Raw genomic sequence first — 288,358 nt, forward strand, 5'->3', positions numbered from 1 at the left:
TAATTATATTTTTAAAAAATGCTTGTTAGCTAGAATAGTGATTATCACAGGTGGGTGGCTTGCCTCTTCCATCTTTGGACTGTAGAAAAGCTTAGATTTTTCAAGGGATAGAGGACTAACAACCAAGCACTTTCACTGAATTAATTAGCATTTTTATCCTATGGCCTAATGACTAATGGATTAGCACTGATGATGTAACCTAGTTTGGGTAATGAACCGTCTGCAAGAAACCAACCAAGCTCAGCACCAAGGATTCCCTCATGGAGTAATGAGTTTTCAAAAGTCTCAGATCTTGAGCTAATTACCATGTCTATCATCTCCAACTAAGAAGAGACTCCCAATGCCTCTCCTGTTTCTAGTAATCTCATCTGCATTATTAAAAAGGCAATTTACAGGAATTGAGCAAGACAATTAGAACTGGCCTAGAAGGAGAGTCCTACTTATTTCACTTTTCAAGTTAAAAATAACCATAACAAAGTTAAAAATAACCATAACAAAACTGTTCAACACATTAACATTTAAAAAAAATAATACTCATTGGGAACCTTTTTTTTAAAAATGGCTTTTGAAAGTAATCTCAAGGCAGTGACGTGCAGTCAGGTGAGGCAAGTGAGGCACAGCCTCACCACTCTCATCATGAAAAAAAAAGTAAAAGGAAAAAGCTGAGCTAGTTACTGCCTCACCGGATGACTCTGCTTAACTGTTAAAAAAAGCTGGAAAAGGTATGTGTGGGTTGGAGGGAGGGGGAGGAATTCAAACTTCATCCTCCTGGTGCTGTGCAGGGCTTTGGGCAAAGACTGGAGGGAAGGACCCTGGCTCGCTTGTGCTCTCCCTCCCCAAGAGTAGTTTCATTGCAGGCAGAGCCACGTTGTGGGGCCGGTGTGTGTGCTACAGCATGGCTCTTTGCCTGGCTTCCTGCCTCCTCCTGTGGTCTCCTCACTGGTGCTCTCCCTCCCCAAGTGTAGTGACTTCCTCCCCAGGCCCCCATTCATTTCTCTCTCTCACACACACAGCTGGATAAAACTATATAAAAATCTAGTCCAGCTTCACTGATTACAAGTTTGAAAAGGCAACGTGGCTCCGCCTGCAATCAAACTACACTTGGGGAGGGAGAGCACAAGCGAGCACTGAGGAGACCACAGGAGGAGGCAGGAAGCCAGGCAAAGAGCCATGCTGTAGTACACACACTTCCCCCAGCCTCTTTCTTTTGGAAGGCTCAGATCGGCTCCCCTCCGGCTTCTCTGCCTCTCCTCTCACCCCAGCCTGCCAGCAGGAGGTGGTGGGTGGGCTTTATTGTGTTCCAGGCATTTCCCACCCAGACAGCAGGCTGCATTTGCAATGGTGGAGGTGTTTGGGAAATGCAGCAGGGGAATGGGGGGGATGGCAGAGGAGCTGCTTTCAAGCCACTGGAAAAGATATCCAATCCAACTTTTGTGTGTGGGGGGGTTTGTTTGAGAGTGAGTGAGAGAGGAAAGGGGTAGGAGAGATAGTCCAATCCAACTTTTGTGTGTGTGTGTGTGTGTGTGTGTGTGTGTGTTTGAGAGAGGGGGAGGAAGGGAGAGAGGGAGGAAGGAGGGGAAGGAGAAGAAAAAGAAAAAGAAAGAAGGAGCAAAGGAGAAAAACAAATGCTGTCGCTTTAAATTGGAACTGAGCATGCCTGGCTGTGGAATTCTGGGAGTTGAAGTCCACAAGTCTAAAAATATTTGAACCCCAGCACTGTGTCAGTGCCTCACCAGTCATAAACCTCACCGCAGGTCACTGTCTCAAGGGTAATATTACTTAACACTGATCATCTAATCAATGTGTGTAATCAGATGTGTTGGGCAGTGTAGAATTTGAAGAGCAAAAAGAAATTCCTTTCCTAGAGGCCTTCAATTAACATCCCCACCTTTAAAAAAACCCTTAAATCTGACAAAAGCAGTCTGTTTTCTTTCAATGACATCATCATGTTGCTACAGGTAGTTCAATATCACTTGTTCAGCAACTGTTTGAAGTCACGTTGAAGTTACAATGGCTCTGAGCATGAGGGACTTCCAACCTATCCTTGTAGTTGCAGCTGTCATAGATGTCATTCTATAAATTCGACCCACAGAAGCCCTCTCCTCAAGACCCCCACTGCCCCTAAAAGCATTAGTTGGCCATGAAAAGAATAATCAGAATTGGGTATATATATAGCCCAGATCCATGGACATTCCATCCACGTCATCAGTTTCTAAAAAAGAAAGGGACAGAGTTCCAATCCAATAATTATGCAGACACAACTAATTGGCATCTCAACATTATTTCAGATATTAGTCCCGGCAAGGATTACTAACGACCCTATATTTCCTAGCATAATCTGCTTTGACAACTGGGACAGGCCTTAAGTTCTAAGTTATGGGTGTTCCAATTTAGAGGATGTGTCTGTAAATTGCTGCTGTTATAAAATGCTGTTGCCAATTCTTTAGTTGTCATGTATTTTAAAAGACAGTGCGTGCATCAATTGCATTGGATTTTACTTTTTCCTGGGCCTAATCTAAAGTGCTAAGGTTTTCGTGAGAAATATATAATGCTGGAAATGGTAGAAGGTGGTGAGGACAACTAGCTGTAGGGAAGGTGGGCTCAGTTACAGTGTTGATGGGTGCACCATTGGAAGCTCTTGTAGGACCAGGCTGGGGAACAGATCCTCCTGGGGTATGTATGTGGTTGCTAAGAGTCCACAACAACTTCATGACACATAATGTCAATCTAATCAAAGCCCTTAAGATTTAGAGTTGGCCTAGCCTCAGACAGCTCAAGAGGAATCAAGAAAATTAAAGATGAAAGCGAAGCTTAGGTAAAGAGATCTGATATATAAGAAGAGATCAGGGGAAAAGAGGATTCACAAGAGATAACATGAAGCGAAAGAAAAGAAAAATGGGGATAGTTGGAAGCAGAATGTTAATATGTGCCGTGAATATCATTATAAAGTGTTTCTTCACAAAATCGCTGCCATGGTACGTATGGCCACTCATAATCACTAGTTTCACATGAGGGCAAACTGGCCAATGCTCCTGTATGAAGATAATTTATATCTTTGACACAGCAATTTTCTGATTCATCCTACGTCCCTTTTTCAGCAAAATGCCCTGACCATGCTGAGGCCTATGTATAACTTGGCATCAAGACAGAGATAGATCCTGAAAACCTATATATAAACTCTCTTCTTTGACCTTTAGTTTTATTTTCATGCAGAATCATCTTTTCTTTTCCAAACCATCCTTATGCAGGATCCATCCACTCCAATTACTCCTCACCAGCTCCAAAATTATATCCAACTGGAAATATCAAGGAGAAGAGCCACACTGCTGGCAATTATTTTGTCTTCTCCTTGTACTACTCCCTTTTCTCTCTCCGTCTGGCTGTCTTAGTTTGACCCAATGTTGTTTGTACTTCTGTTAAATCCAGTTTCCCATCTTCACTTTCTGTGATTTTTCCTATTGGATGTTCCCTAGCCCTGACTTTCTCATGGTTCCTTTCACTTTATGAACAATTTTCTAATTCAAATAGCTCATTAAATGGCTACATAAACTAAACGTACCTTAGCATAACATTATACAAACATTATAGAACCTTCTAACCTCCCTGGCAATTTTAATATTTTAATATTTTAAACGTAAATTTTGGGGTTTTTACATTATTTTAACTGTTTTAATTTATTGCTATTTATTTTAACTTAGTGGCTTTCACTTGTATTTGATTGTTAAATATTGATGTCACCTCCTCCATGCCACACTTGTATTTTTGATTTAATTGTACTTCGCCCCGAGTCCCTTTGCGGAGAGGGGGCGACTGATAAATCGAAATAAATAAATAAATAAATAAATAAATACAAACACAGTCCATTTACTCAGTTTATTGTTTGTTTATCATGTGACACCCATTGGCTTAACAAAGTAATGGTTAATAATATGATTTAAATAGGCGACCCACTATTCTGATTCCACCTTGGGATAAAGCTGTTTGGGATGAATGTCTCAGTAACTTTGAGAACTCTAGGAGGCTGTCACGTCATCTTGCCTTAAAAAAAAACATTTGAAAACAATAACAATAAACTGTAGTAGACCAATTGGAGTTGTTAGCCTGTTGCATCCCACAATATACCAACAGGACTGAGTTTGAGAAATGAAAGAAAGGAGACGCTCTGTTTTTGGAAAGCCAGTCTAGGAATTCATCTTTGCATAACTGTAGGAGGAGATAATTATAGCACTAACACTAATAATGTTTCCGAGTTTGGGTAATGAAACATCTGTAAGAAAACAATCAAGCTCAGAGAGCACCAAGGACCCCTCATTTCAACCCTGAGCTACAAATATTCTCCTTTATTGGAGATAGTTATGGATGATCTTCTAATGAAAGTGAATATACGTGTCCCAGGATAATGTTGCTGGATCCAATCTGGATCAGTCACTGAGACCAGAGGTTAAGTTTTCTGAACTTTTGGAGTCATATTGAAGCTCATCCTCAGGGAATTTCTCTCTAGCAGAGTGTGACAATATTACTCCCTATGATTTGTAGGGAAGGGATCTTTAGCCCAAATAAACCATTTAAGTATGTTGTAGAAATACAGTAACTGAGTTATCCTCATATCTCCCCCAGGCTACCCATAAGTTTTCTCTGGACCATCTCTAGTCCCTCCTCCCACCCCACCCCCATTTCCCCATTGCCAGAAGTCCTCTCCTACTAGGCATTGTTAGCAGAGTGTCTTTTGTTCTCCATTTTGAGGATGCCCAAGAAGATTACATAGAGGAGAGCTGACCTCTAGCTGTCCACCTTCCTTATTTCCAAAAAGGGTATCCAAATCCAGATGATAGGAAACACTTTCATATTTGAAAAAACAAATCACAGGACAATGAATAACTCGACAAAATATTTCCTGGGGATGGAGAGAAAAATCTTCAAACCAAGGAAGACTCTAAAAGAAGATGATGAAGGGAAGGAAAAGTAGGACCATAGCAAATATCTGGCCATAGCAAAGTCTGAGTGATTGCTCTGTTTACCCTAGGCTGTGTTTCAAGAATTCTGAATGCTGAATTATTTAAAAGCTCAATAGGCCAGAGATAGCTTTGTTCTGCAATTGTTATGTCTAAGTAATGATAGAAGGGACTCAGCTTGCTCGGAAACTGATGGGTTTCTAAGGGCATTTAACTATCCCATTCACTTAAAAGTTGCCTCTATGATATAAGAAGTTTACAAAGAAGAAATGCAACAAAATGTATGTGTGTGTGTTGTGTATGCATATAATGTATCCATATGTGTGTGTGTGTATATATGTAATATACATATATCAACAGTAAAAGAATTGAAATAGAAAAGGGCTGGTCATTTAGCAAGAAGAACTGATGACAGCTGGACCAAGGCAGTCATAGAATGAATTCCACTTAATAAAAAGTAACCATGAAAGAGATCTAAAATAAGATGGATCGACAACATCAGCAAGTATTGCGGGCCCAACTGGCAAAAAAAAAAAAAAAAAGCTCAGAACTGTATTTGTTTGATACATGTTGAAGAGGCCTTCATTTTGCAGTGGATAGACAATGGAGAGGAGGAGAAGGAGGATATGCTAATATATAGAGTGTACACCAGGGGTGGGTCCCTGCCAGGTCTAACCTCTTCTATAGAAGAGGTTCCACAAATCTTCCGTGCCGTTTAGAACCAGTTCCAGCTCCCTCCCCCCGCCTGTCCGCACCACGCTTGCTCTGCCCATCACTCATTGATTAGCTGGCTCACCAATCACTCCACCCGCCTCTAAGAGTCCTATCTAAACCTTAAAGTCTTAAAGCTGTCAAGTTTGAACACCCCTGGGGTTTTTTTCCTAAAGGGTTAGGGGTGCAAGGGTCTTGTAACTTGACAGCTTTAAGACTTGCGTGCTTCAAATGCCAGAGTTTCTGAGTCAACATTTTGGTTGCTAAGCAAGAGTGTTGTTAAGTGAGTTTCACCACACTTTACAAGTTGGCCATGCCCATCCAGTCACATGGCTGCCAAGCCACTCCACCCAGTCACATGGTCGACAAACCACTCCCACAAAGCAGGCCACACCTACAGAAGAGGTTCTAAAAATTTTGAAACCCACCACTGGTGTACACATAAAAATATACATAGATAGATTAAAAATGTACATGAGTCTTAAAATTATAATTTCATATAGCACTGAAAACAAGGGAATAAATACTGCAAAACTGCAAAGTCATAGCACAGCAGCCATTTTTTTTCTTCTAGAGAAAAAAATGGCTGTTGTACTATGCTTTTGCCATTTTACAGTATTCATTCTAGACAAAAAGATCTTTTCTAAGATCTCAAAAGGTATAACAGGAAGACCAAAAGTGTTCATTGAAGAAGGGAAGGGATACTGAAATGAGAATGCTATTCTAGGGAAAGTGTGTTTTCCATGACTATCCAGATTACAGATTTCAGTTCATCTTAGGATCACCTCAGAACTGAGCACCTTAAAGAATATGGACTAATTTTTACAGAGCACCCATTCCTGCGATATCTTAGTCTTGAAACTGTATAAGGTTGGGAAAAGAAACATGGCCCAGTCCCTCAGGTTGTCTTTGGAAATACAAGGGAAACCAATGCTGCTAAAATGTATTCCTCCCTCTTTCCCTTCCTGTATAAACTTTCCTTGGAATTTCAACTTGGGAACTATTGGAAGGTACGGTTCTATTTTTCAGAAAATAATAACAGCATTAGGTTCAGGTTAGTCCTTAATATCACAGGCTAAACATTAACTACTCCTTAAATGTTACACTTCTCAGAGTTTGTGAAGAAAACTTGTTAAGTCAGCTTAATACAATTTTAGGACAGGAAAAAATATATAAAAGAACCCCCCCCCCCACCCAAAGGTAGTTATTCTGCATTTAGTTTATTTGTCACTAGGTGGTAGTATTTCCTTGTGATATTATTTTGTGACTGTTAGTAATGAGTACTGTAAGAGTTTTGGTACTGAAGTATAGTACTGTTGTTTTCAGTTTCTTGTATGGTAAATTAAAACAGTCTTCCCTAAAAGATGCTTTCCAGACTGAATAGAATAGAATAGAATAGAATAGAATAGAATAGAATTCTTTATTGGCCAAGTGTGATTGGACACACAAGGAATTTCTCTTTGGTTCATATGCTCTCAGAGTACATAAAAGAAAAGATGCACTCGTCACGAATCGTATGTTTACAACACTTAATGATAGTCATAGGGTACAAATAAGCAATAGAGAAACAATCAATATCAATCATAAGGATAAAAGCAACAAAGTTGCAGTCCTACAGTCATAAGTGGGAGGAGAGGGGTGATAGGAACGATGAGAAGAATAATAGTAATAGTAATGCAGACTTAGTGAATAGTTTGACAGTGTTGAGGGAATTATTTGTTTAGTAGACTGATGACGTTCAGGAAAAAACTGTTCTTGCGTCTAGTTGTCTTGGTGTGCAGTGCTCTATAGCGTCGTTTTGAGGATAGGAGTTGAAACAATTTATGTCCAGGATACGAGGGGTCTGTAAATATTTTCACGGCCCTCTTTTTGACTTGTGCAGTGTACAGATCCTCAATGGAAAGCAGGTTGGTAGTAATTGTTTTTTATTTATTCTTATCATTCTTACCAACATGGATAAAGGAGGGGAAATAGTTGAGTTCATCAAATCTTTAATAAAGGATGGGAAGACCAAATGTTCCGAGTATATGCTCAAACAAAACAAAAATAATAGTTAAAGGAAAGGACAAATGCAAATACAGGTAATCCTCAAGTTATTACTGTAATTGAACCTAGCAATTACGGTCATCATTTGGGATGGTTATAAAGCAGGTCACCACATCATTAAGCAGTTAAGCATATGCCGCAGTCATTAACAGTCATTAAGCAAATACTTTGCTCACAACAGGGAATTTTTAGCCAGAAATTAGATGTAAATAGTGGTCTCTGGCAACAGTTGTAAATCATGGTCACATGACCACGGGGCACCACAAATAGCCATAAATGCAGGCTGGTTCCCAAGTACCCAAAATGCGACCATGTGACCAGTGCGTGCGTGTGTGTCTGTGTGTGTCAATATCAGGACTTCAAAACAGGATTAAAGGCAGCTTTTTGTTGGTCCATTGTAACTTTGAATGGTCGTCAAGCAACCAGCCATAAATTGAGGACTTCTTGCTGTTAGTTGCAAAGTCATGTCCGACCCACCGCGACCCCATGGACAACATTCCTCTAGGCCTTCCTGTCCTCTACCATCCTCTGGACTCCATTTAAGCTCACACCTACTGCTTCGGTGACTCCATCCTGCCACCTCATTCTCTGTCGTCCCAAATTGAGGACTACCTGTGCACAAAGCAATTACAAACACTAGCAATCTAGGATCTTTCTTACAACGCAACACATCTCTAACTAAACTAGCTCACTATTACGGTATATGATTCAGTCAAGCCGCCTAAAGACATGACTCCACGGGAGCATAAACATACCACCTGTCTGTAGTTCCTTGTTGGCAATCACATCTGTTCTTCCATCTCTTTCCCAGTTAACAGGGAAGCATAAACTATGCAGGTGTAATTCATGCACTGTGCTAATTCAGGAAGCTGACTGACTGCAAGTGGATGTGTTTCCTCCTTACCTTCTCACATCGGACTCTTTAACCCCATCTGGAGCCTTGCTTGATGTTGAATTGTGGAGCATCATGGAGCAACTGCCATTGCTAGTTTGCAGCAACCTAGACTGTGAAACCAGGTATTAGCAACTGAAGGAGTATTGGGATTACTGTAATATTTACTGCACTCCTGACAAGGCTGTCCTTAAGGGCTGTTTGTGGAGTCCTTAGTGCTCTCTGAGCTTGGTTGTTTGCTTGACAATGTTTTATTACGGTTAGGCAAAATCCTAATCACTTATTTCAATAGGGATGCAGATTTTTGAGGTGAAGGTAGGACTCCTTGGCAGGACGAGATGAAGCCTGGTCTCTGTGGATGATGATCACCACGTTAACATCAGGATCAACAACACATTCTGCGCAGGAGAGCCTTCTTCTGCTTCGGTAAACAGATTATTTGGAAGATCTCTGATCCCCCAAAGCAGATGCTGCCTTACAGGGCTCTTGAAAGGTACAGCAGCAGAAGGTTGGCTCCGAAGCTCCCTTGAAAATGAAAGGTTGCAGGGAACAAAGAGAAGGCAAATCACGTGGTCTCACTGATCCTGTGATAAGCATGCCAGATTATTTGGATCCTGAAACAATATGTATTTATTATATTTTTTATCCTGCCTTTATTACTTTATAAGTAATTTGAGATGGCAAAAAACACACATGATACTCCTTCCTCTTCCTCTTTTCGCCACAACAGCAACAACTAACCCTGTGAGGTGAGTTGGGGTGAGAGAGAGGGACTGGCCCAAAGTCACCCAGTCAGCTTTCATGCCTAAAGTGGTTTCAATTTTTTTTAGAATTCTGTAGGTGTGGCCTGTTTTGTGGGAGTGGCTTAGGGGGTCATGTGACTGGGTGGGAGTAGCTTGGCAGTCACATGACTGAGAAGGAGTGGCTTGGCAGTTATGTGACCAGATGGGAGTAGCTTGGCAGTCATGTGACTGGGTGGAAGTGGCCAAGTCAATGTCATTGAATTCTTTGCCCCCAAAAATGACCTACAAAAAGAAGATGTAAAAAAAGGAAATGTATTATTTTGTGCATTTACTACTTAAATAAGAATAAAATCAGTATACAAACAATAAAACAGCTACTTATAGAGGAAATACGGCTGTATTTTCAACATTACTGACCACCTTACACACACACTTCCAGCCCCTCTGCCTCTTCCCTCTTCCTGGATTCACTCAAAGTTTAAAAAACTCACAGCCTTGTACAGCACACACTCTTCCATCCCCTCTGCCTCTTCCCTTTTTCCTAACATCTCAACCCCCAGCCACTCAACAGTTCTTTCTTCTTCTGGTTCTTCTTCTGAGAACTTTTTGGCAGCATGGTGCAAATGGGTGGGGCGAGTGAAAGAGCGAACAAGGGGAGGGAGCATTTTGGTACGGGGCCTCCTGACCAACGGGTACGGGAAGGCATGCTAAATTTCACCATCCGGTACGGCCGTACTGGTCCGTACCGGTTGAAACCCATCCCTGCTAAGGTGGGACTAGAACTCACAATTTACTGGTTTCTATCTTAACCATTACACTAAGTGTGTGTGTGTGTGTGTATACATCCATAAATTCCCATTAGCATAGGTGAAATCTGATTAAACAGCATTCCTTTTCTTTCACAGCAAGCAATGTAGCTCGTCCTGAAACTCATAGGGACTTAATGATTGAAACTCAATGTTCTGTTCATTGCATGTGATGTGGTAAATAGTAACATAACACTTGTCTTGTACATGAAAGAAATGTTATGATTTAAATCTTGAGTTAAGTCTTGGGGGTCTGTGACCATGATCCATGGCCACAAAATATATTTAAAGGGAAGTAGCTTTGGGTAGAATCTCCCCTAATGGAACCTTTTACAGCTCTTCCTAGTCTTCCAACAGCAGGAAAACACTTCATTGGCTTACTAGATATCTTGGTGTGCTCTTCCATATGCTACAGAGATTGTGCTTCACCTATTTCACTAAACCACAATAGGAGCAGTTTAGTACGGTGTATATTCTCCCACCGCTTCGGTTGTGGTTAAGTTTCTAGATTTCAGTCTAGACCCAGGCCTACCCCTAGTGACGGTCATAGAAATATTTCAAAAGAAATTAATTAATGTGGAAAATATAGTCGCATATAAAGAGCTATTGAACAGGCAGGGGGAGATCAAAACTAGATCAGAATTGACATCACAAGGAATACAAGTAGAATGGTGGTCTTATTTACACATACAATCAAGGTATGCACAGGATAGGAAGAACGAAGGTATTGTCAAAGACTACACAATATTAGATAAACTGTTGATACAGACAGAAAACAGACTGATCAAAGTGCTGTATAGATTTTTGTTGGAATATAAACTAGAGGAAGAACATGTCAAAGAAACCATGGTCGCCTGGGCGAAAAATTTCGGTTACAATGTGGAATTGGCTAAGTGGGAAAAACTTTGGATAGTTAATCAGAAATTAACATTGGCTACGGCGTATAAAGAAAACCTTTACAAGATGTTCTACAGATGGCATCTCCCGCCAGCACGGCTTTCTAAAATGTTCAAAAATCTGGCCCCAAATTGTTGGAAGTGTAAAAAAACACCAGGCACTTTCTACCATATGTGGTGGACGTGCAATGAGGCAAAAAAATATTGGAAAATGATCCAATCATGGTTAGAACAAATGGTGGGGGAACAAATTATGTTTAAACCAGAAACTTTTCTCCTAGGCATATTACCGGAGGGGTTTAAGAAAGATACACTCTATCTAATTATACATATACTGACTGCAGCGCGCATAACCTATGCACAGCATTGGAAAAAAGAAAATACACCATCAGAGCTAGATATAATCAGAAAAGTGTTGGCCTGTGCAGAAGCAGATAGGCTCACTTTGGATCTTAAAAATAAAGGGGAATCAGAATATTTTGAGGTATGGAATAGATTTTATGATTGGTATAAGTTAAGATGACAAGACTGGAACAAATGTATATATTGTGATCGAACAGAAGGACAGACAATGTATTAAGTAGAATAACTGTTAATGGTTAAAACTAGCTGTACATAATGTGAATATATGATCACCCCGACTCCGCGGCATTGCATTGTTTTAAATGTAAAGACAATAAAATCTATCTATCTATCTATCTATCTATCTATCTATCTATCATCTATCTATCTATCTATCTATCTATCTATCTATCTATCTATCTATCTATCTATCATCTATCTATATAAAGAAATATTTCAAAAGCACCGAGAAACAGAATACAACTCTAAACATTTCATTTGAATGATAATGCTGTTTGCCTACTGTCCACTTAAGAGTAGTTTTAATCATCTATAAAAAATTGTGTAGGCTTTTTTTTTTTTAATACTGTGGGGTTTTTTTCTTGGTTCAATCTTGTCTGATTCTCAGAGACTATCTAGACAAGTTCCTGCAGTTTTTTTGGCAAAGTTTTTCAGAAGTGGTTTGCCATTTCCTCCTTCCTAGGGCTGAAAAAAGAGGGACTGCCCAAGGTCACCCAATCAGCTTTGGTCCCAAGGCGGGACCTGTTGCCTTAACTACCACACCAAACTGGCTGTTGGTGCAGAAATAACATTCTTGCAAAAATACAGTTGATGTAATACACTTGTGCAGAAATCCAGTCAATAAACAACATACCATCCTATATTTGGTAAAAGGTAAAAGCTGTTTGCTGTGAGTTCTTAATGTTAAAAATGCAAATGAAACCAACAATGAAAAAATAAATAAATAAAAATACACCCACCCACTCCTGTCAACTGTACTTTTCTGCCAGAAATGCTCCTGGCCTCACAAGACGGCTTTGTTATGCCCAGGAGAACATTGAGAAGAGCATATTTTGTTTTGCCTACATCACATCCAATGGATAATTCTCAGAGATTTATATTTAGCTTGTTATTATTACAGCTTTTAAAGATGTACATCAATCACTCTGCAGGATGGATAAACCAGTCAAAATTATTGACTTGTTCCTATTTTTATTTGGAGAAAGAAAAGCCAAGTGGTTCAAATATGACCAAAACATTTGAGGAAGGGGGCCTGAAATAGATAAAGAGGAAGATGGGCTACCAGGTTATGGCTGAAAAATCCAGATGGCAGCAAAGAGATATGGAAATCTTTTTTAGATTATTTGTCCGCCTTTATTATTTTTATAAATAGCTCAAGATAACTAATCCTCCTTCCTTCCTTTTCCTCACCACAACAACCCTGTGAGGTGGGTTGGGCTGAGAGATAGTGACTGACCTAAGCTGACCTAACTAGCTTTCATGTCTACGGTGGGACTAGAATTCACACTCTCCTGGTTTTTCTACCCGGGTGCCTTAAGCTCTTCTAACACATTATTCACAGCTACTTCGTTGACTTGCCTTCTGCAGACCACAGCTAAGATAACATCACATCATACATACAGACAGGGTTTCCTTTCCCCTTACCCAGTATTTTATCTGAGATGAATGCACTTGCTTCTTTCTAACTACCATATGTACATCTGGTGAAGTACTTACATTACGGTTCCACTCAACATGGTGGAAAACCATACTGTTGATTTTCAGCCATCCTGATTGCAAGTCACCTGCCAGCATTTCTTCCTTTCCACCTCAGGAAAGTAGGACTCATTCTTTCGGATCCGTTTCTGCATTTTGGGAAGCACTTAAGGGCAAAAGCCTTGCAGTGTTTACCACACATAGACAGACCGGTATGGCCTTTAGGCTGGTAGAAGTTATGTACTCTCTAAGGAGCGGTGGGGAGCCATGGCCCTTGCTGGCTTAGGAATTCTGGGAATTGAAGTCCACAAGTCATAAAAGGGCCGTGGTTCCCTATCCCTGTTCTTGGGCATCGTTTCTCAGCATCAGCAATTTTAAGATCTGTGGATTTCAACTCCTAGAATTCCCCAGCCAGCCTCCTGGGGGTTGGTCCACATAGCTTAAAGTTGCGAAGGCTGAGAAATGCTGCTCTAATGAATTCACTTCCTTCCTCTGATTTCCTCAGTCTCTCCCGTCAGCCCTCTTCTGAAACATGGCCTCTGCAACTTCAGTGATATTGGCAAGAACTGATTAAGGTTAAAACTAATGAGACTTGCTCAAGAACTGCTTACAAAGCTGGAGTTGTTGGTCCAGAATGAGCACTAGACGAAGGCATCGACTTTCAGCAATGTGGACATAAGCAAGTATAGACTGGATATTGGAAACTCAAAATATGTCATTGATGATATGATGTCACTGCATAAGACGCCCAGAAAATAAACATGTGTCTTTCATAGATAGGTGACAGATAGCAATAGCCCTTAGACTTATATACTGCTATATAGTGCTTTACAGCGCTCTCTAAGCGGTTTACAGAGTCAGCATATTTCCCCCAATGATCTGGGTCCTCATTTTATTGACCTCAGAATTATGGAAGCCTGAGTTAACCTTGAGCTGGTCAGGATTGACCTGCTGGCAGTGGGCAGAGTCAGCCTGCAATACTGCATTCTAACCATTGTGCCACCACAACTTTAGATGACTGTGAGCTGCATGATTTATCTATTACTTATCTCGATCTATATCATTCATTCATCCATCTCTATCTCATGTTCTGCCTATACTGTATATTTATCTAACAGTAGTTATGCTTGCATAACCCTATCACCTGTGATTAACATAAGCATAATATTCCAAATTTCCTGGTATTTTATGACATGGTATTTCCAGTCTGCAAATCTCTGGTAGATTACCAAATGTCAGCTAGTAGGTGCAGAAAATCCAAGATGGCACCACCAACGGCTGCCTCAGTGAAATGCTCTCTAATGGTTTCTCTAATGAAAAGTCTATTACTATTGATTAATATTGGGATATTTACATTCCTGATTATGATATGTGTAAGAGATAACTAGGTTGAACCCAAGGGTGGGGTCAAACACATCATCAGTCATGAGTCCTGTTGTGTATTGAATGTATATAGTTGTATTAAGCCCTGCTAAAGTGAAACTAACCTTTAGATCAGTGTTTCTCAAACTTGGCGACTTTAAGTCCTGTGGACTTGAAGTCCACAGGACTTAAAGTCGCCAAGTTTGAGAAACACTGCTTTAGATGATCCTAACTGTTAGCTCCCACTGTTTTGGAGGGAAACTATGAACATTCATATTTGGGCGGGTTTTTCAAGCATTATGATTGGTTAAGACCCTGTGGGCCCAGAGTATAAATTACAGGCATTTGCCTGCTCTTCCTCAGTTCTAGTTTTGAGTCAATAAATGCTGTTGTAGTTATGCCGGTCTGGTTCTTGCCTACTGTAGCCCACTGCACAATAAATCCCTTCATGTCCACAAGAGATCTAAGTCCAGCCTAAGTCCTTATTTAATGCCAAATTGCTTTAACCATTAGTAGTTCAGATTCTTGTACAGAGCTTACTCATTTGAACTGCCTGAATCTCCTGATTTCCTTGATGTCTGACATTATGCCTGTATAAATTAGCCACGCAATTTGAGTTTACAAAAGGCAATACACTAACTTATGATTGACTAATTGTGGCTCAGTGTGTCCTGCCAACATTGCAACTGGCTTAGAAAACATACTATATGGTTTAACTGTGGCCTGCTTCACCACTACTGAAACAAAAGCTGGGTCCTCTATTTGCCTTTGTTACTATCTGAGCAAATTTCAACATCTGCATTTCTAATGAAGGCAGCATGTTTTCTCTCTCATTAGATTCAACCTCATAAATATTAACTTAGAAAAGCTGCTGTAGCATAATAAGCCAAAATAGTTCCTGAATAAGCTTCTGACTGGAGGAACACTGAAAAAATACATATAAATAATACACTCGATACTTCGTATTTTAAAGAGCGGTAATAAAATTTACAATCCATGTTCTCTAGCCATAAAAGAGATTGAACGTGGGGGAGGGGGGGGGGGAGGAAATTATCATTGACTTACTCATTTTGCCAATCTCAAATATCTCTAAAGATTCCTCTCTGCAGATGGAGCAAGAGAGTGCAGAGTTCTTTTCATATCAACTGGATCAATTACATTATTATTGCATCATTTAACAGATTAACGGAGTTGGAAGGGCCCTTGGAGGTCTTCTAGTCCAATCTCCTGTTCAAGCAGGAGACTCTATACCAGGGGTTCCCAGCTGGGCCTTGAGCCTTTCAGAACCAGGCCGTGGAAATGGTGGGCGAGTGCGGGTGTATGCATGCGCATCCCCACTCATGCGAGCACTGGGTGAGTGTGTGCACACACACTCCATCTGGAGGCAAGTTTTTCCACTAATAGTTTTAACTGTCAGGAATTTCTCCTTAGTTCTAGGTCAGCGATGGCGAACCTTTTTGGCTCGCGTGCCACAAGTGGGGGGAGCACAAGGGGGGCGTATGCAGGCGTGCCGCACCCATAAAGCAATGTGCGACCCTCCAGTGCGCATGCACTCACAACAGGCGCTCCCCCCCATTTTTACATACTTTTTTCACCCTCCCCAGGCTCCAGAGGCTTTATAGGAGCCTGGGGAGGGCGAAAAGAGCCTCCCCCCAGGAGGCCCTCCGGAGGCTTCAGGGATCGTCTGGAGGCTTCCCTGAAGCCTTCAGAATGCTTAAAATGACCCTCCAAGCAAACCGGAAATGACCGTCCGGAGGCTTCCCTGACGCTTCGGAGCGCTCAAAATGACCCTTCATGCAAACCGGAAGTACCGTTTTGCTCGGGGGGGGGGGTGTTTGAGCACTCCGAAGGCTTCAGGGACCGTCCGGAGGCTTCCCCGAAGCCTTCGGAACGCTCAAAACGACCTTCCGAGCAAGTGCGAAGTGCAAGTCCAAAGTGACTTCCGAGCAAGTCCAAAGTGACTTCCGGTTTGCTCGGAGGGTGGTTTAAACACCCCGAAGGCGTCAGGGAAGCCTCTGGACGGTCCCTGAAGCCTCCGGAGGGGATCCGGGGGGGGAAGGCTCTTTTCGCCCTCCCCAGGCTCCTATAAAGTCTCTGGAGCCTTGGGAGGGCGAAAAATGGCTTTTGAAAATGGTGAACTCAGCTGGCCAGCGCGTGCATGCATGCTGGCCAGCTGACAGGGCAGCGCCTTGTGTGCCCTGACAAATGGCTCTGCGTGCCACCTGTGGCACGCGTGCCATAGGTTCGCCATCACTGTTCTAGGTTGTTTCTCTCCTTGATTAGTTTCCAGCCATTCCTTCTTGTCATCCGTTCAGGTGCTTTGGAGAATAGGTTGACTCTGCATCTATATATATAATATAATATGTCTATTTAGTAGCTTAGGAGAATGGCTTTCCCCCCCTTCGTTTGAATGAGCTGGCTGCCGCAATATGTCAGCTTCTAGTGTTGCTATTATTTCCAAGAATGCCTCTGGCCTCTAAGTAGAACAAGGCCTGGCTATGATTGATCCTAGGCATGAGACCTTTGTGGCTAGACCTTGGCAATAAGATTGGTGAAACAGACGCATTTCTCTTGTTTGACAACTACTTAGAATCACAGTGATTTTGCTCGCTAGGAGCATTAAAGTCATAGACTGCTGTGACACTTTTCTTAGATCCTTCAAAGACAAAATTTATTATCTTTGTCCTGAGTTTTATTTTGTCGAATTTATACTTGCCACAATTGTCAGGTTCTAGCCATCTATTGAAGATGGGGATCAGAAGGACCGTATTGTGGTGATTCCGTTTGGTGGTGGGGTCTGCAGCTAGTGTGTGTGTGTGTGTGTGTGTGTGTGGGAGGGAGTGGAGGTAAGCAACTGGATAGTTTAAAATCCATGCAGGGGAGGAAACAACAGAGACCTGACCGCTCCTAGAGGCCCTGGCGCCCCTTATCTGCTTGCTCTTGAGAGAATGCAGTCAGTCTGATGAGATTCTTGTAAATAAGCAAGTAGCAACAAAGAAACTGATCAGCTCACTGTGTTGTTCTGGTTCCTTGCACCTGGACATCTCCTACCTTGTTGGGCAATTCCAGTTGATGGGGATGCAAGAAACAGTGGAGCTGGTATATATTCTAGCATGTGATGTCTTGAGGCTTGGCTCTGTCAATGCTTCTTTTTAACATCAATATGAAGTCACTGTCAGGGTGCCAAATAACATACCCATAGGAAAGAAAACTCTGAGGCAGGCAGTTTCCTCAAAAAGTAGGTTTATTGGATGCGTCATATTGGCACCGGCTGATGAAATATTCTCGTGGTTTTCACCTAATTAAAAGTGAAAGTTTACCACTTTCTCAAGACAATCAGTCACATGGTCCAATCAGGATACTGTCTAGTTGCGAGGTGACTCCAGTCCCCTCCTTCCGAGCACTTGCAGGAATGTCCTTGGTTCCCAAGATAAAGTATTTTGTTTTGACTACAACACCCCAACTATCCCTATTCCTCTTCTCTAGTGTGTCAGCACTGAAGTCTCAAAATGGCCTCAGTCAGGCCAGCTTTAGGGTTGACACTCACAAGAAGGGTTCAGGTATTCATTTGACATGGGCTATCATTAGTAAGCTGACGGTACTCAATTGTACATCATCCAGGCCTAACTGGAGAGGCTGTCCCAACCCTATGTCTGGAGGAACTGAGGTTCTGGAACATTCCAGAGGCCCTCTGGTTCCATACACCATAGGGATGCTACTTTATTGTGTAGGGTATATTAACAGAATCTTGAAAGCTTAAAAAGTTCCCTTTTAAAAGGCAAGAAAGGAAATCAGTCAGTTTTAATGTTTTAAATAACCTCATCGTTTTATCAGAACACACTGGGCCTTCCTGGACTAGTCTGTGCCAGGATAATCTATCTAGCTATGACTGTAGGTTGTCTCACCCTTGATGATTTCTTCCTGAAGCTAGGATTGGAGCTTCCTGAAGCTAGGATTGGAGCTGCTGGAGAGAAGGAGGGGGTGAGTCACAAGACAAAGACACTGAGGTGGGGGCCCTTAAACTCCATATCATTTGAATCTTCCTGAAGCTAGGATTGGAGCTGCTGGAGAGAAGGAGGGGGTGAGTCACAAGACAAAGACACTGAGGTGGGGGCCCGCGCGCCTAACGGCGCGCGAATCATATATCTATAAACCAAAATAGCAATAATACATTCTGGATTAGTGTGTTTGAGATTGTGATTTTATTTATTTCAAAATGACTGGCTTAGTTCAATGTAATAGCTGTTTTGCACCTGTCTTTCGCAGTACTCTTTTCAAATTTGGATACTGTCCCCTTTGTAAACAAATTACGAGTCTACATAGGCAGATTACCTATCTAGAATCTGTAATCTGTGCTCTCCAAGCAGAAACTAGGTGTCTACGTCAGCCATTCCACTCTATGGTGAAGCCACACTATCAGCCCCCTCTACCACAAAGATCTTGCAGGAGAAGAGCTGTCTGGACAACTGTGGGATCTGGCAGGTTGAGAGCTGTGAACCATAAACCCAAAGCTTTTGCTGTGACCCAGCAAAACAGATATAGTGCCCTTGCTGACCTTAATGGGGACACTAAAGAGATAGGTCAAGGCAGTTGTGATAATGATGACTCAAATAAGCAGGGGATCGTGGTCCAAAACGAAGAACTTTCTTCGGAAAGGCGAAAAGGGGAACCAGGTATCACACACCAGTCGCAGAAGAAGATCAAGGTATGTAAAAAGAGAAGTCACCTTCTGGTTGGTGATTCAATCGTAAGAGATGTTAATTTAGGAGAGGATACGGAGGTTTTAAAAGAGGTCAGGTGTCTGCCAGGTGCTACTGCCAGCAGAGACAAGAGGCGTATTCTTAAGATAGTCAAGAATGCAAGTAAGGACTGTGACGTTGATGCTATTATACATCTTGGCACTAATGATCTATCCCAGAAAGATGTACTTTCTGTGCAGAATGATTTCCAGAACTTGGGGTATGAACTTAATAGTATAGGTTGTAGGCTTATCTTTTCAGAGGTTTTACCTGTATATAAGGAACAAAAAGGGAAGGGCCAGCGTGTAGCAGAGTTTAATGTTTGGCTAAAGGAGTGGTGTAAAAGGGAAGGCTTTGGTTTTATTAGTCATGAAGCCTGTAGCTGGTCCAATGAAAAACTGTACAAAAGAGATGGGTTGCACCCATCCAAGAAAGGAACTGAGTTACTTGGCATTAAATTCACAGATTTTCTTGATAAACATTTAAACTGAAGAGCGGGGACAGAGAATTAATAGATACAGAACATCTCTGTCCCCAGCAAACTAAAATTCATAGGGTTATAAATGCATGTAACATAGATGTGTGTGTGGGTAAGATTATCACTCCTGCTGTCAAGCAAAACCAAGCATGTAATAATGATTGTCATACCATGTGCATGAATCACACAAGTGGCAAGAAAATAGGGGCAGTCAGGCATAATACAGGTTATGTAGACAGTAAACACAAGGTCAATCAAAATGGACTCAAATGTCTATATACCAATGCACAGAGCATGAGGAATAAACAGGGAGAATTAGAAATTCAAGTAAAAGAGGGCAGATATGATATTATTGCCATTACAGAAACTTGGTGGGATGAAACTGACAAATGGAACATACAGCTAGAAGGATTTAAATTATTTAAAAGAAATAGACCAAATAAAAGAGGAGGTGGAGTTGCACTATATATAAGAAATAACTATGTCTCTACAGAAATAGAGCACAACAATAATGAGAACTATCTTGAATGCATTTGGGTCAATATTAAAGGTTGTGGGGGAAATGACATTGCCATAGGTCTATACTACAGGCCACCCAACCAAGCAGAGGAAGAAGATGAACTTTTCGCTAGTCAGCTAACTAAGGTATGTAGGAAGCACACCACAATAGTAATGGGAGATTTTAACTACCCTGACATCAACTGGGAAACAAACTCTGCACCAAGTGGAAGATCCAACAGGTTCCTAACAAACCTAGCAGACAACTTTGTTTTCCAAAAAGTAGAGAAGGAAACAAGGGGATCAGCCATACTGGACTTAATTCTCACTAACAGAGAGGAAATGATAGAAGGTGTTGAAGTCATAGGAACCCTGGGGGCAAGTGACCATGCAATATTGGAATTCAACATTATCCAAACACAAGTAGTAGAACAAAGTCAAACTAGAGTCTTGGACTTTAAGAAAGCTAATTTCAATAAACTTAGAGAGAGCTTGGGAAAAATTCCATGGATGAGAATCCTCGAGGGGAAAACAACTCAAGAAGCTTGGGAAATTTTGAAAAATGAGATTAGAAAAGCCCAGTCTAACACAATACCAATGAAGAAGAAAAACAACAGCTCCCAAAAGAAACCAGCATGGCTGCATAAACAACTATCTGACAAACTGAAAGACAAAAAAAGTAAGTATAAAAAGTGGAAGGAGGGGGACATAACTAAGGCAGAATATCAGCAAATAGCCCGAGCCTGTAAAGATGAAGTGAGGAAAGCTAAGGCTCACAATGAAGAAAGGCTTGCCACAAAAGTAAAAATTAACAAAAAAAGCTTCTTCCAACATGTTAAAAACAAGAAAAAAGTTAAGGAAACAATTGGTCCATTGCTAGGAGAAAGTGGCAAGAAGGTGACAAGCAACAGGGAGAAAGCAGAACTATTTAACTCATGTTTTGCATCTGTCTTTACACAAAGGGATAAAACAGTCCAACCTATCAAAAGCAGCACCACAAAATTAGGAACACAAATTGAAATAGGGAAGAAAATGGTAAGTGAGCACCTGTCTACCCTAGATGAGTTCAAATCACCAGGACCGGATGGATTACACCCCAGAGTTCTGAAGGAACTAGCAGACGAGATCTCAGAACCACTGAATTATATCTTTCAGAGATCCTGGAACACCGGGGAACTACCAGAGGACTGGAAAAGAGCTGATGTGGTTCCCATCTTCAAAAAAGGGAAAAAATTAGATCCAGGAAACTACAGACCTATCAGCCTAACCTCAATACCAGGAAAGATTCTGGAAAAAATAATCAAGCAACGAATTTGCGAACACCTAGAAGCAAACAAAGTAATAGCCAAAAGCCAACATGGATTTGTCAAAAACAGATCATGCCAGACTAATCTTATTGCATTCTTTGATAATGTGACAAAATTAGTGGACCAGAGGAATGCCGTTGATATAGTTTACTTGGACTTCAGTAAGGCTTTTGATAAGGTAGACCATAACCTACTACTAGATAAAGTAGAAGAATGTGGGTTAGACAGCATCACCACCAGATGGATTGGTAACTGGCTGACCAACCGCACTCAACGTGTAGTTCTCAATGGAACTGCATCTACATGGAGGGAAGTATGCAGTGGAGTACCCCAAGGCTCTGTTTTAGGCCCAGTACTCTTCAACATCTTCATCAATGATTTGGATGAGGGAATAAATGGGGAACTCATCAAATTTGCAGATGATACCAAGCTGGCAGGAATAGCCAACACTCCAGAAGATAGGCTTAAGATACAGAAGGATCTTGACAAACTTGAACATTGGGCACTATCTAATAAAATGAAATTCAATGGTGAAAAGAGTAAGGTTCTACATTTAGGCAACAAAAACGGAATGCACAGGTACAGTATAGGTGATACCTTACTCAGTAGTAGTAACTGTGAAAGGGATCTTGGAGTCCTAGTGGACAACCATTTAAATATGAGCCAGCAGTGTGCAGCAGCTGCCAAAAAAGCCAACACAGTTCTAGGCTGCATCAACAGAGGGATAGAATCAAGATCACGTGAAGTGTTAATACCACTTTATAATGCCTTGGTAAGGCCACACTTGGAATACTGCATTCAGTTCTGGTCGCCACGATGTAAAAAAGATGTGGAGACTCTAGAAAGAGTGCAGAGAAGAGCAACAAAGATGATTAGGGGACTGGAGACTAAAACATATGAAGAACGGTTGCAGGAACTGGGTATGTTTAGCTTAAGAGAAAGAAGGACTAGGGGAGACATGATAGCATTATTCCAATATCTCAGAGGTTGCCACAAAGAAGAGGGAGTCAAACTATTCTCCAAAGCACCTGAGGGTAGAACAAGAAGCAATGGGTGGAAACTAATCAAGGAGAGAAGCAACTTAGAACTGAGGAGAAATTTCCTGACAGTGAGAACAATTAATCAGTGGAACAGCTTGCCTCCAGAAGTTGTGAATGCCCCAACACTGGAAGTCTTTAAGAAGATGTTGGATAGCTATTTGTCTGAAACGGTATAGGGTTTCCTGCCTAGGCAGGGGGTTGGACTAGAAGACCTCCAAGGTCCCTTCCAACTCTACTATTGTATTGTATTGTATTGTATTTGCAACTGAATGTGTGACTTACTTCAATTGCAAGGCAGGGTTTTTGTTCTGGTATTTTTTTTTAGGACGGTTCATACATAGGCAAGTTCCTCATATAATCACCGATTATGAGTATTATGAGTATGCAAGAGGGCATTAGTCTGTAGCAGTTTGCTTGGCTGTAGTGTATGCACTGACGTCTTCCATTACTGAAGTATTTTGCAAACATAATGCCAACATAGTTTGATAGCTGGGAAAAATGCAAGGCATGAAGAAAGGGATTCCAATCCACTGACTTTCTGTCTTCTTTTTTCCCCATGAAATACATTCTTAGCAGACAGATAAGAATTTAATAATCCACAATCTCCAAGGAATTAAAATAGAAAAGAGGTGGATGATGGAAAGGGTGGTTACAAAGTCTTAAAGGTCTATTGAGACACTAGTGGTAGTGGCTTTGATGTGACATCTTGAAGCTGAACAGATTAATTTTCCATGCACTTATTAGCTTTCCATGAAAATATACTAGGATGTTTCTTGGCTAAGCCATCACTATCAGTACATAGCTGGGAGAATTATTTTACCAGTCAAACTATGAGCTCAGTTCCAGTCTTAAATTAGTTAACAGGCAATATTTATTTTTTTCAACAAAGGTTTTTTAAACATCCAGGGTGGCAAAATTCCAGGTACGTGCTATTCCACCTGGCTTGATACCTAACGACTGCATAGTCAAAGGCATACAGTCTTGTGATAACAGAGAGTATGATAGCATACTATTTCAAATATATTAACACCTTTAGAAGGGTATCAGATCCAAGGTGCAAGAATCCAGGTGACCATTAGATGGCAGGAAATAGCTCTTTAAGGCTACCTCTTTACCTCTCTTGATGAATGTTTTTTTTAATGTACACTGAGAGCTTATGCGCCAAAGACAAATTCCTTTTGTGTCCAATCATACTTGGCCAATAAAGAATTCTATTCTATTCTATTCTATTCTATTCTATTCTATTCTAATTCTAATTCTAATTCTAATTCTATTCTAATTCTATTCCAATTCTAATTCTAATTCTATTCTGCCATCTAATGGTCATCTAGATTTTCTGTATTCCAGACCTGGAGACGCTACCTTTGGGATCTGAACTGATGTGACATTTCACGGTAGAAACTTTTTTTCATTTTCCAGGTAACAAAAAAGATAAATTCACAACTGAAAATGTTTGGGTTACTATAATCCTGTGATGTCTGATGGATCAAAGGGAGATTAGTGTGCATCGGATTTCCTCCTCTGAAGATATAAACCACCTCCAGCCTCAGGAGAGATCGAATTCTATTCTTTAACTCCCAATGCTTCTTTTCTGAGTTCAGATAGCTGCTATATAAGAAAAGCACAAATCAAGGCCGTCCAACAGGTCTGAAGAAGTTTGCATCCAAACTCTCCAAAGAGTTGGGGAAGTCTTTATATCAGATTCAGAAATATCTCTGTCTAAACTTCCAGCTTATTACTCATTTTGGCAAGGTATTAAAGTGCATCATAAAACTCAGTTTGAAGGATCACCTAGATATATTACAACTTGCTTCAGACGGAGTTTGGGTTCAGCTTTGGTTATTCTAATTTAACCCTGAACTGTTATTGGTGCTTGACAAGGAGGAAACAGCCTTGCTAAATGATCTGGATCTCTTAGCTTTTTCTTTTTTTAATGTGATGACTGAATTACATTGCCACCATGATGGTTATGGTGATACTGTTTTGAGGTGGCACTCGCTGAATCTGAAAGCTGCTGGATCTCTGAGAATGTTATTGGGAGGCTATTGCTTCAATTTGTGAACTTCATATTATATGTTATTTTGTGTATGAGAGAGAGAGAGAGAGAGAGAGAGAGAGAGAGAGAGAGAGAGAGAGAGAGAGAGAGAGAGAGAGAGAGAGAGAGAGAGAGAGAGCAGGAGAAGGAGGGAGTGGGAATGAGAGAGGGAGAGGAGCGGGAGAGAGATTATGCTTTCAACATCTGTATAAGCATACATTATTGAGTGAAATCAGAAACAGGTTTTATTAAGCTGATTTAATGCCCAACTCTCTTTGTTCCATCAAAGACAGTGGATTAAAATCTAAAAATCAGATAAGCACATGCTTACCTGGACAATATAAATGTTTGGGAATATGTTTATTTCTAGAATAGTTTCATGGCCCGTTGTGGATGACACTGTGGTCTTCTCGTTGGTGCTCAGGTGGCACTTAAGGGCTTTTTATCAACTACTTTTCCCATAACCCAGAGAAAAGGATTGTGCTCTGAGTAGCATTGTCTGCATTAAACTGCTCCAATGGTGCTCTAATTGAAGATGCCTTTGAAATATGTGGAGAATCTAAGATTGGTTCCCATAGTATCACCAGAACATTTACTTCTATTTATTGTAAACGGCATAAAATACCATTTTTTCCCCATTTTAACTGGCTTTCATTTTCTGGATCCAGTTCAAAATGATAGCGGTATCAGTACATTATTAAAGCTTTAGTTGAATTTTCTTGTTCATTCAATTTTACTGATGGTTAATTGACGTGTTGTACCTTTTGAAATCTTTGTTAGCTATTTGCTTGATCTGTGGATTGAAAAAAGAACACTGTGCTATAATGGAGACATTTGTCTGCTTTACACTTAGTAATAATAATAATCTTTTCATTTATTCTCTATTCTCCAGACTAGCATCACCAGTCAGAATAGCAAGGAATCCAAAGATAGGTAGCATTAGTTCCATTTTTCTGGAAGACTTACCATGGTTGAGTCTTAGTGTCTGCAAACAATAACGGAGAAACTGTGTCTGTTTTGCAAACACAGGTCCATTAATTTTTCCATAGATAATATTTATGTGTTGCAAAGCACCTTTCTTACGCATTGTAGATCCTTGCAGCTCTTACAGTTTTAAACATTATATACTTAGGTTGGTTTTCTCCCTCAGGGACTAGAATTGGGCAGGGCTTTTATTGTTTAGAGCCTTGGGAAAGGATTTCCACAATCCTGATCTACTAGAATGAAAATCCATTGTTCACAGAACCAGATGATGAGGTTGCCCTTTGCCATGTGCATAGTTAACTATCATTACATAGCTCATCAAATTCCTTTACTTAATTAACTGGATTTCAGGCAGTGTTCTGCACTTTTACAAATATGCCATATTTTTTTCTAGGAATCAAACATATTTGCTATTAGTGATTGCCTTCTGATCATGATTTTGCCCTAAAGGTCTGAACATCAACAGAAGGCTCGTGCGAAATAAGAATGTGCCAGAAACAGACACTGCAAATAATCCAGGAATGACACTTTATTGTTGTCGGGTATAATAGAAACTTGAAAGCTTGTCACGACTTCCCTCTGCCCCATTCCCCCTTGATACCAGACAAGATCAAGATGGAATTACTCTGAGTCTCTCATTCCTCCTTCTTTCCCAGGACTGATTTTTCTTTTAGTTTCCTGTATCTTTTCCTGCATACACTTCAGACTTATCTTTGCTCTACAGTGGGCTCCATATGATAGAATATGTTATCCACAGATCTGCTTTTAGTCTTTGAAATGTTCCCTGTATTCTGATAGCCCCTTAAAATAATTTTATTAGTGTGTATTCAGCTTCTGCAGCACCTGATTTAATATTGATTAGTACAGATGATTATTTCTGGATGAGATTCTGTTACTACTTGTTTCTTTGTTGTGCATTGTCCATCCTTGTTTTAATGAACATGGCAAGAAATTGAAAGAATGTGTGAGTGACATTATGCCCATTATTTGCACTGCATCCTTGTCCAATACGGAGTATACATCTTCTCTAGGATACAATACAATGGGACAGATAATTCCCCCAATTATGTTAGGTGGCCATTTCTTCTATGACGGTTGTTGTCTGTCTGTCTGTCTGTCTGTCTGTCTGTCTGTCTGTCTGTCTATCTATCTATCTATCTATCTATCTATCTATCTATCTATCTATCTATCATCTATCTATCATCAATCAATCAATCAATCATCTATCTATCTATCTATCTATCTATCTATCTATCTATCTATCTATCTATCTATCTATCATCTATCTATCTATCATCTATCTATCATCTATCAATCAATCTATCTATCTATCATCTATCTATCTATCTATCTATCTATTTATCTATCTATCTATCTATCTTTTATCTATCATCCTATCTATCATCTATCTATCTATCTATCTATCTATCTATCTATCTATCTATCATCTATCTATCTATCATCCTATCTATCTATCATCTAATCTTCTCTCTCTCTCTCTATCTAATCTATCATTCTCTATCTTCTCTCTCTGTCTCCAAAAACAGCTTTATTTTGTAATCCTTGATTTTAAATTTTCTGCAGATTTTGAAATATTTAGAAGCATGTTAAAAACTCTATAGGAAGTCATTTACTGATGATGGTTCGTTCAGCAATTGTTCGACATTACAATGGTGCTGAATGAAGGGATTTCATTCCTGATCCAACCTAACATGAAGTTACGTCCGCTTCAGCACCCGCAGTTATGTAAACAAAATTTGGATGCTTGGCAACCGATTGCAGGCACGCTGATTCAAGAATTTCAGCCACTCCCAAAATAGGGTTTGCTTCCAGGACAGCAGCACATGGTCTCAATATAGGAAGGCTGCAGGGGTGATTGCCTGCTTCCCAAATCTACAGAACAGGTAAGTGGACTGAGGCGTGATGGAGGGGGGTGAGAGTGTGAGACGCTTCATGGTGGGAAGCAGGCGCAAGGTTTGTGGGGACCTACTGGGTAGGTAATTGAGTATTTCTGGAGTGGAGAGGGAGGGCTTGGGAGGCCTGGACCAGGGCATGTGTGAGCTGGGAAGGTGTGGCAGTGTGAACTTGGGCCTGCGTTAGGTGCCCACCCAGAGACACTTAACAGTTGCAACTGGGAGAGAAGGAGTTGTTGTCATTAAGTATGGCAACTACGTGGATACAACTGTAATGGGCAGATTCCATTATGCTCTTAAGTTGAGGTCTTCCTGCACTTCATTGCTTTAGCAAGTCAAACCATAGTACCATAAAAAAAAGCAGGGCAAAGTAATCAAATCCCCGTCATTCAGATGAACGAGTCTTAGGCCAGTCCTATATTTGCCTACCCCAAAGACTTCGTTAAATTGGACTTAGAGGTTAATAGCAATAGCACTTAGACTTATATACCGCTTCGTAGTGCTTTACGGCCCCCTCTAAGCGGTTTACAGAGTCAGCCTATGGCACCAACAATCCGGGTCCTCATTTTACCCACCTCGGAAGGATGGAAGGCTGAGTCAGCCTTGAGCTTGGTGAGATTCGAACCACCAAACTGCAGGCAGCTGGCAGTCAGCAGAAGTAGCCTGCAGTGCTGCATTCTAACCGCGACGCCACCACGGCTCATGCTAATCAGATGCTAATAATATATTCTTGTCTCCAATTTTGTCTCAATTAAAAATGCAATATTTACTTCATTCAAAAGCCAAGCAGGGTGGGGGAAGACATGTCTTCCACGTTCCCCCCCTATATACTCTCATATTAGACAATATTGTGATTTTTATGGCTCTGGGTCTCCTCCTAACAGAAGTTTCTTCTGTTAAATTGTGGGCTCCTGATGTCAGCTATTGACCAATAGTGGGCGCTATGCTAGTTTCATCCTTATTGGAATTGTCTAGGTGTAGATTTCTTCCACATAAATGCTCTATGTTCAACCCTTTAACAAGATTTGAATCCAGAGTTTCAGGTACGACAGTGTCTCCTACAGGTCAGTGGCCAGTATAACATCTAAATTACATGTTTCATAAACTCACAGCTGACCTCAAAGATAATGCTTTCAAGTCTGGTTGCAAAACACAAGGACTTACATAAGTGCACCTGTACATGCACGCATGCACGCACACACAAACACACTTCTGTGATTCTAAGTGCTAATTCTTCAGAAAATACTGCTTTCAGCAGACAGCAGAAAGATGTCTCTTTATGAGAAGGGGGAGCGCCAGTTTTCTTCCCTTTCCAGCCTCCTCCTCCTCTCAGGCTTTCCAGAACAGATTTTGGAGCTGTAGAATTGAATGCATGTCAAAAGGAATGAAGGGTTCAACAGGTGAAAAAGTTTACTCAGCCTAAATCTTCTGCAGATGAATGAAGCCTTTGGCTGAGTCCCATTCAAACTACTTCGAATTCCATCATGCTAAACTAAAGATTAGCACGATGGAATTTCAGCATGCTGTATACTCTACACAAAATTCAAGGTTTGAAGTTGTTGATAGAAAGGGTACCTCAAAGGAGCATGGAAATGACGTCAACAGCCAATAATAACCCGCATCAGCTAATACAGGCACAAATTGAGACAGTTTTACCTCAGGTGTGGGTTCTGGCTTTTGCTACTGCCGGTTCGTTCAGGGATGTGCTTTGTTCGTGCGCATGCTTGATGCGCGCTACCCGCATGCACAATATTTTTAAAATGTGCTGCCTATGGCGCCAATAGAACCGGTTCAGAGGCGTGGCAGGCTGAGTTACTACCTACTCGGCCAAACCGGTCCGAACCAGTAGGAACCCACCTCTGGTTTATCTGGAAGAAAGCTCATGTATTTTTACGTCCCTCTTGGCTGACCTTGATCTCATCCATGTTGTTTTCCTGGCAGTGCTATGGAAACAGTTCTTGTTCTTCTATCCGTGTTTTAGGCTGCATTGAGAATTTATTTGATTTTTTAAAAAATTAACCTTTATTATTTTTAAAAATAACTCAATGCGATGAACATACCTAATTCTCCTCCCTTCTCCTATCCTCCCCACAACAATTCTGCAAAGTGGATTGAGCTGAGAGAGGGAGGACTGGTGCAAAGTCACCCAGCTGGCCTTCACGCCTCATGGAAAATCAAGAAGGCAATGGCAAATCACTTCCATACTATACTGCCAAAATAAAATACATCAATGTGTCCATTTAGTCACCAGTAGTTGAACTCCACCCAATGAAACCTTTATCTTTATTTTTAAGTGAAGTAATGTAACCCTCGGACCACAGCTGTAACACTTTTCAAGCTGAATGAAAGGACATTTTAAAGGATGAGATCTGAATTCTCAAAAGTTGGCTTTGTGCTCTCCACCCATAATACAAAGCTCCACTGCCAGTACTATCTTTTGCCTTATTCCAATTCCTATAATGTACCTATGTCAGGATATGTAATGTTGTTTTATATTTAAAAAAATCTGTTTCAAAAAAAGAAAAAGAAGAGAACTTCTAGCTATATTTCTGAATAAAAATAATATTGCTGATCTAGGCTGATGTTCATTTAAAATTATTTTTGATCACAAAATGAAAATACTCCTGTGGTTTATATATGCATGGCTTTTGTGGCCAGTTGGAGAGCAATGTTTCTGTTCGAAAAATCCGCGGAAGAATGGAGTAATATCCACTCATGTGCAATTTGTGTGAACACTTCGTTTTAAACTGATTCTTGAAGTTTCCTTTCACTGTTTTTTAGAAAGAAATCATGCTGCGTGCGGATTCAAGGCATCCAATAATTAAAATATAACATAGATCAACAAGAAAATTCACCTTTATTTCAATCAGCATTTCTTGGCATTAGGCAGATATTAAATAACACTGGAATGCACAAGACTATTAAACAGAGATGGACAGCCATAAATTGGTAGGAGGATCATAGTAAATGCTTTTCAAATTACCTCACCTCACTCAAAAGCCTGTTAAAATGTTGTAGCCATTGTGAGTGGCGCTTCACTGTGAAACACGGAAGCAGAATGATTCCTCTTTAGTCTTCATTAAGCACAGTAAATGCTGGAACAATCCACAGTAAAAATGGACAAAGTGTTGCAACCAGTAATTAAAACAGTGATATACCCACAAACAGCTAATCATGCAGTGCCTTAATGGCAACTTGACTATGTATAAATATCATAATCCTTTTCTTAAAAAAATAATAATCATGGACAACTAGAAGAAATGAAGGATGAAGTCTACTTCATATATTAAATATGACCTAAATATTTATGTAAAATATGTGTGCGTTTGTATACACACACACACACACACATAACTGTGTATATGTATGTGTGTGTGTTATATGTGCATATCTATTTTGTTTCTTAAAAACCGCACGACTCCAGTTTTCTTCCCACTGCTATGCAAGTGCAAGCAATTCTCCTCATTGAGAAGGAAACTGGAGACATGCCATTTAAAAACAAAAAACAAAACCTGCTTAATTTATTCCACATTTCATAAATGATTTTCTGGGATATAAACTGCCTGTCATTCGTTGGTGTCCTAGCAGACAAAAATTACATACGGTATCTTTTCGGAGTTACTAAAGTCATCCATTTAGGTTAACTGAGAGGAATACCATTCCCCCTCTTTTAACTTGCATGTAAACATACCTTTCGGTTACACTCAATGTGTACAGGGAGTCCTAACAATAATGTGCAGTGAAAAAGAGAATTGGGATATTGGAAAGAAAAATCGTATCACAGCTGATGAGAAGAGTGAGGCTCTTTTTTTTTTTTCCACTTGGATACAGAGACAATCCAGCCACGGAGTTTCATCCACTAACCAACGAGGAATGGTTGAAGGCATCCATTACGAGCAAAGCTTGAACAAGCCAGTAATTTTCTTTGCAAACTGTCCAGAGTTTCATTAAAACTGACTTGCACTGCTTGGATCACACTGTAACAACCGCACAATCGAAGGATCACTCTTGGCACCTTTTATAAACTCTTCGAGAGATAGTTTACCTTGAAGGGAATAGAGAGAGACAAAATTGTGCATCTGATCTGCCACATAGGAAATATGAAGAGCAGTCTGTTCATTTCCAGCTGGTGTAAAAAGAACTATGCACGAGATTTGATAGACTGCCAAAAAGATACCCACCCTTGTTCCAAAGAACCATAAATGCTGTTTGGGGGGGGGGGGGGAAAGGGAGGTTAGCTGAGGAAACTGATATAATGTAGACTTCCGAAATACAATCAGAATAAGAACCAGACGAAATTCTCACATCCTGCTACAATTCCCAAGCTCTCAAGAAAAACGAAAATGACATGAAAACAAGTATAACCTTGGTGCTGATCTGTTGCTTCCTTTAGCTGACATCTTGCTGAAGGGCGGACTTGAAAAATGGCAGGCGGCTGAATTTCAGGCAGACACATTTTTGAACTCAATACAATTTCCTCCCTGAGCTAGATTAAAAACATTACAAACCTCTGATGCCAAATATTTGAAATTAAGTGACCGTTACAATCGAAGTTAAGTGACTTGCTTTGTGGAACTTGTCTATTTCAACATATTGTTCCTCATAAAAAGCTAGGTATGGGTGGGATAAATGGCTTCCATTGCTATTAAATCAGGACAGAATTCTGTATTATGAAAAACATGAGAATGCCACTGGAAGAAAAACGTTTTTCAATCTTCATTCATTCTGAGGCAACATGTAGAACTCATTTTCTTTGATATGTTGTGAGTTTATTGATCAAGAGTCTGAATTACTGGTTCAAAGTCTTTGGCTCCCATTGGAAAGGCAGACAATGGCAAAATGTAACAAGCCCCTACCTTCTCTGTGAAATACTCTGCCCTAAGGTATTATTGTTTCTCATTTCCTAATTTCTTAGATGGGCAAAGAGAAGGAAGCAGAGGAATGTGACATATTTCTAGGATAATTTGGACAAGCACAATAAGCGTTTATAAACGGTTTATTTGAGGAGACCATCTCTGCTTGAACAAATTCTCTAGGCCGGAAAGTGTAACAATGCAAGGATGCAAGATAGCTCTTTAAAACTTTATCGGAGCCCATCACAGTGGTGATGATCATAAAACAGTCTTAAAATTTTTACAAACTTTTTTGTGGTGGTCATTAAAAGAATCACTGAGATAGTTAAGCATGCAGTATGGTTGTTAGGCATTGGTTTGCTATAGGCATAGTTTTGCCAAAAACTGAAAGCAAAATTGTTATCAATCACGGTCACATGACAACAGGACACTGCAATTGCAGCCTGTTTGCCAACTGTCCAAAGGACAGTCCCATGACTGGAGGTGGGTGACCATTGGAACTTCAAATCTGGATCCTAACTACCCGCTAGGTAGGCCCATCAGAATTTCAAATGGTAGCTAAGCAACTGGTTGTAAGTTAAGGACTACCTGTACTATGTTCTGGTTTTCTATTTTTTTTTCTACCATATTACCAGAAAACAATGATTTTCAGCGATCACATTGACTTTAATGGTTTGTGCATATTTATCCTTTTATTTAAGTTCTCTCACAACTGAGTTAATTAGGAACAGGCAAGCTATTTGACGCTTATCCCAGATGCATTGATGTAGCCTATTTGTCTCAAAAGAGATTGTAGTTGTAAAATATGCATGCTCACAAAACCATCCAAGGAACACAAATATCAATCATCTACTAGCTGACACTTCTGCTTCCTGGGCAATCATCCCTCACATTTAGGAAGGAGCAACAGCTAGCAGAAGTTTTCAATGAGAACCAGATCCTCAATCAATGACATTTCTATCATTATTTCCTGATAAGGAATCAAAAGCCAGCCAACATAGCTGCTGTGATACAGATAGACCACTTCAGTCTGAACTAAAATCCCCCACTAGTGCTAAGGTATTCTTCTCCCCAAGATGACTATATCTAATCTTGGCAAGAAGGTAAGAAACCTCTGGAGGTGGTGGTGGTGGTAGTGGAGGTTCTCTTTGAATGGGCTGCATCTTCCTTGATTCAGCTCAAATTAACCTCAGCAAAATGTAATGATGGCTGATCAAGTTATCACCCAATGCTCGAACTAGTACTGCGAATATATATTAAATCCTTCTGGAATTAGGGTACTCTTGATAGACCTCTCTTGTGAAGAATAGCAATGCCTTTCCTATTTTATTGTTATTTTTATTGCACTCTCTATTAGAAGTGTACATATTTTCTCATATGTTTAGATCTTCGGACATATTTTTAAAGATCAAGTGCTTCAACAAAGTAAAAAAACAACAAGGTACTATTCTGTTGTTGATGTAACAACAACCACTTTCCCATTTTCATATCCCAGTGCATGTTTTAGCCCCTCTGACCCATCTTGGTAGTAACATATTTTATTTTCCTGGGCTCCAAGATCACCACACTGCAGCCAAGAAATTAAAAGAGGCTTGCTCCTGGGGAGGAAAGCTATGGCAAATCTAGACAGCATACGAAAAAGCAGAGACATCTCCCTGCCAACAAAAGTGTGTATAGTCAAGGCTATGGTTTTCCCAGTTGCAATGTATGATTGTGAAAGTTGGACCATAAAGAAGGCTGAGCGCCAAAGAATTGAGGCCTTTGAACCATGGAGCTGGAGAAGACTCCTGCGAATCCCTTGGACTACAAGATAATCAAACCGGTCAGTCCTAGAGGAGATCAACCTGTTCTTTAGAAGGCCAGATCCTGAAGATGAAACTCAAGTATACTTTGGCCACCTAATGAGAAGGAAGGACTCACTGGAGAAGAGCCTAATGCTGGGAAAGATTGAGGGTCAAAGAAGAAAGGGACAATAGGTGGCTGGATAGAGTCACTGAAGTAGAGGGTGTGAGCTTAAATGGACTCCTGGGGATGGTAGAGGACAGGAAGGCCTGGAGGAACATTGTCCATGGGGTCGCGATGGGTCGGGCACAACTTCGCAAATAACAACAACAACAACCCATCTTGGAGCAGGTACCTAATACTTATTTAACTGTAGTAGTGATGTGCTCATGTCAAGAATCATAGGGAAGATAAGCTGATTGGACACTAAGGCAGGGAATCTGCTGCCAACAACTCCCAGCATTTTTCATCATTTGTTAGTTGGACTAAGATTAGCTGGATTAAGTATTGAAGTTGAGACTTGAAAGTGACATACCGTATTTTTGGGAATATAAGACGCACCCTTTTTCCTCTAAAAAGAGGCTGAAATTATGGGTGCGTCTTATACACCAAATACAGCATTTTTTGCCTCCCGAAGCCCTGCCCCCTTCACCAAAATGGCCGTGCATAGCCTTATGGAAGCTTTCAGAGAGCTCCTGGGGGCTGGGGAGGGCAGAAATGAGTGAAAAATGGGCATTTTTCGTTCATTTGTGCCCCCCCAACTCCCACAGGAGCACTCTGGAAGCCCCCCCAAGGCCATTCATGTCTTTTGTTTGAAAAAAAATGGGCCCATTTGCACAAAAAACAGGCCATTTGGGGGAGGTTTGCAGAGTGCAAAATCTTTTTTTTTCCTTCCAGAAAGCTGTTTAGTTAGAGGGATTGATGAGAATTACATTGGTCAAATGCTGTGCCAGCAGAAACAAACTTTTAGGTGCTACAGGTTGTCAGCGATTTCCTTCTCCAGCACATGGATAAATACACCTGGAAACATCTACCTACCTACCTACCAACTCTCTCTCTCTCCCTCTCCCTACCTACTGTATTTCTCTCTCTCTCCCTCTATCCCCCTCTACTGTGTTTCCCCAAAAATACAACTTGTCCTGAAACTAAAGCCTTGCCACATTTTTCTAGTGGGCAAAAATATAAGCCCTCCCCCGCAAATAAACCCCCTGGACAACCCCCCACCTCCGGCCAGGCAGAGTGCCACTCACCAACCTAGCGGTATCCCGAAGGTGCCAAGCCACGGGAACTGGGGGAGGCAAAGATGATCACGTTGCTTGGGGGCCTTCTGGATACCCTAGGTTGGTGAGTGGTGCTGTGCCCAGCTGAAGAGGGCGGGTTGCTGGGCGGCTGCTCTCTTCCGAGCGGGCTCCCAAACAGTCAGGCACAGCCTCAGGGGCGAACAGTTGTGTTGTGCTGTCGCAGCAACGCAGCACAGTAGCCATGAAGTGACCACACTCATAAGTAGCCACCCGGCAAACCCCTTTCCAGCCGGGCACAGTGCCATTCACTGACCTAGTGGTATCGCCAAGCCACATGAGTGCCTGTTTGCCACCGCCCGGCTCTGCGGCTTGGCGCCTTCGAAATGCCAGTGAATTGCGCTCTGCACGGCTGGAGAGGGGGGTTACGTGAGCGGCTGTTCTGCTCCTGCGCCTCCCAGCCTCACGATGCCCTGGCCCAGCTCTCTCCGCAGAGCCAGAGTGCCTCCAATGCCGCCATCCCAGCATGGCTTTTTCGATGGCTTCCAAAACACGTTTTCCTGCAGTGGCCGCTCTGGGAGTACGCTCTATGGTTGTACGCTCTGGGAGTACGCTCTGCCGGCAGCCAACTCACAACCATAGAGCATACACCCAGAGCGGCCACTGCCGGAAGACTCGGTTTGGAAGCCGCCGAAAAAGCCATGCTGGAATGGCGGTGGTGGCAGCGGAGGTGCTCTGGCTCTGCGGACAGAGCTGGGCCAGGGCATTGTGAGGGTGGGATGCGCGTGAGTGGAACAGCTGCTCGTGTAACCCCCCTCCCCAGCCGTGCAGAGTGCTTTTCACTGGCATTTCGAAGGCACCAAGTCGCGAGAGCTGGGCAGTGGCGGAGAGGTGCTTACGCAGCTTGGTGATACCCCTAGGTCAGTGAATGGTGCTGTGCCCGGCTGGAAAGGGGGTTTGCCGGGTGGCTGCTCCTGAGTGTAGTTGCTTCATGGCTGCTGTGTTGCACTGCTGTGACAGCGCAACACAGCCGTTCGCCCCTGAGGCTGTGCCTGGCTCTTTAAGAGCCCGCTCGCAAGAGAGCAGCCGCCCGACAACCCCAAAACAATAAGCCCTCTCCTGATAATAAGGCTCAAGCCATATTTTGTGTGTAAAAAGAAAATAAGACTCTATCTTATTTTTGGGGAAACATGGTATCTACCTATATACCTACCTACCCTCTCTCTCTCTCTCTCCCCTCTACCTATCTACTGCATTTCTCTCTATTTTTCTCTCTCTATCCCTCTACATACCAACCTACCTACTCTCTATCCCTACCTATCTACTGTATTTCTATCTCTCTCTATTTCTCTCTCTCTATCCCTCTTCCTACCTACCTATCTACACACTCTCTCTCTCCCTACCTACCTACTGTATTTCTCTCTCTTTCTCTCCCTCTCTATCCCTCTATCTACCTACCTACTTAAAAAAAAAGCCTCTTCAAAACCTGGGTGTGTCTTATACTCCAGTGCGTCTTATACTCCAAAAATACAGTAACATCACCTTTGTTTCAGAGGGTATTGGACCACAATGGCAATAAGTTGCTTCAAAGAACTCATTTCTTGTTATATTTTGAGATATTAGTATCTTCTGAATCATCATTGGCTGAAGAAATGGTGCCCAAAACCTCTCCCCCCCCCATACCAGTTCATAGTAGGATACTTCTTTTTAATATACTTCCATGGAAATAGGCACATGTCTTGCTAGCAAGCAATATCGAGGAAACATTTCTACTTTGATCCACTATTAAAAAACAGCAGGAACCTATTTCAACACTAATGACTTCATTAAGTAGCGTCCGCACTACAAAGAACCTTAACTTTCCTTTTTCTTCTCTCCTCCTAACCTTGATGGATCAAAGGTTCTGAAGCTAGGTACTGCTTCCAAAGACAACCTCTACAGTATTTTCTTGTTGCAAAATGCAGTAGATAAAAGGAGAAATGCTATCTTTGCTTTTAGCGATTTAACTGGAGGAACAGAGATAACGGCTGCCAATCTGAAGTAACATGGTGATCTACAATTTTAATTGCTCTTTGAAATTCTAAAAAGCGTTGTTCAAAATTTGTGCAAATCGATGTATCTTTCCTATTTGTGGAGTTAAAAAACCTGCAGCTAGAATGAGCTGTACAAATTAGAATAAATGTAGTACTTTTCAATAATTTATTTCTGTTGCAAAACATTTATCTGCAAAGTTTTATATGGCTTGGCAGAGACTGTCAGTGGAAGAGAAAAACAGAATGCAAGAGAAAAAGGTTAATCTCCGGAAAATAAGTGTGCACAGAGATGAGTTTATAAACAAGGGAAGACTTAATGGTCTGGTTTTAGGACCAGATACTTTATAATTTAATTTTTTTTAATGGACAAGTAAGACTCTTGGACTTAAAAAAAAAATGCAACAATTTCTCCCTGTGCAGATTTCTTGACTCTAGATTAAACAGTGTTAAACAGATGTCTACTACTACCATTACCCCTATGTTTGGTAAGCACATCACAAAAGCTTATTGCAGAAACCTACCATCATTATTGGTATCCATCTGTCTGAAGATTTTATCTGTTCGTTTCTCTGGAGTTGATTCATCCTCTGGCATTTTCATGACTGAAGACACCATTTTATAGATTGCCTTTAAAGGGACAGCAATATATATATAAGAAAATAGGTTAACATATTTTTGGGGAAATCCAAATTTTAAAAAACAAAATAAAACAAAACCGAGGCCATTATAGTGAAATATATTAAAACATACAAAAACCAATACTGAAGGAACCCTCAAAAAGTTCTGCATTTAAAAAAAAATTCCTATGCTGTGATTTGCATCTAATATATTCCCATATTCTGCATGTATTGATTAATATATGAAGTATTTACTTATTAAGGAGAACAGATGCACTCTCTTCATTGGTATTCTGTAAACAAATTCATTTCTGTTTTTCAAGCAGCTTCCATGTCCTTTCTTCCGTAGCTGAGTTGCCATTCTGAATTATAATTTTAATGTAAACTATAGGAGATTGCGAGGTGGAGCCCGAAAGCGGGATCAAACATGTCATAATTTTGGAGTCGCTACATTCCCACAAGAGACCGAAGTCCAGCCTCCGCCATAAGTTCCATTGACTCTTAAATAGCGCTGATTTGCTGTGACCATTAGTAGATCAGATTCTTGTATATAGGTAGCCTAAAATAAACTTGAAGATTTTGAAATTAATTCCTGTTCCTGGCTACTTGTGCCTGGTATAAACTATCACCAAAGGCAGTCAAATCATTTGCACGTTTCTATTTTCCTCCTTTGCTACAACTATTCCTGAAAAGGCTTATGCTTCAACTATGTATTTAAATAGATTCCACTATTGTCATTCATTCTTGGTTTGCTAAATGCTTCTCTCACTTTTTCTGCCTTCATGCCATCTAAACTAATGTTTGCCCCTCTGGACTGCATTCAATCAAATTATTACACTATTTTCTCCAAAGTTCATCCTTTCTTTTTCTATTATTAACATTCACTAATGTGTAACATGCCCTAAATTATGAATTCTTCTTTCATGCATACCTACAATAGTCTAGAAGACAATGAATTCATACTGTGTTTCCCCCAAAATACAACATGTCCTCATAATACAGCCATGACATTTTTCTGGTGGGCAAAAATATAAGCCCCCCCCCTGCATATAAGCCCCCTGGACAACCCCCCCACCTCTGGCCGGGCAGAGCGCCGCTCATCAACCTAGCAGTATCCCAAAGGTGCCAAGCTGCAGGAACCTGGGGGGAGGCAAAGGTGATCGCGTTGCTTGGCCCTTCGGGATACCGCTAGGTTGGTGAGCAGTGCTATGCCCCACTGAAGAGGGGGGTTGCCGGGTGGCTGCTCTCTTGCGAGCGGGCTCCCAAAGAGCTGGGCACAGCCTCATGGTCGAATGGCTGTATTGCGCTGTCGCAGCAGCGCAACACAACAGCCATGAAGCGACCACGCTCACAAGCAGTCACTCAGCAAACCCCCTTTGCAGCCGGGCACAGCACCATTCACTGACCTAGGGGTATCGCCAAGCCGTGTGCCTGTTTGCCGCTGCCTGGCTCCCACGGCTTGGCGCCTTCCAAATGCCAGTGAATGGCGCTGTGCACGGCTGGAGAAGGGGATTGCACGAGCGGCTGTTCTGCTCTCACTCACCCGCCTCCCAGCCTCAGGATGCATGGTCCAGCTCTCATTACGGAGCCAGGGCAACTCTGCCACCATCCCAGCTTGGCTTTTTCCGCGTCTTCCGCGTCTTTCGGCAGTGGCCACTCTGGGCACACGCTCTATGGTTGTACGCTCTGCAGGCAGCTGGCCCACAACATACTGTTGCCTGCATCTCACTTACTTGGAGATACAGATAGTCCTCAATTTACAACCACTTGTTTAGTGATCAAAGTTACAATGGGATTGAAAAAAATGACAATTTTTCACACTTAAAATGGCTGCAGCATCCCATCGTCATGTGATCAAAATTCAGACGCTTGGCAGTTGGCATTTATTTAGGACGGTTCCAGTGTCCCAGGGTCATGTGATCACTTTTTGCAATCTTCTAACAAGCAAAGTCAATGGGGAAGCCAGATTCACTTAACAACCATGTTATTAGCTTAACAGCTGCAGTGATTCACTTAATAACTGTGGCAGGAAAGGTCATAAAACGAGGGAAAAATTTACTTCATGACTGTCTTGTTTAGCAACAGAAATGTTTCGTTCAATTTTGGCTGTAAGTTGAGGACTAGCTATATATGCATGTACTGACACATGTAGTATGCCAAGAGGAACTTTAACTGAAATATACTCCAAGGTCAAGATTATGGATAGCAGTCTTCCCAAAATTGGTGCTTTCTAAATCTACTGGATAGTTTACAGTCAGCATGGCCCATATATCTCAAGTGCACCAGGCTGAAAATGGCTGCTATACTTGCATTCAAGTTAAATAGGTAAAATATTTGGATTGCACTAGATCCAGGGGTGAAATCCAGCAGGTTCTGAAGAACCAGTAAAGGAAATTTTGAGTAGTTCAGAGAACCGGCAAATGCCCCCTCTGGCTGGTCCCAGAGTAGGGTGGAATGGAGATTTTGCAGTATCCTTCCCCAGCCATGCCCACCAAACCATGCCCACAGAACCAATAGTAAAAGAAATTGAATTTCACCACTGACTAGATCGCCTTAATATTTAATTAGATGCTTTAATTTTTATTTATTTTTGGCTCACCTGCACTATTTCAAGCATTTCAGCACGGCTAATGTATCCATTGCCATCAAGATCATACATGCTAAATGCCCATTTCAGCTTCTGTTCAAGCTTTCCTCGAGATGTAACACTTAGCGCAATTATAAATTCCCGAAAGTCTATCGTCCCATCTCCATTGGTGTCAAAAGTGCGGAACACGTGCTCTGCAAATTTTGAAGCATCCCCGTATGGGAAGAAATTCGCATAGATCTTTTTGAATTCATCAACAGTCAAATGGCCAGTGGGGCAATCTTTTAGGAAGCCTTTGTACCACTCTTGAAGCTCATGATCTGTGAATTCGGTGTTCTCTCGGAGATCCTGGAGCACCTCAGGTCTCAATTTACTGTTCTGTTTCCCCATTTCTGTTCCTGGTTATTACCTAAGAGCTGAAAACAAGACAAACAATTAGTTCATTCTTCCCACAGCTGAAATTCAAAATGTAGCTCTATTAAGCATGTACACAGCAGAAGGGATGAAATGGGTTCCTTATAATATTCAGCATTTCCAAGCCTGATGCTTATTTTAAATAAATTGGATGGATAAATGATTTCTTCAGAAGGAATACTATACATTTCTTTCTCCGTTTTCCTTGAAATGCATTGTTGTAGAGAAGGTTATTACAGAATACGAGGGGGGGAAAAAGAAGGTAATACAGACCACCAGGCAAATACATTCTTGCTTTATTAGTATAGAGTTTGTAATTTGTTTTCATAATTGGCCTTCCACCAAATAATAGCACCCTTCCACCGCAAAGGGATTCTTGATCTAGAAGAGTTTTCAGCAATGAAGAGAAGAGGGAGTTTTTACAAATGCAGTGCAGCCTCTTTAACATTGCTCAATCATTAACAGAAATCTCCCTTCGTAAAGCAACAAAGCAATATCAGAAAACCTTCTGCAAACACAAATTGCAAATTCCATCCCAACCTTTTAGTGAAACAGCTAGAAAGGCCATTCTGTTGCCTCTCCATTGCCAAACCCTCTGCACATATTATCCTCGTGATTACAACCCTTTTGAACAGTAATTCTTCATTTCTCTTCCTAAATGCAGCCTTCGTCCGTGCCAAAAAGAAAAAAGAAAAAGAGGCTAAATGGGATTTGTACACGCTTGCTTTAATTAATTCTCATATTTCTCCCTACATAATATATTTAGAGAGGTTTATTGAGCTCTGAGGCCAAATATTTTCTTCATTTACCACTGTTTTATATAAGCATAATATTCTAGAAGCTTTATTTCATTAGAATGTTTTTCTTGCACACAAGGCCTGAGACTGACGGTATATTGTGTTCCCCTGTTATTTCCAGGACCAAAGTAGTATCTTCTCCATTTTACCCAACAAGTTCTTCCATAGGGTTCCAGTTCATTATATTAAGATATTTATCAAATATTTTCCGTTGTCCTCTATTCTACTTTAGGTAATATATCCACTCTTTTAGCCAAATACTTTAGAAATGCTTGGAAAGTTCTTTCAAGAATTCCAAAACAAGTAAGTGAGCTGCAACAAAAACAGGAAATAAAAGGAAACCTGAAAAAGCTACCAAAAGGCCACTCCCACCCCCATTTTTAATGGGGCAACTCCCTGTGCTCACTATTTCAAGCAGTTTTTCTTGGAAGGTGCATTCATGAGCCTAAAAAGCGATTTAGATAACTAAATATACAGGTGAAACTCGAAAAATTAGAATATCGTGCAAAAGTTCATTTACTTCAGTAATGCAACTTAAAAGGTGAAACTAATATATGAGATAGACTCATTACATGCAAAGCAAGGTAGTTCAAGCCGTGATTTGTCATAATTGTGATGATTATGGCTTACAGCTCATGAAAACCCCAAATTCACAATCTCAGAAAATTAGAACATTACATGCAATCAATAAAACAAGGATTGTGCATAGAACAATAACAGACCTCTGAAAAGTATAAGCATGCATATGTACTCAGTACTTGGTTTGGGCCCCTTTTGCAGCAATTACTGCCTCAATGCGGCGTGGCATGGAAGCTATCAGCCTGTGGCACTGCTGAGGTGTTGTGGAAGACCAGGATGCTTCAATAGCAGCCTTCAGCTCTTCTGCATTGTTCGGTCTCATGTCTCTCATCTTTCTCTTGGCAATGCCCCATAGATTCTCAATGGGGATCAGGTCAGACGAGTGTGCTGGCCAATCAAGCACAGTAATCCAACAGTCATTGAACCAGGTTTTGGTGCTTTTGGCAGTGTGGGCAGCTGGAAAATGAAGTCAGCATCCCCATAAATCGTGTCTGCTGAAGGAAGGATGAAGTGCTCCAAAATCTCCTGGTAGACAGCTGCGTTGACCCTGGTCTTAATGAAGCACAGTGGTCCAAAGTCCTGTTGCTCAGTGGTCCAAAGTCCTCTTTTCTGATGAGAGCAACTTTTGCCAAAAGCACCCAAAACTGGTTCAATGACCGTGGAATGACTGTGCTTAATTGGCCTCTCCATTCTTCCTCCATACTTTGGGGTCCTTGGTTTCCAAATGAGATGTAAAAGTATCTCTCATCAGAAAAGAGGACTTTGGACCATGGTTACCTTTATGTTCTTTTTAATATAGGTGGTCTTGAGTTACAACTGTAATGGAACCTGCCCATCACAGTCATAACTTGTGATAGTTGTAAATTGGGTCACTCACGTGACCACTCTGATTGCAACCATTTTTGTGAGGCTGTTGAGCAAATCAACAGCTCATCACGGCTCGGTTTGCCAAAATCCAAAAGTAAATGCCAGGTTTTGGCAAAACTGTCATAAACGACAGCCACACCACCGTGGGATAGCGCAAACAGCTGTACATGTGGCCTGATTGACAAGTGTCTAAAGTGTGCTCATGTGACCATGGGGAGCTTTGAACCCAGGTGATAAGTAACTGCAGGGAGGTCCTTCATAACTTCAAGTGGTCCCTAAGCATCTGGTTGTGTTCTGACACACACCCACACCCACGCCTGTGAATAAACCAGAACACAGGCTTGGCTGTTTGCCACTGTTTAATTACTGAGATAACGAATCCTTTGGCTGAGGGCTCAGGCAACTCACATTCAATAGAGTAGCTCTGCAGCAACCCAGATAATTCAAATGAAGCAACGCAGATAGTCCAAACGAACAGACACGGCTAGAATACACAGATAGATTTTCTTAACTACTAATTCGAACGGTTGTTTCCTGCAAATGTCCCCTCCCAACGCCTCACCTATAATCTCTCTTGGGAGGGGCCAATCCACAACCACCTGTGCTTAATCATCTTCTGTGAGCCTGCCTACGGAGTTGCTGCTTCCGTTTCTCAGCCCGTCGCAATCTAGCATCAGGGACAAACTGCCTTTGATCCTCCCCACTGCTCCATGCCTCAGGCACCTCCTGGTGGCCAACTAACCTCTGTGGTCCCTGCTCTGAGTCTGAACCCTGCCCAGGGTCCTCCACATCGTCCAGGGCAGACTCATATGGTTCCTTGCTATCCGAGTCCATCAGCAGCTCAACCGGATCATGCTGGGCCACAACAGGTTGTAAGTTGAGGACTACCTGTAGTTTGGTTTTTGCCATGTGGCAATTCCCACAGTCTGACCAAGCATCTGCTATAGGGTCTGTTGCTGGAGCAAGACATTCTGACACGATGTGTTTGAGGATGGGAGGAAAACAAGCTGATTGGAAAAGAGTTGCCTTTCCAAAGTTCCTCTTGCCACATTTCTGAAATAAGGCCCAGCAAAGGGGTGGTGGCTTCCTCCTTCTGCTGCTGCTGGAGGAGTAAGGAGTAGAGAAGAGGAAGGAAGATTCTCCTCTGCTGCTTGTCTCTCTGCAGCCATCCTGGCCAAGTACAGATTCTCTGCCTCTTGGCCAGCGATGTTGTCCAGGGAAGACAAAAAGAACGGGAGAGGTGGAATATCTGCGCTTGACCAGCATGGTGGGAGAGAGGCAGGTAGGTAGGAGAAGAATGAGGGAGGGATGACAAGCAAGGTAAGTAGTGGTAAAATCACTGAATCGCTGAAAAGAAGAGCAGGCTGGGCAGGATAAACTTGTGAAAGGTATTTCCTAAAGTCAAGATTCCCAATCCTGAAAACATTTTTTTTGACTCGCTAGAGAAGTTCTGGTCTGACAGCCAAAAAAAAAGAAAAGGCCACTGAAAGCTCATGGCAATTAGGTCTAGGGCAACTCCCAACAGCCAACTTGCCACGGGACAATTCGCAGCCGTCAACTCATCACAGAACAATTTATTATGGGGCAAAAGTTACATAATATTGAAGAAACAGTGGAATAGGATCATTAAAGAAAGAATGCAAGAAAAGGCAGGACAAAATGAAATGAGAATGACAAAAATTAAAATGAATTTAAAAATAATTTTAAATAATTAAATGAAATTGTTGAATTGTCTCACAGCGAGTTGGTCAAGGCAAGTTGACTGTGGTGAGTTGTCCCATGGCGAGCTGGCCACGGCAAGTTGGCAGCGGTAACTTGATCGTGGCAAATTATCCCATTCTGTGTCTAGGAAAGGGACAATTGGAGCCCTGCAGATCCCCAACTTCCTTCAGATCCCTTTTCTGTGTGTAAAGGTAAAGGTTCCCCTTGCATATATGTGCTAGTCATTCCCAACTCTAGGGGGCAGTGCACTGTCCAATGATGTCTCCATGGTCATGTGGCCGGCATGACTAAATGCTGAAGGGACACAGAACGCTCTACTTTCCCATCAAAGTGGTCCCTATTTTTCTACTTGCATTTTTACATGCTTCCAAACTGCTAGGTTGGCAGAAGCTGGGACAAGTAACGGGAGCTCATTCTGTTACATGGCACTAGGGATTCGAACCATCGAACTGCCGACCTTTCTGATCGACAAGTTCAGCGTTCTAGCCCCTGAGCCACCTTATCTTTCTGTGTGACATAGAGCCTATTCCTTGTTCTAATGGAAAATATCATTTTCCAGTTGGATCACTTTGGTTCAGTTTGGGCATGTGTAATGGTACATGGAAATGGCCTTGGGAGAGGAGGAAGAGCCCCAGACTAGTCAATGTTCAAACAAGAGGCAATTAAGTCTGCAGCAGCAGTGTGGGTGTAGCAAAGTCTCAGAAGGGACCCTCCCTAGTTTCTTGGATTGTAAAAGCAAGGGGGAAAGAGATGTACTTTTAGACTTGCAATATTCTGTTAATGTAATCTTACAGCAAACACAAAGCTAGTACTCCTGGCTGTGCTTCTTATCTGGACTATGACTATGCTGACATCATGTCTCAGTGACAGATTGGCACCAAGATGGAGGCTCTGTTGTGAGAATCCTCAACAAACAATACGCAGGTCACGTCGATATTACAGCTAGGTGGCGGATGCCCTCACATATAAATATTATGCTCATATCAACCCAGATATCCTGTAGAGATAGCAATGGTGACAAAAAACATAGCACTAGGCATGTGCATACATGCTCTTCCATTATGGATGTCAACCAAGGGTTGACTCTTCTTGCAACAAGTTCTGCAAATGCATCGTATGGACCTGCAAGCCACAATTATGACACAACTGGATCTTCCCAATGATTCAGGGATGCAAAGGGAGGGGTAGCCTTTACAGAGGGATAACTAGCCATGGCATGCCACTGTTCTGGCACCCAAACACAGAAGTAGCAAAATTACACCATTCCTTAAATACAAATCAGTCTTCATTTTTCTAAGTCTTGCTGAGAAGAGATTAAATTTTGCCAATATGTGCTACCCAGTCTGACACTGAAATCAGTGGAGGTGGGGGCCTTGGGGAGTGGAGGTGGGGGCAAATTTGCTAGTCCTTCCACAATGTCAAGAGAACCCAGCATCTAGAGTTAGCAACACATTCTATCCTGTTTGTAAGGGTTTGGTTATTTTTTCAGTATCATGCCAAATCTGGTATCCTAGAAAAAGTAAAAGGAGTAAGAGCGTACTTCTTCAGCAGGTTTTCATTTATTTTTATTTTTTAAGTTGGAGCAGATACCCGCTTAGTAGGTTTAGCAAATTAAAACATTTTGCTGGACAGTCTGGCGGCCCCAGGGCTGTCTTTTTCACATCTCTGCTATATCTGCTTTAAAAGAAATAGGATGGATTTAAAAAATATATATATTGTAGTGAACCATTGAAAGCATCCAGCTGAAACTTGGCAGAGTTAATGTCCCCTAAAGGTTCATTGAACCCCCTGCTGTTTTTGACCACTCATATATTTAGCTCTGGCTTCTGTTTTTTCGCTTTCTCATTACAACTTATCAGTGAATCTCTCTCCCCCCCCCCCATTGAGTCTCAGCTTGAATTAATTCAGGTTGACATTTCTGAATCTCAAATCCTTAATTCAAAATTGAATTGGAGCGGATTCCATTCAATACTGTTCTAAAAAGTTATTTGGAGAAAAAAAAAACCAAGAGTTTCTGATTTCATATGCAGAGGACAATCTCAGATCCATCCGATCAAGCAGAGGGCAAGAATGCACGTGTATGTCTGTTATTTAATTGTGATAATTTCATTCCTTTCATCCTTAATTTCATCCCTGTCAAGATCCTGAACAAGATTTTGTTTGTTGTTGCGTGATTATAGATGGATCCAACAAGATGATGATGATGATTATATTCATTCAGTTGTGTCTGACTCTTGGCAATTCTATGGGCCAGGTCTCTCCACATCCTCTGATCTTGCATTACTTAGGTTTTTCTATGCTCTGATGGTGTCAGCTTTGATGGTATTCAGCCACTATGTTCTTTGATGGCCTGGTTTCTTTTTACCACTAACTCTTTCAAACATAATTGCTTTCTCCAGTGAATTCCCCCGCATGACATGGCCAAAATAAGTGAGATGCAGTAGACATGTATACATGAGATATACAACAGTATACATGACATAAAGTCACAAGTTCAACAAGACAAAGTAATGAATAGAGCACTGTAATGCAAGATGTGCCCTTCTGGACATGTATACACAAAGCCCAAGGGGTGGGAACTTGAACTATGATGCTCCGCCCATCACCGTCCTCATTTTCACTGCTTCCTACTAGCGCCACTGGTTGGATCTTGTGCCCGTACCTCTGGGTTCTACTGCCAAACCTCAATCCAAAAGACTCACGAGCCACTTCAGATGCTGCACTGTGCATTTCTTTTGAAAAGAAAAACCCAAAGAGTGTTAATCCCAATTCCATCCAATATTATGAAATTACCCAGTATTTATACTTTAATCAGATCAGTATCTATAGACTATCCAGTGTAAACCAAGCTTACATAATGATTACCAGCCAATGTAATATGCAGAGAAGCAAAGAGAGATGAAAGAAGCTTATAGCCCTCTAAACTGTAAGAAGGGGGAGAAGGGCTAATATGAGATAATGACATAACTGGAGAGGACTATCAGAAATTGCACCCTCTGTACACAATCTGTACTCAACGATTTTTCTCAGAGACTGAAAGAGAAAAAAGCAACCAGCTGCTCATTAATAAAACACATCAGGTTTAAACAGAAACCTGTGTTTATCTCATTAGCTACTTCTGTGTTGGAGGGAAGCATAAACACTCCAGTCTTCTTGCTGTATTTCTGATCATTGTTTGCTCTAGTAGAATTTTTCTTGCTTCCAAAATGTTGAAATGTTTAAACTAGGCTCCCAGCTGGTAAGAGCTGTAAGCCATGTAAAGAGCACGGAGGAGCTTTCCAGCTAATTGCACATACTGCTAGCTAGGCAAATACTTGCACCCTATCTTTATTTTACAGTACTGCACCATATATGTTAATTTTGCAGTGGGGCAATGTAGGAAAGAAACCAACCTATTCAATTCTCATAGCTTTTGAAGGGTAGCTAGATGAATGAGAAAAATAATAGGGTAAACCAATGGAAACAGTCAGGGGTGGGATTCAGCCGGTTTGGAATGGTTCAAGTGAACTGGTAGATCTGACGATCAGCTGAAAGCGGACTGGTTTGCTCCCACAATCAGGTTGCCCTGCCCTCCTGCCCCTGCGCTATACTGACCATTATTTCCTTTGTTTGAAGCCCAGCTGATAGGCGCGGCAGAGCGGATTGCTGCGTCTCAGCTATTTTACTCACCGGGCCTGCAGTAGGAGGTAGGTTTTTGAGCTATTTTCAAACGCACTGCAGGTGCGCTCAGCAAACTGGCTGTTACACTGGTTGAATCCCACCACTGGAAACAGTGCATGAATGGTTTTGAAACAGACCAGTTTTTTAAAAGAGGGAAATGACGGCATTGATTGTTTCTTGGAGAACTACTTTGGTGAAGTGGTTATAGACTAAAACCAGGGGACCAGTGGTGGGTTCTGGGCGGTCCAGCCGTACCGGGAGTAGCGGCCACCGTACCAGTACAGTGGCTCATTTGGCCCAACCGCCCGCTGGAGTTTCATGGCTGTTTAACAATGCGACCAGCCCATTGCGCACGCATGCACAACATGAGGCACCTGAGCGACTTCCACCGGGCAGCTGCATGTTGCAGGGTGGTGGTGTATGCAAGCGTGCACAGAGCCCGTGCCTGTCTAGGACGCCCAGCACTGTGTGCAGCGTACTGGCAGTGTTGGAGTCTGGAACCCACTACTGGAGGGGACCCTAATTCTTCTGGCTTAGGCATTAAGACAGTTGGGTGATTGTGGGCCAGTCACTCTTTCTCTCATCCCTGGGAAGAAGGCAAGGGCAGAGCACCTCTGGAAAAAAACTTTGAACTTTCTATATGTGTCCAGCTAGAAACTTCATGATCCCAGCAGATAGGATACAACTACATCTAGAACTTGGCTTAAAACTAATTGGGAACAGTATTATATTTTCATTCATGTTAGTAAAAATCAGCCAGAGGGAATAAGGGAGGGGGGAAATATTGATATATTTTAGTGAACTACAATGGAAGTCAAGATTGAGAGTTACCCAAGGGAAGAATGTGGTTCTTTCTAATGCAAATGTCCTCTATTTTGTTCTAATTTTGGTTCATCATGAAACACATATTGGTAGCTTCTCTTGCTGCTCTAAACCCATTTATATACATTAAATCATCAGCCGTGGCTTTTGTGTCCTATATGTTTATTAAACTTCTCTGAGAACTGGGGAAGGGGAAGGAAGAAAAGGATCAGGGTATAAACAGTTTAAATCCATTCATCCATCCACTGAAGTAGGTACCAAGTCTCGGTCACCTGCCATCATGGCCTGGCTTAAACTGTGTGGCAGACATGCACAAGTACAACAGGAAAAAGCTCTTGATTGGCTGAGAAGCTGTTCTGGACTGCCAATGTAATTTTGGGGTTAATGGGAACTATATCTTTTGGGAGAGGCACAACAAAGTGCTGTCCAGTTGAGAATTATCTTCTATTGTTCACATTTTTTTTGTTTGGCGATTTGCTCAAGTTGGCTGAAGCTCAGTTAATTCACTTTATTTATCCACTGTGTTTCCCTGAAAATAAGACAGGGGCCCATTTTCTTATGGCCCCCGAAATAAGCGCTTACCCTTATTTTCAGAGAGGTCTTATTATTTTTGAGGTGCAGGAGACCCCCTAACCTCAGCCTGTGGCCTGCGGATCAGCTGATCCAGAGAGGGCTGGAAGTTCTGTCTCTGTTTCTGGCAGACTCTTGCCAGCCTTAGTGTCACTGGGCCTGCCGTTCTTTTTGCAGCCACCACTAAGAGAAGGAGTGCAGTAGCTAGGGTTTGCGGGAGCAGCCTCCACGAGGCCATTCTGCATAGATGGCAGGTGCATGTGGGGCATGTTCCCCCCTTTCCCCCACAGGAAATGGCGGGAACCAGCTGTGCATGCAGTTAAATATTCTAGGGGAGGGATTATTTTTGGGGGAGGGCTCATTTTAGCGCATGCACTCAAAAGCTGGATTGGGTTTATTATCCAAGGAGGTCTTATTTTCAGGGAGACAGGGTAGTTATAGGATTTAGGAGCTTCCTTGCCCTAGAGGCTCTAGATAAGATATTCTTATTGCATCTGCAATTAAATTCCTCCTTACCAATGCGAGTGCAAAGAAAATTTAACCTTTTCTATTTTTTTCAACATATACTGGTTTTCCACATTCCCATGGTAATTACTATCATTCATTATTGTTACAGTTTGCTAAAGTAGTTTTAATATGGCTAATACATTGTGTTCCTAGGCAGGTCCAAACCACTCTTATATTTTGCACTCTGAGTGTGTAGAATGCGCCCCACTTAGTTCGCAGTATTTTAGTGGAAGGAGCACAACCCTAAAGTGACAGACTCAGTCCTTGTGCTAACTATCGTGAAAATTGTACTGAAGAATATGTTTCTGAAATATCATTTTAATACAAGCACCAGATTAAGCTTAAACTACAGTTCTTTGAACCGTGGCCCTAGGCTGGGATCTTTTGACTAGCCCAAAATTATTAATTGGCCTCCTATGACAGAAGCTGGATTCTCAAGATATTTGGAGTTGTTTTGATGCTCTTTCTGTGCTCAGCTTATCATTGTGAGGGGGTCGCTTCCTTTTACATACAGGATCTATTACGGTGCAGCCTTTCTAGAAAACAAAACTTTCTGATCTGAAAAAAATGGGGGTGGGTAGGTGGCGGAGAGAATTCCCACATGATTTTCCCATGGGACTAAAGTGGAAACGGAAGCATGGGAAGGCAGCATATTTGCAAACTACAAAAGTGACATATGTAGAATTGAAGACAGGATGCTCGTACACATCCTTTGGCCACTTTGATACCTTCTTTGATGCTCATGAGAATTCTGGAAATATTAGTTTCATTTAAAATGAATTTCAAAACCAAATTATTTCATATAACTTGAAGAATGATTTCAAACCTGAAAAGATACAGAAGGATCTTGACAAACTTACAGAAGGATCTTAAGACAAGGATCTTAAGAAGGATCTTAAGACAAACTTAAGACAAGGATCTTAAGATACAGAAGGATCTTGACAAACTTGAACATTGGGCACTATCTAATAAAATGAAATTCAATGGTGAAAAGAGTAAGGTTCTACATTTAGGCAAGAAAAATGAAATGCACAGGCACAGTATAGGTGGTACCTTCCTCAATAATAGTAACTGTGAAAGGGATCTTGGAGTCCTAGTGGACAACCATTTAAATATGAGCCAGCAGTGTGCAGCAGCTGCCAAAAAATCCAACACAGTTCTAGGCTGCATCAACAGAGGGATAGAATCAAAATCACGTGAAGTGTTAATACCACTTTATAATGCCTTGGTAAGGCCACACTTTGAATACTGCATTCAGTTCTGGTCGCCACGATGTAAAAAAGATGTGGAGATTCTAGAAAGAGTGCAGAGAAGAGCAACAAAGATGATTAGGGGACTGGAGACTAAAACATATGAAGAACGGTTGCAGGAACTAGGTATGTCTAGTTTAATAGAAAGAAGGACTAGGGGAGACATGATAGCAGTGTTCCAATATCTCAGGGGTTGCCACAAAGAAGAGGGAGTCAAGCTATTCTCCAAGGCACCTGAGGACAGAACAAGAAGCAATGGGTGGAAACTAATCAAGGAGAGAAGCAACTTAGAACTGAGGAGAAATTTCCTGACAGTTAGAACAATTAATCAGTGGAACAGCTTGCCTCCAGAAGTTGTGAATGCCCCAACACTGGAAGTCTTTAAGAAGATGTTGGATAGCCATTTGTCTGGAACGGTATAGGGTTTCCTGCCTAGGCAGGGGGTTGGACTAGAAGACCTCCAAGGTCCCTTCCAACTCTACTATTGTATTATTGTATTATTATTGTAAGACAGTCTGGGCATTAATTATAAATTTAAAACAAAAACTGTGAAATTATGTTTTGCATTTTTTGGCCGTCTAAGCAATCTAAGGCCTTTTAAATAGTAATTTAAAACTCTTTAAATACTGGTGTTCATTATTTCATTTTTCTCTTTGAAGGAAGTAGGTTTCTTCCTGCATTAGGACGGCATAAATCTTCTGTTGTGTAATTCATGTATTAAACAAAATTAAACAAGTGACATTCATTAATTTATTATGGCACATTTAATGTGATAGCTCATAGACATGGCTTCAGACAGTTTCTACAAAATTAAATGGCCAAATGTCTCATTAATCATGAGAAAGAGAAAACCTTGCTGCTGGCATCCAAGGAACATTTCGGTCAATGGCTCTAAGTGGCATTCATCAAATCAGTTCCCACAGGCTCATTCTCTGATTTTGCCATGGCAACTCCAGGAAGCACTTGCTCACCTATCTGTGGCCCGAAGCATTCTTTGCACAGAATATATGCAGGCCAATATTGGTGCACTGCATTCGCTTAACAAACATTATTTTCTACCTTCCAAAAATTACAGAAAGTCAAAATATGTTATTATTACAATCGTAGATCAGAAAAATAGAATTTGAAATATAAATTATGGAACAAAATTAAAATTAGTTGAGGGTGTCTGCTGATGTCATATGTCCAGCAATAGGAGGCAACTCTCCTTGTGATCTTTTGATTATTACCTGATAACGATAGTTTAGAATTAAACTTGGGATAGTACTTGCAATAAAGGAGGAGAAACTCAATTGTTTCTATTTCTCCAGAATCAAATACACATAATCCTTCATGTATAAGTGTTCTATTATATTTTCCATTAAAAAAGATAGAGGGTAACTTTTTGCCTCTATTTTTGAGCTATGTTGAAAGGCATTATTGGGGAAGAAACATGGGATGAATTGAATTTGGTCTCAATTTGAGATTCTCAAATTATCTGCATCCTCTCTGCAAGTATACCATTTTTATATTGTCCAATGTATATAAATTCTTGGGCAGATAAATTCTAAAGAGACACTTGTAGTGAAGGCGAAGACGTATATTTAAAAGTCAGATTTATTCTATTTTCAAAATCCTCAATCCAAAAAGCAAAACATATCTATCTATTTTTTTAACCTCCCATTTCTGTAAAATTACTTTACATTTGATTTCACGGGGGGGTGTGAGGTGTGTAAGCACAGGTTCCCATCCCCACTACCGCTATCAAACCTCTAAAATAAATTTCTAACTGTGGCTATCAAGGAGGGCAGCAGATGGAAAGCCTGACCAAAAGTTAGTTGTACACAAAACTGGTCACACCAAGTTAAACACGATAGACTTTGTCTGCAAATAAGCAAGGAAGTGCTTCACTCCTCCAAATGTCCACTTTAAAGGTTGCAAATTGTGTCAGCTACACTGAGGATTTGGTTTGTTCTTTCCCAGAACAAACCATGGCTTTCTTTCCCTTACAAACCACAAGCAGAGCTGCTTGTCATATAACAATGATACTTAGATATGAAATCAGACTGCAAATACATGCTGCTTTTACATCATAGTTTAGCTTAATAGAGAAACATAAACGAATGCAACTGCGCATATACTTAAGCCCTTATAGTAATGTGATTTTATACTGATATCCATTAGAACCACTTTTCTGGATGATACCTTCAGCAATCTGCCAATGAGAATATCTTTAATTTAACAAGAACATTACTTTTAATTTGTCAAATTAAGACTAATTTAGTTGCATTCTAACCCACTGAAATTAGAAGGGCAAGTCAATCATGTTCTAAATTCCATTTAGATCTCTAGGGGCTTATCCTCACCTAAAACTTAAAGATACTCTTGAGTTGAATTTTGATTCCTAGGAGATTAATGGACATATCATCATGCAGCTTTCTTGACAGCAATACACCTGTGTGTCACTGCCTTCTTCATGGATTTTTTATTTCCTAGTCTAGCCTGCAGTCCTAGTATTCCATGCACTAACCAGATACAATCCTACTTAGCTTCTAATCTCATATAGATTAAGTTCCCTCTAAAATTTCGATCCAGCACAAAAAAAGGGATGCAGAAAATTAACAAGGAGCAAATTCCTACGCATTCTAACATGGATCATGGGGAGCTTTGCAGTAAAAAAAAGGAAGATTTGCCTGAGTGGATGGAATACTAAGCTTCACTTTTCTTAGCAAAAAGCTTGGGAACATTTTATTATACTGCAAGTAAGACTTTATGCTGATTGGGGATTACTGAAGTTGTAGTCTAATATATCTGAAAGGCACCACTTAGGAGAAGGCAGCTTTGGAAAGGATTTGCTTTAAAAAGATGAGAAGAAAAGGTAACAGAACAGCAAGCACTTTTACTGCTGAATTACAAAGAGCAAAAAATCTTGTCTAAAATCACTAAGTTCACAAAGAGTAAAAAGCCTGTCTAAAAAAAAATCACTAAGTTTTTCAAAATGGAATAATAGGATTCTGAGATACTGGATATTGAAGGAAAATGGGTAATGGGTCTTTATCTTAGACATCAGTAATAAAGGAAAAGCTTTTTCCTTTCCTGTTGTAACACTTGACTTTTTCCCCTGCTAAGGTCTTTTTCTTTAAAGGGGGAGTACAATAGATTATTATGGGGCTCTGGAAGAAATTGACTTATATCTTCAAAAAAAGTTCATGCGGAACAATAATCAACACACAATCTTTTTGCTTCTCAAATGGAAGACCTTTTGTCTTTATGACCAGGAAAATTCACATTTTGGATTGAGTCAGATTTCTATGGGTCTAGTTCAGAGGTGATCTTCAGCAGGTTCTGACCAGTTCTGGAGAACTGGTAGCGGAAATTTTGAGTAGTTTGGAGAACCAGTAAATACCCCCTTCTGACTGGCCCCACCTCCATCTATTCTCTGCCTCACGAGTCCCGGCTGATCGGGAGGAAATGGAGTGGGGAGGGAATGGCGATGTTACAGTATCCTTCCCCTGCCACGCCCACCGAACAGGTAGTTAAAAAAAATTGAATCCCACCACAGGTCCAGTTCTACTTTGAACAGTATCATTTTCATCTAATAACATGAAAATCTAAAGGCTCATTTACCACATAAGTTATATAAATATTTTCATGGTGTGCAACTAGAATTACCCCCAGGTAAATGGTACAGAATTGCCTTCGAGCCATGCAGAAATGCAATTATGACTCATCTACAGGCTGCTTAATTTGCCAGTCAATTTACTGAAACATTTAAACCTAAAGACAATGTTTGACCATCTTCATAGATGCATTTTTTAAAAAAGTCCCTGACGCAGAACATCAATAGGAGACCAAAACCACAACCTGGGTAGAAGTGTATTAAATGCCAGAATCACCAAGTGATAAATATATGGTTGTATTGACAGTAATCACTTTATTTTTCCCTAAGCAGCTTTTCAGCAATCTGCAAACTGTCAGCTCCTGTTTATAACAAAGAAGCCACACAATGTATTTATTGTAAAGTAGACACCAGCCGTCACAGAAATAGCAACATTAAACTGTTCTCACGACTATTACATGTGCATTGACTGAAAGTCTGGGAATCTAAGAGGTTAAGTTAGTCTTGACCCTGTTGGCCTGGAAAGCTCTGAAGTCACGGTTTGGTCATTGTGCCTGGGTTCTAGTGATGGGCAGGGAGATTGCTGGTTGGCTGCCTTGCAAGTAATTTATTGTGCTCTACCACAAATTAGTTGTATTATTTTAATTAACAGATTAAACAGCTTTAATTTTGCTTCTATTTTTACTTGTTGTTTTAATGAAGTAAGCTGCCCAGAATCATTCAGGTGATATAAATTGAATACATGAATAATTATCCCAATAGAAATACTCTAATCATGGAACTGGAGACAGTAAATGCTCCCAGGAAATGCTTGGCTCTAAAAAGAAGCTTCTGATAGTATATGCCAGTAGTGGGTTATGACTGGTATGCCCTGGTACGGGCGTACTGGTGCTTGCCAGGAGCACCGGGTACCGTTTCAATACGGTGCTCCGTAGGGCCCACCTGCTCGCCCGCCGTCCTTACCTGTATTTGAGCTCTTTGGGGCTTCCATGCACGCGCACTGAGAGTACGGCGCCTCCGTGATGCTCCGCCGAGCAGCTGGAGCATCGCGGAGGTGTTGCGGAGATTGCAGACAATAAGTATGCATGCACGCGCTGAGTGCGTTCATGTGGTGTGGACACCAAGCTCCGTTGCACCGTACCGGTTACACCGGGATCTGGAACCCACCACTGGTATATGCCCTCAGCTGGACAGCAACTGAGACAGTTTGGTTTAGTGGTGAAGGCACCAGCTTAGAAAGCAGGAGACTGTGAGTTCAAGTCCCGCCTTAGGCATGAAAACCAACTGGGTGACTTTGGGCCAGTCATCCTCTCTCATCCCAACTCACTTCACAGGGTTGTTGTCAGGGGTGAAATCCAGCAGGTTCTGACAGGTTCTGGAAAACCAGTAGCAGAAATTTTGAGTAGTTCAGAGAACCGGCAAATGCTACCTCTGACTGGCCCCAGAGTAGAGTGGGAATGGAGATTTTACAATATCCTTCCCGTGAAGTGGGGAGGGAATGGAGATTTTGCAGTATCCTTCCCCTGCTAGGCCCACCAAGCCATGCCATGCCCACAGAACCGGTAGTAAAAAAAAAAAAAGAATTTCACCACTGGTTGTTGTTGTGGAGAAAGAACGTTGGTCTTACCTGAACGTTTTTTTCGGGAGAGTGGAGGGAGGGGTCACTGAAGGGTTATTACAGCCTGATTGGTCCATTTGACTGAGAGAAAACTTCTTAGCCTTCGGCTTCTCCCGTTGGCTCCCAGTTTCCGCGATGTCAGGTCAGCGTCTGCATGATGTAAAAAGACAAGGGAAAGCCGCCTCGGGCCACCCGATCCTACCCCTCCCAGACCCTGTCTATCTAACTAGGGTGGGAGAGTGACCCCTCCCTCCACTCTCCCGAAAAAAACGTTCAGGTAAGACCAACGTTCTTTTTCCAGTAGAGTGGAGGGAGGGGTCACTGAAGGGACATACCCACGCTACGTCCCAGGGAGGGGAGACTGGGTCTCAGGGGAAGGATCGGCCACCACCCGCTGGAGAACCCTCCGCCCAAAGGATGCCTCAGCCGAGGCATAAGCGTCCAGGCGGTAGTGTCTTATGAAAGGAGTAGGGGAGGCCCAGGTGGCCGCGCGACAGATGTCCTCGAAGGGCGCCCTTGTGGCCCAGGCCGCTGAGGAGGCCGCACTACGAGTAGAGTGAGCCGTAATCCCCGACGGGGGAGATTTGCCTGAGGCTCCATAGGCCTCAACGATGGCCAACCTGATCCACCTCCCAATAGTTGAAGACGAGACCTTATTGCCTAGGGAACCTGGGTGAAACGAGACAAACAACGCCTCGGTCTTACGAATGCCTTCCGTCCGTTTCAGATAAATACGGAGGGCCCTGCGTACATCCAACCGATGCCACGCCTGTTCTCTCTCCCTTGTTGGATTGGGGCAAAAATTTGGTAGGACAATTTCCTGGGCCCTATGAAAAAGAGTATTGACCTTCGGTATGAACGAAGGATCTAAACGCAATACCACCCTGTCCTGGTGAATCATGCAAAGGTCGCTTCTAACAGAAAGGGCCCCCAGCTCAGAGATACGCCTGGCCGATGTAATGGCCACTAAAAATACTACCTTCAGTGATAGGAGGCGCATGTGGACTGACCTGAGCGGTTCAAAGGGAGACCCCGTCAGTGCCTTCAGGACGATGGTAAGGTCCCATGTAGGGAACCTATGGACCGGAGGCGGACGGATGTTGGCCGCCCCTTTAAGGAACCTCTTCACCAACGGAGAGCGAGAGAGGGTAGAGGGACCCTCCCCTCCCAATATAGTGGATAGGGCCGCTACCTGTCGCCTGAGGGTATTATGGGACAACCCATCCTCTAATCCTTTTTGAAGAAATTCTAGAACGTCTGGAACCGTGGCCCTGGCTGGATCCACCCCCCTGGGGCTACACCACTTCGCGAAGGCCGACCAGGTGGCGTTATAGATCCTCACTGTGGACGGTTTCCTAGCTGCCTCTAAGGTGGCTATGACCCCCGATGACAGCTTCCTCCGTTTCAGCAATCCCCTCTCAAGAGCCACGCGGTCAGATGCAGCCACTGCGGCTCTGGGTGAACTAAGACCCCCTGATACAAGACTACCTCTTCCGGTGGAATTCTCCAGGGATCTACGACCGAGAGCTGGACCAGGTCCGCAAACCATGGTCTCCTCGGCCAATATGGGGCTAACAGAATGACGGAAGCCCTCTCTGTGACTACCTTCCGAATGGTTCTGGGAATGAGGGGAAGGGGAGGGAAGGCGTAGAGGAGACCCGGAGGCCACCGGGTCCTGAGAGCATCCGCTCCTTCTGCAGCTGGGGTCTGGAATCTGGTGAAAAATCTCGGCAGGTGCGTGTTGCTGGGGGAGGCAAACAGGTCCACAAGGGGGTTGCCGAACCTGAGGCAGATCTTTCGAAACAACTCTGGATCTAGCTGCCACTCGCCGTTGTCCAGAGTCGCCCGGCTCAACCAGTCTGCCTGGTGATTGGACGTCCCCGCAATATGTTCTGCCGCAATGGAGGCCAAGTGTCTCTCCGCCCATAGGCCTAATGTCTGTGCCTCCCGCCAGAGGGCTCGGGAGTGAGTCCCGCCTTGCCGATTTACATGAGCTTTCGTCGCTACATTGTCCGTAAGTAGTAGGACATGTCGCCCCTGTAGCTGGCGGTTGAAAGTCCGGAGGGCCAGTCTCGCGGCCTTGAGTTCGAGCCAATTTATATTGTGTCTGAGGTCCGAGGCAGTCCAACGTCCCTGGGCCATGTCGGACCCCATCACGGCCCCCCAGCCGTAAAGGCTCGCGTCCGTCGTGACTTGTACTCTCTCCGGCTCCCAAATAGAGGCCCCCTGTCGCAATGCTGGGGACATCCACCACTTGAGCGAGCGTCTCACTTCCGACGTTAAGCGAAGCGGTCGTAGAGAGTTGCTCAACATTCTCCTTTGGGCTGGTATTAAGGCCCACTGAAGGGGACGCAGATGCAGGCGGGCCCAGGGAACTATCCCTATGCAGGATACCATCTTCCCCAGGAGTCGTGATAATGTCAGGGTGGAAACGGACCTTTTTGTCCTGATTGACCTGATCAACTGCGTCAGACTGTCTAAGCGGTCTGGGGACAGGCGGACCCACCCCGACTGGGAATCTATCACTGTCCCTAGGTGCAGAATCTGTCTGGATGGGGATAGATGGCTCTTGGGGAAATTCACTGAGAAGCCTAGTGTCTGGAGCCATTGGATGGTCAGCTGGAGGTCTGCCCTGGCCCTGGGAAGAGACCCTGCCTGCACTAAGACGTCGTCCAGGTAACACTGGAGCCTGACTGGGATGGATCTCAGGTAAGCGGCCAGTGCCGCCAGGACTTTGGTGAACGTCCGAGGGGCCGAGGCCAGGCCGAATGGCAGGGCCCGGTACTGATAGTGTCTGCCTTTGTGGGAAAATCTCAGAAATTGACGGTGAGACCGAAGGATGGGGATGTGTAGGTAGGCCTCCGTCAGGTCTACCGAGGCCATGTAATCCCCCTTTCGAATGCCCTGCAAGATTGATTTTAGGGAGGCCATCTTGAAGCGCCTGTAAACTAGATACTGATTCAGGCGCTTCAGGTCGAGAATAGCCCTCCAACCCCCCGAGGCCTTCGGGACTACAAATAGATTTGAATAGTAGCCCCGCCCCCTCTCCGTTTCCGGAACGACCTCCACCGCTCTGATTTCCAGAAGGTGTGAAACGGCGAGGTCCATGAGATGACGGCGTTCCGGATCCCGGGATGGGGAGAAAACTTTGAAGCGCCTCGGGGGATAGGAGAGGAACTCTAACCTTAGGCCGTGGCGAATGGTCGCCCGGACCCAACCGTCTGTTGTAATCTGGTCCCACTTGTCCGCATATAATGCCAGGCGGCCGCCTATGGGATGACTCGGATTTGAGTCATTTCCCTCTGCGGAAGGGGCGGCCGCCCCCCCCGCGAAAGGGCCGCTTGGACTGAGACTGGTATCTGGAGCGGTCTTGGAAGCCTTGTCTATTGAATGGCCTATCCTGCCTGTACTGTTGGAAACGGGACTCCTGGTCCCTGTCATAGTTTCTGAAAGGAGGCCTGCGATATGGGTGACTGCGTGTCTCGGATTTCTTAGTGGAAGTAGGCATTACCTTTTTCTTTTCCTTATTCTCCACTAGAATTGGGTCTAGGGCAGACCCAAACAAATTTGGACCCGTGAAGGGGGCAGCTATCAAATCCCATTTGGCTTTATTATCGATCTGCCAATTTCTAAGCCAAAGGAGCCGGCGTGAGGCCACAGAGGTGGCCAAGGCGCTGGAGCCAAAACGCATGGCATCCAAGGTCGCGTCGGCCGAATACTGGCAGGCCGCCATAATTTTGGTCAGATCTTGATGGATTCGATCATCCTGAATCGGGATACGATCCTGGAGTTGGCGGAGCCACATCACTGTTGTGCGATTAAAATACGAGGCGGCAGCCGCCGCTCGCATTGCCCAAGCGGAAGCCTTATAATTTTTCCGCAGGGTAAGCTCCGCCCTCTTATCCTCCGGCTTAAGTTTGTCCGCAGCATCCCCGGAGACCACCGGGGAGGATGAGACCAGGGCAGCTATGGGTTGGTCTATAGCCGGAAGTTGAATTGCCTGTAAAAAGGCCTTCTCCATATTATAAGCCCGCCTATCATTGCTGCCAGGAGGGGAAAAATTCGAAGGTCGGGCCCACTGACTGGTGGCCACCTCCAAGAACAGAGGAGGAGCAGGGATCTCCTCCTTGTTGGTGGCCGTGTTTGAGAACATCACCATGTCTGGATCCCTGGGCGGGGGCACTGTGGGGTCCCCTGTGCCCACCTTGGTGGTTCTCCTAGCCTTCTTCAGTAGGGGTTTAAACATGGCCTGAATGAATAAGTTAGAAGAGGTGGGCTGATCAGTGGCCGCATCCTCTTCCTCAGAGAAACCCCAGTCGTCTTGACGACCGGCCTCCCCCCTAGAAGAGACCTCGCTCATGAGGGAGGGGGAAGAATTCCTAGACCTGGCCCTGCTGAACGGAGTAATCCTATTATGCCGGGAAGGTCTGTCTCTTTGAGCTATTCCCCTGGAAATGGCTGCAGAAATTAATCTTTTTAGATTTTCAGGGAGGTGTTCTAGATCCTCCTCGTCATAATCAGAATCATAGTCATGAGGAATTGAATCCCTGTGGGATCTCCTACCACGGGAGGGGCCTGCAGAGGGGCCCTCTAAAGGATCATTTCTATCCAAGCCCCCTGTCCCAGGGGAAGTTGGGGGAGGGGGAGAAGCCCCCCGTTTTTCACTCCTAACAGATCTGGATGAAGAGGAAGAGGGAGAGGAAGGGCTGAACCCCCTGTTGACAGAAGGGGAATGACTATGAGCCTCAGGTCTGGGAGATCTAGATCTAGGTCTGGGATCCCTGACCTTCTTCTTTTCTGCCCTCTCAATCGCTTTCTCGATTGCCCTGGAACGCCTAAGCTCATCCCTTTGTAGGGCTCTGGAGGGGCGATCCTCCGCAGAAGGCCTAGAAACACGAGGCCTGGCTGGGGCAGTGGGGCCTGACTTATCTTCCTGGGCCTGGGGAGTTGCGGTTTGAACTGCCTCAGATCTCGCTGCCATCGCCCCACTCACGTGCTCCGATGATTATAGAAGAAGAAGCAGTCGCAGCTAGAAGCCTCTTGCTGGGAGAAACTCTCAACTTGAGCTTTGAATAATGACGGAGGCTCGGTAGAGGGTGGAAGGGCTAGGCCCAACACGTGTTCAAAATGGCCGCCGCTGAGGCTTGCTGGTCTTCTTCTCGAGCGGCCGTTTAAAATGGCGCCCGAGCCTGCCGCTTGCCTCCCCCGCACCTTGTAGGGCTCGCCGTTTAAAAAGGCAAGTGATCTCGGCCCTTTAGCTACTTCCGCCGGTCTTCACGCCCGGCAAGAGCCGCTGGCGCTCCGGTCTCGTTCCCGCGCCGCCGCCGAGGGCACCGCCGACTCGGTAGAGACGGCGCGGTCTCGTTTAATGACTGCCGGTCTTCACGCGCGGCAAAGGGCCGCCGGCGCTGCGGCTTCAAGGCAAGGAATCGTCTCGGGGGAGGATAAATGAGCTGCAAGCCCCCCGGCACGCCCGAGTCACCAGGAATCAGTCGGGGGGGAAAAGAGCCCGCAGGGAGTAAGGTGGGAAGAGCTTTGCTCCGCGCTGCTTTCCCTGCCTATTTAGGACTGCGATAGCTTGTCCTATTGGGCCAGCTCTATTTTACGAAGCAATTTGTTTGATTTAAAGTGTCCAATTGAACCAATTAATTTTTTTAAATTTAGTACTCACAATCACTGGGAACCAAATTTGAGTCTTTTGGACCTTGTTGACTGAGAGGAAACTGGGAGCCAACGGGAGAAGCCGAAGGCTAAGAAGTTTTCTCTCAGTCAAATGGACCAATCAGGCTGTAATAACCCTTCAGTGACCCCTCCCTCCACTCTACTGGAAAAAATAGGAAGTTATTTGTAAAAATAATAAAAAGTGGGATACAAATAAAAAGTAGAGTAAGGATCTGGTCCCTCCAATTAATGCTTTTTATCTAAAGAGTTTTCATTGTGAGACATCACTCAATAGAAAAAACATTGTAAGAAAAATATCAACAAGATGACAAATCATAAGCAAGGCAACAACTGAACCTACTGGTTTCTGTTAACATTAAAACAAAGGAATGACAGGGAACAGCACTATAGTGAACAGAATACAAAATACAATGCAAGAAAACACGAGTCTAAATCTAAGTATCTTTTGTTTGCTTTTCGAGGAAATTCAGAAAGAGTTATTATATAATTCATGACACTGTTCATATCCTTCCCATGCCAGATGTCCCTTAACTATCTGCATCAAAGCGTCTTTACAGCTTAGCATACTTGACTACCGGGTCACTGAAAACTATTGTGCATACCGTATCTAGGAGTTGTCAGCAAAACACATCCCAGTTCTTGGTGCATTAGCCAGAGATTTTGCGTACTGGGCTATGTTATTGAGTACCAGACAGCATGAGACAAATAAAAGTTGTCACTTCCCCCTCTTCAAATTTCCACAATAAAATATTGTTGGGACATTATTCATCCCTCCCTGCCCCCACTCCATTTCTTACTTCAATGCAATCTTATTGTCAGTCTTCAGAAATAGACTCTCCCCCCACCCGCCCTTAGCTTTTAAAATTCTTTGCCTCTTAGAGAATTTTCAAGCTGGTAGAATGACATTGTTTTCTTTTGAGAATTATTGAGGAATCTTTGAGGATTGCTTACAGAATTTGCCACCAGTAAAGTTAGAAGCAAGTGAGAAGCGGGTTCAAATGGGACCAGATCAGAATATCAATGATGTCTGTAAAATGCCAAGGATAATGCTGTAGCTTTTTTTTTAAAATTTTTTTTTAAATTAAGTAAACATTAAAAACGTTGAACATAGTGCGACGTTTCTGGCATAGTCATTTCCATGGAATTTTTTGATCTTATAACAATAACAGTTTGTATCCATTACATAGGTATGTGTGGTCAAATTATCTACACACTAATCCCTTTCATGATATGGTTACTATCAGTACCAGTGGTGGATTTCAAAATTTTTTTGGAACCTCTTCTGTAGGTGTGGCCTGCTTTGTGGGAGTGGCTTGCCGGCCATGTGACCGGGTGGGAGCGGCTTGCCAGGCATGTGACCAAATGGGAGTGGTTTGGCAGTCATGTGACTGGGTGGGCGTGGCCAACTTGTAATATGTGGTGAAACTCACTTAACAACGCTCTTGCTTAGCAACCAAAATGTTGGCTCAGAAACTCTGGCATTTGAAGCACGCAAGTCTTAAAGCTGTCAAGTTACAAGACCCTTGCACCCCTAACCCTTTAGAAAAAAACCCAGGGGTGTTCAAACTTGACAGCTTTAAGACTTGTGGACTTCAACTCCCAGAATTCCTCCTCCAGTCATGTTGGCTCAGGAACTCTGGCATTGAAGTGTGCAAGTCTTAAAGCTGTTAAGTTACAAGACCCTTGCACCCCTAACCCTTTAGAAAAAAACCCCCAGGGATGTTCAAACTTGACAGCTTTAAAACTTTAAGGTTTAGGTAGGACTCTTAGAGGTGAGAGGGGGGATTGGTGAGCCAGCCAATCAGTGAGCGGCGGGCAGGGAAAGCGTGGTGCGGACGGGCGGGGGGAGGGAGCTGGAACCGGTTCTAAACGGCACGGTAAATTTGTGGAACCTCTTCTATAGAAGAGGTTAGAACTGGCAGGAACCCACCCCTGATCAGTACATATCCATATCCAATTCCTACCTTTCGTACAATATTAATACTATATTTTCCAATTCTTAACGAGGATAATGCTGTAGTTAATCACCATGAAACTGCATTAATTATGAATACTGATAGTGGGCTGAGGGCCTTCCTTGTAGCTACACCTGCCCTCTGGAGCAGCATTCCCCCCCCAAAGTCCCCACAGATCCAAATCTATTGTGTTTTTATAATGCGTTTTTAAAAAAATCCTGATTTTTTTCAGCAGGCCTCCTAAAGTCTGGCCTTGTACCTATTGGTATTGTTCTGTCTAGAATGGGTGCTTGGTAATTCTATTGTCATTTCTTATTACTTTCTTTTCCTTCTTGAATGCTGTTTTAAACCTAGTTATTATACTCAGTGAGCCATCTAAAGTTGCAACCGAGATTGAAGTTGATTAGAAATTATCGATATATGGTCAGATACTCCAGCCCCAAACAGCAAGTCCTAGAAATGTATTCTGAAGTCTCTAGATTGTCCAAGGAGCACCATAGGTAACAAAATATTCCATCTTGTAGAGGCAGAGAAAGGAAAAATATAAATGAGGTAGTGACCACATGCTTCTCCATTGAATTATAGCTTCTCCACCACTCAATGTCACATTGGCCAGCTACAATGGGAATACAATTCAGCTATCTGAAAGGAATTTGCTTTGGCAAGACTCCTGCAGATATTTCAAGCAAGAAATCTGCAATGTTTTCAGTCTGTTTTCGACTTCTAGAAGGCAGTCTACAACTACTCAGACTGTATAATTTAGGGTTTTTAAACATTTATATTGTCGTGCTAAACTGAGCATGGAAATAAAATGGAATTACTGGAACTCAATTGCGTACATAGGCATTATTTTTTTTCCTACACCAGAACGGATTTTCCATCTTCAGCATTCCACAATTTTGAACTGCTAAAGGAGGAGTCAACTCTTTTAGACCTAAACGTTATGCTTCTGAGTATTGTGAAGAAGTAGAGGAATTCAACCACATTTTGTTCTAACCTCAGAAGTTGGATAGTCAAATGTTTGAAAAAATTATTTAAGCTGTCCCTTGAAACTTTTTCTCCAGTTCATTTTTTAAATGGTGTCCTTCCTTGTTTTATATGCTACGGAAATATTAACATAGCATTTTTGTTGTTATTTTTAATTAAACTGAAGCCTCTCCATATCAAAAAGAAAATCAGATGAGTAATTTTTCAGATGAGAAGTTAGAAAATGTGTTGCATTCTCGCACCAATGTCCTCCAGAACATTCTAGAAAGAGTCAAAAATTATTCCTGATATTACATTTATATCCAGAATGAAAGCATAAAGTATCATTGCATATTAGTTTAAAACAGTTGTTGATATGATGGTGATGTGATAAAGTGCCATAAACAATCATTCTTTCAAAGCAATGCATACAAAGTAATGTTGTAGAGACTTCATAATTTGGAAAGGAGAGAAGAGAAACAATGAGGAAAATTTGACTTCCGTTTAAAATAGTTCAGCTCATATCTCTAAGCTGCTGGAACTATAGAAAATAGCCATTTCAACCAAGATTGGGACAAGCAAGATAACAGAGAAATATAATTCTTTTTAGAAGAAAATGGCCCTTGCTACTTGAGTGGGCATGTTTAATAAATGTGTATGTCATGGCTGATGAAAAGTACACTGTTCTAACTGAACAGAATTATAATGCTACTGTTGTTGTATTATGTAGTGTACAATTTATTTCACATTCAGAAAAAAAGCTTTCTAGTACCTCTGCTTTATAGAATGGAGAACAGAAATGCTTCATTTATAATCACCTTTTTTTTTAGCTTTTCTCTTTCCTATTATCAAACTTGAGCATTTTTAAATCACAAATTTAAATCTTAGAGAGATTTTTAAACTGAGAGTGTCATGAATACCCAATAGGCAAAGAAAGAAACACTTAATTAGGACTTACAGTACTTTAAACAGCACCTATTTATTTTGTTTCTTTTTTATATCTTCAGTTCAGCTTTCTTCACTTGCTAGACATACATAAAATAATGAAACATTTGTTTTGTTCGTATTTCAAAGTCTTGCATACTAGTGGTAAATGAAAACAATATGACTGACAGATTCAATTCAAATTCATTCAAATCTTATACATTTCTGACCCAAGAGTCAAGAAGCTCGATGCATGTTATTCTTTATAAATGGAAAACAATTTGACAGAGGTATAGAGAAGTAACAGAAACTTCCAATATTTTGCAACTCTGGGCAGGAATCCTAATCTGAATAAAACAGTACCTTTTAAGCATGTTATACTATATAATATAGACTGGATGTTTTGGTGAAAAAGGAAATGTGTTCTGCATTGTTATTTGCTTATCTTTTCTATTAAGTTCAGTTTTCAAGCCTGAAAGATGTTCAGTTTTCAAGCCTGAAAGATGTACGGAGACAACATGAAATGTAGCATGAAAATACAATTTATTTAGGCCGTGTATTTTAACAAAGTAGTACGTAATTTTTTCTGTCTCAACTTTGTTTATGCAAAAAATAGATAAGATACATGACTTTATTGCAGGAGATCCAATCATACTCGTTTGTTTTTAATTATATCAGTGTCAGATAGAAAAGTAGGGTATGAATTTAATAAACAAACACATACACATCTAACTCAGTTTATCTTTATTTTTCTTGATGCGTCCATGAATAGTTTTATTGTGAGGCTATGATGCATAGAGTGGATTTATAACCTTGAGATAAGTCTGACATATTTATTTGTACTTGAAACCAGATAAGCACAGCTCTGTGTGAGGCCCAGACGTATCATCCTTTATTAAAGTGAATAAGAAAACTGAAGACAGAAGCTTTTTCTATCTTAAAACAAAACCTCTACCATTTAACTGCTATTGCTCCAATCTGGAAAATGATTTCAAATCATTTCTTTCTTTGATATCTTTCTTTGGCGTCAGAGAAAATTTCAAAGCCATACTGAATATGACATCATATAAATTCTAGTTTCCACTCATGGAAAGAGCTAAATTCTCTGAAAGAAAAACCAGATAACAATGCTGTCCTGCTCTTTCCAGATATGTCCTTGCTAAAGGAGGACAAAGATACAAGGGGCTGAGCTTTCTATATTGTCTCTTACATGAGGAAATAAGGCTCAACAGGAAAATTAGAACCATTCTCATTCTCCCCTTTTATCAGTTGATAATTGATCATTCTTCCATAAAAGAACAACTATGGCAAGAGTGTCAAATTCGCATCGTTATGGTGACGTATCCCCCCCTTCGCTAAACTGGATGTGGGCAGGGGCAGTGTGTGACACATCTGGCCCATGGGCCGCGAGTTTGACAGCCCTGATCTATGGGGAGGTTCCCTAATTTTTGTCTAACAAGCCAGCACAGTTGGGTCAAAAATGTCTGGTCTGGTGGGTACATGGCTAAGAAAAGATCCTGGTTGGTTCAAGTTACTATGATTCAGATTTTGAATCCTAAACATTCATAAAACTCTCAAACCCGTGCAGAATACATAACTCTTACGTTTGTTTGGACCAAATGTCTCCTAAAGAGTTAATCCACTCCCAAAGATCTGACAGCTCCACCTAAGTTTAGCAGGTTTTCATTAGCTAAAAGCTTCTGCTCAAGAGAGCTCAGGTTGATAGGCTGACTTTGCACTTAGGAATGCTGATCTTGTGCTGCCCACCTGCTTGTGAATCTTTCCTTTGAGTCTTCTCACTAGCTGATTCCCGATTCCTGGTATTGTACAAACTACGTCTATGCCATGGCCCAGACTTTCCGTTGTTATTTGCCTTGCTTGTAAGTGAAATATGCACCCATCTCGACTCTCTGCAGTAATTTTGGGGATCTGATAGTCTGATTCATAAACTGTGTTTTATTCTCACTTGGATGAGTTCAGTCTATTTGTATTGAATTTTTCCTTTTATCTTTTGTTCTAAGACATTCTTTCCTGTGTCATTCCTTCTGTACTTTTATGAAATTATGTTCATCTGTAGCACAACATTCAACAGTTCTTATTTTGTAGGTAAGTTCTATATATAATATAGTTTTATGATATTGTTCCCATCTCTATTCATATATATATTTCAATTCTGCTCTGGTAAAGCAAGTCCTTCATTTCTATAATTTTTACATTGTATCTTTGTTACTCTTTTAAAAAAATGTAACTTTAAAATGTAATTGCTGTTCACTCATGAATACTCCCAAGTATTGATAGAAACTATGTGGGGGAAGCTTTCAGTTTTCTGCTTTTTGCCAGGTATTTTCTTATATTAAGTTATCCTAGAAGATTCAGCTAATACCAAATTCCCAAAGGAGTTATAACAACCCATCTCAAATTATGTGAAAGTCTTCCTCTAAGTACCTTTTTAGATCTTTGAATGTTACAATTTCTTACAAATTTTAGCTTGAAAAAGATCCCTGGGAATTTGTATTTTCCTATCAACACCCAAGTACCCAGAGTAATTCTGGGAAAAGTAAACATCTTTGAAAAAGCATTCCCAGTGTAATGACTACACATATATACACAAGAAGAAAACCATAAACCCTGGAAAAAGAACAGGGATGCTTTCAAAGAGAAGTGGTACTTATTTTATTGATTAAATTTATATGCCACCTGTCTCATTGACTATGGGCAGCTTTATTATATTAGTTCCCAATAGCTAGGATATATCTTTTTTGAAGGATTTACACAGTTCTAATGATCAATAGGGTTTTGAGTTACACGAGTTTCTTAAAAATTATTTAAATAGGAGTAGTCCTCAACTTACAACCATAATTGAGCCAAACATTTCCATTGCTAAGCAACACAGTTAAGTTAATTTTGCCCCATTTTATGACCTTTCTTGCTGTACTTGTTAAGTGAACACTGCAGTTGTTAAGGTATTATCACAACTGTAAAGTGAATATGGCTTCCCCATTGACTTTCCCTGTTAGAAAGTCATAAAAGATGATCATATGACCTATGAACACTGTGATGGTCATAAATTCATGCCAGTTACCAAGCGTCTCAATTTTGATCACGTGGCCACACGGATGTTGCAAGGGTCACAAACGTGAAAAATGGTCATAGCTCACTTTTTTCACTGTCATTGTAACTTCAAGTGATCGCTAAGCAAATGGTTGTAAGTCAAGGAACCATCTGTATATGGTACCCTCTTGTAAGTTGATGGGTGTTGTATCAATTATCCAATCTCTGGTCTCATTCAAATGTGTGGCCTTTTAACTTCTATAATTTCCAGGCAATAGGGAGGGATGATAGAAGTTTTCAGGAAATAGGGTCATGAGGATAATGAAGTGGTGCCTCATTTATAATGATGTGATAGGGACACGGTGGATCAGTGGCTAAGCCGCTGAGCTTGTCAATCAGAAAGGTCAGCAGTTCGAATCCCTAGTGCCGTGTAGTGGAGTGAGCTCCCGTTACTTCTCCCAGCTTCTGCCAACCTAGCAGTTCAAAAGATGTAAACATGCAAATAGAAAAATAGGGACCACCTTTTGTGAGAAGGTAACAGTGTTCCGTTCTCCTGTGACATTGAGTCATGCCACCCACATGACCACAGAGACGTCTTCAGACAGCGCTGGCTCTTTGGCTTTAAAACAGAGATGAGCACCGCCCCCTAGAGTCGGGATCTACTAGCACATATGTGCGAGGGGAACCTTTATCTTTGGTCATGAGGATAAATTGTATCATGAGGAGAATCGTGAAAATTAAGGTCTATGGCAAAGAGAAAATGTAGGTATATTAGGGTAATAGTTTCAATTTTCAAATAAAAAAAAACTCATCTTCCAGGTAGTTTTAAATCTAAATTCCCACAATTTGCTACACACACAAAAAACCCACCCCATGCTTAAGAATGCCTGGAAAAAATCAACAGAATACTTAATAAGTAAAATATGCAGTATGGAAAATATAGTTTAATCCTGTTGTTTCAGTGTAACAAACACTGTGACTTCTCTGACAGTAGATTTGGTGCTATGAAAGGGAAACACACTTGGATGTGGGTTGGGTCTCTGTATGTTAATTTATTCAGGACCGTTATTTGTGATGATGGAAGATCTACACGATCTACTACAAAGCCCCTCTGCATCCGTTCATACTGATTTTTTCTTAACCAACTTTCTCAGGTTACCCTGACCTGGAATATGTATGGTTTCTAAAACAAACTTTTTGAACTTCACATTGACTGTCAATAAACAGGGCAAGAATGTCCTACAACAAATTTTATATATGCATAAAATTCAAGAGTTCCATTTGAGGAGCCTAGATAAGATGAAACAAAAAGGCCAATTCATTTGTTAAGAATTAGAACAGAGGGGAAAATACATCTAATATGTTGGAATGAATCTTCAAAACATTTCAGTGTTAGCAACTCTCTTGGATAAGAACTGAGATTTTATCTTTGAAACCTTAGTGTAGAGTTATATTTCTGCTCAGCAAAGGTTTGTTCACAGAGATGACCTGAGAATTCCGTAGAATAGACTCAGTGATCAGAAGAGACTTCAACTTTTCCTCCACTACAAATTTTAATTCTCCTTGCAAGATGAACTTGCCTCATTGCAGCTGTTTTCCCTCCTCCATGATGTGTGTCTTGGAGCAAAGAGAGTGAGGTAAAATATTTATCATGGGCAGAACAACTATTTTCAAGAGAAAAATCAATGACAGGGGGCAAGCTATGCAAGCAATGTTTCATTTATTAATTTATCTGGGCATATTCTTATTGCCACTGCAAATTTCCCTGCAATGCACCAGAACAATTTAATACCCAAATTTACTTGGATTCTATTTATGCAACTCTTGAAACCCCGTAACATGTATACAAAGTCAGTAATTTTCAAGGATAATGAATAAACATATTAGGCACTAAAAATGTGTTCAAAAGAAATTAATGCAGAATTTTTGTAAGCTAGGCTACACCACATAGAAACACATATTCCATTTTAAAACAGATTTTTAAAATATAAACTAACCTTAATATTTGTTGGTTTTATTTTAACCAACAGAGTGGGGAGAATACTACTATTTAATACTCTTTTGAGATCTGAAGAAGCTTCTTGGATGAGAAGCGAAACTTCTTCAAAGAAAAACCAGAAAGTCCAGTTGCCTCTTGAAAAAGCCCTTTGGGACAATACTACTTAATGTCACATAATTTCCCACACCAAATATTTTACAACCAAATACATATACTAGGACTTTCTTCCCTAAGAAAATATACAATTAAAAGCTGAATCTAAATCTTCTCTCTCTCTACCTCTTCCTCTTCCCCACCCACACATTATTTTTTGTAGGCAAAGTCCTACGAAGATTTTACAGTATCCCCTGCCATGCCCACCAAGCCACACCCACAGAACTGGTAGTAATTTTTTTTGAATCCCACCACTGAGATAGAAGGGATTGCTTTTTCTCTCAAACCAAGTTAGATAAATAGAATTACTTCAGAGAATTAGGAAGCCATATGTATAGCACATTACCAGCCTAATAAAACTCAAAAATACTATGTCATTTTATATAAGTCAGTCCCAAGATTTGAATCCTGAGTTTCTCCTGCCCTTCCAGGTCAGTGACTGTATGGTAGTTTCTCAGCTAGCCTTGAAGATTTCTGCCATTGGTTCTTGTTCATAAAATGGCTTTCTTAGGTGTGAGAATTATTGATTCCACCTCACTAGCTTCAGTTTTTTTTAAAAAAATGCTATCTCAAACTTATTTACACAAGGCATATTTATTTCTGGGAGATATGTTGACATAACACAGATGCACACACACAGATATTCAAAGCGCTTTTGCTTTCCATATACAAAATCACCAACAGAAATTAAAGTAATAGTGATTTCATATTTTAATACAATTGTGTATTGCATTTACTTCTTTACAAGGTATGCTACATTTTCTAATCACACAGAATCCCATCTTTGTAAGGTTCCACTACTGGAAACAACAAAATATATAATTAGTTTATTATCATAAACACTAATCCCAATTCAAAGACATGCTTTATATTGACTACTAAGGAAGAGATCCTTAACTGTATTATATATATTTCATTCTTTGCAATATTGGAGCATTAATATCTCATGCAAGATTATTATTTTGTCTTGATGGCATAGTTCAAGCAAGGAAACGGCACTGATTAAAAATCACAAAAAATAAGCAACTTCCCAGATCTTCACATTTCTGAATCTAACAAAGAGATCTGGGGATAAAGATCTGCATATTTTTGCAAATTTCAAATTGGCCTAATAAAAGTATTACCCACATACTTGAAGAAGGAGAATTGTTCAACCATATCAGAATTTTGTTGTTACATTTTGCTATAATAATTACTTTTTATCACTCTGTTATAACCAATAAATGTAGCAGTAAGGTATAATAAATGATGGCTAGATTTTCACAATCAAGTAGAGAAAAATTCCTTCTGCTAGTTGTGCAGCAGTATGTAACTGAGGCTGCTACATATTAACTTTATTCATAAGGTATCTAAATTCATTATGAATTTCTACAATGTACTTTTTCTAAAGGTCACTGTCTGTTTTAAGAAATAAAAACACAAATTAAAAATATCCAGGAAGCCCTTTGGTGAAAAAATCTGAAAGAAAAATAAAATAACTAACTTCTAACAATCAAATGATTCCACATTTTTAAGTAGACTGCTTGAAATAATGTTTCATTCTGACATAATCATTACTGGGAATAAAAAAAATACCATTATATTTGTCAGATCCTTTTGTCTGGAAAATTATGGGAATTCTCATCACATCAAGAAGGCATCAGGTTGAGGGAAGTACTGACCTAATTACAACTTGCAATCTCCTGCCATGTAAGCTTTGTATACAGTTTTGCATATCTTTTATCCTCCTCTCATATACGTATATATGTATCTATTTATTATAATTTTAATTTGTTGTATTTTGATACGGACTGTACACCGCCCTGAGTCCCTTTCGGGAGAGGGGGCGGTCTATAAGTGCTAAGAAATAATAATAATAATAATAATAATAATAATAATAATAATAATAATAATAATAATAATAATAATAATAATAATAATTTGTATCTTTTAAAATGGAACTGACTCGACTATAAGTAATGCTAGAAGTGTCTTAGAATAAACTTTTAAATTATTACCCCATGATAAGTATTCACAGAAACCCCTCTATGAATTGCAATGTTAGAAGCATATCAGTGGTGGGTTGCAGGCGGTACACCCTGGTACGGGCATACCAGTGCCTGCCCGGAGCACCGGGTACCATTCCGGTAAAGTGTTCCAGAGGGCCCACCTGCCTGCCCAAGCTTCTTATCTGTATTTGAGCTCTTTGGCGCTTCCGTGCACAGAACGCACAGTGCCTGCATGATGCTCCGCCGAGCAGCTGGAGCATTGTGGAGGCTCGCAGAAGCGTCGCAAGAGGTAAGGACGTATGCGCGTGCTGCGGGCATTCATATGGTTGCAACGGGATCCAGAACCCACCACTGAAGCATATGTAAACTATAGGTCACAGCACACTGCTGTGGGTTGTAGTTCATTCTCATCCGTGTTTATACAGAATATTTATTTGAAATACAGCAATGCTGTTTAAGACTGGATTAAAATACTGAAAACAAAAAATGCACAGAGAAAAAGAGAAAGGGAAAAAAGAATAAAAATATGTAAAAGAAAAATGGGGAAATATATAAAGAAATGACTTTTTCCCTTTATCAAGTCAAGTTCAAACAATTTCATTAACTTATCACCTTCTCTAACATTGCAACCTAAACTGCTTCATCCCACATCTCATATTTTATCTATTAGCAAAAAAATAAAGCCTCATCATTCAATCTTAATCAGCAAAAGCGTCCGGGGGTGGGGGGGGGAGAGGCTGTTTTCACCCTCCCCAGGCTCCTAGAAGGAAGCCTTCAAGGAAGCCTCTGGAGAGCGAAAAACGGCCTCAAAATAAGGCGTATGCGCAGTGGAGCAGACAGGGCAACGCCTCGCGTGCCCTAATAAATGGCTCTGCGTGCCATAGGTTCGCCATCACGGGACTAAACTATTAATCCCCAATGCACAAAAACACACACTCTTTTTCTGTGTGAGTGTGTCTCTCTTTTTCAACAAGTTATTAATGTAAGAAAAGCTAATGGGCTGTGAGAATAACTTTGATTAACAGGAGGAATAGCTGCAGCCAAGGCAATGGTCAGATAAGAGAAATCTTATCTGACCATTGTCAAATAGTCCAGAGCAGGAATTATGGTCTCTATGTCAGATACTGTTTGTTCTTTTGCTCTTGAGAAAGCTTTGTTATTATTGTATGTCATAAAACTGACTTTTAACTACTGAGCATATTTATAGTATGTTAACTTCTACTATCTTGTCATATTTAGTTTTTTATGGAATGTAAAAAGCAGAATTGGACACCAAACTTTAATGACTAAGTAACATACTCTTATGCTAACAGACAGATAAGGCCAGCTTACTGTACTCTATCCATTAAGATGCTAACAGTTTAGATAATTGAAATAAAGAGTACATCAATTCAAAGTATGAAACTTTGCTACAAGATCCCCTTCCTAAATTTCTTGAAGCTACATATTGTGAAGGCTGCTGACATACACAAACCTAAACACTTCTTATGTAATGGAACTTCAATGTTGTAGATATTAAAACTTTCAATTAAAATTTAGGGTAAAAAAGGGGAAAAATACTGGCTAAGTGCTAGAAAACTAGAACCTCTAATGGAAAGTCTTTATTTTTCACCAAACTAATTATATTCACAATCTGCTCTATGGTAGGTTGCTGACCTGATTACTATTCTTTCCTAGCCTGTGACCAGCCTGCAGATATGACTTCAGTTCCTAATCAGAGTCCTGCACAACTGGAAGGTACCACAGGAAGTCTAAACCTAAAGATAGCCTATTCATTTCTCTGTTTTGCCATCCTTTACAATTAGTTAGTGAAGTTTAAATAGGTCACACGAAAAATGTCCATTCAAGTTTGGGTTCTACCAAGATTTTGAAATAAAATTCTGCTTAAAGAAATGAAGAGCAGAATATCAGCTCTCTTTTAATCACAGTTTATCTTATTACTGAGAGCTAGTTCATTTTGTTCATTAAATTTATATAGCTGCCCATCTTACCAAAGTCAGCTTTGGCTGGCCAACAATAATCAGATAAAGGAAATAAATAAAAACAAAAGATATACACTATAAACATTCTTGACATAAAAGCAGAAAATACCCCAGCAGGGGAAAAATAAAAATGGCCACCTCAACAAGAGAACTATTAGAGCAAATCCTTAGTTGTCTGTAAGCCCCAGGCCTAGTGGTTAAAGTACTGGACAAGATGGGGGAAGACTGAATTCTGGTCAGACTGAGGCACAAAAGCCAAATGGGACAGTCATTTTGTCTCAGCCTTAGAAAGAAACCACTTCTAAAAGCATGGCTGGGAAACTACGTAGAATTGCCGATTTGTTGTCAAGAGTCAATAATGACTTGTGGGTGGGCTGGGAGAACCAAGATGAAAACAGAATCCATTGCATTAGTACTAACTGAACTATTTTTATCAAGGGAGTTTTTTATTAATTACAGAAGCATTTATGCTGTTTCAATCAAAATATGAATCTAAGCTGCTAACAAAAGCTTAAATTCATATCACATTTTCAAAGAAACCAATAAATAGATTCACATAAAAAATAATAGCCTTACTGTAATTATAAAAACCTAATAAACAGAATTCATATCTTTTCTGAATACCCTTTTAAATAGCTAGATTCCACCTTCTTTTGTACAACAGACAGTCCACTTGTGAATCCGCTCTCACAAGGGCCAGGGACAACTATTTACTGGTATGTTTAGGATGAACAGATTCTATTTGTAACAAGTTACCGTGTTTCCCTGAAAATAAGACAGGGTCTTATTTTCTTTTGCCCCCTGGAATAAGCGCTTGGCCTTATTTTTGGAGAAGTCTTATTATTTTTGAGGTGCATGAGAAGGAGCACATGGGCACCTCATAGCTGATGTTGTGTTCAATATTTTCAGGGTAGGGATTATTTTCAGGAGAGGGTTTATTTTAGCGCATGCGCTGAAAAGCTCGATTGGCCTTATTATCGAGGGAGGTCTTATTTTCAGGGAAACAGGGTGTGTCAGAAACATCTGGGTTTTAAGCTACATAGGACTTCATAGAACATTACTACCATCTTGAATTCCACCTAGAAATACCAACAATAAATTCACCTGCCACTGTCACTAGAAAATGATCTCAATTCTCAACTGTGCTGAGGTGTACAGGTGAAACTCAAAAAATTAGAATATTGTGCAAAAGTTCATTTATTTCAATAATGCAACTTAAAAGGGGTTTTCATGAGCTGTAAGCCATAATCATCACAATTATGACAAATCATGGCTTGAACTATCTTGCTTTGCATGTAATGAGTCTATCTCATACATTAGTTTCACCTTTTAAGTTGTATTACTGAAATAAATGAACTTTTGCATGATATTTTAATTTTTCGAGTTTCACCTGTAGACCACATCTAATTATAGTCTTGCATCTGCATTGGAGTGGCGATGAATTTGTAAGAGAAGGAATTTTCTCTAGAAATTTTCCATGTTTGGATACACAAAAGTATGATCAGGTATGCCATACAGACCGTGGGTTGCTCTTTATTGATTGATCTTGATTTTCATTTGAACAATGACTCATACAGTGCATGGAAGATATTATTCTTTACTTGGATGAAGACAGCCAAAAGTTAAGGAACCTCAAAAAGTAGGAATAAAGTTTCTTGCAGACTTTACTATGCTGTCTTCATTTTCCTTCCATATTTAGATGGTCTGTAGAGCTTGATTGCAATCTGCTTTGTCTCCAGTCAGCAGATGATGAAGGGTTAATTGAGATTCTGACTCCTCTTGTGGATCAGTACCTTTTCTGTACATCTTTACAGATGCCGTTATTTACTTGGGTTTTGTCTGCTTCAGTCCCAAGACACTGTCTGACATGCCGCTTATGCCGGTTAGGTTAAAAACAAAACATATCATATAGGAAACTGCTATTTCTGCCAAAGGAAGTGTTATAAAATACTTATTGAAAGGGTGCCCAAATGTCTGCACCTATCATATTCACTATTTCCTTATTCTGAATACAGGAATAACTGCACATAAATAGTAAGCATGCATTCACATTTTCAAAAAGATGTTTAATGTCTAATCATAATAAAAGAGTATCATATAATTGAACATTGTAGCCATAGAGGCTATTGCAACTTCACTCTTAGGCAGTCACTGAAACATACAATTTAATCAGATCAATGGTGGGTTCCTACCGGTTCGGACCGGTTCAGCCGAACCGGTAGTAGCTTGGCGGCCTGGGTCCCTGGAACCGGCAGTGACCCAGGCCTGCCACATCCCCAATCTGGTTCTCCTTGTTTTTTGCTTTTGTTCAGAGCAATTTTAGTTGTACTGTGCATGCGCCTGAGTGAACTGGCAGTAGTCTCTGCCAGAACCCACCCCTGAATCAGATGTACTAAACTTTTGCATACAACTCTATATTCCTGCTTACACTAGATGAGTATGGAAAAATATTTCATGCCTCTAACACTGTTCACTTTATGTCAAATACAGTCCTTTAGTTACCAGACATAAACTGAAGACCCTTTTCAAGAAACAATAAAAAGTAGCTTAGTCGTAACTATTAACTATAAGCTACACATTTTAAACACTTAGGAGTCCAATCACCCAGAAGGAAAATCCTGTTAACAGAAGACTGTTTAGAGTTAGCAATGAACAGACCGATCCCAATAAAAGCAAGAATAATTAGTTCCCTGTGTCCAGTGCCACATGACTCATCATCATCTGGGGTTGGGTTTTTTTTGTTTTTTGGAGTGGTGGTGGTGGTAACCATACTGTGTAAATCAATTTTAAACCGAGTAACTTAATTTGGAGGCAAGAATCAGTAAATTTCTAGACATTACGGAACTACAATTCCCAGGCAATGGAAATCAATGATGATAGCCTCTAGAAGTCTTACCTTGGAAACCTCTGAAGGATCAATGCATTCTAAATGTTCAGTTTTCATAAACATAATTACTATGATAGCCTACATTCTTGATCAAATCAGGTTCATACACAATTGTATTATAGTAAATCTAGGGCCATCTGTAGTGTTTAGAAGTCTTTTAAATGTTATCAGAGAACACCTGTCATGATTTGTACAAAACTGATCGGCTCTATTTGGGGTTATTTGCAGCAGGGGGATTTAAGAGCCCCCTAGAAGGCTGAGCATATTTGCCCCCACTCACTTTAGTAATGTTCTGTCAGCAGCCACACCCTTTGTTAGATAAGAAGCTAGAATAATAGATAAAATAGATAAGCGAAAAAGAAAAGGTCTTTGGCTGCAATCAAAGTGTCCAGATCTGCACTAAAGAGATAGATTTTTAAGTGAGTATGTTTAAAGTTATAGTTACTACTATGGTAGATCTGTGAAAATCTATAGTGACTTATTTAATAACCCAGCAAGAGCACAAAGGCTGTTTACTAGACTTCAATTAGGAAACAAGTTTGAAAAAAAGAGTAGTGTGATCCAGATCAAGCTTTCTTTCTTTCAATCTGTGTTTCAAAAATCTTGGAGATAAGTAAAAGTCTCCTTTATTTTATAAATTTTATTTTACGTTTGTTACAAAAATGACCAATAAAAGCTATCCAATTTTTTAATAACCAAGTATAAGCAAAGGAAAACAAAAACTTGGAATCACAGTAAACCAATGACTGATCATTTTATAGTGTTTCTCAGTTTTTTTACAGGCTAGCAAAGAATACATGAACTATGATAAAGTATCCCAAGCTTACTTCAACAATGAGCACATAGTCAATTGCTTTGAAATTCATTCCGGAAAACCTGAAATACCAGAAGAAGAAAAGTCATCTTTATTCTCCTTGATTCTTATATCCCCATTGCTTAAGAAAGCAGCGAGTTGATTAATTCACTAGAAGTAAAGCAAAGGTAAAGGTTTCCCTGTCCAGTCATGTCCAACTCTAGGGGGTATGATGCTCATCTCCGTTTCTTGGCTGAGGGAGCCAGCGTTGACTGAAGACAATTTCTGTGGTCATGTGGCCAGTATGGCTATACAGCAAAGGCCCATGGAAACTGGTTACCTTCCCACTGAAGTGGTATCTATTTATCTACTTGCATTTGCATGCTTTGGAACTGCTAGATGAGCAGGAACTGGGGCAAGTAATAGGAGCTCACCCCGTTGCGGGGAGTTTGAGTCTCGAACCCGGGTTGACAAACTCAGGGTCTTTAACCGCTGAACTATCACACCCCTAACTAATCCATTAGAAGTCAAGCATTATTTATGTAAAGTAATCTTTGGCTTTGAATTATGACTTGACATACCAGTTGTTTTAGAACTATCACAATAATAATTACATTTGTATCCTAAAGATAAAAGCAAATTATTTACAGAATGACTCACAAGCCTAAACTTGTGAATAAGTAAGACCCTTAATTCACATAATAGACATAATAATTTACAACAACCCTTTTTTCTCAACCATGTTTGGCTATGCTACTGTCCTAACAGTGAAATTTTAAGCAAGAAAATAATTGTTGCAATAGATGGTAATATATTTTTAACTTAAAAAAAGACATGACTTTCAAAATTCAGACTGAAAAGCAGGAAGTGGACTTGTTATCTACACACTACAGATTCCAAGGAAGCAGGAAGTTTATACATATCCTTCTTCGCCTGTTGCATCTTGGGGAAGATTTAAAAAAAAATATTGCCAGAATATTATCTTTTTAGCTGGTAATCTTTTGGGATACAGCAATGTTCTGTATTTAAATTATAATCACAACTGTTATCATATGTGAAGCAGATAACCCATCATTTTGATGCTTTGATTTGTTGCATTTGCAGTATCAGCAAAAAAAAGAGGAAATATTGAAATACATGAAATATTGTTTAGGTTGATATACAGATTTACCTGGGAGCCACTTTCTCCGTCTTTGTGAAATACACCGGCAACAGAAATTTCAAAACTTCATTTATTGCATGTTGGACACATCCAGCAACAAAGAAAACTACTACAGGGCAACAAGAGGCAAAGGATTAATCCAAGAATGTGGCATGCAAAAAGCAGGTCTTATGAAACCTGAGGACAGTAGTAAGTAGCTTAGTAGTACATATACCGTAAAGATAGGGTATTACCTAGTTGGTTTGATCCAGTTCTTGTGCTTCAGCTATTACATTTTTTACTTCCTCTGAGAAGCAAAGGAGCTCATTATTTCCAGCAGTAGGCCCAGTCTGTTCATATTCATTTCATTACTGCCTACACACCTCTGACTGCCTGATTGCTTTATAGCAGGGGTGTCCAAACTTGGCAACTTTAAGACTTGTGGACTTCAACTCCCAGAATTGGCTGGGGAATTCTGGGAGTTGAAGTCCACAAGTCTTAAAGTTGCCAAGTTTGGACACCCCTGCTTTATAGTCATGGCTTCTGTAGGACAGGGGTGAAGAACCATGGCCCTTTTATGACTTGTGGACTTCAACTCCCAGAATTCCTAAGCCAGCCGTGCTGTGGGGCATGTATGCACAATGTGGCATCTTGGGGATGACCCCAATCCATTCCTGCTTTTGGTATTATCCAGCAATGGGTGGCCAATCTGGAGGTTATGGGGCTGAACCATAATTTTTACTGCCAGAACCTGTCATTAATTGCTTTAGAGTAGGGGTGTCAAACTCGCATCATCATGGCAGCATTATGTAATGTATTGGGACCTTTCCCTGCTTCGCTAAACTGGGTGTGGGCATGGCCAGAGCATGATGCATCCGGACCACGGACCACAAGTTTAACAGCCCTGCTTTAGTAAGGATGCCATAATATATCAAGGACTTAGAGCAAACTTGACTTGTAGATCTATAGGGATGCAGTGTAGCTGATTGTAGTTGCTTGTGAAGAAAGCTGCCTTCCACAACTCATATCATATAGAAAGGCACATGCTGTATGCAATGGCACCGGTATCCAAACAAAATGAATAAAACTGGTAAAATTGATATGATGTGGTTAAAGTATTAGACTAGGGAGCCTGTTCAGCTCCACTTTAAACAATACAATCAAATTGGGTGAGTTTGGCTTACCCACTGTATCAGCTTCCTCAGCTCAAAGGACTATTATTGTTGTAAAACAAATTACTGTTTCCCCCAAAATAAGACAGGGTCTTATTTTCTTTTGACCCCAGAAATAAGCCCTTGGCCTTATTTTTTAGGGAGATCTTATTATTTTTGAGATGCAGGAGGTGGTGAGTGTGGTCACCTCATGGCTGCTGCTGTGTTGCAATATTTTTGGGAAGGGCTTATTTTCGAGGGAGGGCTTATTTTAGCGCATGCGCTGAAAACCCCAATTGGGCTTATTATCCCGGGAGTTCTTATTTTCAGGGAAACAGAGTAAGAGTGCGCCTTGTACACAATCTTGAATTCTTGGAGTAATATAAATCTGAGAAATACATCAAAAATGGTTTTCCTCTTACACGCCCTTCAGTTTTCGAGGTAGTACTATAATAAAAGGCTTCTGCTATGTAACTTGTTTTTCTTTTGTAAGTAATTTTAGAAAACTATTCCTAGAACTAAGGGTTGTATATTTTAGTAAATTTTATAGCTTCTTTTGTTGTGCAAGTACAAGTTTCTATTGGGAGGAAAGGAGGCTTAACATTATTACTTTAAAAGGAATTTGCTTGGTCTGATGCACACAGAAGTGAACAGTGTTGGAAATAAATCTTAATTGAAACTTCAAATGTTAAAGTGCATCTGGGGAAATCAGTATTTTATACTATTTGCACTCTCTCCTTGCTTTTAAATTATGCAATAATTCTTATTTTTTTAAATACAGGTAAAAGGGTTTTTTTTATATTTCATATTCTCTGGTTCCCTATTCAAGCAACACAGTTAGCAAGATTAAAGTAAGTACGAGTTCTTTCTCTTTGATGCTCTAGCAACACTTTAGACCTCATTGCTGTTAAAAAAAATTCAAACATTTCAAATATCAGACTCAGGATATCTGATAAGAATTCTGGCCTCATAGAGAGGGTATGTCTTTCCCTGTAAAAATGAGTATTATGGGAATTTATTCTCTAGAAAACCAATGGTATAATAAAAACCAATTTAAAAGAACTAAACCAAAGATACCATTTATTTCATGTAGCGATTTAGTGGATTTCTATCCAGGGATGGGCTGCTGGGGGTTCACATGGGTTCAGGCAATCCTCTAGGTAGGATTCTGCCCAGTTCGGCGAACCCCCAAATACCACCCCTAACTGGCCACACCCACTCCAACCTGCTCCTCCCAGGAGTCTCCACACAGCCCGTTCATCATGCCAGGTAAGTGCAGGGCCTGCACGGAGGCTCGGGGAGGGTGGAAAACGGGTCTACCGGAGGTTCCAGAATTCCAGACTCCGAGGCAGCTGATAACTGTCAGACGGCCCTGGCTCCATCTCTGCCTCCGACGTAGAGCCCTCGTCTGAGCCTTCCCCAGATTCCAGGACTGGCCCATGTTCCTCTTCACTGTCTGAATCTGCTCCCAACTCTGCTGGCTGCTAGTGGGCCACTACACAGGTTTAAATAAGGATTAGCCCTAAATTGGTGTCCCTGGTGGTCTCTGGCTCGTACTTTTAAGAGTAAGTTCCAAGAAAAGTAACCATCTATCCGTCATATGCTGGTGAGATGATTGTTAAGGGAAGTTTAACCTAGCTGAAATATAATTAATTTCTACCGAACTTCAGTCACTCAAAATACGAGCATTTAATTGGCCCGGTTGGTAGTTTAACAGATTGCTTCAGTTTATGTATTTCAACAAGCTGTTTCTAGCCCCCGCAGCCCGGGGGAAACAGTTTTTGCCCTCCCAGAGGCTCTAGGAAAGCCTCTGGAGCCTGGGGAGGGCGACCATGGTTACTCCCACCCAGCAATGGAGCAGTGAACCTGTTGTTGCCCATCCGTTTTTATCCCCAGCAAGTCATGGTTATCAAAGCACTAGTTCATTGTGTTATTCTCAAGCATTATTTTAGTCAGCTTAAAACTAAATAAGACAGAGGCAGCATTTCCATAGTGCAGTTAGCTGAAATTGCCAAAGCAAAATCTGAATTTGCGAGTACACTGTTCCTTTTAGGTGTTTTTCGAAACAATATTTTGATATAACATTTTTTGGGTAATAATGGAAGGATGTGATTACGTTATTATTATTATTACGTAATAACATCCTTCCATTAGGAAGGACCCCAAAAGGACCTTAATAAGGTCTTTAATAAGGTCCTTTTTCCTGATAGCAGCCATCGCCAGAGATTCTACTGAAATGTGATCACATTTCAGAACTACACTCCACAACTACATGGAAAACCCGTAAGCACCTTTGTGTTTCCATTTGCAACCAGACCAGAATTATCTGCAGAAAAAGCACATTTCTGCAAACTCTTTTTGTAAGAAACAGTCACTTCTGGAATCTGAGATTAGCAGTGGGCCAGGAACCAATCAGCAATTGGAACTATGATAGACCTGATGAACAGTTTGTGTGATGATATTGCTCCCTAAAAAAAACACCCACCTCTGGTTTTATTTGATTGCATCTTGTACGTTTTTAGAACTTCTGTCGGCAGGCAAGGTTTAAACACATTCAGAAAACAAGGCAAGATAAAATCAAGCTGGCTAACAGATCAGGTTTTTAAAAAACTTTAATACCTTGCTCATTAATTTAAATAATGTTCAGTACTTCCAAGAGCCAATTAAATTGTCATAATATCTTTGTTGTTTCTAGGCTGGAATTCTATTGCATGGAGTTTCCATTTTAGTCTAGTCAACTAAAGCTAACATGAGCCTTTTATATCACGGCTCTGAGCTAGTACATGAAAATCATTGCCATTCTAGCTGCAAGAACAACAGGAAAAGTGATATGATTCAGAATAGGAGAACATCATTATCTTACATATGGTAAACTACTTACGTTGATTGGAGTTAATTTACCTTCCAAGCATGTATGATTTTAGCTATGTATTTATCCTCTTGTTTTATTTTTATAAATAAGGTGGGTTGGGCTGAGAGAAGAGTAATTGGCCCAAAGTCACCCAAATGGCTTTCTATCCATCTTTCAATTTTGCAGGACTGGAACACCATTTCTGTCCACAATCCATAATAAATGAAGAAAATTAAAGTCTAAATTCTTTAACCAATGACACAGACACAGACACAGAATTATTGAATGTACTGGAAATGTATTTCAGGAAATTTCTTAACAAGTCAGATTGTTAGGTTAAGAATCTATAAACAAGCCAGCAGAATTAGGAAAAGTGCATTACATAACAATAATTTCAACTTTTTGTTTCTTTAGATGCTAAACCACATTCTGTTTCAGTGAAATGTTATTTCTTGATGGGCCATTTCTGGGGTTTTAGAAAAAAGCCAAAATTATGGTCACATTAATCCTATGAAATCCTCAAGGCAGCTCTAAAGCGATCCTTATGAACACTGAACTTGCTGCTGTTAATATGATCCCTTTTGACAGGGTAAACGGATTTACCTATCTGTTGCTTCCACTGAATGCTGCAGTATCACCTTAATTCTATTTAAATTAGAGCAGTTATTCCAAGGATGTGACTTAGAAGAATGGGAAGACTTAGTAATTGCCTGTAGCCTCTGCTTAGTAGATAAAGATGGTAATTCAAAGTATTATAGCTGCAATTTGGGAAGGCCTGGAAAGAAGGCAGCCATAATGACAATGAAAGGATTTTTTCTCCTAGAAATTCATTAAGAGTGTGGAACATCATAATCAGATTACAATCTCAGATATTAATGCCACTCCATATGAAACAAGTTTTAACAATGTGCATGGCTCCTAAACATTTAGCTGATAGGAGAACCTGGCCTTCAACCTCTGCCAGCAGCTTGGCTTATTTGACTATATAGGTAGTCCTCAATTTATGACTGGTTGCATAGCAACCATTAAAAGTTAAAACAGACCCCGCAAAAGGTACTCACAACCCAAATTCAAAATTTGGTTGGCTGCCCCCCTCATTGTCACGTGATCACATTTTGGGCATTCGGCAACTCACTTGCATTTATAGCCATTGGCAGCATTCCATAGTCACGTGACCACAATTGATGACATCTTTTTTTCATGAAACTGATGCTTAATTGTAGTTTCCAGCAAAAAATGCCCATGGCAAACAATGGACTCACTCAATGAAATGTGGCACTCATTTTATAATCATTGCGTTTTCTTAACCGCGAGAAAAACTGTCATACAATCAGGTCAGTCACAACTTAACTTAAAATCTTCATGACATCCCTTTTATGTTCAAAATGCTTTGTAAATTCATTATGAAAATATTCATAATCTATATTCATAAAAAATATTCTCGCCACTGCAACACTCAAACTGCAATTGCTGTTCTAAGTAAAATACCCATTGCAAATGTTTATTCCTATATTAGTCCCAATTTATCAACAAATATTGTCGCATCAAGGTTTATCTTTGTTTCCAAGATTTTTGTAGAAACACAATTCTAGAATACTAATTGTTTCAGGAGAATATTTTCTCATGTTCTCCATTCTAAATATTCCCCATGTTGTCTAGATTTCTCTATCTAATTTTAATTTCATTTTATAAATTCCGTACCTCTTAATTAGATGAAATTAGGTGAAATTTATTTGATCAACAACTTCACAATGAGGATTTAATAATACAGTAAGCATAATCTTATTAACCGATATGAAGTGGAGTATTTCTCTCTCTGTGAATGTCTCTTCATTTTAATGAAAAGTAGTCTAAGTATACATGCATCTCTATAATCTAGTTTCTAGTGAACATTTCATCAGCCAACTGGCACTGCATTTCATAGTAATTTTGATTTGTTTAAGTCTTTTAGATTAGCAGGAAAAAGAAAAATAGGTTAGTTTACCCCCTCTGAATTCAATTGTAATGTCTCAGTGTGTCAGATGATATACTGCCATATCTAACCCTCCCTACAATGACCATAGTATATTGTGATATTACATTGCTTCAGCAGCAGCAGCCCTCTCCTTCCCAGTCCTTTGCATTTGATTATGCAACATGTTTATAGCTGCCAGAGGATTAGGATACTTGTTTTAACTTGCTGCCGTAAATGCAAGGTATAAGGAGAACCCGATGCCGAGATGCAAAAAGAGCAGTTCAAGAGTCGTATGCAGTTTGCAGGTATCACTTCTGAGTCTGCAGGGTGGAGACCCAAATCTCTAAAAATGACTCTTGCCATTTTTAAGAGCATTCCTTGACTTTAAAAATTACTCTAAAAACATCCTTATAAACCTGTTAGGTAAAGAGCCGCTTTGGCTTAGGGGGTTAAGGCACCGGGCTAGAAAGCAGAAAACTTTGAGTTCTAGTCCTGCTTTAAGATGGGTGACTTTGGGCCAATCCTTCTCTCTCACTTGGTCAATTCTTGCCGAAGCCAATGGATCAACAGTTGGTTGAGCTGAAAAAAAAAGTGGGCACTGTACTTTTGGGGAAATGCTAGGAAGAAAAAGAAAACCCTTGCCTGTTTTATGTAATGCCTGGTGTAACCCTGGAGCCAGCAGTAACTGCATTTCTAATCTACTTTAAATCTCCTGTTGCCAGGATAGAGATCTTTCCCCATTAACTAAACATCTCCAGGCTTGGTGAAAACAGCATCCCTGAGTAGCGTGCAAACTTCCTTTGCAAGGAACATTTTAGCACCAAGTAATTCCCGGAGCCTTCCTGGGCATATCCAGGTAGCTTTCTTGGCTACACTGTAGAAATCATTACCCTTGCCTTCTTCCAGAATGGTTTCCCCCCCCCCCAATTCCCAAGACTCTTTTTTAATATAACTATTTTAGACAAATAAAATTATTTTCCATCTTGATTCACTTTGCGTAGATATCCTTCAAAATATATATATTTAGAAACTGGGGGTGTAGAGGTTTTTTTTTTAAATGCAACTTCTGTTGATTTTCCAGGTGCAGACTGGAAATTTAATAATTTACGATCAGTTATTGTTGATAAAAGTGATGGCTGAGTAAGTTGGCAAACTTAACATAATGAAGGCAGCTATTGAATGGTTATATATTAACTTTTGGGTTTTGGCTGAGGAACAAAACAAATAAATTAGTATTTTTTGCTGCATTAAACTTCATATTAAGAACGAGTATGACATATTCAGAATTTACTTTTATTGCATTAAGAGCATTTAAGAATACAATTAAAGTATTAGAACTGTATTGTTGTGGCTGAAAACTCCACTCAATGTGTAAGTTAACTAGAGAAGCTCCAGGGAGAACTAAAAACTGACGTGTCCGTTCCACATATGGACTTGATGTTACAATACCTCATGTATTAGCAAGTGACTAATGCATAAAGGGAATGCATGTACTCTTTGGGACACATCCATTGATCCTCAACCTGACACTCCACACAACTGCAACTCCCATAAGCACTTGCTAGCTAGCAAATGTGGCAGATAGGTAAACACTTACAAGTAACTCTCAGTTAACAATGGTAATTGGGACCGGAATTTCTATTGCTAGTTAGTGGTAAAGCACAATGTCACATGACCACATCACTTTCCTTGGCACTAACTATTGCTACCATTAAGTGAGGATTGCAGATCAAGTGAGTCCCAAGTGGCACAAACAGGCTGGCAAACAGGCAAAGTGTGTCATGTGAGTACTGTAGGGCCAGGGGAGTTTACTACTGGGTAGCAAGTGGGTGGGCAGTGCTACTGGGCTGGAGAAGGTGGGAGCGACTTACCAAAGTGGCATGTAACTTTCACTGCCGCTTCCCAATTGACTTTGCGTGTGCAAAACGATGCAAGTGAAGATCACATGACCACAGGACGGGGCAACCATTCTGAGTATGAGCTGGTTGCCAAGCCCCCCGATTGTGATCACATGCTAGTGGGGGTTCTAGGTTGACCAGAATTTCAGAAAAAACACTTTTTTTTCAGCACTGCGGTGACTTTGAATGATGGCTGAACTAATGGATGGTAAATGAAGATTACCTGTACAGAGATCTGCCATGAATCTGCTAAGGCACAGATGTCACAAAATAACAATTATAAAAGGTATTAAGGTCTAAGTTACTTATGACAACAGTGGACAAAGATTTGCTTCTACAAACACTCATATAGAATGTAAAGTCTGTTTTTGTAATCTTTCCTTCCTCCTTCCTTCCTTCCTTCCTTCCTTCCCCTTCACCCCTGCTTCTCTCAAAAAAGAAGTGAATTTTAATGCAAGTGACACTCAAGTTGTTAGATACTTATACCAGCTACAGTGGTTTCCACCAAGTCCTCTGTTCCGGTGGGAACAGAGGTTTAATCCTATTGGTCGAAGGGTCTGACAGCTCCCTATAAAAGACTCAACCTTGGCTGGATTGTTCTTACTTGTTGTGTTATAATAAAGAGCTGTTGTTACCGTTAAGCCTGTGTGTGCCTATCCATTACCCAATCTAACACAAATGGTGCAGGAAGAATGAATTTGCTACTTTCCTGCATGCTGCTCTTACTTATTTGCAAACAGGCTGGCAGATAGATAGATCTGATATATGTAGCAAGGGAATAATTGTGCAATTCACAGGAAAATGGAAATTACTGTGAGCAAAAGTATTCATAAACACTTTTGCTTTTAGATGAGGCAGTAATCTGAATTCTTTGGGCAAAGTACTGGTAATTTTTTTAAAAAGCAGTAAACAGTGATTAAAACATGTATACTAACACCATGTAAATGCCTGCAGCAAAGAATAAAAACTAAAATAAAAACAGCAGCAAAATGTAAATATGAAAAATATAAATTATCTTTTATTGCTAATAGTTGCCAATATCCCGAGGAAAACAGAAAGACATTCTCTATTGCTGGAAGCATCATAAACAGAGTTGCCAACTGGGCCTAGTGGAAAGAGGATTTTACTGATAGGGTAACACCAACCAAAAGCTTGATCTTTCATTTCATGGAAGCCTATGCACAAGTATCTTGGGCAATAGTTTGGAAGTCAAGTAAGTCACTACAGAAAAGAGAGGTTATTCTAGTAACTTAGTGGAAGAAGGTTTGAACATTGAAGAAAGACTAAAACTACAATTTTGATCTGAGTTCAGAAATAACTGGGGGAGAAGAGAGAGATTTATATCCTAAGAAATGGGGCCTGAAATTTTACAGCAATAGAAAATCACATTCATCTAAAAACATCTGGAATTGATCAATTTACAAAGCATTTTGAACATAAAAGGGATGTTGGCAGCTTTCTTCTAGTTACTGTATTTTCATCATTTTTATCTAGATTAGGTCATCAATCAAGCTTGTTGATTGTGATAGTTTGTCTCCTTTCTCAGTGAGGAATTTAGATCCTCTTGGCTTCAGCCAGACTTTTACTTCTGATTCAATCCAATCAGTCTGAAAAGTCAAGCATAGAAATAATGAACTGTATATATAATCCAAACACCTTCATTGCATCCTCAGGCCATTCCTGGAAACATTCACAATAGGCATGTGTTTAGAATGGTGACAGCAACGTAAGGCAATTCTCTATGTGACAATGGTTGTTCCTGTAAGTATAGACTTGATTTTGATGTGATTTACATAGAGAGGTTTTGGATCTCTCAGGAGGCAGAAACACTCAGAAAACTTTAGGCTTGGGAGCTAAGCAGAACTGGGTGCCATTATTACTCGGATGAGAGACCTCCAAGGAATGCTAGATTTGAAAGTCGAAAATACTTCCAGAAGGCGGCAAAAGATCACTTTTGTATTGTTGCAAAAAAAAAAATAACAACCCTATGTTGATGTCACCAAGTATCAAATTCAACCAAATGAGACTTGCTTGTACAGTACTTAAAACAAGCTTTTGCCCCATGTTGCATATTAAAATATATTCTGCAACTTAAGCAGCAGAATTCTAATTGTATACTCCTACATTTTAATATTATTGTATATCTGTATTGTCAGAATGTTGAATAAAATACAAGACATTTTTATTAACAGATGTTTGAGAAAGTCAGTATGGATACATATTTTTGAGGCCAGAACCAGAAGGTAACAGGTCACTTATAATTAAGATCCCAAAATAGCAGACTCGAAGACACTGAAGTGTAACCTTTTTTTCAGACCTTGCCATAACCATTCTTCAAGATTCTAAAATTAAATCTAAGTTCCACATCTTAAGATGAACCATCTGTTGAAATATTCCTGCCAGTTAGCTTTGTTTGGTTGTGCAATAAACAAACAGCAATTCTTCAGTTGTAGGGAGGATCCAAGCAACCTTAGATAAAAGATATTCTTTCTACCCTGAGAGAGCCACAATTTTTCAAAAGCCCAATCCCAGAATTTGGTGAATAAGAAAATTAATTTCATTACAAAGTTATGCTATTTATAATGAGATTGGGAAGGACCGTATGTATATTCTACAGTTTGCCTGAGGCATAATTGGTTACACTGACTTCCAATTTTTTCTGCTTTTGAAGGATGGAGAGGACAAATATTTTATTTAGCGGCTGAACATTTAATAATCATGCTCACTCAATAATAATTCATTACAAGGCTTCTGGCACTCTATGCAGATTAATCCTTATTACAAATAATGCTAGATACTTCAGTTCTGGAGCCCTATATTTTCTCTAGGCATACAGGCCAACTATCAAGGTCTCACGATACGACATTTTACTCCCACTGTGTAAGTATATACATGAAGAGGCAAGTGCAGTATGATAGTTTGGATCAACTAATTTCTGTCCATTAAAAATAATCACGCCAAAGATCTTTTCTGCGGCAGTGCTAGTTTTGTACTTCAATGCTGCAAAACTCTCAATATAAGGCACTTAAAGAGTTAATTTATCTTGATCCTGAGTGCTGCAAAATCAGGTTTAAGAATATGGGACCAGATTAGAGACAGAGCAAGAAAAGAAAGTCAAGTTTGTATTCTAACTAAAAGCATAATTTATACTAAATAGGTAAATATACTAAAATTCACTAAATAATCTAAGTTGCGGACTATTGATATGTAAAGAATTTTATACAAGAATCCTTTCCACAGAAGAGTAATTGTAACATTTTGTAAAATTGTAATTTTTTCTTTTAAAAATACTTTGTGATATAAAACTACTTAGCTGAACCTTTCCAAAAGAGAAGTTAATTTTCTGGAACCAAAGATTCTATTTTTGGGACTAATAGGCAACTAAAATTGAAGTCAAGGAACTTACTTCTTTTTATTCCTTTTCATTGCACTTTTGGTTTTCCCACTCTTTCTTTCTTTGTTCTTCCCATTATGTTACCTTTAAAATGTTTTTTAAAAAAATTTTTTTCAAAGGGAAGTTAATTTTGAGCATGTTCTTCAGTGAACCCAGGGAAATAGTGAATTCTGAAAGCAATATATACACTACTGCCTGGAATGTTGTGTAACCTCTTAACTATCCAGGAGGTTCACAGAATAACCAAAAGTTATCTATTATTAAAGTTTCATGAACGTGCTAACTTCAAAAGCTTTGAACCACATAATTAAGGTCTCAGACCACACAACTTCAAACACTTCAAAGCAAATTCCCAAAAGATCGGCTCTGTAACTCCAAGTTTAGTAAAGATACCAAAACCATATTTAAATATTTCAAAGGCACTTTTTTATCAGCAGGTTGCAAATATTATCCCAGAAGGTTTGCATAAGCAACATTACCCTTATTGAAATCAAATTATGAATTCCTGTTAGTAACAAGGACAACCAGATAAGATAAGCCAGATCAAGAAACAGACATGGCTGGGATTCCAGGAAAGCTACTTTTATTATACCTTCAAGATCAGCTCTAAATTCCTTTACAAAAAAAGTAAAAGAACACACTGACTGACACAATGTCACCCCTGGGTCACCATGATTGTCAATAGACTTGAACCTGGATTTCCCCAATGCTGGTCCGATACTTTAAGCACCACTGCTAGTCCGCAACTTATAACCATTTGTTTAGTGACCATTCAAAGTTACAACAGCATTGGGGGGGGGGAGACTAATGATCATTTTTTCACATTTATGACCATGGCAACATCCCTGTGGTCAAGTGATCAAATTTGGCAACTGATTTATATTTATGACCGTTGCAGGTGTTCCAGGGACATGTGATCAATTATTGCAGCCTTCTGACAAACAAAGTCAGCGGGGAAGCCAGTTACTAACTTAACAGCTGCAGTGAGTCGCTTATCATGAAAGTTGTAAAATAGAGCAAAACTCAATTAACAATTGTTTTAGCAGCATAATTTTTGGCCTGAATTATGGTTATAAGTCAAGATCTACCTGTACACCTCAGGGACTTTCACTAGCATATTGCATTAAATTATACATCAGTATTAAATTCTCCAGAAACATTGTTTGTAACCATACCCTTTAATATCAAAACAATTATTTTGTGCCAGGATTAACTCCTCTGGAGTCATATTCATGTGTGGACTTGAAAAAATAAAATCTAAGTCATCATTTACTTTGATGAAATACCAAAAACTACTTTCAGTGAAACAGAGCAGTGGTCAAATGATCTAACATTGTCTTTTGGAACAGATAATTGCTCTTTGCAGTCCCAAACAGCTTTTCCCAGGCCAAGATTCTTTTAACCAGAAATGTGAAGAAATGAAACTCTGCCTTTTTGTTTGTAACATATCTTCCATCACTATTATGATACATTCTTTAATCTTATTTCTATCGTCTGTGTAGCAAAATGAATCCTGAGATGCAGTAACATCATCATTTATTTATTACAGGAATTTTTGTGCTGCATAAAATCAAAAATAATCTCAGTTGCTTACAACAGCTAAATTCTCAATATATCAAAATAACTAAAAAACCTGAAAAAATTATCTATCTGTCTGCCTGCCTACACACACACACACACACACACACACACGTACTCAAATCCCACTAGGTACATCTTTAAAACTTTAAATGCCTCCTTAAAACAGCCAGGTTTTCACAAATTTTGTAGATCTTTATGAGGGAAGTGCCACTATGAAAAGCTGAGTCTCTTCCTGTTATACCTTGCTGGTAGAAGGACTCACAGAACACTATATCCACTGGTATTCTTTGGGAGGGCAGATTCTGTTTGAAGCAAGCAGTCTCCTAGATTCCCAGATCTCAGAAACACAATTGAACATATGGCATGGTTAAACACACACACTCACACACAGAGCAATTTATTTACTGCTACATAAATTAAGCCTCTTACCCTGGGGCATCCTTGAGAAAAATGCAAGCAAGAACTCATTTTGAATTCCTGTATATTTCTAACAGAGCCACCTTGGCATGGTGAGTAAGGTAACACGCCAGAAACTGGGAGACTCTTTGAGTTCTAGTCCCGCCTGAGGCACAAAGCGAACTGGGTAACCTTGGAATAGTCACTCTCACCTCCAAGAAGAAGGCAATGTCAAACCATTTCTGAAATATTACGAAGAAAACTGCATGGAGTTTTCCAAGCAGTTGCTAGGAGTCAATGATGGATTGAAGCTCTCCCTCCCCAAATGTCTATATATTTCCTCCATTAAAACTCCACTAATGGAACCTGAGCACACAGAAAGTCACTATATAAAAGTGTTCTATTTCCTACACTTCTGAATACTATATGCATCAACAGTATCATCATTCTTGCTATCTGCCAACAAGCTTGGGATAAACCATGCAATAGGTACAATGTAGTAGTTATTTCACAAAGAAATTAAACAAGGATTTTTCAGGAACAAATATGTTAACAAAATACTCAGTTTGGCTCTTTTGTCTCAGAACTAAAATTAAATCATTCCGTCAAATGCACACATTTTTTTTTAGTTTTAAACTGGTATTTCATGCCTATTGTTATTTTAAGTTAAAATTGAATTGAGTGCAGAACTAAACTATTTTATATTAGGATATACAGGCGGCCGGGAGCGAGCCACACCAAGGAGAGACTTCCAGAAAGCAGATGGACGCAAAAGGGGGAAGGCAGGGAGGAAGAAAATGCAGGATGGCACTGGATTGTTTTTTGGATTTTCAGGAACCAAAAGCAACTTGTCCTTCTTCGGCCAGACAGAGTTGAAACTGGGAACCAGAAGCAAGGAGCACAGAGGATTGGCTTCAGTTTTAACTCTGTCTCAAGGCCAATTGGACATCACAGTACCAATCCTGGCTAATCCTGCAAATTCCTCCAGAGAACAGGAGAGAATTTTGCTCTACTCATTAGAAATTCCTAACTAAACTGTTGGAAGTGACTTAGATTTGACATTGAGATCTTCTCTCTTCAGGGAACTCAGCTTCCATGCTGAAGTGTTCTCTTATTGGTACAGAATTAAGACTTTATATTTATTATGACAGCTCTAAAATTGTGCTATTCTGAAACTATGGTTGCTATACATCATGTATATGATAGAATAACTGAATTCATGTCTTACCCTGCCTAAGGGGGCCAATATATTCATGAACATCAGGATTTCTGCAGCTTCGGTTCCCTGTATGAAGTAACATTAGACTCATGCTTAGGAGATGACAAGCTGAAGTGAAGATAATCTTACTCCCTGATATCACAATCCTGTAAATTGCAGTCTGATGCCTCTACAAGAACTGTAGCAATGAAGGAAAGAGGATGGTGATTGCTAGAATGAATTACAGAGTCCAATTCAGAACAGATTACAGCTGTGATGAAAGTGAAACTGTCCCTGTTGTACCAATTGCCTTTCTATAACATCTTTTACTTCCTCAGACAATTCAAGGATGTTGAGTCTATTAACTGCTGTAGTGTTTGCAAATAATAGGGTAGAATTGCTCTGAAAACTATGTTCAGATCAGAAGCAGGAGTGCCCATGATTTCATCTTATTGCAGTTGCTTGAGCTTTGAGTTGCTGCAGCCCAATATCGCCAAGTTTGTCTATTCTAAAATCTGCATTTTAAGTCCCGCCACATGATTTTTATTCTTAGATGCCATGCAAATGTTTGGGTCAATGCTTCAGTAAAAGAGATGAACCCAGAGACAATGATATAAGCTGATACAAAACCTATTTTGAAGGACTCTTCTTTGGCTCTGCATATTTAAGAATGTATATGCCAATCTCAGATACTTTATTTATAAACAAGAGAAAATCACCAGATCCTTTGGAAGGAATGGATAGTTTATAATTTTTTACATTAAAATAATGTTCATGATAAACCTTGCTTTAATATCAAACATCCGTATACACTCAGTTTGGGCTTAGCCTATATATTTTTTAAAGTATTAAGTAACATAAGTATTACGCTTAAGCAACATTGCTCAAAAGATCAGTTAAAGTCACCCTCTTAAAAGGACATACAGCAATCACTCTTTCATAATAGAAATAAACTAGAAAACTGCCACCAGTATTGAAACTTTACTGTGTAAAGATTATGTGCTTATACATGCCCCTTCATATTTGACATTTGTGCTCATCCAACATCAGGGTCAGGCTGCTGTGTTTCCATGATGTCATTCCTCTTTTCTTTGGCAGCTGAGACAATTTTCTTCTGATCTGGTTGTGATTCAGATTAAATTTCAAAATTTCCAGTTTGCAATGTGTGACACTGGAGTTCTGTGAAACTTGGAACTGGATTATTTCTCCATTCATGGAAACTTGGAGTTGGGTTACTTCTTCATTCTGTCTGCCTGAATTCTGAGTTCCTTGTATAGTTACTGTGTTTCCCCAAAAATACGACAAGGTCTTATTTTCTTTTGCCCCACGAAATATGTCCTTGGGCTTGTTATCAGGGAGGGCTTATTGTTTTGGGGTTGCTGGGCGGCTCCTTCCTTGTGAGCAGACTCCCGAAGAGCCGGCCACAGCCTCAGGGGCGAAGCAGCCATGAGGTAACCATGCTCACAAGCAGCCGCCCGGCAAATCTCCTCTCCAGCTGGGCAGAGCACCATTCACTGACCTAAGAGGTATCACTAAGATGTAATGAAGAACACTATTTTTTTGTGTGTTTTTGTTTAATTAAAACAATAAAAAAAATTCTAAAAAAAAACTCTGAAAAGCCATTTCCAGAATATCAGATGTTGAGTCCCACAAAAGTCAGCCATTTTTAGCAGAACAAAAACTTTTATGATAAACTGTCTTTGTAATTTATTCTGAAATAGCTGAGCCTCAATGTTAAAAAATGCATTTGGTTTTTTTTTTAATTTTTAATTTAATTTAAATAATTTATTACATTTTAAAATCTTAGTATTTTTTCCTGAATCCAGTTTTGACTAACAGCTAAAATATGTAATTTTTATGTTTAATTTAATTCAAATAATTCATATTTTAATATCAGTATCGAAGTACAGAAATTTCCAATATCAGTACATTTTCCTCAATCCAGTTTCACCTAAACGTTAGAACATGCAGGTTTTTTTACTTTTAATTCTTAATGTAATTTAAGTAATTTCTTACATTTTAAAAATGTCAGTCCTTTTTCCTGAATGCAGTGTCAAGTAAAAGTTAGAAAATGTAGGTTCAATTATATGACTGTAGTTAATTAGCCATTTAATGTCAATCTATCTGCAAATCATCCTTCTCTTTAGCCTGGTAAGGCTCTTTAAAAAAAAGTAACAAAAAAAGAAACCCTGAAGTTGGTCCACAATATCGTACAGTATAAATTACAGGACTGAATTGGCTGTCTAGAAAACAGGATAGTGCAAAATGGCAACACTCTACTTGGGAAGGTTCCTTTTTCTGGAATCTTCTCCAGCAGGCCCAGTAGACTGAAGAGGAATGTGGGAGATTCATTTTTCAAAGCATGGAACCATATTACATCACTCAAAGCATTCCACAGCAAAGCATCCCTTGGATGTTTTGGACAGATGTATAGATAGTCCTTGACTTACAACAATAATTGGGACCAGAATTTCCATTGTTAAGTTGGGACAGTACAAACCCAATTTTGCAACCATTTTGTGGTCATGAAGTGAATGCAGCTTTCCCTGCTGACTTTTTTGTCAGAAGCCAGTTGGGAAGGTCACATATTGTGATCGTGTGACTGCAAGACCACAAATGGTCATAAATGCGAGCCATTTGTCAAGTGCCCAAATTGTGACCACTGACTTGTAGAGGTGGTGCAGCATTAATTAAATGTGAAGACACGTCATAAATCACCTTTTCCGAGGCTATCATAAAGCTGAACCATTGTCAAACAGTCGTAAGTTGGGGACTATATCACACACACACAAAACTTACACAGTGTGCACTCTTAAGAGTTGCATGCTCTTCACCCAGAACTTTTTTTTGGGGGGGAGGGGGCTATATCCCTTTAAGATAAATTGAAATTAAAATGAATGGATTTTAAACCAATAGAAATTCCAGAGGCTGGCTATGTGGAAATAAGCAGACAGAGGGCATTTAAGAACAATATGCTATTTAATCTAGTCACATCTACTCTGCTTTGACCAAACCCATTTGTTTCTGATTCTATCACCCAAAGAACCCAAAGCCCACAGGGAATATACAGGAAGCCCTTGATCAAAAAAAAATTGTATAGCCATGATATGAAACCAGAGAAGTCCCACATAGCCAAACAAGTACTGGATTCAGTTTCTTTAAAAAAACAACAACTATTGTACTGAGTTCAAAACAGGGTGGATAAAAAATGTTTTTAAAAATAAAATAAAAAATGGATTTTAAAAAAATTAAATCGGATTTTTAAATCAAATTTATTTTAATAAAATGCTTTTGGAGTAAAAATCTATCTAAAGCTACTTTTCTATTTAAGATACATTAATAATTTAGTTTATTCAGCATGAAATGGAGTTTAGTTATATAGCATGAGACTGTACGTTCTGCAATATTGGGATTGTTGGTGAGTCAACAGTGGGTCAGAGGAGGAGCCGCTGTGGGACAGAGATGACAGTTGCTCTTTAAAAATTAATCGAGCTGATTTAAATCAAGCCTTTTTACTAGTGATTTAAATCATGATTTAAATCGTGATTAAAATCGACTTGATTTAAATCAAAGCAAAAAATGTTCTGAAAAGATCCGTGGGCTATACCCAAGAATTAACCTAACCAGGGCCGGATTTTCCTATAGGCTAACTAGGCTTCAGCCTAGGGCAGCGATGGCGAACCTTTTTTGGCTCGCGTGCCACAAGTGGGAGGAGCGCAGGGGGGTCATGTGCGGGCGTGCCGCACCCATAATGCAACGCGCAACCCCCCGTGTGCATGCGCGCACAACGCGCAACCCCCCCCCCATTTTAACATGCTTTTTTCACCCTCCCCAGGCTCAGAGGCTTTATAGGAGCCTGGGGAGGGTGAAAAGAGCCTCCCCCGCCCCCACTCAACTTACAACAGTTCATTTAGTAACTGTTCAAAGGTACAAGGGCCCTGAAAAAGGAATATGACTGCAGTGACTTCCGGGTTGCTCGGAGGGTCGTCCCTGAAGCCTCCGGGGGGGCGGGGGAGGCTCTTTTCGCCCTCCCCAGGCTCCTATAAAGCCTCTGGAGCCTGGAGAAGGCGAAAAATAGCTTTTAAAAAGGTGAACTCAGCTGGCCAGCGCGCGCATGCACACTGGCCAGCTGACAGGGAAGCGTCTCGCGTGCCCTGACAAATGGCTCCGCGTGCCACTTGTGGCACGCGTGCCACAGGTTCGCCATCACTGGCCTAGGGCCTCAAGATCAAGAGGGGCGTTTTATTTTTATTTATTATCCGTGCCACATTTTTTTATAAAGGTTAGTACCAATTACAACATGTTTCATTTAATATATTGATATATATCACAGTAATGATGTATTTTATTATCTCTCATGTAATTTACAAACTTAAAAATGGGAGGTGAAAGGGCCCCATAAGTGGAATAGCCTAGGGCCTCTTTTCATCTAAATCCGGCCCTGAACCTAACCATTTTTAATTATACAAGCCATATAAAATAAGCATATCACATCTACAGGTAGTCCTCAACTTACAACAGTTCATTTAGTAACTGTTCAAAGGTACAAGGGCCCTGAAAAAGCTGAGTTATGACTATTTTTCACACTTATGACCATAGTAGCATCCCCATGGTTATATGATCAAAATTTGGACGCTTGGCAATACACTCATATTTATGACAAATGCAATGTCCCAAGGTCATTGTCAGCGTTCCAAATATCATCCAAAATTAAATCAGAGTCCAAGGCAGAACTTTCCTCAAACTTACAATTTATTAAGAGAGATATGTTGGCACATCTGTGGGAACCCATCTAGTTCCGGTCAGGTGCAGCAGTGTGGAGACAAAGAATGACCTTGGGCTTCTAGAAAGGAATGTTTTATTTTGACCACAACACATTCTATTCCTTACTATTCCCCCTCCCAATTACCCCACGCATAGTAAAATAATAGAATGTGTGGCAGGCCAAAGATCCTAAAAGGAATATGACTGCAGGCCTGACAGTCATGTGATCACTTTATGTGCCCTTTTGACAAGCAAATTCGATGGGAAAGCCAGATTCACTTAACACCATGTCACTAAATTAACAACTGCAGTGATTCACTTAACAACTGTGGCAAGAAAGATCATAAAATCGAGCAAAATTCACTAAACAAATGTCTCACTTAGCAACAAAAATTTGGGGTTCTACTGTGGTCGTAAATCGAGGACTACATGTATACAAAGTTGCATACTTATAACTACTCATCATAATAATGGTCTAAAAGATTTTCCACTGTTCATCAAATAATTCAGATTTGTAGTTGGACTGTGTATATGTACTCAGTAAGATCCACTGTGGAGTAATATGGGGTCCTTTCCCATGTGTGTGTGTGTGTGTGTGTGTGTGTGTGTGTATGATATACATACATAAGTTCTAGAATTTTGTGATAATTTAAAGTCCCACTGAACTAATTATTTAACTTTTAACTTTTAAGATTAGGACTTAAATTTCCCCAGGATTATCTCGAATACTATATCAGTTCTCAGATTTCCTTTGCTAATAACATTTATCTTCCCTGGAAGTAATACTGCAGTTTTCCCAACTCTTTTTTTCCCCAAAAGACTTTTGTGCACAATGATATCCAGTATTTCTGGCACAGCATGTTTAATACAATACCCCATTCTAATGCTCTTTTATCCATTTTTAATAGTAAACAAAACACCCACAAAAGTTCAGTTGCTACTGAGAAGAACAAATGGAAAAACTGGAGTTCATGAGTAATCTTTTCAGTTCTTCCTAGTGATGGGATTTATTCAGACAAGCTGATTTCATTTTTTTATACACACAGGCATAGAGCAAATCGCATTATCATGACACTGCAAGACCAAAGATGCACAATGATACCTTAATACAGATTAGATAAAAATAGTGCATCTAAATCAATCAGAGGACAATAATGTTGTGTAATCCTGTGTTATTACAGGATGAACCACAGAATACTAGTGAAACTAGTGAAGGACAGATTTCTTCCTTTTCTTCCTTCTCATATACTCAGTTTCAAAATCTAGTTTCTAAACAAATATAATATATAGCATAGGTATTCACTGTGTACCAAAACAAGCTATAGTATATTTGTTTAATCCAGATGATTAATAATATAAATCAATAGTTAATTATTCTCTGGGTACTCTTCTTTCTTTCTAAAAGATGTTGTACCAAGAATTTTTTAAAAAAAGTTTCCATATAAACAAACTAATATGTATGCACAAGTCTGTGATTTCTAAAAATTATACATAAATTTAACTAATAACTATCTCTGATGTGGCAATCAGCTGCAGATGCAAAAATTTTTTAGAACATATTCAATCTCTTTCAAAAATATTTTTCGGAGGAGGAAACTGAACAAAATATATACAAGCACATGCAAACATTCATACAATAATGGTTTTACTATGCTTATAAACAAGCATAAGCAAACTGATTTTAAGTCAATAGATTTACCAAAATAGTTAGTGACAGGTCAGGACTATGGTTTGTTCAACCATATATTTGTTATTCTTTTGGCCTGACAAGGTTGCTTTTGTAGTAACCAACATTACTCTTTTCGAATCACTGTAGGAAAGATTGCAAACTTTTGGGTATGAATAACTTTAAAAAGCATGGATACATTTCTCAGCTATCACATATTCATATTTTAAATAAAGGAGTGAACACACATAGCTTATTTTATTGGATGCACAACATGAGCCCATTTGATCTTACCTAAGGCCTGCCATTATATCAAAACAGTATTCTTTCAGAGAAGAAGTCAAATATTGCAAAATTTGCTGGTACCAAAGGTATTTTTATATGCAACATTTGGAATTCTCTTCCAGTAATCAGGCCCCAAGAGCATAACTTTAGCAAAACAATCATTATTCCTTTTAATTATTTAAGAAATGTGTGGGATTTTGAATTGACTATTAAAGTATTTTTAATACAATGTTACTAACCTGGTAAATACATTTTAAAAGCTAATTGTTTTTATTTCCCTCACTACTGTATTTTTAGGGTATTTGCAACTGCCAAAGAAAGGGTGCCTCACTTTGCATTTTCTGTCTTTTTAAGCTATTATTTAAAAATATCCAGAGGCACTTTTCTTAAAATTTTCAGATATAAGTTTTCATATTCCTATTTTAAAGTCAGCAATCTAGAAAAAGATGAGAAACATAAAGGAATGTAAGCAAAATTATGTTGCTCAATTAAAAAAAGAAGGCAGAAAAATCAACCAAGTGTAATAAAGTAAATGCAGCAAGCTGGATAAGTACAAAATTGGCTCTTTAAAGTTGCAGCTATTTTAAAAAGTCATGCTATTTTGTACCATTCTTTGAACAAATAAAAATAAGCAGTATCTCTTTAGAATGAAGTTTGACAATGGATTAGACCAGTGGTCACCAACTACTGGTCCATGGGCAACTGGTGGTCCACGAGAAAATTTTGGTGGTCTGCAGAAAAATTATTTGAATTTTTTATATTGCACTAAATCAGGGGTCCCCAAACATGGCCCTTGGGACGAATATGTTCAATTAAACATTTGTTATGCTGCAGAGAGTTTCCCCCTTCAGGGTCTTTTTGTGCAGGTGTAAGGAGGAGAGAAATTCCAACTTGGAGTCTGCTTCGGTCTCCTGGTGCAGGGCTTTGGGTAAAGGCTGGAGGGACGTGCCGCTGGTGGTGAAGAGTCAGAGGGCTTGTTCCAGTGGGACTGCATCATGGCCTGGAACTGGCTGACCATCTGAGCCTTTAGGCACCGGTACCTGGCCTTGCACTCCCGCAGGTCTTCCCTCTGCTTGGAAAGCCTATGCTCGTAGTCCTCAGTGAGGCGCTTCTACTGAGCCTACTTCTCGGTCAGATCCAATATGAACTGAGCTGTTTTGCCAACTCTTTCTCATGGCGGCTGCTTAGCTCCAACTTAGCTTCCTGTTGGGGCCCTAAGGAGCCCGGGCGGGCAGGCGAGGAGTGGCTGGGGAGGGGCAAGTAGAGGCTGGCGAGGTGCCCCTGAAGTGAGTGATATCAAGTTGGCCATGCCCACCAGTCACATGACCACTTAGCCACACCCAACCAGCTAGTCATTAGGCAGATCATAGTAGTGGTCTGCGGGATTTAAAATTTAATGGTCCCTGAGGTCCAAAATGTTGGTGACCCTGGATTAGACACCTTCTATAAATAGCATACCCTCCAGCACAGAACAAATTTGAATTTTGTTAGTTAACACAAAGGATGTAACCAGATCAGCCTCCGCAAATTTGATATCCCAGGATGCAGAAATTCCAGAATTCACAACCAATATGGTCAACAGCAATCTGGACAAGGCCAAATTTTAAAGGAGACATTAAAAAAATGTTGAGAGGTAAGCTGTATGTCCTGATCATTTTCAAATCCCACAAAACAAAATAAATCAACATTTGAGGCATCTCCCATTCTAGGAGGCTGCCAAAAGGATGGTTCCAAACTATATTTCTGTACTCCTTTCCTTTGCCCTCTTAAATGTCATCCCTTCTTTAAGTAAGTTACATGTGGTAATTTTTGATTTGGAACAGTTATATTACATTAGGAGAGATGAGCAAAGCATTGTTTTAAATACCATGACTTTTCTTCCTATTCCCATCTGAAATTAATCTTATTAAGTATCCTTATCTCAACAACAACTAGGGAAAATGTATTCTTCCACATTTCTATTTAAATGATATATAGTTCCTTTTAAATAGCTGCATTTATTTTAAAAAGAAAAAAGAAACATGTTAAAACAGGTGTGTCCAACCTACAGTCCAGGGGTTGCATGCAACCTTAACACAGCCGGTAATGCAGCCCTACAAAATTGTAAACATTATTTTGTGTTATAAAGCTATATTATATATTTCACATGCAGCCCAAGGTAATTCCTCTTCACTCAATACGGTCCAGGCAAGCCCAAAAGTTGCACACCGTGTGTTGAAAGAAAAGTGCAGAACACTTGCTAAGCATAGCTTCATTTTATTCCTCCTGACAATTTTTAAACTTGTAATTCCCATTGGGGTTTTAATTTAACTTTTTTAATATTTCTATGTTACTATAATATTGTATTGTGTTTTATACCTCCTCCGTACAATGTGTAATTTTATAATATGTGTTTTTATTTATTGTACGCCGCCCCGAGTCCCTTTGTGGAGAGGGAGCGGCTAACAAATTTAATAAAATAAAAATAAATAAATAATAAAATTCAGACTTTTTAAGATACACCTGTTTTCTTCAAGATCAAAATAAGATATGTTCATTATTATGGGATTATATATGGTTTTATTTCTATTGGAAAAATAATATTTGTCTTCCAATTTACAAATTCAGTATTACACAACACTGTAAACTTCTTGTCAAACCTCTTTTGCAATACAGACAACTATTGTTGCTTTGGCTGAAAGCTTTATTACTGGTAGATCTTGGTAACACATAATAATTTGGTTTAAAAAAAAGATTGATTCTGCATGATTCAACAATGATAGGCAACCTGGTGCCTCTCAATATGTTTTTAGATTACATCTCAAAGGAATTACAGCCAATATGACCAATGCTCAGGGACACTAGGAGCCCCAAAATATGGGGAGGGCATCAGGTGGCCTACCTCTTAAAAACAAACAACCCCAAAGGCTCATTACCCACAACCCAGAAATTAGGCTTCTGAAATAAAGTGAAGTTGGATCAAGAGTAGATTTTTCAGTGAAAGGACATAATAACACTTCTAGTCCTGAAAACAACTGGGATTAACATATGTTCCTCTCTCTCCCAAAATCTCTGACCCTGCAAAAAATCACTGGTATTTTTGAGGGACTAGCAAAAAGCAGAAAAATTCAGTACAGGTAGTCCTCGACTTACAACAGTTCATTTAGTGACCATTCAAAGTTACAACGGCATTGAAAAAAGTGACCGTTTTTCACAGTTACCACCTTTTCAGCATCCCCACTGTCATGTGAACAAAATTCAGATGCTTGGCAACTGGTTCATACTTATGACGGTTCCAGCGTCCCAGGGTCATGTGAACACCATTTGCGACATTCTGACAATGGGGAAACCAGATTCACTTAACCAGCATGTCACTAACTCAGCAACTGCAGTGATTCACCTAACAACTGTGGCAAGAAAAGTTGTAAAATGGGGCAAAACTCCCTTACAATAGAAACATTGGGCTCAATTGTGGTCATAAGTCGAGGACTACGACTTACTGTACATACATAACTGTAGTTTTGTATTGGGGGATGGAGAACCTTTCTTCTTTCTGAATCCTTTTGCTCAGTTCGTTTTGTTTTTTGTCTTTCAAATGAATTCATTTATACCGTCTTTGTGATAGCCAACCTATTCTCAAATTAAACTCATTTACAACTCCAATTTGACATTCGGTTTTAATCAGAAAGACAACTGAAAATATATAATACATTACTAGGTTTCATTATCACTGTGTGTTGGGAATAGGAAGAGTTTAAGTTCCCTGAATCTACCTTGTTTTTGAAAAATACAGTCCTGTGATCTGCTAAAAGGAGGCAGTTACAACTTAGTGACTCAGAAAGGCAGAAACAATTAACATTCAGAAAGTCATCATATCTTGTTCATCTTCATTTCAATGATTTGTTCTCAGTATAAGGCTGAACTAATAGTCCTTCCATACAAAGTTGATTTCTGGCTCTCCCATTGGTGCCTCCATTTTTGTTTTAGCAAGCTGATTTAGGACCACAAGTAGTCCTCAACTTACAACCGTTGAAAAAAAAAGAATTATGTCCATTTTTCACACTTCTGACCATTGCTGCACCCCGTGGTCATGTGATCAAATTCAGACAGTTGACAACTGACACACATTTATGATGATTGCAGTGTCCTTTTGCCAACCAGATTCACTTAAAAAATGCAATGATTCACTGAACAACTGTGGCAAGAAAGGTCGTAAAATGGGGCAAAACTCACTTAACACATGTCTCACTTAGCAACATACATTTTGGGCTCGAAATTTGAGTGGTCAAAAACTACCTGTAGCTCTTTTTGTTACTACTACTGATAAAAACATTGCAATCAGAAAATCTTAGGTGTCTTATCACAAGTCATTCAGAGGTCTACCAAAATATTCCAAATTACTTTCTTCTCATCTGTGCCTTGGATTGCTCATCATAATTCTGTGGACTCCCCCCCCCCTGCCACTCACCATAATCCAGTCATATTTCACATTATTTGCTTGTTGCTATGACTGCATATTATTATTTGCTGCAACCTATAAAAGAGGAACTACAAATGCATCCTTGAATAAAATTATCAAAGCCCAAACAGCATAGTCCAATTACACTTCTCGTTTATGGCCACCTACACAAAAGCACGTGAATCATATATCTATAAACCAAATAGCAATAATACATTCTGGATTAGTGCGCTTGAGATTGTGATTTTATTTTATTTCAAAATGAATGGCTTAGTTCAATGTAATAGCTGTTTTGCACCTGTGTTTTGCAGTACTCTTTTCAAATTTGGATACTGTCCCCTTTGTAAACAAATTACTAGTCTACATAGACAGATTACCTATCTAGAATCTCTAATCTGTGCTCTCCAAGCAGAAATAAGGTGCCCAATTTGGCCATTCCACACTATGGAGATGCCACGCTATCAGCCCCCTCTACCGCAAAGATCCTGCAGGAGAAGAGCAGTCTGGACAACCGTGGGATCTGGCAGGGTGAGAGCTGTGAACCATAAACACAAAGCTTTTGCTGTGACCCAGCATGACAGATATAGCGCCCTTGCTGACCTTAATGGGGACACTAAAGAGACAGGTCAAGGTAGTCGTGATAATGATGACTCAAATAAGCAAAGGATCATGGTCCAAAATGAGGAACTTTCTTTGGAAAGGCGAAATGGAGACCCAGGTATCACACATCAGTCACACAAGAAGATCAAGGTATGTAAAAAGAGAAGTCACCTTCTGGTTGGTGATTCAATCGTAAGGGATGTAAATTTAGGAAATGATATGGAGGTTTTAAAAGAGGTCAGGTGTCTGCCAGGTGCTACTGCCAGCAGAGACAGATTCTTAAGATAGTCAAGAATGCAAGTAAAGACTGTGACGTTGATGCTATTATACATTTTGGCACAAATGATCTGTCCCAAAAAGATGTACTTTCTGTGAAGAATAATTTCCAGAGCATGGGGTATGAACTTAGTAGTGTAGGTTGTAGGCTTATCTTTTCAGAGGTTTTACCAGTATATAAGGAACAAAAAGGGAAGGGCCAGCATGTAGCAGAGTTTCATGTGTGGCTAAAGGAGTGGTGTAAAAGGGAAGGCTTTGGTTTTACTAGTCATGATGCCTGCAGCTGGTCCAATGGAAAACTGTACAAAAGAGATGGTTTGCACCCATCCAAGAAAAGGACTGAGTTACTTGGCATTAAATTCACAGATTTTCTGCATAAACATTTAAACTGAACAGCGGGGACAGATAATTAATTGATACAGAACATTTCTGTCCCCAGCAATCTAAAACTCATAGGGTTATCAGTGCAGGTAACATAGATATTTGTGCGGGTAAGATTATCACTCCTGCTGTCAAGCAAAACCAAGCATTTAATAGTAAGTGCCATACCATGTGCATGAATCATACAAGTGGCAAGAAAATAGGGGCAGTCAGGCATAACACAGGTTATGTAAACAGTGAAGACAGGATCAATCAAAATGGACTCAAATGTCTATACACCAATGGACAGAGTATGAGGAATAAACAGGGTGAATTAGAAATTCAAATAAATGAGGGCAGATACGATATTGTTGCCATTACAGAAACTTGGTGGGATGAAACCCACAAATGGAACATACAGCTAGAAGGATTTAAATTATTTAAAAGAAATAGACCAAATAAAAGAGGAGGTGGAGTTGCACTATATGTAAGAAATAACTACATCTCTACAGAAATAGAGCACAACAATGATGAGAACTATCTTGAATGCATTTGGGTCAATATTAAAGGTTGGTGGGGGGGAATGACATTGCCATAGGTCTATACTACAGGCCATCGAACCAAGCAGAGGAAGTAGATGAACTTTTTTGCTAGTCAGCTAACTAAGGTATGTAGGAAGCACAACACAATAGTAGTGGGGGATTTTAACTACCCTGACATCAACTGGGAAACAAACTCTGCACCAAGTGGAAGATCCAACAGGTTCCTAACGAACCTAGCAGACAACTTTGTTTCCCAAAAAGTAGAGAAGGGAACAAGGGGATCAGCCATATTAGACTTAATTCTCACTAACAGAGAGGAAATGATAGAAGGTGTTGAAGCCATAGGAACCCTGGGGGCAAGTGACCATGCAATATTGGAATTCAACATTATGCAAACATAAGTAGTAGAACGAAGTCAAACTAGAGTCTTGGATTTTAATAGAGCTAATTTCAATAAACTTAGAGAGATCTTGGGAAGAATTCCATGGATGAGAATCCTCAAGGGGAAAACAACTCAAGAAGCTTGGGAAATTTTGAAAAATGAGATTACAAAAGCTCAGTCTAGCACAATACCAATGAAGAAGAAAAACAGCAGCTCCCAAAAGAAACCAGCAAGGCTGCACAAAGAACTCTCTGACAAATTGAAAGACAAAAAAATTAAGTATAAAAAGTTGAAAGAGGGGGACATAACTAAGGCAGAATATCAGCAAACAGCCCGAGCCTGTAAAGATGAAGTAAGGAAAGCTAAGGCTCACAATGAAGAAAGGCTTGCCACAAAAGTAAAAAATAACAAAAAAAGTTTCTTCCAACATGTTAAAAACAAGAAAAAGGTTAGGGAAACAATTGGTCCATTGCTGGGAGAAAGTGGCAAGAAGGTGACAAGCAACAGGGAGAAAACAGAACTATTTAACTCAGTTTTTGCATCTGTCTTTACACAAAGAACAGTCCAACCTATCAAAAACAGCACTACAAAAATCAGATTAGGAACACAAATTGAAATAGGGAAGAAAATGGTGAGCACCTGTCTACCCTAGACGAGTTCAAATCACCAGGACCGGACGGATTACACCCCAGGGTTCTGAAGGAACTGGCAGATGAGATCTCAGAACCACTGAACTATATTCTTCAGAGATCCTGGAGCACTGGGGAACTGCCAGAGGACTGGAAAAGAGCTGATGTGGTTCCCATCTTCAAAAAAGGAAAAAAAATAGATCCAGGAAATTATAAACCAATCAGCCTGACCTCAATACCAGGAAAGATTCTGGAAAAGATAATCAAGCAACAAATTAGCTAACGCCTAGAAGTAAACAAAGTAATAGCCAAAAGCCAACATGGGCTTGTCAAAAACTGATCATGCCAGACTAATCTTATTGCATTCTTTGACAAAGTGACAAAATCAGTGGACCAGAGGAATGCCGTCAATATAGTTTACTTGGACTTCAGTAAGGCATTTGATAAGGTAGACCATAACCTACTACTAGATAAAGTAGAAGAATGTGGGTTGGACAGCATCACCACCAGATGGATTTGTAACTGGCTGACCAACCGCACTCAACATGTAGTCCTCAAAGAACTGCATCTACATGGAGGGAAGTATGCAGTGGAGTACCCCAAGACTCTGTTTTAGGTCCATTACTCTTCAACATCTTCATCAATGATTTGGATGAGGGAATATATGGGGAACTAATCAAATCTGCAGATGACACCAAGCTGGCAGGAATAGCCAACACTCCAGAAGACAGGCTTAAGATACAGAAGGATCTTGACAAACTTGAACATTGGGCACTATCTAATAAAATGAAATTCAATGGTGAAAAGAGTAAGGTTCTACATTTAGGCAAGAAAAATGAAATGCACAGGCACAGTATAGGTGGTACCTTCCTCAATAATAGTAACTGTGAGAGGGATCATGGAGTCCTAGTGGACAACCATTTAAATATGAGCCAGCAGTGTGCAGCAGCTGCCAAAAAAGCCAACACAGTTCTAGGCTGCATCAACAGAGGGATAGATTCAAGATCACTTAAAGTGTTAATACCACTTTATAATGCCTTGGTAAGGCCACACTTGGAATACTGCATTCAGTTCTGGTTGCCACGATGTAGAAAAGATGTGGAGACTCTAGAAAGAGTGCAGAGAAGAGCAACAACTATGATTAGGGGACTGGAGACTAAAACATATGAAGAACAGTTGCAGGAACTGGGTAAGTCTAGTTTAATGAAAAGAAGGACTAGGGGAGACATGATAGCAATGTTCCAATATCTCAGGGTTGCCACAAAGAAGAGGGAGTCAAACTATTCTCCAAAGCACCTGAGGGTAGAACAAGAAGCAATGGGTGGAAACTAATGAAGGAGAGAAGCAACTTAGAACTGAGGAGAAATTTCCTGACAGTTAGAACAATTAATCAGTGGAACAGCTTGCCTCCAGAAGTTGTGAATACCCCAACACTGAAAGTCTTTAAGAAGATGTTGGATAGCCATTTGTCTGGAATGGTATAGGGTTTCCTGCCTAGGCAGGGGGTTGGACTAGAAGACCTTCAAAGTCCCTTCCAACTCCACTATTGTATTGTAAGAAGAGATACATTGACGCAAAATATTATACAATTATAGAATTAAGGATGCAGCCAGAACTTCCCAAATCCACTATACTGCAATTTACTAAATAGGAAGCATTCATAAGAAGTCTTTCATCAAGTTCATATAAATGATTGATGGCTTTTATACCTTCATGAAGAATATAATCTTGCTAAAATTCCATGAAACTGTATCCTGTCATCTAGCTGAAGTAAAATGGACATCAGATTGCAGCTGTATAGCTGTCAGTCGCATTAATCACAGCATTCCCCTCCCCCATCCACAAATGACACTTGTAAAAGGATGCTTAATTAATACATTGTGTTGCCTGGGGCTTGAATAAATACTGATGTTTTTATTTTTACCAAGCTACATAAATATGAATTAATTGACTATAATCCCAAAAGGCTTCAATTCAATTTGCCACTGATATACAGGGAGCCCTCAATTTACAACCACTTGTTTCAAGACTAAAGTTAGAATGGTGCTGAAAAAAGTGATTTACAAGGGCTCTTCACACTTATGACCATTATAACAACCCCATAATTACATGATTTGGACACTTAGCAACCGTCACATATTTACAACATTTAGCTGGCTTCTGCCAAGTGAAATCAATAGGGAAGTTGTCAGGAAAGATACTGTTTCCCCCAAAATAAGACCTCCCCGAATAATAAGCCCAATCGGGCTTTTGAGCCAAGCGCTAAAATAAGCCGTCCCCTGAAAATAAGCCCTCCCTGAAAATATTGCAACACAGCAGCAGCCATGAGGTGACAATGCTCGCTGTCTCCTGAACCTCCAAAATAATAAGACCTCCCCGAAAATAAGGCCAAGCGCTTATTTTGGGGGGGACGGGGGGGGGTCAAAAGAAAATAAGACCCTGTCTTATTTTCAGGGAAACATGGTAGCAAGAGATGGTCATGTCTCCCTTAACAACTGGACTACTTAATGACAAATTTCCCAGTCCCTATTGTACTTATAAATTGAGGGCTACCTGTATTCATTTTCAGGAGTTGATCAAGAGACACCTAGAGTCAAGAAATACTTTCCAGAATCATCAAGAGCAAAAAGCTATGTCACTGGTATTTGTTCAGTCTTGTTCCTACAGACAAGCAAAATTCCCTTGAAAAGAACGTATGGCTATAATTCCTCAGTTAGCCTCTCCCCCAACAAAACAAAGCCCAAACCCAAAACAAAAATAGCTCCAAACTATTTTACAATTGCTTAATAAGGTTTATGTGGCCACCCATCTTATAATCCTCCCAGGAGCAACAGTAAAAACATACACAAAAACAGTACCAAACAGGATTCAAATGAAAAACGAATGCTGGCTCCTTAAACAATACTCCCTAATAAATAAGCCATTATAGTCACTAGGCTTCAACTTTACTGTGTCCCAGTGCTTAGGGAAAGAGCCAGCTTCTTAAGGCCTTTCAGAAGGCTAGTGGGTGTCCCACATAGCTAGTGGCTGCTATGAGAAGGCACACCTCTTAAATCTTTCTAGATGACACCAATTAAGAGAAAGGACTTTGAGCTCAGCCACCCTCCCTGATCTGGTGGAATGGACATACCCTCAAGAAGAGGTAGTTCTGCAAATCAACTGAGCCCGTGTCATGCAGGTCTTTTGCAATTGGCTGTGAGAATAACCTCAAGGAACAGGAGGTACAAGCAGCAGTCAAAGCAATGATCAGATAAGAGAAATTCATGCCAGCCCTTCCAGGCATATTAAGTTTGAAAAGCGGGTCATGAATACTAAAAGTATTTTTATTTAAGGTTACAGTAACAGAATCTTGAAAGTCTTGTGCCTCTCCCCTCCTTGCCTTTATCCTAAAGAAAACTACGCCTCAGAGTAAAAGCTGAGACCTCTCTCAAACTACATTCATGTTCTGGACTCAAATCTCTCTTACCTGACCATTGTCTTGGTTGTGGTTATTCCTTTTGTCCCTCAAGATTATCTCATATCCCGTTATATCTTTAAATGTGATCAACAGCATAACTGTGCCAGTGGTGGGATTCAATTTTTTTTACTACTGGTTCTCTGGGCGTGGCTTGGGGGGCAAGGCAGGGGAAGGATACTGTAAAATCTCCATTCCCACCCACTCCAGGAGAAGGATATGGTAAAATCTCCATTCCCACCCACTCCAGGGGAAGGTTACTGCAAAATCCCCATTTCCTCATGATCAGCTGGGACTTGGGAGGCAGAGAATAGATGGGGCGGGGCCAGTCAGAGATGGTATTTACTGGTTCTCCGAACTACTCAAAATTTTCGCTACCGGTTCTCCAGAACTGGTCAGAACCTGCTGAATACCACCTTTGAACTGTGCCAAACAGTTTCATGCAAAGAGGAGTGGTCAAGCATGTGAAAGACTCGCTACTTCAGCAACTGAAGGTTAGACTTTCCCTCAAAATATCAAAGAAGCAGGAGGAGAACCAATGCAAAACAATGCCTCCATCCGAACTTCTGAAGCTGGTCCAGAAGGCAACCTTGTTGAAAGACATCAAAAGTCACTGAGAGATCCAGGAGGCCAGAATGATTGCCCCGTCACCATCTTCTTATTTAAGGGGATATTATCATGGTACTTTTAAAAAAAGGAGGGAGAAATGATCAAAAGGTAGATGTAATACAGATTTACGTCTTTTACAGAAACTCGGTTGACTCCAGTGGCATTCCTAATGACTGGTTACAGATATGTTGTTTTTAATCAAACTTGTTGGATTTCACTTCATTTAGGTTCATTAGATAGCCATTAGATATCAGCTGAATTAGCATTTAACATGACTGTAGAGAGCACTTTGCCTCCATTTCTGAAGAATGGCCTATATTTCATGAATTTATTGTAATTATATCCAACTTTTAATATTATTTTAAAACCTGCGATAATCAATTTAACTTCTAAAGGAACCTTAAAATACAACATCACATGGTTCTTCCCCACTCAATCTTTACTAACAAATGAATTGGGGTAGAGTGGTAGAGGCTGTCAATCACAATTTCTGCTAACCCAGAGACAGGGTGGATTTTGTTAGATACTTGCTCTAACTACAGTGGTTTCCACCAAGGTCCTCTGTTCCAGCGGGAACAGAGGTTTAATCCTATTGGTCGAAGGGTCTGACAGCTTCCTATAAAAGGGCTGCTGTCAGACTCAACCTTCGCTGGATTGTTCTCACTTGTTGTACTTAATAAAGAGCTGTTGTTACTGTTAAGCCTGTGTGTGCCTACCCAATACCCAATCTAACACTGGCAACGAGGATGGGATTGGAAGGCAACTAGGAGAACCGAAAGAACGTAGCAACCCAGCAAGTACATCCAGCCCGGAGCAACCTGCCAGCGCTGCGAGTGAAAGGGGCACATCGCCAAGGTGTGCCGGTGCGAATTCCCTGCCACTGCTGGCAGCCTAGAAGTGCATCAAACCGGCAACAGAGGCCCAGCCAAGGGGCCTGGCAGAAGCCACCATGGCGCTCAGAGGGCGACAATAGAGTCACCCACCACACGTCAATCGGCCACATCTGCACCAGGCAGCCAAAAAAGCTGAAGGTCACAGTCCTCATTGAGGACTCTCCATGTGAGATGGAGATCGACACCTGGTCATCGCTGACCATCATACCGTGGTCTATCCTAAAGCAGGCTATCCCTAGCCTAAAGAAGCAGCATCTTCGCACTATAAAAGGGCTGCTGTCAGACTCAACCTTCGCTGGATTGTTCTCACTTGTTGTACTTAATAAAGAGCTGTTGTTACCGTTAAGCCTGTGTGTGCCTATCCATTACCCAATCTAACACATTTGATTTAAATTAAGTCGATTTAAATCACAATTCAAATCTTGATTTAAATCACTAGTAAAAAGGCTTGATTTAAATCAACTCGATTTAAATCATAATTTTTAAAGACCAACTGTCATCTCCGTCCCGCAGTGGATCCTCCTCTGACCCACTGACAGTCCTATTCATTTAAATGGGATGGCTGGTGATGTAGCAGTGACACAAGGTGAAGGATGTGGCAGGCAGCAGGTTAGTGGATGCCCACTAAATGGATGCCATGATGGATCTGAAAAGACAGGTGCTCTTTAATAGTACATTTATACGCTGCTTAGGTGGTTTCACTTTCATTTTTACTGCTTGCCCATCCTCCTCACACTTAGAGTCTGGTGATAGAGATGCATTTCTCTTAAAAGAATCAACGAGTTTGTAGTGTACATAGATTTGCAAAACAATGAACTTTGTTTTATGATTTATCTCATGATTACTATGAAATTAGTAATGAGACAAGGGACCTGGTGGCTTAGTGATTAAGACACTGAGCTTGTTGATCAGAAAGCTCGGCATTTCGAATCCCTAGTGCCGCATAACGGAATGAGCTCCCATTACTTGTCCCAGCTTCTGACAACCTAGAAATTTGAAAGCATGTGAAAATGCAAGTAGAAAACTGGAACCACCTTTGGTGGGAAGGTAACAGCATTCCGTATGCCTACGGCATTTAGTCATGCCGGCCACATGACCACAGAGACATCTTCGGACAGCTTTGTCTTTTCAGCTTTGAAATGGAGATGAGCACTGCCCCCTAGAGTCGGGAACGACTAGCACATATGTGCAAGGGGAACCTTTACCTTTACTGTGAAATTGTGTGAATGTGTCAAAGCAGTGCATGTTATCTCAGCTTGCAGAGCTTGGATTCATTGAATGAGTTTACCAAAAATATAAATATTGCAGAACATACAGCCTCATGCTACATAACTAAGCTCCATTTCATGCTGAATAAACTAAATTATTAATGTATCTTAAATAGAAAACTAGCTTTAGATAGATTTTTACTCCAAAAGCATTTTATTAAAATAAATTTGATAAAAATAAAAAAATGATTTAAATAAAAATTCAATTTAAATTTTAAAAAAATGATTTAATTTTTAAAAAAACATTGATTTTTATCCACCCTGCCCAAAAAGCCCAGACAAAAATTTTAAAGTTGTAATACTGCTCCTTGAAACGTCATTTCCTGCTCTATTAACCCACTAGACAAATGGCTGTGATTAAAATAAATAAATAAATAAACAAATCATTTATATGTGTCTTTTTTTTCCTGTCTGACAACTCATTAAAAATAAATAAAAACCATCTAGCATAAAAGCAAATGTACCATCAAAAAAGCAGAAACAGTTGTAGCCATTAATGGCAAAGAAAAATAAATCTAAAAACACATTGATTTTAACTTGTCTTATTTTAACAAGACAGATGGGGCCTTTCTGGTAATTCATTGAAGGAGGACCATTCGAAATGAGGGTGCCATTATTTGCTTCATGAAGTTAACGACCTTATTTAGGAGAGGTAAAATAAATCAAGCAGAAGTCATTAGATGAACCAAACATTTAACACATAGGGGGGGAAAAGGAGACTCTCATTATCGTAAAAATGTTCTTGATATCATTAAACAAGTATCTTTTATAATGCAATATTGTGGAACACAGATGATCAAAACATCTCTGGCTGGATAAAGTCAACTATTATTTACCCAGATGCTAGAGGAAAAGACTGAATGTAGTCCATTTTATGTAACAGGTTTGCATGCCTCATAGGTTTATATTCTAGTAAGTAGCCAACTCAACCACAAGGGAAAAAACAAGAACCCAACTCTACATATTTGTGAATTGTTTATTCTGTAACAAATCTTTCTCTGAAAAAGTAATGTATGCCTCCTCTTTCTTATTAATAAGCAGCTTTTATAAAAAATACCCAAATATCTGAGGTGCTGATGGAGCAGAAATCTTGATAAGCCGACTGTAGCCTGCAAGCATTATATTGCTTATACTTAAATCAAGTGGAAAGGCAAACACTATCCATCCCTAACCATTTCTAAAGGCATAGAAGTGTTGAAATTTCTAAATTGCGTCAGCCATAATATATCAACAATCATCGCACAGTAAACATAAGGATATGGTCAGTGATTCCTTTCATGCACAGTTGTACAAATAGTCCTTGAATTATGATCATTCATTCAGGGATCATTGTATAGGGTCTCCTGCTTGAGTGCGGGGTTGGACTAGAAGACCTCCAAGGTCCCTTCTCTATTCTGATTGACCACTCAAAGTTACAACGGCATTGAACAAATGGTATTATATTAGAATCCCAAAGTTCTGGCAATCAGAGCTTCCCCACTGTTGTGTGATTACAATCTAGATCAGTGGGGCTCAACCTTCCTAATGCCACGACCCTTTAATACAATTCCTCATGTTGTGGTGACCCCCAACCATAAAATTAGTTTGTTTCCTGTATTTTTTCAAAAATATGTGTTTTCTGATGGTCTTAGGCAACCCCTCTGAAAGGGTCATTTGACCCCCAAAGGGGTCCCGACCCACAGGTTGAGAACCACTGATCTAGATGCTTGGTGGCCCTCTTGTGATTATGACATTGCAGCAAGCCAGTCATGTAATATTATGTTCCCTCCTGGTTTCCCATAAGGAAAGTCAATGGTGAAGCCAGCAGGCAGTTGGAACTCATGGTAAGATGAAGTCCTTGTTTAACAACCCACGTGGTCCTCATTTAATGATGACAACCATGACTGCCAGAATTGCCATCACTAAGTGACATGGTCACATGATGTTGCACTTTATGACCATGTTGTTTAGTGATGGCACTACCAACTGCTGTTGTAATCCAAGGATCACCTATACTTGGCCAATTTGGATGATACATTTGTGGCAAACCATTCCAGTTTGAAACTACTAGTTCATTTCAGCAGCTGTGGCCAATGTTGCTAGATGCTTTATGACTCTTTGGGAACAAGAATAAATCAAGACCAAACTATGATTTCTATCTCTACTTGTTCCAAGGAAAATAAATCACAATTGATAATTTAATCTGGCTAACACCACAAACTAAACTATGCATGAATTTAAGATGTAATCCTGTGTATACAACCAGCAGACACAATCAAAGCAGAGCATGGCCAGTACGCTGTTATGGTTTACTGAGTTGTGAATATGTTTTGCTTTCAATCGTGTCTCACCCCCCCAGTTACTGGGTGTTTGAAACTGGGATTCTAGAAATCTCAACTTTCACTTTCAAAGTTGCCATAAACGGCTGACACTGATTTTGTGTGTATGTGTGTGTGTGTGTGTGTGTGTACACACACACACACACACACAGACAGATGTATGTATATATGATATACACAGTGATAGTCTACATCAAGAAATTTGGTCTCATGAGATAATCAGAGACAAATGGCATTTTATTATTTTTCTTTTTTCTAAAAAAAAAAACCCCATTTGCACCAGTATCTACCAGAACAGCTTGCAGCATTTATTTTCATGGGTAACTATAGTATGCGGCAATGTGTTTTTCTGTGCTCCACCCATTTTATTGTAAAAACATATTTTTCTATTTTGAAAGAATTATTTTCCATTCATTTTCCCCACTGCTCACAACCTTCCAAATCCCTACAGCTTTATACCAATCACTTTAAAACAGAGGGGGAAAAAACTTTAAATCTCATTTCGTTAGTAAATTTTTCTTCATCTACTTTCTTCTGTTCTATTCTTTGTATACAGAAGTGAAATGGAGTACAACGAAACAGACAAAATTATTTTCCTATTCTTTCCCTGTTACTGCTTTGTTGTCACTTTTACATTGCTTATTTTTTTATTATAATATTTCCAGATCAGTGGCTATCTACCCTGATTAAAAAATATGGAACTTCACTTTTCAAAGTCCAGTATTCAGATTAGAACTCCGCAAGTAAAATTCAATCCAGTTATCAATATTACAACTGTGTCCTTGCTTTCCTCCAATACAAAGTAAATTATTCAGTAGGTTTGGGATTTTTAACAAGAATGTAATTACTGAAACAAGGCAATATAGAAACATAGAAACTTCTTTATTAGTTGCTGGTGTTTTTTTCCCCAAGTGTTGACTTCTATTTATTTATTTATTGGCTATTTATTTATTTATTTACTTACTCCAATTAAGTTATGTTGTTTCATTTTTAAAAAAAAACACTGAGTAACTAACAACATGCTCATACAGAAGGGGGGGACACATAGAAATAAATTAAAAACAACTCAGGAATTCATTGCAACATGCGTTGGGAATAGTATAGTCTTCATTTTAAAAAAAGTTTTACATTTTTTTTTACAGCTTCTCAAAGCTATAACAAAGGGGAATGCTCTGGATATCTATCCATGTGTAAGCTGTGAGAAGAAAGGAGCATTCACTGAGCATACTCAACTATGCAGATGACATTCCACAGCTGAGGAGACCTCAGCTTTCTCTCCCTGACCAGACCTGCAGAGTCATCTCAGGGCAGGTCATGGAGGTATCCTACTCCAGAGCGAATTAAGAGCTTTTAAAGGTGTCACCCAACACCTAGCATTTCATCTGGAACCCAACTGGCAACTAATATGGTATTACGCCAGTGAATCTAGGGCGAAGTTTATTTATTTATTTATTTATTTATTTAAGGAGATTTATATTGTCGCCTACTCGCACATGGCGACTCAAGGCAGCTTACACGGATATAAAAACCACGTAAAAGAAATAAAATTGTAAAAAGAAGAATAAAATAATAAATTAGTAAAATAATAACCCCATCCCTACCCCAGCGACAACACACTTTCATACAAACCATTTAATGGGTTCCATCCTGCTCTGGGTCCCCCAGGCCTGCTGACAGAACCATGTCTTCAGTGCCTTCCTAGAGAGTGTTAGAGTGGGAGCCTGTCTAATGTCTGGGAGAGTAGGGAGCCACCATTAAGGAGACCCTTCTTCTAGGTCCTGCCAGATGTATCTCCCGCAACATTCCTTGCCTCCCCGCTCTAGTGGGTGGGGTAGATGTGACTGGCAAAAGATGATCCCTCAGATAATCTGGTCCCAAGCCATGAAGGGCTCTCTAGGAATGCTCATAGCTAAGTAGGCTGCTGCATATTGAAGCTGATTCTTCCAGATGATCCTCAAAGATAGCCTGTGTGGAGCTTACTGCAATAGTTCAGATGTGCAATGACAAAGGTAAAACTGCCTGTTCCAGAAATCACAATTTGTACACAAGATGTAGCTGCGTATAGATCTTTCCGGCAATAGTCATTACTAGCTGTTCCAGCAGAAACTGTGAGTCTAGAAGGATTCCCCCAGATTATGAAGCATCTCTGGTGGTAAGCAACACTATCCATAACTAAAGATGGATTACTTAGTTTTGAATCTGCAGCCACTGCTCCTTGATGGGATTCAGTCTGAGCCTATTTCTCCTCATCCTGTCAGGCGTGAAAGACCAGATCCACACGGTCCAATCAAACTGATTTATTACTACGTATGCCTATGCACAGGTAGATACTCAACTAACAGTTAGCACTTGCTTGGAGTTAGATATGGGTCAACGGAATTCGGGGGGGGGGATTAGGCTTAGTTTGCTTGTGGCTACCTAGGGATCAGTGGTGGATTGCTAACTGGTTTACTACTGGTTTGCTCATGCTCGCAACACTTCTGCGCATCCGGGCGGGTGGGCGGAGCCTCCTGCCGCCACCACTACCAGTGGCGAACCAGACCGAAACGGGAGCCACCCACCTCTGGTAGGGATTCTATGTTGACTCTCTTTTAATTCCGTCCCCAGGTCCTATCACTCTTTCTCCTACACAGCCAGACCTGAACTATTTCCAGACACTTGGTCATACTTCCTGTCCAGCCAGGGATAGGGATGTACATATTTATAACATCTCATCTCATGCCAGAAGACGGAATTTCCTAGTTGCTTCATGGACATGTTAAAGAGAAGGAACAAAAAGCCTCTCCCCACCCACCATCAGAGACAGGAACCAACTTTTCAGGAAAGAGGAGAACTATTGCAAAACAATGCCGCCTCCTCACAACCTTCATAATGTCCTGTGACTAACCTGCAATTTTTAATTAAGTCCCGGAAGCAATTGTAAGCAATTAATGGGACTTTTTTTTAATAAACACAATTCAGTTTATTCCATAGTGCTTCCTTTAATGTCCTCTGGCTTCAGGAGTCACTAAATAATTCTAAATTAGCAGGAACGACAAGTTCAGAAAATAGCCAACCAGCCCAGAAAAATATCATGGCTGATGATACCGAAGTCAGTCAAAAGATAAAGTAGGATCAGAAGAATTACACTCTCTCCTCCCAAGCACAAAGAGTATCAATAAGAGTGATCAATGTGATCCACACTCAGTCCCAAATTAGTTCTGGCAATCCATTTCATCCAGTGTACTTTGCAATTATAGTTCCATCACTTTCTTAACAATCAGGTCTAAAAAGGAAAGTTGGAGACAAGTTGATAATATCCAAACTAGCAGGATCAAGCTATCGCTTCTTGAGGGGACATAATGTTACCTTTTCCAAGACTCTTTCCTTTAATCAAAGATGCCTTAACATGTGGGATAGTCTTTGTATTTTTCTTTCTGGTCAGAAGAAAGAACGTTGGTCTTATCTGAACGTGTCTTTTCATTGTAGTAGGGGGAGTGGTCACGTGTGGGTATTCTCATAGCCTGATTGGTCCAAAGACTGAGAGCAAACGCTTAAATACTCCTGGCTTTCCTTTCCTTCCCAGTTCCTCGAAGGCGAACAGCAGAACTGAAACAATAAACACAAACAACACAACCTCCCTCCCCGGAGGGACCCCGGGCTCCCCTTGGCCCCAACATCAAATTAGGGCGGGTCGTGACCACTTCCCCTACTACAATGAAAAGACACGTTCAGGTAAGACCAACATTCTTTTTCCATTGTAGGAGGGGGAGTGGTCACGTGTGGGACATACCAAAGCCCAGTCCCAAGGGAGGGATACTTAACCAATAACTATGGCCCAAGGGGAGTATCTGCTACCACCCTCTGTAGCACTATTCTCCCAAAGGCAGCATCCGCCGAAGCGAACAAATCCAGACGATAATGTCTGATAAACGGTGTCGGGGACGCCCAAGTGGCGGCCCGACAGATGTCCTCAAGGGGGGCCCTAGTGGCCCACGCCGCTGTAGTCGCGGCACTTCTAGTGGAGTGGGCCATTATCCCTGAGGGGACGGGACGCCCTGCTGCCGCATACGCCTCTTGGATGGCTTGACGCAGCCAACGGCCAATAGTGGCCGAAGACACCCTAGCGCCCAAGGTCCTGGGTTGAAAGGACACAAATAAGGTCTCCGACCTGCGGAACTCCGCCGTCCGCCGGAGGTAAATGCGCAAGGCTCGACGAACATCAAGACGGTGCCAGAGCCGTTCCCTATCCGAAGACGGACCCGGGCAAAAGTCCGGCAGAACAATCTCCTGGGCCCTGTGAAACGGAGTGTTTACCTTCGGAAGAAAGGTAGGGTCAAGCCGAAGCACCACCCTATCCGAATGAAAATGGCAGAGGTCATCTTTGGATGATAATGCGCCCAACTCCGAGATACACCGGGCAGATGTAATCGCCACAAGAAAAACTACCTTAAGGGACAAGAACCTGAGATGAACCGACCTAAGCGGCTCGAACGGGGCTCCTGTTAAGGCTCTGAGAACCAGGGGCAGGTCCCACGTGGGGAACCTGTGGACAGGGGGAGGCCGGAGATTAGCCGCCCCCTTGAGAAACCTCTTGATCAGGGGAAGATGAGCTAGCGAAGAGGAGCCCACTCCCCCCAGAACTGACAATAGAGCAGCCACTTGACGCCGCAAGGTGTTGTGAGACAGACCGCTCTCTAAGCCCTTCTGCAAGAAATCTAAGACATTAGGAATGGTGGCTCTAGTCGGGGAGACCTGATTGTGGGAGCACCACCTCACGAACGCGTCCCAAGTCGAGTTGTAGATGCGATTTGTGGACGGACGCCTGGAATGCGGATGACCCCCGAGGACAGCTGAGCCGCCCTCAGCAATCCCCGTTCAACAACCATGCGGTTAGATGAAGCCACTGGGGCTCCGGATGGATCAGGACCCCCTGGTGCAAGATCACCTCCTCCCGTGGAATCCTCCACGGAGGGGCCACCGATAGCTGGGTGAGATCCGCAAACCAAGGTTGCCTGGGCCAAAAGGGGGCCACCACTATGACCAGAGCCTTCTCCGCCACCACCTTCCTGACAACCCCCGGGATGAGCGGAACTGGGGGAAAGGCGTACAGGAGACCCGCCGGCCACATGCTCCTGAGAGCGTCCATCCCCTCCGCCCCCCGGGACTGAAAGCGCGTGAAGAACCGGGGCAGATGTGCGTTCGTCGGAGACGCGAAGAGATCCACCAGGGGCGCGCCAAACCGCTGGCAAATCCTCCGGAAGAGGTCTGGATGGATCTGCCACTCGCCATTGTCCAGAGTGGCTCGACTCAGCCAATTGGCCTGATGGTTGGAGAGGCCGGAGATGTGCTCCGAGACCAAGGACAAGAGGTGCTTCTCTCACCAGGCGCCCAGCCTCAGAGCCTCCAGCCAGAGGGCTCGAGACCGCGTCCCCCCCTGCCGGTTGATGTGAGCCTTGGTGGCCACATTGTCCGTCAGAAGGAGCACGTGCCGGCCCTCCACCGAGGACCGGAAGTGTTGGAGGGCGAGCCTGGCCGCCTTCAGTTCTAACCAATTTATATTGTGGCGGAGGTCTGTCTGGGTCCACCTGCCCTGAGCCAGGCGGAAACCCACCAGAGCTCCCCACCCGAACAAGCTCGCGTCCGTGGTGACTGTCACTCTGTCCGGCTCCCAGAAGGAGCAGCCCATCTGGATGGCCGGTGACGTCCACCACCGAAGGGAAGTGCGCACCCCCGCTGGGAGACGAAGGGTACGGAGCGAGTTGCTCATCCGGTCCCTCTGGAACGGAATGAGCTCCCACTGCAGAGGGCGGAGGTGGAGCCTGGCCCACGGAACTATCCCAATGCACGACACCATCTTGCCCAGCAACTGTGATAACGTGAGGACAGAAATGGACCGACTTACGCGGACCTTTTCCGCCAGCTGGCGCAACCCATCCTGACGGTCCTGAGACAGACGCACCACCCCCTCCTCCGAGTCTATCACCATCCCCAGATGGAGGATGCGAGTGGAGGGAGACAGCTGGCTCTTGGGGAAGTTTACTGAGAACCCCAGGGACTGAAGAATCCGGATGGTGAGCTGGAGATCTGAGATCGCCCGCGGAAGGGACCCCGCCTGGACCAAGACATCGTCCAGGTAACATTGTAGTCTCACTGGGACAGCCCGAAGGTGCGCAGCCAGAGCCGCCAACACCTTCGTAAAGGTGCGGGGGGCCGAGGCCAGGCCAAACGGAAGAGCCCGGTACTGATAATGTTGGCTCCCGTGCGAGAACCGTAAGAACCTACGGTGAGACGGGAAGATCAGGATGTGAAGATAGGCCTCTGTGAGGTCTACCGATGCCAGGAAATCCCCTTTCCTGATGCCCTGAAGAATAGACTTGAGTGATGACATTTTGAAACGTCTGTACACTAGGAAACGGTTCAGACGTTTGAGGTCCAGAATTGCTTGCCAACCCCCCGAACTCTTCGGAACCACGAACAGGTTGGAGTAGTGGCCCAGCCCCCTCTCCAAACGGGGGACTAACTCCACCGCCTGAATGTCCAGGAGATGTTTGATTGCCTGCTCCATCAGGCGGCGGCGCTCCAGGCTCCGAGACGGAGGGAACGACCTGAAGGAGTTCGGGGGTGTGGAGAGAAATTCTAACCTGAGTCCTTGGCAAACTGTGGACCTCACCCATGTGTCTGACGTGATGTCGTCCCAACGATCCGCGTAGAGGGACAGGCGGCCGCCTATGGGACGACTCGGGTTCGAGTCACTTCCCCCTACGGTACGGGTGACCGCTGCCCCCCGAAAGGGCCGCCGGGATTGATGCTGGAACCTATTCCTGTCCTGATAGGGCTGTCGCGAAAACTGTCTGTCCGACCTGAAGGAAGAAAAGTGTTGTTGGTGATCAAACTCAGATGCTCTATAAGACTGCCTGCGGTAAGGATGAGACCTATTCTCTGACTTTTTGGTAGAAGATGGGAGGACCTTCTTCTTGTCCTTATTTTTGACAAGAATTGGGTCGAGAGCCTCCCCAAAGAGGGAGGGGCACTTGAACGGGGCGGCCGCCAGATCCCATTTAGCCTTATTATCTATCTGCCAATTACGCAGCCACAGGAGACAGTGAGAAGTCACCAAAGTGGCCAGGGCGCTGGACGCGAACTTCACAGCGTCCAAAGTCGCATCAGCGGAAAATTCGGCAGCCGCAACGATCTTGAACAGATCTTGGTGCAGCCGTTCGTCCTGGATCGGGATGCGATCCTGGAGCTGATGTAGCCACATGACCGTAGCCCTGTTGAAATAAGACGCGGCAGCTGCCGCCTTAATGGCCCACACTGTGGCGTTAAAATTCTTCCGCAAGGTAAGTTCTGCCTGTTTGTCTTCAGGCTTCAACTTATCAGCCGCGTCCCCAGACACCACTGGGGAAGAAGACACTAGGGCGGCCACCGGGGCGTCAATGGAAGGTAGCTGAATGGCCTTCATAAAGGTCTGCTCCACATTATAGAAGCGACGGTCATTGCTCCCGGGGTTAGGGAAATTGGAAGGGCGAGACCACTGATTGGTCAGAACCTCCATGAACAAAGGGGGTGCCGGAATCTCAGCCTTGTTAGTGGCCGTGTTTGAAAACATGGCCATATCCGGGTCCCTTGGAGGAGGAACCGTAGGATCACCTGTGCCCACCTTGGTGGTCTTTCTAGCCTTGCTCAGAAGGATCTTGAACATGGCCGGGTGAAAGAGACCCTTGGGCGGAGGACTCTCGGGCCTAGCAGTCTCCTCATCCTCAGAGAACCCCATACCTTGGGGATTCTCCTCTCCCAGGGCTGAGACCTCGCTTACCATAGACGGAGATGATGCCCTGTACTGAGACCTAGCAGAGAAGGAGCCCCTGTCTCTCTGTGCAATGCCCTTAGTAATAGCAGTCGAAATAAGCCTCTTAATGTTCTCTGGGAGGTGCTCTAAATCCTCCCCCCCTCCATAAGAAGAGCTAGGTCCTTGGGGGGCCAGCCTACGTGAGGAAACAGGCCCCCTGGAAGTTCCCTCCAAGGGGTCCTCCTCCTCTCCCCTTGCCAACCTTGGTGAGATAGAGTGGGAAGGAGAGGGAGACCCCCTCCGCCTGGAATATCTGCGGGACCTGGGTGGAGACACAGAGGGAGATGAGGGGCTGAATCCTCTAGGAGAGGATTGGCACGATCTAGGCCTGATGGGCGAACGAGACCTGCTGGCTGAGGTCCGCCCTGTAGACCTGGCCTGCCTTTCGGCCCTGGCAAAGGGCCTGCCTTTCGGCCCTGGCAAAGGTCTTTTCCAATGCCCTATGCCTCCTTGCCTCCTCCCTGGTGGAGGCCCTGGATGGTCTCTGGGCCGTCCCTGGAGCACCCGAGGGATCCCCGGCCTCCTGCCTTTGCCCCCCTCCTGCTGGGCCCCGGGCCCTGGGGAAGAATCGCGCCCTTTTCCATCGCTTTACGTGACCAGGAGACTGGAAATCGCGATCAGAAGGCCGCTGTAGGCCCTTCCGGAGCCTGGACCCTTGTTGCAGCAAGGCCTCTAACAGGCTGCCCGCCTGTGCCTACGCCTCAATGCTCCCCAAGCCCAATGGGAGCTGCGCGCACGTGTTGCGATTCAAAATGGCCGCCGGAATCAACGCGGCAAAGAAAACGGCTGAAAAAAACTCCTTTTCCACTCTCCGGCCTCCAGCTGTAACAATAGAGACTCGGCAGCAACCAGGGGCCTCGCGGCAGTCCCGCACGCACTCCCCCCACTCGCCTGCACACCTCAGCAGTAAAAACGCCTCCCCGAATGAAAAACCGCTCGTTCCGGCGAGCAGCGGCTTCTCCAGCCGCTGCTGAGTCCACGTGGTGCCGAAAGCACGTTTTTTAAAAGAAAAGCCTCGGCGCGGCTGCAGCTGGCTAGAGCCAGCACCCCCGCAGCCCCGGGAGTCGGGCTAGGCTCCGCGCCCTCAGAAGGGAGGCAGGAGCCCCCAAGAGGTCCCCCCCCAACGTTTAGGGGCAGACACTGTCCCTTTGGGCCACAGCTGCAAATTTAAAGTTGTTGGGAAAACAATTTAAAATGCCCAATTAGCCAAAACAGACCAAATCAAAGTAAATAATCCAATAATTTTCCTACCTATACACAGATTCTCAAGTGATTGGACAAAAAGACTGAGAGGAACTGGGAAGGAAAGGAAAGCCAGGACTATTTAAGCCTTTGCTCTCAGTCTTTGGACCAATCAGGCTATGAGAATACTCACACGTGACCACTCCCCCTCCTACAATGGAAAATATAGCATTATATCAGTGGTTCTCAACCTTCCCAATGTCGCGACCTTTTAATACAGTTCCTCATATTGTGGTGACTCCCAACCATAAAATTGGTGTCTCGGTTTCTAAGACCATCGAAAATATGTGTTTTCCAATGATCTTAGGAGACCCCCGTGAAAGGGTCGTTTGACCCCCAAAGGGGTCCCGACCCACAGGTTGAGAACTACTGCATTATAGTATACTAAATCTAGTTTTCTTTGTGACATTCTTCCTTTCTTTAAACTTTTTCATAATCTAGATAAGCTCACAGCTGCCAAATATTGATTATAAAAACCTAAGAATAAATAGACTACTGATTTTTAATTAAAAAGAAATTACACAACTGCCCAGACATTTACGTAGAAAAATCTAGCCTGAATATACCTAGGTTATTATCCAAATGCTCATTTTTCTCAAAGAGCAGCTAAAACAAGCTATCAAATTTAAGTCATACAAATACATCTATCTACTATGGTACCATTACTTAAATTTGCTAACGGAAAACCAATGGGGCCAATGTATTTGGAGTTTGTAAACTTATCATAGGAATCCTCCCGATCTCAAGGCCACCTTGGCAAACCATTCACACAAAAAATCCATTTCCAAGAAGGGTCACTGGTAAGGTAAGTCTCCACCAGCTTTCTGCCCCTCTATGCCACCCCCCCACCTGCCACACCTTCCTATTTCATCTTATTTCTGAGCAGGTGGGCATATTCCATGCAGGGCACTAGAATGCATCAAATTGCCCCCCCTTCTTTTCCTACGAATGTTGTGCAAATCTGACTGCTTGAAAGCATCAAGGCAATATAACGAATAGTTACTGATTCATATCATAACTAGTAGCTGAAAGTTTCCTATTTATTTGTTCTTTTTTGAGGTTTTTCTCTTTTTTTCTATTTGTCCTCTTTTGAGATTTTTTTTTAGTTTTTTTTTTTAATGGAATGTTTAACCAAATATTTTACCAACATAAAGAGTAAATACATTTCCTATCTGGGAATAAAACTTCTTAAAGAGAATCATGACATACATCATTCCTCCAAGAGAACTAAAGGGGAGAATCTTACAGATAAGAAAAATAAACACTATGTAGAAGTTAAAAAGCAAAGCTTTCCATTTCAAGATCTAAAACCACAACTTCCCATTCTCAATGACCTCTGATTTGATGCTCTGGCCTAATTGGTTAAAAACTATATGAGCTACACAGTCATTTCATGAACTTAGTTAAACTTGGCATATAGAATAGTTCAGCATCACAGTGGACACAAAAATGAGAAAGAATAGAGTAGTCTAATTCATAAACTGAATTATATTTCATCCTCCAGTAATGGTAGGATATGAATTGTCTAGCCAACCGTACTCAATAGGTAACCAGCAAAAGGAGTGGCCAGGTGATATTCACAGTAATTATATTTGCAAGTTGATTTGCACTATCTGAGGTTTTACTATGGCCTGAAAAAGACACATGGAAAAGAGAGCCAATGCAATTTTGAGTACCCACCCTCCCTTTTTTCACAAGTATCAATTAACATTTACACTGTTACACTTAATAAAAGTTGTGATAGCATCTTATGCAATACTAGCCCTTAATTGTTGCAGTGAGGGGGCGGTTGTAAAAAAATAAAACCATGAAAGAACTCTCTGATTTTACAGGCTCTAAAGTATATTACATTAAAGCAGAGAAAGACTCAGAAAGTTATCAACATAGTGAACTTATTGAAATAAGGACAGAAATGCTTCTTTAGGGTAATGCAACATTACAAATGGCTGTTGTTTTATGTATCTTACTATTTGTTTCAACCCAATGCATTATTGTGAGCAGAGGTTTGCTGCATTGGGCAAGACCCACATCTAATCTGAATATGATGCAACTGGAAGGATATCAATCAATAAAAAATGATTATGTTTCTTCCATTAACAGGATCATTACATGATAAAATGTATTAACTAGGACATGGATCTCCAACCCTTGGGCCGTGGAACAGCCTACCAGTCTACAGGCCACCAGGAACCAGGACACGCAAGTGAGTGAAGTCCTATCTGCACATGCGCAAGATCCAGGCAGCACATGAAACTGCGCCCCCTTTGGTTCACGGAAAAGCCCTACGCGGAACCAATTTCCTGCGCCCAAAAAATTGTTTTGCTGAAGTAGGAAGTCATAACAAATGGTTTTATAGCTTCAAAAATCTGGAAATCAGAGGATTAAAGGCAACCTGAAAAATGTTAATTTTATGAAAAATTCTAACCAGAAGTATGTTTTAGGAAAATGCTTATTATATCATTTATTTACTGCCCTACAAACATTGAACACATTCTTGCAAGCACATATATATTTAACAGAACAGTGTATGTTTCAAGTATTATGCAGAGGTGCTTCAGATCTTGCATAAGCACAGCACATTTCTATCCTTTTCCCCTCCCACACCTTCCATAAAGACCTGAATAAAAGAGGGGATGCTTCAGTGAAGAACATAGGCACTTCTTCCAAATTATTGTCAAATAATATACAACTCTTAATATTTACCTAATATCTTTATAATAGCGGCTTTCTTAACAGCCATGTACTCTTTAAGACAGAGTTCAATGAGTCCCGGAAAGAGCAAAATAAGAATCTTGATATTTTTAGTTAGGAACAAATATGCAAATCTCCAATTATAAAAGGTAATCGAGAGTTGTCTGTCTCTGGAGTGGCGTGAACACTGCATTCATCACAATTTAAATGTCTTGGATATTATTTTGGCAAGGATGACTTTGCCAGAAAGAAAAGTAGATTGGATCGGCCAGGAAAAAACCCATTATTTCTTCTAGCTAAATCTTATTCTCCTCCACTTGGCAAACCTAGTGTATATCAATACCTTTTTAACTCCAGTAATTGAATACAGGCTGATGATTTCCTATGCGTTGCATTTGCCCCCAATCGATTCATATGATTTGGGATTTTCTTCTTGGCTATGGCCCCTGTAGTTAATCTTCATGCGGCAGTCCAACTGGCAATAGCAAAGCTCAACCCCACTGAATTGTCCCTTCAGTGCTCTACTCATTTCCTTCCCCAAAAGGCAGAGAACAAGGCATCTGCCATGTGCTTGCAACTCACTTTCATCATTCTGCGCCAAGCATTTGACAGAGAAAGAAAAAAGGAGGAGGCTGAACCATTGAACTGCAGCAAAATGGAATGGCGTGGGGACTTTTATGGAAAAGATCAAGGAAAGTTGATATCTGGCTTACAACGGAAGAGTGGAACAGGGCCAGCATTTAATGTTACCAATCTCTCCTTTGGGTTCATTCAAAAGGGAAGTAGGTGAAATAGCTTACATACTTTAGTGGACTAGCACTGACCTTGTGTGTGAATTATAGGCCATTATGGTTTCTTTCTGGCATTTTTATAGGACATTTTTTGGAGATATGGGAGAGAAATCTCGCAAGACTAGAGGCTAAAACATACAATGAACGATTGCAGGAACTGGGCATGGCTAGTCTAGTGAAGAGAAGGACCAGGGCAGACATGATAGCAGTGTTACAATATTTGAGGGGCTACTACAGATTGGAGGGGGTCAAGCTATTCTCCAAAGCACCTGAGGCTCAGACAAGGAATAATGGATGGAAACTGGCCAAGGAGAGATTCAACCTAGAAATAACGAGGAATTTTCTGACAGTGAGAACAATCAACCAATGGAACAGCTTGCCTTTAGAAGTGATGGGAGCTTCATCACTGGAAGCTTTCAAGAAGAGACTAGACTGCCATCTGTCAGGAATGGTGCAAGGTCTGCTTGGGTGGGGGGTTGGGCTAGATGACCTACAAGGTCCCTTCCAACTCTGTTAATCTGTAGATATTAGCATAATACAAGATAGATGCATTCAATATACTTTCTTATCTACTTGAATTTGTCAACCACAAGAATATTGTCCAAAATATTCTCCATTATACAAATAAAATCCGCACAGATGGAATATTTCTAGAAGAAAAGCAAGTGAACCTCATTTCCCTTCATATTCTTGATATTCAAACCCTTCATTATTTGTAGTTTTCATGAAGAAAAGGAGGCTGCTTGAGATAACATTTGCATGCTTCCCTTGCTCTGAAATGAGGAAAAATAAATTGAGCACAATGCTTGTAAAGTAAAACAGCCACCTCGGTTGCTTTTACATATTGTGGAGAGTCAACTACTACAGGTATTCCTCGAGTTACGACCACAATTGAGCCCCAAATTTGTGCTGCTAAGTGAAACCTTTGTTAAGTGAGCTTGTCCCATTTTACGAATTTTCTTGCCACAGTTGTTAATCATTGCATTTGTTAAGTTAGTAAAACCCTTGTTAAGTGAATCTGCCTTCCCCACTGACTTTTACTTGTCAGAAGTCGCAAAAGGGGATCGCATGACTCCAGGACCCTGCAACCGTCATAAATATGAACCACTTGCCAAGCATACAAATTTTGATTATGTGACCATGGGGATGCTGCAATGGTTGCAAGTGTGAAAAACGGTCGTAAGTCCGTTTTTCAGGGCCATTGTAACTTTGAATTGTCACTAAATGAACGGTTGTAAGTCAAAGACTACTGGTAGTGGTCAACTGTAATAGGAAGTGGGAATGACTTTGCGAAACAGAAGGAAGAGCTGCAGCCTAGATAATGGTTTGGTAAGTGAAATCTGAATCTGAAGAGAGGTGAGGATGGAGACAATGCCACAGAAAAACCCCTCTCTAGTTTTCAGGTGAATAAAAGAGAGGGGAGAGGTATTTTCAGATTTGCAAGATTCGGTTACTGTAACAGATTCTGCTACAGTACTGTAACCTTACAATAAATGTAATGTTAGAACTCACAACTATTACTTCTTGTCTGGACTATTTATGGAATATTCTGATTCTGGTGTCACAATAACACAGCATGTTTCAGGTACAAGGTAATTTACTTTGGAGGGAGGGTGACCTTTCTGTCCCCTTTCTTAATACAAACTATCACAGGACAACTCAGAGGACTAACAAAAAATAAAACAGTTGGTTTACAGAGTGTAGAGAGAGTAGAAACTAGGCAGAATTGGTAAAAGAAGAGAGGATCTAATGCCCGATATGCTTGTCCCAGCCCAATAATTAGTGCTATGTCTGTCCAAACCTTAATTAGTCACACTGATTAAGACGGCATCTTTAGAAAGTGAATGAAGCTGAATCCAAACAAGGCAGCAAAACAGGTGAAAATAAGGTTCAAACTTCTTTGTAGTATTTTTATCCAACATTCCTATCTCATGTTGCAATGCTCTTTTGGTTTATCTTGAAAAGCCATAATCTTCTGTACTATGTGCTCTAGGCCACCTTATTTGGCTGACCAGTGCTGTGATGGCTTCATGAAAGGCAACCACATCCCAAGAAGGAGCAGTTTGTTGAGACAAGTCATCATGCACAATCCTTTAGGTACAGTCTCAAAATATCTGTCTCTCTTCTTGATCATTCAAGGGTATCATATGTAATTTTAAAAAAAGTTATCTTTTTAAATGAGCAGTTGTGCAAATTAACATTATTTTAGATGACCTTATAAGGTGCTTCCAGCAGATAATATGATCAACATTCAAAAGTATCCATAACTACTATAAAGCAATGCTAGAATAACATGTCTATAAAAGTAGAACTGTTAACATGCCATCCAGAAAGATAGAGGTAAAATGGTTTAAAACAATTTGTATATTAAAACTTACCCGCGCTGAAAATCAAAGCAGATTATGAAGCATTACAGTTATACAAATTAACACAGTGAATAAAATATAGAGCAATATATGTAACTGCGAACATCGCAACCAATTATATAGTACTTCTTACATTTATAAAATGCTGGAAAATGTTCAATAAGGAATATGCCTGGATTATTACATGTCTCTCTGCACAATAATTGTATCATTATATTTCAACCACAAAAAGTGCTTTAAGTTATTAAACTTCAAACACATTTGCAAATTTAAAAATCTTAACATTCTACGCAGCATATAAATTATGTGAAAAGACTAGCAAAAGTAGACAAATGTCTCATCATGTACTGTGAGATAGAGGCAGATCCTTAAAATCAGAAACTCCCAAGATGAATGTGAGCATAGCCTAAATTCCCAGGACCTTTTGAGCTTTTGCTCAGTTCTAACACTAGTCCTTCTCATCACTGTGCATTTGCTATAACATTATTTTTTGAGTTTAAGGCTTGAAGGTTATTTACAATTTGAACTTTGAAAAGCAATTCTACAAGCATAATAAATTGTAAAATTAAGAATATGAGAACAATTGTCTAAGAACGGTGCAAATACAGTACATCTAAAATCTCTACAAAGTCAAGGAAAAAATATAACCATCCAACTGAAGCAAAGAAGAATTCATTTATACCTTCCTTGGCAAAAGTTTATATCATTGGAATGCTACCACAGAGAACACGCCCCAAATTTGTAATAACCCAGCTTATCTTGGTGAGGGAAAGCAGAAGGACAAATGTATCAGGAATCATAGAAAAAACAGATTTTTGGATTATGCTGGTACTAAAGAAGTGGTGCTTTTTGGTAAAGATCAGTAACAGGTCCTTTGCCCAAAATGAATAACAAGGCAAAGCGGTGAATACAGTATTTTATAATGTGCTCAAGGAGTGCATCTGAAAGCAATTTAGTGCTGTATACTGGCCAGCTGAAGTTTCCAAACACTCCTAGAAGATGTATCTAGATTGAATTGCTGATACCTAAATTGAAGGTAAATTAAAAAAAAAACCCAATGATCACTTTGAATTTATCTAGTTATAGACCCTCTTTTCATTCCCATGGTTCTCTCAAAAATGACAAAAACTCTCAAATTAATCCTGAGTGTAACTGGCAAAAACAACTTAGTGTTATCTATAAACTTTAAGAGCCATACCAAGTGAGTCTTATGGGACGCACATAACAAAACACTAGAAAGGTTCCAGGTTGCGTATCTGCTTTAGTGGCCTATCACAACAAAATCAGAGATGCCATAATTCTGGGAAATGTCTGAAGAGCTCTTATATACTTCCCTAACCACATGGGAATTTTGCCCTAGCAAAAACCCAGTCCAGTTTATGACCATATCACTACAAGAGTTAAACAAGGACTGAAGTGATGGACCATCTTCAAAAGCTCAACCAATGGACTAAGATGCTCCAATTTGTTACCTCAATGAGAATAATAATAAGGCCTGATACTCTGTAGGAGCTCTGAAATGCTGGCTCCTTTAATTAAAATCTGTTTTGTTCAAATACAGCATGGCACAGGAAATCTATAACTAGAGGAGGAAATAACTTCCACATGAAGGGACAATGAGAATATCTATTTAGGAAAACTCAGGTGAAGTGTAAACACACACAGAAGTGTTTTAATGAAAATTCACTAGCCAGTCACAGTATCAATGAGGATGCACAATTCAGAAAATTTACATGATAGCATTCATTAAGCCCTTCATTGCAGACATATTTTTCTTTCAGATATGAAGAATGGAGAAAACAGAATGGCTGACATATGAACTCAAGAAATATAATGTTTAGGACAGTCACATAAAAAATGCATGTAAGCCCTGGTGGCTTTCACAAGGGCCTGAAAACATATCCCTCTCCGTGGGGCAGAGTGCTGCATGAGCCAATCTAGAAATGACAAAGCTTGCCATAGTTGGCCACAGATGTTCTGTGTTTGGTTGTGTGTAGTGTACTTATGCGTCCAACTAATTCTAAACTATCTAGAGTTGCTAGCGAAAGTTGGATGCCAAAAGCATCATACAAATAAATAAATTTAGATAAACAAAAAAGAAAGATGGCACACTTCAGAATACAAAGTATCCCATCTATAAAATATTTATAATCAATGAAATGAGTAAGCAGGGCTGGCACCAGGTTTACCACAATTTGTTTTGACTAGTCCTAAAGAAAAACTATTTTTGCTCCAAGCTTTACCACCATTACCTTGAACTACCATTTTTCTTATTCTAATAGCAGTCAAAATATCAAATACCAACTTCTGGCTTAATTTACTTCATATTTTAAGATATTTACAATTTTCAAACCACTGAAAGAAAAATAATAAAATAAATGTGTTTTTGTCACTAGCAGAAAAATATATTTGGTCTTTTGGGTTCCGCCTTTTCAGATTTTATCTAATTTTTAAAATGTTATTGTTATATTAATTGGGTTTGGGGTGGGTTTTTTTTGGATACTTATCTAATTTCCTTTTAACTTTTGTGATATGTGTTTTTTAATGTTGTACGCCGCCCTGAGTCCTTTGGGAGAAGGGTGGCATATAAATCCAATAAATCCAGAAATCCAGATGCACTTTGCACTGATGTTTCTCTTTTGTAGTAGCTGGGCTAAAAGCTGTAATCCCAAACATGCATTCTTAGTTTAAACGAATCTCATTAGATGAGGATTTTTCTGAAGGACCTACAGATCAGACAGCAAGTCTCTGCTAGCTTTAAAATTTTTCCCAAAACAGCCATGAACTGGGTCAAATAGTCTTCCAACTTTTCTCATACTGGAATATTTATGTATGTCATTTAACTCTCTAAGTTGAAAAATGTTCCAGGCCACTGGGACAGTTGCTGCTTAAGGATGCTAAATAGCATAACAAGTTATTCTGATTTTAAACATTGTAATTAACCCTTAAATGGCCATTATGTTTTAACATGTATATAATACCCTGTTTCCCTGAAAATAAGACCTCCACAAATAATAAGCCCAATCGGGCTTTTGACTGCATGCACTAAAATAAGCCCTCCCCTGAAAATAAGCCCTCCCTGAAAATATTGCAACATAGCAGCAGCCATGAGGTGACTACACTTGACACCTTCTGCACCTCAAAAATAATAAGACCTCCCTGAAAATAAGGCAAAGTGCTTATTTGGGGGGGGGGGGTCAAAAGAAAATAAGACCCTGTCTTATTTTTGGGGAAACATGGTAAATATTGTATCATATTTTCAAGATTAGCCAATAATAACCTGGTATTACAGTATCCAATTGTCTGCTATCTCCCAATATTCCATTGGCTATGGAAGTGGTCATTTCAAAAATTAGGTCTACAAATGTTTTTAATGTTTATCTGAAATTTCTGAATCTTCCCACAAATAAGAAGTAATGTTTAAAATGATACTTCTAAGAACAACTTGGAGGTGGCAAATTTAATACATTTACACTTTAATAATTGGGAAGAAAGGGGCTGCATTTTCACTATACACAATCCAATAACAACTTGGACTTTGAAAGTTGTTTCAGACCATCAGCTCCCAATGCTGCTGAGGGGGTGAAATTCCATTGGTCGATCCAGCTCAACGTCATCAGGCACTGAATATGGGCAGCCCACAGCCAGCCTGCTGCTCCCTAGCTCCATTATGCAGCCAACATTCATGCTGTTCAAAGTTGAAGATTAAAAAACGCCAATTTGTCGTTCTGTGGTATTTCACCTTGCTTTGCTTCCCAGAGGTGCAACATTTGTGAAACGTAATACAACAATCTGCTCCCTGCATTCAAGAGGGGGGGGGGGAAGGAATTAACAATTTTCGCCCTTTTGATTATGACAGCATCTGATGCATTTTGTTCAGCCCTTGGGAGGATGAAAATCAATTTAAAGATCATGAACAGAAGAATAGACACCTACCCCATGCTTTTAACCATGGTTTGTTGGATAAACCATTATTGGCTGAGTTAAAAAGCCATGTGTGCAAGCCACAATGCTTGGCGTTATGTATCACAACAATTTAATATGAAACATATCACACATTTGCTTGGTGTGATATGTAAAACGTGCCTTATGCTTCAGACAACTTTCTACAGGCTTACTGTGGATGCTATGCCCTGACTTTGGGCCATCGTTGTTTACAAATCAGAGGTGGTATTCAGCCAGTTCTGACAGGTTCCGAACCGGTAGTGGAAATTTTGAGAGTGGGGAGGGAATGGGGATTTTGCAGTATCCTTCCCCTGCCACGCCCACAAGCCACAGAACCGGCAGTAAAAAAAATTGAATCCCACCACTCTTACAAATGTGTATTACCACTGCCCTTCCCAAAGAGATAATACCATGCATAGTAGACATCACACTCACATGCAGAAGATACATTTCAGTAGATTCTCCTTAGATACCTGCATGCAAATGTCCCTTTCAAATGTTAAAATAAAAAGAATGTTGGTCTTACCTGAACGTTTTTTTCGGTTGAGTGGAGGGAGGGGTCACGGAAGGGTTAACACAGCCTGATTGGTCCATTTGACTGAGAGAAAACTTCTTAACCTTCGGCTTCTCCCGTTGGTTCCCAGTTTCCGCGATGTCGTGGCATGCATCTGTAACAACAAACAAAAACAAGGGCAAGCCCCCCCAGGGCCTCCCGATCCTACACCTCCCGGACCCTGTCTATCTAACTAGGGCGGGAACGTGACCCCTCCCTCCACTCAACCGAAAAAAACGTTCAGGTAAGACCAACGTTCTTTTTCCAGTAGAGTGGAGGGAGGGGTCACGGAAGGGACATACCCAAGCTACATCCCCGGGAGGGCAGACTGGGTCCCAGGTGAAGGATCGGCCACCACCCTCTGGAGGACCCTCCGCCCAAAGGATGCCTCAGCAGAGGCATAGGCATCCAAACGGTAATGTCTAATGAAAGGCGTAGGAGAGGCCCAGGTGGCCGCCCTGCAAATATCCTCGAAGGGCACTCTAGTAGCCCAGGCCGCAGTGGTAGCGGCACTGCGGATGGAATGGGCAGTGATCCCTGACGGGGGAGTCTTCCCGGAAGCACCGTAGGCCTCAACTATAGCCAACCTAATCCATCTTCCGATAGTGGAAGAAGACACCTTGCGACCTAACGAGCCCGGCTCAAAGGAGACGAACAATGCCTCAGTCCTCCTAACGCCCTCCGTCCGCTTCAGGTATATGCGGACGGCGCGGCGGACATCCAGCCGGTGCCACACTAACTCCTGCTCCCTTGAAGGATTGGGACAAAAATTAGGGAGCACGACCTCCTGGGCCCTGTGAAATTGAGAATTCACCTTCGGAATAAACGAAGGATCCAAACGCAGGACAACCCTGTCTTGGTGTATTATACACAGATCACTGCGAGAAGAAAGGGCCCCCAATTCTGAAATGCGCCTGGCCGATGTAATGGCCACTAAAAACACCACCTTAAGAGTGAGAAGGCACATGTGCACCGTCCTAAGCGGTTCGAACGGGGAGCCTGTTAGAGCCTTGAGGACCAGGGGAAGGTCCCAGGTCGGGAATCTATGAACTGGAGGCGGGCGGATGTTAGCCGCCCCTTAAGAAAACGCTTAATCAGGGGAGAACGGGAAAGGGTAGGGGAACCCTCCCCCCCAAAATGGTGGCCAAGGCCGCCACCTGTTGCCGGAGTGTATTATGCGACAAACCGTCCTCCAACCCCTTCTGAAGGAACTCCAATACGTCCGGGACGGTAGCCCTAGAGGGATCCAACCCCAACGGAATACACCACTTCGCAAACGCCTTCCATGTGGCATTGTAAATCCTAACCGTGGAAGGTCTCCTAGACGCCTCTAAAGTGGCTATAACTCCCGACGATAGTCTCTTCCCCTTCAGGATCCCCCGTTCAAGAGCCAGGCGGTCAGATGAAGCCACTGAGGCTCTGGGTGATGCAAAGCCCCCTGACTCAGAACGACCTCCCCTGGGGGAATCCTCCAGGGGTCTGCTATCGACAGCTGGACCAGGTCTGCGAACCAGGGTCTCCTCGGCCAGTACGGGGCTAGCAGGATAACGAGAGCCCTCTCTGTGACTACCTTCCTTATCGTACGGGGAACGAGGGGAAGGGGAGGAAAGGCATAAAGAAGGCCCGGGGGCCACCGGCTCCTGAGAGCATCCGCTCCTTCCGCCGACGGAGACTGGAAACGGGTGAAGAACCGCGGCAGCTGGGCGTTGTCGGGGGAGGCGAACAGGTCCACAAGGGGCGTGCCGAATCTGCTGCATATCTTCCGAAACAACTCCGGGCCCAGTTGCCACTCGCCATCGTCCAGGGTTGTGCGACTCAGCCAATCCGCCTGAAGATTGGACACCCCTGAGATGTGCTCTGCTACTATCGATGCTAAGTGTCTCTCTGCCCACAAGCCCAACAACTGCGCCTCTCGCCAAAGGGAACGGGAGTGGGTGCCCCCCTGGCGATTGACATGGGCCTTTGTCGCCACATTGTCCGTGAGCAGGAGGACATGGCGCCCCCGCAGGTGATGACGAAAGGTCCGAAGGGCAAGTCTCGCGGCTTTCAGCTCCAGCCAATTGATGTTGTGGCGGAGATCCGAGGCAGACCAACGTCCCTGGGTCATGTCGGAGTCCATCACGGCCCCCCAGCCGAAGAGGCTCGCATCCATCGTCACGGTGACTCTCTCGGGCTCCCAAAAGGAAGCTCCCTGTTGCAGCGCTGGGGACAACCACCACCGAAGAGAGAGCCTCACCTCCGCTGGTAGAGGAACTGGACGCAAGGAGTTGCTCATCATCCTTCTCTGGACTGGAATCAAGGCCCACTGGAGAGGTCGCAGGTGAAGCCGGGTCCAGGGCACTATCCCTATACAAGAGACCATCTTCCCCAGGAGTTGAGACAAGGTCAGGATGGAAACAGACCTTCTTTTTCTTACGGAGGAGACCAGTTGACGTAGGCTGGTCAAGCGGTCTGGGGATAGGCGAACCCTCCCTGACTCGGAATTTATCACTGTCCCTAAGTGGAGGATCTGTTTGGACGGGGACAGGTGGCTCTTGGGAAAGTTCACGGAAAACCCCAACGCCTGAAGCCAACGGATTGTCAGCCGAAGATCCGACGTGGCTCTGGAAAGAGACTCCACCTGGACAAGGACGTCGTCCAAGTAGCACTGAAGTCTCACCGGAATGGAACGTAGGTAAGCCGCCAGTGCTGCCAGGACCTTGGTGAACGTCCGCGGAGCTGAGGCCAGACCAAACGGGAGTGCCCGGTACTGGTAGTGCCTGCCCTGGTGAGAAAACCTGAGATAGCGCCGGTGAGACTGAAGAATGGGGATGTGGAGATAGGCCACTGTCAAATCTACTGAGGCCATGTAATCCCCCTTCCGAATGCCCTGCAGGATTGATTTTAGGGACGCCATCTTGAACCGCCTGTAGACTAGGTAGCGGTTCAGACGCTTCAGGTTGAGGATTGCCCTCCAACCCTCCGAGGACTTTGGGACTACGAACAGGTGTGAGTAGTAGCCCAGACCCCTCTCCGGCTCCGGAACGACCTCCACCGCCCTGATGTCTAGGAGATGGGCGACAGCGAGGTCCATGAGACGACGGCGGATCTCGAGCCGGGGGGAAGACCTTGAAAAAACTCGGGGGCTTGGAGAGGAACTCTAACCTTAGGCCGTGGTGAACGGTCGCCCTGACCCAACCGTCTGATGTGATCTGATCCCACTTGTCCGCATACAGTGCCAGGCGGCCTCCGATGGGATGACTCGGGTTCGAGTCATTTCCCCCTGCGGAAGGGACAGCCGCACCCCCCTCGAAAGGGCCGCTTGGACTGCGGCTGATACCTAGAACGATCCTGAAAGTTCTGCCTACTGAACTGTCTGTCCTGCCTGTACGGTTGGTAACGCTGATCCTGATCCCTGTCATAGGATTTGAACTGGGTCCTGCGATAGGGGTGACTACGGGACTCCGCCTTTTTGGTGGATGTAGGCATAACCTTTTTCTTATCTTTTTTCTCCACCAAAATCGGCTCTAAGGAAGCCCCGAACAAATTGGTACCCGTAAAGGGGGCAGCTACCAAGTCCCACTTGGCCTTAATAGTCCATCTGCCAGTTCCTGAGCAACAGGAGCCGACGGGAGGCCACCGAGGTGGCCAAGGCACTTGAACCAAATCTAACAGCGTCTAGGGTCGCATCAGCCGAATACTGACACGCTGCCATAATTTTAGCTAAATCCTGGTGCACGCGCTCATCTTGGATCGGAATACGATCCTGAAGCTGGCGGAGCCACATAACCATTGTACGGTTGAAGTACGAGGCGGCAGCCGCCGCCCACACCGCCCATGCTGAGGCCTTGTAATTTTTACGTAAAGTGAGCTCCGCCCTCTTGTCCTCTGGCTTAAGCTTGTCTGCCGCGTCCCCCGAGACCACCGGGGAAGAGGAGACTAGAGCTGCTATGGGCTGATCTATAACCGGAAGCTGAATAGCCTGCACAAAAGACTTTTCCATGTTGTAGGCGCGACGGTCGTTGCTGCCTGGAGGGGAAAAGTTAGAGGGACGGGCCCACTGGCTAGTAGCCACCTCTAAGAAAAGGGGAGGAGCAGGAATCTCCTCCTTATTGGTGGCCGTTGCTGAGAACATGACCATGTCTGGATCCGTGGGCAGTGGGACTGTGGGGTCCCCGGTGCCCACCTTGGTGGTCCTCCTAGCCTTCTTAAGCAAAGGTTTGAACATGGCCTGGAGGAAAAGGTTAGAAGAACGAGGCGGCTCAAGAGCCGCATCCTCCTCCTCAGAAAACCCCCAATCATCCCTCCGTGCCTCCCCCCTAGAGGAGACCTCACTCATGAGAGAGGGGGAAGAAGCCCTAGATCTGGATCTACTAAAGGGAGTAACCCTACTGTGATGGTAAGGCCTGTCTCTTTGGGCTATGCCCCTAGAAATGGCTGCAGAAATTAGTCTTTTGAGATTCTCAGGGAGGTGTTCTAGATCCTCCTGATCACCCTCCGAATCATAGTCTGGTGCCACATAGGCCCTGCTGGATCTCCTACCCCTAACGGGACCTGCAGAGGTACCTTCCAACGGGTCCTCCCTATCTGCCTCTCTAGTCCCCAGGGAAGCAGAAGGAGAGCGAGGGCCCCCCCGCTCCTGACTCCTATCAGATCTGCATGATGAAGCAGAGGAAGTGGAAGCGCTGAACCCCCTGGCCAGAGGTGGAGAAGGGCAGGAAGCCACAGGGTGTGGAGATCTGGATCTAGGCCTAGGATCCCGGGCCTGTCTTTTCTCAGCTCTTTCAATAACCTTCTCAATAGCCCTGGATCGCCTGAGCTCATCCCTTTGCAGAGCTCTGGAAGGTCTGTCCTCTGCCGAAGGCCTAGAAGCCCGAGGCCTAACAGGGGGAGTGGGTTCAGCCTTATCTTCGCCTGCCTGAGACGGCGCGGCCTGCTGGGCCTCTGCTCTATCTGCCATCGCCCCACTCACGTGCTCCAAACGAATTTTAAAGGTAGAAATAGCCCTTCAACTGGTGGGAATCGCCTGCTCCGGGCCTCCGGTAAAGCTGCAAACTGCACGGCCACGTTGTTCCCAGCCTCTCCGTGCTGCAAGCCCAGACACGTGATGCAAAATGGCCGCCGGCTTCTTTGGGCGGTCCCTGGCAAAAGCGCGCCTAAAAATGGCCGCCGACCTCGCCCTTAGCTTCTAATGCCTGCGGGCGGCCACTTGCAAGCTCGCCGCCCCAAAAAAACACACAAGATCGCCGCTGGAGCTCCTAAGCCACGAGGAGACCTCCAAGTCCAATAAAATGGCCCCGCGCCGCTGCCGCGGACTGTAACCAGCCCGGAAATAACGCGGTTTAAATTTGAAGCCGATCTGTCGCTTTCGCGCCGAAAAGCCCCAGCGCGCTGCGACTCTCATCGAAAACAAGCTCAGAGAACGCAGGGTCGCCTGGCACGCCCGAGACACCAGGCATCAGTCCAGAGCGATCCTTGAGGAGGAGGGAGGAAGCCAGCGCCCCCCCCCCACTGATTCTCCCAGCCTTCTGAGGGCAGCCGAACAACAGCCCTTTAAGGCAGACCCACTACAAAAATTTATTAAAATAAAAAAATCCAATTTTAAAAAAGTTCAATTGTCACTAATACTGACTAACTATAACACCATAAAACACTCTTACTAGGAACCAAACCTGAGTCTTGGACCGACTGAGAGGAAACTGGGAACCAACGGGAGAAGCCGAAGGTTAAGAAGTTTTCTCTCAGTCAAATGGACCAATCAGGCTGTGTTAACCCTTCCGTGACCCCTCCCTCCACTCTACTGGAAAACTGATGGTTATGCAATGGGATCTAAAGATTACTCCTTTTATGCAGCGCATGCAGACATTTAGAGAAAAGATCAATAGAATAGGCAGGAAGAGAGATGGAACAAGCTAAGGAAGTCTATTATCCATGCAAGACAGGCAAAACGACATTTAGAAAGCATGAGGGGGAGGATAAATATGTTTTTCCTTTAAAGAAAATAGAACAATTTGTTGTTTAAAAAAGGACATGCAAAACAAGTGGGTAGGGCTGGCCTGAATTCCTACTGACCTGATCTTCCCACTCACCCTGGGAGACTGTGGTAATAGAGAAATCATAAAACATTATTGCCAAAAATAGTTATATGTACCCTAAATAGCAAACAAACTTAGAGCCCTTGTGATACACAATTGGAAGGCAGCCAATCAGTGAACACTGGACCATGTTCTGCTATTCCAACAATCTGGTTTAGAGATGAATAAGATTTTGCATGCTTACCCATTTGGGAGACGGGCTAAAGAAAGCTCATGATTGTTTGACTCAGTGGAGGGAAAGGGTAAAGGTTACCCTGTGAAAATGTACTATATGAAGCTTTTGATTCACTTTATTTTCAGTAAAATTTTGTGATCTTCCCACTATTCAATATTTTTCTTTTCCCAGAGAGATGGGAAAGAGTCAGAGAAAAATGCTATTATGTTGAAAGCATCTGTATTTTCCAAATAAGTACATAGAAGTTTTGGTTTTTTTTTTAATTTCACACAAATGTGTGTGTGTGTGTTTGTGTTTGTGTACGTGTGTGTATACACACACACACACACACACACACACTGATGTCTCCTTTTTAAAACACATACCGAAAACTAATTCAACTTGCAACAAATAGAAAAAACAAGACAACTCTAAACAGATTTTGAATTAGCTGACAAGCATTACTACGTTGACTTTCTGTTTTGTAATCCTTTAGATCAGTGTTTTTCAAACTTGGCATCTCCTAGCTAGTAAATAGCAATAGCACTCAGATTTATATGTTGCTTTACAGCCCTCTCTAAGCAGTTTACAGACTCGAACTGCTGACAGCCAGCAGTTAGCAGAAGTAGCCTGCAGTACTGCATTCTAACCACTGCGCCACCATGACTCAAATGGCGCTGGTGATTCAGCACATGTAATACCACTAGTCTCTAAGCCACATGGGTTGTCAAGAGTGCTTCTGAGTACAATTCAAGGTGCTTATATTGATACTATATTAATTTTCACAATTCAAATCATTCTGTATCTGACATTACATTTTATATACTGCGTATCCTAGGAAAGCATGGAAAATGTTGGGGAAAACCCCATTTCACAAATGCCCTAATGGGCGGGCCCTTTGCAAGTTCTCCATGTATAAAGCAAGGATTATAAATAAATCTGTTGTAACTAACAGCGTTAATTATTGAGAAGTTGTTTAAAGAAACTGAATTATGAGCAGCTGAGCAGAATTAAGACTGACTGCAGAGATTAAGAAGTTAGAAAGCACCAGGATTGTGTTCTCTCATACTAAAAGGGCTTCCAGAATGGGGAATTTCTATGTACCCCACTTTTACAAAATTGAAAAAGTACCTATATCTCAAATGCACTGTAAATAGAGTGCCATTATTCAGTATCCAAGCAAACTAAAAAAAAAAACAACGATGTAAATACCAGCTGACTTTACACCCACACATATATCCAATTTTTGGCTCACATAAACATTCTTCTCTCCCTCCCTATCTCACTGCTAACAGTTCTAAAATCAACTTTACACAACACACATGCCAAAAATCTAAGGCATGGGCAAAATGTATTTCTTTATCCCAACTACTTCATCAATCTTTCTTTAGAAAAGAAAAGCAATATTTGTCTTTAGACAAAACTCTTAACTGTCTATAATATGAGAACTTAAATGAGCCAAGATAACTTACCACAAAGGAAGGTGTTTTGTTAAAGGTAGCAATTATTGCTTATCGGCACAGAGACTTTAGCAGGATGTACAAATCTGATGCAATTCACACATAAAGATGTCTTTGGAGCAGTTGGTAGAATGTTAAGCCAGTTTTGATGATAGTTCTGATGGAAGAATACTACACTGTACTATCTCCTTTCCACCCATTTCCCATAGCTGAAATGTTAGTACTGAAACCACAATGCAAGAAACTCCTGTACTTATGTGCCGTATCTTGTATGGGTTTGAGAAACAAGAGAATTTCAGTTAAAATGCTGAACCATTACTAATAAGATAAAAACTAAACAAACATATCAAAGTACTGCTTAGTACTCTGATATGTTTGTTCTCTAATCTTATATTCTCTCTTGCCACAAACAAGTTACCTGCAGCTGCTTTATAAATATTTATTTAATTCCATCTTATATAAGTTTCATTAATACAAAATGCACATAAAGGGTACAAATGCATGTGGACAAACAATACAGGTAGTCCTCAGTGACCGTTCAAAGTTATGACAGAGCTAATTACAACCCAGTTTCAAAGATCCAATGGCTGTCCCTCCCACGTCATGTGACTGAATTTTGGGGGCTTGGCAACTGGCCCACATTTACAGCCCCTTGCAGTGTCCTGCAGTCAGCTGACTGTACATTATGACTGTTTTTTATTTCCCACTGGCTAAAATAGGTTCACTTAATGACTGAAGCATCCATTTAACATCCATTACAACAAGGTTATAAAATTAACCATGATCATCTCATAGTCTTCTTAAGACTGGCATGCCCATAATTCAATTGCAGTCACATGTTGGGGACTGGCTGTATTGACCGCAATGCAATTTTGAAAGCAGGTTATCAGATACTTTTGTATCTTTCATATATTCCACAACATGAATGGACTCAACAGGACTCCCATGTAAATCTTTCTTTCCCCCCCCCCCCCCTCTAATCAGGGTTACTCCCTTTGAATCTGCAGAATGATGTGCAAGGTTATTGTCAATATATCTTACAATTCATATATGCAGAGGTGGTATTCAGCAGGTTCTGACCAGTTCTGGTAGTGGAAATTTTGAGTAGTTCAGAGAACTGGTAAATACCACCTCTGGTAGCCCCCCCGCTCCCCATTCTCTGCCTCTTGAGTCCCAGCTGATCGCGAGGGAATGTAGAACTTCACAGCATCCTTCCCCTGGAGTGCAGAGGGAATAGAGCTTTTACAGCATCCTTCCCCTGCCACGCTCACCAAGCCATGCCATACCCACCAAGCCACACCCATAAAACCGGTAGTAAAACGTTTTGAATCCCACCACTGCATATATGCATCCTAGGTAAGAAAAAAATATTTGCATGCCATTTTCTTCCTCTATGAAGGGGGCCTCAGTTTAATAAAAATATGACAGAAATAAAACATATATATCAACTTGTATCTCTGGTATCACTGGTAGACCAAAGATCATGTGAACAGACAATATTAATCTTGATCTGCTTCTCAGTTACTCAGAGATTTCTTAATTTCATATTTTATCATTTGCATTAACAAAACATTAGGGCGACTGACTGATAGCATGCAGTTTCTTTCCTTTGCACATTAGCCCCCTGTAGATGTCCATCCATAGTTTGGCACTTGGAACTGTTCTCATAGTTAATAGTCACAGGAAGCAAATATGGGAAGCCTGGTGATCATTTTCTGATTCTGTAGGCACCTTCTTTATTAAAGAGAATGAAAGCAGGTATGTTCTTACCTGGTTCTTATGAAAACAGAGACTAGTACAAGTATATGTAGCAGGAAATTCTTAAGATTGTACTCTGATTCTCATATAGTTTGATTTCCCTTTATTTAACTGGATACCTTTACCAGGAAGGCTGTCATTCCGCTTTGATCATTTGACTCAAAAATGCCTCAATTTCAATTACTCTAACATACCGTTGTATAAGCTTCCATGTGGATTGAGCATAGGTAAAACATTGTTATTTGTCCATCAACCAGGCTCAATTGTTCATGCATAAAAATTCCTCTAATAGAAACCTACTTCACTGAAATCTCTCTAGGATTCGTAGCCCTTTGGGAAGACTGATAATTTCCACTGACATCATCATGAAGAACTACCAATTGATCCCAAATCCCAAGCAGATAAATTCACCTTAAAATATAAACCACTTATTTAAATCTACTGTTCTCTTTTTTTTTGTTTAAGATTACCACACACTTCTACTGCATCATACAGGACTCCCTAGTCATCATTTTTCCCTTTCAAGATCACATCCCAAGCCATATACAAACTGAGTTGGGCCGAAATGGCTATTCTCACAAACATGTGACAGAGGAATTGAAGAACAATTTTGCTGAAATTCTCAAGGGGTAGGACTTGTGCCTATAAAGATGTCTCTACTTTTAAATCTGTTCCATCTAAGTCCATCAAAATCACATGCCATGTCCCTCATAGTTCCTCCACCTTGACATTTTAAAAGTTCTTGGAAAGAAGCTACAAACAAAAATGTTTTTGGCCAAACAGAATGAAAAGGGGGCGGAGGGAACAAGTTATTTTTGCTGTCAGGTATTAGTTAAATCTACCATTCAATTACAGAGGTTTTCAAACTGTGGGCTGTGAGCACCAGGTGGGGAAAGAGACAGGAGTGATGATGATGAAGACATTTGAAGGGAATTATAAAATTGGTAGGGAGTGTAAACATGCACAGCAGAATAGAACTTACAAAACCTGGATAAGCGCATCACTGGATAGTCTAGCAGAGTTCTGGCAGGGATCTAAGCTTAAATATCTGTGATGTGTGTGCCAGGGGTTAATTACTGTCCAACTGGGGACATAGGTTCTGAAAGCTGTGGTACAAGGCTCTTGCCCTCAACGTGTGGTGTGCTATCTAGGGCTCACTCCCGGTTGTTGGAGTTCACTCTGGCTGGTTAAACCAGAAGGAGGGTTGAGATTTCCTGCAGCTGCTTCTATGGAGAACATGCCAATCAAGATAAAATGGGGCAGGGGAAGGCAACCAGGGTGACTTTCTTAAAAGTAGGGTGCAGATTTCCGGGACTCATCTTTCTCATTGAAGGAAATGGTTTTGAAGTTAGATGTTTGCTTCCACTGGGGGGGGGGGGGGGGGATGTAATTTGGGAGTGGAGTCCAGGTTCCACTCCTGTATTATTTTGTTTGCTCCGTAGATTGAAATGGGATGACTGAAGTTAGATGGTATGCTGATTCTTGCCCAACCTTAGTCCCAATCACACCATTGGTTTAGGTCAGGGAAGGGATCCTCAAAAGTTTGTCATTTGGAGGAATTGCTGTGCTACAAACTTCACAAAGTCTTGTATAACTACATAAGCCCAAAACAACTAATCAGCTTAGCTTGCTTCCCTGTGAGAAGGGACACTACCATGAATGCAACTTCTGTCTTTAATTTGCCATCCCAACAATTGCTGTGGTTTCCCCTTCCTGTCAAATTAACCCTCCCAAGTTCCTTCACCACTCTCCATTGTTCACAGTCTTAGTCTAGTTTGCCCACTCTATCCTCTTAATTCATTCATAGCTAGTTTTATATCTTCAATGTGCGCACCTTCCCTCTCCATCCTACAGAATTGTACTGCTTCCTGCTTTATTCTATGTGAGCGTATCAGTTCTCCTCAGAGTCATCCCCTCTAGCCTCCTGAGAAAATAGCTATGGGATCAATCTCTTCCTCAAATTTTTTTTTAATCACAGGAGCAAGGGTTTTGTCAAAACAAAATAAGGATATCTTTACTTCATATGAAAGTAACTGGGTTCTAAGAAGCCCAGAGGTTTTCTATGGAATAAAAATGGCAGGCTGCTCCTAAAAACCACTTCCCTCACTTTTGAATAAAAATAAAATAAATCATTGGTGTTTTGTCGGCACTGAAGAGATACCTATAAGTCTGCCTGCCCTATGCCACTTACACATTACCGCAGGATACATAAATAAGAGGGGCTATTATATGTACCTTCTACTATAGCAACTAATTACTCTTTCAAGTGGCTTTTAATTATATTCAGCTATGACTCCTTACTTTCCTCAATACACACCTGCTTACAGGCTTACATAAGCCATGATTTGCCTAGCACAAAAGGCATTAACTCAGATTTGGAACTCCTCTGGTTATTTTCTCTAGAACAAATCAATGGACCCCAAATGTTTTCATTTGTGTCTATAAATTTGCATTCACAACCTTTCGAATTATGAGGTATACAGTCTTTTTAATAGAAACAACATGCCTTTGAATACTCTTGGGAATAAATTTATCTCTCAGATTAAAAAACTCCTTAGTTCCAATTCCACAAATTTATAGTACCAAATAATTCAGAAATCATGAAGAACAATGTTCAACGAAATGACTGATTTCTGAATCTACAATCTTATATTTGGGATATAAATGCAGTGCTTCAAATGATGTAATTTCCCAAAGAATGATTTTTAGCATTACATAACTTTTTCCCACCAGGGAATGGAGGAGAAGAGCATCCTTTTCCTTTGGTTGTATACAACAGCTCAAGAGCAAGGTATATAGAAATCGGAAGGTTAATTTCTATATGCCTTGTTAAAAAGAAATATGTGAACTAAGCTGATGAGGCAAATGGTTATTTTAGACATATGCTTCTTTAAAAAATTAAAATTGAATTCCCCAAACTTTATATAAAATCTATAATGGCCATTACTATTTGGTGGGTTTCTGCTTGCACTAATTTTTTTATAATTAAAAAACAGGCACTTCAAACACCAGAAGTGGTCAACATCATCTAATTAATACAGTCAACCTGAGCAAGCAATAAGTGACTACTTGCTACTCTATGTATAATGTACCAGTCTTTCTCGCTATATATCACAGGATATATATTTCTAATATGTTTTATGCAAATAGATCTGAGATTAAATAATTTATTTTGTATTAGAAACTATAGAAACAAGAATAAGTGTTTCAGACTCATTCCCAATGCAGTTATGATACACAGTCCAGTACATAGTATAAAACAAGCTGCATGTTAAGAACATTTTTAAAGGTACATCAATTCTGCAAACTGGATTTTAAGTGGTGTTTTGTGTTCACTTACATTCATTAAAGCCTATAGACTTCAGCAGGAAGAATTGCACAGAATTGGATGCAGAATTAAACGTGTATAATCTTTACAAAAGCAAAAGTATATATAAGACTATAAAATCACTTCAAGAGTAAAATCTTACACAGGAGTTTATAGGATTTGTTGAATTCAATGGTGATAATAAATTTCATCACGTGAATAAGTATATAGTAGCCAAATGATAATTTCTGCTTTAATCTAGTGAAAAAAATGCAGTTTAAGCTTTGCTTATCTAGAATACTTCATGTATCAAGTAAATAATTTATCTCGCAGTGGAAAAGATCTAATCATTCTGACATGTGCCTAAATCACAGCAAATAAGCACTTCCACCAAGGAACATGAAAGCAGTTCATTAAAAAATGAGTTTGAAATCAGAAATATTTTTCCTTCAGGCTTTATAAAGATCGATTGAACAATATAGATTATAAAGGTAACAAAGTTTCTTCCTGAAGGTACATATAGCATACGGTATTCCATCTTGACTGGGACTAATTGTACAGAATTTATGAGGAAAAAAGTAGAGATCAACAATACTGTATAATAACTGAGCAACAACTAAGTTTCAGTTCAAGATGCATAAATTTATACTGTAATAGAATGGAGGAATTTTGTTACTTGTAATCTGAAAATGTTCTGAATGGCATATGTCCAAGCCATCTAGAATATTCAGAAAAAAATGTAAGGACAATATGCACAGACTGGAGAAAGGAGATGAGGAAGCAGGGTGCTTCAAAGTCAAAGCAGATATAACTATTATCACAGGTTTTTCTTTTCTTTTCTGCAGCAATGGAAACCACTGAATGAACACTGGGAAGAACTTATGTAAAGCACCAACAATTTACAAACAATTCCTAAATTTAAAAGCAGGCTTCAACTCAGAAAGGTCCTAAGGGAAGGGAGTGCTGAAAACCATTTGAAAAGTTTATTGTTGTCCTCCCTGAAGAGGCTATAATAGTCAGAAATTGGCCCATAAATTTAAATCTGCTGTCTCAATAACCTACCTACCCACCCAATTGAGATAGGAAATATTTTCCCTAAAAGGATGCTTTAAAATCTCCATGATGAAATAGGTACTTTCTTTTAAACAATACCAATCTAGATCATCAGATTTCCTCTCAGAAAAGAAAATTAGGACTGACAAAGAAAGAAACCAGACTTTGACAGAGTAATATGGAGAAAGTGAGACAGATAGGGTTTAATATTTATGCATTTGTTCATACAGCAAGTCAAATATTAACTGCTCCCAACACAAAACCTGCGGGCTACCAATAACTTTAATATTCGTTTAATGCATAGAACCTGTTTACTCATCAAGAAGCTAACTGGCTGAAGAAAGATCTTACTATTTTTGACAGTGTAAATAAAGAGGCAGTTTAACATGTATTTAACATGCGGGGAGGGGGAAGGTGAATATTTTGAGAAGGCTTAATTAGAATAGACATCTGTCTCCAGCAGGATAAATTCTCTGGCACGAAAAGAAGTTGTACCTGGCTTAAGCAAACCAATCACAACACAGCACTCCCAACCGCAACCCAAAAAACAATACTTCTGCGAAATGAATTAATACGGTAAATCGTGACCATTTAAACGTGGTAGGCTGGAACCCACCGCACAAAAACAATTTGTAGGATCGCCCAACTCGCCACATTTCTATAGGCAAGGCCAGCGTGCAAGCGCACCACACATCTCGCCACACCTTGGCCAGCCCAGACGCCTAACCCATGTTGGGAAATGTTATATATTTGTCAAGAGGGTGAAGAACGAAAGAAAAAAAGGGGCATCAGGGCTTGAAAATCCTGGCTTGTTGTCCAGAACCCTCAACCCTGGCTTGTCTCTGTTAAGCAGCTGTTTACACAACACTCCAATTCAAACGAGTCCGTCCAAGAAAGTCTCTTAAGAGACACCCTAGCCTGATAAAGAGGTGCCAAGAGGGAGGAAGAGAAGAAGAAAATAATTGATGTAAGAGAGGGAGAAACTGGCGTGCAGGGAACGCCGGAATGTCCCCCCGAGGACACCCGCACCAGCTGCGCCTTCCAGTTCCCTCTTACCAGGCTCCTCGGGCTGCGCGCTCCTCCTTTCTCTCGCTCGCACCACCGGATCCCTGCGTGGGATCGCCGGCGACGGACGACTCCGCTCGGGGGCTGCTCTCTCGCAGGAGCGACCGCTCCGCTCCTCTTGGGCTCCGGCGAGGCAGCAAAACGAAGGGACAGCGGGAAGGGCGAGAAGCAGCAGCCCGAGAGGAAGCAAAGCTGCGGAGTCACACAGCAGGAGGAGGAGGAGGAGGGGAGGGGGAGAGGAAGCCGAGAGAAAAAGAGGGAGAGAGAGAGAGAAGTTTTCAAGGCAGCAGCGAAAGCGGCTCCGATGCCTCTGAAGGGCCGCGCTCAGTGCCCCATCGGCGCGCGCGCGCGCTCACCGCCCCGGGGCCCCTCGGAAAGCGCTCCTAAGCGGCACAACCTCCACGCAGGTTTACGGTCGCCGCAGAAAGAAGCAGCGCTTCAAACCCGCTGCCAGGGCAGAATGGATTAGAGGCGGGAACCACAAGCCCGCCCGGGAAGGGGGTGGCCGCTCAGAGGCAGGACTCCAAACTTCTGCCCGGCCCACGCTTGCCCGTCTCTCACCTGGCCGCTGATCTCTTTTGCCAGGGCGGGCGCCTCACCGCTTGCAGGAAAAGGAAACCTGCCTCTCTCAAAAGGAACCGGGCTCGGCCGGGAAGGGCTTAGCGCCTCCCGCAGCAGCGCCACATTTGGTATATCCCGCTACACACACACACACACACACACACACACACACACACACTCCACCCCTCACACACTCATACACACACAAACACACACACTCTTACACAAGCCGCACGCTGCTTTACCTAAAAGCAGCCAGGAAGTTATCAGGAAGTCCTGAACTAACAAAGTGCGCTTGCTGTCGCTTAGCTGGTTGAGGGAGCCGAGTTTGCCTCTCTCGTCTGCGGAAAATCAAATGGGGGAGGGGGGGCAGGAGGAACGGGGAGGATCGCCCCACACACGCCTTTGAATATAATGCACTCCTGGCACTTTTCCTCCCTGCTCGCGCAAAACGGAAACGCTGCCCCGAGCGCAACGGTGGCGATTCGGGGGGGGGGGGGATCGTCTATATTCCACCTACCCGTGTAAGATTATTTCTCTCACCCGATCGCGCGTTGGTCTCGGGTCTTTCTTTCGGGCGCCTTTCGGGGCTTCGCGTTTTGTTTCCCGCGAACCACTGGGGTTTTTCCCTCGCTGTTTACACGCTCGCCGGAGAGCCTTGCAAAGCAAAAATCCCCCTCTCATTCCCCAGGGCGCCGGGGTTTGTCTCTAGTCCAGCAGCAACCATAACGCGGGTCTTTCGCTTTCCCGAAAAAGAGCGTAGGGTCCTTTCACAAGACAGGGCAAAGCTCTGAGGAATGTGACCTGTGGCTTAGCCATCCTAAGTCGCTGATGAGACTCTGACCTGAAAATGCTGGCCATTCAAGGCAGGACAGGTTCCTCTGGATACAGGGTAGAGATAGAAACTCAGACCAGGGTTTTTTTCAAAAAGTGGGTGCTGGGAGAATTGGGTGGTGTTCCATAAGATGGAGGGGAATCCTATAGTATAACCTTTATTGTCATTGTACATCATTTATACAATCAAATTGTGCAAATACAACCAATTTTCTGTCACTAAAACTTTGACTTTTGATACAGGGGTTCTGGAAATTATTATTTTTTTAAATTAATGGGTTCTATAGCATGAAGGTTTTGAACCTGATCCAAACCACTCAATTTGTCCCTGCATTATTATTATTTTTTTACCAACGGTGCCATTACAGGTAGTCCTTGACTTACAACAGTTCATTTAGTGATCGTTTGAAGTTACAACATCACCGAAAAAAGTGACTTATGGTCGTTTTTCACACTTACAACCATTACAGCATCCCCCTGATCATGTGATAAAAATTCAGATGCTTGGCAACTGACTCATATTTATGACTATTGCAGTGACTTGGGGTCACCCTTTGCCACCTTCTGACAAGCATAGTAAATGGGGAAGCCAGATTCACTTAACCATGCTAACTAATATCACAAGTGCAGTGATTCACTTAACAATAGTGGCAAGAAAGGTGGTAAATTGGAGCAAAACTCACTTAACAAATGTCTCACTTAGCAATAGAAATGATGGGCTCAGTTTTGGTCATAAGTAGATGGCTGGCTGTATTGGGTGATGCATTAAACCACACACACAAGGAAAGGACTGCTGTCTGCAATCTAATTCATTTTATAGGCCTATCATATTTGGGCTGCAAAACTCCCATGGCACAGCTCTTTTAGCACAGTTCTATGCTCATGCATTTGAAGGTTATCACGGAAATCAATGCTTCTAGGACGATGCATATGGCAGTTTTCCTCAACCCAGACATCCTCCAAAATAACAACTGGAGCAGATGTGCTATTGATCATGATGCTATCCGTTCAGTGGTGTCCAATTCTCTGCGGTTTTATGGGCCAACTTTCTTCACATTTTCTGATCTTGTATGGTGTCTTTCAGTTGTTTTATGCTGTGGCTTTGATGCAACAAAGAGATATAGAAAACTCAACTCCTTCCAACTAGTGATTGTCCAGATGATTGTACCACTCTCTCGAGGTAGAGAAAGCATCATTTTTAAAATCTCTGCTGATGGGCTTATTAGCTGGCAGAAATTGTTTCTCAGTAGAGTAAACATGAAAGGGGTTTTGCTAAAAGTATTTGCTGGATGCAGGAAAAGTGAGATGAAAACACGTACTGTGAAAGGACTGCAAACAAAAATAATCCTCACAATAAATCTTACATTACTTTGGCTGATCTTCTAGTCAATCGGCAAAATGCTCTGGGAAGTTCTGTAAGGCTTGGTTTTGCAGTCAGCTTGTAAGATAGAATACTATCAAAACAAAAATACATTTGTCTAATCTGAAGCCAACTGCAATGGATTCTATGAGGCTTAAATCCATGTATGAAATACTAACTTTGCTCACCTGTAATGGCCAATGGCTCACTTTGGAGTAGTGAGGGCTAACAGTAGGTTTGTTCTGTTGGGCACCAACAAACCAAGCTGGCCACTCGCTGGATGTTTCAGTTCAATTCCCAGAATTCTCATTACTGGTCCTCAGAGAAAGCTACTGTTTCTCAGTTGCAAAAATCTAGACAATTACCCAATGGCACAGCAGAGATTAATACGTTCCTTTATGCCAGGGGTGTCAAACTCAATTTCATTGAGGGCTGCATTCGGGTTGTGTTTGACCTCGGGGGTGGGGGGTCAGCTCGACGTCACTCATATTGGGGTGCCTGTAGTGTCCTGAGGGCTCTGCCAGTGAAAACGGGCTCCTTAACTCTGTTTTTGGCTGCAACAACTTCCTGCAACCTTCTGCCAGCGAAAACGGAGCTTGCAAGGGCTGCAGAAAGCCCTCCTTTCGCTGACAGAGGCACCGCAGGCCAGATCTAAGCTCCCCGTGGGCCGGATCCGCCCCCGGGCCTTGAGTTTGACACCCCTGCTTTATGCCATCTGGTAGTCATCCAGTTTTTGCAGTCCATTTGGAAAATGGCTAATTTGGGAAAGGCTGCCACGCCTACATCCTAGGAGAAAGTCCCACTGAACTTTTCCTAAGACACTCCTGAATAGATACGTCTAGAATTGTGCTATAAATCTCACATATTACAGATAAAAAGATATACAGGGAGTCCTTTTCATACCTTTAACCTTGGCTTCACAATTCCCAAGATGAAGCACTTCTACTTCCTCTGATTCTGTCTGTAATCTGATGCCATTAATATTTACTCACAAGGACCCCTCAAGTTTAATAGGACTTTATCCCAGGTAACTGCATGCAACAACGTATGTTTCAAATGCATCTCTTAGGCCCTTTTCTAATAAATCTCTCAAAGCACTGAACACCCTGTTATATAGTAGCTTAAATAATAAACCCTTCAGGATTGACATAACCAATATCTTAATCAGTGTTTGAACTACTGGACAGGAGTTGAGTGGCAGAGAAATATTCTTTGGGCTTCACTTAACAGAAGGATTACCATTTTCCATATAATCCTTGTAAAAAGAAGGGAATGCCTTCAAATCAATGGGTTTTTTTGGTGGGGGAGTGGAATTAGAAAAAAAAAGAACAGGGAAATCATCATCATCATTTATTAAAATTATGCCACTCTGTTCCCAGTGACTCCCAAAATGTGAATCAGATTTTAAGGCATCTTGGGGATGGCACTGAGATTAACACATCTGAGAATAACAAGCAGTCTGCTGGCTCTTAAGTAAGTGCAGTACCACTGCTTATATTTATTATTGCCAATAGATTTTGATATGGATCTTATTTCTTGTCAAATGCTCTTCTTTCGACCAGCACAATATTATCTCTATCTTGCAGAACTCTCTTCTGATATTATTAAAAGCAACAAACAATTGCAAACTGTCAGATGTTTCATTGTGGCATATATACTTTGTGGATGATGTTAGTGTGACTCTTTTGAAATATTTTTATGACTTTGAGAAAGCAAGGCATAGGAACACGTAAGACGTGTATTTGTGAAAGAGACAGAGAGAAGAAAGAGCTTCCAGGGAAATGTTGTAACTTCAGTAGGATGCTATCTCTACATATCTGTAGGACTATATCTATATACCCATCTTCCAGTGGTGGGATCCTGCTGGTTTAACAACCGGTGATCGTACACTGTGCATGCGTGCACAATTTAAAGAAAACTTACCTTCTGCATTACTGCTGGGGCGCAGCAATCCACTCTGCTGCCCGAATCAGCTGAGAAGATAAGGGTTAGTAAAGTGGGGGGGGGCTACCTGATCATCGGAGCTACTGGTTCACCCAAACTGGTCAGAACCGGTAGAATCCCACCCCTGCCATCTTCCCAGGAAAAGACCAAGTAGAAGGGATATGGAAAGCCATATCACAGTTTTCCTTCTGATGAATTGGTGTTTTGGGATTGATTAAAGCATAACCACTGTCAGTTTTTGAATTGGTAGTTCCTCCTTGTTACAACCATTGGGTGGAAGGGCTTTCAGGTGGGGGCTAATCCTCATGTTTCTCTAACAGGCAGAAAAATTATCCACAAACTCTTTTTAAATGCCATGCCCTTATGATGCTGCCTTTGTCTTATCCCCAGCCCATAGCAGAAGAAGCTTAAAATCCTTTTTCTTTCTTTCCACGTTTAATGTAATGGTTTCTTTTTCTTCACAACACAGCTTTGCTATGGACATGACCTTAGATGCTTCCTTGATGACATGGTTCATGATACCTGGCAATATTGATAATTCCTGGTGCTGTGGCCAACCCTGTCTCTTCCCATCACTGTGCCTTATTTTCTTGAGCCATTATGCTTTGGACAGTGGGGCAAGTCTGGTTCTTTAATTGCACTTGCGGCTAATTCAAGAGGTGGCAGAGATTGCCTAGTAATACAGGACAGTCAGTGTCCTGTTTTACTGGGAAACTCTTCCCTCCACCCTCGCCCAGCAGATTAGACCGGGGCTTGCAGAAAGCCAAAGAATGTTATGCAACCTGTGCACTGCTTAAGGGAATCCCAGAGGCCTTTGAGTGCATTCTGGATTGGATTTGGCCTGATCCAGCATGGGCCATTTGCCTGAATCTTAAGGGCATGACTGTATCAAGAGAATTACTGGAGAACTAAGACACTAAGGAATGTGTGTGTGTGTGTGTGTGTGTTTATGCTATGTTCAACACTTAACCTTTATTTTCATCTCTTAGCTTATTTGCCAAGTGGATTGTTCCAGCTTATCAAACCCTTCGTCTTTCTTCTGTACACACCCTTCTTTTCCCAAGAAACTGCAAAAGTCACAGAAGTCAAGATGAAATGTCGGGAGGTAGTCAATTTTGGCTGAAAAATCTCTGCCATTAATGTGGCTCCCTTTCTTTGCCAGCCACAGACCCTTGCTCCAAGCCTTTCTTATCTTTCTTAGTAGAGTTTCCTAATTATTGGGGAAACTGCTGCAGAGCCTCAATAATTGTGGCTCAAGCACTGTGAGCAGCTTGTTTTTGCATTTAGGAAAATGCATCTCACGATGGAGAGATGGCAGAGCAGATGACCCAGTAAAACAAGAGAAACTCTCCTGTTTCATTGATCCATGGGCTGGCAGAGTGGAGAGCTTATCTGCCAATGCCTGCCAACATTCTCCAAATCAGCAGACAGTGGGGGAGAGCGGGGTGGAGTGAGAGAGGTTTTACTTCATTACGTATCTGTCAGCTGTTTGGGAGGCTATTTTCAAACATGTAGTGCTCTTTTGAAAGACTGCTGACTTTCCCTGCACAACCAGCCTTATTGACAAGTCATAGGCACCAAGAAAGGGCAAGTGTGGAAGTGGGAGGATGCTCTTGCAGTGCATCAGCAAAGATCCCCTCTGCTTCAACCAACCTCTCGGTGTTTGCAACAAAGGGAGCAAAAGCTGAGTAAAACTGTCTGATTGATAGAGCTTGAGCCCAATGAGGATCAGCAAGGGACATTGCGGGCTCTTTCTCTTCCTTCACCCTGCAGGTATGGAGAAGATGCATGGGCTGAAGCAGGAAAGTACATCCCAATGCTCCCTACTCTTTGCCTGTGATCTATCAGTCGAGCAACTTGGAAGGTGGTTAAAAGCTCCAAGCCAGGTACTGATCTGCAGTCAAGGTCAACAGTCTTATTTATTACCCATTCGTTCAGGAGAGCGATTGGGGGCTGCTTGGAAGAAGCAATTAGCTTCCTTAACTTGTTTCACAATGATATTGTAAGGATTGTATCACTGCCACATATTCCAATAGCAGAATAGGGCTGACAGTCCAGGCAGCAAAAATGATCTGACATGTCATTCTGCCAGCTCAATGGGGTATAGCACACTAAAATGATCATGAGGAAGAGCCCTACTAGGTTTATTTCGTTCTCAACTGTTGTTATTCTAGCTCACTCTTGAGTTATAGTGGATTAGAATGTTGGTAATTTCAAGTATTTTAACACACTACTACAGATGTGGGAATGATAGCTCCTTTATGACTAGTGGACTTCAACTCCCAGTATTCCTGAACCAGCCTGGCTGCCTCAGGAATTCTGGGAATTAAAAGTCCACAAGTCATAAAAGGGCCATCCTTCATCATGCCTGCTCTTCTATATAAAGTTGCAATCTTCTTCTAATACAATGGCGTGGGAATATAGATTTCAGGTTTGGAGAGGCTGCTTGAATTTTATATTTGTGTAAATGTGTTTTTTTTCCTGTCCAGGCCTGATATTGGGTCTTCCATCCAAGGATATGAGAGAAGTGGAGTCTCTTGGCAGTGAAAAGTACCGTATAGCCGGAAGCATCAGAAACATTTTATTTTCAGTGCTGCATTGTTCCGTTGTGCAGCTTTGTACTTGCTTACATGTTGTATTCTTTGCTTCTTGTTTGTTTCTCTGCTTTGGACAATGAACCAATGATGCATTTCATGTAATGACATCTGAAAGCTACCCTCAGACATCCCATAGCTAAAAGGTTGGAAGGGTGGAGATCTCAGGAAGATACCTGACAGGTTAGGTTATTTTTTTATGAAAGAAATCTTATTAGGAATAGCTCTTATTGAATAGGGAGAAATATATAGAAAGAATAACATTGCATCAGCCTATAAACCAGAGTAAGAAAGCGAACGAATAAGCTATAGTTATATTCAAACTTTTGTTTAATATAAATCAAATTTGCTCTGAAAGCACCAAAATAATTGCTAGAGGCTTAGACATGGCAATAATAATGTTCCCCCAAATCATGTGTGTTTCTTTTCTAGAAAGGAGCAGCCATATTAACTTGGCAGAAAAATATGACATGAGAAAATTTCATCAGTTGAATTTCTGCCCACTGTGCAGTTGTTACAAAGCACATAAGCCTCAGCATGAGGAAAAGTTGGTAGCGTTGAGGTAATTTGGGGCTAATCTTGGATTGACAAAGATTCAGCTTGGCTAGAGGCCATTAGGTCTGGACAAGAATGATGTTTTCCAGATCAAAGACACGGAGGGGGAACAAAACATGCTTCTAGACCTTTAACAACAACACTAACTCAGCTAATGTGCATAGACAATAACTCTTAAACTTGTCATGAAAATCTTCCCTGGCTGATATTTGCAGATAAAGATGCTATTAACTGCAAAGGAGCAGGCCAGCCATTTTCCTTCCTAGTCTGTTGACCTTCATCTGAATTGGATGATAATTTGGCATTATCTCAGACCATATTTCCTGCCAGGCAGGCTAGTTTACATTGACTGTCTCTAAAGAAGGAGTTTCCTGTGCCTCTGGCTTCTGCTTTAGCACATGCTAGGAAACACTTAAAAGCAGATAGAGGGTTGTGTGGCTTTTCTGCACTTATTGCTAGTTGTCCCTTTACTGCTTAAAAATATAACAGAAAAGCAGACATTTGGCTAAGCTCTGTAACCTTATGGCGTTCAGGACTTTGGAGGATAGTAAAATATTTCTGCATGAAAGCACCTAGGAAACCTCTGCCAATAAAGCATACCTTGTTCTACTTAGGTGGAAGCTTGTGTAACAAAAATATTTATCAGACACTTGCTTTCGGCCCCTTATTTACACATACTTTGTGGCAAAGAATGATCATTTTTCTAAGTTGAAGAAGACATTCTTAGGAAATGTATTGCAAGACAAGATTGTGTTACAAGAGTATGTTGAGAGTGTAGTTGATGTGAGAGGATAATGCAGGAGGCATAATTACATATGCCACCTTGGACTGTACAAAACAATGGCAGGATAGTGAATAAATGAAAAAACAAATAGTAAATAGATAAACAAACAAATGAATAAATAAATTAGAGAGAAAATCTCCAATAGTGAATACATGTGCACCAGCTCTCATTTTCTGAAAACAGACAGAACCCAGTTGAGGCTGGTCTTTATGAACAATATTAATCTTAACATATTTCAACATTAAAACTCATTCTTTAGAGCAAAGAACTACAATTCAAGTCTTACTGAAGAAATTATAGGGCCCACCACTGAAAAAAATGGGCAGGTAGTGGCTATGGATCATTGCCTGATTTGTTTCAGATCTTTTAAATGTGTATTTGGCAGAAGGAGAGACGGCAGGAGAGCGGAGATGCAGCCTGACTCAATGCCAGCTTACTTGTGAGAAAACAAGATTAAATTTAGGGGCTTCTGCAGTTGATGTTCATTTGTTCACATTAGGGGTTTCCAGTTAAAAGTGGCCTCCAAAGCGATGGCTGATTTTAAGACAATTAATATATCCCCGTTAATGCATTCAAGAAGTTAATTCACGTGTTTCAAACCAGAAAGTTCTACTATAGTTGCTTAAGCTAATCAATAAAATATATTCATTCTATAGGTAGTCTTTGATCTACAAGCACAATTGAGCCCAACATTTCTGTTGCAAAGTGAGATAGTTGTTAAGTGAACTTTGCCCCATTTTACTTTCTTGCCACAATTAAGTGAATCGCTGCAGTTGTTAAGTTAGTATCATGGTTGTTAAGTGAATCTGGCTTCCCCATTGACTTTGCTTGTCAGAAGATCACAAAAGATGATCACATGACCATGGGATACAGCAACCATCATAAATGTGAGTCAGTTGCCAAGCGTCTGAATGTTGATCACATGACCATAGAGATGCTTTAACAGTGGTAGGTGTGAAAAACAGTCATAAGTCACTTTTTTTCAGTGCTGTTGTAACTTTGAACAGTCATTAAGCAAGCTGTTGTACTTTGAGGACTACCTATATTCTTATACCATTATGTTAATTAAGTTTCTGGGTGTGCAGCTAACGAGTAGGCTAGCTTGGATGCTCAACAGTGAGACACTGGTGAAGCAGATACAGCAGCGCCTGCATTTTCGCATCGCATGAGAAACGCCCATCTTCCTTCCCCTGTCCTTACCACTTTCTACAGAGGTTTGATCTACAGTATCCTGTTATATTGCATTACTGTATGGTTTGGAAGCATTACTGTCTTCAGACAGGAAGGTGGTACAGAGAGAGGTGAGGATGGAAGTTAATTGGTAGTTCACTGTCTTCCATCCAGGACATAGCATATGTATAAGCAATGCTTGAGCAGGGTCCACAGGATTGTCTGGGATGCTACACATCCTCTTCATGACCTGTTTTCCTTATTACCTTCTGGGAGGAGGCTTCGTGGTATCCAAAGCAGGACATCCAGATTCAGCCACAATTTTGTTCCATTTGGAATCAACCATGTGAACTCTCAAGTTTCCTCTTTCTGCTATGTATTCAAAATAGATAGTGATTAATATTTATATTATATGTATATGTATGGGTGTAGTTTGGTGGTGGTTTTCCCAGTTGCAATGTATGGCTGTGAAAGTTAGACCATAAGAAAGGCTGAGCGCCAAAGAATTGAGACCTTTGAACTATGGTGCTGGAGAAGACTCCTGCGAGTCCCTTGGACTGCAAGGTGATCAAACCGGTCAGTCCTAGAGGAGATCAACCTGTTCTTTAGAAGGCCAGATCCTGAAGATGAAACTCAAATACTTTGGCCACCTAACGAGAAGGAAGGACTCACTGTAGAAGAGCCTAATGCTGGGAAAGACTGAAGGCAAAAGAAGAAGGGGATGACAGAGAATGAGGTGGCTGGATGGAGTCAGTGAAGTAGGCGTGAGCTTACTGGTACAGAGGATGGTAGAGGACAGAAAGGCCTGGAGGAATGTTGTCCATGGGGTCGCAATGCGTCGGACATGACTTCACGACTAACAATTTGGGTGTAGATTTGGTGTGTGTGTGTGTGTGTCTATAGCATGTGTATATGTGTGTATAGGTATGTATGGGTAGATATATATACTTTCTTTCGAGAACAAGTAACAGAATTTCATTTTTTATGTGGACGAATGTGCTCATAATAAAAAATGACAATAAAGGTTATCTTATGTAATCTTTTTAATTATGTGAATACTGTGAAGTACTGTGAAGTACTGCAGGACTTCTTCTCATTCACTCTCCGGTACATATTCTCAATTTAAAGTAAAAGGTCCTAGAAGTGAATCACAGAGGGAGGATTGAGAGCTCATTGGAAGAGATGGAATCCATTTTGACCATAGACAAGCATCATTGGTTATAGCCTGGCGTTTCTGTAACGGTTTGTATCAAGAAAAGGAGGTTATATGAATATCCATTAATATTCCTGTACTACCAGGACAGAGATGATTGGAAGCTTATTTCTCAGGATGAAATTATTAATACAGACAGTTTCTCTAAAGAGTGTAAAAATAAATTACAGCCTTAAAGTACAATGGATTTAAAAGTCCACAGCTTTGTAAGAAAACATCGGCTCTGTGTACAAACAGCTTGGGATCCAATTTCTGGAAAAATCTCATTGCAGGTTTTTTCCAGGAAAAGAAAAAGCTTTTCCCAAAAACCTCTAGAATAAGTGCTAGTTTGAAAAGGCACAATTCAGATGAGTAAATAAAATAATAACCTGACCCTATGGTCAAGTTAACCCATTCATTCATTTGCATCCTACTTATAAACCAGTTTTTTCTGATGTGCTCAAGGTAGCACTTATAACCTACTCTTTCCAATTTTTTCCTCCACAGCAACAACTCTGAAAGTTTTCTTTTGACCCCCTGAAAGAAACACTTGGCCTTATTTTTGGGGAGGTCTTATTATTTTTGAGCTGCAGGAGGCGGCGAGCGTGGTCACCTCATGGCTGCTGCTCTGTTGCAATATTTTGAGGGAGGAAGGGCTTATTTTCAGGAGAGGGCTTATTTTAGCACATGCGCTCAAAAGCCCAATTGGGCTTATTATCTGGGGAGGTCTTATTTTCAAGGAAACAGGCAGGAATTTCCATGAATGAGGATAGACAAGAATAGTATTTTTTGTGGCTGGCTGGGGAATTGAAATCAATACATCTGCTAATTGTCAAAGTTGAGAAATACTGGGGTAGAATATAGGTCTCCATAATCCTAAATAATTTAACTATAATGTGCTTTGCTTGGTTCTGATGCTTGAGCCCAATCTCTGAGATTAGGATCTCTTTGTTTATGGTAGAGATGGAAACCCGTGGCCCTCTAAATATTGCAGAATTATAACTCCCAAGATCCTTTATTATTGGCTATGCCACCTGGGACTATCTTAAGGAAACTGTTGCTCAGCACCATCTAGAGGAGCCTTAGCATTATGTGTGATTCCTGCCAATTATGACTCATTCAGTCATCAAGAAAACATGATTAAATCTGTGATTAAATGCACCATCAAGAAGAATTATTTGTATAATGGTGTATTAACAAAATATAATATAGTGAGACAGAAATTGCCCCTTATTCAGAAAATATTCTAAGGAAATCATTGGAATGTGTATCTCCACTGAAATAGAGTGCAAATTAGATGCATGCCAACCACTCTTTATATCCATTATGATTGATTAATTATACATATCTCTATTATGGTCTCTGGTTAAATGACTGCTATAGCAACTGCTTGTAAGATTCTTGGAACATTCACGTGATGTAGGATTTATTTTACTGGATTTTTCAGTTGATAATTACAATTTTAAGCTTGTGTGTCCTATTGGGCTCTTCCTTCAACATGTAGGATTTAAGTGTTGTTTATGCTGGATGGAAAAATCTGTCTAAGCATCCGTGACACAGTTCACTGATTTATAAGCCACAGTTGGATGCCTCAAACCAAATAATCTGTTTAATCTGATGGGTGACCAAACCATTTTTGGGGCTTTTAAATATAAGCTTTGAAGAGAGGGAAAAACAGGGAGAATGTTGAAACTGTTAGCAATCAAGGACCTGATCGGAAACATTAATTAGCAGAGGTCCCTCTTTGAATAGCTGCTTGGCTTGATACTTCCCAAAGCCAATAGTTTGTCCTTGTGTGAACAAAAGAATTAGTGTTTAGCGTCCCAAGTCTCACACCATCAATAAAAAAGCTCTCGGATTGGTTGACAGTTCTCACAGTAATTGGGGATCTCAAAAACACTTAATGTGACTTGATTCATTGTCCACATCCATTTCTGGAAATACTATTTTTACAGCAGCAAAGAATAACCATGGATTTCGATTCTACCACGACTGTGTCACTTCCCAGTGACAATCCAAAGTCCTAAAAGTGGTATTGCACCAAAAATTTCATGTATTTCAAATAAGTATTATTCTACCTCATGTGAAGGAAACCATTAATTTTAACATAATCAAGGCAAAAATAATTCATTTAGAAATTAATAAAAAATCTGCCTCCAGAAAAAAAACCAGCTTTCTTAAGACATTGTCTTTCAGAAATACATAAATAAATAGAATAGCCATTGTAAATCCATATCCAAAGGTATGGCATTTGTTCTCACAGATGGAGGGATTTGAAACTTTGCCCATTTTAGTATAATTGTTCCATTTTTTTTAAATCTCTCTGAATTGCAAATATGGAGAGAGAGTGTATAAATTGTTTTTCAAGATGCCAGGATAGTTAGTGTAGTTTCTGATGAAATGCTATTAGCTTAGCTTTACACTTTACTGAAAGATACACTGACATCGAACTGTAGATAAATGAGATATCTGGATATGTTTTTGCCTTGTATTTGATATGAAAGGGTAAGAAACAGCTTGAGGTCTTCAATTCTCTTTATCTCCAGTATGGAGAACCTGTACTTGCCCAAATGATGTTAAACTACATTTCCCACCATGCCATATTGCCTGGAAAATATTCAGAAGGTACCAGAGATCAAGTGATCCCTAGGTTTATATCTGCAATAAAAACAAGTTCTATTGAGAAGAAACCTCTACTGAAATGAATAAAACTGAGAGAGAGAGAGAGAGAGAGAGAGAGAGAGAGAGAGAGAGAGAGAGAGAGAGAGAGCGCTAGGGTTTTTCTATAGGTGCAGATGTGTTTTTTTATACGTTTTTTATTTTTTGTTCTCTATATACAAATAGGTATACATTCACATAATTATTATTCTTTTCCCCCCCTTTACAATCATGGTTCTTATACATTTATCATTCCATTTATAGGGTTATACTATTCCGTTTTGGTTGCTTTGTTTACCATCCCTCGCCTGTTTTGACACCACCTTCTTATCCCTTTCTTTTCTCCCTCCCTCCCTTCTCTACTTTCTTCTTTCCTCCTCTCCTTTCCCTTCCTTCTAACCTTATCTCTCCTCTACTTCTGTCTAGCTCTTCCCCATCCTACCCTCCCTCCTTCTCTCCCTCTCCCTTCCATCTTCCTCTCCTCTCTCTTCCTTCCCTCCTTTTCCTCTCATTTCCTCTCCTCCTCTCTATTGTTGCAGGTGTCTCTTCCACCTTTTAATTTATATTTTCTTGGGGTGGTATTTCCACGAACCCAAAAATAATTGAATATTATTTCTTGTTCCTTTTCCTTCTCTCTCTTTTTTAAAAAAAGAATATTTTTCTTTTTTGGACAGGCATAGACAGACAACACATAACACATAGAACCTTCTTCAATCGCATACAGCATGTCGTTTGGTTACCAGGTTTTTGTGCATTATTTCCATAGTCCTCAATTTCAATTGTATATAAAATCACAAATTATCAATCTGATGTATATGTATACATTTTATCATTGTCATATCATCAATCCAGTGTATTATATAAAAAGTTATTATAACTATTAAACATGCATTTGACTATAAATTGCTTTTACATCCTTTTGTATGAAATATTCTAAATTTGAAGTAAAACTATAAAACGTTATTCCATTAAATCTTCCTAAAATCATCCAGTGACATTACATCTTATAGCATATTCTAAATAAAAATTGGTTATATTTAATAACAAAGACTTTTAAACTTGCATTCATAGTCCTCATTTGCAGTTTGTATAAAATTTCATGTTATCAAACTAGTGTGTGTGTGTGTGTATATATATATATATATATATATATATATATATATATATATATATATATATATATATATATATATATATATATATATATATATATATATATATATATATATATATATATATATATATAATATTTGTACTGATAAATAAATAAAGGGAGACTAGTATAGATCTATTTCGAGCTAATTAGCTCTCATCAGCTAGCCATACCCTTACTGGGATTAGAACCCGGGCTGTATATATCTTAGGCAGGAATTTTAGCCACTAAGCCACGGGCTCTGTTCCTTATCAGTTGAGCCAGGGAAATAGGTATGTATTTGTGTTACAACCCCTGGTATGACTAAATATGGGAGGAAGGTCACTACTCCGTCTTTCTGTCCTTCGGCTTATCACAGAAGACCATGCAGGCAGAACTGATAAGGAACAGAGCCCGTGGCTTAGTGGCTAAAATTCCTGCCTAAGATATATACAGCCCGGGTTCTAATCCCAGTAAGGGTATGGCTAGCTGATGAGAGCTAATTAGCTCGAAATAGATCTATACTAGTCTCCCTTTATTTATTTATCAGTACAAATATAACACAAATATAAAAAGGCAACATTAAAAATAAAAATATGGTTTTCTGCCTGCATGGTCTTCTGTGATAAGCCGAAGGACAGAAAGAGGGAGTAGTGACCTTCCTCCCATATTTAGGCATACCAGGGGTTGTAACACAAATATATACTTATTTCCCTGGCTCAACTGATAAGGAAGAGAACCTGTGGCTTAGTGGTTAAGACTCCTGCCTAAGATATATACAGCCCGGGTTCTAATCCCAGTAAGGGTATGGCTAGCTGATGAGAGCTAATTAGCTCGAAATAGATCTATCCTAGTCTCCCTTTATTTATTTATCAGTACAAATACAACACACACACACACACACACACACACACACACACACACACACACACATATATATATATATATATATATATATATATATATATATATATATATGCATTGTTATCATTATTAGTCATTTATGTGACTATAACCATTCTCACACCATTTTATGCATGATAGTCTAAATTTAACTAAGTTTGACTTAATTTTTATTATAAACTTTCATTATATCAACCTGTGTCTTTGCAAAAGTAGTGCAGTTTTATATCTCGTGCCATTTGTAGAATTAATATTCTGGTTGTTTTCTTGGTAGGTCTTATATGGACTTCTCTTCGCACCTTGTTGCTCATTGCATATTTTATGAACACTCAAAACCCTCCATTTGTTCCTTCCATCAACTTATCTTTGGTTATTATCGATAATTCTGTCAAGATTTCTCTCTTTACTTCCATCAAATTTTCTCTTTTCTTCTTCTGTACTTTGAGGTCTGAGATAGAGTTCCAGTCCATCTGTCTCCCCTTTCCATAGTCTACTCTTGCTATTTCCAACCACGCTCAGTTTACTGTCAGTATCAACAATTTTCTTATCTCTTTGCTCCTTTTTTCCTTCATTTTTTGGAACTCTGTCCTCAACTTTCTCCATTTCATAAATGTCCTCAATTTTCCCATCTCTTTTTGCTGATCTTTGTTTTGCATTCTCCATTCTGAGATCAGCAGGACGTATTCTTCACTATCACCATCTCTATGGGACGGTTTAGGTCCAAAAGGACCATCCAGTGAGAGAAATATCGACTGCGATCTTGGAACTCCGAGATCGGACGTTGTATCGTCATGACGTCAGCTCACCTGCTGATGAGGTGCAGATGTGTTTTTGTTCCTTCTCTATCTGCTAACACCTTTCTGCTTTTTAGAGCAAACTAAATATGAGTGAAAATAATTGTGATGCAATTTTCATTCTCATTGTGCCAGTTCTGAGGAACTTCTCTTGAAGCATATGTATTAATTCAAATAAAGCACAGGTGTGGTCATTCCTTTTCATTGAACTATTGCCTTCCAGGGAATGTTTGTTCGCCTTTTCCATCCCCACATTTTTACAGTAACTACACTGGTGAGGGTTACCAGCATGTGTAATATGAGATGGAAATTTTCACAGTTGGGCAAACTAAATTCATTGTATTATAACTTTTGTGTGAGAATGCCCTATGAGGTTATTACCAATTTTGTTGTATAAATAATGTACAATGACAGTAAAGGCTATACTAATATTGTGGTGCAAATGTATGACTGTGCAAGAGAAAGCCCTAAGGTTCCTCATAAAACTGATGCACAGTTTTCATAGCATTGAAAAGGATTATAGTATGTCAGAAGAACCTAAGAATTTAAGTTTTTCTCTAAGGATTTTAACAGAATAATTCAATATACGTTTCTGATAAAAACCATCCATTCATTCCAAATCTTTCCAAGGTTGGAAACAAACAGATGTACCAAATCCTAGCACCAGTGTGAAATGTAGAAAATGACTAATCTAAATCCAATTCATTGTGCCATTAAGAGAGGTTCAATTGTTTTAGCCATTCTGGTTGGGGTTGAATTGACAACCTATTATTTCGTCCAGCCACAGAAATGATTAAAACAAAAAGGTATCCAGACATAATGCTTCCTTTTCTCCCAGATGCTCCCTCTGCCCTCAATGTTACTGATCTCGTATTTTTTATCTTACTAGCAACAGTGACTTGTGTAGTTTTCTTTAAAATGACATCAAAGTGCCAAATGAAGTATAAGGGCATCAGCTTCAAAATCATATGGGATGCTACCACCAACCTGATTAAATGATAGTGCCAATAAATGAACCAATGACCAGATCTAGTTGGCAAATATTTGGAAGAATGTATTTATCTCAGCTTTATGAAAGATGATGAGATAGTTGATCAAAGTCAACTGGAGAAAACCAAACAGCTTCTTAAAGAATGGAGAAAGGTTGGTAAGTACATAAGGGAAATGGTAAACCTAATCCTAATAACTTCAGAAAGCCCAGGTAAACATTATGCAATTGTATCATGTCATTTAAAAAATCTGATAAAATATTATCACATGGCTTCTCAAAAAGGTTTGATTAATCAAGGAACAAGTAGCTTGATTCACAGATGATTTCCCTTGCAGTGTACTAAGCCAATATTAAAAACCCCAGCCATTTTAAACGCAACCCCTTTTTCATTGCTTCTCTCCAAACCTTTGGATTGGTCCCATCATTCCATGAGTCATATTAACATATAGTCGACTGCAATTCATGTTCACAATGATTAGGAAATCTTTCCAGTCCCCAGGATATTTCATTTGCTTCAAAAGAATAAAAATATTTTGGACGCAGCCTACATATGCTTCTCCATTTGTGCTAGCTGATAGAGAAGAAGAAAAAGTTATTGGGTTAATATTATTCCTGAAGTAGCTGCTGTCCTTTTTCATATTAGGTATACCAGGCAACCGGGTTTTTTTCATCTCTGGAAAAAAAGAGCGGGTTTTCTTTTAATACTATTCCAAAATTGGCAAATGCTTCATTATCTTTTCTACACAAGCAGTTTTACTTGGATTTACTTGAATCCAAGTAGAACAGTTGTGTTTTGATTCAGCAGATAAAACTTTCCTCAATTAATTTCTTGCTGTCTTTAAAATGATAAATGTTCTACAAGAAATCCTTACAATTTTGATTTTTCGGGTACTTCAAGATGACAACAGGTTTTGTTTGCTTGCTTGTTTTACCACAACAGAAAACCTGGGTTGGACTTGGACTCCACAAATCCACATGACCATTAGAAGCAGAAAAGCTAACTCTTTGGTACCATCTAATAGTTATCTGGATTTCTGCTGCCCCCAGTAACAGTCTATATTGTTATTTACTATTCACTTTCTGATTATTTATCAATGGATATATAACATGGCTCTCAGTAACTTAATTGAATATGTATTTATTTTATTCAATTGGTATGCCACTGAACTGCATCTTACTTTATTTTCTTCATACCACAGACTGCACAGTTTATTTTTCGTCTTATGACCTTTTAATGATTTGAGCAGACTGGAGTATTTTTCTTAAGGTATTTATGCACTTAAGCTATCAAGGGTGATTGTCTTTTTTCTGTATTTCTAATATGAATTAATTGTATTTATGCTGCTAGTTATTTCTGTAACCTGAAATGTTAAAAGGGTTGAGCTTTCTTTCAAACTAAAGGCAAGCATCATCCGTTTTAAAAAATACAAATGAAAAGTGCTTATTCATCCCACCAGTGTTACACAATCAATGCACAATAAAAACTTCATAGGAAACCAAATAAATTTAATGTATGCAATGGGAGAAAGAAAAGGAAACAAGGCTAAACTGTTTCCAATTTGCCCCAAACCATTCCCTATAGTCCTCCATCCCTTTTTATATTTGGAAGCCAGCCTTGTAATTTTCACATCTATGCCCACTTCATACCCTTTAGATCCCGACTCTCGTTCCTGAGCTTCTCATCAATTCCTTCCAACCACATCTTTCTCACTCTTCCCTTTTCACAATTCCTTTCTTTTATGTAGCTGTACTATAATTTGCTTATTCATATACAAGCAAGAACATTTCTACCGGTTGCTCACTTTTGTACTCAGTCCATCATTGTTTAACACCCTTTTATTCTTGATTTTATTGCTTCTTGTTTGATCACATTCACTTTTATATATCCCATTCTCTCTGCATTCAACTTGGTGTTGTTTCTCCTGATATAAAACATTCAATTTCATGTAAAACGTGGACAGAAACATGCTCTTATCAAGGATGTCAAACTGGATTTCTTCGAGGGCCGGATCAGCATTGTAGTTGTCCTATGTGTATCGGGGGCGGGGGGGAGAGATGGGACGGATGGCAGATGGGACGGATGCCTCCTGCAGCACTCTGCTGGCCAAAATGGGGCATAGGGGGCACTCATTGCTCCTATGCATCTCATTTTTGGCCTGGACAGCCTCCTGCAGCACTCTGCCGGCCAAAACAGGGCGCCCCATTTTCGCTAGCAGAGGCACTGTGGGCTGGTCCTTTGCTATTTAAGGCTGCTCCCCGGGCCAGATCTAAACACCCTGTGGGCTGAATCTGGCCCATGGGCCTTGAGTTTGACACCCCTGCTCTTATAAACAGCCATTTTTCTTTAAGTAAAAAGCAAAAGTATTATTCCTCACTACAGATCACGTACTATACCATCTTTTTATCTGTATTTACCTATCTACAAGTTTCTCCATCAATTTCCCAATTTTTAGTAAACATTCTACTGAAATAAACATTCATGTGCTTGCTTTTTTGCCCCTTCCATGCAATCATTTACTCCATTTTCCCTGTCAAACACAACTGTCTTCTTTTTATGATACTAATTTTTTGGATTCATACTCTATGCTGCATCATAAAATGTATCTAATTTTTGCTGCAACTTCTTGGATTCTTAGCCAGCAGCATAGAAACTTCTGCATACCAAATCTCATGTATATTTACATCCTCAATGGAGGTAGCTCTAATAGCAGTACAAGCATTCCTTACACATTTCTCCATAAATGCATCAAACAATCTACAGGGCCTCTCATATTATTGTTTCAACATTGAACTATTTGCTAAGCATTTCACATATTCTCACAACTGCTTTATTTCCAATTACCCGTATTTTTCAGAGTATAAGACGCACCTTTCCCCTCCCCCCCAAAAAGAGGGAGAAAATGGGTGCATCTTATACACTGAATACAGCATTTTTGGCCTCCCAAAACCCCGCCCTCTTCACAAAAATGGACATGCATATGCTGTGGGAGGCCTGCAAAGTGCTCCTGGGGGCTGGGGAGGGCAAAAATGAGCAAAAAACGAACTGTTTCTTGTTCGTTTCCCCCCGCCCCCAGGAACACTCTACAAGCCTCCTAAAGGCTATGCTTGCCCTGTTTTTGGCAAAAAACGGGCCCATTTTTGCAAAAAACAGCCTTTTTTTTGCTCATTTTTGCCCCACTCCAGCCCCCAGGAGCACTTTGCAGGCCTCTCAAACTCTCTGCATGCCCCGTTTTTCACAAAAAATAAAATGTGCAGAGGGTTTGGGAGGCCTGTAGAATGCAAAAACATTTTTAAAATTTACGTCTTCAAAATCTTGGTGTGTCTTATACTCCGAAAAATACGGTATATTCTTTTTTTCCCATTCAGCAATTCAACCTACAACTCTAGTTCATGAAGATTGTTCAAGAATTCAGCCTAGTCTCTTAATTATATGCTTTCTTTAAATTTTAAAAAAACACACAATAAAAGTACAATAAACTGGTTTTCTCCCCTTTCATACATTTCTCACTGACTTTTTGAAGAGGAAAACTCTGGTCTCACATTCCCCACCTGATTTTATTTATCCAGGTTATTCTTGGCACTTGATTCAGTTTATATATTTGTTCTGTGGGTGTTAATCACTGCAGTTTAACTGAGGGGAACCAGTTGAAGATCCTAAGACAATCACTTGCCTTTATAAAATCTGAAAGAAGCTTATGAGTTTGACATTAAATATTTATGCACATTTCAATAATACTCAAATGATATATTTGTGAACCACTGGGTCACTTTAAATAATGTAGGATTCACTTTTTAATCTTAAAAGGTTATGGCAAAAATATATTTGTATATTTTAATATTTCCTATGATTTTAACAAGAATTAAGTAAAATAATCTTGCCAGTAAAGATGCAGTTCAGAAATGTGAACATTAATGTATACAATCTTGCCATTTTTTAATTGTCACGTTTTTTATAATCACATTTTTTAAAATTATTGTCACATTTTGAACTGTAGTCTCAAAATTGTAAACATTGTCCATTCCCATTTAAGATTGTCCATGTTGTTGCTTAACAGCAGTAACTGTGAGAGGGATCTTGGAGTCCTAGTGGACAACCACTTAAATATGAGCCTGCAGTGTGCAGCAGCTGTCAAAAAAAAGCCAATGCAATCCTAGGCTGCATCAACTGAGAGATATTATTAAGGTTGTGTGAAGTGTTAGTGTTGCTTTATATTGCTTTGGTATAACTACATTTGGAATAATGCATCCAGTTTTGGTCACAACTATACAAAAAAGATGTTAAGACTCTAGAAAGTATGCAAGAAGACCAACAAAGGTGATTATGAAGTTGGAGGCCAAATTATGATGAACAATTGCAGGTACTGGGTATGTCTAGTCTAACAAAGAAAACGAGTGACATGATAATAGTCTTCTGATATTTAAGGGGCTGCCTCAGAGAGGATGGGGTCAATCTATTCTGCAAAGCATCTGAGGGCAGGACAAGAAATAATGGATGGAAACCTATCAAGAAGGGATCCAACCTAAAACTAAGAAGAACTTTCCTGACAGTGAGAACAATTAAGCACTGAAATGACTTGCCTCCAGAAGATGTGGGGGCTCTTTCACTGGAGGTTTTTAAGAAAAAATTGGACAGTCATTTGTCCAAGGTATAGGGTTCCCTGCTCAGCAGCGGGTTGAATTAGAACAGGGGTGTCAAACTCGCAGCCTGCAGACCAGATGCCTCATGCCCTGGCCACGCCCACCCCCATTTTAGTGAAGGAGGAAAAAGTCACGATACGATACGTGACGACAATGTGACACCACGATTTTGACACCCATGAATTAGAAGATCTCCAAGGTCCCTTCCAACTTTATTATTCTGTATTCTATTCCAAAGATTTTAAATTCTACTTGGCTATATCCTTATCATTTATAACATATCAAGAGTTTAAAAACTAGGGTTTTTTTGAATGTAGAAGACGGGCAACAAATTATTATGTATAAAATTGAGAGGACAAATTTACACTGACTTACAACAATGGATTATTAATATCTGTAGTCAGTGAACATTAGAATTTTTCCCAATTAAGGACAAAGGAGAAATATCTCTGTTCCATTTTTTAATCTGTTTTGTTTGTATGATAATTTTTTTAATATATTATTTTGATAACTCTATGTATTTGCTTGTTTGTTTATACATTCTATCCCACATCAACCAAAGACTCTTTATATTCTTACAGAGAATATAAAAACCAGTTAAGACAACTATGGTACAATCTTCTATAAAAACCATAGAAACAACTGCAGCCAAATGTAAGTATATAAACAATAAAAACAGAAGCTAAAGATGGCATGATATATGTATTTTTTTTCTTTTACTTTTTTTTGGCAATTAGTTCAAGGCAGTATAAATATATTTCTAGGAAGTAACTCTGGCCCCACTCAGTTTGTGAGGATGGATGATGCACAAGAGGTCCTCCTACTGCTCTTCCCTTCCAAAGAACTGCCAACAAATTTTCTTTCCACTCTCTATTATCTGCTCAAGCTAGATTTTTTCTTTGAGACAGACTAAGGAAAGAATACTTCGGAGAAGGGAGGACAATGACCTTCAAAAATATTGCTAATTATAGTTCCTGGCAGCTTGGTCTGTAGCGAGAGATGCTAGGAATTACAGTGGAGCATTATCACTGAAGGACTTTATTCAAGATGGTCAAAGTTTACTATGGAACTATTCGTTTATGAGGAGATAGTCCTTATGCTAGGTTAGTGGTGGGGAACCTATTCCACATGTATCAAAGGTGACATGTCATGATGGTTTGGGTGATAATGCCAGCATTCACCAACACCCAACAACAACTATTCCTGAAAGCACAGCCCATTCGTGCATGATTTTTGGAGGCTGAGGAAGCTGTGCAAGAATGGGGTGAGAATGACCCTCTGGAAATTGAACAACTGGCCCTTGTTAGTATGCAGCCCCTGGAGACTGAAAATTGTGCAAGAATGGAGTATGCTTTTGTCTACTTTTGGGAGGCTGCAGAAGTGGCGAAAGAGAATTCTCTTCAAAATGAAGGCCTTGTGAGATCCCGAGCAGCCTCAGGTAGACCTCAGGGGTCTGTCAACAGAAAGAGAACGCCGCCTGAAGGTAAACGTTCACAGCAGGTCCTGGAGTGCCCTGGGCCATGGGGACAATCATGCAATTTCCCAAGGCTTATGTGCATTGAGAAATAGCATGAGGCAGACTTTTTGAGCGACAGTGGTGGTGCTAGTGCTGAAGTGAAGGCCCAGGCCCCTCTATTTCAGGCCCAGCTTCAGCATTGCTACCAAATGCTGCTGTTGAGAGTGGCCTAGAATCTAGATGAGGGGAGGGGGGGGGAGTAGAGAATTGTTTTTCTTTTGTTTCGGGGCCAGCACACCACCAGATTCAAGTCAAGCATTTTTTGAATTTTTGACATGCCAAACCCAAAACATTCACGCACACTATGCTAGGTCATTGTCTGAGGCTCCAGGATACTAGCAACTTGCAGAAATTAAGATGATGGAAACTAGGATGAGAAGCTGACTGGGAAGTTCATATGTCATCCCTTGAATTCCATGACATGAGAAGGGGGTGGGTGGGAGAGAGAGAGAGAGAGGACTAAAAATGAAAGGGGAAATAAAAATGTAATTAATGCAATGGGTAATAAAATTGTGTGGCAATGCCATTACCATCTCTGTTTGAGAAATAAAATATATGCCCAAAGAATATTGATGATATTTTAAATTGATGTATTTTTCTCTCTGTGATGTCTACAAATGCAAATGCAAAAGTGTTGTGCACTTTGTTTTGTTCATTAAATTGACTTTCTCACAATGTTCACAGTCTTTTCTTGATTAGTGATTGATAGTTTTCTTCCAGCATCATTCAGCTATCACTGTTTGGTATCTCTCTTAATGAGAACAGGCGTTATGCCATCACATCAAGGGATAGGTGATACTAGGAGATGTTATAATGAGGAAAAGGCATCAATCAGACAGTTATTTTGCTTTGGGTCAGACACTGTTTCCACTTTCTAATCCCTCTGATGAAATCTGAAACAGATATGAGAATCTTGATCTCTTTCAACCTCAGAATACTAAACATATGCTAAGAACACAAGAAATCAATCAATTCTCTCTGTAGTTGACCAATAGGGGCCTGCAAAAAAAAAGTCATTTAATCAGTGCCTCAACCTATCTTGTTTTGATGCTGTCCCTTCTCCTCCCCTTCATACAAAATCAAAATTGAACAAGTTGTTAACCCTTCTCTCCACATTTCCAGTACATATTGTATATAATTGTCCGGCTGTTGGCAAAACCAAAAACAAATCTGAGCATCTGTCACCAGGAGAATCTGCCAATGTACCAAGCCTCAAATTCCTCTTGTATTAAAGGTTCCATGGAGGATGTGCGGGTGGCATAATAGCTTGTCATTGCTATTGAAATCAAGTGTCTTTCCAGTACTTCTAACCATGGTTGCGTGCTGCAGCCATTATTAAAACAGGATGGAGGGATTGAAAATTTAAAGTGCATATGTTTTCAAATGCTACAAGAACTAGAGCTCATTATAAAGGTCCTTCCTCATTGCCCCAATCTGCAGTTGAAAAATAATAATAATCAAAGTATCATAACTCACACATTCCCCTCTCCACAAAAATGGGAAAGAAGATAAATGTTAGCCTGGAACCTTTACATTTTCTAGTTCCAACTGAAGAGAAGCAAGAAGCAGACAGAACTCAAATCAATTTCATCCTAATTAAATCAAGATTCTCCTTAAAGCAATGGTTCTCAACCTTGGCAACTTCAAGATGAGTGGACTTCAACTCCCAGAATTCCCAGCCAGCACAGGTTAAAGTTAGACTAGGCTGGGGAGGTCTGGGAAGTGAAGTTCAACCATCTTAAAGATGTCAAGGTTGAGAAACACTGCCTTAAAGGAACTGCAGAGTTGGTTGGATCCTAGGAACATGGAATTGGGGTAAGGGCTGAACAGGCTACAAGTTTTGCAAAGCTTCATTGTTTGAATAACAGTGTTGCCTTTTTGCAATTTGGACGATGTAGTTTAGCTGATGAACTTAACAAAAATTTTGTAAGATCATGGAAGTCTGGGGCTTTTTCGGAACTGGCCTAGAATTCTCACTGAATTGCCTGTAGTCTGTTTTGTAAATTAGGTGCCACGACCAATGGAATGAATAACAAAGCATGTGTGGACATTAGTGTACATCATGCTTTGTATTTTACTGAAGGGGTTTTAGGAGGTATTACCATTTCATCAAAAAGCTCCATAATGTGCTTTGTTTAGTTTTGGCCTGTAAGATAAAAGACCCAGTATTTACAGTTTGCAAACGATGATTTATGGCTTATTATTATGTGTAAACCAAGTCAACATTATTCAACAAGCAAAGGTTAAAATAAATATGGTTGTTATGAAACATGAACTTGCTCTATTATGCAATTTGTTTTAATTTGAGCTCTTTCTTTTAAAAAAAATGTGCTTTGTGAGATTTTTGCAGGGAAACTAACAAGTTCAATTTGGATGTAACTCAAAGCTCATAAACCAAAGAGTGGCTTTACATATCTTGCTGAGTAGGGTTTTTAATAAGGCTTTGCTTCATAAGCCATGTTAATGCTGTAGAGAAAAGGGGACGTGTACAGGAAATGGAAGAATGGGAATATAACTATAAAAAAAAGAATGCAAGATAATCCCCCAAAACTGTAGGAACTTTGTCAGAAATATTAAAACTCAGTATGAGGTTTATGAGAGATACCAAAAATAACAACAAAAAAAGAGTTGTTTGGATATGTCAGAAATAAAAGGAAAGTCAAAGGGGGTCGAGGTCCATTACAAAACAAAAAAAGCTGTAACAGCGATTGTCTTAAATCCTACTTTTCTCAAAAGGGAAACAAAGCCCTAGTCATTATAATGTCACTAGGGCCGTGATGTCGAAACTATGGCATGCGTGCCACAAAAAGTCACCTTTTAAAAAGCTATTTTTCGCTTCCCCAGGCTCCAGAGGCTTTATAGGAGCCTGGGGAGGGCGAAAAGAGCCTCCCCCGCCGCCCCCCGGAGGCTTCAGGGACCGTCCTTGAAGCCTTCGGAACGCTTAAAACCACCCTCCGAGCAAATCGGAAGTGACTCCGGGTTGCTCGGAGGGTCGTTTTAAGCGCTCCGAAGGCATCAGTGAAGCCTCGGACGGTCCTTGAAGCCTTCGGAACGCTTAAAACGACCCTCCGAGCAACCCGGAGTCACTTCCGATTTGCTCGGAGGGTGGTTTTAAGCGTTCCGAAGGCTTCAAGGACGGTCCCTGAAGCCTCCGGGGGTCGTGGGGGAGGCTCCTTTTGCCCTCCCCAGGCTCCTATAAAGCCCCTGGAGCCTGGGGAGGGCAAAAAAAAAGTAAAAATGGGGGGGTCACGCGTTGTGCGCGCATGCACCCTGGGGGGGTCGCCCATTGCATTATGGGTGTGGCACGCCCGCCCTCGACCCCCCTGCGCTCCCCCCATTTGTGGCACGCGAGCCAAAAAAGGTTCGCCATCACTGCACTAGGGAAATGAGAACTGCAGTTTATGATAGACAGAGAGTAAGAGAACATTATTAATTTAAAGAAATCCAAGTTCCCCGGGATAGGATTATATCCCAAGGTCCTGAGGAAATCAATGGTGGGGACTGAAGAACCATTCTCAATAAGCTTTAAAAACTCCTGAAGGAATGGTAAAGTTGCAAAAGACTGAAAGAGAACAAATTTCATCTTCATCTTCAAAGAAAAAAAAGGGAAATGACAGACCTGTTGGTCTTCTAGCTCAGGGGTCTCCAACCAGGGGTGGGATTTTACCAGTTCGGGTGAACCGGTATCTCCAACAATCAGCTGGGAGGGAACTAGAGGTGGGTTCCTGCCAGTTTGGACCGATTCGGCTGAATAGGTAGTAACTCGGCCGGACCATAGCGGTTCTATCCTGGGTGCCGTCATCTTTATTTTCTATTCTGCATGTGCGCAGAACAATCTTCATTGAAAAAATGTATTTTCCCCCCTTTTTTGATGGTGTGCGCATGCGCGGACCTTCTTAAGTGCAAATGTGAACACACAGAGAATGAAATTTTCAGGCACCAAACTGGTAGTAATGCTGGCAGGAACCCACCCCTGGAATGAACTGGTTTGCTCTGATGATCAAGTGGGCTTGCCCGCCCGCCCCTGCGCTTTACTGACTTTTATCTTCTCAGCTGAGTCACACGGCAGAATGGATTGCCGCACCTCAGCTGTTTTCCTCCCCAGCAACAATGCAGAAGTTCTCAAAACAGCAATGCACAGTTCTCAAAACTCTGCAGGCGCGCAAAGCGAAGCGGTTGCTAAACCGATAGGATCTCACCCCTGTCTCCAACCTTGGCCACTTGAAGACTAGTGGACTTCAGTCTTCAAGTGGCCAAGGTTGGTGAGCCCTGCTGTAGCTACCTATCATGCAGCATACTTACAAACCTTTGGATAGCATGCTACAATTAACCAGAACAAGTAGAGGCTTGTTGGAAAGAAAAATCATGCCAGGCTAACCTGATCAAGAGATCGAAAGAACACTGTAGTACAGGTTGTCCTCAAAGTACGACCACAATTGAGTCCAAAATTCCTGTTGCTAAAGGAAACAGTTGTTAAGTGAGTATAAAGTATTAAGTGAGTTTTGCATCATTTTACGACCTTTCTTGTCACAGTTGTTAAGTGAAACACTGCAGTTGTTATTAAATGAATTTGGTTTTCCTATTGACTTTGCTTGTCAGAAGGTCACAAAAGGTGATCACAGCATCCTTGGACTCTGCAACTGTCATAAACACATGCCAGATGCCAAGTCGCATCCTGCCCCATACATCCCTTCGGCCGATCCACTCACACAGAGAGGGACTTCTCCGGGTGCCGTCCACTAGGCTGTGCCAGCGGGCGACGCCCAGGGGAAGGGCCTTCTCTGTGATGGGCCCGACCCTCTGAAATGACCTTCCCCCTGATATCAGAACAACTACAGACCTCCGCTCCTTCCGTAAGAAGTTTAAAACCCACCTGTTCAATTTAGCCAGCCTGGCCTAATCCCAGCTTCCCACCCCAAGCCTGTATTTTTAAATTCGATGGGTTGGTTTTAGGTCGTGTTTTAATTTTTAACAATTTGTACAGGGCTCTAGGTTTAATTTGGTTTTAAGGGTATTTATTATGTATATGGTTTTTTAATGTGGCTCCTGTATACCGCCCCGAGTCCCTTCGGGGAAAGGGGGCGGTCTATAAATCAAATAAACTTGAACTTGAACTTGAAGTGTCCAAATTCTGATCCCATGGCCATGGGGATGCGGCAACCGACCTATGAAAAATGATCTTTGGGTAGCAATGCAATGTATGCTTCTGACAATGATTTAGATATTCTACTCTCAGACATCACTTTATTCATAACTTCTAAGAGTGAGAGAGACAAGGATTCTTCAAATGTTTTGTAGAATTCCACTTGTAATCCATCCGGTCCCGGGGCCTTTCCATTTTGTTTTTTAAGTGCTTTTGTTAGCTCCATCATCATTATTTTACCTAAATAAACAGGAGGAAGTTATTCGAAAGATAATGGAGTGTGCTGAAATGAGTAAATTGACATTTGAAATGAGAGAACAAGAAAATGATCAATTTTATAAGATATGGGATTTGTTCTATCAGTGGCTTGACAAAAAAACCTGGAAATGAAACATGTTCACCTTTTTAAAAGCTATTTTTCGCCTTCCCCAGGCTCCAGAGGCTTAATAGGAGCCTGGGGAGGGCGAAAATAGCCTCCCCCCCCCGGAGGCTTCAGGGATCATCCGGAGGCTTCCCTGAAGCGTTTTAAGTGTTCCGAAGGCTTCAGGGACCGTCCGGAGGCTTCCCTGATGCCTTCGGAGCGCTTAAAACCACCCTCTGAGCAAACCGGAAGTGACTTCCGGGTTGCTCGGAGGGTGGTTTTAAGCGTTCTGAAGGCTTCAGGGACCGTCCGGAGGCTCCCTGATGCCTTCGGAGCGCTTAAAATCACCCTCCGAGCAAACTGGAAGTGACTTCCAGGTTGCTCGAAGAGTCGTTTTGAGCACTCCGAAGGCTTCAGGGACAAGTCCGGTTTGCTCGGAGGGTGGTTTTAAGCGCTCCAAATGCATCAGGGAAGCCTCCGGACGGTCCCTGAAGTCTTCGGAGCGCTCAAAACCACCCTCCGAGCAACCCGGAAGTCACTTCCGGTTTGCTCGGAGGGTGGTTTTAAGCGCTCCGAAGGCGTCAGGGAAGCCTCCGGATGGTCCCTGAAGCCTCCGGAGGGCCTCGGGGAGGGGGAGGGGGAGGCTCTTTTCACCCTCCCCAGGCTCCTATAAAGCCTCTGGAGCCTGGGGAGGGCGAAAAAAGCATGTAAAATGGTGGGGGGGCGCTTTGGGCACGCATGCACACTGGGGGATTGCGCGTTGCATTATGGGTGTGGCACACCCGCACACGACCCCCCCGCGCTCCCCCCACTTGTGGCACGTGAGCCAAAATAGGTTCGCCATCGCTGCTCTAAATAATGATATATATTATAAAGATATCTTGTTGTTAATAAATAGTTTAATAAGGAACTAATGAAAGAATGGTATATATATGCAGGGAGTACTTGGAATACTCTGTTTATAAATGAAGGAATAACATTTTTGCTTGAATGTATGATGTACAAGGACAACAATGAACATAAGCATACTTGGATGATTGGCGGGATTATGGATAATCGAAAGTAGTGATGTATAAACATAAACAGTTGGTAAATTCTTTTACACTGTAAAAATAATCAGAATGAGATAAGTGATTACATAAAGGTATATTGTGATTAAATAGACAATTAAGGATGCAAGGGAATTAGGTTCCCTGAAATATCAACCATAATTGAATATATGATGTACAATAAAAGTGAGGTACTTAGTTATATTAGACGGAAACTTTGTGATTGCATACGTAATTGAAAATATGGATGCACAAATGCTTGTAACCAAACGACATGCTGTATGTAATGGATGATAATTTTTAATGTTGTCTTTTATGTTTAAAATAAAAAAATAAAAAAATGATCATGTCACTTTTTTTCAGTGCCATTGTAACTTTGAACAGTCAGTAAGAAAACTATTGTGAGTTGAGGGCTACCTGTATACTCTACCTGGACTTCACCAAAACCCTCAGCAGAGTGTTTCATTATATTTAATAATGCTGAAATATTAATGAGGTGACTCTTCGGTTGGGAGGGAAGTATCAAATGGAGCACAGATCCTTGCTGTTCTTTCTGTGTATTCCATTTCCTTAGACCACTGATGGCTAACATTTTTGTTGTTGGGTGCAGAAAATGCAAAGGCGCATGCACGGTAGCACATGTGCATGCTGGCACCCATAATGCAAATAACCCCCCATGTGCATGCGTGCACAACTCCCCCCCCCCACGCATGCCGCACTACTCGCCTCCAAGCTAAGCTTGGTATTTCCTCCGGGAGAGGCCATTTTTGCCCTCCTCAGGCTCTAGGAAAGCCTCCAGAGCCTGGGGAGGGCAAAAAATGGGATCAGCAAGCCAACCAGATCTTCTCTTGGTCTGTTGGGCCCATTTTTCACCCTTCCCAGGCTCCGGAGGCTTTCCTGAAGCCTGGGGAGGGCGAAAACAGCCTCCCCATGCCTTCTGGAAGGCCGAAAATCAGCTGGCTGACATGCACATGCGTGCTGGAACTGACGGCTCGCGTGCCAGCAGATATGGCTCTGCGTGCCTCCTGTGCCATAGGTTCGCCATCACAGTCCTAGACCAAGGAAACAAGGACAAATGTTTTCTAGGTAAACATTGGGTTGCTTGGACTTTTCCTGGAGACTGCCTTGAAATAGAAAAGCTCAGTTTTGCCCAGAGGAGAAAGAGGACAAGAATCCCCTTAAAGAAAATAAATAAACTGCCTACAAGTTCTTGGAACAAACCAGCACCAACTGGTAAGACAGGTTCAGAGCTGATGTGAACTAGCAGGATGGACATTTTGGTGTCATGTAGCATATATGAATGGCACTAAATTTTCTGTTGAAGCTCCAATTATTGGTTCTACTACTATTTAAAGATTTCTCTAAACTTTGTATGTTTGTATTTAAACGTGACAAATCCACTTCTAGTTCTGCTAGAACTTTGGTAAAAAATTACTTTTCTGTGTTTGAATGTGCTATTTAAAAGAAGGTGATTAAAAAAGAAAAGATTCCAAGAAGTAAAGCCATTAGCATAAGGGGTGTTTGGCTTCTTTTCAAATAGATCCAGCTAGTGCTGAGTTTCTGATACTGCATATTATAGCAGACCAAGGATAAAGTAATCCACCTGTGTTATAATCCTACAAAAGTTGATTGGTGTGGAGTGGGGGGGGGGAGAGAAAATATTAATGATTTGCAATATCTTGGTTCATGGGGTTATTCGTATGCTTCCTACATTTTGAGGTTGGAAATTCCTTGCAACTTGATTTTAAAATATTTTTAAATATATTATAGTGGCAGTATGGAAATACCCATACAACATTCCAGTATCCCAATATCTTTTACAGGTAAGTCCTCAATTTATAACCATACATTCAGTAACTACTCAAAGTTACGGCCATTGCAATATCCCCATGGACAGATGCTCAAAGTTTGAATTGCTTAGCACCCATGCCCACACTTACAATTGCAGGGTTATATAACTCCCACCCCCATCTCCTACCTCCACTTATGCCTTTCTGGCCCTCTGCCACCTTCACCCCTATCTTCTTGTTCCCAAACACTCCTTTTGGGAATGCTCCTGGATCTTTTGAGGCTAGTTTGTTATGTGAAAAAGGGATGATGGAGCTGAAAGCAGTCTCTCTCTCTCTCTCCCCCCCCCCATATTTTTCATAGAGCAAAGTCAGTCGCAGTCCCGCCCAGGAACTCTTTGCAAGTAGCTCACTGCAAGCAGCAGAGCTCATACAAGAGGAGCAAATTGGCACAAATAAATTATTAGACTTGTTCTTAAGCTGAAAGGAGAGTTTAACCAATCGTAGTGAGGTAATTATATTTAGCAATCTTCTACTGCAGGGATTTGCACAAAATCACCGGGTAAAGGACAAAAATCAAAAATCAAAACTAGTTTAGTTTTAAGAATACTTTTTCCTCGTTGCTGACAACATGTGTTGTCAGCAAAGCACAGCTTTGGGGACCCCTGCACTAGACAAATCTCATATTGTGTCTTCAAACCAAATATATAATTGATATTAAACTTACAAATAACGGACAACCTTATTATACTTCTTTCAATTTATACCGAAGACTTTTATCCTTTAAAGCCTCCTTCCCTCTCTCCCTCCTTCTTTCTCTCTATAGATCGGAAAAATTAACTTCCAAGGTACCCAAGTAACCATTGAGATTGTGAATCACATGATGGAAAATATTTGGGATCTCTTTCAATTAGAGCTGTTTTAAATTTCACTATATAGACTCCAGATTATTTTTTTCTCTTTAAATAGCACTTTTTAGCCTGGCCTTTCTGTTCTTGAGGCTGTATTAGAAGGACTTATTTTCTCCTAGTGTGTACTAAATGCTGTTATTTTTAAAACCATTTCTTTAAAAATTTGATCTATATGCCACATTACTATGTGAAAAGCTCACACCTCAGCACAAGGGCAAAGAGTAGACATGTCTTTTAGGCAAGAAAACCTCACAGTTCCCAATTAGAATCATTGGTGTCAGTACCAGAAAACACCTTTTACCCAATCAATTCAAATTCCCAAAGGGCAGACATTTCCTGATTTTAGCAGGAAGGTCAATTCAATTAAGGATTAATTCATATATTTTTTTAATTGTTGCTGGGAAACTCTGTAAATACCTAGAGGAAAGTGGTCCATTTAAACAACAGAAAACCAATCAGTTTTTAGAAACATTTTTTCCCAAATGCAGAATTATGTTGCGTTTTGAAAGATCTAAACTCTCAGATGATGTACCATAGCAGGCTTGGTGTATAGCTGCTGAAGGAGCTTGCCAGGATTAGTGGCTGTGAAAGAATTGGGTTCAGTTCAGCAGCTTTGAACTAGTGCCCATTTTTTAATACTAGTTTGGAAATTTTTCAAAATGAACCCCATGATTTTCATTGGAAGTGCAAAAAAGGGGGAGGGGGGAAATGTAGTGGAGATTAGGATGGAAGGGAATAGGACGGTGATGGCTAAACTTTTTGTCCTCGTGTGCTAAAATCGTGCATGTGTGCATGTCACACCCATAATGCAATGCATCCCTGTGCATGCACGCAACCCCCCGTGCCCCATTTTGGGCCTAGCAGGAAACCCCAAAATCAGCTGGCCAGCGGGAGGCACGCGCACATGCGCAGTGGAGCTGAGCTGGGCAACAGTGTGAACTTGGTCCCTGTCTCCTCGTCCAAATCCAGATCCTTATTGCTATGCTACACTGACAGATAGGAATGAAACAAGTATATGTTTCCATAATATTTTGTGTTTTTCATATCTGGAGGTTGAATATGTGCAAAGAATGAACCTCTGAACTAACGGAATAGTTATCCTTCAACAAAAGAGGTCTCTTGGCGTATTAGTTTGCCAGTGAGACCTGGGAGGAGAGGCATTCCTTTTAAATTTAGCTTAAAAGAATAGCTATGATGATTTTAAGAGTGGATGTACTAGTTCAAAACAAAAAAAAAAGGGGGGGGAGTACTGTTTATCTCTTTATTTTGATACAATGTCGTATATTAGGGTTCATAGTCTGATTGACGGGAGAGAAATAATCATGAAAATGCTGAACAGGTGCAGGAGAACTGAAGGTAGCTCAGTCCTGTCTACCATCTGGAAAATTGTAGTGTGCACACACTTCAGTTCACATCAGTTGAAAGCATTAAGGTCTCTTAAGAGCGAATGGAAAAAAGAGCTGCAGAGAGTCTCCACAGTGTGAATAATTTATTCCCAGATCTATAAAAAAAAACCTATCAGAGAATAGAGTTAGGAAAAAAAATATAATTTTAGGATAATTATAGCACAAGGCAGCAGAACATTGGCTTCTAAAAGAAGACATTATCTGTATAAAGAAAGCTTCATGGGTGAGATTTACTTCCAGGTGACATAAGGAATTATGCTAGTATATGTAACCCAGGGATCCCAAAAACTATTCAGTTCCTTGACCCCTTCATAACAATTCAGATTCTTAATCAACCCTCAAATATTTATTATATGAAAACATTTATTAAATACTTTAACTAATAGTACTGTATACGTATGTGTGTGCCTTCAAGCCAATGTGGAGTCTTGGCAACTGCCTGGAAACTACAGTTTCCTCAGAAAGGTTTTGCAGAAGTGGTTTGCTTTTGCCTCCCTCCTAGAGGTCTCTCAAAGTCGCAGAAGGCATCATATCCAAAGCAGGACTAGAACTCGTCTCTCAATTTTTAACCTGGTGCCTTAACCACTACAATAAACTGGCTGTTCAACTGATAGTACTACAAACAACCCTTGAGGGTTAATACTGACCTTTTTGAAGAATCCTGGTCTAACCTATCATGTCTGTTTAATGGCAAATAGCTATGAAAGGCAGTGATTTTAGGAGAAAGGGAAGGGAACATTATTGAACTTCTGCCTTATCTTGGTCTACTGAGAATCTCACCACAAATGCTGTACATTTCAAGAAACTCTGTTGGTGGATGGACATACAAGACAGGACTTTTTCAGTCACCATAACCATGACCAATATTATGAACCTAATTATTAGCTTCTTGTCTGCTATGTTTTAAATATGTGATTACTATCTAACTTCTGACTGGAATGTTACTTTAGCTTGTCCTAAATATAATTTGGCTTTACATTTATCTCGAAACGATTGATCACGTTACTGCATTATCTTTTTAGAAAACCAGTAGAGTCCTGGTAAGCAGGAAAACAGCTCATTAATAGTTTTAATAAATAAGAAACTCTTCCCTTCCAGAGCCCTCTGAAGACATTCTAGGACAGGGCAAGCCAGACAGAAAAGATCCCTTCCAACTCTGTTATTCTATTCTATTCTATTCTATTCTATTCTATTCTATTCTATTCTATTCTATTCTATTCTATTCTTCCTCCACAAAAGTCCTTCAGAAGCTCTGCATTTGAACAGTGAGTTAAATGGCATTTGCATTCTTCAATATATGTATATATTTCTATGTATACACACACACACACACACACACACACACACACACACTTATACTAAAGATGAGTTCCATGGAAAGAAAGCTACTACGTAAATGGCATAAATCCATAGTTATATTTAGAACTGTTTTGCTCTGAGTGATCCCAGAAATCCTTGCAAAATATTGATTGGGAAAACTCTGGTGGCATTTGTTTGTTGTCACACCATGGCCCTGAAAAACAGATTAGTATTGAGAGTAAGGAATGTGATTGTGGTAGCATATAACTAACTGTAAGTTAAGATTTTATATAGACCTCATCTGTACTTTAAAAGCGAATAGGCAGTTCCCCTTACAAAACAGCAGTGGACTAGGACCTTTTCATAGCAGCAGGTAATCATGATCACTGCTTGCAGCAATAATTGACTTTTATGAATCTAAATGATCGTGAATTTGATGCTGCTTTTACATATGCCTTTCAATCTCATTGATGTATCTTCTTGTGTCAGCCTCAAATTGAGTTTGGGATATGACATCACTTTATACCAGTGGTTCTCAACCTGTGGGTCGGGACCCCTTTGGGGGTCGAACGACCCTTTCACAGGGGTTGCCTAAGACCATCGGAAAACACATATTTTTTAAAAAATACGGAAAACATAAAATAATTTTATGGTTGGGGGTCACCACAACATGAAGAACTGTATTAAAGGGTTGCGGCATTAGGAAGGTTGAGAACCACTGCTCTATACTATACTATACTATACTATACTATACTATACTATACTATACTATACTATACTATACTATACTATACTATACTATACGTTACTGTTACTGTTACTGTTACTATACTATACTGGACTATTTATTTGCAAAGTTTATGTCACTTAAGTTTACACAATGTGGTATGTTTGAAGTGCCATATTTCAATAGTGAAGAATGCAAAAGGGGCCAGAAAGAAAACACTGCACCGTGAAATGCTTGTCTTAAATGTTTCAGCTAGCCAATCAGCTGCTACACCTTTTCAGGATGAAACAAATTCTTAGTGGCAAAGACTAGTGAGGGAGAAGAGTTTCTGTTAAAGCAGAACATCTTTTAAGTCTGAAGGGGATTTCAGTCATGAGTATTTTTACTTCTTTTACATGCGTGTAAATAGCAAATGGGATTTTATCCATACACAAAACCATATTGTACAGTAACTATAGGGATCTTGTCCATCGCATCGCTAATTGATTAAAACAGTGTCTATCAAATCAAATGTTTACTCTATTTCATTCCATCCATCATCCTCTCTCCATTTTTCCCCCTTCAATCCACTCCCCCAAATCCACACAATTGGTCCTTTTGATTTTGGAAGGGGACAAACAAGTTTTAATTCCAAAGCTGTGGAGTACATACTTCCTAAGCCTTCCGATAACTTTATTTTCTTTCTCCATACGTTTTAGTGCCATGTGTTCATGTTTCACATCCATGTAGCAGTGGGTATTGATAGCCTTTCCCAGTTCTGTGGTGGAATGGAAATATTGACATCACCCTCTGTGATAGATAAGAAAGTTATTGGTCAGGCACCATCCATTGCTCCAACTACTTTGCTTCTCTACTGGTTAAGATGTCAGTTACTCTGTCCATTCTAATCCCATTCTACTCTGCTGCTCTTTTGTTTTTTGCTGCTTTTTTTCTTTTTAGCTGTTCATTTTTCAATGCAGAAGCTTTAAAAGACAGATCAAGATTCGGGGGGAAAAAAACTCTGAAAAACTGCCACAGTACAAAAGATTCAGCATCATAGACAAGGCAAATTTAGAAATGGAATAGCAGGTGTTTCAACTTGTCTGCTGAGTGAATGGCATGAAGTGAACAATACACAGTCTTGTACATGCAAGGAAGATTAATCATGTGGAAATATGCACGCAGTGGTTCAGGCACCTTTCTTTGAGCCTTCTAAAGTCTGGAGCAGATCAATATGCATGATCCCATGCTACCTTCTCCCCTGAAATAAATCTTGTTACAGGACTAAGATTGCAATGCATTTGTTATACATATTCATAACTCATATTTCTCCAAGTTACTGGTGGTGCTTAAAATTCTTCCATATTGATAAGTAGGATCAACATTTCAAATTGTTTTTACCATCTGTCATTCATCTTGTATCACATTATATTTTTAATTATATTTCCTTTCTCATAGAAGAATGACAACAATCAGATACGGCTGCATCTTTGGGAATATTAGATCTCTCCATATATAATAGGAACAATTAAGAGGCAAGAAATTTTCTCCCCACAGAACTCTGAAAGGCATTTATAACAAAACAGATTTTTAACATTCAACTGTAACTTATTCCAGTATATTCCATGCATAACTGCATAATTTGGAGAGACATGTTTATGAACACTATCATGAATATGTCTTTTTAAATAGGTGCCTCTGAAAAGAGTAAATATACTGTGTCATAAAATAATTTCAGTCTCACCAATAAATGCTCCTTAATGCTGTTTCTTTTTATTTGTTAGATCTCTTGCCAAAAAGCTTTGCCTTCACATTAAGTCTAATTCTGGTAGTTTTAACTGTAAGTAAATAGTACAAAGTTTCCAGGAAACTTTGGTAAAATTAACTTTGGTTAATGTAGCACAAAATAGTGAATGGATTAAGTCATTCACTATGTATATGGTTGAATATATGTTTAGATATATAAACATGATTTATAGCTATAGAAATCATATAATCAGTATATCATTAGAGAACCAATTTGGTCTGGTGATAAAGGCATCAGGATAGAAACAAGGAGACCTTGGGTTCAAGTTCTGTCTTAGGCATGAAAGATGGCTGGGTGACTTTCTCTCTCAGCCCAAGGCACCTCACAGGGTTGTTGTGGAGAAAATAGGAGGAGGAAGAAGTATGAGGTACGTATGTTCTCCGCCTTGAGTTACGTATTTATAAAAATAATAAAGGTAGAAACTAAATAAATAACCTAAACATAAGCATCAAGTTTCATGGTTAGAACATGTGAAATTGGGACAATATTGTCTTATATTGCCTTTAAATTGGATTTTTCTATATTGATTCATTTGGACATCAGTAGTTACAACTTCTAGAAGCCTCACTTGATATAGAACAGAGATGGAAAACTTGCAAGTAGATTTCTGGATCCCTAATTGCATTTCCCAGTATGCACACATATACAAACACATGACTGCCAAACTGGATTGCAAAACACTCATCTTTTTCTTTTTATTATTACATTTTTGTAAATATATTATATTGTTTTAATATAATTATGATCGTGCATTATTTTGATACGCTATTGCTTTGATAACTTAGGCTATTGGAAGTAGTCTGTTTTCACATTTCTCCTTTTAAAACAAAAGGCTAAAATAGGGGCAATAATCTCTGCTATGCTTAACATACATTATACTGCCTTGAAACATGCAACATGTCACGTACAAAAGCAACCTAAACACGCCAAGAAACACACACACCCTCCAATCATGTCAACATAATCTCCTGCTGTCCTGGTGTCCTAGAAGCTGTATCAAAGTGTCCTTGGCCTTACAAAGATGGGCCAGATCTTTGCTAGAGCAGTGTGCAATGCCATTCTATCCATAATATAAATGTCTGCCTGAGCAAAGAAAAATAAAATCAGATATTCATAGATAAGCACATCATACATTTTTAATTGTCTAGACAATAGGCACGTGCAAATCATTTGATGAACCACTTCACTCAGGCAGTTCACCCCTCTGGATCCACTTCTAAAAGACATGAAATGGCACCAGCTGCTCAAAGCCACAGCGCTGCAATTTTTAGGCCTTAGTTCCCAGAAGATACTTCCATCTCCATTTCTAGCATCCGTTGATTGTATCCAAAGACCTATCACTGCTGTGGATTAATGCCGTTCCTCACATACATCTTTAGAATCTTTCGAGAACTATAGTAACAACTCTTAGAACCACAGCTGAGGTACCAGAAGGTGCAGAGGCACAATAGTAAACAAAAGCATAATGTAAGGCTTAGTAAAAAAAAAAAAAATTAAGTAGAATTGTGGTTTTGAATGAAGGGAATAATACATATAATTTCAATATTCTCCATTTTTAAAGTACTTTTTGGAGATTTATGGAATAAATAGGAATACACATTTCTTTGGCTTAGAATGAGTACTATGTTGTCTAGGATTTGTGATTTTGAGAAAGAAACTTACATAACCGTTCAGAGGTTTGTCCAAACATTTTACCTTACGATAGAAGAAGAAGAAGAAGAAAAATGCACGACTCAATCTTTCAGCAATTCCAGACTACATTGTGGATAATAATTTGGCCATCCAGAAATAATAGCTGTGGACTCTGTAACGGTTGTGTCCTGAGTATTGCTAAAGGCAATAGTGGAGAATTTTAAAATTGCAAACAGCAGTGACACAGCTTCCATCTGAACGGGAGAACGTGAACAAAAGGAACTTTGCTAGTAGAATATAATAGGAGAAAAAGAAAAGAGAAGAGAAGAGTCATCAGGAGCTCTCTGTGTTCTCAGCTAGTCTCAGCTCAGCTTGGAGGGTTAAAAAAAGGTCACCTCCTTAATAACTGCTGATTGGAAGAACCATGTTGCCAAAGCTGCCGGTTTGCCACTGTGGGTAGCTGAATGACTGGACTCGAATAAGTGGGCATAGACAGTAAAAGGCCTCAATTGTGCTAAGAGCCTCATTTCCTGGCTGTATTAACATTCAAAGTTAAAGTCCTGCTTGACACCACATACATTTAGGGTGGGCTTCAAAACTTTCAGTAACGGGTTCTCTGCCCGGTTGCTGGGCGGGTGTGGCTATGATAGTTGTGGCCTACTCAGCCTCCTGCACCATGGGAGAGGGGGTTTGCCTTCCCCAGGCTCCGGAGGCTTTCCTCGCGCCTCTGCAAGGGCGAAAAGGTCTTCCCCCGGGCTCTGGAGGCCTTCTGGGAGACCTGTTTTCCCCCTCCCTGAGCCTCTACGCAGGCCCTGCACTTACCTCGCATCTAAAATGGGCTGCATGGAGACTCCTGGGAGGGGATGGGTGGGAGGAGTGGGCGAAGCCAGCCAGGGGTTTGGAGGTTCTCCAAACCGGCCATAACGTTAGCTACGGGTTCTCCCAAACATGGGCAAACCTGTAGCAGCCCACCCCTAGTTCCAGGGAACAAGCTCAGACACCATGTTTCCTCATTAGGGTCTTCTACAGCCCTCCAACTACCCCTGGCCCAATTAACAAAAAAGGAAGACAGGCTTCAGTGGGGGGTGGGGATCAGGTGTTGCTATGAGGTTGCTATAAGTCAGCTCTGGTGAGTTATCTGAATGAGTGGGGATCACAAATAAAAGTTTGGCAAGAGTCGCTCCTAGCAAGTTTTTCCTCTAAGCCAACAGTGTACTCTTGATTAACCTGGGAAGAGAAAAAGTAAAAAAAAAATTGAAGATGAGAAGATAGACCATGCAGTACTTATGTGCAATGCTTGTTTGTGTTCATGGCTGAAAGCAACCTGACTTGGAATAACCTGACATTTATGAAGTGGTGCTTGAAGAATGAATGGCCACACTTCAGCTAACAAAATAGGAAGAAGACTTTTAAGAAGTGTTTTAACTCTAATCCTCCATAAGGAATACAATCAAACCTAAAAGGAAGCCTAACAGATGAGAGGAACTATCAGTACCAAGAGATGTAAAAAGTATATCCTGTATTACAAGAACTCATACTTGTCATACAAGAGGATCTGAATCTTTAGGGGGGAGGAGTTACTTAAGAATCAGAAGCAGATAATAGTTCAACAGAGGACAACAGGGATGTCAATATGCCTTGAAAAAAACTAAACAAATAATATTCCTAAATGATGGTTTTCTCTGTGAAAATGTAGACCAATAGGGTTCGATAGCTCATGGTGTGCTGTCTTCCGGAAGCAAGGGCCAACCAAGAATGTGACAAAACAACTCTGAAACTGAGTGCTTCTGTACCAGAGACAAATTTCTTGTGTGTCTAACCACGCTTGGCCAAATAAATGAAGTATAAGAAAACATACCAGGTCCATTGTCAATTAACCTGTGGCATTTAGCCAGTGTGATTTGTGAGTCACTGAAAGCTCTCTGAGGTTCTGCCCTGCAGATAACCAATGGAATACACCCTCTGGTTAATGTTGGGCATCCAAAGAAAAATGTTTTCAGGAAGTACTTGTGTTACAGAGATGGGGGCTGTTCCTCCATCCTGGTCCTATTAGACCTCTCGGCGGCTTTTGATACCATCGACCATGGTATCCTATTGCATCGACTGGAGGGGTTGGGGGTGAGGGGCACCGTTTTGCGGTGGTTCTCCTCCTACCTCTCTGGCCGAGCGCAATTTGTATTGGCAGAGGTCGACCTCGAGGCCGCTCACTTGTGGGGTGCCACAAGGGTCGGTCCTCTCACCTCTCCTGTTCAATGCATATATGAAGCCGCTGGGCGAGATCATTCGTGGGTTTGGGGTAGATTACCATCTGTACGCGGATGACACCCAGCTGTACATCTCTACCCCAAACCACCCCAACGATGCCATCGAAGTGATGTCCCGGTGTCTGGAAGCCGTACGGATCTGGATGGGAAGTAATAGACTCAAACTCAACCCATCCAAGACTGAGTGGCTGTGGCTACCGGCGCCCCGGTTCAACCAGCTTACTCCATCACTGGCCATTGGGGGCGAACATCTGGCCCCCGTGGATCGGGTACACAACTTGGGCGTCCTTCTAGATACCCGGCTGTCAATGGATGACCATGTGACATCCGTGGCCAGGGGGGCGTTTCACCAGGTTCGCCTGGTGCGCCAATTGCGTCCCCTATTGAACTGGAGTGCCCTTTGCACAGTCACTCATGTGCTTGTGACGTCCCGGCTAGACTACTGCAACGCTCTCTACATGGGGCTCCCCTGGAGATGCACCCGAAGGTTGCAGTTGGTTCAGAATGCGGCCGCGCGGGTAGTTTCGGGAGTCTTTAGATACTCCCACGTAACACCTCTCCTGCGCGAGCTACACTGGCTGCCTGTGGCTTTTCGGGTGCGTTTCAAGGTGTTGATTATCATCTTCAAAGCGCTCCATGGCACAGGACCTAGCTATTTGCGGGATCGTATCCTGCCCCATACATCCCTTAGGCCGATTCGCTCACACAGAGAGGGACTCCTCCGGGTGCTGACCACTAGGCTGTGCCAGCGGGCGACGCCCAGGGGAAGGGCCTTCTCTGTGATGGGCCTGACCCTCTGGAATGACTTTCCCCCTGACATTAGAACGACTACGGACCTCCACTCCTTCCGCCGGAAACTCAAAACCCACCTGTTTCATCTAGCCGGCCTGGCCTAATTCCAGCTTTCCCTCCTCAGTTTGTATTTTTAAATTTTATGGTTTGGTTTTAAGGTTTAAGTTTTTAATTCTTATAAATTTGTACAGGGGATATTTAATTCAATTTTAGTTATGTAGATTATCGAGTGTATGATTTTTAAAATTTGTACCTGTACACCGCCCCGAGTCCCTTCAGGGAGAGGGGGCGGTCTAGAAGTTTAATAAATTAAATTAAATTAAATTACACATGAATGTACGTTTCGAATGTATGTTAAATTTACATGTTTTCACATGCTCACCGGAGATTGGTTGCCCAAATCCCAGGAAGTTTAAACTACTGTCATTGGCCAGCTGGTCTGCCAGAGCTCCTTAAAAGGTGAGCTCCAGCAGCCCAGCCGACAGAGCGCAGTCACTTACTCTTGCAATAAAAAGTGCTAAAACTCACTCACGCCTCTTGCCTGCTGCTTCTCACCGATCTAACACTGGTGACGAAGGACAAAGGGACCTGAGCACCCTCGTTGGACAAGCAGCCATTTTGCACAAGGACCAAGACTTTACACCACAGCACGAGATGGCATCGCAAGCATCCCCTGCACCAGCGATTTTCAACCCACAGATGGAAGACTGGCACACATACATGGGGCGATTCCAGATGTTCCTGGAAGCCAACGATTACCAGGACCGGCCAGACAATAGGAAATGGGCATTATTCGTAACTTACTGCAGAACAAAAATCTATAAGATGGCACAGACGTTGATTGCTCCAGCAGACGTAGAGACTGTCGCATGGACAATCCTACAATGCGCCCTGGAAGACCACTATGCACCATCCACCGCCCCCATGGTGAGCCGGAATGAGTTTTACCACCAGTGCCAATGGGAAGGAATGACAGTGAATGATTTCGTGGCCAGCCTCTGAGGACTCACGACCCGGTGCAAATTCAGGACCGGATGAAGGACCGGATCATCCTAGGAATGAGAGACCTCTCCTTGCAAAAGAAACTGCTAATCAGAAGGGAAGTCTCATTGAAGGACGTGGTCAAGAAAGCCCGGCAGCTGAGTCATCGGATAACTCAGCAGCGCACGTAAGGAAAACCAGGGGGTACACCAAAGGTTCAGGGAACCCAACTGGGCATCCGAAGTTCCGGAGTACAGTCACTTTCTCTTGCAAAAAAAGTGCTGAAACTCACTCGCGCCTCTCGCCTGCTGCTTCTCGCCGATCTAACAACTTGTAATTATTTAAATAGAATTGGTCAAAACTCAAGTCTATCCAAGTTGAAAAAAAGAGTCCTTGCTACTTCCTTGTTTCCTCTACAGGGAAGTTGGAAGAAAAAAGAGGAAGAGAAGGAGCAGTTGCAAAGGGGATGGATGCAATTACAGTGGTGATAGGTGCAGTGTTTAAAGACTTGAAGAAGAAGATTGGGATCACCAGATCCTCCTGAAGAAAATCTATCTACAGTATGTAGTCAACTTTAAGAGTTGACACTAATGTGATGGCACAGAATCAGTCAATCACTACTTTACTTCTTGTCCTGTGGGGAAAATCTGCCAAAATACTTTAATCCAAGATGTTTAACTCAGCAATTACCATTATTTGCATTTCACCTCCTTCTCCCAATCATTTAATTTGTAGCATTTTACAGTGTTAACAAGAAGCCAGATGTGTTAGGAGGGAAAGAGGGTGGACCCTGTAATCAGGTATTAGTATTTTAATTGAATCTTTGTTTGAAAGGGGCACCCTGTTTAATTTATCAAAGAACAAGTGAAAAAGCTAATTTCACAGCTCTTGGGATGGAAAAGACCATTATCTACTTGAATAATTAATATATTTTGCTTTTGGATGTACCATATTCAGAGGGGAGGCAGAAAGTAAAATCTCTGTGGTTTACTAGTTGTTTAATGGCAAAATCTTCTACTTAATACAGTCATATGGCAATTTGCCCAAGACAAAAATATTGCACTAGTATCTAGAAAGATGCCATTTTAAAAATAACAATAATAATAAAGTATGAGCTGTAACAAAAAAAAAAAGTTGGAACAGAAAGTTGAAAAAAATAAAAATAAAAAGTGTGACAAAAAACTTACAAAAATGGTACAAAAGTTGGATAAGATAATAGTTATTTTGTGTGTTACTTATTTATTTTTCAACCTCTATTCTGCCTTTCTTTCAAAAACTCAAGGTGACATATGTAGCACTCAATCTTCATTTTTTTACCCAGTAGCTCTTGGGTGAGATAGGTTGGAGCTGGCCCAAGATCACCTAGTGAACTCTTGCAAATAAAGTTGGATTAAAATCTGACTTTCTCTGTTTCAAGTCCATTGCCTGAAAAACTGTTTTCCTTTTCACCTTCCCCTCTTTTGAAATCCATTTTATGAGGGTGGTACAGGTAGGTGTGAGTGAGTGAGTGAGTGAGTGAGTGAGTGAGTGTGTGTGTGTGTGTGTGTGTGTGTGTATGTTTCAAGGACAGAATTAGATAGAAAATGTATAATACTAAAGTTACGTTGGTAGACATGCCTGGTGGGGGGGGGGGATTTCGTGTCTCAAAAAAGTCAAGATGATGGAGACGACCATGTGTTTGAGGTTATGCTGATTTTATGTGTAAGAGACATAAAAAGAGATGGAAGTTTGAAATCAAGCCCATGGCTTATATCTTGGCTTTCTTTACACAATGCACACATACTTTTTGCATTGATGCCTTTGCATCTTAGGTTCCTCCTTGCTATACTGTACACATATATAGTATAAACCAGTGACCTATTTCAAATGTTAGGTTAGGGAGAGAGATAGACAGGCAGGCTGCAGGCAGATAGACAGAATTTAGAATGGTTATTTGACTTAATGCAAACTTATCTCTGAAGCAAGAAATAAAACTGAAGCAACGCATTTAACAATTCTGTTGCACTCACCAGGTCCAATAACTACCATAAGTTGCTGATAATATAATAAAGTTACTGACTGGATCCATATACTGAGCTCATTTGTGGGTTGCTTAACTGTGATTTTTTAAAACAATTGATTGGATTCACACTGCATTAGGCTGTAAATCATAACTTAGACAGTAGAGCAGCTGGTGTTATGCACTGTACTAAGTAAAAACAAACACATCATATTAGTACAATATGTTTCTCAAACAATAAGGCAATTCCTTGAATTAAAGCCTTCATACAATGCTTGCCCTGGCTCTCCTATTTGCTATTTTCTAGATAACTGCAAACATTACAAGAAGCCAATGGTGGAGCTTCTAATTTAAATGAAGTTCAATTTGTATTTCAATTCTGTTATCCACAGGCTCCAGGGTTGAGGACTCCTATTTACAAAATATTTAGTGGCTTGCAAGCAATCCACATTTTACTGAAGTGGCATGTCCTAAGAGACCATCTCATTAGGTATGAATGTTGAACCCATATTGCTAACCACTGTACTTCAATTAAATAAACTAAATATACACATGCACAAATTATCTTTTTGAATACATCACATTTCAATCAACTGATGTTCTTTTTTGTACCTTTAGAAAAGATTTAGTTCCATATCCTTGCAGAACTGTAAAGATTGAGTAATCTACTAAAAATAGTGTTCCAAAAGTTGGCTATTCATTTTTTGTTCTGACGGTAGTTCCTAACATCTGTTAGTTCCAGGACAGTATTAGGCTTGGTGCAGGAGATCAAGGACCACATTCTAAACCTCGATGGACCAGGATCCAAGTTGAAGGAGATGTGGGTTGTTGGCTCAGAGGCATAATTAAGATCCAAAGCTCTCCGTTCAAAAAATAAAACTATTTTTTAAATGAAATGCTGGCCCAACCTACATTTGAGGGTTATTTCGAATTACAAAAGGGATATTGGCAGTCTTGGGGTAGACTTTGGCTCTTTGGAAGCCTGAAGTAAGAAAGGCAACTAAAAGTGAGTATATTCATACAAACTGACAATCACAAACCATATTAGCTGCTAACCTGCATGAGTCACTGAGACATGTAATACAGCATGACAGAATGATGACAATTATTACTCATAAAAGGAAATATTTGCAGTAGAACAGCTGCCAGTCATCAACAGATGTACAGGAATAGGTAGGTCAGCCAGATGGGTAATTCTGATCGCCAGTTAACATGACTGAATTCTAACAGACTTTACGTAATGTTACCATCACAATTACAACATATTGAAGCTGCTCTAAAATGTCCTTTGTGAATCTGTAATAACTGAAATTAGATTAATAACTTACTCAACATCCTATCCAGGGCATCCCACCTATATAGTATCCAGGAGGTGTACCGACTTACCAGGAAATTGCAGAGTTTGTTATGCAACAATTTTCTCAATATTGTTTTCAAAGAGCATCAAAAATCTAAAGTCAGTGGCAACTCACAAAAGCTTATATCTACTTTTAATAAATAGCTAGTCAGAAAAAGGGCTACTAGGCTCCTTCAGATTTTTATCAAACTAAATATATCTCTTGTTTGTTAAACGGGGCTTTATCAATTGCAATGCTTCTGCAAATGAAACTTGTTCATCATAAAGCAGGCAAAAAAGTGATTACAATCAGTGATTATGTTGATGTAGCTGTGGCCATTATAATCTGTCTACTGTATATAGATGTCGGTGTGTATATAAGAGTGTGTGTGTAAATATTTTAATTGAAGATATATATATATATATATATCTTCAATTAAAATATCTTTTATGTGGAAGGCTAAATTGAGACAACTTAGCAGAACCAGCAACAACAATAACATCATCAAATCAGCATTCCTTGTTTTTAAAATAGCAAAGTGTCTTTATTTAAATAAAGCAGCAAGATGTTTGTGGGCAAAAATTCTGATAAGGTGCATATCAAAGATTGCATTCAACCCAGTAGGTGTAATTTACATAATACAATCAGGGCATGTGTTGCAAAAAGATAAATATCATTAGCTTGTGACACTTGCATCAAAGTCTCTTCAATCATAATAAATAAAAAAGACCTTTTTGTGTTGGAAATCACAATATAGCTCCCATCAGCAGACTAAAAGCATATCTGCATTTGCACACAAACTCGTCCAGTCCTGTGCTCAAACCAACTTGACTCTAAACCTCCACAAAAAAATGTTGTGTGGACTGAAACCCCTTGCAACAAATTTATATTGACATGGTGAAGGCATAAAATGCATGGTTGCAGGTCCAACATTATTATTTTTTAAATGTTTTCTTTCTTGACTTTAAGGGCTTTTGGACACATAAGCATACAGTACTTATTTTCACTATAAAAATAGCACAGTAAGTTTCATTTTTTCCTTGTAACCCTGACATTGCTAGCTCAAATCCCACTGTGAATGACTTTTCTAAAATGTATATATATTTTTTCATTCCAAACTCTTCTTTTCTCTCATTGTTGCATTGTTGCTTTTTTTGGTTTGTTTGTTTCAGTGGGTTAGCAGTCATATGGCCTGTTTAGAAGATGGAAGTGAAAGTTTTATTTTTGCTGAGGTTACTTTGCAGAGGATAGAAACAGTCAAGGCGACAGAGGGAGGAAATCAATAGAAGAGAATATTTGTAGCTCAGGATTGAAATGTGCTCTCTGAGCTTGGTTGTTTTCTTGCAGATGTTTCATTGCTGAACTAGGTAACATCATCAGCTCTTGATTACTGTTGGCTTATTTTGTCTGAGTTAGTGGTTCCTTGATTGAGATATTGTTTGATTCTTGGTTGTTGGTCTAGTGTTAATCTCTGCTCAAAAGGAAGAAAAATGTGCTTCTAAAACCAAGCAAAGAGAGACCCAGGATGGTTGCTTTCAGTCTGAGGGAAGGATCAAAACAGAGTGATTGTCTGTTTTTGCCCTCAGATTCCCAGATTAAGTCCAGATTCCCTTTCAGTCTGGTCTACTGAATGTCTACTGATGCCTCTTCACTGTGGAGCCTCCCCTCTCTCTTTACAGAAGCTTCATCTTCCTTTTGCCATGTCTTATCAGAAAGCCTGAGTCATTCCTCCAGTCTTCTCAGTGTCATGAGGTGACTTTTCAGGCCTTGGATTCCCCCTCCCCAACTTTTAAAAGGTACAAACTTAGCCGACAAATACTGTTTCATCTTAAAACTGGGCTCAGAGAGCAGGCCAAAAGGTATATTCTATGTCTGATGAACAGTGGCCAAAGATATGAACTCGGTATATATACACATTTTTTTTAGCTTGCATTAGTCTCAGAGAGGAAGTATTATTATTTTGGGGGTAAATAGAAATGGACAACTTATTAGCCAAATGTGTGTTATTTTATTTTATTATTCTTCCATCCTGAAGTTCCCAGAGAGGTAGGTGGATAAATAACTAAATACAATTTTCAATGACAATCTGTCATAAAATAATAAAACAGCAAGAATGTAGCCATTAAAGCAAAGTTCACTTAACAAGGCAGTTGTCATTAGAAACTGGACTGCACAGTCTAACCGTACACCTCTAGGGAGAGTATGCCACGTATACAGCACTTCAGAATAGTCTAAAGAAAATGCTTATAAATTATTCCAACAATGCTTTATGGTGGTTCAGGGTTATTACCTCTAATTTTAATTGGGATCTTGTGGGTATGAAACTAAGGAACTTGGATGCCTTATTAAACCAGTATCCAGAAAAAAGATACCTTCCTACATTCCTCTGAATCTTCTTCTGGCATTTCTTTGACCTGATTAGAACTTAAAACTATTGTAGAGAGAGGCCATGTACCACACCCTTGCCCAGTGTCTTAACGCTGCATAACTGCCATGGGTTCAGGCCTTTACATGACCTAAGTCCCTTAGTTTCATACCCACAAGATTTACTTGAATGCAAGTGCAGTTTCTCACATTTCGAGACTCCGCTTGATTGGGGTGCTTGACTATGCAGATTTATTTTTGTATTGTATCTGACTGGGGAATTCTGTCAGTTGAAGTCCACACCTCTCACAGTTGCTAAGCTTGAAAAGCACTGGTGAAGAGGGCATGGCCAGTGTGAGCAATTTCTTCCTCAACCCAGTGTCATGTTTTCAGGCAATCTGACTAGGACTAGAGATACAAATGGCCATAAATGGCATTCATGATCAATATCTATCCATAGTCTGGCTTCTAGGCATCATGAGAGGAAACAGCCAGTGCATTTATATACTTCAAACATGTCAATTTAAACAGAAGAGCCATAGCAACCCTATTAGGAAAAGTCTGCTGTATATGAGGGGAGCTTTATTATTGTCGGTAATCTCTCTTTCTCGCTTGCTTTCTTGGAGAATTAAAGCTGGAGAAGGATCTGCAGAGAAAATGTGCATTCATCTATGTATTAAATTTACATAATTGTTTGTATTGTTTTTTCAATCATATTCAAATTATTCTGACTGAAAAATTACCACAACAAAGAGCTTTGAAAAACTCTACAGTTGGTGAAGCATGCATTTATTCTACCCACCATTTATTTTAACAATATTTTTCTTAATCTGTACAAGTGTAGTTCTCAACGGAAACATTGAGCATGGATGTTTAAATATGTTTACATTTGTTCTAAAGGGAAACAAACAGGAATACATTTGTATGAAAGTATATATAATCCCAATTTTTAATCCTTTATCCTTCCTTTTTTTCTTTTAGCTTTGCCCCTGGTTTACTTTTCTTTTTCTGCTGGGTTTTTGTTGTTGTTGGCTTGGTTTCATTTTTCAGTATAAAAATCTACCATTAGAGAGGTTCTTTTTATTTTATTTTATTCAGCTTTATGAATTTAACTTTTACACAGAAAAATCTATACAGCTGAACTTTTAGAAATGAGAACTAGAAAAAGAGGAACAAAAGAGATCATAATGAATACACAATCCTATATTTGAGTTTTAGCATCTGAGGAGGAATTGAATTCAATGGAACCCTAAATGCACTGCCGCTAGTGCCATTGCCACTAGTAGAACTGCCAAAGTATGTTGACTGAGAATTTAGCTACCGTAATGACTGTAGCTGGCAAAGATACCAACTCAGATGCAAAATGCATATTCAATCATCTCAGACACAATCCACATCTCTACAAAGCAGAATTACTCTTTGTCACATGCCCAGAGAATCAGATATCCCACCCCCTTCTATCCCCTCATTGTAGATATTTTTGGTCTTTTTGAAACTGAGACAATGCTCACAGAGGGCTAATCTGGGGAAAGTGCTGGACTAACAGAATTTCTCATCAGTCTCATATCAAAATTCAGAGTCTCTAAGGGAAAAGAAAAATTTAGATTAAAGAAAGATCTTTGCCAGTTTTGTTAACTATGTGTTTCTGTATTTGTGTCTGATGGAGTAATGTTCTTTATTTCTCCTCACAAATCATAAAAATCTGAAATTCACAATTCGGACTGCATGAAAATATAAGCTTTTCTTTAGGCATCTGTGTATTAATCTGGTATCTTATCAACATTGCTTCCAAGACTCTGCAAACTAAATTCCTAATTGTAGCAGATCTGTTTGTAGTTTGCACGGACAATTATTATTTTATTTTTATTCATTTTTGTATTTTATTTTTATTTTATTTATTTATTTATTTGATTTATAGACTGCCGCCTCTCCCCGAAGGGACTCGGGGCGGTGTACAGGCACATTAAAAACCATATACAAAGAATAAATACATTTAAAATCTAATTAAACCTTAAGGCTATACAGGATGGTAAAAATTAAAAATCAACTTAAAACCAACCCCTAAAAATTTAAAAGTGCAGAATTGAGGGACTAAACTGGGATTAGGCCAGGCCAGCTAAACTAAACAGGTGGGTCTTAAGCTTCTTACGGAAGGAGCGGAGATCGGTAGTTGTCCTGATGTCCGGGGGGAGGTCATTCCAGAGGGTCGGGCCCATCACAGAGAAGTCCCTACTCCTGGGAGCCGCCCGCTGGCACTGCCTTGTGGACGGCACCTGGAGGAGTCCCTCTCTGTGAGAGCGGATCGGCCGAAGGGATGTATGGGGCAGTATTTGTAACCAAGTACTATATATCTCCTTCAATACAGAATATTTGTGTTTTAACTGTTTAATGTTTTTTATAGTATCTTCTTACTTTTTTAAAAAATAAATATTTATTTTGTTTATCTCCTATGAAATGTGTCTACCTCCCACGGAGAAAGGAGAAAAAGGGGGCATAAAAATCCAGTCATATGCTTTTAAAATTACACAACTGCATCTTTTTCTTTTTTACATTTTTTATCATTTCATTGCCAGATAAGAAATATAGGCCGTTAGAGCTAAATATTTCTTACATCAGAGTTAGAAGGAAGACACATGGTGAGGCACCCTGTGGGAGATGGCAATGGGAGGTACCAAGCTGCTACCTGAGCCAAGGTAAGACCAGAGGTTTCTGGGAGAAAAAGCTTCTGGCTTCCAGACTTTCATCAATGGACTCAACCATTCTGCCACATTGAAGCCATATTAGAAGTATGTCTCAATAGGGTTAAGTCAGGAGAACTAAATCAATAGCTCAACAATGGAGCACATTTATACTATTTTCTCAATTTGTGGAGCTCAGGGCCACTTGCCCTGAGCATGGGGCAAGAATTTCTCCCCTTGATTACAAGACCGAAAGAAAGCATAAAGCTCTTACGTATGTATGTTCAACTCTGCAGGATAAATTTAATCATGCTTGCTTCATTACCCTTTTAGCTGGTTGCTGTCTGATGGTTGTTTGAAAGAAAGTTAGGGGGGTAAAATTGCCAGTCATTTTGAGAAAACTAAAAGGAGAAAATAATTGTCTGACTCGGCTTTGTCATTCAAGCACATCCATAATTAGCAGGTTGAAGTGAGATGCAGAAAATGTTCTGATGAACTGCTAAACTTGATGGAGGAGATTAAAAAATACCCCATGTGTGTCTCTCTCTCTCTCTTTCTCTCTTTCTCTACATCATTTAGGCTCCTGCTGCATTTGCTATTCTTCTGCTTCCTGTGCAATTACCAAGCGGGATCTTTCAGACCATTCATCAGTTGTAATTGGCTCATATATACTGCAGGAGCTCTTGCTAAAAACCTAACCCATCATTTTGCATCATCCCACTCCTGCGTTGCCCCTCTTTTTGTCCTTCAAAGTGTGGAGCAGGAAAAGAGCTCTCTTTTCTCTCCATTTTCCATAAATAAATACGGACATCCATCCATGCACATACAGAAACACATTCAGTACACAACTCAATTAAAAAAAAAACCCCTTAAGATCTTTTCATCTTGATTAATTAGCTATACTGTATTTAGATTTAGCTCTGGTAAATATGACAGTGCCATATAATGCCATTAAAGTTATATGTGTCTTTCCCCTCCCAGCCAAAAATCAAATGTTTGATTCCATCAAAATCACGACTACTTATTTTCTTTAGTGCCTCAGCAGTCAAGAATCAGAGCGGCTCTATTGACATGTTTTCTGGAATCTTTGCTATCTCAGGTTCACAAAAGAGGGAGAAGAAAGACAGAATTTACTTTTTGCTCCCCAAAGAACTTCGTAAGTGTTAGATAGGGTGAACGGAGGAGACAGGACTCAGGCTTCAGTGACAACAACAGCTCTTTATTCAGCAAATTATGTACAGATCCAGTACTGGCTTATCTGACAGCTTGCCCTTATATAGGGAGCTGTCAGATGGCTCAGCCAATCAGCTCAAAGTATTTTCCCGCCGGAACGGAGGACCTTGGTGGAGCCTATTTTCCTTCTTAGTATCTAACAATAAGCAATGCCTATCTATCAGGCTGATACTTCTTTTATATTGGATCTTGCAACTGTAATAGTGTGCCGCTGAATATGGTAACTCTTCAAGTTGTATGTCAGCCCTTCAAGGTAAACCAGATTAAGAAATCAAAGTTATGAATGTTAGTAGAATTTTTATTTTAGGGTTTTAGTAACAGAATCTTGTAAGTCTGAATGCACCTCACCCCTCTCTCTGCCTTTATCTTTAAGAAAACTAAGAAGGGTCAAGTCGGGTTTGTTGTCTTAGTTGCGGCTCTTCCTCCTGTTCCTTGTGATTATGCTTACATCCCTTTACATTGTGTGTGCATACATGACTAAGAGACTGAGATCATGTTTACATATCACACTAAGCCACAACTTAATATAACCATAACTTCTTGACTAAATCACAGCTGGTTGATTTTACACAATGCATTGTTTAAACTTCATAAATCACCTTATGGCTTAGCATGATCTGTAAATACTGTTTGCAATGCACTTGGAGACAAATTTACAGAGAGTCCTTGGCTTACATTTATTTGTTCAGGGACTAGTCAAAGCTACAGAAGTGCTGAAAAAAATGTCCTTGAAGTTCTCACCACTGCAGTATCCCCATGATCATATGATCATGAACAGGAAGCTTGGGTCCCTCACTCACAATTACAAATGTCATAAGGAGCCATGGTCATGTGATTGCCATTTGCAACCTTTTTTTCCCCACAAACAAAGTCAATAGGGAAACCAGTAGGGAAACCAGCAAGTCCCTCTGATAAGTCATTTCTGCTTTTTCTTTTGCCTTTAGCATCCCTGCCCTGCCCTGCCCATGTACAGTTGTGCTGGTCCTCCCAGGCCCTTTCTGACTTTCCATGTCTCACATGCAGGATGTATTGGCCCTCTCTTGACTCCTGTCTGCACTTCCTTATTTCAAAAGAGGTAATTTGCAAGGATCACACAACTACAGTGCAAAACCATGGAAAGATGCAGCGCTCTTAAATAAGTATGTCCCTCCAAACAACCTTTTTTACTTTGTATCTGAAACATTGCAGATCCCTAAGCTACCTCTTCATGGCTTGACAAGCTTTGCTTCTAGTCTCCAAGCACAAGTTTAAGTCTCCCGGTCAGGCCCATAAGCTACACTGTGAGTATCTTGACCCCAACTACTGTGTACTATGGCCTGCTAAGTACAATATAGAGTTCCCATGGTTGTGTCATGAGAACCTGAATGCATGCTGTGCGTTGCCTTGAGTATACAGGCTTTGCTTGCTGCATCGGTCTCACTTCTGGCATTGCTAGCAATATGCAAGTGTTTTAAGTCTCTAGACTTCAGTGCAAGATTATGGAATAAAAATGATTCTGCCTGTCCAGATCTTATTGACTGGCTGAAAACCAACAAATAATTGGGTCCAGGAGATACCTATCCATCCAACTTGGATACCTGAACATCTGAAAAGTAAAATTGCTGAGCTTCCAACAAAATATACAACATGTCCTTTGGATCTGCTGCTATCTTAGGGATCTGGAAAATAAAGCATTGCACAACCTTTTTAAATAGATCCAGTAATTTTAAGGCCAACTAGTCTAATATCTGTTTTTAGTAAATTGGTAGACACTGAGTACAATAAACTACAATTTATATAACCACAGTTTTTTGGATTTGTTATATTGGTTACAATTGGTTGGATTCACTGGTATCTAGGGATGTCTATGTCTACCCACACCTCTGTAGGTTTCTGCATATACCTAGGCTCACAAACAGTGCTCATTGGTACAAGAGTTAATGGTACAAGGACTTTTCCACACTCCATTCTTAAGTTGCATGTCTCTCATGTGTCCACCACCTAGAAATGAAATTGGCTTTAAAAACACTTTTCTAGATTTCACCCATTTCCTTTACCAAACCATGTTTATCAAGCTTTTTATTAATAGAATCCCCTGATTATTACCCATCTAGATGGGAGAGAGTGGGGGAGGAGGGAAGGGATGGAGGGAATAAGGAAGGAAGGCTAAAGTTCCACTATTTCATCAGTGAATTTGTTTTTAAATTCATCAGCTTATTATTATCCAGTGATGAACTTGTTAAAGAATGCTCACTTAGAGCAGCAATTAGGGACCAAAGGGAAAGAGGTGTTCATGCTGCAATATACAATAGCCAGTCAGAATAGGGACATTGCCTATAAAGGAACAAAATGCTGTAGTAGGGGAACCAGACAGCATCAATGCCATTGGTTGGTCTAAGGCTAAGACCATAGTAAAGATATTCGATTTGTGCTTCCACAAGTTAGAAAATGCTACTGCTGACTTACAGCACAGCAGGAAAAAATGATCAGAAGCTGCCTACTTGATGGACTGGAGGCAAGTAGAGAAAGGGCCACAGGGGCAAAATTGGTTATATAAGTCACCCTTAGATTTAATAAGCAAACCTCCAAGTCCTATATTCAGTCCAAATTCCACATATGCTTAATAGTACTCAGCTATCCATAAATAAGGCAAAGGTAAGTGGGTGTAATGAACAGCATCTTGCAAGAAAGGTTTAGCGGTAGCATGATAAACTCACAATTTATAACTGGCTACATTCCTATATAGCAGCCATATTGTAAACTGCCCTCCATGCACTCATTTCATGAAATTATCCACAGCATATTCCAGAATATTAATGGGCCTATCACTTCAGCCATGTTGCAATAAGCCATAAACAAAAGTTTAAGAACCAGAGTGGTTCGAATATTGTATTAAAACATGCTTTATTTGTGGCTAGTGTTACAGCTATCAGATCTGACCTATGAAAAATTGGATGCCTGCTGGAGTTAGAGCTTTCTGTATTTCTAGTGATCACTCAGGTTTTTTGTGTGATGTGTGAACTTGATTATTGCTCACTTGAGTTTTCAAAAAAACGTTGACAAACTCCTTTGCTAAACATTCCTGAGCTAAATTAGAAGATATAATTTAAGAGGAAAGGTTCTTATATGGATTGGAAATCGCATTGAACAAGGAGCGGGAATATGTGGGCTGTTCTTGAAACAGAGATGTGATAATAGTATTCTCCCCAAGTTTTAGACTGTAAGAACAAATCAATACTAGATTAAATAAAACCAGACTGATGGCAGCACTAATGATGAAGTTATTTTTGACACACAATGCAAAGGCAGGAATCACTGAAAAAGACTGATGCTTGGAAAAACTGAAGAGGTCAACAAGATGGCTAGATACTATTACTGGTGATACTGTGATTATATATGGGCCTATAAGCACAACTACACTGGTGCCAATGTATATAACTGCTCTGTAGTAAATTATGGTTAACCCAGTTGACATGTGAAAAACAAAAACTTCTCAAAAACCATAGTGCATTACTGTGATAACTTCATTAGATATATGATTTCAGCATCTTAGAAGAAAGGTGCTCAGAGAACAACATGTTTTACAATAAATAGCTGTCTGCCTCTATCCACAACTCTTACTTAAATTGTCCCTTTGGCATACTAAACTAATTTCTGATATCGCCAACTATTTTGTTGTAGCAGGCTCCTTCTTTTCATTTTCCTCCTGTAAAGGTTATTTAACTGGCTTTTAGTTGCTATGGCTTTTCTGATTGCTCTCTAAATATTCTGCTCATGGACACAATATTATCTGAATCTTGATAAAGGTTAGAGAAAGCATGGGTAAGAAATAATAAGTAGAGTCGCACAAGTATGTTATGGAGAGTGCTCCTGAGCCGATACCAATCTGAAATTATTTTCCATCAATGACATTGTGCCTTTCATTGGGTAGGTTTTCAATTCTAATTTGTTGCAAGAGGCAAAGGATCAGGGTGGGATAGATTAAACTACAATCAAATGTAATAGAACAGGAATCTCCCCCCCCCCTCCCCCAAATAATATGCATGATTTTAGAGGTAGGAAGCCACACCGGCCCTACCAATAGTCACCTCAGAAGAATTCCATTACTGAGACCTGGCCAAGCTGTTGCCTACTGAAGAATCATAAGATCAGAAAAGGAATCATTTTCTTTTGCTTTTCATTCCAAGCCACTACCATTCAATACCCAGGTGCTCTGCAAATGGAGGCAGGTTAGGGTCAGGAATAAAAACCTCTGAAGAATCAAACAATCACTTTGTCAAACTCTTTATTGCTAGACCTCACTTTTAAACTTTCAGGAATAAATATTTATGAATATATACACCAGATATTCCTCTTGGGGACATTTAAGAAACTGGCTTCACAATTCATTTGGGCTCCTTTTCCGAAACACCGCTTGAATTCACCGATGAGGTAATGAGGGAAGAAACCAAGAACGGAAAAGAACAACAGGTTCTTTTACTACAATTAGGTAGTAAATCAGGGACTGTATCTGGATTGCTGAGTCTCTATGTACAGGAAGAAGATGAAATTGGGTAAATTAAAGATATATTTAAGAAAGAAAGAAAGAAGAAAGAAAGAAAGAAAGAAAGAAAGAAAGAAAGAAAGAAAGAAAGAAAGAGAAAGAGGAAGGAAGGAAGGAAGGAAGGAAGGAAGGAAGGAAGGAAGGAAGGAAGGAAGGAAGAGGAAAGAGGAAAGAGGAAAGAAGGGAGGGAGGAAAGAAAGGAAGGAAAGAAAGAGAGAGAGAGAGAGGAAAGAAGGGAGGAAGGAAAGAAAGGAAAGAGAGAAAGAAAGAGAGAGAGGAAGGAAGGAAGGAAGGAAGGAAGGAAGGAAGGAAGGAAGGAAGGAAGGAAGGAAGGAAGGAAGGAAGGAAAAGAAGGCTGAGCAGTAACAAAATACTTAGGAAAGCTTGCCACAGAGACAACAGGCATTCAACTCCTTCATTCACTAGTACTTAGTTGTATATACTGTACTGCTTCACAGTGCTTTACAGCCCTCTCTAAGCAGTTTACAGAGTCAGCATACTGCCCCCAACAATCTGGGTCCTCATTTTATCAACCTCAGGAGTATGGAAGGCTGAGTCAACCTCGAGCTAATCAGGATCAAACTGCTAGCAGTCTGCAGAGTTAGCCTGCAATACTGCAATCCAACTACTGTGCCACCACAATGTTTCTTTTGCCCAGAAAGATTAATTTTGGGGAGTAATACTTTGTTTATAATTAAATGGCACTTAATGGTACAAAATAGACTAAGGTATTGTGTTGCCTAAAGCAAAACTGCAGTGCTCCTCCCATTCGTGATACTAGATAGCACCTGAAGCAGAAAATCCTAACTGTAACCCACTTGCATAATAAACATATGATAACATTACCTGAAATAATTAACACCCATCCTTGGTTGTCTGAGGCAGTCTACTTCACTGTATCTCATGACAGGATGACCTTATTAGCAGGGATCTGATTGTGACCAAGGAGAAAGAGAAATGAAGCATGGTTAGTCCTCAGCTTATAATTGAGATCGGGATTTCTGTTGCTAAGCGATGTGGTTGTTAAATGAGTCATGCCAGATTTTACAACTATTTTTCCATCTCCTTTTTTTTCTTTTTTCTCTCTTTTTGGGGGTTCATCCCAAGTCATTTTATTATTTTTATTTTGCACTAGACGGTCTGTTCCCCATGAGGTCACTGTTTTAGAGATATTTCCTTACTTAAACAGAGAAACAGAATGACCAAGGGTAAAAAAGCAGAGGGAACAGGAGTGATTACCAATTTGACCAGTTTGACCACAGCTGATCACCCTCTGGCAGCCGATAGTGGGACCAGCCAACCTGACCTCTGGAGGCCTTGGGTGGGATCAGAAACTCCAGGCTGTGGCATGGCAATACGGTAGTGATTACAAATTTGCCAAATTACAATGCCATAAGAATAATGGTTCCAGATTTTGGACAAAATATTTGAGATACCTTGGTACAAAAATTGTTGCCCTATGATGAACCACTGTTTCACCCAATTAAATGTTACATATAAAAGAGTTTTGCTAGTATAGATTGCATTCGTTCTGCTGGAGGCTTCTTGTTGCCCACTTTCAAAATGACGTTTTATTTGCATCTATATTTTTTCTGCCTATTTTAATCTGCACAGTTCTTTGTTCTTTTAGCTACATTCTTAGCACCTTTTTTCTCTATATGCACATAACACAACATCTGTCTCATCCCTATTTTTTAAAAAACTGTCATCGTATTATATGCATTTTTGTTCTCATCCACAACTGATTTCACTACATTATTCCACCAAGCATCCTTTTTCATGGTTTACATTAGTCTAGCTCAGAGGTGGGTTGCTACCGGTTCGCACCAGTTCGGGTAGTGGAAATTGGGACTGGGTCGCCAAACCGGTAGGGACGGTATGCCCCTGAATCAGTTCCCCGGTTGCCCATGTCATGGCTGGCATGTTTTTTAGTCCTTTTTTAATGTTCTGCACATGCACAGAGAAATTTACAGGCAACTGTGCACGTGTGCGCAGCACGTGTCTAGCACGTATGCGAAGCGAATCGGCAGTAATGCCAGTAGCAAACCATCCCTGGTGTAACATTTGGAGGAAACAGTTTTGTGTGGAACAAGCCAATCTTTTTTCTAAGCAAATACCCTACCAATCCCCATTTTCATTGATTCTTAAGTCTCCAAGTAGTCAAAATGCTTTTAATGTAATGTCTAGTACAGGGCTGTCAACAGTGGTGGGTTTCAAAAAATTTTGGAACCTCTTCTGTAAGTGTGGCCTGCTTTGTGGGAGTGGCTTGCCACCCGTGTGACCGGGTGGGAGTGCCTTGCCACCCATGTGACTGGGGTGGGGAGTGGCTTGCCACCCATGTGACCGGGTGGAGTGGCCAAGACGATGTCACTGCTGCCCCAATGGATAAACTACGATAAGATTAAAATAAGTACAAAAACAATAAAAGAGCTACTTACAGAAGGAAGATGATTGTCCTTGCCAGTCTTCAGTATCACTGACTCCAATGAATGGCCTGCACAAAGAAGAGACACAGAAATGAACTCTTCCATTGCATGCACTGCATTAGGATGAAACAAGCATACAAAACAATAAAGACAGCTACTTACAGAGGGAAGATTACTGCCTTGCCGGGGCTTCTGCACACCACCACCTCACCACCTTGCTCCAATAACCTGCACAAAGAAGAGACACAGAAAGGAAAACTTTAATCGTATGCACTGCATTAGGATGAAACAAGCACACAAAATAATAGAAAAGAAAGGTTACTGTCCTTTTGTGTGTTGAAGTCACCCACTGACCATCTTGCTCCAATGAATGGCCTGCACAAAGAGATACAGAAAGGAAGACTTTAATTGCATGCACTACTATATTAAGGATGAAGCAAGCACACAAAGCAATAAAACCGCTACTTACATAGGAAAGATGACTGTCCTAGCGGTCATACTCTGTTGCCTCTTCATCCTGTTAAACAATACTAATTGCAGAAGAAATAAAACAATATTGGACTCAATTGTGGTTGTAAGCTGAGGACTACACTACAGGTAACAGAAGGGACCTCTGATTTCAACCAAAAATGTACAGTCTTTTCAGGAAGGATGTCCCACAACAAACAGGAAAGATATAGTCTTTCATCCAAGAAGTTAGATCAAGAGTAAATGCCATAGGTAGATTCACAAAGCAATACAGATTACTTTTTCTGAAATTTAGTTCTCAGTTCAAAAAAACAGGAATATATGAATTAGGTTCAATACTTAGATCGGTCCAATAGCTATTCAAGAGTTAGTGGTTAGAAGCAATGGTAAAGCAAGATATGGATTTAAAACCAGAAATATTTTGTTGGCTATTTGAAAGGAAATACAATACATATTTAATTTTACACATGTTAGCAGCTGCTGGAATTGTGTTTGCACAACAGTGGAAAAACAGAGATATGAAAATGAATAAATATTAGAATGTGCAGGAATAAATAAATTTACAATTTAAATCAAGAAGGCTTTGAATAATTTTTCACGTGGGATTTTTTTTAGCAATTGCTAATTAACAGAAACAGAAATTAGAAATCTAAAAGTATGAAAGAAAACACCAATTATGTAAGGAAAGGTCACTAAAATGTATAAGGAAATATTATTAGTACTTGATCATTATTAATGTGTAGATAACTGCGGGACATTACACACCCACAAACTATGACAGTGCCAGGAAAACACCAAAAAATAACAATTTTACCCCAAAAGACTGCAGATGAAACCAGTTTTTTTCTCTACCCTAAGGACAGGAAAGACAAAGCCACTGGAATAAAAACCATCACGGCATTGTGTGAAATTATAAAGGACAGTGCCAGGAAGCTCACAGAACCAGCAACCACCTCACAATTACCTAAACAACCAGGTATCACACAGAAACACACAAAATCTGGCAAACCTGCCTTGCACCAACCTGGCCTGCCCATAGAAAAGCAGCCACTTTGAGACACATAAACCATGCACCAACCTGCACACTTAAAAGCAACATATTGCATCACAAATAAACCATTTGCAAAAAGGAATAACATTTCTTGTAATAAACATATTCTATAAACAATTAATAAATAAAAAATCCCTAAAATAATTTTAAAAATATTCTATAAATAATAAAAAGTCCTTAAAAACCATTAAAACATTCTATACACAATAAATTACAATAAAACCATTTTAAAATATTCTACCCACAATACTATTAAATGTATTGAGCATGGAATATTTTTAAATGGTTTATTTTAATTTATTGTTGATAGAATATTTTTTAAAATAGTCTAACACAATTAAAAAAAAGATTCCACACACAATAATTTAAAATGAAACCATTAAAAATATTCCCTACACAATAAATTACAATAAAACCATTTAAAAATATTCTATGCAAAATACATTTAAAAGTATTGAGTATAGAATTTTTAAAAATGGTTTATTTTAATTTATTTTTGATAGAATCTTTTTTAAATAGTCTAAGACAATTTAAAAAAAATCTACACACAATAAATTGAAATAAACCATTTTTAAAAATTCTATACTCAATACTTTTAAATAAAATTCTATACACAATAAATAAAATATTCTTTTAAAAAACATTAAAAGCATAAAAGAAAAAAAACCCGGGTCACTTACCAGCAGGCAGAATCAGCAGCTCTCCGATGTGATGGATGCAGCAGGGAGCAGGCAGGCGACGAGGCAGCAGGTAAGCTGGACTGAAGGGACAAGGGACAACTGGGTCAGCTAGGCTAAGATCGCGAGATGGTGTAAGCTAGCCCGCCTCTGCCCCGCCACTGCACGCCAGCTTGCCCCCTCCCCGCCGTTGCTGCCCAGCTCCTCCTTTCACCTCCTCCTTTTGGCCACGCGACGTACTTCAGGCCTTCCCTCATGAAAGCCGCGAGCTGGCGTAAGTTAGCCTCCTCTCCTTCCCTCCCGCCGCCGCCGCAGCCCACCTCCTTTCGGGCATGTGGCATACTCCAGCTCGCGGCTTTCGTGAGGCAAGGCCTGAAGGCCTTCCCTCATGAAAGCCACAAGCTGGCATAAGCTAGCCTCCCACTGCCCCTGCCGCCCCTCCTTGCGCTTAGTTGCTTACATGAGGAAAGCAGCAAGCTGCTGGAAGGTGAAGCAAAACAAAACGAAATGAAGGGAGGACTCACTGCACTTTTAAACCAGTGTTAGAGGTGGGTGGGTCGACTCCAGCCTGCTCACTGATTGGCTGGACTCCAGCCAATCAGTGATTGGTGGGCTGGGCTAGTTTAGTGCGGACGGGCAGTGGAGCGAGCAAGCTGTGATGGAATGGGCAGGGCGAGCGAGCGTCAGGGCTGGGGCAGGCATTCCGGAACTTACTTCTGGGTCCACCGGTGGAACCTACTTCCGGGTCCACCCGTGGAACCTACTTCCGGGTCCACCGGTGGAACCTACTTCCGGGTCCACCGGTGGAACCTACTTCCGGGTCCACCGGTGGAACCTACTTCCGGGTCCACCGGTGGAACCTACTTCCGGGTCCACCGGTGGAACCTACTTCCGGGTCCACCGGTGGAACCTACTTCCGGGTCCACCGGTGGAACCTACTTCCGGGTCCACCGGTGGAACCTACTTCCGGGTCCACCGGTGGAACCTACTTCCGGGTCCACCGGTGGAACCTACTTCCGGGTCCACCGGTGGAACCTACTTCCAGTCCACTGGTGGAACCTCTTCTAACTGGTTCGGTAGATTTGACGAACCGGTTCTACCGAACTGGTGAGAACCGGTAGGAACCCACCTCTGGCTGGGTACGATGTGACACGTGGTGGCCATGCCAACGCCCAGTTTAGCGAAGGGGGGGAAAGTCCCAATATATCAAAGTCAATTATTTCAAAGTCAGTAAGATTTGTGGTTGACCACAGATAATCTCATGAGAGATATGCAAAGATGGAATGATTGGCAATAAACTTTACTTGCAAAAATTGATTTCTTCTGGTTTCTCTTTATTACACAGTTTGGGTCCAGAAGTTAATTTCTGAACATATTTAAAATGTCATATCTATTAAATCCAAATATTAGTTCTAAAATACCACTTAACTAGTTAGCTAAATTATGATAATCAACACCATTTCTCAATTTTAGCAAATATTACATTGCAACATGAGTTTGAGTTTTCTGGAAGCCATCCAGAACCATTACATTTTAAAGTCATAATCATGAATTATAATGGCTATATATTTTGATTTGAAAATAAATGAAAAATAAACCATGTAATATTTATTACAAATTACTTCAGATTGTTTCACTTTATTTATTAAACGTTTTAAAAATGAAACAAAAACTAATAGAAATTAATATATAGTAAGAAAGAAAAAGAGAAATAAATAAAAGAAAAGCTAAAAGTGTAAGGAAGGAAGAAAAAGTAAAACAAACATAGAAAAAAAGATACAAAGAAGTAGCTTCCAATCTTCTTTTCAGCAGTTATAATTATATTTTTTCTTTTTCTCTATAGTTACATCATGACTCTCTTCTTTTTATAATCTATCCTGTTTAATTATCAAAACCATAAATTGTAAGTTCATATTTTCCTGTTTACACAAATAGTCCATAAGGGTTTTCCAGTTAGTAGTAAACATAGATATTGCTTAGAATTTATTGAGCACAGCTATTCCAGTAAGACAAAGATGAATTCATCTTGTAAAGTATAATGGATAATATGTTGTATTTGCATTTGTGCATTTTGCATCAGCAACTCATGGCTGTTGTATATGCTGATGAAAATGTAATGTTAGGACAAAATTTATTCAAACAAATAAAAGGATAAAAGGCTTACTCAGGTTAAATGTCCTTAATGGTTTGGGCATTTATAGTAGTTAAATATAGATACCCTTTGTTGTTCAATTCTATTATCCATAACTGTTTATTATTCTATTAACAAAAGAATAATACAATCCATGTTTCCAGATCCAAGGAGATGCAGCACAAAGAACAGAACTGTGTTCAGCTTCTTAAGCATTTGAACATTGGGCCCATCTTTTGTATAGACACAAAAGGGGACTTGCTATCAATTCAAAAATAAATTGCTAATTGTAAGGATATTAATGATAGTCAATGGCGTCGTAGCCTCAAGGACTTAACAATATTAATAACTCTGTTATCCAAAAGTGAACCATGGGCAAACACAGAGCACCAGTGGAGGCTATACTCAGAAGTCCCCTTAGCCACTTCTGTTTGACTGCTAATTGTGACCTTTCCTGGATCAGGAAAGGATTCTGACTTAAGCTTTTTACTTTTCCTGGTTAGAGCACAGCACTATAATTCACTCTATATGGGGCTATCCTTAAAAAGAGCCCAGAAGCTCCAGTTGGCATAGAATGCAACTACCACCCTTGGATCACACTAATTGGTTTAGCAGAGTAGAATCCATTGGGGTTTACAGGCCCAATGCAAGGTATGAGTCCTTACTGCTTTCAGGACAGGCCACTTCAAACAGCATTTGCTCAACCAATATGTGTCAGCCACAAACATTGTGGGTACACATGTTCCAAGAGCCTGGAGAAAGTGAGGGGGCAGAGATCTGCAGGATGGTTTTCTTGGTAGCAGCCCCTTTACTCTTGAACAGTTTGTTTTCCCCAAGGAAGTTATTCCCCATCTTGTTAGGAAGCCTATAACGAACCTCAAACGAACCTCCACCTCAAAGCCTTTGGGGTGGAGAGCCTTACTTAGGTGGACAGCAGTGTTTAGGTTTTAATTATGGTCATTATTGTTATATTTTATAATACTATGCCAAGTCTCAGAAGTAGAGACAAATTATTGTATAAGTAACATAAAAGAAACAAATAAACAAAATTTAAGAAAAGAAATATAATTCTGAGCATACATCTCAATATATTCCAACTCATTTAGGTGTATTTGAATAAACTTGAGTTCATTTATTGGATGAATAGGAAACAAAGGAAACAAGATTTTAGAATCTTTGTTGAAAGATAGGCAGTTATTTTTTTAATAAATAAACAACGAATACATTCTTTGGTATCTTTTAATGCCTTTAAAAGGTTAGCTAAAGGAACATAGCATGGAAGAACAACGGCAGATGGTACAAAAATGTAATTACAATTTCACCTTTTGAACCAATAAGATGATGAAGATACAGCAATAATATATTAAGGTTGTATGGCTTAAGGAGGAGACACACTTAGATAAGAAGAAAGCAACGCTGTCAAATCATTTTCCAAAATGGTACCACCAGAAACTGTACATTGCATTAAGTCAATTTGTATAGAACATAAATTTTCACTGAAACATCTTTTTAAAAATATTTAAAAAGTGTGAGAATTTTTTCAATAATACCACTATTTGACAGAGTAGTTATATTCTCAGTGGACTCAATTAAAACAAATTTAGCTCACTTCTAGGACCAATAAGAACAAATGCTGTGTCATTCTTGCAGTGATTTTCTCAGAGATATAATAGGGCCAAGAAGTGCTCCAGCATTTAATTTTGCGAAGCTTTTTTTTCTGGAAACATCATATTGCTATTATAAAACTTATGCTAGACCAATCTTAGAGTATTGTTCAACTGTTTGGAATCCCCACTATATATCTGACATCAGTACAATCGAGTGGGTTCAGAAGTATTTCATGAGAAAAGTCTTGCACTGTTCGGTAGACAATAGAGTTCCCTATGCTACTAGGTTCTTGGTTTGGATAACTTAGAACTGCATTGCTTGTGCTCAGACCTCGGTATTGCATACAAAATTATACGTAGTAATGCTTTACCTGTAAATGACTTGTTTTAATCGCAATACAATTGTGTACAATTGTGCCTATCATCCTATTCATTGTACTTTTTCTTTTATTCTCTTTTTTGTTTGACAAATTCAAACAAACAAACAAACATTCCAGCCTCCCATGAACTGGCTCCATTATGCCTAAGACCAGCCTGATGGAATTGCTTCCTTCCCAGATTTCCATTTTAGTATGACCCACGGCATTATGTAAATTTAACTTCAAATATTTGGTGTCAATATTTTGAGTGAGGCTTACCTTGAAGCCTGATTTGCAACACAAATCAGGGACAGAAGTTGAATGTATGGAAGTTACTTTATCCCCACTAAATTTGGCTTTCATCACAACTTAAAAGGAAAACCAGACTCTGTATATCATTTGCTCCAAAGAAGAGCAGCTTTAATATGCTTTTCCACTGTTAGAATATTTTCTTTATATACTTACAATAACATGCTTCCAATAAGTTTAAATTAAGTTTTAATAGAAGATTACGTAGGCAGTTAGTAATGCCATTTTTAGAAAAAGAAAAAGCTGACTCCTGCCATTGGGGGGGGGGGGGGAGAACACTTCATGGAGCAAGACACATGTAAAAGAAGACATATATCTTATGCCTAGAAACACACACACATACACACACACACAGACACAATAAAATGCTCACTTAAGGAGATATACTGTATGCTTTAACTCTAGATAAGGAGACAGCTGTTTTGATTCTAAATAAGGAAGTATCTGCTTTAACTCTAGATAGGGAAACATTTGTTTGTAATAAGCTAACACATTCCATTCTATTGTTAATGATTGGCTAACTCTTTAAATTAAAAAATACTCTAAAAAAAGGAGACAGAGACAGAGCAGTAATCCAATGCAGCCGCCATCTCATGTCACTTGACAACCTTGGCAATCGACATCTCCCATTTTCTTTGACCTCTACTGATTGTCTGGTGTGTTTTATTAGATTCCCAACTTGGGCACAGACTGTGGGAAACAAAGGTGTCTCATCCTTCGGACAGCCTTATTTTATAGTAACATGCCAGAACAAAAAATAAAAGACTTCCCAAATCTATCCTTGACTCATAATGTCACTAATGAGAATTCTCCCCTTTGACAAATATTTATCTTTACAGGTGAGCTATTAGAGAGGTTAGCCTTGAGGAAAAAAGTAAAAAGGGTGGACTTTGTATTTGAGTCACTTGGTAGAATAGAGAATGGACAACTAAGTAGACCTGCTTTATACATAAGAGTAAACCAAGAATTGGTCAACATGGCTGAACAATAAAAACGGTCTTGTTTACATACAATTTCACTTTATCGTGAACAAGTTCATACCTAACGGTAACCTAAAAGCAAACAACCCACTTTGCTTTGTGGCAATATGTATGGACCAAGCCACAGAGCTAGAAATAACTCAAAATATTCTAATAGGAAAATTTGTTGTTAAATGGACTGCTCCGAAGGACTGCTTAGAAACCTCCAACAAGCCACTTGTAACAAGCCTTTTGTTCTGTATAAAAGTTCTTTCTGGTGCTTTGCCTAATAAATCCTTCTTCTTTTAACAGTTTGTGATTGCTGGTTTAGGTCTGACAGAAAAAAATGGGCGGGTATTTACACTGCAATAAAATATATTGCAGTCAGCTTTAGCTTAGTCTTAAAACCCAGGCAGTAAAATGTGATTATGACTTAGCATTACTCCATAAACTGAGTTTAAAACAAATCAAATAGGTTCAACACAATGTTGAATCCACAAATTGAAAACAGTTCCCTACAATTTTCTAGACTCTATGAAGATATTATCTGACAAAAGATATTATCTGCTTTTATTTTGCATTTTATTGGATATGTTTTTTATTCAAATTGTGTTTTAAGGTATTTTATTGTAAGCCACCCAGAAAATAATGGTTATTGAGCTGTTTAGTTTTTTAAAACAAAATAAACCTTGGTTATTAAAAATGTATATTTTAGATTGTATTACCCAAATAAAAGTTTGCAACAAAAGATGGCTGAAGATACCTGACAGATTCTGAAGAGAAGAAGTGGCAATAATTACTAAGCCTCCAAATTGATACAAATTTTAAGAGCAGGGCCTATGTTGTTTTCATTTAAATACTTTATATGGAGTGTTAAGTTAATGGCTATTTTTTTTATAGAGGGAGGAAATAGAAAGGTTTTCTCTCATAAAAGTATGTTTTTCTGTAATTTTTTATGATTTTAATGAATACCATTGGACATATTTTAATCATTTATTGGAAAAAAGATGACATTCAACTTTCCTCCCTCTATAAAAAATTCAATCATATTGAATTGATCAGAATTGGAGGTAGGATTATCAGGTTTATTTAAATGCACAGTGTTGAGCTATTTCCTCAACAAGAAGTGTTGAAATAATCTCTTCACTTAAATGGAAAATTAAAAGTAGATAATATCTAGATCACCCAGCTGGAACACTTCTCCAATTTTATTTCATTTCCAGTTTACAATTTAATCACCTTGGCAATCGACATCTCCCATTTTCTTTGACCTCTACTGATTGTCTGGTGTGTTTTATTAGATTCCCAACTTGGGCACAGACTGTGGGAAACAAAGGTGTCTCATCCTTCGGACAGCCTTATTTTATAGTAACATGCCAGAACAAAAAATAAAAGACTTCCCAAAGCATCTATCCTTGACTCATAATGTCACTAATGAGAATTCTCCCCTTTGACAAATATTTATCTTTACAGGTGAGCTATTAGAGAGGTTAGCCTTGAGGAAAAAAGTAAAAAGGGTGGACTTTGTATTTGAGTCACTTGGTAGAATAGAGAATGGACAACTAAGTAGACCTGCTTTATACATAAGAGTAAACCAAGAATTGGTCAACATGGCTGAACAATAAAAACGGTCTTGTTTACATACAATTTCACTTTATCATGAACAAGTTCATACCTAACGGTAACCTAAAAGCAAACAACCACTTTGCTTTGTGGCAATATGTATGGACCAAGCCACAGAGCTAGAAATAACTCAAAATAGTCTAATAGGAAAATTTGTTGTTAAAAGGACTGCTCCGAAGGACTGCTTAGAAACCTCCAACAAGCCACTTGTAACAAGCCTTTTGTTCTGTATAAAAGTTCTTTCTGGTGCTTTGCCTAATAAATCCTTCTTCTTTTAACAGTTTGTGATTGCTGGTTTAGGTCTGACAGAAAAAAATGGGCGGGTATTTACACTGCAATAAAATATATTGCAGTCAGCTTTAGCTTAGTCTTAAAACCTAGGCAGTAAAATGTGATTATGACTTAGCATTACTCCATAAACTGAGTTTAAAACAAAACAAATAGGTTCAACACAATGTTGAATCCACAAATTGAAAACAGTTCCCTACAATTTTCTAGACTCTATGAAGATATTATCTGACAAAAGAAAATAAGATAATTGCAGTATCTACATACCATAAATGTTGACTTTTTTCAAACAACACTCATAATTGCAGTGGGGACCACTTATGTTATAAGCAGTAATTTTTCATATATGAGTTTTTGTGTTTTCTAAGTAAATGAGGCTTTTTAGCAGAGAGTTACGCTGCTTCCTGTTCTGAAAAGAAAAAGATTTTTAGATTAAATACTGGCATTCAAGAAATTGCTCAATAGCGATTTGTTAGATCTGGGCAACGAGAGAACAGACTGCGGACACGAAGTGACTTAACAGCTCTTTATTAGTAGTAGTAGTGATCCAGCTTGCTCTGTGGTCGGAGGGTTCCCCTTTTATAGGGATCGGGTACGCCCCTCGACCAATCAGAACGATACCTGTTTCCCGCTGTAGCAGCGGACCAGAGAGGAGACTTCCTCCGATATATGTTAATATCTAACACCCCTCCCCTCCTAGACGGAACGTTGCGGTTAGTAACATAGTCCTTTAGGTACGTTGGTGTTTGTCTTACTCGGGAGGAGCGTCGCAGATCGGGTTGGTTAGAAGTAGTTGCAGGATCGGGTGTTTTCTCTGCTTCGCGTTCGGGGGGTTTCGTGCTTTCGTTGCTTGGGCGTTCCGGGGTCTGCTCGCTTACGTTGCTTGGGGTTTGCTCTGCTTCGTGCTCGGTCCCTTGTTCTGACCTGGGCTCGCAGGTGTCGTAGTTCTCTGCGTTGGGGCTCTCGAGTGGCTGGTTTTGCAATGGCTGGTAGTTCTCGTTCTCTGTTCGTAGATCTGACTCGAGTGGCTGGCTTTGTAATGGCAGGTAGTTCTCGTTCTCTGTTCGTAGATCTGAGTGCGCCAGGCGACCCCGTAGTTGATCGATATGCCTTTTCCAGTTCCGCCCATCTTCTAGTTCCAACAGATACGATCGTGGACCCGTGATGCCAATAACCTTTGCCGGCATCCACAATGTTCCCCCTGCATAGTTGTGGGCGTATACTGAATCCCCTATGCTAAAACTCCGAATCTTGCTTGTCGAGTCTGGGGGAGCTGTGGCAGAGTAATTTGGGTGAAGACGGTCCAGATGAGACCGTAGACGGCGGCCCATGAGTAGTTCAGTGGGGCTCCTACCCGTCGTTGCGCTGGGGGTAATGTGTTGGATCAATAGGTAATGGTCAATGCGTGTTTGCCAATCACCTGGACCCATCCTAGCGAGGGCCTCTTTTGCGAATCGCACCATTCTCTCCGCCTGTCCATTTGATGCCGGATGGAATGGCGTGACGAGGGCGTGCCGAATTCCCTGACCTGCTAGATATGTCTCAAATTGCATGGCCGTGAACTGGGGCCCGTTATCGGAGACCAGGAGGTCGGGCAGGCCATGGGTGGCGAAAAGTCGCCGTAGAACCTTAATGACTGCCTCTGCCGTGTTGAAGTCATTAGGACTACTTCTAGCCATTTCGAGTATGCATCCACAACTATAAGGAAAGTCTGACCTTGGAATGGCCCTGCGAAGTCGATGTGTATTCACGACCAGGGTGCTTTAGGCTTCTCCCATTCTGTGGCGGGCGCTTCCGGGGGTGCTGGTCTCGATTCCTGGCATGGGTCGCAAGTGGCCACCCATTCCTCCATTTCTTTGTCCATGTTTGGCCACCAAACGTAACTTCTTGCTAACACCTTCATCCTAACAATCCCCGGATGACCAACATGTAAAGCATCTAATACATTTCTACGTAAAGCATACGGAATAACAACTCGATCCCCCCACAATAAACAACCTTGTAACACTGAGAGTTCGTCCCGTTTTGACCAAAACACTTTGAATTCTGGGCCCACGTTTCCCTTCGGCCACCCCCTCCAAACCCAAGTTTGAACTTGCTTTATTAAACTGTCTTTAGAGGAGAACCTTGCAACGTCGCAGGAAGAAACCGGTCCAGAGTCCAAACAGTCAATGAGCAACACCGGTACTTCGGGAGTGGGGTCTGGCAAAAGGTCCGGTAGTGGGCAACGGCTGAGTGCGTCTGCGTGTCCTAGAGTGGAGCCCGGTCGATGAATTAACTTGTAGGAGTACGCAGCCAGGAAAACAGTCCACCTGGTCATGCGTGGAGAGAGGGAGACCGGGTTGGGGCGGTTTCCCGCCAAAAGTCCCAACAGCGGTTTGTGATCAGTAATTAGTTCAAAATCGCGGCCGTAGAGGTATTCATGGAAACGTTTTACTCCAGCTACCGCAGCTAACGCTTCCCTGTCCATCTGGCTGTAGTTCCTCTCGGCCGATGAAAGAGTTCTAGAGTAGAAAGCGATGGGTGCTTCTTTTCCGTCTGGCATCCTGTGGCTAAGGACTGCACCGACTCCAAAGGGTGATGCGTCGCAGGTCCATACTAGCGGTAGTGTCTGGCTGTATTGGACTAACAGCGAGTCAGTGGTGAGCAGGCGCTTTACCCCGGCAAAAGCTGCTGCTTCGGATCGTCCCCATCTCCATGGTGCGTTTCACTGGAGTAGTCGATGTAGCGGCTCAGCAACGGTCGCCTTCTGTCTCAGGAAAACGCTGTAGAAGTTAAGTAGTCCGAGGAAGGCCTGCAGCTCGGTCTGGTTACGTGGTGTGGGGGCGTCCTGAATCGCCTTAATTTTCTTTGTAGTGGGGTGTATTCCCTGACCATCGATTCTATATCCCAGGAATTCTATGCTAGGCACGTTAATTTGGCATTTTTCCTTTTTAAGGCGGAGACCCTTCTCTCTGATTCTGGCCAAAACAGTTCTGACTCTTTTATTTAATTGCTCCTCGTTTGCAGCGGACACCAAGATGTCGTCGAAATAGGGGACGACCCCCGGTATCCCTTGCAAAAGCCGTTCCATGACGCTCTGGAACAAACCTGGAGCAATGCTCACGCCGAATTGTAGCCGGTTGCATTTGAATGCTCCTCTATGCGTCACTATAGTTTGGGCCTCCGCTGTGGCGCTATCCACGGGCAATTGCTGGTAAGCTTGTGCCATGTCTAACTTTGCAAATATCTTTCCTGGCCCCAACGAGTGCAATAAGTGCTGTACTACTGGCACAGGATATGCGCTTTGTTGTAGCGCGACATTAATTGTGCATTTATAGTCCGCGCAGATGCGGACTGACCCATCTGGCTTAACTGGGGTCACAATGGGCGTTTCCCAGCGCGCGTGATCCACCGGCTCAAGGATTCCTTGCTCCACTAGTTTATCTATTTCCTTGTCTATTTTTGGGCGGAGTGCAAAGGGCACTTGTCTCAGTTTAAGTCGGATTGGCGCCACTTTGGGGTCTAAGTTGAATGAGATTGGTTTACCCACATACTTACCAAGACCAGGGCTGAACACATCCTCGAACTCCTTAAAGATCTGCTCAGCGCTGCTGTTTTCCACGGTGTTGATTCCGGTGACTTCTAGCCCCAAGGCTTCAAACCAATCTAGTCCTAGAAGGTTCTGTAATGGTGCGGTGGCGATGGTCACGGGCAGCTGGGCTACGATGTCCTTGAAACGGATCTGGAATGTGCCTTGGCCCACGATGGGGACTTGGTTCCCCTGGTAGTCCCGAAGCAGGATGTCGGGGACGCGTAGTTGGCTCTTTTTGAGGCTAGGGATAGCCTGTTTCATGGATGCCCATGAAATGATCGTCAGGGACGATCCTGTGTCAACTTCTAGCTCGCAAGGTGAGCCCTCCAAGAGGACTGTGACTTTCAGCTTTTTAGGCCGCTTGGTGCGGACCTGACTTATTGTGGTGAGATACGTTCGCAACTCCTCTCTCTGGGTCAACTCTATCTCCGCATTTGTATCCTGAAGATACTCTCGTTGAGCGTCTTGGTAGAACGCTCTCTCAGCTCTTTGCAAGTAATCTCTCTGGGAATACGCTCGCTCAGCTCTTTGGGGATTTTCTCTCTGGGTAAACACTTGTGGATTTCTCTCTGGGCGCCCTTTTTGATTTCGCCAAGCCCCTGGGTTGGGCTTCTGTTGGCGGTACATGGGTGGCTGCCGTGAGGCAGGGACTTCGCTCCGGCACACTCGTGCGATGTGCCCAAGTTTGTCACAGTGCGAACAAACAACGTTCCTGAACCGACAGGTAGACCGGGGGTGATTCCCTCCGCAGCTTGCGCAGGGCGGCAAACGGGATCCGGGTCTCCCCCCAGGTCTCATGTGACTGCTCCGCATCAGGTGACTTTCCTCGAGCTCGGGATCCTCAAAATCTGGAATGGTGTCCTCGTAGTGGACTCTGGTGTGTCTTGGCGCTGGCTGGCCTGTGTTGAACCCGCGTTGAATTGTCTCCGCTGATCTGTCTGCTGCTTCTGAAGCTCTTGCCTCGTCGAGTACAATCTGTAGGCTTAAATTGGTTTTGGCTAACAGCCGTTTTTGTAGGGAAATGTCTCTCAGCCCGCTAACGAGTTGATCCATAATCTGCTCATCCAGGTCTCTGAATGCACAGTGTGTGGCTGCCTTTCGTAGAGCTGCAACGTACTGGTTGATAGATTCTCCCGCCTTCTGGTTCCTCGTGTTGAATGCTTGGCGGCAAACATGGCGGGAAGGTTTTGGCGCGTAATGAGTCTGTAGAGCCTGTTGCAACGCCGTCCAAGATACTGCCTGTATTGGAGTAGGCGCGGTGAGGTCTCTGGCCGTGTTGAAGACTTCTTTTCCGCAGTAGCCGAGGAAGATGTTTTTCTTCCGGGCATCGGTGATCCCCGTGTATTCGTTCGCTTCGAGAAAACACTCGAAACGAATCATGAAGGCTTCCCATTCGTCGTTCGCTGGGTCGAATGGAGCGGGGGGAGCATGCATCACCATCTTCTCTCGTTTGAATTTGCCGCGCTGTGGTGACCTGAGATGGCTGCCGGAATTTCTGCCGAATTTCTAGGCTGGATCAAATCCGGAGATTCTGGAGGTAGCTTCTTCGTCCTATCTGTCTCTCGATCCCACCCTCGTCGCCAATGTTAGATCTGGGCAACGAGAGAACAGACTGCGGACACGAAGTGACTTAACAGCTCTTTATTAGTAGTAGTAGTGATCCAGCTTGCTCTGTGGTCGGAGGGTTCCCCTTTTATAGGGATCTGGTACGCCCCTCGACCAATCAGAACGATACCTGTTTCCCGCTCTAGCAGCGGACCAGAGAGGAGACTTCCTCCGATATATGTTAATATCTAACACGATTGCTTATAGAAATTGATCGTTTTTAGTTCATGATTGTGAATATAGTTTTTAGAAATAGTTTTTTCTAAGTAGAGTAAGGTTATAAAAATACAAATTACATTTTATTACAGCCTATTACAGCAACTGATCCAAAGATTTTCTGGGCCAAAAGTAGTGTTTACAGAGAGGCCTTACCATGATACTTATCTGGGACAGGGACATTAAAACATCTGGAGTGGCCCAAAGAGGTTTTTAGGTTATTAGGAGAAGTATATGCCTCCTTCTTGCTGATATCACCCTCCTGTTAAGGCCACAGGGATGGAGAGAAAAAATAAAATGAATAAAATTACAGTATTCCTAAAGTGTATGCCTCTACAATAACAAACATACATCAAGGCTGATGTGTATTTGACCCAGCGCCAGTATAGGCCACTCACCACTTCCTGGGTGCAGTATATATGATGTCCTCTTCCTTCTCCCCACTGAATGTAAATGCATCCCAGGCTAGTGTTTTCCAGTTTCAGTTCCAAACTGCTGCTTTCTGACTTGAACCAACGTCACCCCTTCAAAGCAGATGGATTTCAGGGCTTGGTACCATTCTTGTAGCTGCTCCAGCTCTGATGGAGTACCAAGGGAGGATGCACTGATGATGTTACCTAGTTGGGTAATGAAACACCAACATGAAAACAACCAAACTCAGAGAGCACGAAAGACCCCACAGTTCAGTTCTAAACTATAAATATTCTCTTCTATCAGTGCAACAGAGGACACTGATAGCTTTGAACAAACAAATAAACAAACAAACAAACTCAAAGGAAATATTTTTGTTCAGTTTTCCGCAGTTTTGCTCAGTAAAACGGTCGCTATAATAAAATTTAGCTAAAGAGCAATCATCCTCATCATCATTTTCATCATCATCCAGGACCATCGGGCTGATATGTTTTCTACTGGTTGGTTGGCAATTGCTGGAGCTAATGAAAAGAGAACAACTCCTAAAAGAAGCAGGCAGGAACTAATGGTATTTTTATTATATTATAGGAAACAGGTCCACTTCTCTTCTGCATATTTGTTGCAGCATCATTACCATACAGAATTAGGAATGTCCTTGATATGTTTAGACAAATCTTTTTTCATAAATTTCATGTTTTACACTAGGAACAAAATAGATGCCAGATAGCACTTTCCACCACAAGGAACCAGTGAGATGAAGCAGAAACTACATTCAGAACTCGGTTCCCAAATTTAGATTTCACATCTTGGCTTTCTTAGCAACCCTTCAAGAGCCAGACACAGTTCCTGGTCTCAGGCAGTGTTAAGTTTCTGCAAGTTTGGTCTGAAAGAACACAAGAGTTGGCACAGTAAAAGGCAAAAAGTAGGGAAGCAGCAAATAACCTCAGATGAGAACTCAGGCAAATTCCAGGTCAAGGCAGCCCAAAGTCAAGCCAAATTTGGCATTTACAATGTAATTTGGCATTTACAATGTCAAATCAAAGGAGGAACAAGGACTTAGATAACAAACCAGGATGATAAATAACTGGCTTCTAAGCAATTGTCACAGCACACAAAGCCAAACACTTAAGTTGCTTCTAGCAACTGAAGACTGTTCCTGTGAGGCTTAAATAATCTCCCTGCTGAGTGTGCATAACTCTTGCCAATCTGGTTAGTTCAGAGTCTTGCTGCTTGTTCATGAGTTGCAGCCTTCAGTGTGGGGCAGAGCTCTTTCACTGGGGTGACAGAAGTGAGTAGTTGACGTAACCTATGTAATGGCTAAGTGACTCCGAGATTGTGGCAGTTAGGAGTCTTGCTGCACCTTAACTTTGAAGGAAATATTTGACCATATTGACTCAAAAAAAAATCTTGAAAAGTCCTAACGTTGGATACAATACCATTGACTGGCATAAACATTTTAAGGAGAGTTTGGTTCCTATTTCATTGGACACATATTAGGAATTTTTTTCCTTAAAAAGGGGGGTGTCCTACCAGTTTCATAGCAGTTTATTTGGAAAGCTGCTAAGGTCCCTTGTGCAAGTTATCACCCAATTTGTTAAATATGGAGTTATCAACCAAGTTGTTGATATGGAGATTTTGACAGCTACTTTGACAAGAAAATAATAGAAGGGCTTACAATTCTTGCATCACCATATGGTTTTATGAAAGGGTGTCAAGCCTCTGACAATATTGGGTGATTAGTAGATGTATTATTATATCTGATTAAAAATGAAACACTATTTTGGTATCATTAGAAGAAGAAAAAGCTTTTGATATAGTATGAATCGAATAAAAATGATAAAGAAAATTGGATTTCCAACTGAGTATTTTAATCCCTCTGCTCTTGTTAATTATAGACAGGATTCCCCAGTAAATAAAATGTAACCCGAAGGCTTTAAAAATGTCCCTCATGTCTGTTAATTTTCACTTTAATGTTGGAACACTTTGCAAGATTAATAATACAGATAATATTCAGGGATTCCATGCAGCAAAATTGTAATTTAAGTTGTCATATGCAGGATATTGTAGTATTTAGCAATTTTCAATAATTACTAAAGACTCCCCCCCCCATTTGTAAAAAACTATACTGCAATATTATAAGCATTCTAGGGATAAAATATATTGAAATAAGTCTCATATTATGCCAGCTGATAATTAATTTCTTATACATGTAGATAAACATTTATGATTTGTAAATACCTATATTATATTATTGGGATTGTATTATATCCTGTAGTTAATGATTCCTTGGAAAGTGAGGATTTTCTCCATGTGCCTTCACCAAAGAAGGTAAAGAGGGTCTTTACAAAGAGGAGCTTTTGATGGTATCACAAGAAGGCTTTTGTTTTCTCAAGCTAATTTACCTTTACATACATAAAGAATAGAAGAGAATAAAATAGAATGGAATGGAATGGAATAGAATAGAATAGAAGATTTGGAAGGGACCTTGGAGGTCTTCTAGTCCAACCCCCTGCTTTGGCAGGGAACTCTACATTCAGACAAATGGTTATCCAACAACTTATTAAAAACTTCCATTGTTGGAGTAGTCACAACTTCTGTTCCACTGATTAATTGTTCTAGTTTAGTGTATATTGCTTTAGCCTTCGAATAAGCCCTTTGCAACTTCCTAGTTTATAGACTTATGTGCTTTTATTTTGCATTTCATTGGATACGTTTTTTTTTCAAATTGTGTTTTAAGGCATTTTATTGTAAGCCACCCAGAAAATAATGGTTATTGAGCTGTTTAGTTTTTTTTTTTAAAAAATAAACCTTGGTTATTAAAAATGAATATTTTAGATTGTATTACCCAAATAAAAGTTTGCAGCAAAAGATGGCTAAAGATACCTGACAGATTCTGAAGAGAAGAAACAATTGGCAATAATAACTAAGCCTCCAAATTGATACAAATTTTAAGAGCAGTGCCTATGTTGGTTTCATTTAAATACTTTATATGGAGTGTTACGTTAATGGCTATTTTTTTATAGAGGGAGGAAATATAAAGGCTTTCTCTCATAAAAGTATGTTTTTCTGTAATTTTTTATGATTTTAATGAATACCATTGGGCATATTTTAATCATTTATTGGAAAAAAGATGACATTCAACTTTCCTCCCTCTATAAAAAATTCAATATTATTAAATTGATCAGAATTGGAGGTAGGATTATCAGGTTTATTTAAATGCACAGTGTTGAGCTATTTCCTCAACAAGAAGTGTTGAAATAATCTCTTCACTTAAATGGAAAATTAAAAGTAGATAATATCTAGATCACCCAGCTGGAACACTTCTCCAATTTCATTTCATTTCCAGTTTACAATTTAATCACAAGTAAACATTAACGAGATATAATATTCTGACCAAAGGAAGATGGAGTGTTAAGTTAATGGCTATTTTTTTATAGAGAGAGGAAATATAAAGGCTTTCTCTCATAAAAGTACATTTTTCTGTAATTTTTTATGATTTTAATGAATACCATTGGACATATTTTAATCATTTATTGGAAAAAAAGATGATATTCAACTTGTACCACTGAAGGCTCAACTTGAGTATTATTACTTTACACTTGAAACTCAGGTAAGTTCCTAATTACAACAGGAACGTTGTGATTTTTCTAGCACTTAACATAGACACATTTTGGTTTAATTGAGAAGAAAATTTGATTTTGACTCCCACAAGAAACTGACATCTTGTAACAAACTTTATTTTAAAAATTCAAAGACAGATTGGTTGAAAAGATTTGCTTTCAATTACTTTATAAGTAATGATACTTCTGAAACTTACAGATTGAATATACAGTACTTTATTAAAACTGTTTGAATCTATCATAAGATTGAATTCTACCATATAGAATGTTTATGTAGTGTTTGAGTATTATATAGTGCCAAATCAATGGTCTCTGATTTTAAGAAATGTTCAATATGTTTTGTTATGCTTTAAAACTTAGTTTAGCAAAGCACTCTTTTGGGTCATAGATTGGATTCCTCAAAGGACATTCCAAAAGGTTTCACTGATTTTTCTAAGGTGGAGTTATAATGCACCAGTTTTGCTCATGTCCACTAGTAGGGCCTAACTGATTAGACATTATTACTATAGTGACTCAGGTATTTGGAAGGAAATTAAAGTTTAATAATATCAACGTGGCATTAAAGTATGCATCTATTTATGTAAGCCATAAGTACATTGTGCCTGGACTCTGCCAAAAAAGACAATTATGTATTCCAGGAAAAAAAAAACTTGTAGTAGGTTCTAAATCTTTTTTTTTTTTTGTAATAAAATTTTATTGGTTTTTCAAGATTTATAGGGAAAAGGGTAAATGGACAGGTATACAAATTTTGGCAGTTGCAAAATGTGTGAGGTCCCCCTCCCTCCATACCCATAGTATACATTTATATATAATGCATTAGTATATAATTGATTACAATCAGCATATTAGTTCTATTATTAAATTCAATCAAATTAAACATTACAGTATAAAATCCAAATATAATTCCATTTTCACTTTCGGTCAATTTATAATAATATGATTTTCTTGTTTATTTTTGTGATCTGAGTCTTCTTGCTATTGCCCCATCTCCCTCCACTGGCAGAGCTCTGGCCCCTCCCGTGTCCTGCGTGTCCGTTGTAGTGTCTGGTGGTTTCTCTAGGAGCGTTTTATTTTTTTCCATAAAGGCCTGCGCCTCTATGGGTGAATTGATTCTAATTCTTGTCTCCTCCCAGAATATCAGCATACCTTCAGGCATCAACCATCTAAACCACACCCCTTTCTGGTATAATTTATTCGCTAATTGCGAATAATTTTTTCTTTTTTCTCTAATCTTCTTAGGGATCTGCTTCAGAATGGTTATCTCCATATCATGATATGTCAATGCTTGCCCCCTTTGTACACCCAGAATTTCATCTCTTGTGCTTTTTCTAAGGAATTTAATATGAACCTCCCTGGGTAGATTGTGTGTTCTAGCATAAGCTGAGTTCACTCTATAAACCAGGTCTATATCCCACCCCATCTGTTGTTTTTCTTTATGTGTGTAGTCAGCCAGAATGTTTGTCATGATGTCCCTTATATTTTCCCCATCTTCTTCTATAACATTTTGAAATCTAAGATAATAGGACATTCTCTCAAATTCTAATTTCATCTGTTGGATGTCAAGATCTTTGTTCCCTTTCTGCACAGCTTCCACCCCCCCCCTCACCTCCTCCACCCCCCCTTCCACAAGATCCAGTTTCTGTGAGTTCTTATAAATTTGGGCTTGATTTTCTTTAATTTCATCTTTCATTTCCCTTAGCTGTTTCTTGATTTCCTCCTGGCCCTGTAAAATTTGTTGAAGCATTTGTTGAAAGTCCATCTCTATAGTCTTAGGTTGCATCAGTTCTGTTATCTTTGACTGTGTGGCTGGACTGGATGTTACAGATGTTGGAGCAGACGTGGCAAAGCCAGGTTTCCCAGGAGGTGGTCTTTTGGATGCCATCCTTTATAACATTAGAAGTTCAGTCCATATATAAGATAAACAGTTAGAAAAGAAGGGTAGCCAGGTGAGGTCCGGGAGCAGAAGAACCAGGCAGAAGAGAATCTCTCTAATAAGTCTGGCAATAGATGAAAGGTTTCCCCTAGAAAGTTCAAAAAATACCAATCCACAAGAGATTCCTCTGGGAGACACGGAGACAAAGACCGGAAGCCTGAATTTTAAAGGTGGAGTCAGGTTTCACAATTCATAAAGACAACGGAAGTGTGCCATCTTGCCCTGCCAGTTTTGGGCACAGAGGCATAACAAAGTTTTAAAAAAGTTCCAAAAGTCCACAAATCACAGTAGAAAGTAAAATTAAGTTGAAAAGAAAATCATCTCAGCCTGGGTGAGGCTTCATTCGTTGGCTCTCCCCCCTCCTCCTTCCCCGGGGGCTGAGAGCAAAATTATTCCTAGCCGCTTGTCCAAGGGGGGGGGGAAACCCCCCTCCCTCCAGCCGCGCCTCCAGAATACTCCGAAAGTTATTTTAAAGTTATTTTATAACTAATTCTTCGTGCAAAATAGGGCATGAAGAGAGAAGCAACCTCACCGCACCGCAGCTGCTTCCTTCAATTGCTTCATTCTCCAGACGGCTTTAGCGAGGCGCGAGGCGCAGAAACGCGAGGCGCCCTCCGAGCTAGCTCCCCGGTGCCTTGGGCGCGCGAGAGACCTCCCGCCGGCCGCCGCCGCTGCAGGAGCTCCCCGCGATGCCGCCCCTCCGGCAGGACCCCTCTGTGGGGTGTCCTGTGCCCCCCAAGGAGTGGGGAAGCCCACCGGAGAGCCGGAGCGGGCAAAGAGCTGCCCGTCGCCGCTGCCGCCGGAACCGGAACTCCCTAAATCTTGACTCAATAAAATGGTGTTAATGGGCCTTTTATCGTGGAGAGGCAAGATCAGACAGTATGATGCTGCATGGTTTAAATTTTAACTCATTGTGTAAAAATGGCATGTTTAACCAGCTATAGAAATACAGTATATTGTTTTGACATAATTAAAGAGCAATGATATTTTAATTGCATTGCTGTGTTTTCCTCTTTTTTATTATTTCTAGTGATATGCATGTATGTATAAGGGAGAGAGGAAGGAAGGAAGGAAGGAAAGTTTAGTGTTCTGATTTCTTAAAGTTAAACCAATTTATCTTGGACTCCGGGGTGCCAAGCCTCTTTCCTGTAACTTACTGCTACAAACCTTGCCTGACACCTGTCTTACAACTATCAGGACCCACCCTTATTGTTTTACCTATCTTTTATTTTACAATAAGCAAAGCCAGAATTTTTGAATAATTTCCTGTGAAATGTGGTCATTTCACATCACAGATTTTTTTTAGAAAGATGCAGGAATACCTTTCTTCATATTTATTCATTTATTTATTTATTTACTTACTTACTTACTTAAAAATCTAATTTTTCCAGAATCTTACATATAATAGAAAAGGTGTGGCTATTATTCTGTTCTTATGTCAATCATTTTTGGACTATCTCTTTGACTCAGAGAGGGGAAAGCATAAGCAAACCTTTTTTTTCAAACTGAGCAGAATAGCAGCCATACCTTCTGCTTCATATCTTAGATTCTGGAAAGGTTAGGTTTTTAATAAATAGATAGATAAAAATAAATAAATACATCTGACAATATACAGATTACAACATCTAGGGAGATAATTGATCCTCCATTTGTTGACATTCACAATCATATTGAATTGATCAGAATTGGAGGTAGGATTATCAGGTTTATTTAAATGCACAGTGTTGAGCTATTTCCTCAACAAGAAGTGTTGAAATAATCTCTTCACTTAAATGGAAAATTAAAAGTAGATAATATCTAGATCACCCAGCTGGAACACTTCTCCAATTTCATTTCATTTCAAGTTTACAATTTAATCACAAGTAAACATTAAAGAGATATAATATTCTGACAAAAGGAAGATAACATTATGAATTATGCTTATACAACTCCAAATAATTGAGTGAATGTTAACAGATCACCGAATTGTGATAAGTGTTACAGCTGGAATTTAGAGAAAAATGTTCAAAGATACAATGAAAAAATGGATTTTCTTCTTTTACCTGTTGAGGCCTTTTAGATTAAACTTTTGTTTTACATTTATTGCAAATAGGATACAACATTATTACTCCAGTGCCAGACTTCAGTAGGTAGAAATTTAGCATTATTCTCTCTGTCGTTGAAAACAGGGTCTGTGCAATATTTATATTACATTTTTAATTAAAAAATGATATAGCTATTCCTCTGACTATATTCAGTCTTAGAATTTCTTTGCATACATACAGATTTAGGCTCGCTTTCAACATGTTGACCAAAATCTGTGCATCAGAGAATGCTGTGTGTCTTTGTATATTTGTTTCTCTGCGTGAAAGTGTGTGTTTATTAGAGAAGGAGGGAGGAAGTACCCCTGAGGTATTTATTATATGAACAAAATGTAATAAATACTATCTTAATAAGAGTAATATGAATACCAACAGTAATAACCAATAATAATAATAATATATGAAAACAAAATTAAACATACCCCTTTTTACAGAATGTCTTGATATATTTAGTGGGAAGGATCCATCTGATGAGCATCTGCAAGGACAGGGATAATTGTTTGGAAAATGGTGAGGTCGGGGAATACACTCAGTACAGGAGGTGAAGAGGAATATTACAGGTAGTACTTGCTTAAGGAACCTAACTGGGACGGAAATTTCTATTGCTAAGCAAAGCAGTCCTTAGTGAAACATCATGTGACTGCACTGTTTAGCAATGGCAGTTCCGGTAGTCCTGATTGTGCTTGTTAAACATCATATTTCTCCTGCCTTGCCTTGCTTGCCTTCACTTCAACTCTCTGCCATCTATCTCTTCAATCGCCTCTGTTGCTTTGGCTATCCTACCCTCTGTCCAGGGGTGGGTTCTGGCAGCCGCTACTGCTGGTTTGCTCAGGGGCACGGCGCGCATGTGTGCTTGATATGCGCTGCATGTGCATGCACGGTACAACTAAAATTGCTCTGCACATGCGCAGAAGCACAAAACAAGATGGCGGCACCTATGGTACCATCAGGAGAACCAGTTCGGGGGCATGGCAGGCCCAGTTCCAATGACCCAGGCTACCAAGCTACTACTGGTTCAGCAGAACTGTTCTGAACTGGTTGGAACCCACCACTGCCTCTGCCCCCCTGCTGCCCTGCACTCCACCTGCACCTTCCTGAGGCCAGAAGCTGCCTGTTGAAGGGCCAGACTGGGCACGTCTTGTCAGCAGCAGAAGGAAGAAGACAGCAAAGCTCAGCTGGTGATGACATGGGGGGGCAGCAGGGGCAGTAGAATGCAGAGCGGTCAAAAGGGCTGAGATGAGGGGGAGATAAGTGGATGTGAGATGTTGAAGATCTCCCTATGGTTGTAAATGGGATTGGATTGCCAAGTGGCCAGTTTTGATCATGTGACCATGGGGGCACCGCAATGGCTGTCATTTTCAAGACCAGTTATAAATATCATTTGTTCAGCTTTTTCACAGTTTTGAACTGTTACTGAACATATGGCTAATCATCTTCCTAGCGTTGTTCCTGTGCGATATGGCAGTGTCATACTACACATATGGCCATTAAACTAGGACTAACTATACATAAGTATATCTTCTCTGGGACAGGAGGAGAAAGACAAGAGGGAGGGTATAAGGACACAGACACACAACACAAAATATTCTGGTAAACAAGTTCAGTAACAACAATGGCTGATAGAGATAACCCAAGGCCTTGCTCACTGGTAGGTGACCATCCAACCTTCAGTGATGCAGTCTTTCTGATAGCCACCTCATCTTCAGGACCGGCATGGGACTCTACAGACATCTCAAAAGATTAATGGACCATGGGTGACTTTTATCGACCACCTATTGACTCTAGACATTTATTTACCCCCTTTTGACTCCTAGGTACCCTTGGATGAGAGTTCAATATTTTATTTATTTATTTATTCATTTTTAATTTTATTTAATTATTTATTTCGTTTGTCAAACGTGTACAAAATAATAGGTATAAGTATAAATGACATGAACAAGGAAATGAGTACAAATAAATGGGGACAGTAGGACAGGGACGCTAGGCACGCTGGTGCGCTTATGCATATCCTTTTTACGGACCTCTTAGGAATGGGGTGAGGTCCATGGTAGACAATTTAAGGTTGAAGTTGTGGAGGTTAGAGGACAACAGACTATGGAGTCAGGTAGTTCATTCCAGGCATTGACCACTCTGTTGCTGAAGTCGTATTTTCTCCAATCAAGTTTGGTGCGGTTTACCTTGAGTTTGTATCTATTATTTGCCCGTGTATTATTGAGGTTGAAGTTGAAGTAGTCGTTGACAGGTAGGACGTTGTAGCAGATAATTTTGTGTGCTATGCTTAGGTCAGACTGTAGGCGGCGTAGTTCTAGGTTGTCCAAGCCCAAAAGTTTGAGCCTGGTGGCGTAAGGGATTCTATTGTGAGCAGAGGAGTGCAGTACTCTTCTAGTGAAATACCTCTGGACCTGTTCAATTGTATTAATGTCAGTATGGATTCTAGGCACTGTTTTCAAGAATTGGTCTGGCAAAGGTTTTGTATGCCTGAGTTTGCAGTACAATGTTACGGGAGAAGAAGCTTTGCAAGATGCAGCAGAAACACTGACTAGGGTTTAGTGTTTCAGGCACTTTTCCCAGCTCTAATCAAGTAATTCAGAGAGTGGTTGAGCCTTCTGTATGCAAAGCTCAGGACTCTGTCACTAAGCAATGTGTTCATCTTATTGCAGACAAGGCAGGGAAGGTAACTTCTACAATATATGTTCCAGCCCAAACAGTCTAGCAATCCGATTTTTAACTTATTTCTTTTTCCCTTTGAAATAACTTCAACACTATATCTTGCCTAACCTTTACATCCATATACACAAACATTCCCAGAAGAAATTATTCATTTCCCATTGCATCCAGGGACTTGTATCTGTCAGGACCTGACCTTTAAAGAAAATAATGGAATGTCACTGCAGCTTAACTGCAGCCGAGGGGGAGCTAAAGAAGCTTTCATTGAGGGGAACTTGTTTGGCTTGGTGTCAGAGCGTGGCTTCTTGATGGAGAAATAATTACACCCATTACCTTTTCTGATACTGATCCATCTGGAGAGCCCATCTTCACCCATTATTATCTCTTTTGCGGGGAGGGGATCACTGCCTGCTGCTTTTGCTACAATGTAAAAGAACAGCCATGCCAGGCACATGAAGTGGAATCACACTCTCACACTCTCCAGTTGCATAGATTACTGCAATGTACCCTACAAGGGGCTGCCCAGAAGGCTCAGTTGCTACAAAATGGCCCAGCTGCTCATGGCTCTTAATGGTGGACACATGCGGTATTTACACCTATTTTGCAGGATCTGCTTTCCAGAGATTCTATCTGGGGGCTGATGCTGGATGTTCTCTGAAATGTGGGTCTATTCCAGTGGTGGGATACTGATGCCTGCTGGGAGCACCAGGTACCGTTCCGTTACAGTGCTCCAGAGGACCCCAACAGTTAGGGTCATCTAAAGGTTAGTTTCACTTTAGCAGGGCTTCAATACATAACAGTTGCACTGGCTAATTAACATGGGTTTTCTTGTATTTTAACTTTGCTTCTTCAATTGTCCATAAGCCTTAACCTTCAAGAAAAAGTTTCAGTTTAGAAAAATAGTACTAGATTTCTTGAAGGTTAAGGCTTATGGACAATTATTAGCAATATAATTGAAAAAGAAAATTTAAAATACAAGAAAACTCATGTTAATTAGCCAATGCAACGGTACTACAAAAGCCATGTTTCAAGTATTACGAAGTCCATCCTGTGCGGCTCTCACTACTCAAGAGACGGACATGCCATGGCAAAGTACAAGGGGTACCCCTCCCTATTCCCCCCCAATTTTCTTCTTTTTAAAATGTATTTTGTTCTTTACGAAAATTTAATAAAGCATGTTTTAAAAAAGAGAGAGATGGGCCTGCAGGCTAGCTAGGGAACACTGAAGAAGGTTCTAACCTTAATGCAGCTGTTCCCTGCTCCAAGGAGAACCAGAAATTGGGATCCAAGGGGAGAGGAAATTTGCATCTTCTTTGTTCTCAGCAGGAGCGGCCTGAAGAAAACAAACCCACAAGAAACAGATTTCATGCAAAAGAACTATGGAATTCAGGCCCATCCTGGAGATGGTATCAGTAAACCATAGGTAGCAAGGGAAATGCTAGGACTGCCTTATTTGTTCTTTTTATTATTTTTAAACTTGCTCAAGTTTGGGGAAGTTATATATCTACTCCCATGTCCTGCTTTTATCTATCTCTGCATATAGGTTAATGATTCCTGGCATCAGTGGTGGGTTTCAACATTTTTTAGAACCTCTTCTGTGGGTGTGGCCTGCTTTGTGGGAGTGGCTTGCCACCCATGTGACCGGGTGGGAGTGGCTTGCCAGCCATGTGACTGAGTGGGAGTGGCTTGGCAGTCATGTGATGGGGTGGGCGTGGCCAACTTGTAAAATGTGGTGAAACTCACTTAACAATGCTCTTGCTTAGCACCAAAATGTTGGCTTAGAAACTCCGGCATTTGAAGCACGCAAGTCTTAAAGCTGTCGAGTTACAAGACCCTTGCACCCCTAACCCTTTAGAAAAAGAACCCCAGGTGTGTTCAAACTTAACAGCTTTAAGACTTGTGGACTTCAACTCCCAGAATTCCTCCTCCAGTCATGTTGGCTCAGGAACTCTGGCATTTGAAGCACGCAAGTCTTAAAGCTGTCACAAGTCTTAAAGCTGTTACAAGACCCTTGCATCCCCAATCCTTTAGAAAAAATCCCTCAGGGATGTTCAAACTTGACAGCTTTAAGACTTTAAGGTTTAAATAGGACTCTTAGAGGCGGGTGGGGTGATTGGTGAGCCAGCCAATAAGTGAGCAGCAGGCGGGGCAAGCGTGGTGTGGACAGGTGGGGGGGAGGGAGTTGGAACTGGTTCTAAATGGCATGGTAGATTTGTGGAACCTCTTCTATAGAAGAGGTTAGATCTGGCAGGAACCCACCCCTGGCTGGCATGCTATGTAGTCTTCAACCTCCAGTAATTTGTTGCACTTAAGCTGGCTGCCCAGTTCTGACTTTCTTGCTTTTTGTTAAAAACAAGAAAACATCTTTTTGCTTTCTCTCTTAATTCAAGATGGAGTTTCATCTTTGGCATCATTATGTAGTCCAGAAGTGCTTGATAAAAAGAAGAGTAGAGCCATGCATTTAAAACCTCAATTTTGACGTTTTTCTCTTCAGCCCCATCCAGGTGAGGAAAGTATTTTCCCATTCAAGAACAGAGGAGGGCATGATAACTTTTTTTCCAGGGGGAACTTATCCATCTGGAAGGACAGCCACCTTATTTGCTCTAGTGCAGTGGTTCCCAATATGGGGCCCACCCCCCCACAGGGGGGGCAATTTGATTTTTAATGGGGGCAACTTGAACCTCGTTTAAACCAAATTAATGGGCTTTTAGGCTTTCTCCACATGAGTAGAGTTCACTTTTTGAGTAAAGTAAGAATTATACGTCACAGGGGGCATCAGGTTTTTAAAGATGCTTAGGTGGGGCATGGCCAAAAAAGGTTGGGAGCTACTACTCTAGTGGAATTCAGGAAAAGGAGATACAAGTGGAGCATGTCTAGCAAGGGGTCTGGCAAACATGTGTGGATATTGAGGGACAGTCCCCCCCTTACTCCTTACTATAAGTGCTCACAAGAAAAGATGGAGAGATATCTCTCTATATTGTTTCTCAGCAACTGGTATCTGGAGACATGCCATGTACATAATGATTGGTGCCCCTTAATAAACCTGCCTCCTTGAACTTATTCAGTCCTTTATAGCCACCCATCACCAAGATCTATGGTAGCAGGTTGATTATGCACACCGTATTTATGAGATTACGCCAGAGTACGCCGGCTCGCGGCTTGTTACTATGTATGTTGACAGCAGCAAGACTATTGTATGAGTAAAAATGGAGAGATACTTTGATACCTACCATGGAAGAATGGCTGCAGAAGTTGATGGAGTTGGCTGAAATTGCAAAAGTGACTACTCTGATTAAAGAAAAGAACATAAGTACATATGAAAACCATTTCTGAATTTTGTGCTTGATGTGGAAAAGAATATAACTTTGACTTTGAGTTTTATAGATTAAATTGATAGATTTTTATAGAAATGACTTGTTCATATTATTATGGAAAAACAAAAAGCTGTGATTTGATGTTAATGCCCTATTCTACTGCAAGTGAGTCGGAAGTCAATGCTTCTTTTTCTTTTCTCTTCTCTACCTTTCCCTCACTTCTCTCTCCCCTTCTCCTTCCTTTCTCACTGCTCTTTTATTTACTTTTATATTTTACATTTTGTAATACTTTATAATTTAATTTTAAAAATTGTTTGACTGATGTCTCAGAGTCATTATTTGCAACCTCCTGCTAGTTTCCCCAACTAACAGTACTTGTTGGAAGACAGCAGTGAAGGTTGGAAGTGATGATTCTGTGATGTTGCATCGGATGCTGTGACATTGTACCTGTGAGCTAGTAAACCAGTGGTGGGTTGCAGGCAGAACGCCCCGGTACAGGTGTACCGGTGCCTGGGAGCATCGGGTACCGTTCCGGTACGGTGCTCCGGAGGGCCCACCCGCCCGCCTGAGCTCCTTATTTGAACTCTTTATGTATTTGAACTCTTCGGTGCTTCCGCGCACGGAGCGTTTGGCACCTGTGCAATGCTCCGCTGAGCAGCTGGAGCATCGCAGAGGCATTGCGGAGGTGTTGTGGATGTAAGGACACAGGTGTGCGCTGCACATATGTGCACACGTGCTGTGCGCATGCATGTGGGGGACGCCAGGCCCCTTTGCACCGTACCAGTTGCAACGGTATCTGGAACCCATCACTGTAGTAAACCAGGTGCTTGGATCATGATCACATGACCATGGAGACACTGTGACCATTGCAAGTACACGGTCTGGTCATAAGTACCACTTATTGAGCACCATTTAGGTTGTAGGTTCGAACAAATGGTTGTTAAATAAGGACCACCCATGTTCATGAAATCACTCAGAATTGAGCTCAACTTCCCAGACAGTTGATTTGCCAGATATTTTAAAAATGGCTCTAAACCAAGAGCTACAATTATGTTTGCAATCACCAAAAGAAAAGGGGAAAAAGTACTTTCATTCTTTCAGTCATAAAGAACTTTATTAAGTCCATAAACAATAAATTACTTTACAGCATTCACACTCTTTTCTCATCTAACCAGTATTTTATGCTTAAATTATACACTGAAATATAACTTAACAAAACAAAAGCATTATAGTACACACTAAAACCTTCTCAAACTAAAATTCAAAAGTTTTGTAATATTTTAATGTGTAACCTTCAGATAAAATCATATGTATAATAAATAATAAAAGTCTCTCCAATTCTATTTTTATTGGAATTGCAATAAAAAGGGAGGACAACTTTTTTTTCTAGCTATGAATTTGATGAAAATTGTTACCTGTCTCCATGTTATGATGGATGGATGGATGGATGGATGGATGGATGGATGGATGGATGGATGGAAGGAAGGAAGGAAGGAAGGAAGGAAGGAAGGAAGGAAGGGAATTGGGACAGAGGGAGGGAGGGAGGGAGGGAGGGAGGGAGGGAGGACTTTACATACCTAATCTAGAAGGAAGATTTCTGCAAAGGGAAGAAATTAAAAAATAGGTTTGCCCTACCTCTTTGAGAAAGGAACCAGAAGAGATAAATGAAACCAAAGTGAAGATGAACAGACAAAAGGCTTCAGACTTGATCTGCACTATTTGTGACATATTTGTGTTCTTTTCAAAAAAACAACCTGGCATGTGTTTCCAGCAAATGCCAACTTTAGTGTAGCTTGAAGACAAGTCAGATGGATTGGTAATGATTTGCATCCTTCAGGAGGTAAGAGGAAATTAAAACTTCTCAGAGTAAAGGAAAGGTTATGTCAAGTGCCAGGAAAATCAGGCAGTTCAATTGAGTATAAAGATTTATTGCAAGCTTAAGCTGTCCTCAAGAATCTGACTAACTGGCTGTTAAGGGAAATGTATGGGAAATAAGAGAAGCACTCAAGGTGGGCTGGACTTAGATCTCTTGTGGGCAGACAGGGACTTGTGACTTATGACACGTTTGACCCTCCCTCAGACTCAGCCTGGCCATCTCTTACAGGGTACGACAGTAGGAGATGAAAAAGGAAACACATTTCTATAAATAAGACAAAGAAAAGAATTAGTTCATTGAGCAAAAGTGCTTACCCAAAGCAAGACATATAGAAGATACTCATTATGTTGGGACTTAGAAATATATTTCAAGGCGAGAGGAGGAGCCAACATCGCAACGATACAGATGTGCGATCTCGATGCTCCGAGACCACAGCTGATACTTTTGCCGCTGGGTGGTCCAATCAGACCTAAACTGTCCTGCAGAGACGGTGAACAGGAAGAATACGTCTTGCTGATCTCAGGGACATCGCAAAGTCCCTGATCGATCCAAGAGTTCTTCAAGCCGGCGACAAAAAATCCAGCCATTAGACGGCGCCAAAATGGAAGGATACGGAAAGAGAAAGTGTTTCCAGCTGCTGAGAAATTTTTACCGTTTTAAAAGAGACTGCCTATAAAAAACTTAAAATTAATTTAAATTGGAGAACAGAAGAAATAAGCAGTGGAATTAAGTTTGGAATGGTTTTGGACAGTGGGTTATCTTACTTTTTAAATGCTATGTTCATGGATGGAATTTATGCAAGCCTTTTAAAACGAATGGATTAAGTTTTCTTCTATTTTTTTTTCTTTTATTACTCTTTGTAACCTATGGACTAAAATTCTCCTCTTTCATTTCTTCTAATTCATTCAAGAATCTGACTTTTTTAAAACTTAAAATACAAAAAAGATACAAAAAGAAACAAAGAAAATTGGAACAAAAACACTGCTACTCGGAGGCTGGAGGTTTGTGTATTGGAAACGAAACACTCTTACTTTTCTCACTGATTATCCTGGCTTGGCACTCCAAGGTCTCACTGCTTGTTTATAGAGAGTGATAAGAAGAAAAGCATACAGGTGTCCTTCTGAAGTACATCTTTAACCAGAGAAAAGTGAAAATAAAACTTTATTGTGAATCTATGCTTAATCTTGTAAAAACCTTCCAAGCTAGAGCAGCAGTGTTTGTTAGCTAGAGATAATGGCACAATTTCAGCAGCAGAAGGAGACTTTAAGTCTGCAAAATATATTCTTAGAAATACAGAGATTATCAAACACATTTGAGAGGATAGAGAAGAAGTTGGAAGACTTAGAGCATCTAACAGTAAAATATGATGAAGAAGTTGGAGATGTTTATCAAGTGGAAAAAGTGGTGGTTAGAATCCTAAAAATTGAAGAGGAAAATGACTATAAAGAAATTAAATTTGCTGATATTTATGGTGATTGGTTTGTCTCTGAAAATGGAAAGAGTGGAATATTGAAAGAAGAATTAAATGGAGGGGAACTCTACCCCACATGGCAAGACACAGAAGAAGAAAAAACAAAAGAATTTATGGATTTAAAGAGAGAAATTTTATTAGCAACATCATTGATAACACTACTGACAATCAAAGATAAACTGATTAAGGAAACAGAAGAAGGGCATCAAAATTACATGAGATACTTTATAAGCAAGGAGTTGCTAAGAGGAGTCCATACAAATTTGATTAAGGAGGTGATTAGAGGACTGATACCACAAATGGCAGAAGATATGAGACTGTTTTGCTACTTGAAAGATACAGGTTGATAGATGGAAGAGTATAATTTAAACTAGTTAAACTTAGTGAAATTTAGTGACAATAGATATAGTTAAATAAATAATTGATAATGATAATAATGTATACAATGTATAGTGTTATGATAAGTAATAATTGGATATGAATATTAAATGGTACCCATGAAAGGAAGATTAGAATTCCTTTTGGATTATATATAAAGGTTAATAAAAAAGAATTAAGTTAGATTCAGTTAAGTCTTGATTATTAGGGGGGGGGGAAATGATATGATACAGGATATAGTCAAATAAAGGAGGGATAATGATAACAATGTATATACAGTATGTATGGGTACAACATAAGGAAACTGGATGTAAATTGTAAACAGCGATTTGGAAAGGAGGATTAGGAAATTTTGTTACTAGATATTATGGATGTTTAGCTAGAATAGGACCTAAGGATTCAGTGTTATTGGAGGATTTTCAAAATAGTAAATGAAATGCCAGTATGTGGTTATGTATTAAATCTTGGTATATTTTATGATGAAGGATGTTTAAACAATTATAGTCAAATGAAAATGGAGGTATGATGATAGTACATGTATAAATATTTGAGTTAAAATACTTGAGTTAATATGAATTATGCTTGATGACTGTGGAAGAGTCCAACTGATACACTACCTACAGTATGTAAAGAAGAAAGATTTTATGTGTTGTGTTTGTTTTGAAAATAAAAATTTTTAAAAAATATATTAAAGAAATATATTTCAAGGCTAAACAGAAAAAAAAGATATGGTGAAATAGAGTCAGAAGATGCAACTTCACTCTGCAAAAAAATTAAGTTCCTTTCTTTTATTTTTAATAATCATGGTCTTTGATTCCTTCAAATAATGTCCTAAAATTTTATTTCTTTTCATTTTTCTTTGTCCCTTATCACAAAATTCTTCAAAACTTTAACAAGCCTCTTTTGTATACCCAATATAGGAAGATTACTTTCTTTCAGGTCATTTTCTTGATTTATTATTTGTATATCCTTTTTAATCTTCCATAACATCTCTTAAACATTGAATCTATAAAAGCAGAGACTCCTAAAATTAACCTCTAACTCCATTATTCAAAACTATCATTAATATGTTGAATATTAAAAGATTTTGCTCCATTCTGCATTAGTAACTCAAATGTAAGTTTTCTTCTCCTTTAATTGTAATCTTTAGTTCCTTCTAGTGTTCAACCTTCAACCTTCCATCTTATCACTTTTTAAAAAAGAATTCAAAACAAAAGTATTTTGCCATGGGAAGGATTCTTATAATTAATTCCAAAATCTTACTTCAAATTTATCTGGACCCTTAGTCCATTTGAAACTTTCTGATATTGTGGTTTCTTCCCCAAACCCCCAAAACTTTAACCTTAGACTGTCTAGCGTAGACCTTACCCCATTCCTAAGAGGTCTTTAAGGGGCGTGCATAAGCACACCAGCGTGCCACCGTCCCTGTCCTAATATCCCCTTGTATTTGTATTCATTTCATGTATTCATAATCATGTCTATACTTATATTTGTTATCTAACTCATACTTGACAAAATAAATAACTGAAATAAATAAATGAAATCAAGTTTTTAACCACCCTTCTGCTATTTATTCCAGAAAAAAGAATATAAAAAAGAAAGAAGACTATTGAAAATGACTGATTGGCTATGCTAATGATGGAAGAAATTTGGTTTCTGGACTATGATCTGAGTTAACTGGACAATAGACTGATAGAATGAGATGGGCAATACTCATAAGAACTGGAAGAAATGAGTTTGAATGAAACATGGTAAGACTGACCAGGGGGCTTTAAGGAAAATCCCCAAAGAGCTTGAGTTTAAAAATTGAAAAAAAAGGACTTTAGATAAAGATTTAGGCAATGTAGTGCTGCTATATTTGAGCTATTAAATGAGAAAGAAAATTGACAATTCTTGACTTTACATATTAATCTTAGAATACAGAAAATTAAAAAAAAATACTGAAAGGTTAATATGATTTCAATAGGTATAATGGAGCCAAGTAGGATGAATCTCATGATTGGAAACCAGCAATGGAAGCTATTTAATATAATGTAAATATCTAGATGATATGGGTGGCACACCAATCCAATCAATCAATCAATAAAATTATGAAAGACCAGCTGCTATAGCCATCTATATTCAGGATCAAAGCTGGAATTTTATCTGAGGCACTGTCTCGCTCTAATGGGATTGGCCTGTCCCACTTGTGCCAACAGAAGAGGTCTTCTCTGGACCACATCAACCGAGAAATTTCATCTATCAGGATCAAGGAGAAGAGCCTTCTCTGCTGTGGCCCCCGTCCCCTGGAACCTCTTGGCTCCTGAGATGAGATTTCCCCTCCCTTTGGCTTTCTGGAAGTACCTAAAAACTTGAGTCTGTCAATTTACTTGGGGCCCAAGGTAGCTGACTGAGTGACAAATGTGCACCCTTGTATGATCTGTTCTCTTAATTTTACATAACCTTTCCATTATTAAGTGAAACATTTATGTGTGCCTGTGTCTGTGGGGCTGGAGCTGGCCCTCTGACCTCCCAAACCTGCTGAAGCAATTTAAGTTTTGAACAGAGCACACAGTATTTTAGGGTTTTCAGCAAGTTGTGGTTAGGAAGAGCTTACTTTAGATTCATTGATTTCAGCAGGAATATTTCAATGAAATAAAATGTAATTATAAGACAAATATTGCCTGAAACCTAACTAACTAAATCAGAAATCTCCAGCAGTAGCATAGAGAAGCCAGGCTGCCAAACCACGATCTACCAACAGGTTTATGGTACAGGAAATCCTATATTTAAAATAAGACGATGGTATTGTTTGGCTTTGTTTAAACCTTGCCACAAGGAAAACCACAGGATCTTTCTTATCCTACACATCATCCCAGCAGATACACAGCCCACTTCAGGAGTGACTTCGTAGTCACAACCTATGGAGGCAATTGGTTTATAGCTTCAGGCTGTGTTGTAATTGTCTCTGCATGATGGCCCTCATACCAGAAGCAGGTGGAGATGACTGAAGGAAGAAAATGGCTCAACATCACTCACCCAGGGAATTCGTTACAAGCTCCTTGGCCAGAACTAAATCCTAGCAGGGCTGCCAATAGCTTTGGCCTCATAATATCAAATGAAGGTGTCACATATTCTGGCATCATTATCACCTTGCAGACTGACAGCTCCTGACAGCCAGGGAAATGCAATGTTGTCTAGGTAATGCACAGTGCAATGGTAGCGTGTTACATGTTATGTTAAACTGAAGAAGGAACAGAAAAAAAAACCCAAGTTCTGTGTTTTTCAGCATATATCAGAAGTAGGAAAGCTTTGGCCCTTAAAATGTTACTGTATGGCATCCACCAGTCATAACAGACCATGCTGGGTGGAACACTTCTGCCTTAGGCATTAATAGCTATCAGCTGAAAGTACTATGTCCATAATCTATGATTACAAGGATGAAAGGTGTATAAAGAATGTGAATTCTATACCAAGCAAATTTTAAAGAACAGGTCAGACAAAATTGTGGTGATTCCTGTGGGAGGATTTTAGAGATATGTCTGTTCTGGATGCGTAAGAAAGATGGCAAGAGATATGCAGGAGCTGCTACGTAGGTTCTCCCCTTATTGTTCTGAACTAGGCATCACAAAATCACGAAACAGACTCCTTGTCCTGAAAAAAATCCCTTCTTATTTGATTAATATGAATTTCTAGCATTCACATCACCAGCAATAAGCCTTTCAAGGGTGAATTGCAACAACAGACTTCATCAGTCCTTGAATAGTTGCCAGGCTGAGAGCTTCCAGGCACAACACTGTACAATGAAATACTTGGCAAGCAGTCTCTGTGAGGCACAAACTCAGATAAGCAAATCTTCACAATTATAAGCGAGCTAATTGTGTCTTGCAAACACCACTCCTCTTTTGCTCCCATTTATTCCTATGGGACGGGCCATTCAGCAGCCAGTTGTGCCTTTACTCCCGAGTCAACCCCTGTTCCTTAATTGTTCCCTTCTCCTGACAGCTCTGCACATGCGCACATCAGGAACAGGCTCCAGCTATTCTTCTGCCCCATTTATCTCCAACTCCAGATGTAGCTAATAACTGTCAGACAGCTCTGGTCCTGTCTCTACCTCCAATGCAGAGCATTTATCGTAGCCTTCTCCAGACTCCAGGACTGCCCCATATCCCATATTCCTCCCCAACCTCCTTACTGTCCGAGTCTGCCACCAGCTCTGCTGGTGGGCCACAACACTTATGAACAAGGCTTGTGATTTTTACACCCTTTTGGATCTGATATTGATGGTGGATAATCATGCAATATCTACAGGAATTGGATATGGCAGATAAACCAGATGTGCCTACACTTGGAGAACATCTGGCATTAGTAACACATGTTCTACAATCAAAATATTGGATTGTTCCAACATGACCATTCTTGAAGACAATCCTAAAATTGCAGCTGGCCCTACCTGTCGCAGTGCATGCACTAAGGGTCCCTTTTTAGTGGTGTTGCAGGATCCCATGGATGCCTCATTCAAAGAGTTCCCTTTGATATACAAAGCATCCCATGGCTTAGATTGGACTTAATTGTAGGATGCTTATTTCCCTACTGCCTATCTGTATTTTAGCTCTTTTATGGACATGGACACATCTAATAATCATTTATTCTCTGCGACAGGGCCTTTATTGGGGAGAGACTGATGTAAGAGACCTCCTCAATGTTATGGTTGACTTTGTAAAGTAGTGTGGTTTACATTATTTTAATTGTTCTATATTAATATTGGTAAGCTACTCAGAGTCATTTGGCTGTGGGCAGCATCTACATCTGTTAAAAAAAGTAAATAAACTTTCCTTTGAACTAATTATGTAAAAGTCAGAATTCTAAAGTGTTTAAATGAAATGCTCACTAATTGGAAGGTGGGCTGAAGATTTCTCACTGCGTTCTTTTCAGTCCCAAGGAAACGAGAAACAGGGCACAGATGTAAGGGCACCGAACATGTTATTTGCGAACTCTAAACCAGAAGGTCATTCAAAATTGCTGTCATTCTAGATGTAACTTGAGCTGACTTGACAACAGACAAACCTGACCCACTGATATTTTTTCCATTTTTCAGTAAGGGCACTCAACCTGATATCTTGGAAACAATACCTGGATCTTTTTTATTTAGTAATTATAGCAAGCGTGCGTTGCCTTTTTGGAAAAAAACACAACTGGAAAGCGATGATGGGGCATAATGGAACAAATAGCTGTGGAGATTATTTCAGCGCCTTTGTACTGCTAATGACAAGTCAATAAATAGAGCCGTTATCTATATTTAAATGTGTGCTTTTTGATTACTCATTATCCCAGAAACCTGGAAAGTTGGCACTTGAACATGCTTCTGATCCCCAAGCTGTCTTGCAAAGAAGTCCAGCCTTGTTTATTAAAATGATATTCTAATCATTTTATTTTGCTTAGAAGTGAGATGCCTGAGAGAAAGCTACAAAAAGCTCACTGAGCAGCCAGATAGGAAATGAGGTTCTTTCAAACACCGCCACCAGACTACAGTTTTTGAAAGTCTTAAAAGGTAAGTGATGAATATTCCTTTCTTCATGGACTAGTTAATTTTTCCAGATTTTTTTTTTTAAAAAGAGGCTTTTACAGAAATTGGATTGACTAGTATAAATTATATTTATGGTTAAAATCAGGACTGTTCCCCTGTAACCCCAAAAAGATCCGGGGATAATTGAAATCGTACAGAGTGATTTCAGGACCATCATCAACACTGTCATGGAAGGTCTTGCAGCCAAAATGCTGCAAAGTCAAAGTCCAGAATTCAATCAACGCTTACCTAGTGGCCACATGGGAACTCCACTGCTCAGCAAAAAAGAAAAAAGAAAAAAAAAGAGGTTTACAAATTCACTTCCACTATGGTTGTTAAAGAATCACTACAGGTGGTTAAGCAAGACATCATATGATCAGGGGTGAAATTCAGCAGGTTCTGACAGGTTCTGGAGAAGTGGAAATTCTGAGTAGTTCAGAGAACCGGCAAATACCACCTCAGAGTGTGGTCTGAATGGGGATTTTACAACATCTTTCTGTTGCATTCCCTGTTTTCCTCGACCTACGACCGGGGATTCCCTCGCTGGCAGCTAGCAACAGTCAAGCCGCGTCTTAGCCAATCAGACGCGGCCTGGCTGTAGGCGGGCTGTTCTTGCCTTCCGATTGGTTTCCCTGCCTGACAGCTCTCGTATAAATAGCTGTCAGGCAGGGGAACGCTTGCTTCTCTCCTGTACTGTTGCGTTCTGTCTGTTTGCAATAAAGAGTTCAACTTTACCTCAGCTGTGTCCAGCCTCGTACTTTGCCCACCATTCAGCACTTTCCCCCAGGAGTGGGGAGGGAATGGGAATTTTTCTGTATCCTTCCCTTGCCACGCGTACCAAGCCACGCCCACATAACTGGTAGTAAAAATAATTGAATTTCACCACTGCATGTGACCATGGCTTTCTTTTCTTTTTTTACTTGCTGGCTTCTTCATTGGCTCTGCTTGTCTGAAACAGGTTCTGAAGCACCCAAATGTCTAAACTTATCCTATGATGTAAATGTGAGGGCCAGTCATAAAATTACTTCCTCAGCACTGTCGTAACTTTGGGCAGTCATTAAACAGGGCAGCTGTTAAGCAAGCTCTATAGTAGGGATGGGCAATACGTTTTCCCAAGCAGCCACATAAGAAACAAGGACTGTTGTGGAAGGCCGCCACTGCTCCTCCTGACCTAACCATGCCATTCCATTCCACCCACCCCTATCCTGTCCCATGCCCTGTCAGCATGGATGTACCACTCCCCTCCAACACTCCCCACTTATGCCACTCTGCTCCCCTTGACAGGGACAGCTGAAGAGCCGGTTGTGGCTCATCGGCTGTAAATTGCCCACGTCTGATCTATAGTATCTAAATATCAGAAAGAAAGTTGTATTAATTATTGCATTGAAAATAGTGAAGAGAGAACCTAAAGATACTGTATTAAGGCACACATTTATTGACAGATAAAAGAATACGATTATCCATTGTGAAAGTAAACTATTTTTGAAAATATGTATTTTTAGGTAGTTTAAAAATAACTTATTTAAACTTCTGCTGCAATGCTTTTATCCAGTGTGATTCACTACTAATTATAAACTATTTGTGAATGAGTTTGGGTTACCCATGTCATTCTGATATGTGAAAGCGTGGATGAAGTATTTAGAAATATCTTTTATTATGTACTACCATACATGATATAGCTCATCTAAGAAATTACAATAGCAGAAGCTAGAAAATTAAAAAGGGTAGGAAGATATTGTCATATCTATTGCATCTGACATTTGGCAAAGACATACTATAAAAATAATAGGTATGGGGAAAGGTTAATCAATATAAATCTACAAATAGTTCCTTTATTCTTTGCATTCAATTATACCACATTTCTGTGAATTATATTGCAGCATACTTGCACAGGGTGGTGAAACAATCCCTAATGTTATTACCATATCAAGCAAATGTCATACCATGACAATGGTATTTATTGCACCGAAAAGATAAAATATAAATTATATTCCCAGGAGTAATTAAATATGATTAAATGAAAAAAGAGTACTTTACAATAATTTCCTCCTATCAGATTATTAATTATGGGTATACTTTCTAACTAATGGCACAGGACCTAGTTACATGCAGGATCGCATCCTGCCCCATACATCCCTACGACCAATCCGCTCACACAGAGAGGGACTTCTCCGGGTGCCGTCCACTAAACAGTGTCGTGGGGCGACACCCAGGAGCAGAGCCTTCTCTGTGATGGGCCCAGCCCTGTGGAATGACCTCCCCCGTGACATCAGGATTACTTCCGATCTCCGCTCCTTCCGTGTACAGCTGAAGACCCACCTCTTTCAATTATCTGGCCTGGCTCAACCGTAAATTTTTTCTTATTCCTCCTGACAGTCCTTTTAAATTTTTTAAATTGTGTTATTATTAATGGGGTATTTTAATGGTGATTTTTAACTGTCCAAATGTGATGTAATTTATTACCTCCTCCGTACATGTATGTCTTTGTATATGTGTGTATTTGGATGTTTATGTGTTTGCACTTATGTTTTATGTTTTATATGTTTTATTGTACGCCGCCCCGAGTCCTGTTTGGAGAGGGAGCGGCTAATAAATTCAAATTTATTATTATTATTATTATTATTATTATTATTATTATTATTATTATTATTATTATTATTATTATTATTATTATTATTATTATAATCCAGCATATTTAATAGTCAGTTTTATTTAAAATTGCCTTCTCCCAAATTGTCTTCAACATATGATTACGTTTTTCCAACATATTAAATATTTAGTATTAGTTCTCTTGGAAGGAGAATTTAAAATATAAGAACCTCGATGTTGTTGTTGCTATGGTGCTTCCCCCTCCCCCAAATATAGCTAGAAAGATACTTGTAAACAAATTCGTGATTGACAGTTTGAGACTACAGGCACACAAAGAGAGCTGTGCTGAAGTCATATCCACCAGACCTTGACCAGCAGAAAAATATATCAGTAGAACATTTGCTGACTTGATTGTCAAGCCCTCTTCAGTGAATGAAGTCAGACAATGGTACAGTCCGTAAAGGGTAAATGCAGATCACATTAAGAAAAGAATGGCGAGATTCCCTCCTTCATCATTTGACACAGGAAAATTTCCAATGACTTTTGTAAAGATGTGAGAGAGGGGACTGGGTGATTAAAAAAGCAGATTTACTCCCCTGCCACCTTTCCCAACTGAGAGATCCTCTAGTCTAGATGCATGCAACCTGACACTCAGATATATCTTTCTCTCTTGATGACTTAAGCCAGGGGTGTCCAAACTTGGGAACTTTAAGACTTGTGGACTTCAACTCCCAGAATTCCCCAGCCAGCCAGTCCACAATTAAGACTTGTGGACTTCAACTCCATGCTGGCTGGGGAATTCTGGGAGTTGAAGTCCACAAGTCTTAAAGTCCCCAAGTTTGGACACCCCTGACTTAAGCAATGCTGCTGATGTCCTAGCCCAGTGCCCAGATGGAGAAAAACCAGCTTCAACTGAACCCTGGCAAGATTAGGTGCTCTGTGTTTTGAGGCCCTCTGACTCAGGAGCTATGCCGTCTTTGGTAGTGGATGGAGTTTCATTGCTTCAAATAAACCTGGTATGCACCTTGAGGATACTCCTTGATTCTCTCTACTATCTTATTAATAACACTGTTAATGTCTTTTAATTGTAGATGTTAACACCTGGGCTTTATTATTGTTTTTATTGTAAGCTGCATAGAGTTACTTTATTGTGCAACGGGCAGCTTTGTAATCTTTTTAGCATTTATTTATACCTCAGCTTTATTATTATAAGTAATTCAAGGTGGCAAACATATCTAATACACCTTTCTCCTCCTATTTTCTCCAAAACAACAATCCTGTGAGGTGGATTGAGATGAGAGAGAGAGAGAGAGAGACTGACTCAATGTCACAAAATATATTTAATAAACAAACAAACCAAATACAACATAGCTCTGCTGCGCAGTAGTGGCGCAGTGGCAGGGACGTGCGGTTAGGGGAGGCAGGGGAGGCAGAGCCTCACCTCTCATCATGAAATAATAATATATAATAATAATATATATTTCCTCCCATCCCTTTTACATGGCTCCCGCTAAGCTCCAGTAAGGAGAAGAGCCTTTGGGGAATGAAGAGGAAGAGGAGGGAGGAGGAGGAGCATGCGCGGGGCGGTGCCAGCTGGGCAACCGGCGGAGGCAGGAGGGTTCTCGGAACCACCAATAACCTTCCTGCCTCAGCTGTACTTTGCGCGCTCCTCGCGACTGCAATAGACGTCCAGAAGTGGCAGGGTTGTAAGCCCAAACCCCATTGGCCACAAAAGCTGCTTCTGGACGTCTATTGCAGTTGCGAGGAGCGTGCGAAGTCCAGCAGAGGCAGGAAGGTTCTCGTCGTTCCCCAGTCGCTTTCGTGGCTTCGTCATCAAGATGAAGTCCGGGAGCACCGACAACATTTCTGCCTCCGCTGGACTTCGTCTTGATGATGTCGCTGCAGCTGCCATGCGCGGACGGACGGAGGTAGCCAGAGTGGCGCTGAGGCAGTCCGGCGGACGAGCGATCGAGGATCAGGCTGCCTGATCCTCCATCGCTTGCTCGCTTGCTCTTTCTTCCGCCCGGACCCCTCGGTGCCATTCTGGTTACCTCCGTCCGGCCGCGCCCAGCAGCTGCGGCGATGTCATCAAGACGAAGTGGCTTGGAGGTGAAGTGCTTTTCAGTGCTTTTCTGTGCGTCTGGCGTTTAGGTAGATAGCTGGATGTCCTAAACGCCAGACGCACAGAAAAGCACAGAAAAGCAGCTGCTGTTGGGGATCGGGGAGCGCAAGCCAGCGGAGCACTCTCAGGAAGGCGGGAATGGGATCACGTGTGCTGGAGGCTGAGGCAGCCTCAGCCTCCAGCACACGTGGTCCCATTCCCCGCCTTCCTGATGACATCACCAGCCTCACCAGCCATAAACCTCACCGCACGTCACTGCGCAGTGGTTAGAATTCAGTATTGCAGGCCCGGTCACTGCTGACTGTTAGTTCAATTCTGACCAGCTCCAGGTTGACTCAGACTTTCAACCTCCCAAGATTGGTAAAATGAAGACCCAGATTGTTGGGAGCAATATGCTGACATTGTAAATGTCATCATATTGCTTAGAGAAGGCTGTGAAGCACTATGAAGCGGTATATATGTCTATGTGCCTTTGCTATTGGTATTGTTTTCCTGAAAAAGCTGTATGTCCATGATTAAAAGTAGCCCAAGTCATGATTCACACAGGCAGAGAGGGGGACTTGTACTAAGCAGGAGCTCTGGGACGAATCTCTTCCAGAGATCCTTCCGGAGGCTCCGGAGCAGAGGTGGTATTCAGCCAGTTCTCTCCAGTTCGTGTGAACCAGTAGCGGTGGCTGTGGGAGGCTCCGCCCACCCGCTCCGATGTAATGTGCAAGCATTGCACATGCACAGATGCGGTATGTGCGAGCAAAGCAAACCGGTAAGGAAGGTAAGTGAATCCCACCGCTGCTCTGGAGGCTGCCTTGTTAGTAGCAACATTGTGCATGCCGGCTACAGCTGCAGCAACAACACTGAGATGAGAAGTTTTTTATCTATCTGGGCAGATGACAGCCGGATCTAAATGCGAACTGAGTGGCCAGGCCTCTTCTTTTGCCACAATAAAAGGTGGGTGAGGCGTTTGTGATTTCAAGTCATTCAATACATCAAATAAAAGCTGAAAGGAGATACATAGTAAAGCAGAGCAAACAGGAGGAAATAATTCATAGGGAATCGAATAAAACAGAGCAACATACCAAAAAAGGAGACTAAATCCAGGACGGAATTTCCCAGTGTGGCAGCTGGGAGGCCTTTGTCTTTACGAGAGGCAGCTCCAGAGGCAGCTAGTGTATGTACCAGGGGTGGGCAACTATGACCCCCTTGTGACCTGTGGATTTCAATTCCCAGAATTCCTGAGTCAGCCAAATCCACAGGTCACAAAGGGGCCATAATTACCCACCCTTGGTATATAGCAGGGGTGTCCAAACCTGGCAACTTTAAGACTTGTGGACTTCAACTCCCAGAATTCCTGCTGGCTGGGGAATTCTGGGAGTTGAAGTCCACAAGTCTTAAAGTTGCCAGGTTTGGACACCCCTGCTATATAGTGAGGCCTATAGTGAAGTTTAGCCCCAGGACCAGTTTCCCATTTTGTATACTATTTTTTAATAACTTGTACAGGGCTTTAGGTTTAATCTGGTTTTAAGAGTATTTATTGTATACGTCTGTGGGCGCGGGGGTAACGAGCATCTAAGAACTCCCTGCTGATGTCTGAGTCACTGTCCCGTGACTCCTCCCCACTGCTCCAAGGCATGGCATCAGGAGCCACCCTCCTTTGGCTCTCACCGTTGCTCCATGCCTCAGGCGCCTCCTGGTGGCCGACCAGACTGTCCGATCCCTGCTCAGAGTCAGAACCCTGCCCAGGGTCCTCCTCATTCTCCAGAGCCGACTCATAGGGACACTCGCTGTCGGAGTCTGCTGGGCCACAACACTAAACCATGGCTTATCATTTCTTCCCATGTTCACTCTTTTGTCATCTTTTGGACAGAACAAGACCTACAATATAATTGATAGAACAAAATGTCAACCTTTTTCTCAGGCAATAGAAAATAAAAACAAAGTATAGCAAGAGTAGCAAACTTAAAGAAGGGTTTTAAAAGTCAAAACCAGTACCTAGAAATGGACCCCGAAGCAAACTAAACTAGTCACTAATGCAGCATGTGGAGCAAAGATATAATCTGTGCTATTTTAGGGGCACACATAATTGTCTGTGCTGCTGCATTCTGCACCAGATGAAATTTTCAGATAGAGGTAGTCCTCAACTTAGGACCATATCTGAGTCCAATGTTTGGGTTGCTAAATGAGACATTTGTTAAGTGAGTTTTCCCCCTACTTTACGATCTTTCTTGCCACCATTGTTAAGTGAATCATTGCAGTTGTTTAGTTACGCTACTGCTAAGTGAATCTGGCTTCCCTGTTGACTTTGCTTGTCAGAAGATTGCAAAGGCTGACACCCCCCCCCGCCCCCCAAGACACTGCAACCATCATAACTGTCACAAATATGAAGCAGCTGCTTTTTTTTATCTGAATTTTGATCAAGGATGCTGCAATGGTCGTAAGTGTGAAAAATGGTCATAGGTTCCTTTTTTCAATGCAGTTGGAACTTTGAACGTCACTAAATAAACAGTTGAGGAAACCTGTACTCTTTAGGGGCTTTTGTACTGTGCATTACAGTAATCCAATGTAGGTGACCAGGCCATGAGGTCCCATGATCAGAGCCTCCAATAGAAGAACGGACACAACTGACCAAGTCTAAGAGGACACACACACACACACACACACATTTTATACATATTTAAAAGGATCTTGACAAACTTGAACATTGGGCACTATCTAATAAAATGAAATTCAATGGTGAAAAGAGTAAGGTTCTACATTTAGGCAACAAAAACGGAACGCACAGGTACAGTATAGGTGATACCTTGCTCAGTAGTAGTAACTGTGAAAGGGATCCTGGAGTCCTAGTGGACAACCATTTAAATATGAGCCAGCAGTGTGCAGCAGCTGCCAAAAAAGCCAACACAGTTCTAGGCTGCATCAACAGAGGGATAGAATCAAGATCATGTGAAGTGTTAATACCACTTTATAATGCCTTGGTAAGGCCACACTTGGAATACTGCATTCAGTTCTGGTTGCAACGATGTAAAAAAGATGTTGAGACTCTAGAAAGAATGCAGAGAAGAGCGACAAAGATGATTAGGGGACTGGAGACTAAAACATATGAAGAACGGTTGCAGGAACTGGGTATGTCTAGTTTAAGAGAAAGAAGGACTAGAGGAGACATGATAGCCGTGTTCCAATATCTCAGGGGTTGCCACAAAGAAGAGGGAGTCAAAGTATTCTCCAAGGCACCTGAGGGTAGAACAAGAAGCAATGGGTGGAAACTAATCAAGGAGAGAAGCAACTTAGAACTGAGGAGAAATTTCCTGACAGAACAATTAATCAGTGGAACAGCTTGCCTCCAGAAGTTGTGAATGTCCCAACACTGGAAGTCTTTAAGAAGATGTTGGATAGCCATCTGTCTGAAACGGTATAGGGTTTCCTGCCTAGGCAGGGGGTTGGACTAGAAGACCTCCAAGGTCCCTTCCAACCCTACTATTGTATTGTATTGTATACCGGATCCATCTGGGGCAGTGCAACCCTATCCAATACTAAAGATGGCATAGTCTCAGGACTAGGTATTTTGGGATGCACACACTAAATAATATTTTTCAATTTAATTACATTGTAGAATTTGGTAACACTTACTCATCAGCAGGATATTTAAAAGAGTCGAAAAGAGACCCCTCCCCAGAGACTAGTCTTCTGCCAATCCATAAACTACAGTAAAATTGTAAAGATCAATCTTGACTAAAATATCCCCATCCCTTACTTTCAACTGATAATTATCATTTTTTAAAAAGGCTAGATCAAGGGGGAAAAAATACTGCAAAGTGGTTAACTGGGACCCACAGCTCTGCAGCTTTTAGATTCCCAAATATTGTTCTTCCCAAACTCTGCAGCAAAACAGTGATTTTCAGCCATTTGAAGAGGGTTTTTTTTTTTTAATTACATGACATAACAGTTAATTGTTTATTGGTCCTCTTTTGCCTTTAGCCTCCACAAACCTCTAAAATAAAAAAGGGAAATGTAGTAGTGTGTCTGTCATAGTTCCCGCAGCCCTCAGAAGTGAAAATTGTAACAATAATATGGACTTCAGATGAAAGCTATTGTCCATCCTTGAGCTAAATAGGTGCTGGAATTCTGTAGAGTTTGTTCTGGTGGAGCACAATAAACAGGATGCAATAGTTTGATGCCTGAATTAATTACCCAACCTCTGTCCATTTTATACCATAGGAAACTTTATCCAAGTTTATTGCATGGTTTCCTGCCCATTTTTTTCTGTGGCTCAACAGGAGAATATAACAGTAAAAGCAGACGCTTCCTCAGACCCCCCCCCAGGGGAAGAGACGAGCGCAATTAGTCACGTGCCTCACCTCAGCGGCTACCAGAATGTGTCGTTTCATTTTAATGAATGCACCTTGTATTATCCAACACACTATTTATGAATCCTGATTTAGATGCTGATTACTGTTGTCACCAGCTTGACAGAGACTTCCTTCAGGGATATTTTTTTTTTGGAGCAGTTCCTTGTCTTTACTTTCTATACTTCAAGATCACATCCCCACATTTATTTATATTCAGTACATTTAGGGAGGGGAAAGGGGAGAAGGCTCCTTCCCATTTAATTATTTTCAAGGCTGAATCCCAGAAACTTCAATGAGATTAAACAGTCAATTGCTTTTGGAATGCAGCCCAAAACTTTTGTTTCTCTTCTACTGAAAAATAGTGAGGGGGGTGGGGGGTGGGGAAAATACCAAATCCCAAAACTAAAAACAACTTCCCATCATGGGGAGCAGCCTCTGAGCATGTTACCCAGCCAAGGCTTGGCAGTCACTTTCCAAAATCTCTAGCAACCCGTTTGCTATCAACTGCTGCTAGAGGCCATAAAGGAGACCATAAACCCATGATGGTGAACCTATGGCTCTCTGTGGACCTGTGAGCTGTTGCCCCAGCTCAGCTCCACTGCGCACTCCCGCCGGCCAGTTGATTTTCAGGTCTCTGCCAGTGGTGAGTTGCAGGTGGTACGCCCTGGTACGGGCGTACCGGTGCCTGCTGGGAGCACCAGGTACCATTCCGGTATGGTACTCCAGAGGGTCCACCCACCTGCCCATGCTCCTTATCTGTATTTGAGCTCTTCGGCGCTTACACACACAGAGCGTACGGTGCCTGCACATTGCTCCGCCAAGCAGCTGGAGCATCGTGGAGGCATCACAGAGCGTCATAGGAGGTAAGGATGCATGCTCACGCTGTGTGCGTTCATGTGGTGGATGCCGGGCCCTGTTGCACCGTACCGGGTGCAACGGGATCTGGAACCCACCACTGGTCTCTGCCATGCATGCATGGGGAGGCACACCAATAATGCAATGTACAGCAGTCCATTTTTTGTCCCAGGAGACTTCAGGGAGCCCTACTAGGCCCAAAATGGCCATTGCATTATTGGTGATGGCGCAGGTGCATACTACCGCACGTGCTTTTGGCACGTGACAAAAAAAAAGTTAGCCATCACTGCCATAAACTCTTCTGCAGGTCTATTGCATACTCTTGTAAATCAGCTCTGACTCTTTGTCTATAAGGCAGGGGTGTCCAAACTTGGGAACTTTAAGACTTGTGGACTTTAACTCCCAGAATTCCCCAGCCAGCATCTGATTAGCAAAGCATGGCTGGCTGGGGAATTCTGGGAGTTGAAGTCCACAAGTCTTAAAGTTCCCAAGTTTGGACACCCCTGCTATAAGGTGAATATAATCGATGAATTACGGAGAGAAAAAACAAATAACCAAAAGAGTCTGGATGGGTGTTTTACACAAGTAAAGTGCAGGTAGCATTCAACTTACGAGCACAATTGAGTCCCAAATTTCTGTTGCTAAGTGAGACATTTTTGTTCAGTGAATTTGCCCCATTTTACAAATGTTCTTGCCGCAGTTGTTAAGCGAATCACTGTGGTTGTTAAATTTGCCACGCTGTGGTTAAGTGAATCTGGCTTCCCCATTGAATTTGCTTGTCAGAAGGTCACAAAAGGGAGACTGCCACCATCATAAATTGTCAATGCGGTCAATTGCCAAGCGTCTGAATTTTGATCGCATGACCGCAGAGATGCTGCGATGGTCGCAAGTGGGAAAAACAGTCATGTCACTTTTTTCTGCAACGTTGTAACTTTGAATGGTCACTAAATGTACTATTGTAAGTCAAGGAACAGGGAAGAAAAATCAGTTTCCTTTAATATAAGATTGTCAGCTCTGGATTGGGGCTATTAAATAGCATCCAAAAGACACACAAAACCTCTTACTCTGCTCCCTGGTTGATTGGATTTTTATAGCCCAGATTTGGTATCGCTGCTATCACTGTAATAACATTTTAGATATTGACTCAGCCTGACGCTTATTAGAAATGTTGCACTAAAGCTACCAGAATTCCCAGCCAGCTTGGTCACTGGTCTTCCTGCCAAGGAATTTGGAGAATTGCAGGGAAACATAAAGATTAGACTTTATTTTGAGGATTTGCCTGTATTAATACATATTCATTAAGATAAGCTGCCCAAAGTCATTCGCTACGAGATGGGCAGCAAATTAAACAAACAAACAATCTTGCTCTCCTGCTCCTTGCATATAACTTCTATTCTTTTATACAGGTAGTCCTTGACTTACAACATTTTGTTTAGTGACCTTCCAAAGTTAGAAGGCACCGAACACACATACAGCTGTAGCGGTATCCCCAGGTTCCTGTGATCAGAATTCAAATGCTTGGCAACGGGTTCATATTTATGATTGTTGCAGTGTCCCATGGTCACTTTTTGTGGCCTTCTGATGAGCAAAGTCAATGGCCAGATTAACTTAACAGCCATGCTATTAATGTTAAAACTGCAGTGATTCACTTAACAATTGTGGCAAGAAAGGTTGAAAAATGGGGCAAAACTCACGTAATAAATGCCTCACTTAGCTAGTCTTGGGGCCAGTTGTAGTCGTAAGTCGATGATTACCTGAATAAGGATAGGCACACCAGCAACTTCATCCTACTCCCATTGGATTTCTTTCCTACTAACTCTTGGTCTTAATCATCACCATTATGTGCCTTTCTTATTTCCTCCATTTGTATCTGATCACCAGTTTTAAAACCAGTGTCTTCTGGCCAAGCACTCTGGCTTCTGTATCTCAGTAACTAATGACTGGGTATAATAAACCAAGAGATACCTTGCACTTGCAAACCTTTACAATCATTCCTAGAAGAGAAGATTGCAGAATCAGAGTCGAAGAGGGCTTTGTCAATGATTTAAATCCCTTCTACCTAGCAAAGCAATATCCAGCCAGGACGGGCTCCACAACTTCCAGGTCCCCCTGATGTTACGCAGTCTCTGAAGATCTTTATAAGGCAAACCTAAGTTTCAGCTCAGGTGCTTTGTCAGAGGAAATGCCTCAATTCCACACAGGAGATACACTCTGTAAAAAGGAGACCTCCCACCCCCAGACACAAACACACTCCAAGAAAGGATGTGGAAGTCATGTAAATTCCATACATGGGAGTATGACATCATGTAACATCTTTATCTCTCTGAGAGCTCAAGGGAAGGTGAACCATGTATACCTGTCATATGTAGCCACCTAAAACATGAAGATCTGTGAGTTTGATTCCTGGAAGAAGGTTTGACCCACACAGGACACCATTTAGTTACCTATATCTTATGTGTCTCATAAAGACCACAATGTGCCCTCAATCTTTCAAGTTGCAAAGTTTACAGTTTCCCATTCATAGGGGTTTCCACACAATTCTGCTTCCAACTTGGGATTTCCGCCCAACCTGTTGAAATCATAGCATCTTAACTTTTGGGCACCATCTACCTATTCTGAAAGCCATCAGAGATCTCACGAATAAAAGAAATGTGGTGAGAAAATTGCAAGGAACTGACAAGAGGAGACTATGGCAAAGTTTTTTCTAGGGTGAATTATATGGGGAACCTTAAGAAGTTAAATAGGGACGTGGTGGCTCAGTGGCTAAGATGTTGAGCTTGTCGATTGAAAGCTCAGCAATTCAATGGTTCGAATCCTTATGGGTAGGGCTTTGGCTATCTAGTGCAGGAGTTACCTCTGTCTGCCTAAGAGTGGAGTTGGAGAGGTGGCCACGGAGTTGGTCAACATGCCTTCTCCAATCCACAGAGTTCCCCCGGCGTAGTTGTGGGCGTAAACGGAATCCCCTATGCTAAAATTCCGAATTTTGCTTGTGGAGTCTGGGGCCGATGCGGCAGAATAGTTTGGGTGTAGCCGGTCTAAGTGGGACCTTAGCCGGTGACCCATGAGAAGCTCGGAGGGGCTTCTCCCTATAGTGGCACTGGGTGTGATGTGTTGAATTAGAAGATAATGGTCAACCCGTGTTTGCCAATCTCCCGGGCCTATCCTAGAGAAGGCCTCTTTTGCAGATCTCACCATTCTCTCTGCCTGACCATTGGAGGCCGGATGGAATGGCGCGACCAGGGCATATTTGATTCCCTGTGCTGCTAAGTAGGTCTCGAATTGCATGGCCATGAATTGGGGCCCGTTGTCAGAGACCAGGACATCAGGCAGGCCGTGTGTGGAGAAAAGTCTCTGTAGCACCTTGATGACCACTTCTGCCGTAGTGGAGGTTATCAGGACTACCTCTAGCCATTTCAAGTAGGCGTCCACAACTACTAGGAATGTCTGGCCATGAACTGGGCCAGCAAAATCAATGTGCACCCTAGACCATAGTGCTTGAGGTCACTCACACTCCTTAGTGGGAGCCTCTGGGCGAGCTGGTCTGGACTCCTGGCACGGTGTTCAGGTAGCCACCCATTATTCTATCTCCCTGTCCATGTTAGGCCACCACACGTAACTCCTAGCCAAAGACTTCATCCTGACAATTCCAGGATGCCCTACGTGTAAAGCCTCTAATACTGCAATGCGCAGTTTGGATGGAACAACGACCTAGTCCCCCCATAGCAAACAGCCTTAACAACAGACAGTTCATTTATCTTACAATTATACATTTTGAAATCAGACCCAACAGGCCCCTTGGGCCACCCCCTCCACACCCAGTTCAAAACCTGTTTGATCATGGAGTCTCTTGCAGAGTAGCGGGCAATGTCACTAAATGAGACGGGACCAGTCTCTAAGCAGTCAATAAGAAGGACTGGTGTCTCGGGGGTAGGGTCTGGGAGTAGTTCTTCAGCGCTCTAGTTAATACTTCTAGGCCCAGGGCTTCAAACCAGTCAAGCACCAGGAGGCTCTGCAGGTCATCGCTGACCACCGCCACTGGGAGCTGGCCGCTGAAGTTTTTGAAGTTCACCCGGAAAGTGCCCTGGCCCACGATGGGGACTCGGTTCCCCTGGTAATTGTGAAGATGGATGTCAGGGGCGCGTAGATGCTGCTTCTTCAGGCTTGGGATAGCCTCTTTTAGTGTAGACCAGTGATGGCGAACCTGTGGCACGCGTGCCACAAGTGGCACGCGGAGCCATTTGTCAGGGCACGCGAGGCACTGCCCTGTCAGCTGGCCAGCGAGCATGTGCATGCTGGCCAGCTGAGTTCACCTTTTTAAAAGCTATTTTTCGACTTCCCCAGGCTCCAGAGGCTTTATAGGAGCCTGGGGAGGGCAAAAAGAGCCTCCCCCGCCCCCCCCCGGAGGCTTCAGGGACCGTCCCTGAAGCTTTCGGAATGCTTAAAACCACCCTCCAAGCAAACCGGAAGTGACTTCCGGGTTGCTCGGAGGGTGGTTTTAAGCATTCCGAAGGCTTCCGGGACCGTCCGGAGGCTTCCCTGATGCCTTCGGAGCGCTTAAAACCACCCTCCGAGCAACCCGGAAGTCACTTCCAGTTTGCTCGGAAGTTGGTTTTAAGCACTTTAAAGGCTTCAGGGAAGCCTCCGGACAGTCCCTGAAGCCTCCGGAGGGCCTCCGGGGGGTCGGGGGAGGCTCCTTTCGCCCTCCCCAGGCTCCTATAAAGCCCCTAGAGCCTGGGGAGGGCGAAAAAAGCATGTAAAAATGGGGGGTCGCGCGTTGTGCGTGCATGCGCACTGGGGGGTCATGCATTGCATTATGGGTGTGGCACGCCTGCACTCGACCCCCTGCGCTCCCCCCACTTGTGGCACGCGAGCCAAAAAAGGTTTGCCATCACTGGTGTAGACCATGGCATGATAGTCAATGATGACCCCGTGTCGATTTCCATGTCGCCTGGAGAGCCCTCGATGGGAACTGTGACCTTCAGCTTTTTGGGCCGTCTAGTGCGGACTTGGCCAATAGAGGTGTGGTAGGTGACTCTGCTGTTGCTCTCTGAGCGCCGTGATGGCTTCTGCCATGCTCCTTGGTTGGGCTTCTGCTGGCAATTGGGTTGGCTTCTTGGCTACCAGGTCGTCGTGGGGTGCTCGCTTCTGCAAACCTTGGCAATGTGCCCCTTTCGCTTGCAGCGCTGGCAGATAGTGTCGTGGAAACGGCAAGCCGATCTGGTATGGTCTCCTCCGCAGCTTGTGCAAGGCAGAAAACGCAGTTCGAATTTGTGAGCTGGCTTGGCGCGGCTATTGCGCATGCGGCAGCTGTCATCCTCGTCTTCTGAGCTCTTGGCCTCTGCAGCCTCACGATGTACGCATGCACTCTTCTGTGTGTCTTGCGGACTGCTTTGGCGCTGCAGGGTTTCTGTATACTTGACAGCAGATTCAGATGCCCTGGCTTTGTCCAAGCAATTTGTAGAATGAGGTTAGATTTGGCAAGTAACCTCCTCTGTAAATTAATGTCCCGCACACTGCAAATGATGCAGTCAAGAATAAGTTTGTCTAGGTCTCGTAACTCGCAGTACGCTGTGGTCTTTCATAGCGCCACAATGTACTTCATTGATTGATTCGCCTTCCTTATGGTTGCGAATGTTAAATTCATGCTGGAGGACGTGCTTAGATGGCTTGGGAGCGTAGTGTTGAAGCACTGACCAAGCGACCGATTGTAGTGGCATTGGCTCAGAGAGGTCTTTGGCTGTTTCGAACACTTCCCGTCCACAGTAACCGAGGAACATGTTCTTCTTGCGGCCTTCAGAAAGGCCCATGAGGTCATTGGCTTCAAGGAAGCAGTCGAACCTCAGCATATACGATTCCCAGTGTTCGGTGACTGGGTCATACGGAGTCGGTGGGGCCTGCATGGCCATTTTTTGTTCTGAGGGCGTTTTGAGTTTGCCACTCAAAAATGGCTGCTCAAAGCCATGCTGAGCTCCGGGCTGGATTTACTTGCTGGATTGCTATGCCCTTTTTGGTTTGCCTAGTTGCCTTCCAATTCCATCCTCGTTGCCAGTGTTAGATCGGGTAATGGAAAGGCACACAAGGCTAAAGGCAACAACAGCTCTTTATTGTAACAGAGCAAGTATGTACAATCCAGCGAAGGTTCAGTCTGACAGCAGCCCTTTTATAGGGAACTGTCAGACCCTTCGACCAATGAGTTTAAACCTCTGTTCCCTTGGTGCAAACCATTATAACAGTTGCTAGTATCTAACAATGTTCCTCTGGAGTTGCAATTGAAATGGATTTCTATTGATCAGAATGCCCATCTCATTTTGATCCCGGTGCTTATCCTGTCCTCTTGAAACAAAAATGCTGCACTACTTTGCTGCCACTGTGCCACTGTTTTCAATTACAAGGATACTTATCAATTACGCTTACCAATCATGTTGGGACTAAGTGCTCATAACTGTCTATCACTTGATATATTACAAAAGATCATCATAACACATCTGGACAAGCACTTCTGTAGTTTTTCCAAAGATGCTTTTTATTTTCCAAAAGTCAACTGCACTTTCTTGGTTGTTGTTGTTTTTTCCCTTTGACAACATTTCATTCTCATCTAAGAAGCTTCTTCAGTACCTTTGGGACAACCACGATCTGGATGATTGTGAATCTCCATAGATACTTCTGTAGTTTGTACACCTGGAATTGGAGACATCTGAAGATCTAACGCATTTAAAGACCACGACCTTCAACACTACTACTACTACTACTACTACTACTACTACTACTACTACTACTACTACCTCCTCCTCCTCCTCCTCCTCTTCTTTTTTTTTTTTTGAGGCATATTGTTGAGTCCAAATTCTTACTGCAATAAGTCTTATAGACCACACATATCACCTAAGCAAATGTGAATAATGACATTTTGTTGAATTGTAATAGGTGCAAAATAGATTCAAATCCTTGACAGCAATAATTTCCAGGAAGGGCAATCTTCTGTACAACCCAAAGCACAGCACTGATTTTGAAAGGTGCAACAGCAGGCAAGGTGAGGGACTACTGTAATTAATACCAAATGTATTTTGACATAGGATTACTGTCTTGGCAAAGCATGTAGGGAGGAAGATATGTGTATGTGTAGAGTGAACTACTGTATGCTTCAGAGTAATGAGGATACACAATCTACTGGGAAATTCTGCATGATCTTACTCTGAAATGTACAGATATGAAGGGGAATAATATCCATTTCCCATTAATTTAAAAATAACTTGGGTAGTGGATAAACTGGTGGATTATGGTCATAATTATCCTGTAATTGTGACTTACTTTCATAACACAGCATGTAAGAAGCGTTGATGCTTCCTTCAGTAAATGCAGACTAATAATTCATTTTCTCTCCTCTCCCACCCACCCCTTCTCTTTTTGCAGCACAGAATAAGAAATAGAGCAATGTCCTGATCTGGGCTCTAACTTCATTTTTAATATTCCTCAAAGGATCATTATTGTTAGGCAATTCATGTATTAGATTTGATCTCCAAAAGCTCTTCCTTTAGGGAAATCCACGCAGCGCATAAACAGCTCCTCCCGCAGCTTTGAAAACCAGTGCCTGGAAAAATGTTATTTCCTCTCACAAGGGGCCATCGTTTGCACCAGTACTTTAAAATTAGATTCTCCCAATGTCACACATCAGAAAGCTATGCCTGCTTGATAAATATTTCTCTAGCCACTGTTGTGCAATGGAAATTTCAGATTGTTTCCTTGTTTCTCGTGATTACCATAAACAAGAAAGAGTTTTGTATCTCAATAATAAGATGATTTCTAGTCACGTTTTCATTTTTGTGGATGCTTAAATCCTTTTATTTCAAAATATATTGTGGTGCTGAGACACTACTCTGTTCATTTAATGAATCCTAACTTTCTACTGACTTTGCCATTTTAACTACCCTTTTCTTCCAGTCAAGGCTAGTGATCCTTAAAGACTCATTTCATTTTAGTATGAGAGGGTAATTTTTCAGTCCAAAATATAAGGATTTTTAAAAATTATCACAGATTTTCTTGTAAACAAACTATTGCTCTTCCCTATAGACTAAAGTCAGACGCAAAGGTGTCAAACTGGCAGCCCATGGGCTGAATGCGTCACATGCAGGCCACACCCATCCCAGCTCTGCAAAGGGGGAAAAACATTGTGATATGTCAGTGATGGCGAACCTATGGCACGCATGCCACAGGTGGCACGCGGAGCCATTTGTCAGGGCACGCAAGGCGCTGCCCTGTCAGCTGGCCAGCACGCACACTCGCACTGGCCAGCTGAGTTCACCTTTTTAAAAGCCATTTTTCGCCCTCCCCAGGCTCCAGAGGCTTTATAGGAGCCTGGGGAGGGCGAAAAGAGCCTCCCCCGCCCCCCCAGAGGCCCTCCGGAGGCTTCAGGGACCATCCGGAGGCTTCCCTGAATCCTTCAGAATGCTTAAAACAACCCTCCGAGCAAACCGGAAGTCACTTCCAGTTTGCTCAGAGGGTCGTTTAAGCGTTCCGAAGGCTTCAGGGACCATCCAGAGGCTTCCCTGATGCCTTCGGAGCGCTTAAAACGAGTGACTTCCAGTTTGCTCGGAGGGTCGTTTTAAGCGCTCCGAAGGCATCAGGGAAGCCTCTGGACGGTCCCTGAAGCCTCCAGAGGGCCTCCGGGGGGGCGGGGGGCTCTTTTTGCCCTCCCCAGGCTTCTATAAAGCCTCTGGAGCCTGGGGAGGGCAAAAAAGCATGTAAAAATTGGGGGGTCGTGCGTTGTCCGTGTATGCGCACTGGGGGGGTCGCGCATTGCATTATGGGTGTGGCATGCCCGCACACGACCCCCCTGCGCTCCTCCCCTTGTGGCACGTGAGCCAAAAAAGGTTCGCCATCGCAGTAACGTGATGCAGCGAGAGTGACACCCGTGGTCTAGAAAAAAAATGGCATTATCACATCTCTACCATGTTTCTCTGAAAATAAGACCCCCCCCAGATAATAAGCCCAATTGGGCTTTTGAGCACATGCACTAAAATAAGCCCTCCCCTGAAAATAAGCCCTTCCCAAAAAATATTGCAACACAGCAGCAGCCTTGAGGTGACCACGCTCGCCACCTACTGCACCTCAAAAATAATAAGACCTCCCAGAAAATAAGGCCAAGCGCTTATTTTGGGGTCAAAAGAAAATAAAACCCTGTCTTATTTTCAGGGAAACATGGTAATCTTGACATGAATTCACTCTAGTAATCATTTCTTATGCCTTATCCACATGACATTCTCAACTCCAGCCAACATCTAAGTTATCCTGAGCTGTTCCAGCTTTGTGAGCTAATTACCTGTTTCTTCATAATTTCCTTAACAACAGATGCATCAGATAACATGACCTATTGGCTGTTAAGAATAGTAGATGCTTCAGCCCTGTTTATACTCTCCCAAAATGTACAGCCTTATACAGTACTTGGGTAATTGCCTCCTTAACTGTTGAGTCTCTGTAACACAAATGTTTAAAAATGGAGACACCCAATCACTAAATAAAGCTGTTAGAGACAATTTTGGTCTTTCTGTAGCTATATGGACCTTTAAGAGGCTGAAAGTTGTTCATTACATTAACTATAATTCTAATAGAGTAGAATTCCCTTTGCACAGAGAAGGGGTGAGTAAATGTTGGATAGCTGGGGGTGACAGCCCTTGTGGTTACAGTGATGACAAAAATTAGATGGAGCTACATAACACATTTGGGTGAAGTTGAGAATTTCCACAAGTGGTGAGTTCTTTGTTGCTTAAAGTGTGCTATATTTATTGTAACAGGGCTTTTGGATTTCTCTGTATCAAATGACTGTTTCTTTGAAGGGTCACTGTTTTATAGATGCCTACTATTTGTGGTTTTTGTATCATACCAAGAACATTTATTTGCCTTTCATTCGTTCTTTTTCTCCTGCCACTATGTACCGGTAACCGTTTCTAAGGACATGCTCTGAATTCTTTTCAACTATGAAGTGGCAAATGATTTACTGTCACCTATTTATGCTTCACTCTTCAAAACCACAACAAATTCCCCTAAAATATGCAAGAAACACATTTGCAGAAGGCCAACAGAAGGAAGGAAAATTCTACAGGAGGGAGGGTTCATTGGACCAGAGTGTTTCAAATTGTGTTGCACAGAACTTTAAAGTTGGTGGGTTCCATGAAAGACTAGAGGCAAAAAAGGAAAAGAAAGGAAAGAGGAAAGGAAAGGAGAGAGAGAAAGAGAAAAAAGAAAGGAAGAAAAAAGAAAGGAAGAAAGAAAATAACACAAGCTCTGCTTGATCAGGGGTTTTGTCACTTGAAAAAGTTTGGAAAAAAATCTGCTTTAAGCAGTTTGTATGGAGAATGCCAAAGAACTAAGAAAAGCTTTGGGCACAGATGGACAGATTAAGCCTTTTATTGGTCCATATACTGTAGCTTGCAAATTTGCTCTTTCATAAATCGGTTCTGCTATCTTTGCACTTCAGCACACAAATCAGCACACATATTATTTTGAAATGTGCTTCTTTTAATTTAAAAAAAAACTCAGTACGGTTGATCCAAGAAGATAATTTATTACTAAAATATGCATTCTTTTAGACATTAAACCAAGATATTCGCCGTGAGACATAACTGCAAATAATGTCTTCATCTATCAAGCCAACTTAGTACCAAGGATAGTCAAGTCACTTTCTCACCTTATGCAGATCCCACATGACATTTTGATAGTTTTCGGAATCAAGAAAGTGCAGATAAAATTCAGAGAAATACAAAAAACATAAAATAACAATGAAGCCTTGGATTGGCAGGCCTTGAAGTAATAAACTTTGCAATTTTTTGCAGCAATTTACATCATTTGTATGGTGGTATCATCATGCAAATGACATAAATAAATTCAAAGGCTGTAAATTAATCATATTATGAGGCCACATCTTGCATAAATTGTCACATTATGAATTGACTTATTAAATAGACATTCATAAAGGATGGGTAATGCCTCCACCCAGTTGGACCATTACAATATGGTTTAACTATATTCAGGGGTGGGATTCTACTGGTTTAGACCAGTTGGGGCAAACTGGCAGCTCCGGAGATCAGCTGAGAACAAACCGGTTCATTTCGACCTTCAGTTGGGTTCACTCGCCTGCCTCTGTGCTATACTGACATATATTTCCTTATATATAGCCCAGCTGATAGGCGCGGCAGAACAGATCGCCACACCTCAGCTGTTTTACTCACCGGGGCTCCAGTAGAAGGTAAGTTGTTTAGCTTTGTTTAAACACACTTCACATGTGTGCAGCGCCTGTTTGGTTTGAGAGTGAAGCACTCTCTCAGCAAACTGGTTTTTAGACTGGTTGAAGCACACCACGGACAATATTCTAATCCAAACCAACAAGTACCTGCGGGATCGTATCCTCCCGCACACATCCCTACGACCAATCCGCTCTCACAGGGAGGGACTACTACTGGTGCCGTCCACTAGGCAGTGCCAGCGGGTGACGCCTAGGGGTAGGACCTCCTCTGTGATGGGCCCAACCCTCTGGAATGACCTCCCCCCCGACATTAGAACTACCACTGACTTCCGTTCCTTCCGTCAAAAATTAAAGACTCACCTGTTTCGATTAGCTGGCCTGGCACATTCTTAGTTTTTACCTCCCGGTGGATATATTTTAATGGGTAATTTTGGGTAATATTTTAACTCCTGGGTTATTAGAGTTTTTAATGTACTATATTTATTATTCTATATACAGTCTTGCAACCTCCTCCACCTACATATTTAATTATTTAACTGTTTTATGTATGTATTTTATAACGCATTTTAGTGACTGTACACCGCCCCAAGTCCCTTTCGGGAGAGGGGGCGGTCTATAAATACGAATAATAAAGTAGAATTATACAGAACACATACTGCAACTATAACCCATTGATCTGATGCTATTTCTTTCTCCAGAACAGTTTCCCTCATTTCATATTTTTTATAACCATTGCATAGTGCATCTCAGAATTGTATTTTTATTACATTTATTTCAAGATATCAAATTAATGAATAATAATACATAAGCTGAGAAAAATTAAGCCAGGCCATTTACTACCTGCATAGTAAAACTTGAAACTATGTAGGGCATAAATATAATTGGCATAAACATTAATTTATCAATACATAATCATATACAGTACACTAATTAGAGCAAAAAATCCCAGTACTTTGAAACATGTTACTTCTAAATCCTCAACAGTAATTAACTTACCTGCTTATTATATTCTTAAATAAAGATTTTTAATGTTAAATCTTTTTCAAATATTGATTGCACAATGACATCATGCCAATGGATAGGCATAATGAAATATGGAATCTATTTATACAAAAAAGGTTAAAAGTAATACATATATAAGTATTAGAAATAAATATGTACCTTTTGAATAACATTTACATTACATAACTATTAAAACAATAATTATAACTGTTATAATGTTATTATTTGTCAAAGCACTCTTTATGTGCTGTTCAGTTTTTTTAAAAATCCATTAAATTGTTTACAAAAAAATTAAATACATTTTGAAATAATTGTACAATTATTATCATTCTTGATTTATTTCTAAGAAACTGTGCTGACTTAAAAAGAAGAGTATTAAACGCTATACTCACTGTTGTGTTTAGATGATTTTAAAATGTTTAGTACTGCAGAAGATAAAAATAAGCTGATTTTAATAATTAATTACTCCACCCTTTATCATAAATGCTTGTGGGATGACTAAGGGCCAGCCAGTCTCTTGCAACTCAACATCTTACATGATATTTTTGTAGGAGAAATTGGAAGGAGCCCCATAAGCCATCTGGGATCTTGGCAAAAAGGTGGGGTGTAAATATTACAAACACATACATTTAGCATCAAAACAACAACAACAACAACAACAACAACAACAACAACAACAATAATAATAATAATAATAATAATAATAATAATAATATACCTAGGATGCTGGCAGCAACCCGTATCAATCATTAGCACCAGTCAACGGTATTTATGATGCATTTTTGAATGTTCAGTTGACTGAGTTTCATGTTTAATGAAAATAATAATAATAATAATAATAATAATAATAATAATAATAATAATAATAATAATGGCTTCATCAAACAATATATCCAACCTCTTCTACTTTGCTCAGTCTCATTATAGAACATTATCATAAAACATTAGCAAGAATATTGAAGTTCTTAATAAAAAAGCAGAAAATGATGTAATTATTTTGCTTGCAGATGATATGCTCATTTTTCTTCAGGATCACAGCAAAGATATAATTTAATTGCAGCTTGAACAAATACAGTTTCATCATTAGTGGCTTGGAAGTCAATTTAATAAATCATCTGTTATGTTAATTAACATGAATTACAAAAACCTCTTCAAAAAGCTACTAGCTTTGATTTCTTATTTATATCTTACTTAGGAATAATTATTATAAAATATGCTTCTCTTTTGCACAAGATTAAAATATAATTTAAGTCATCACTAAAACTTCCTTGGTAGAATAGTTCCAGTAAAAATAAATGCTTTCCTAAAATAGGGTGCTTTTTCTAATGTCATTGCTTAGTACTTTGATTCATATATTGAAGATATTTTTTCATGTATGTGTCTCTATTTAAATAAGTCATAACTAACTTAGGGCCTGATTTCTAATAACTATAAATAAATGTTCATACTTTCAACCTATCTACAGCAATAAACTGTAGCTTTTCCAAGTCCTGTAATTTCTTTTCTGATCTCTTCCACCTATGTTATCTGTTGTCTTAACCATTCTTGTTTCCCTGAACATATTCACATTTTCTTTTCCAAAACAGTTTTTAATAAAATATTTTACATATATAAGATGTGCAAAAGTAGTCAATAAATGACCTTGGTCTAATCAAAGAAGTCAGTTGGTCCATCTCAAGTTACATTATCTTCACCAACCATTCCTCTGTGGTGGGGAGTGACAAATCTTTCCATTTATGTTTATATAATAATCTTGCCACAGTAATCATCTATTGAAATAATCTTCCATGATGTTTTTTCTGTTTATCCATTAGATAATTAGCTAAAAGGGAAAGTTCTGCCTTCGGTTGAAATTTAATCTTTAAAATCCACTTTATCAATATTTAATTGAATTCAAGAAACAATTAGTCTTTCTTTGAATCGTGCTCAATTCTTCTTGCAGTCCACGATACTCTGTAATGATCTCCAGGATCATAATTTATGTGTGTGTGTGTGTATGTGTGTGTGTGTGTGTGTGTGTGTGTGTTGTTTTCGTAGATTTTCACAGATGTAGGTATGCTGGTCTTGTATTCGGGTCTTTTCCCATGTAAGATTGAGATTGTCTTGGCAACGTTTCGGTGAGTTATCACTCGCCATCTTTAGGCTGGGTTTTTTCCAAAACTGAGTTTTAAGAGACATATTTGCATAGGAAAGACCACTGTTTTAACTATGATCTTTATCAGCATTAAAGTGTCCTTGTCTAGATTTGTCATTCCCTAATTCCTTAAGATTAATTTCATCTTTATTTCTCTAGCACACTGTTCATCTGTAGCTATTTTTAAGCTTAGAAAAGCAAAGCTATCTACCATCTTCAATTCTTCTTTATCCATTACAAGTTCATTAAGCATGTCAGCTGATAATGTCTTTGTCTTCTCAATTTTTAAAACTCACCTTTTTAATTTCATTATGACCTTTTCTAAGAGATGACAAATAGTTGCATAAAGGTACCATATCCTTTCTTCAACCCAAGGAAAAATGTGCCATCAAACATGGCATTGCACTCATTACCAGCTCCTGTTTCACCACAAGATGGGTGGTTAAGTCTTTACTGTTTAATGTGGAACACATCAAAGAAAATTATTGATAGATTACCCCAACTTCATCTCCCCTGCTCCTGAGCATCACCTGCCAGAAAGAAAACCAGCTGTCAGTCCTCCTTTTTATTCTTAAAACTCTATATTTTAAAGATTGTGTTTGTGAAGAAAAAAGGCAAAAGAGGGAAAAAACACAGATTGGCTATTTAGATGAACTGACTCCTTAAAACAGCAGCAGTAAGATGTGCCTGCTTTAATTAATAGCAAAGAATGGTGTGCACATACAAGGCCCAATCATTCTCAAAGTGTGCCCAATCATAAATATTAGTGCCCTACACTTTAGAGTTATATGTGCATTTATTTTGGAATACTTTATTTTTGAGAAGAAACAAAGCCATTAGAGGTAGGCCCTTCCTGACTGAACTGGTAGATTCTTGGATTTCTCGAGACTGAAAAGTATCAGCTATTAAGATGGTTGCACACATCTGAAATAGGGAATGGATCACAGCAGAATGTTTCTGCACAGAAAAAGAATTTGATTTGGTTGTTTTCTGTTTTTGTTTTTACCAAAAAAGCTTAAATGGTCTTAAAGAAAATCTCCCTGTTTCCTTCTTAACCTTTTTTTTAAAAAATCACCATTTCCACTATAGATAGTTCTCGACCAATTGGTTAAGGTTCCAAGTTACAATTGAAAGCTATCTGATTCCAAAGTTCTGACCATTATCCACCTGTACACGGACACATCATTGCATTCTGGGCACTTGACAATTGACTCACCTTTATGCCTGATTGTAGCATTCCTCCATTATATGACCACAAAAACCATCCATAGGAATATATTGATTTGCTTAACAACCAATGTGTTGCTTAATAACTGCCACATTTACTTAACAATCATGGTATATTTGCTTCACAACTGCTGCAAAAAAAGGCCATAAAATTGGGTCATGGGTGCCTCGATTTACAATCATCATGACTTATGATAGAAATTCTGGGGTCTAGTATGGTCGTAAGTTGAAGACTACCTGTATACTGGTCAATTCTCTAAAAGCAACACTGATTTCAAAGCAGTTCATACCTTAATGTAGGCAAAATTTCTATTTCCATGTTAAAAGAAATGCTGAACAACATTTCAAGTGTGTTTTTTAATAAATATTTTGAAATCTTTCAATATGCCTTGGATTGCATTATAATGTATTTATTCCAACACGTACCTACCTCAACATTGAATGTCATTACCGGCGCTCTCTTGTTTCACGGCTGACCCTAGGAAAAGAAGGTCTTGTTAACTGCAGCTTACATGAGAAATATTGCAGGTGATTCAACAGCATTACATTTGCTGGAGAGTGAAGGGGGTCCTATCTTTTTTTTCCCCTCACAAGTCTGATTGTAATTTTTTATGCTACCATAATGGAAAAATCACCCTAATTATCCAAGCTGTGTTTACTTCTACGGTGTTTCTTTCAATTCCATACAGTATAGCATATTAGAAGAATCGAAGGTAATAACTTCAGCCTTCAAGAAAAAGGGGGGGGGAGTAATTCCACAGAGTTTGGTAAAAATAACATATTTCATTAACACAGCAAGAATGGCAAGATCTCAGCAGCATGTGAAATAAATAACAATTGATTGGATTAATGTGGACTATAGCAAGCTGTAAAGAAACAGAATGGTTAGAGTCATGCAACACACCAGGCCATGATGTTGTTAACTTTGTTTTGAGCCGCTGTCATGGGTGAAAAAATTACTTTACTATGTCATTAACATGTGTATCTATTGTAGCTGTTCAGTTCATGCACACATATATACACTCAGGAGGGGAAGGAGGAGGAGCTTCTGGCGATGGCGGTCGCCTCCTAAGCTCCTAAGAACGCCATGGAGCTCCCGACCGGGTACGGGATTGCTGCCGGCCCTCATGTCATCGGATGGCCGAGAGTTAGACAGCTCGACCACCCTGGCCTGTTTTGGGCTCGTTTTGGCCCGCCAGGGCGGTCGGGGGAGATTGGAGGGAAAGGAGGAACGGAAGGCTGTAAGCGGCCGGGGAGAAAGCTGGGAAGCAATGGCGGTGGCGCAGCGCAGCACGGCGTGAGGATTGCACTGGCGGCGAAAAAAGGCAAAAAAAAAAAGGCACCGGGGAGAAGAACGAGGCACCGGGAAGGAGAACAAGGCTGGGAGGCAGTCGGGAGAGGCAGACGGAGACGGCTACGGCAGCGGGACGAGTGGAAAGAGTGGCGCCGCTGCCAGGGACTCCTCTGTGGTATTCTGCCGTACCCTGGCTGCTCCCATGCCCCCGGGCCCTGCCAGCGCCAGCAGAGGACGCCGAATGCATTACGAACTTGGAGAATTCTGGAGAACTGTGTCCTAAACTGTGGAGAACTTTGGAGCGCCGGGTGGGGGGCCAAGGTGGAGTGTGCCCACTGGACGTTCTGGATGGAAACCAGGAGTGAGAGCGAGTGAGGGCGAAGGTATAAAACAACGGTTGGGGGTGGCCTGGAACATCGGAGGCCACTGGAGGCCCTGTTTCAGGGCCATGGATTGGCCTGAACGGTTACCGATTGGCCTGAACGGTTACCTAGGCCAAGAACAACTGGGCCAAGAATGCCCCCCACCCACCCATTAAGGAACCCACACCCATCTGGAACCACCTTGGACTGTCTCCCACCTTTCTGTCATCTCTGCCATCTTTCACCACCTGGGGATATTCGATCATTCCCCGCCCCCCCCCCCCTCATCCAAGTATTAACTGGACATTGAAGCCTCCTACTTCCTATTGAGACTCTAACCCCCCGTCTACTAACTTTTCATTACCAGCACCCTTACCCCACTGGGTTTTTAACAATCTATTCAAGGTCAGACCTGCTCCGCCTGCGGGAGGCCCCTCTCTTGCAGGCATGGCCCTTGGCTCTCTCAAGGGCCTGCCTTGATGACGGGTTTGTGAACCCCGAGAGGTGGAAGAAACGGAAGCTGAGGGGATTTTTATCTAAATGTTTTGTATTGTTATTAGGGGGTTCCAGGGAGGGGGGGTGGGTCAACCAGGCCGGGAGGGGAGCCAGTGCCAGACGAACAGGTGAGTCCAGGAGGGAAGTGAGCGGGGTGGGGGGGGAGAGGGAACAAGTTATTCCAATAGAGGGTTGTTTTATTACAACGGTCGCGGGGAGGGTGGGATGCGAGGACAAGAGAAGATCACAAGGTCGGTTGGAAGACCGTGGCTGTTGGCTACGCCCGGTCGTTTGTACCAACCCCCTCAGTCTAGGTGGCCAGGAACTACAGAGCCAGGGCCTGCGGCTGATGCTCTGCAATGCAAGGTCCGTGACCCATAAGGCCCCCCTCATCAATGAGTTGATCTCTGAGGGGGAGCTGGACCTTGAAGGGATAATGGAGACCTGGTTGGGCCACGAGGGTGGTTTACCTCTCGTGGAAATGTGCCCACCGGATTTCTGTGCATTCCATCAGCCTTGGGCCCTGGATAAGGGTGGTGGGGTGGCGGTAGTTATACGGGATTGTCTAGAACCGAGGGAGTTCACTGTTCCTCAGATACCCGGGTGTGAGTCGCTAGGTGTGAAATGGGGCCCAGGGAGGCAGTGGGGTCTGCTGATTGTATACTTGGCTCCTCGCTATACATCAGCGGCCCTGCCCGAGCTCCTCGAGCTGATCTCAGAGACGGCGGTTGAGATCCCCAAGCTTTTGGTCATGGGGGATTTCAACCTGCCGTCGACGGGAGCAGCATCTGAGGTGGCTCGGGAGTTCATGGCTTCCATGACAGCCATGGACCTGACCCAATTAATTCAGGGCCCCACACACGAAGGTGGCCACACACTGGACCTTGTTTTTGTATCTGAGCAGTGGACGAGTGATCTGGGAATAGGGGATTTAGTTGTTACTCCCCTGTCATGGTCAGATCACTCATGTCTCCGGCTGGACTTCCCTGGCGCTACCCCCCACCGCGAGGAGGTGGAGCCAGACTGTCCAAGCTGGTACCGCCCCAAGCACCTGATGGAACCGGATAGGTTCCAGACGGAGCTTGGGCCACTACCTGTAGCCCTGACCCGCGCTCGGTCGGAGGACCTAGTGGCCGCCTGGAATAGGGCGACGGCTGGGGCCTTGGACCGGGTCGCGCCTTTGTGACCTCTCCTGCGGCAGCGACCCACCCGAGCTCCTTGGTATACCGAGGAGTTGAGGGTGATGAAGCGCCATAGGAGACGTCTAGAGAGCAGATGGAAGTCCTCACGCTCCGAATCTGATCGAACACAGGTAAGAGCCTATTTACGGACCTACCTTGTGGCATTAAGAGCGGCCAAATGTAGACACTGTGCCGCTCTTATTGCGTTCGCTGATAACTGCCCTGCCGCCCTGTTTAGGGTGACCCGCTCCCTCTTATCGCAGAGTACGCGGGGGGCACCCTTGCAGGGAAGAGCAGAGGAGTTTGGGGAATATCTGCAGGACAAAGTCGCTCAGATCCGGAGCGGATGGGCCCCCTCCAGTGGACCAGACGAGCCGTCAACAGTGAGTCTTGTGAGACCATTCTGGGAGGAGTTTGACTCTGTTGCCCCCGAGGATTTGGACAGGTTGCGTGGACGGCTGCGACCCACCACATGTTTAATGGACCCGTGTCCCTCCTGGCTGGTACTGGCAACCTGGGAGGTGACACGAGGCTGGCTTCTGGGCCTGGTGAACGCCTCATTGGGCGAGGGATCCTTACCAACTGCCTTGAAAGAGGCGGTGGTGAGGCCCTTACTCAAGGGGCCTTCACTTGACCCAACAGAGCTAGCTAATTATCGTCCAGTCTCCAACCTTCCCTTTCTAGCGAAGGTTGTTGAGAATGTGGTGGCACAGCAATTTCCGCGACACCTTGACGAATCCGAATATCTAGACCCACGCCAGTCCGGCTTCCGACCCGGGCACAGGACGGAGACAGCCTTGGTCGCATTGGTTGATGATCTCTGGAGGGCCAGAGATAGAGGTTGTTCCTCTATCCTGGTCCTATTAGACCTCTCAGCGGCTTTTGATACCATCGACCATGGTATCCTACTGCGCCGGCTGGAGGGGATAGGAGTCGGAGGCACCGTTTTGCGGTGGTTCGGCTCCTACCTCTCCGACCGGACGCAATGTATGTTGACAGGGGGGCAGAGGTCGATCCTGAGGCCACTCACTTGTGGGGTGCCACAGGGGTCGGTCCTCTCGCCTCTCCTGTTCAACGCATATGTGAAGCCGCTGGGGGAGATCATCCGTGGTTTTGGGGTTGAATATCATCTGTACGCTGATGATACCCAGCTGTACGTTTCAACCCCAAACCACCCCAACGAGGCTGTCGAAGTGATGTCCCGATGTTTGGAAGCCGTCGGGGTCTGGATGGGGACAACAGACTCAAACTCAACCCCTCCAAGACTGAGTGGCTGTGGCTACCGGCACCTCGGTTCAGCCAGCTGATTCCATCGCTGGCCATAGGGGGCGAACAATTGCCCCCTGTGGAACGGGCGCGCAATTTGGGCGTCCTCCTAGATGCCCATCTGTCAATGGACGACCATGTGGCAGCCGTGGCAAGGGGGGCGTTCCACCAGGTTCGCCTGGTGCGCCAATTGCGCCCCCTACTGGACCGGGATACCCTACGCATGGTCACTCATGCACTGGTGACGTCTCGCCTGGACTACTGCAATGCTCTCTACATGGGGCTTCCCTTGGGACGCGCCCGGAGACTGCAACTAGTCCAGAACGCAGCCGCGCGGGCTGTCATGGGGAGTACTAGGTACTCCCACATAACACCTCTCCTGCGCGAGCTGCACTGGCTGCCTGTGGTTTTTCGGGTGCGTTTCAAGGTCTTGATTACCATCTTTAAAGCACTCCATGGCACAGGACCTAGTTACTTGAGGGATGCCACACACATCCCTGCGGCCAATTCGCTCTCACAGGGAGGGACCTCTCCTGGTGCCGTCCACTAGGCAATGCCAACGGGCGGCGGCAAGGAGTAGGACCTTCTCTGTGATGGGCCCAACCCTCTGGAATGACCTCCCCCCCGACATTAGAACCACCACCGACTTCTGCTCCTTCCAACAAAAATTGAAGACTCACCTGTTCCGATTGGCTGGCCTGGCACAATCATAACTGTTACCTCCTGGCAGACATATTTATTAACTGGTATTTAGGGGAATGGTTTTTAAATTTAATTTTATGGGATATTTGTAGGGATTTTAAAACTATATTTACTCAGCTGTACAGTTCTTTTTTAACCTTTTTTAACCTCCTCCATATCAATCTATTTTCCTATTTAACAATTTTAACTGTTCAATTATTTAGTTTTTATATGATGTATTTCTTGTATGGACTGTACACCGCCCCGAGTCCCTTTCGGGAGAGGGGGCGGTCTATAAGCGCTCAGTAAATAAATAAATAAATAAACTCAGAGAAAAATAAGGAGTACAAATATGAATGGACATGTTGCAATGAGTAGATGTGGGAACTGTCAATCAAAGCAAGGTATTTCGTTCCTTCCTGTAAATATAGGAGAGACCTGGCAGAGGAAGGGGTAGGGAAGTGGAGGTAGAAGGCCAAGTCTGAGGAACATTCACAGCCTCAACCTAAGGAAAACTCATATGTCACAGAGCCAGGGTTAGGAATATATTGAGTGCCAGAGCAGACAAGCATGGACTGGCTGTAGATATACTGAGTAATTCAGTGAAATTGTTCATAAACCATTTTGAGGCATTAATAAAAGCCAATGTGTTTCCTCGTTTATATTTTAATCCAGTGACTGCATTGTCTCCTACCTTCATGTTGCACTAGACAAGTTGGATAGATCATAAATAGATAGATAGATAGATAGATAGATAGATAGATAGATAGATAGATAGATAGATAGATAGATAGATGATAGATAATAGATAAATAGATAAATAGATAAATAGATAATAAATAAATAAACAAACAAACAAACGCTAATAAGATAAGAATTTCAAATCCAGAAATTTGGAGCTGTTTACAAAAGTTGCAGAATCATTCATTTAAGAAGAATGTGAATGATGTGCTTGTTTCCGAAGACTACCAAAGAGTATACACAAACTCTTTTAGTAAATTTGTAGCACAAATCTAGATTCCCAAACAAGATTTTCCTCCTCACCCCAATTTGGGTCTAGGACAACTCAACACAGCTAAAATGGCACAGCCAACTCACCATGGCCAACTTGCCACTGCCAACTTGCTGTGTCCAACTCCCCATGGCCAATTCACCACAGGACAACTTATCACAGGATAAGACTTATACTAATATCGAAGAACTGGTACAATAGAATTTTTTGTTATTTTAAATACTTACATTGAATTGTTGAATTGTCCCGCAACGAATTGTCTTGCAGTGGGTTGGCCATGACAAGTTGTCCTGCAGCTGTGGCCAAGTCAAGTTGGCTGCACCAAGTTGTCCCGTTCTGCTCCAATTTCCTCTCTTACACTTCATCTTTGCCCTCTTTGAATTCTTACTTGTATTTCTTACATCTCATTCATTGTCTTTACTTGAGATGCTATTTCACTGACCTTTCAGAAAGATATCTGTGTGAATGCTAAGCTAAAAATAATCCCCCAGGTCTTTTGAGCTGATATATTACCACTTGTGTTTTTCCAGCTCTTGACACATTCATATTTATGGAGATTAGTTTCCTCAGTTAGAGTTACCTAGCAGTACTGACTGTAGAATGACAAGAAAATCTCTGTTTTGTGTTGAGAGAAAGAAAAATAGAACCAGATAAACTCTGTTGTTGTCAAAACACAAGCTACTGGAGAAAGATGATAATTAAAATTAAACAGGACCAAATGTATAGGCTCCAAATATAAAGGTAGCCTGTTTGTGAGAGTCACAGCCACAGTTTTGGCTGAAGCACTGCTTAACACAACTGGAAGCAAACCTGCATTTAATTAAATATACTAAAATTGGAACAATACAGAGAAGATTAGCATGGCCCCTACACAAGGATGACACACACATTCGTGAAGTATTAGGGTTAGGGTTATATGCGGTTGGTGATGATGAAAATAAACTAGCCTCTGCAATATCTGCTCAAATCTGTCCTCTCAAATCTTTGATTACTATTGTGTGGCTTCAGTAGGCCTGCTTAGGATAAACAGAAACAAACTTACCCCACCCATTAAAGGACAATGCTAGTCTTTATCCCTGTTGCTATATCCTCAGTCAGTGTAAAGTGTAAAGTAAGCTGATAGGAAAAAATATGAACTGAGGATAGAATAAAAAATAACATTAACTGTTCATTGTAGTTCAATTACTGTTTAGAACTAGTTTGATATAGTAGATAAGGCACCAGGCTAGAAACCAAGAGATGCTTTGTGCCTACCTTTGGCACAAAGCCAGCCGGGTGGCCTTGAGCCAGTCACTCTTGTTCAGCCCTTGGAAAGAGGCAAGGGTAAGCCACTTCTGAAACCTTGCCAAGGAACTGATCCAGGTATTCGCCAGGACCAAGACTGTCACAAAACTCAATAGATCATGTATCTATACAATTGCTGTTCTCTAGAAAGCTGATACTGCCTTGCAGTAGAGATGTTCAACTTATAAGGGAAGGAGACAGAAAGTAGAAGAAGTAGTAGAACATGACCAATTGGAAGAATGTTAAGCTGAGACAATGAATTTCAAATGACTTCTCATCTAATTTAAACAAAGGATATAGGAGTATTAATAAATTAATACATTATTGAAAATTTCCCCCTCATAAATTTTCTCTCATTGGTTTTGTATGAATGGCAGCAGACTGTTTTGTGTTATTCTTTATCCACCGAAGTTTAAAATAATTCAGATGGAGGCCTTGGCCACGCAACAGATGGGATGGAATTTGACTGTATAATCAAAGACACCATCTTAACACCATATACACACTTTATGCGTAACTTGGTTTATCAATTCTCACACTGAATAGAATAAGAGAATAATGGAGTTGGAAGGGATCATGAAGATCTTCTAGTCCAACCCCCTGCTCAAGCAGGAGACCCTATACCACTTCAGACAGGTGGCTGCCAGTCTCTTTTTAAAAGCCTCCAGTGATGGAGCATCCACAACTTCTAGAGGCAAGCCATTCCATTGGTTTATTGTTCTCACTGTCAGGCAGAAAAAATAGTTCTAGGTTAGTTCTCTCCTTGATTAATTTCCATCCATTATTTCTTGTCCTGCCTTCAGGTACATTGGAACTTTCTTTGTGGCAGTCCCTGAGATATTGGAACACTGGTCTCATATCACCTCTAGCCCTGCTCTTCATTAAACTAAACATACCCAATTAGAGAACAAAATTAAGACAGATTTGAGGCGGGGCCGAAGTCGCAACGATACACTATGCGATCTCAATGCTCTGAGATCGCAGTTGACACTTTTGCCACTGGGTGGTCCAAATGGACCTAAACTGTCCCGCAGAGATGGTGAACAGGAAAAATACGTCTTGCTGATCTCAGGGACATCGCAAAGTCCCTGATCGATCCAAGAGAAAGTCTTCAAGCTGGTGACAAAAAATCCAGTCATTTGGCTGATGAAGTCGGGGCGGCTCCAAAACGGAAGAATATGGAAAGAGAAAGTGTTTCCAGCTGGTGAGGAAATTTTATTGTTTTAAGAGTGACTGCCTATAAAAAACTTAAAATAAATTCAAACTGGAGAACAGAAGAAATAAGCAGCGGAATTTAATCTGGAATGGGGGATTATCTTTTTTTTTCAATGCTATCTTCACGGACGGAATTTATGTAAGACCTTTAAAACGAACGGACTAAGCTTTCTTCTTCTATTTTCTTTTTTTTTCATTACTCTCTGTAACCTATGGTCTAAAACTCTCATCTGTCATTACTGTGGGTCTTTTTCTAACTCATTTAAGAATTGGATTTTCTTTTCAACTTGAAATACAAAAAAGACATTTAAAAAAAACTTGCAACATTGTAACTAACACTGCGGGAAGTTAGGCTTTGTGTATTGGAAAGCGAAACACTTTTACTTTTTTTCACGGATTATCTTGGCTGGCCCCTCAAGGTTTTATTGCTTGTTTACAGAGAGCGATAAGAAAAGCACACAGATGTTCCTTTGCAGTATTTCTAACCAGAGAGAGGTGATTAAAAGCTACTAAAGTAGAATAACAGTGTTTACATAGTTGAAAACAATGGCGCTATCCCAGCAGGAGAAAGAGGCTTTAAGTCTGCAAAAGATATTCTCAGAAATACAGAGATTATCAAATACACGTGAGAGGATTGAAAAGAAGTTGGATGACTTAGTGCATTTAACAGGAAACTATGACGGAGAAGTTAAAGATGTTCATCAAATGGAAAAAGTGGCAGTTAAAATTCAAAAAATGAAGAGGAAAATGATTATAAAGAAATTAAAACTGCTGATACTTATGGTGATGCGTCTCTGAAAATGGAAAGCGTGGAATATTGAAAGAGGAATTAAATGGAGGGGAAACTTACTCCAGATGGCAAGATACAGAAGAAGAAAAAATAAAAGAATAGAAATTTTTTTAGCAATAGTTTTGATAACACCACTGACAATCAAAGATAAGCTGATTAAGGAAACAGAAGAAGGGCATCGAAATTACAAGAGAGACTGTATAAGCAAAGAGCTGTATAAGCAAAGAGGAGTCCATACAAAGTTGATTAAAGAGAAGATAAGAGGACTGATACCACAAACAGCAGAAGATATGAGATTATCTCATTACTGGAAAGATACAGGTTGATAGATGGAAGAGTATAACTTAAAACTAGCTAAACTTAGTGAAATTTAGTGATAATAGAGATAGTTAAACAAATAATTGATAATGATAATAATGTATACTATGTGTAGTGTCATGATAAGCAATAATGGGATATGAATATTGAATGGTACCCATGAAAGGAAGATTAGAAACCGTCTTGGATTATATATAAAGATTAATAAATAAATAAATAGAAAGAACTAAGTTAGATATACAGTAGTTAAGTTTTGAATATTAGGGGGGAAATGTAATGATATACGATATAGTTAAATAAAGGAGGGATAATGATAATAAGGTATACATAGGCATGGGTACAACATAAGAAAATTGAATGTAAATTGCAAATAATGATTTGGAAAGAAGGATTAGAAAATTTTGTTACTGAATATTATGGATGTTTAGCTAGAATAGGATATAAAGATTCAGTGTTATTGGAGAATTTTAGAAATAGTAAATGAAATGCTAGTGTGTGGTTATGTATTAAATTTTGGTATATTTTATGATGAAGGACGTTAAAACAATTATAGTCAAATGTAAACGGAGGTATGATGATGGTAACATGTATAAATATCTGAGTTAAAACACTTGAGTTAATATGAATTATGCTTGATGACTGTGGAAGAGATGCATGAAAGCCTTTTGTAACCAACTGATACACTTTCTACAGTATGCAAAAAAGAAATCTTTTATGTGTTGTGTTTGTTTTGAAAATAAAAAAAATTTAAAAAAATTATTTAAAAAAATTAAGACAGATTTGACAGGATCTTGGGCAAAATGATCCCTGAAAGATATTTCTAAGAGAGGTATTAACACTCTAAGCAGTATTGCATAATTGGACCTAGCACTAGCAACAGCTCTGTTTTGCATTCAAAACATCTCATTTTAAAAGTTATCTGATGATATCCTGACTTTGCTGGAAGTTTTCTAAGCTCAAAATAACTCAAAATAACCAGCCATTTCAATCTCAAAACAAGCTCTCCAAAATCAACACGAGCCATTTTGAGCTTAAAACATTTTGAATTTGAAATGTTCGACGTGTTACTACTAGCAATTATTTAAATTTCTCACAATGCCCGACAGGCAGCTGCATCAGAAATTATGCATCATTATGGCTAAACCCAGCAACCAATGCTACTTTGACTATTGCACCTTAAGGAAGAAAACAAAATTGATGACCCTGAGGCTTTGACAGCTGCCCTTGTGGATGTGAGAGAATCCACCTGTAGCTAGGCTTCTTGCTAATTTATTTATTTATGTTAGGCTGTAATGATTCCATTGGTTAAGAGTTGTAACAATCACACCGCTTGCACTAGCATTAGGGAAACATTCATTGGTGTGAACTGGGATAAAATTGTGCTCCTTTTAGAATCAGTCACAAGAATGGACTTAAATAAAGCACATTTCTCCTTTGAAATACATGTTGTTCTTGTGTATGTTAAACAGCTTCCGTGTGCACTGCAGGTACATTGAAAGCAATAGCAGAGCATTTCTAATTGTTGTCAAGAAGAATGTATGTGTAGCCCCTTGTCAATAATCTGGACTTTAGGGAGTCTTTGCCTTTATCACAAAGATAGGAGGTAAACATTCCCTGGCATTTATCTTTAAATAATCTTTTAATAAAGAAGATTAGTGAGCCACAAAGGAGATAACTGATAATAACTCATTTTAATTTCATTTCTCAATCGAAAACCCTCCCTTCTTGTCTTTCTATTAATCTTTCTTCCAGGCTGACTAAATCTTTCTAGTGGTTTGCACATGCCTCAGAGTACTTTTAAGCAGACTACATCAAAGTACATTTCTGTATGGAAAGTTATAAAATACACAGGGAGCAAAACCATGACTGCAATTTTCAGATTGCTGCCCTATGGCCTTATCAGTTTTACCCAGTAGCAAAAGATCATAAAGAGCTGCTTACAAAACTACACCAGCATTTATCAGATGAAAATAAGTATGGTGTGTATTATTTTTCACTGGGCTATATATGTGTGAGAAAGACTATTAATATAGAAAAGCAGAAAGCAGTCTAAAAAATGACCAAGGCAATAAACCTACTGGCTGATGCTGCTAAGTTAAAAGGTTTTAGGAAATCTTTCAAAAACACTATTTTGTTATCACATTATTAAGTAATACAGAAATAATTCAATAAGCTATACTAATCAAACACAACAATACAAGTGGGATCTTACAAAAAGCTGTGCAGCATTTAAATAAATGTTTTAGCAGTTTTAGCAGAAGACCTACTTATTTCAACTCTATGCAAAGTTTGATGTTTTCCTTTGAGTGTAACAAGATATTGATTTTGCAATAAAGTTAACACCAAAAATTGGGTATGCAATGCCTGACTGAGGCTGTGGTCCTGCTCCCCTTGTTAGGGGATTGTGCTCACTGTTGCATACTTCTGAATCCTTAGGTTTAGGATTATAGAGTACAATATTTGACAACCAAGTAAACAAGCCAAATCGTTTAAAAAAATATTAATGATTCAATTTTTATTAAAATATTTTCTACCTCGGTGGAATTTCAAGCTCTGTGGTATTTCAGACAAGTATTTTTTTGCTTAATCAGGACTGGAGGGATTTTTTTTCCCCGGGGGAGATCACCTCTATTTCTTTGCACACAAGTAAAGCACTGTGAACCACATAGCAGCAACCCTGTCAATGATGGACAATAGTGAAATAGTGCTTAGACAACTGTAATCTCAAAAACCTAAACAGGGTCACATCTGGTTATTATGCGAATGGAAGACTACTGGAA

General features: G+C 41.0%; 1 protein-coding gene across 6 annotated transcripts; it reads right to left on the reverse strand.

The window, feature by feature from the left end:
• Positions 1–30,300: 30,300 nt before the first annotated feature.
• On the reverse strand, positions 30,301–152,954 carry HPCAL1 (hippocalcin like 1). Of its 6 annotated transcripts, none has more exons than XM_081944719.1 (5): positions 152,774–152,950; positions 151,684–151,884; positions 40,583–40,986; positions 37,888–37,993; positions 30,301–31,505 (listed from the first exon to the last, which is right to left on the reverse strand). In XM_081944719.1, exons 3-5 carry the CDS (start codon positions 40,958–40,960, stop codon positions 31,408–31,410), a joined length of 582 nt encoding a protein of 193 aa, XP_081800845.1. In that variant the 5' UTR covers positions 40,961–40,986; positions 151,684–151,884; positions 152,774–152,950; the 3' UTR covers positions 30,301–31,407. The 6 variants fall into 6 exon arrangements, with proteins under 6 accessions (XP_081800845.1, XP_081800844.1, XP_081800848.1 ...); XM_081944718.1 differs by lacking the exon at positions 152,774–152,950 and adding an exon at positions 152,254–152,325; XM_081944722.1 differs by lacking the exon at positions 151,684–151,884 and having other exon boundaries at positions 152,774–152,954.
• Between the last annotated feature and the right edge of the window lie 135,404 nt (positions 152,955–288,358).

This window comes from Natrix helvetica (genome assembly GCF_964273705.1).
Source record: "Natrix helvetica genome assembly, chromosome: 2".
Classification (NCBI taxonomy): Eukaryota; Metazoa; Chordata; class Lepidosauria; order Squamata; family Natricidae; genus Natrix; species Natrix helvetica.

What these genes read in the sequence shown, in the direction of transcription:
- HPCAL1 (XM_081944722.1), bottom strand. Translation starts at nt 40,960, where the DNA reads ATGGGGAAACAGAACAGTAAATTGAGACCTGAGGTGCTCCAGGATCTC. An exon ending in AAATGCTTGAAATAGTGCAG is followed by an intron (nt 37,994 to 40,582) that starts GTGAGCCAAAAA and finishes GTCCCTTTAAAG; the next exon opens with GCAATCTATAAAATGGTGTC. An exon ending in GATGGATACCAATAATGATG is followed by an intron (nt 31,506 to 37,887) that starts GTAGGTTTCTGC and finishes ATTCCCTTCAAG; the next exon opens with GTAAACTATCTCTCGAAGAG.